The sequence below is a fragment of the Sceloporus undulatus genome, chromosome 3 (genome assembly GCF_019175285.1).
Source record: "Sceloporus undulatus isolate JIND9_A2432 ecotype Alabama chromosome 3, SceUnd_v1.1, whole genome shotgun sequence".
In the NCBI taxonomy this organism is placed as follows: domain Eukaryota; kingdom Metazoa; phylum Chordata; class Lepidosauria; order Squamata; family Phrynosomatidae; genus Sceloporus; species Sceloporus undulatus.
The window spans coordinates 216,847,965-217,114,224 of NC_056524.1; the positions used below are offsets into that span (position 1 = coordinate 216,847,965).

The following is a 266,260-nucleotide window of genomic DNA, read 5'->3' on the forward strand; positions in this document are numbered from 1 at the left end:
GATGATGATGATGATGATGATGATGATGATGATGATGATGATGATGATGATAGATTAAAAATCCTCTCCAAGATTTGTGATAAGATCATATAGGCAGCTTCTAAGGGGTGAAGACCACAGCGGGTGATACCTCAGAAGAGGGATGACCTCATTCTCCAACAGTATCATGAGGAGAATGACGCAGCAGCACTGAGAGAGCTGAGCACTTCCCCTCAGTGCTGTCACCTTGGCATGACATGCAACAGTGAGGGAGTGTGCACAACCTCCCACTGTGTGCCAGTCTACGCATGAGTAGAATGGCATGCAGCAGGGAGACTGGGCATGCTCTCTCCCTGCTGTGCTACTCTTCATTGATCACACATAATATTGTTTCAGAAACTGCCTGACTTTCATCAGTTCCCACTGGGATCTTTTAAATTATTATTTAAGAACTACAAACAAAAGCAGTTTAGCAACATTAGACTAGATAAGCATTGGGATCATTTCCTTTTATAGCTAGCATTCTTTTTTCTTGTTTGATTTGCTGTTCTAGGACAGTTGCTATGTTTCCTGGTGGCAGCCATCTCAGCTAGTTCCAAGATAACAGAAACACACTGCCACAGAGAGATAAATTTCATTTCTGGAAATACTGGTTTAATGTAAACTGACCTGGAGAGTGAGGTGGGGGAAGTCCTTATTCCCTGGGAGTTCCCTGGGAATACTTTAAAATGAAGGAATACTTCAGAATGAGGAAAATATCGATTTTTTAAAAATGGAAGTAACAGAAACAAAACTACACACTTTCTGGTTTTTCCACTTTGTCCAGATGGGCCCTATATTGGCTTCCGCTGCCAAGAAATGGTCCTCAGTTTCAATTGATCTTTTTTAGAATGATATACTTAGCTAACTTACATTAGTAATCATTGATTGCAGTTTGGGATTGTGATTCATTATATGCTTTCTTACCCTTCTCTCCCTGCTCTGGTTATTCATTTTGCCAGGTTGCAATGTACGTATTTAAAAAAAAAAACTTGCCACTTAAGCTACGTTTCTACCCACAAGATAAAAGGTATGAGGAAATTAAACAGCTCTTCTTACTGCTGTGGTTCAGCATTTTAGATCAACATTGAGTAAAATAATTTATTAACATTCCACTTAATTAATTTTAAATAAGTCAAACATTTTAGCTAACTAATATTTATTAAAGGCTTGCAACATAATTAACAGCAATAACATTTTTAAAACAAAGATGATAAAAACAAGGTCAAAAGATACTTTAAAAGAGATTAATAAAAAGAAACAATGGACGCTTTCAGTTAAAACCCATTTAAAACCCAAAGTCTCATCTAGTTAAAAATGTCTACCTGCTGAGGGGGCATCATAGCCTCCCTTCACAAAGAGTTGAAAGCCTGGGATCAAATTCTGAGCAACGTCTCTTACACAATCCCACCAAATATGTTTTCATAAATTGTAGAACCAGGAGAAGGACCTTCATATAAACATTGTAAAACCCAGGCAGGCTTAAGATGGTGAATATGAGCCTCCCAACCTCTCCTCCCCACAGGAGCCTCCCTCAAAATGCTGCATTGAAGCTGGGGATATCATGCTCAGTAGACTTGGGCCTCATTCCCACTTACAAATAAATTGGTTTGCAATCCAAATCTATTAATCGGTTCAAGAGCGGAGCATGGTTCACACTACATTTGCCCCAATCACATTTTCTTGCTCTAAAATAACCCACTTGTCATTCACATTGACAAATGAATCAATTCAAATTAAACCGTTTCCAGTGACAGTCTCTGCCGAAATAACCCACTTCTGGTTCACATTGTCTAATGAATTGGTTCAAATCGAACTGTTTCCAGTGGGATTTTTTTTAATCCTGTCCATCACAGGTGGCCTGTGGTGCAGGGCGGGAGTGAGAGAATGCCAGTTGTCTCCGGAAACTGGGTGGAGAGGCAATCCCAATTATAGGTATCTCTATCTAATTCTGAGAGACCTTTCAGGGGCATTTCTAGGGTGCAGATTGCACTGGGTGACACCTCAAAGGGGGATGTCTTCTGGTGTGTTTGTGGGGAAGGACTGCTTTCCATTGTGTACTGCTGCACCTCTCCATGTGTAGACCAGGACTGCTAGAGACTAAAGATTCTGAGAAGGACCCAGTTAACCTGCCAGGAGGCAGCAAGGAAGACAGCTGTGATAAGCCCAGCTTGCGTATGGGCTGCATATGCTCAGGCATGGAAGAATGCGGTAAAATCCATCATTGACAGTGAAATGCGTATGTATCCCATCAGGAAAAAGACTGGATAAGTCACGTGCTATAATCTCCTTTCTCTTCCATAGTGGCCCAATCTACTCCTGCAAGACCACTGGCTTGGTGGTTCCAAGCACGGGGATAACAGCATGAGCTCCAAGCACTGGGGTAACACCAACCCTATTGATGCCACTGAAACCTTCCTCTCTTCCTTCAGCTCTCTGCAATACAATCCACCCTAGTCGGAAGGATCCTGGGCCCTTTGTATCAATTTCAAGAGGCTGTCAAGGGGAACAGAAGATGGCAACATCTGTTTTTACGTGTATTTGTAGGTCTGAATCTGGTCAAAATCTCAGTGCTACTTTTTTAAAAAAATACAAACACTAACAAAACAAAGACAATTACACAACTGTGTGATGTGCCCAGCTTCAGTTTTAAACTGATCAAGAATAGAACTTACTTTTCTGAGAAGGACCATTCTGCTTCAAGGTGACACATGTAGCCTGTCCTCAGAGAGAAAGAAAATCACAAAAGGGTGAAATCTTTTCAGAAAGGCGGGGGGGGGGGGACTATGCAGTACAATACAGCCCTAATAAATGGGTTATAAACTTTAGAGACTTTAGTGTGAATTCATAAGCTGGAGGCCTGGCAGGTGGGGCAGAGATAAGGCTTAGAAAATATATCTAAATAAGGTTTTATTACTTGCAGATTATGTTATTTACACATGTACTTGCTGACATTGTCTGTGTTGGTTTGTCATCTGCTTTGAATGTAATTTTATTTTGTAATCACGGATCTGTATATCCTCCTAAAATGAATGATAGAAGGGTTAGATCAGCTGAATCACTGAGGTCTGTTGGGTATAAAACTAGAAAATGGGTTCAAAATGCTGGTCAGCCATCATAATATATTTTTCTGATTTTGAAAATGTCTTATACAATTTTTCACTAATGCAGTGAAACTAGTCATATAGAAGGAGACGCATGACAGTCTCTAGTAGATACTGCATATTAAAAATGCTAAATTATACATAGAAATAATGTTATGGTAATTCATCATTCTACTTCTAATACAATAAATGTAATTTTAAACAACAGGAAATTATTCATTTGCTTTGTATCAAAGATACTAATCTCATGTGTGTCTACTTAGAAATGAGTTTTGTGTTTGACTGCTTTCTTTCAATGTTTGCCACAGACCTCTACTGAAAATTAACAAAAATCATAGACAGGAAGATAATAAATTCAGTCCCAATCCCAGAGACTGCATACTGCTTATTTGTAACCAGCTCCTTTTAACACCTGAGGTTGCCTTTATACCAAGTGGATTGTTTCTTAGTGATATATTAATAAAGGACTGAGATGGACTGAACGGGAAATGTACAACCTTTTTGGGTAGAAGACACTGCAAGTAGTGTTTTTTTCTTTGCTGCCACTTTCTGAAGCCCACAATCAAGGAGATCAGATGAAAGAAAAAGCATATTATTACCTTTTCAGAAGACAGACTGTTGTCTTGCTTCCACCTCTCTTTCACAAAACTATCATAAATGAAAATGAGAGCTATGTGCAGGAAGCTGGCAGTGAAACCATTTGAGAATTCTCCCCTGAAAAGAAAGTCCTCTGTTCCATGCGGAAATAGCTTATGGTTATTTATTACAGGACTTTGACCCTGCTCATCAGGTGAGGTCAATTAGTGATGCTAGAGTTTGATGAGTGCCCTTGCAATGTTAAGCTCTTTGTTGCCCTTTGTTCACTAATTTCTAAAAGGTATTTGAAAAATACTCTAGGCTTGGTTCTTGGGAGGAGATGAAAAATACATGAAATATATTTGTTGCTGTTATGTGATTTCAGGTCTGCTTCAGCATTTGGCAACCTTACCATATGGTTTTCTTGGCAAGGTTGATTCAGAGATTTACCATTAGTTTCCTCTAAGGCTGAGAGTGTGATTTGCTCAAGGTAACCCAGGAGGTTTCCATAGCTGAGAGGGATTGAACCATAGTCCAAGACTGAAACCATTACACCATGCTGACTCCCTCAAAGTTATAAAAAATATAGATCGAGGTTGACTTGATGACAGTTAACAACAAAATAATTGCTTTATCCTTCTTGATACACTATTCTTTTACATGTTTTATTGTAACTTTGTGCTGTTCATTGCTAATCATTTATACTTTGTAGTTTTTGTTGCTTTATTATGTAATGCAGTCAAATAATTTTGTAAATAGGCAGACAAAATGTAACAAACAATCAAATAGATCTTCTGCACATGCTTTGTGAATGTCTCCTGCCCATTTGAAATATTTCCATTGAACCTTTCCCCAAATGTGTATCCTTGTACATACGGAATTGTGGTTCTTCCACCATCTACCCTTTCTCTTTTGTAAACCCTGGTTCATTTCTTTTTTGATCATCAAATACCACCACTAGCACCCAACTTTCACTGACTAAACAAAATAAGATTGTAAGATAAAGATCCCATTTGGAATGGAACATGAAAAGGTAAAAAAGGTCAAGACTTGCTTTGTTGTGGTGGACCATTATTATTATTATTATTATTATTATTATTATTATTAACCTTTATTTATAAAGCGCTGTAAATTTACACAGCGCTGTACATACAATCTTTTTTTTAATTATCTTTATTTGATTTCTTGTGTATATACAAAAAAAGAAAAAAGAAAAGGAAAAAAAAGAAAAAAAAGAAAAGAAACAACCATAAGTATCTTTAGATATTATTAAAGTGAAGAAACAAAGGTAATTATTCCACAGTAATAAAGTGTCTACAATATTTTCCAGCTGAGTTTAACTACAACTTTGTCCTTTTTCCTTATTTTTCCCTTATTATCAATTGGCTGTAATTGGAAGTTTGTTTGTTTTTCCCCCCTGTTCTTTCCATTTAAATTCTGTTAGTCTCCTTTGTCCTTAACACCACCTCTCTATCACTTTCCCCCATTTCTTTTCGTAATCTTGCTTTGTTTCCCCTGCAATATACATCGACATTTTATCCATCTCCTTAAATTCCAATACTTTTATTTTCCATTCTATTAGTTCTGGAGTCCTTTTTTGTTTCCAATGTCTGGCATAAACCATGCGTGCAGCCGTTATTAGATACAATATCATACTGGTTTGTGTTTTATCTAATTTTTTCTGCGGTATATTTATCATATTAAGTAAGAATATTTCTGGAGATAAAGGTATTTTTATTTCCATTATTTCTTGTATTTCTTTATGTATTTGCTTCCAAAAGTTTTTTATTTCTTCACACTGCCACCATACATGATACATTGTTCCCCACTTCTCTCTGCACTTCCAACATTGTCCGTCTATATTTTTTTTCATTTTTGCCAGTCTAGAGGGAGTCAGGTACCATCTGTATATAATTTTATAATAATTTTCTTTCAAAGTATTTCCTTTTGTAAATTTTTGAGTATTCTTCCAAGATCTTTCCCATATTCCTAAAGGAATTGTTTTCCTTATGTTTTTCATCCAGTTAACCATAGAAACCTTAATCGTTTCTTCTTCCTGATCTAATTCTAGCAACATTTTGTAGATTTTTCTAATTATACCTTTTTCCTTGCCCATTATGATTTTGTCAAATTCTGTTTTCTCCATTTCTATACCCTTCTCTTTTATATCTTTCTTTATTTCTGTTTTTAGTTGTTCATATTTTAACCAATTAAACTTTTTCCCTTCTCTTTCTAGATCTTCCTTATTTTTTATTTCTGTCTTTCCATTTATATTTACCACACAATCTTCATGTTTTATCCATTTATGATTCACGTGGTATTCTCCTTTATGAAAGGCCTCTTGTGGCGAGGACCATTTTGGGAATTTAGTATAAAGGAAATTCTTATATTTTTTCCAAATTTTAAGTATTCCCTTCCTGATACTATGTGTATTAAATCTCGCATCTTTGTGGTCATATATTAGAAAGGCGTGCCAACCTGCAGTCATACCCACTGCTTCTATTTCTAGTTGTTTCTTATTTTCTAGAAGTATCCATTCTTTGGCCCATATAAGTGCACAGGCGTCATGGTATAACTCAAGGTTAGGTAGGCCTAAACCACCTTTTTCCTTTCTACCTTGCAAAACCTTTAATTTCACTCTGGGTTTCCTTCCTCGCCATATAAACCTTGATATATCTTTATTCCATTGTGTGAAGGGATGTTTATTTTCTAAGATTGGAAGTGTTTGAAACAAGAATAACATTTTAGGTAGGACCTGCATTTGTATTGTTGCTATCCTTCCCATGAGTGAGAGGCACTTATTGGACCAGTTATCTAATTCTTCTTTTATTTTTTTCCACGTATTTTCGTAATTATTTTTATACAGTTCCTTATTATTGTTAGTTATTATTATCCCCAAGTATTTAGTTCTATCGATTAATTTAAATTCAGATTCCTTTTTTAATTTTACTAATTCTTTTAAATTTAAGTTTTTAGTTATTATTCCACTTTTACCTTTGTTTATTTTAACCCCTGCTATGTTACCAAAATTTACCAGGATATCTTCCACTCTTTTTATGCTCTTTACCGGATCATCAAGAAATATTACTACATCATCTGCGTTTGCACATAGATGATATTGAAAATTCTCTGTTTTCGGAACCTTGATCTTTTTTTCCATTTTTAACTTCTTGCAAAGTGTTTCCATTATCATGATAAATAATAATGGAGAAAGTGGACATCCCTGTCGGGTCCCTTTAGATATTATACACCTATTTGTTTTTTCTCCGTTAACTATTATTTGAGTTTCTTGATTTCTGTAAATTTTTTGTATCCCTTGTAGAATTTTCCCTTGTATTCCGCATTCTTCCATTAGTATCATTAGGAAATCCCAATTTACATTGTCGAATGCCTTTTCTAGGTCCAAGAAGAGTAAACCCAATTTTAAGTCCTTATGATTATTATAATATTCAATTATGTCCACAACCGTGCGCTGTACATACAATCTTTTTAATTGGATGGTTCCCTGCCCTCAGGCTTACAATCTAAAAAGACACGACACAAAGGGAGTGGTGCTGGGGAAGGGGCCTCTCTAGTAGGATAATATAGGAAATGATTCAATAAAACAGGCACCAAAAGAACATCAAATAGTAAGCGACAATTATGCAATGCCTGGGAAGGCTTCTCTGAACAGGATGGTCTTCAACTCCGTTTTTTATTTATTTTTTATTTTTATTTGTGTTTGCAATGTGATGGACATACATCGATGGTGCAACTGGGGAAAGGAAAAAAGGTTGCACTCTCTGGTAGCATACAGCTTATTATTGCACTGGTGGCTTTGAGAAAGGGCAAGAGAACTATGAATGTTTGAGGGCAATGCAAATAATTTTTGATAAAATGTGGTTGAATACTAATTAATATTGGGGCTTCAAATCTGAACAGATTCATTTATTAAAATATGCATTGATCAATTATTGATCAGTTGATCAACTGACTATATACTGCTATTGATTAAGCAGTTTAAAACATGGAAAATTATTTTTAATGTAAATACTTACAAATCCATGGATGCCTTCCCGGAAGAGGCATTCCTCCTTCTCTCTCACATAGGAAGGACTGCCTCTTCTGAGATATGCCTGGTGGGAATCATGCATCACCTGAAAACCAAAAAGCAGGCCCAGCATCAGCACCAGGTGTTCTTGGATGGCACTCAGGGTCCCCGGACTCTGGCAGGATCTTCTGGTGATTTCTGATCCCTGAGCCTCACAAAACACTTATTTTCCTATGCTTGCCCTCTATTTTAATTCCTCACTGTGTCCCCAACATAGCATTGCTCATTCCAACATTGCAGGAATGTAAAATGCTTACTAGATATCCTCTGGGAGCCACCCAATGGTGATTGGAGTACTACTGTCACTATCACTAAACAAATGTATCAAGGAGACCCTTGATGTAGGAAGGCCTCACCAGTGGGCATTTTCCTGAGTGACCTCTAAGCACTGATCTAGATTTCTTTTTCTTCAGAATTATTGTTCGTTTAAAAATGTGTGCAGTTTTAGCTGTTTTGTTAAAACTAATACAATTAATCAAATACTTTTTAAAATTAAGTGACAGCCCTATTTAAAATCCATTCTGAATGCCAGAGCATTCAGAGCATTTTGTACACTAAAGTTGTATTAAGTTGTATACAACAGTAGACAACTTGTATGTTGTGTGTGTGTGTGTGTGTGTTACAGTTAACTTTGTGTTTTGATTAATTCATTAATTAAAAGACCAATTTGCTTATTGAAAAATCTGTCATGGAGCAGCGAGTTGGAAAGGAGACACACTAACAAAGTTCCCCTTCGCTGCTTTCTAATATAGAGACAAGGTACAATTATTTGATATCAGGTGAAAGACAGAGCATTTATATCATCATCTGTCAATAGTGAGGAACAAATTAAGTTCGTAATGCACATGCTGAACTGTGTAATGCTGAGTGGCATTAATCCTGCTTCTCTGGAGTTTATTTGTTATGAATATACACAGACAGAAGTTCCCAGCAGCTTCTTAATTGTCTACCATCTGTGATAAAAGAGCTTAAATAGCACATGAGGCTTATGCTGTTTTCTTCTTCAAGAAAATTTACAACAGCATCGTTACTTAAATGTTACACAGGTTGAATCACACCAATCTCAACTGCAGTTCTGTATCTCAGCATTTGTACAGTCCTGTATAGAAAATCCAACACAACTAAATGCTAAGTTTACATTATGTACCTTTTGCATTCTGCAATCTCCCTTGTAATCACCTCTTTACCTAAGTAGATTTGTATTGCTAAGTCACTGAACACTATGGTTAAACTTAAAAAGCCTATGATATGGGATAAGAATAAGAGAGGGGGATACATACCAATTAAAGATCGCATATATTTCCCCAGTTTTCTTGGGCATCTTGTCGTTCAGTTATGCTGCTGTGAAAATAAAAGCACAATAGTTCTCGGATGCTACCAAGGTAGGACTTGTTACTCCGGGTGTTATGAGGTAGGTCATTCCTCCCTGCTGGGCAATCTCATTAGGACCTAAGCGACATCCATCCTTCTGTTTGGGATCCAGCCAGTAAGACATCTTAAAAGCACACACTGCATGCTATTTTGTGCCAATCCAAAACAGAGCCACAACCACAACAAACAAATCATATTCAGATGTGATTTTACATTTGTCACATTGCTCTCTAGAATAAGAAAATAACCATTATTAGAATTATTAACATAACTTCATTAAATGTACGCCACCTCATGACACATTTAAAAAATCAGAATTCTACAACCATGGTATTTGTGTACTTATATGCACAGGTATGCTCTTGATTTTGTTTTGTAAATATTTAAACTTCTTCAGCACTGTATCAGATACGGTAGAAACACAAACACAGTTATTTTAGTACATAGAATTAGTAACTTTGTTATATACTAGCTGGCACAACTAAATGCTTGCACCTCGAAGAAGGGTCAGCATCAGAGCCTTGTACCAGCCCTGCTGGCAGTGTCTGAACACATGTATGCCTGAACAGTATAGTTTTTTGTAGGTTTTTCGGGATATGAGGCCATGTTCCAGAAGAGTTTATCCCTGACATTTTGCCAGCAGTTGTGTCTGGCATCAGAGAATGCTGGCATGGAAGAGAGTGGGGTATATATACTGTTGGTTGAAGGGAAGTGATTTGTATATTAATCTGTGTATTGTTCTGTTATTGAATGGCAAGGCCTCAGGATGTCTATTTCATTAATGATCCATTGTCTGCTGGGTCTCACCTTGCCCTTGGGTGGTTTTCATTTGCATTTGCTGGGTCTTGATTTTGGTGTTTTTCAGGACTGGTAGTCAAACTTTGTTTACTTTAAGGGTATCTTCTTTTCTGTTGAAGTTGTCCAGGTGTTTATGGATTACAATGGCTTCCCTGTGCATTCTGACGTGATAGTTGTTGACATGGTACAGACTTTTAGTGTTTTCAAACAGCATTTTGTGCCCTGGATGGTTTATAACATGTTCTGCTACTGCTGATTGTTCTGGCTGACCCAGTCTGCAGTGTCTCCCGTGTTGATTAATTTTGTTTGAATATTAGTTTGTCCACAACTGTACAGTATGGTCTGACCTACCATCCCCACCATATGCATATGATTTGACTGTGCTGAGGTAGGGCATCTTAAAAGTGTATAAAAGCCAAACAATGGCGGGGTACAGACCGCCAAATAGTACGTATACAATACGTACTAGGGTTAGGAAGGGGCGGTGCTTCCGCACCCCCCTACCCTAGTACGTATTGAATACGTACAAGATGGCGGCGCCCTGTTCATACGGGCGCCGCCATCTTTACGTATCGGATGCTGAGCGTCCGTACGTGTCGCAGCCTTTATGACGTAGCGAGTGCACCCCTGGCGCCTCGCTACGTCACAAACGCGACTCAAAAAGAAGCTCCATTTTGGAACTTCTTTTTCGGTCCGCGTAGGAGCCGTGCCGTCTGAAGGCTCCGGCTCCCCCATGGACCTACCGGCGGTGGCGGCAGACCGCTGCAAAGCGGCGGTCTGTACCCCGCCACTGTGATTTAATAACAGGAGAGTCAGGGTCAGGGTGATCAGATGTCTTCCTTTTCTAGGACATGTCCTACATGCATGTCAACCTTCTGTCCTGGAAGAAATCCAAAACATTCTCCATTATGAGCATGACTAAGAAGCATGGGTTTATATTGAAATTATTGTTTTTAGCTTTTATTTTGTCATGTCCTACAATTTTCTTGAATGTCATATATTTCACGGTGCCTCATCCTTCTTTGCACTTAGGCAGTTGGTCAGGCTAAAACAGAAGCAATTTGAATTCAAACTCTCGCTTGTCTGGATAGAATACAGCCAATTTTTCTATTTACTACAATGAAGAAAAAACACCACTTTTGACTGCCATGGCTCCATCCTGCAGAATCCTAGGATTTGGAGTTTGGTGAGGCACCAGCACACATTATCAGAGGCATCTAAAGACCTTGTAAAACTACAAATCCCAATATATAAAGGGGTCTTGTAGCACCTTTCAGACTTTCTTTCTTTCAGTTAGGTCCAAAACAAATTGCAGAAATAAACCAGTTTGAGACTGCTTTAACTGCCCTGGCTCAGTACTAGAGAATTCTGGGAACTGCACTTTTGTGAGGCATCTGTCAGAGAGCTCTGGTGCCACAACAAAGTACAATTCCCAGGATTCCCTAGCACTGTGCCAGGGCAGTTAAAGCAATCTCAAACTGGATGATTCTGGCAGTCTGTTCTGGACCTCAGTCTCAAAGGTGCTACAAAATCCCTTTGCATACTGATTTTCCAAACTAACACAGCTATACCTTTTCAATTCTACAAGTCCCAGTATTCCATAGGATGGAGGTACAGCACTTAAAGAGGTGTCAAACCGTATCATTTCTGCAGTGTAGATGCACCATAACTTAAAGGGTTTTTACAGACCTGATGTGAGGAAACAGAAAAGCGTGAGGACCCTGTATGTTTTGCCCACCTAGACGAGCCCCAAGTCATTGTGAGCGCATGGTAATATGTTTTCCACCATAAATGAGTCTGGTATCCCCACCCATGGCCATAAAACCCACTGGGTGAGCTTGGGCAAGTCATACTCTCTCAGCCTCACAAAGGCAATGGAAAACCTCTTCTGAACAAATCTTGCCAAGAAAACCCCATGATAAGGCCGCCTTAGGGCCACCATAGGTCAGAAACAACTTGAAGGTACATAAGAACATCATCAAGAGGAAAGGCAAACTCTTGCTGGTCTGTTTTTCTCCAGTTTCCTTACAAGGGCAGCTCTCATCTCCCAGAAGGGGAAATAATCAGCCCAAAGTGAACTGTTGTTTGTCGCTGCTGTTGTGCGCCTTCAAGTCAATTTTGATTTATGGCAAACTTCAGGGAACATGAGGGTTTGCTTGGGAAATTTCTTCAGATGTGGCTTGCCATGGCCATCCTCTGAGGCTGAGAGAGTGTGACTTTCCCAAGTTGCCAGGTGTTGCTGTGTGCCTTCAAGTCATTTCTGACTTATGGCAACCCTAAAGCGATGTGTCACTGCCATCGTCTAAGGCTGAGAGAGTGTGGCGTGCCCAAGTTCCTAGGTGTCATGTGCCTTCATCATTTCTGATTTATGGCGACCTTATCGTGTGCTTTCCTTGGCACATTTCTTCAGAGGTTTGCCATGGCCATCCTCTGAGGCTGAGAGTGTGCGACTTGCCCAAGGTCCCAAGTATTGCTGTGTGCCTATTTATGGTGACTCTCATGAGGTTTGGGTACATTTCTCCAGAGGAAGTTTGCCATGGCCATATTCAGAGGCTGAGAGAGTGTGACTTGGGTTTCATGGCTGAGGAGGGAATTGAACCCTGCTCTCCAGAGCCCTAGCCCAACGCTTAAACCACTGCGCTACTTTTTCAAGCTGAAACTGAGTGAACCAGGTACCTACTACTATCTCCCTTTTATAGTGCCACAGCCTGTCCCGAAATGCGCATGCGCGCCCTGTTTAACTACCGTGGCAATCGCGGGGGGGAGAAAAGGGAAGAGAAAGTGGCGCATGCGCAGAAGGCGCACGCGGCTTCAGGGTGCCGCCATTTTAGGGCGGCGGAAGTCCGCCGACGCGGGGGTCGCTGGGAAGGTCATGGAGGGCGCGACTTCCGGTTTAGCTTCTGAGAGGTGATTGCCGTTCTCCCTCGCATCCTTCCAGACCCCGGTTGCCCTCCGCCTCCGCCATTCGCCCGGTGGGAGCGGGAGGCCGGGCGATGGAGACGGAGTATGACGGAGGGGAGCCCTCAGGTCAGTCGGAGGCCTGGCCCCGAGGCGGCGAGGCCAGGAGAAGGGGCCCTGCGGCGGAAGGGTGCCTCCTCAGAATCCGCAGCCCCGGCGTTGATACAGCTCCAAAGCACACTCCTATAATCCAGATTGAGACCGCTTTAACTGCCCTGGCTCAGTGCTAGGGAATCCTGGGAATTGTAGTTTATTGTGGCACCAGAGCCCTCTGACAGAGAAGGCTCAATGCCTCACAGAACTCCCTAGCATTGAGCCGGGGCAGTTAAAGCGGTCTCAAACTGGGTCATTTCTGCAGTGTGTTTTGGACCTAAGTGAAAGAAAGAAAGCCTGAAAAGTGCTACAAAACCCCTTTCTCTCTGAGATTTGTGGCAGGCACAGTTTTCCCCTTGAGGACTTGGGGTAGGCTGAGGGCGTTAAAGCACCCTTTTCACCTTCTGGTGTCCTTTTTGTTGTCCCTGCCCCATAGTTCATCCTGGCAGCAGGAACAAATAGGAACATGGGTAAGGTTGGGCTTTGGAGGGATTTGCGTTGGACTACGACTCCGGAAGAACAACGGCATACAACTGAGCACTAAAGTCAGAACCCTCCCGGCCATTGTATTCCCAGTTGCCAAGTACGGATGTCAGAGCGGGACAGTGAAGGAAGCAGACAGAAAATAAACGCATTTGAAATGTGGAGCTGGAGAAGAGCACTTAGGACCCCATGGACAGCCAAGAAGACAGACAAATGGGTTCTTGAACAGGTCGGACCAGGGCTCTCCTTGGAAGCAAAGATGATCAAGTTGAGACTGTTCTACTTTGGCCACATAATGAGAAGGCACAGATCACTAGAAGAAGCAATAATGCTCAGAAAGGTAGAGTATAGAGGAAAGAGAGGAAGACCACAAGCCAGATGGATGGACTCATTCTGGGGGGTTATGGGTAGGGGCTTGCAGGATCTGGGCAGGGCAGTGGGGGATAGGGATCCTTGGAGATGTCGCAGCCCCGGGGCTTCCATGGGTCGGAACTGACTCAAGGGCAGCTAGCAACAGCAAACAACCCTCAAGTTGACCCTGACTCATGGCGACCCTGTGGATGAGACACCCCCAAGACCCCCAGCCCTCCACTGCTCTGCTTAAGTCTTGTATATTCATACCCATTAATTGAGTCTAGCCATCTACCTGAAAGGGAGTGTCTTCCTCTCTTTTTACTTCCCTCCACCTTTCCTTACATTATTATCTTGTCTAAAGATTCATGTCTTCTCATGATATGGACACCAGCCTCAATCTAGTCATCCTGGCTCCTAGGATGTTTGTCAGGCTTAATCTGTTCAAGAACCTATTTGTTTGTCTTTTTGGCTAGCCGCCCCTCGGCCATTAAACTCCCTGGGTGATCTGGGGCAAGTCACATGCTCTCAGCCTCAGAGGATGGTCATGGCAAACCTCTGAACAAATCTTGCCAAGAAAATCCCACAATAGGTTCCCCTTAGGGTTACAAAGAAATGACTTGCAGGCACACAGCAATATAAAAAGGTTGGGTTTGGTCCTGATCGATCCATGCACCCCTATGACACTTAAGGGCCCGAACAGACAGGCCAAAAAAAAGATGCTTCAGGTCACTTTGGAGGTATGCTGTTTAAATGCTGCATGCATCCTAACTGAAAATTGGTTTCCTTGGGCAGGTACTTCGGGAAAGATTTTGTCTTGAAATCTCTTACGATTTATATCAGATTTTATTGCAATCTCTTTGAAGATGTTGCTTCTCTAATCATGCAAGTGTGAGAGCCAGAGTGTGAGAGAGGTGTAGCGGTTTGAGCACTGGACTATGACTTTGGAGAACAGGGTTCGAATTTCCTCTCAGACATGGAAACCCACTGGGTGACCTTGGTCAAGACACACACTCTCAGTCTCAGTGGATGGCAATGGCAAACCCCCTCTGAAGAAAGTTGACAAGAAAATCTGTGATAGGTTCACCTTAGGGTCATCGTAAGGCAGCAATAACTTGAAGGCACACGGCAACAACAACAACTTCCTTACTAAGAACATTATCAGCCTCCAATCTAGTGCCCTATAAATGATCTTGGACTGCATCATCCTTTAGCCACATACCAGGTTGAGTTTAATAGAAATTGTAGTCCAAGAGCATCTGGAAGACACTAATTTGAGGGAAACCGCTCTAGATTGTACAGAATGCGGTTTAGATTTTTATTACTGGTAGTTGATACTATTTATGAGTATCCTGTTTATTTGTTCTAAAAATGTATTAACCATCATGCCCACACATGTGATTCCAGGGTAGTGTACACAACATTGTGTGTGCGTGTGTAAATAATTGGGTGTATCTAATGTTAATCCTTCTTAAAGTAGACCCATAGAAATGAACAGAACTGGTCACAACTAGCTGAAATTCCTTTGATTTTGATTAATCTTCTGTAGGGAGAATTAACATTGGATTTTCCCCAGTGTAAGCACCATACATTAATAGAGACATAAAAACACTTCAATGAACGGACCCAACAAAAACCAAAACACTTTTTTTAAAAAAAGCCTCCAAATTTAAAAAGCAATAATAAAAGAGAATTTTAGGAACTTGGTATCAAAAGCACAAGGTTGATGCTAATTGCTTCTCTTCTGATGGAGTATTCCAAAGTTGGAAAGTACTTTAGAGTTTGTTTTGGATTCAGTCTTTTTTTATATAGATATTTACAAACTGGATATTTGCAAAGGAAGCTGCTACTTTTATTATAGTCCTAACAACTAAGTTTATGATGCAGATAAACAGTTTGTCACTTGGGACCCGTATTGTTTGTTGCTGACAAAAATAAAGGGATTAACTTAAACCTCCATTGATTTCAGCACAATCGAACCTAGAAATGTGAGTTTCATTGACATCATGTTTAATATTTGGTGGTACTGCCTTTTCTGTATCTGAATAGTATTTTTCAAATTCTAAAGTTAAATATCTAGGTAGAACTCTTATTTCTATTAGCATTAATAAAAACGTCTAGTAGTTTCTGGGTGCAAGAAGTTCATTTTTTAAAAAAAACATCTGTTGTAGATGACGGTGGAGCCACACCAGTACAGGATGAGCGTGATTCAGAATCAGACATGGAAGATAACGGGAACGAGCAACTCTCCGGATCAGAGAATGGAAGCATAGGACAACATTCGGAGGTAATCATGAACTTCTTGAGTTTCAAAAAAATCAAATACATAAAATTTGTCTGTGATTCTAATATTTAGGAAGTGAAGCCTTTTGTGAAGCACACAAGCCTATAAAATGGCTCTAAACACTTTATATTATTAGAAAGCAAAGACTGACCAGGGAAGAGAAATATACATAAGAAAACATCCTCATATTCTGCAAACATTCCTCAAATATATCTTGCTCTTTCTGTTTCTCAGCCAGTATCATACTACATTCCGATAACTCCTATGACCATCCATATGGTTATCTACTCACCTACTCACCTTGACAGCATCCTTCCTCCTGCCTTTGTCCCCCAACAACCGTTGTTAAAACTGAACTTGTCACTTCATTGGTTTTACATTTCTATTTCTAGTCACACATGCAGTCTGCTTTTGAAGGTCTATTTCTAGGCACTTTGCTCCATGCATCAGAAGAAGTACATTTAAGTCTATGAAAGTTTATGCTACCAAATTCTTTCTTTCTCTCATTCTCAAAAGTGCTAAAGGATCCCTTTGCATACTGATTCAGAGTGCCTATGAATCCTACTTCTATTTTGTTACTGTTTAAAATGACTACTGAATACTAACAAATGTGAGCCCTTGGACTTGGATCATCTCATAAGGATATCTTGTTGAGTTCACGAGCATTTCTCCTTAGAAAGTGTGTATAGGATTGCAATTTGAGATCCCCAGAATAGTTCAGAGGGTGACAAGTAAAGAAAATGTTAGTTATAGCTTGCATGTTGCAAGCAGATAAAGATGTTATTTACAAAACAATAAATCATTTGTTGAGTATACTGTCTGGATGCATATAATGCATTTTAGCTTCCTTTTTTTCTGGAATTATGATTAAACCAGCAGACATGAGTGTAAATCCAAAGAGATGGTTTAAGCAAATGTAATGGCTTGAGATAGCCCAGTATAATTTTGGATTATTTTTTATCTGAACATCAAACCTCCTGTATTAGTGTAGATTGCATTTGAATCCTGTTAGTATCAAAACTTGATTGCCATGCAGCATATGTACTGTTCAGGGAGTGCATGCCCAGAGCTTCCTTACAGGCCAGTAAATTAACTGGGTTAAGAGAGAGGAATAGAGAGTGCTTTACTTAGATCCTTCTAAGACGTTTGACGTCTAAAATTCAGGAAACAACAATTGCTAACTTTGAGTTAACTTTATATGGGTCTATGCTCATGAAGGGATTATAAATAAATTTGAAGAGTATTGCCTCTGCTCATGACAGTCCAAATTAACGTTCACTTTTTGAATTTAGTTCTTGATGGCAGTGGGAAAAGAATGGGTTTATACTTTTTTAAAGTGGCTTAATTTTATTTCTATTCCACTTTTCTCCAAGCACAGGATTCAACATGTATTACAATATAACTTAAATAGGATATGGTTAAATATAATGATATCAGTAATAACATACACTAAAAAAGAGATCTAACATTAATGCATTTTTTTTCTTTATTATGTTGACTGACTTGATTAAATTTGGCATAGAATACAAAAATTGTAATGTAGACACTAAGACTGTAGGTCTGTACCCAATTACCTGAAAGAATGCTCCACTAAATAGAAAAACCAATACCTGGTAGTGCTTTATGATAGTACAAACTATGTTGCAATTGCCTAGTTCTGGAGGAGAATTAAATGGTTTTTTAAAAAATATATTTATATATTAAAATATGTATGTATGGTGTATGTGTTCAAGTTGTTTCTGACTAATGGTGACCCTAAGGGTTTTCTTGGCAAAATTTGTTCAGAGGAGGTTTGCCATTGCCTTCCCCTGAGGTTGAGAGCATGTGACTTGTCCAAGCAGGTCACCCAGCAGGTTTCATAGCCAAGCTGGGACTCAAACCCTGGTCTCCAGAGCTGTAGTCCAATGCTCAAACCACTACTCCATGCTGACTTTCACCAGCAATGTATATCACCAGTGATGTATAGCTCACCCTATACCTGAAGATCTCGGGGTGGCTTTAATTTTTGTTGCTGGTTGGATAAGCTTCAGTAAAAGTAAGAGCCACAGACATAATTCCTATTCCATTTTAAACTGTTAGAGTAATAATCCACCAAAATACATTTTGATACCACTATATATCTTTTCTGAATTCCAGAATGAACTCAGTGATGGAGAAGATGATAGACAGACTAGAGGAGACCCTCTGACAGATTCTGAAAATGAAGATACTCCAAGGCAAAAACATAGTGATTCAGAAAATGAGGAGGCTCCAAATCATCATGCCAGTGATTCAGAAATTGAAGGCGTTTCTAGAGGTAAAGACAGTGACTCTGATAATGAGGATCACCCTGTTCATCGTGGTAGTGACTCTGAGAATGAGGACGCTGCAAATAATCAGGTCAGTGATTCTGAATCTGAGGCGCCTCCTAAAGTCCACGACAGTGATTCTGAAACAGAAGAACCCGAAAAGCACTTGGCTAGTGATTCTGAAAATGAGGGATCACATAAAGCTAATACAAGTGACTTAGAAAATGAGGAGCCACAGAAACATCTGGCCAGTGATTCAGAAAATGAAGAGCCTGAAAAAAATAATGATACTGACTCAGAGAATGAAATGGCTCCAAAACCTCTTGCCAGTGACTCTGAAAATGAGGAGCCAAAGCTTCAGGCCATTGACTCTGAAACAGAAGATGATCCCAAAAACAAACTGAAAACAGAATCAGATGACAGCAGTATTAAAAATAAGGAAAAAGAGGAAACACAGAATGCTGCTGAATTTTCAGATAGTGATCAACTAGGAAAAAGACTTCATGGTTCTGATAGTGAGGAAGAAGACAGTCCTAAAAAACGGAAGATAGCTGACAGCGATGAGGAAGAAGGGAAAGAGGAGGAAAAATCGACGAAGAGGAAAGCTACTGTTCTCTCTGACAGTGAGGATGATGAAAAAACATGTAAGCAAAAACTAATTTAGGACCAGTTTGCAGTGTATTATTTTATTTCCCTTGATTATTCAGTAATTGATTATTGCACATGAGCTGGTTTCATTGAAAAGGAGATTTGAAACTTTTGGCTGTGATGTTGATCTGCAATCACTCATTCGTATTGGGCAGGCATGAACATGCATGTGTAAAATGGTCTTTAGTTCTTGAATGTTGAGATAAGAAGAACTGTGGTTGAGAGACAAGTATAGTTTTGTCCTCTGGATTTTTATATTACTTGACCGGCCAGGGAATGAGAGAGGTTTTAACAAGGTTACTTTAACAATGTCAGCGACACTTTCCAGTAATTTGTTTGAGGGGCAGGATGATCTTTCTAAATATCTTTCAACCTTAAACCTTTATTTATATCCCACTTTTCTATGACAAGACAATCAAAGCGGCTTACAACACGTTAAAATCCACATTTACAAATTTGTGTCCCAAATTCCCCCCCTTAAAAAAGGATTAAACAAGTTACAATTAAAACATCTATTAAAAACACAATAAAAAATACAGCGAGGATAGAGCGGTGGGCTGATACATGATGTGAGGGGCAGTCATTCTGTGGCCGGGCACTTTTATTCAGGAAAGGCCTGCCGGAAGAGATCTGTTTTGACAGCTTTTTTAAAGCTGTCTAAGCTGGCAATTTGACGGATCTCATCCGGCAGGCCGTTCCATAGTCTGGGAGCTCTTGGAAAAGTTTGTAATAATGGGGCTGATATGGTCAAATTAAAAACACACACACATACAACTGTGTTCTCACATGTTTTTATTTATCTTGTTCCCCAAAGGGTTTATATCACTAGCTTCTGTAAGATTAGAATCTTAGCCATATAAAAAATATGGTTTTGTCAGGCTAAAAGAAAAGGATTTTGCTGCTAAAAAACCTTTTCTCTGATTTTTCTGTTGATGACCATTGCATGAGTCTGATGACCTCACATTAGCAAGTGAATCTGAAAGCAGAAACATCATATCAAAGCAAGCTCCCTGTGTTGCACATAACTCATATAACAGGTTCCCAAAGTAAAGAAGCTGTACCTCCCCTTATAACCCCTCACTTTGTTTGTTTTTTTGTACTGAAAGAAGTTTCTCTTGCTCTCTAGGTGTCATTGGAGATCATTTTGCCCTCAATATAATTTAGTCTGGCCACTTCTGGTTTTAAACTGTGTTGTTAACTACTAATGCATTGTTAACTACATTAGCCAAAGATCATCATAATGAGCTACAGAATGGTAAAAGTTTAATTATTTAGGGATTTGATTATCACCTGTCAGTCCATTTTCTCATCTCCAAGGCAATGCACAGTGGATAAAACCACTTTAAAAACATTAAATTGAAAAAATTAAAACAGTTCAGGCCTATCTTTGAAAATAACTCTAAAATTAGATAAACAGTTTAAAAAACAGCCAGATCAGAATGAATAGCCCTAATTTTAGGATCCAGAAGCCAGGCAAAATAGCACAATCTATTTCTGTCTAGCTCTTTTAAAACAATAGAACAAGGAAAATATTGTAAAAGTGTCTAAATAAATGTATTTGAATAACCACAAAGTAATATTCTAGATTTCTTGTAAAGATAGGATACAGTTTAGTTTAGAACTTCTTATAAATCACAGTTTGAAGAATTTCACCAAAATTATATTTCTGGGTCCAGTTCTAGAATTGAATCCAGGACTACTTGTTGTCTGGAAGCTCCTCCTTTCCTTTTTTATAAACTAGGATCAATAATTGGCAGGTAGCCCTGAAAATGTTCTTTTTTAAGTGGTCAGACATTCATAGGGGAGAGGGAGAATTGCAGTGCATTATAACTTATGACTTCCCTAGTGGCCTGGGCCTAATAAGTTTGATGTGTAGTCTTTATGCTGGCCATTCCATACTTTCTGTTCCATATTTTATCTGTGCATTGATACACAGAAGAAAGCAAAAGGTTGCAGGGCAGGGATGGTAATTTTCCTTGTCTTAGTGTGGTAAGGGGAAAAAGAACAGGTGGGATGCACCAAAGCAGAATGTACAGTCTTCCTTTCACATGTGCATGTGGCAAACTGAGGGTTATACCTTTAATTGCACCTTCAACTACATCTGCAAAGCTGTACATTACACCTGCAGTTTCTTGCATATGACTGCTGATGTATGACTCTAAAATAGGTTTGCTAAAATGCAAATAGATTTTCTTTTACCAAGCTCATTTGATTAAAAAGCTTTTACCTGTTTGTTATGGGCTCCTTCTCATCTCCACCTCTTGAGTAGGAGAGAGGACCCCTGACTTTTTTCAGCTGCCATCTCCCAGTAATGCACCCCATGACTCAGTGACTTAGTGGGGGTTTCTGTTCTTCTTTGTAATGTTAAGTAAATATCCCCCTGCAGCAGTTGAACACTGAATATTCCATTATTGATATTTTTATTAATTTGTTCATCTCTGTTGACAGCTGCGAAAAAAGGACGCATAATCTCAGATAGTGAAGAATCAGATAGTGATACTGCAACTGAGAAATATGAGAAGCAAAAGAAACCTGTAGCTTCGGATAGTGAAGAAGATGATGACAAGGTGGATGATGGGAAGAAGAAGGAAGAGAAAGATCTTTTTGGAAGTGATAGTGAGTCAGGAAATGAACAAGAGTAAGTGACTTTCAAGTAACAAAGGAAAGGCTTTTGGATCTGGAAGAAGCGCAGATACATGGGATATGTACATTGTTACAGGGACCAGGGCTAATCTACTGTATATACTCGACTATAAGTCGACTTAATGTATAAGTTGAGGGCAGGTTTGGGGGCCAGAACTATGGATTTTGGTATGACCCATGGATAAATCGAGAGTAAGAATTATGGTCATGTAACAAAGGATCTAAAGGATGAAGCAAAGGAAGACAATGCCAAAGAACTAACAAAATTGCAGGAGGCATAACTGTCTTCACATTGAAGGATAGATGGATGAAAGAATAAAGGGAGAGATTCCCCTCATGCGTTTCACCAGGAGATGGTTTCTGTTTTTATGAGAGTTAAAGTACATTTTTTATGAGAGAACTTACACTGACCCGTGGATAAAATTTCTAGACTTATACATGAGTATATACAGTACTACTTGGAAATTGGGTGCAGTTATTGGTCTTCTGAATTTTAACGATGTAATTCTGAACTGCATAGACAAATGTACATCTTGTCAGTAAAAGCCTGATATTGATAGGATATATACAAGGAATGAATGAGAAAAAATAAATAGAATTGGTTTTGTTTTCTTTACAGAAACCTCATAGCAGATATATTTGGAGAATCTGGAGATGAAGAGGAAGAGGAATTTACAGTAAGTATGCTGTGAATTTTACCTTTCCCATCTCCCATCACCCACCAAATTCTTATTGATGCTTCTGTGTCTCTGTCTTGTCTGGTAGTTTCTATCTGTGTCTGGACTTTTAATGTATAATGTCACAGAGGCTTTTATACAGTGTGTGTATTTAGTTATATTTTTAACTTTTATGTTTATATGTTTAAAACTTTTTTAGCTAGTTGATCTTAATTGTCTTTTAAGCTTTTATTATAAAGTTTTTAAATGGTTTTTATTTGTGAGCTGCCTTGCATCCCTTTCTGGGAGAAAGGCGAGGTAGAAATGAAATAAATAAAATAAATATTTCTCTATGTTTGTGTACGAAGGACTCTTAATATTGTAATGTTTCTGCTGGATTCAGATGCTCCACTTTTTGATCCTGTTTTGGCATACTGTGGCAAAAATCCTGTTAATGTACTATACTAGTGGTGTACATTTTCCAGAGTTGTGCAGTGGTGGTGAAAAGGAGACAGATTCTGCCAGCTCTGAGCAACCTCTTTCTCCAATACCTTACTTCCATTGTATTTGCAACTTTTTCCCTCTTGTCTCTACCACTACCTATGCTGGTTTAGTTAGCCAATGTATTACACTTTCAGGATTCCGACCAATGTAGGTAACTTCAGCAGACTTGAAAATTGGTTGCCAGGATTAAGTAATAGCATTCAACTTCAGAAAAGTTTATATAGATAGTGTCACACAGTTATATGTCTGTAAATGCACTGACTTGTATTACCTTTAACCCAAGGGGTTTAATCAGGAAGATTTAGAAGAAGAGAAAGGTGAAAGGAAAGGAGCAGCAGATGATTCGGACTCTGATGACAATATCAAAAGAGGAAAACAGTGAGTCTTTCTTGTAATCATTACAAGGAAACTTTTTTAGTTGCCTTAACATTTTACTTTATTATATTGATACTGTACTTTTTCTCTAGGAAGCCTGAGGCAGTTTACATGTTAATCTCTTTCTTGTTTCTCTCCATTCCCACTGATAAAGTTTTCTCTAATTCTCTTTCAACCATTATGCCACACTGGAAGATATTTTTGAGCAAAAGCTTCAAAACAGGGACTCCACTCCTCATTTTTATCAGGATTCTGTGCTTTAGGGCTGTATATGCAGGAACCAGAGCTGGCCAAGAGGGAGGGGTGAGGATGAGGTGGTGTAAACCTGTCCAAAACCTTAATTAGCTATATATTCTGAGTGGTCAACCAAGACCTCCTTGGAGTTGATTCCGGGGTGGACAGCATTATTGCTCCTGCTGGCTGGGGCTAATAGAAATTGTAGCCCAAGAACACCCATGAGTCCAGATGTTACATACCCCTATGTTGCACAATATAGCAGAGAATTCTGGATGTGGACCATATTATAAGAATCTTTGTCACAGGTAGCTATGCTTTTGTTTTAGGATTAACCAAACTAGTTTTTGAGTTTCAACAAATTCTTACTCAGGCTCACCAGTAAAGTTTTTAAATTAATAGTTTAATTTGTTTTAATGTTGACTTTCTGGATGTTTTGAATTGTAACTTTTTAAATGTGAGCTGGCTTGAGTCTTAGCCTTGGGGAAAATGTGGGGTATAAATAATGATGATATTGTTGATAATGATGCTAATGATAATGGTTGTTAACATAAGCAATATAATATCTGCATTTTAGTATGGACTTCATGTCAGATTTTGACATGATGTTACAACGGAAGAAGAGCATGAGTGGCAAACGTCGTCGCAACCGTGATGGTGGGACTTTCATTAGTGATGCTGATGATGTAGTCAGTGCAATGATTGTTAAGATGAATGAAGCAGCAGAGGTATGTCTCCTGCATTTAAGTCTCATGTGACTTCATGTTTGGGTGGACAGAAGGTAGAGCTGAATTATTAGCAAATCTCTTAAGTGATTTTGCTACAGATCACCAAAGTTTCCAGCTTCTTTTTACTCAACACCAGCATCAAGTGGGTTCACTTCTTGAATCAAGCTTTTGCTTTTCCATCAACTTAGAAGAAAACCAGGCATATGTTTGTGTATAAGAGAATGCAAGCTCAGTCCTGGCACCAAAATAAGTTCTTGGGTGAAGCATGTGGCATAATTCTGAGTGTTTAGAACATATATGCCGAGCTATTATTTTATGTTTTTAGGTATCTATTCAAAAACAAAGAAAATACTGCCAGATCTAGCAATCCTGAAGTCTGCCCAGTCTTTTTCTAACCTATTGAAAACAATTATGTTTTCAAGACTAGTGCTGAGTGACTAGGTTTGAATACTGTATAATTGTCTACATGTTGAAGTGTTTATCTGCAAATGAAGAGGTTCTAACCAGTTCTTTTTTACAAAACACCATAGCATTTCTTGCAAAGTTTGCTCTGTCCTACTTCTTACATTTGTTCACATTTTACAACAGGGAAACAGGTGGAATCATTGGCAGTACAGCATCTGATATTGGCATAAATCCATTGCTAGTCCCAGCTAGAGTAGACTCACTGAATCAACTTCTGAATGGTAAGTCAGTACTTACGTAAATCCCACTGATTCAATGGATCTACTCTAGTTGGTACTAACATTTGGATTTAGACTAGAATCCCCGTCCTTCAGTGCATAAATCTATTGTTTGGAAATATGCTGTTGCCATTAGGTCATGGTAGTGGTAGCAGGTGAATGTCCAAAGGATTGATGATGTGGACAAAGCAATTCAGCCTACCACATGTAAACTTAACCCTTGCCCTTCTTATCTGATATGATCTAGCAGGGGTGGGTTGACTGGTTGGGTATAGGTGATGGTAAATGCATGACTACATCATGGGGAGGTTCTTGCTGTCTTGAAAGAGAAGGCAGTAGTGCATCCTCTCCCGAAGAGGACCTCCCTGGACCCAGAGATAAACGAGGATTAAATTACTGCCCTATTGCAAATATCCCCTTTTTGAGTTAGGTGTTTGAGCATATGGTGACTTTTTGTAGGAAACAGATACTCAGCACTATTTCTCCTTGTCGTTGGAGCTGTAATGGGCTGGATGAAGCCCAATAAACAAGCTGAGACCTGATAAGATAGAGGCTCTGTGGGTTGGTGGTTCTTCGGTCTGGGAGTTGAGTAAACAACCTGTTCTGGATAGGGTTGCACTCCCCTTGAAGGAACAGGTATATAGCTTGGGAGTACTTCTCATTCCATCCCTGTCACTGGAGGCCTTAATGGACTCTGTGGCTTAGAGTGTTTGATGCTGGCATTGGCTAGTGCATCAGTTCCAGCCTTTCCTGGACAGAGATAACCTAGTGACAGTACTCTGTGCTTTGATAACCTCCTGATTAGATTAATGTGCTCTACATGTGGCCACCCTTGAAGACTCAGAAGGTGCAAACTAGTACAAAATATGGCAGCTTGATTGATGACTGGAACATCATATAGACAGTGTGTAATGCCAGTTGCAAAAGAACTGCACTGGCTGCCAATATGTATCTGATCTCAATTCTCGGTGCTTGTGATGACATTTAAAGCCTTAAACAACTTGGGACCTTGATACCTGAAGGAGCACCTCTCCCATGTGTGCCTGCCCAAAGATTAAGATCTGTTAGGGAGCCCTCTTTTGTGTCCTACCAGTGAGGTCACAATACTGTGTTGGGACATGGGACAGGGCCTTCTCAGCAGTAGCACTCCAACTGTGGAATGTTCTCCTCTGGAGGCCTGCATGGCACCACACTCTTGTCCTTTAGGCATCAAGTTAAAACTTGGCCATTTTCTAAAGCCTTTGGACTTTGCTAATTCAACCCAAGACCATTATGAATAGTTTTTAAAACTTTTTAAAAATTTAAAATCTGTTTTTAAATTCATTCTTATATAGAAGTCCTGTCAGGCTACTTTTAATAAAAAGATAATAGTGTAAACACAATGTCACACTGGTGCTGCAGTGCCAGTGTAGCACATATATAAATATAGATACCCTTCCTCCCTGCAGCCCATGATACTGTGCAGAAACAAGCTCCAGAGAGTTAAACTAGGCCTTTGGAGCGTATTTTGGGATACCTGGGGAGGGGCTACAGCAAGGAGTGCAGACTGCTCTCTTGTTTTAAAATATCTTTTAAGCCACCTTGAATCCCATAAGAGAAAAGTGGGATCTAAATGAATGAATGAATGAATGAATACATACAATTAACCAAAATGTACTGTTCTCAAGATTGACAGACAACATGCAGCCAATCTCCAAATTGGTATTTATGATCATGACAATTAGCAGAGCAAAAGACTAGTGAAATGTTACCAAAATATACGTGGTTTTTTTTTCTGGTTATTTTGCTTCAGGAGATTTATACATTGCTTCCTTGATTTTAATTACATCTTTCATTTCCGATAGGAAGACAGGCAGCTGAATACACAGAAGAAACCAGCTTTAAAAAAGTTAACTTTGCTTCCAACTGTAGTTATGCACCTTAAAAAGTAAGTGAAACTCTTCTAATATTTTTCCACAGAATATTAGACAATTGAACATTTGGGGCCTTACACTAATTACTACTTTCTGAAGTGCTGGGTGCAAGTTACTAATCAAGTCCTGTTGATGTACGCCTTTCTCTTGATTATTTTTGCTTATATGCTTAAACTGATACTAGTTTCTACTTCTGGTATTTCTAAGGTTACCACTTTAAAATTATCCTCCTCTTCCCTGGCAGATTTTTTAAAAAAAAAATCATTTCGTTTAGAATAATTTCCGCTCAAAAAAAGAAGATGACGAAGAATTTCCATTCAAATTCACTTAATCTTACCTTCAAGGTAAATTTGTAAGAGTTTCAGAAGAGCTATTTAGTTGCTGCCAGAAGCTTCTCATTTGATATTGTACTGCTTTCTCAAATTCCTGAGATTGGGAATTATGTGGCCCTCTGGATGTTGGCAGACTCTAGTTTCCACTGTTCTTCACCATTGGCTGTACTGGCTAGGGCGCTGGGTGTTGAAGGCCATTGAGGACCATCTGACTCGCACCCCAGACCAAAAAGATTTTCCTGAATTACCTGTACTTAAAATTAAAGGCCTATAAATATAGGCTGGAATGTTACCTTGTGCTTTCCTAAGTTACCTATGAATACACCCAACTTAGGCACGGTACAGACTGTCCCTTCAGGGGCGGCCTCCACCTGCTCCTTTTCTTGCCGGGTTGGGGGCTGGGCAGCCTCACCAGCAGCCCAGAGGTCCCAACCCAGCGCTTTTGGGGACCATGGAAAAGTGGCAAAATACTGCTTCTCCATGGTCCTGAAAAGGGGTGTCACTGGGGCTTCATGCCCCAGGACACCTCGACAGGCGCAGCCATGGGAAAAAGGGGCCACCCGGCCCCTTTCTTTCATGCCTTCGTTCCCGCGGCCATCTGGTTGACGCGGGAATGAAGCTTGCAGTGTCACAACCAGGAAGTGGCACTGTCATGACACCACTTTCTGTGTGTGACGTTTAGGCGCTCAGCACCAGCGCCAGCACCATGGCGGCCCCCGTGTGGATGGGAGGCTGCCATGATGCTGCCACCACTGCTACTTACTAGGGTTAGGGAGCTTGTAGAAGGTGTGCACTCCCTACCCCTAGTAGCGGTGCGAGTACACCACTTTATGGCAGTCTGTACCACGCCGTAGATGATTTATATAAGCCTATACTTGTAGGTCTTTTACTTTAGGCATGGCTATCTTAAGCTAACATTAGAATGGAAATAAGTGAGAGGTGTTTGTGGGTTACTGAACTGCTAAAAGGTATCTCTGTTGCTCTGGTTTTGATGGTGATTACTCTGAATTTCTAGGCAGGATCTGAAGGAAACTTTCATTGACAGTGGAGTGATGTCAGCTATTAAAGAGTGGCTTTCTCCACTACCAGACCGGAGCCTTCCAGCACTAAAAATTCGAGAGGAGCTTCTGAAAATTCTCCAAGAGGTTAGTCTCTTGCACCTAGCTTGTAGAGTCAGCATAGTTTATATCAGTGGTCCCTAGACTGTGCCCTTTTGGACTTCAGTTCCCAGAATCCCAGACTATTGGCCAACATGGCTGAGGTTTCTGGGAGCTGAAGTCCAAAGGGCACAGTTTGGGAACCACTGGTTTATATAGAAGGCTGGGCTTATATATGGTGAATGTCTGAGGAAGATTAAATGGTTGTGGCCATCAAAGAAAAATCTGTATATATGTCTGGATTTTTTTTCAGTTGCCTAGTGTGAGCCAGGAGACTTTAAAGCACAGTGGAATTGGGCGTGCAGTGATGTATCTCTACAAACACCCTAAGGAGTCACGACCTAATAAAGACATGGCTGGAAAACTAATTAGTAAGTAAATGTTGTAATTCACTGTAGAGCTGTGTCCCGTATCAGTTTTCTCTTTTGTTGTAAAGAGTTGCAAGAATCTGCAACATCATATTGAAATACTTCTGATTGATACAATAAGGCTTTGTTACTGTTACTGTTAGTGTATCCAGTGCTGGATTTCCACTTACAGCCAGAAGAATCAGGAGAGGACAATCTCATTCTTCTGCTGTCCCCCAGGCACCCGCAAAACCTACTTAAGAAAGCTGGGAAAATATCTGGACCTGGGGTTCAAGAGGCACCATGGGGTTCAGCGGAGATGGTATTACTTCTGCTGTGTTGGATTTAATACAACAGCTTGAGGACACTTGTACTTCCTTCGACAAGCATTTTCCTAAGCCATGCTTTCCATACCTCTGTGTAAATCCAACAGAGCTGGGCGCTGGGGAAGAGAAGCAGATACACAGTACTCTAGTGGGTTCATTCCACCAGAGCCAGATAGAATCTCAACCATAGTGTGTGTATGTATTTAGCACATTTTCAAATTTTGTTGCAGAATTCATGAGGTCTAGAGACTTGTAAAATGAAGGCTGGAATTTTTGTTTTCTCCTTGTATCAGAAAAGATAGAAGCATGGGACCCATCATGTAAATGAGCTCCTAGTAGTCTATACTAAATGCTAAGCAGTACCTGCATATACCTAAGGCTAAATACTTGTGAAGTAGTAGGTTTGTCTTGTAGCTGTATTGTGTATGTACAGTGTTGTTGGTCATACTTCATTGATTTATGTTTCACTTTTAAAAACATAGATGAGTGGTCTCGACCTATTTTTGGTCTAACGTCAAATTACAAGGGAATGACTAGAGAAGAAAGAGAACAGAGAGATCTGGAGCAGATGCCACAAAGAAGGAGGTTGAGCAGGTAGGCAACTGTGTATGGATGCAACACCTTTCACCACTAGGGCTAAAAACCAGAGCAGCTGTTTCTCTTAAAACTGGCTTCTACATGCAGGCAGCTTTAGGACTAGCAAAACTTGTGGGGTTTTTTTGTTGTTATAATGTCAAAAATTCTCCAGTCAGTATTGATAATGGTTATGCCAGCTCAGGGATTCAGCAAATTGCAACCCAGAAAAACTTTGCCAAGCTCTGGCTTGCTACCATTGACACCCTCACACCATTGATATTTGGAATCTGCACATTAGTTGGTAAAGAACTTTGATTCTGTGAGTCCTTATTTTTTCAAACTTTGCTGTCTCCCTTCTGATTTTTGTCTTTTTGTCTACATTGGCAACATCTCTAATTCTTTGGGAGTTATTCTGTTTGTCTGGTTTAATGTAGTGGATGTTACTACAATGATACTTCATTAATTTCTATTAGTTTTTAATAGTTTTATGGGAGAGAGATTACAGCACAATTGTTTTCTTATGTAATGAAAACATTTTCTTCTGTCTTTACAGTTCTGGTGGCCAAACACCCCGCAGAGACTTGGAGAAGGTGTTAACAGGAGAGGAAAAGTATGATTTTTCTCATTGCATTTTGATATCTCCTGACTCTGGTTCTGTAGTATATAGTGGAGGCAAGTTTTGAACATCCTCTGAAGATGATGCTGGCGAAGCGTCAGGAAGAAACTCTTCTAGAACATGGCCACATAGCCCGAAAAACCCACAAAAAACTATAGTTTTGAACTTTGTCCAGAAAGTGAGGGAAGGGAGGCAAAGTCTGAGGATTAATAGAGAATAACTTAGATAAAAGTGTATTAAAGATATTTTTAGAAATGGAATAATTTGAGAGAGAGAGACTTTGAAAAGTGTGATCAAACGTTTATTATTTAACATCTTTGACTTATTGTCTCAGAGCTCTTCGGCCTGGTGATCCAGGATTTTGTGCTCGTGCTAGAGTTCCCATGCCCTCCAACAAGGATTATGTGGTGAGGCCAAAGTGGAATGTGGAAATGGAATCTTCCAGGGTAAGTAATTGGGTTGGGGGCAGGGGAATGAAATACTTACTCAGCAGCACTGAACCTAAACCCTTTGAGGTTAGATGTTATGGACATTAGTTGTGTTCATTCTGTCTGCATTACCACATTGTTCCCATACAGGTATTACTTATACCTTACGATTGTTTGAACTCTGCCTACAAACAATCCAACAACTCAATCAAAATAGTTCCTTATTTCACAATCTATCAGTAGTTTATTACAGTCATAGACCAGCATAATACACCGTAGACTTTATTTCAAAACATTGTTGGGAATATTTGAGAATTATTTATTGGTAGCAGTAAAGTTTAGCAATTTTATATTTTAGCTCTGATTGTGAGTAATACTGGAATTGCTTGGATTGAGGATTCTTGTATTCCCAAAGTGGGCGGTAAGTCTTCTTAGGGGGTGGTGGAAAGATCCAGAGGGGCAGTGAAGGAGAAAGGGGGCAGCAGGGGGTGGTGAAGGAAAAGGGGGCAGCAGGGGGGCCTTCAGTCAAAGCACTGTTATGCAAGAAAAACAAGGGGAACCAGCAGCCTGCAGGACCATGGTAGGGATGCGGGCTGCACAAAACTTATTTTCAGGGTCATGTAAAACCATATCGCAACCTCACTGATCATTTAATGTGGAGTTATCTCCTGCTCTTCGCCTGCCTGTGCAAGCTCACTACCTTAGCTGCATCTTTCACTGGTGGTGGCAGTGACAGCTGGGAAACTCTTGTTAGTCTTGGGTGCAAGGCATTGCTTCTATGGCTCGGAGCAGCACCATTTTGGGACAGACTGACAGGCTGGGGCAAATGGCAGAGTATGTGGCACTGAAGGACGTGTGGCAGCAAAAAAGAGCTGTCAGATTTGGGACCCTGTTTAAGCTTTGTGAGCTTTGCTTGGATGTGGGTGGCAAGTTGGAGCTGCTCTGCTGCTCCTGTTTTCTTTCACTGGTCAGGCTGAGAGAAAAAGTAACAGAAGAAACAACGTTTGTGTATGTGTGTGGAGGTGAATGTTTGAAGCAGTGTGGGGAAGACATGTCTCTGGGGAAGGAGAGGGAGGAGTATCTGGTGTTGATTCTTGGAAATAGTCCTTTCTCTTGGAGTAGCTCCTGTAGTTAAAATCTCTCCCTTTTCTCATCTACATCAGTCTCCAGTCAAGGGCATGTTACTTCTGTAAACCTCCTACCCACAAACCAGCTGCACCCCTCACTGCCCCAAAGAAGAAAAATTGAGAGTCCTTCCTCGCAGGGAAGAAGCTTTTCCCTTTGAACCTGGTCACCCTAGCAGCAACAGTAGAGCAGCTGGCTGAGCAGTGACTCTCGCCCATGCTGATATTTGCTGGTGGGATGGCATATGCAAGAGGCTTCTCGCTAGCTGCTCAGTTGCTGCTCCCAGGATGACCAGGTGCAAAGTGATCAAGATTGGTTATTTTGAATTTACAGTAGAACAGTAGACTTAATATCATGGGGTGGGGGGTGGTAGGGTCGTTGCCCAAGATGAATGGGGACAGTAGCCAGAAAACATTTGAGGACCACTGGTCTAAAGATTATGACATCATTGGGTCTCTTTTTCTCATCCTCCTGTTTGAATTGATCACTTCGTAGTGTTAAATGTGGTGCTGTTTGTACATTTAGCATTTAAGCTCATTTTTTTTTTTGTATGTAAACCAAAGCAAAGGGAAGAAATCATCATTAAATGTGTTACAGTTTTTTGTTCTTACCAAATTTTGGTCCTTTAACTGAGATATTGTTTCCAGCTCGGGACTGTTAAGAAAGGTATTAATCGGCTGGAAAAACACAAGAGGAGGTTTGCTGAACAGAAACGACTCAGCAAAGTGCACCGAGCTGTCAAGTTCAGCATTGAAGGCAACAGGATGCCCTTATAGCCTTGTAATTCTCCTTGTCACAGGTCTGAGAGCTATCCTCAGAGGAGGTGTGAGCAGTGCATGTGCCTTAGCTGTTGCTAGTTTTGCACATTAAGACAAACTAACATGTTTTCACTATCACATAGCAAAATGTTCTCTTGGCACTGTAACCCACTGTGTCAAGAAAAATAATGCTAGTATACTACTCCTAGCTTTAGCAACTTCATGATCTACTTTGCAAAATTTGCTAAAAGAGTCTAGCCCCCTCTCTTATATTTAGAGAGTGCGCATTAAAATATTTATTCAAAATGTTTGTTTTTTAATGATGAGTTATTTTACATTGGGGAATACTAAGAATTTTAAGAACAGATCTTTGTGGTAGTGATTTGTCTCTTCAGAATTCAAGCTTCTTAAATAAGTGGCTTGCCTTATATTTTGTCTTTGAATATGATTTCTCCATAATGACAGTGTAAACTTATCTCTCCGAGCTCACGGTTGTTTTATTTTTTTAATAGTTGATAATTTGCCAAATTTTATTGTTAGGAAGCTTCTGTAAGTTAGTAAGATAGGTTGTACATTGAAGTACCCCTCACATATCCTGGATACAGCCGACCTTAGTTACCTGGCAGTCTCCCAACATGAGTCCCAACAACCTGGTTGTTTCCCAACAAAAGATTCCCTTAACATCAGGAATATGGCTGCATGAAGACTAGAATAATATTTCAAACAAAGGCAGTAAAGGAATCTGCCACTTCTGCCTTATGAGTTTGCTCAAATCCACAAACAGTTGAAAATTTCACCAAAATACCCTTCAGTCCAAAGATGTTGCTCCATTAGATGCCCATATTTGCAAAGGAGACACCTCCCCATTCCATCTTATGACATTATTTTTGTGTGGTGAATCTACTAGCTACCATAAACCTCAATATGCCTAGCTTCTTCTGCCCTTTCTCTCCTATGCACCCCCCCCCCCAAAGAAAATCACTTTTATGGACTCCTTGACCTTCTAATGCCTGTTCCCTGGAATTTGCAAAGGGGCCTTCAGTCAAATGGAGGGAATCTGAGCTATCAGCCCATTCTGTGCAAGTGGAAGTGTGTTTCACTCAGAGCCATTTTGGATTCAAGCTCCCTTCTTGCAAGCAAGGCTGGAATCACGGGCATTTATTTGAATCACCTCTAAAATGAAAACTAGATTTGGGGCAAAGCTTAATTTCTCTTCAGTTGTGCTGTTAACTAGAATAAAGTGAGTAAACAACTCTCAGGGTAACCCTATTCATGATAGATATTGTGAGGGCAAAACCCATAATCACTGTTTGCTTTTTCCTCCTTTTTAATCCACTTAGAAACAAACTTTCAAGTATAAGTGAAAGTATCAGGCAAATGGAAGAGAAGCTTTATTTCTTAGCCAAGGTCCACCAAATGAAACACCCAGAATACAGTTTCCTTTCTTTTAAATCTGGAGCGCTTTACAGGCCTAGTCTGTATAGTCTTTCTGAAATTCCTGTTTAGCTCTGTTGACAGCAGAACAACAAGAGTGATTTTCATTCAAAGCAAGCAAATGTAGATCCTCCTAGTTACAGCCCATGGAACTTTAATAAGTCTTACATATATTTCTGGGAAAGTAATATCCTGCAGAAGACCATTCAGATTATTAGTGCTGAGAGAAAAAGAGCTCATATTCAAAGCTACCTTGTATAGTTTAGATTGCAGCAAACAGTTTAATCTGAATTCATAATTGAAAATATGATTCCTATGTCACCATTTGATGCTACCCTTTCATTTGTTTCATTATTAGTAAATTCACATTTCCAGTAAGTGCTGGATTTGGTTACTGGCTTGCCTGTTTTGCCCTTTGAGTTGCAGACCAACATGGAGAATACAAGTTGCCCATCCCTACAGTACTCATGGAAATTAAACTATTATCAGCCACCTTGAGTCCTGGTTTTAGAAAAAGCCAGGGTGTAAAGTTAATAATAAAACTATTGTGTGTCTCATTGGAAGAATTCACTTTATGATTTTATTTTAATCTTACAAATGAAGTTAATTTAAACTATTATGGGCCTAAACAGAAGCTGCTAGCTTTGGATGGAAACAAAATGCCTTTCCTCGAAGTACAGTAATGATAACTACGGCGGGTTACAGACCGCCGAAAAGCGGCGGCCTGTACCCACCCCTTCCCCCGGTGTATCGGGGCCTCAGTGGCTAGAGCGGCAGCCGCTGAGGCCCCGATCCGCCGCTTTCCGGGCCGCGGGGAAGCAGCAAAAGGCCCCTTCCCTGCAGCCTGGAAAGGGGTGTCCTTGGGGCTTCAAGCCAGAATAGCATAGGCTGGGCCCATACTATCCTGTCCCATCTGTTCAGAGCCTTAGTAATTCATGTCCTCAGCTTCTAGAGATCTTCTACAATTTGTACAATGGTTGATCATCAAAGTTTAAAGATTGGTTGCATCCATAATACATTTCTGAAACTTGAACTTAAAACAGTATAGCATTTAGAAACATCTACTCTTAACTTGCTGGCTGTTCAATCAGTCTATTAATTAAATTAAATCAGCAGTTAATTAATTGCAGCGGCAGGGAGGAGGAGAAAAGGGCCGTTTGGCCCCTTTCTTCACGTTGCTGGCGCAGCCGTCTGAAAGCTGCGCCCAGCGACGCAAAGCCAAGAAGGAGCTCCGAAACGGAGCTCCTTCTTGCGCTGCGTAAAGGGCGCTCTAAGCGCCCTCGCGTGGCGCAAGGACATCACGTCCGCGCCACCTCATTTGTAACGGGCCTATATTTTAGGAGTATTCAAAATACAATATTCTGTATTCTGAAAAGAGTGGGTTCCCCCTAGATGCTGTAACAATTACTGTTGAAATCATGTGTGCATTATGTTTGCACGAGTGTATTGGACATCTGTTTGTGTACATTGCTGTGGCATGAATGACTTGGTTGTTTTGTAGCATTACTAATGTTTTGTGTTGAATACTAAGTGGAATAGAAGGACAAGTCTATAATCCTGTTAGGGGGAGAGTCTGCAAACCAGTGCAGTACCCCTCAAGCATTTCTGGTTCAAAGCAATTGGGGTAACAAGTGCTGGAGGAGTAGACCATACCAGACAAGATGAACCAGTGATAGTCTGGCATATAAAAGCATTGTAGACAGTCTCTTATCTGTTTTCTTTTTGTATAGGCTCCATTCTGCATTGAGAGTATGAGGGCTTATTAGCACACTTAAGTCTCAAGTCATGCAGTTAAACAGAGATCCTCTTTACTTATTATAGTGAGCTATGGAATTTTTGTGTTCATAGAATCATAGTTTGAAGAGACCGCAAGGGCCATCCAATCCAACCCCTGCCATGCAGGAAATCACAATCAAAGCATCCCCAACAGATGGCCATGCAGTCTCTGTTTAAAGACCTCCAAGGAAGGAGACCGAGGGAGTATGTTCCACAGTCAAAGAGCTCTTACTGTCAGGATGTTCCTTCTAATGTTGAGGTGGAATCTCTGTTCCTGAAGCTTGCATCCATTGTTTCATGTTCTAGTCTTTAGTCTGTGTTGATCTACATTTTGTGAGAGGGAAAGGATAATGAGTAACTTTTCATTACTTACCTTTATAAAATATATAATTTACAAATTGATATTGAATTGTTTGTTCCATATTATAAAAATGCCAGATTTTGTGCTGCTTCTCCATATAATTACATAATCTTCTGATAGATCTCAAATTTGTGGATATGTAAAATGCACACACATCTCAGTATTCAGTTGACAACATACTGTTGGAAATTTCCTTGGCATTATTAGCTTATTAAATGATAGCAGCCTGTAGAAGAATTTAGCTTGCATGGTTTGTCTTTATTTTTATTTTTTTAAACTGGTATTTCTACTTCTTCCTAATATTATGCTTATGGTTTCTTTCAAGTACCAGGCAAGCTCTAAGAAAGGGGTCAGCCGCCTGGACAAGCAGATGCGCAAGTTCACAGACATCAGGAAAAAAAGTAGAACATCTCATGCTGTGAAAATCAGCATAGAAGGCAATAAGATGCCATTGTGACTGTACCTAGATTCATCTTTGAACTTTCTGGATCTGCTATAAAATCTGCACCTACAGGACTCTTGCAAGATGTCTACCTTTTTAAAGAAAACTTTGGTTTTTTTAAGTGTGTCTTCAAATTGTTTCAGTTGGTTGTAATACATGTTTGACTGTGGGTTTTGAACCCTGGTACATTGTCTATTATGATTGTATTTAACCATGACCTCTTGTGTCCTTTGTACAGATGAAACCTTGTATTGCTACAGACCTCAGACATTAAAATCTCTTTCAGATGTGTATGGTGGTGTTGCACTTGGTGAAATGAATGAATTAGTAGAAGAATTAGCACATCACATTGACATATATGGCCTGTGTGTGTGCAGGGAGAGGGCCCTCTGTCTTCATAGTAGCTGACTCACTAGATTGATCCTGAGCCTTCCAATCTTTCCTTAGTGCTTTTCCCAAGAAATCAAATCCACCTAGCCTTTAGAAGTTGTGGTTGGGGGTGTTGTGTGCCTTTAAGTTGTTTCTGACTTAAGGCAACCCTATCATGGGGTTTTCCTGGTAAGATTTGTTCAGAGGGGATTTGCCATTGTCTTCCCGTAAGACTGAGAGCATGTAGGGTTGCCATAATTTCTACTATAAACCGGAACAAAATGTAGGACAAAATTTAGACCAAAATGTAGGACAATTGTAGGATAAAATTTAGCCCAAAATGTAGGACATTTAAGGTCCTCCATTTTTCTTAAATGTCCTACATTTTGGGCTAAATTTTATCCTTCGATTGTCCTATATTTTGGTCTAAATTTTGTCCTACATTTTGTCCCAGTTTATAGTAGAGAATTATAGCAACCCTAATAGCATGTGACTTGCCCAAGGCCACCTGCTGGGTTTCATGGATGAGCTGGGAATCAAACTCTCAAGTTTTAGTTCAACATTCAAACCACTTTGCTAAGTAGATAAAGGTAATGAGGGTTTAGTGAGTTTAAGCCTCAGGGGACTTGAGCGTTTAACTGTGCACTCAAGTTGAATGAATTCAGTGGAACACAGGTGTGTCTAGCACTTGCTGTTTTGTTCATGAGTTGTTTATTTGAAAGCACACTTAAGTTTATAAAAATAAAACCTTGGGATACTGGCAGGAATCCCAGGATCCTGTGAAACTATGTCTGTTCTCACCTAGAAGTGTTCTAGCCTTGAAGTAAATGGTAGCTCTCTATAATATTATAGATGTAATTTTTATATTAAGTTGTACTTAGAAAGTTATTTGTGTTATGATAAGGGAACCACAATGAGTGGTTAAGACTTTAAAAGCCTTTACTTTTTATTAAAACTAAGAACACTTGATACAAAGGTAACTATGTATGGCATCCTGCATTGCAGATATGGATTCACAACGTAGTTATGGATCCATAACTGCTCTGGATTCAAATATGCTGTGATTGTAGCACTGTTGCCATGATTGATCTTCTAATGTTTTAATTTTATAAACTTCAATTGCTTTTTAAATAGCTCTTATATTTTTATTAATGACTGTATAGTTCTTAATCTGTATTTTTAAATATGTTGTTAGTTACATTGAGTCCCATTATTGGGAGAGAAATGTGGGACATAAATGAATAAAATAATAATACTCACCAGAATCCTATATGACCATTGGGTACTATGTAGTACCATAGCAACATTGCCACATATTGAATTGTGGCATGATTCCCCCAAGACCAAGCAGTCACTGGGATCGACAAGGGTCTCCCCATCCCCTCCTATGTGATCGTTGGGAGAAGGAGAATGAACTCCTGTTGATCGCAGCAACTGCTTACCAATAAGGGGGATTTAAGGAACTGTCATGGTCCCTAAGCGGGCCCTGTAGAGAACACGAATGCATAGCAGTTGTGAATGTGTAACTAGGTTATGTATTTGCAATTGCCCAACAGCATGTCACTGACTGTAAATATTCTGCAAAACCCACCTTAAACTCAAGGGAGCTGCTCTGGGTGACAGATGTTTAGGGCAGGTGAATGGGATGCTTCAGAATGATGTGCTTGCCCCTCCCCATCCTGAAGCCACAGTATGACAAATTTAAGGTGGACTCCAGTCCTTAGGCCATTAGTAAGAAAACAGGGCAGTTCAGAAAGGCACATAACAGATTTTTCCATCTCGTTCTAAGGGAGAGGGGAGAGCAGCTCTTGAATGCAAAAGGAAATGTGAGAAGCAATAGGGAGAGAAGAACTTAGCAGATTTCCAGGACCCATCCAATTCCAGAGTGCACATTTTATTTTGTGGTGAGTGCCTGCCTTTGTAGGGTGCCAAGTAGAGGAATGTTTTATAGTGTGTTTTTAGAAAAGAAGCCCTCCACCTATAATGTTCTCTAATGACTTGTCCTGCTGAATAGATCTGGGTCTGGTGTATGGAAGCCAGTGCAAGGTTTTCATTACAGGCGGTGATGCAGTGTCTTAGCAATAAAAGAGTCCAAGAGAGTCTTGGTTCCTATGCTATCTTCATTGTGGGATATGGGTTTAATACAGTAATTAAAAGACACCGAAAATATTCCATCATATGTTCTATGCTGAAAATGGTCAAACATATTGCACACAGATGATATATAAGGAAGAAGCTGGGATTAAATTCTAGGAGCACAAAAGGGCTCATCCAGGTGTGAAGGTGTCACCTCAGGAGGTGTATGTAAGACCTGAGCTTCTGCTAAAGTGAACCCTTTACCTCAGTTCAATTCCAACATATTGGAGTTTGAATATTTGACTACAGCTAGCAATGCTGTGAGGGGTTTTTTGGGGTGTGTGTGTGTGTGTACAGGATTGGTTATAATTAAATTTCATTTTTAAGTTCAAAAACATTCCACCTAGATCTTTCGAATAGGACAAACTTGGTTTATAAGCAAGAGGAATTAAAATAATAATGAAATACCTGGAAACACTCCTCTGAGATGCAGAAGAATCAAAACAGTCTTGGCCTGATTAAGCCATAGTTGCCTTATGGCATGCCCCATATAGTGTCTTGTGCCTTAAGGCAATACTTAGAATTATAGAGCTGGAAAAGAGCACAAGGACCATCCATCCCAACTGCCTGCCATGCAGGAATACACTTCTACAGGCTTAAATTCTATTTTAGTCCTCACTCGAATAGATCCACTGAACCCATTATCTACATGTTGACTCAAACAATTGGGTCAATTCTAGTTGGGACTAACCAATAGGGTCTAGTCATTGTTTGCCAAACCATTCCCTTGTTTCCTGAGTTAAATAGAACAAACATCCAACAGACTTTGGCAAGGCTCAGCTGTTGTGCTTAGCTTATTTTCAGTTTAGAAACCTGTTTTCACAACCTTGTTACTGTCTCTGTTGCTAATACTGGTCTGGACCTAGATTTAAGTACTTGTTTATTGGCAGAAATAGACATCTCAGTCTCCTCCCTTCTTACAGCAGTGCATATAGCCCCTTAAAATGCTATGTGGAGGACTGGGAGTCTTCATGCAGATTGTAGTAGGTTGCAATGTGGTGCAAAGATCCTACCCCCAAACACATGGAAGAAGCCTTTGCCTCATTTTGAAGAAACACTCTTGCAAGAGGATTATATTCAGCAGAATACCCCCAACTCCCTATGTAGCATTTTCATGGGGCATGTAGAGGACTGCTGCAAAGAGTCCAGTGGGTGATGCCATTAAGTCTTGTAATGACATTTACTGGATAAATGTGCAGGCAGAGTTGGCATCTTGGTTTGTGGCAAGGCTTAGTACCTGCGTCCCCATCTGTCTTGTGTGTTTTCCTGTAGGTGAGTACTTGTTTGAGGTTTGGAGGCTGTCAACTGGGCTTTCCACTTCATTTCCATACACAAAGGATTTTTTAAATTCAAATTGACATTCTCACACACCTAGGCCATATATAAGTCTGTCCCTGGCTTACTACTCCACCAAATGCATCCGAGAAAGCAAGACTTAAGTCTACAAAAGCCCATGCTGCCAACTTCTTTCTTTAGTTAGTCTCAAAGGTGCTGTAAGATTTCTCTACATCCTGTTGTGTTTTTGTTATGTTTAATAGAATTTCGTTGCTAAAGAGAGGTATCACCTGCTACAATTAGCTTATCATATATACTCAACTATAAGTTGATCTCACATATAAGTCAAGGGCAGGTTTGGGGGCCAAAATTATGGATTTTGATATCACCCATGGATAAGTCGAGGGTAAAACTTTGGGGCATGTAACAAAGGATGTAAAAGATGATGCAAAGGAAAATGATGCCAAGAACTTAGAAAATTCCAGCAGACATCAACTGTTTGTTCTGATCCTAAAGGCTGCATAGACGAGAGAAGAGAGGGATCCATTCTTCTTTTTGGTGCTGCCAGGGTAGACTAAGCTTTTGCCTTTTACCTCTCTATTCAGAAAAAGGGAATGACTCCATATAAGTTAAAGTACAGTACTTACATTGACCCGTGGATAAGTCGACCCAATTTTTTGGGGTCAATTTTTTGGCTAAAATTTCTAGACTTATAGATGAGTATACACAGTAACTCTTAGTAGAAGATGTGTCACATCTGCGTGCACAAGTCCATTTCAGAGATTATCCTTTGGGCCATGGAAGCAATTTTCCATGACTGCTCCTGCTGTCTAATGAGTGCAACCAAGCATATACATATAGTTAATGAAATGTGCAAATACTATTTTTTATATACATACAAAGCAACTTTCATTTCAAGGAATTTAAAAATCCTCCAGAATCAGTTGCACTTTCAATCATTTCTTTTATCCATGAAATGTAGTTGGATACTCTGGTGTAGGCGCCATATTTCCCCACTTCAGCACAGCCTTCACCCCAGCTGACAATCCCCAGGAGATACCAAGTGTTGCGATACGCTACAGCAAAAGGGCCTCCACTGTCTCCTTCGCAAGCATCCCGGCCTTCCTCAGCATAGCCTGCGCAGAACATGTTGTCCGTAATGACCTTCTCTGTTGATTGCCTGCAAGTCTCCATGCTCACAACAGGCAACTTGACTTTCATGAGAAAGCGAGTTAACCTTCCCTTGGTGTGAGTAGCACCCCATCCACTAACCATTCCTTGACTCTGTTCTTCGATCAGCAAAGCAGCAAGATTAGGACTGGGGAGGCAGATGGGGAGTACATGCTGGCTGAAGACAACATCGCTGGTCAGGCGGATCAATGCAATGTCATTGTTGTAATTATCTGAGTCATACTGAGGATGTCTCCAGAACTGTCGCACTCGAACTTTTTGTTCATCACGTTCTCTCTGGTATTTGTCAAAGTCTCCTGGAAGGCAAATGAAAATGTGAAAGAATTTGATTCCTTTCTATAGCGAATATAAAGAGAAAGGTATTAGTCCACAAGAAAAAGAACATCCACTGTTGGGCAATGCATTTATTAAAGCCAACCACAAGTGTACAAATTTTCAAATCTTGATCAGGCTGGCAGCACAAAAATTTGAGAACAAAGGAATGGAAAGGAGTGTTTTTGGAAAATTAAGCCAGACGTGTAGCTACATGTTCTTGGTAAAAGAAACCAAAGAAGACGGATTAAGAATGTCCCCAGGCAGAAAAGGAAAGAAGTTCAGAAATCCTACTAAAACAATTAAGTTAATCTGCAATGATATTGTAAAAGTAAGGCAGTCTGTCAAAATAACACAGCTTCTGTCTGATACCCTAGAGGGTGGCCTTGGGCAAATCATACTCTCCCAGACTCAGAGGAAGGCAATGGCAAACCTCCTCTGAATCCATCTTGCCAAGAGAACTCTGTGATAGGTTTGCCTTAGGGTTGCCATAAGCTGGAAACGACTTGAAGGCACATGACACGCACACAAAATCTTTTGTTTGGTTTGTGGCTCTGTAAAACTCACCTACAGTAACATGATGTGGAGCAACAGTATCGAGGCAGTGTGCTGCAGTGAGTACCCATTGACTGCTGATTAAACTGCCCCCACAAAAACCATATCCTCTCTTATTTTGGATGAGTACCTAGAAAGAAAATGTTCAAAAATTCACTTAAAGCCAACTCACTTTACTGCAAGGGAATCAGGTAGGGAACTTAATAAGCTGTGGCAAGAAAAAAAGAAGGTCCCTATATGCAGGAATAAAGTTCTAAATAAACACACAATGATGTGGGGCAACCTGTCTCTTCATGTGTGTGATCCTTGGCCCATGGTGGCTGTACCTTTTTACAGAATGGGAATAAGGTAGTTCCAGCTCTGGCACAATGGCACTATCTTCCTAGCATAAGGTCAGTTATCCTAATAGCAGTATCCATCAGCAGCACTCCCCTTCTTTTATGGGGGTACAGCAGTGCTGTTAGCATGGAAAGTTGTGGCTTTCGTAGTCAGGTGCTGCAGTTGGCCTGTAGAAGGTTGTGGCTTTTCAAAAACAAAGTATTAGTTTGAAGCAGGAGTGGGTGACTATGGGAGAACCAGTGTCGCATGGTAGCTTTGAGTGTTGGACTATGACTGTGAAGACCAGGGTTCAATCCCTGCTGAGCCATGAAACCCACTGGGTGACCTTGGGTAAGTCACACTCTCTCAGCATCAGAGGATGGCAATGACAAACCCCCTCTGAAAAAACATGCCAAGAAAACCTTGTGATAGGTTCACCTTAGGGTCGCCGTAAATTGGAAATGACATGAAGGCACAAAACAGCAGCAAGGGAAACTATGGAAGGCTAAGGGGTATCATTAATCCTCCCCAAGGAGACCTAAGAGAGCTGAACATCTACAAAAAACATTTTGCTTCCAAATACCTGTAAACTCCCTTTAGGGGACATGCAAGCACTTTTGCTCTTGGGCAGTTTTAGGCCTAGGGGAGCCCTTTTTTGATAGCACAAAGTGAACAGAAGTTACTTCCAGTTCACTTTCTGATTACAAAAAACCCACACCTCTTCTGACCTAAATTGGCTGGGGCGGGGGGGCATGGCAAAAATGTCCCCATGTCCCCTAGAGGGCATTTTTGAGGTAAAAATATTTTTTTAATATTGTAATCCTTCCCCTTCCCCCCAGATGGCCTTGTGGGACCTTACATGGTCCAGAGACCACACATTGTCCAGCCTTGGTTTAAAACAATATAGGGGAAGCCTCAAGCTCATGGACCTGATCCTCCCCTACAGAGGCTCCATGCCCATCCCTCTACAGATAATGCCAAAGGGGAATGGCTGTTATCTCCCATCTTTAACTGTCTGTTACCTGTCCCTGCACAACTCTAACAACATGAAATGAGACAATTTTGTCAAAACAGTCAAGAAAGTTTATCTATACCTGCCAAGGGCAGTCTCCTGGGCGACAGAAAGTGCCTCCAACTACTCTGGCCCCATCCTCTGCACTAGTGAAGTTGTAGTTTAGCTGGGTTTGCAATTCTCCTTCTGTGAAGCTTCCCCACATTTCTTCCACATTTTCTTCCTCTGTCCCTCCTTCCACCATTGTCTGGTTCAAACCCACTGAGAAAGCTTGAGCTGACGTCTGATTCCAGAGGTTTTCCTCAGACACTGTTTCGTTCAGCCCAGGATTATCCCAAGTATTAGTTGTGTTCAGCTGCCTGTGTTCAACTGATTCATCCTCAAAAGAGCGTGCGGATTTTTTAACCAGTCCACAAGGAAAACGATCTTCAGGGGTAGAAATTAGACAGATCCATTCAGTGTAAGCCTGTTCAGACAACTGAAAGGAGTGGCCCTATGCTTCATGACACTTTTTTGGTGGGGAAACATGAAAAGTTAAGGTGCTAAAACAAATATGGGGGGAATGACATCTAAGCAATCTGTTTATACTTAAAAAATAAATAAATCTGTGTCACACTGCAAAATACAAACAATTAAGTATATAGGCCAGAACACACCAGGGTAGTAACAAAAGCATAACCTAGAGTTATGTATTCATGACTGTTTCTTTTCCACGATTCCTGTGTATTCCATATTTTAGGGGATATGTAGGGACCATGAAAGTTTCCCAATCCCTACTTACCAGACAACAGTCACTGTATTAAATAGGAGTCTGTTCCCCTGTTGATCAGGAAGCAGCTGACTGATACTCCTACCTTTATTCCTTGACACAAGTAATCTCTGGTGAGAGAAGGAATTATGTCAGGGGCCCTGCTTTTGCTTGTCACACCAGGGATCACTTGTGGGAAGGAGTGGGACCATCAGTCAGCTGCTTCCTGATCAACAAGAGAACAGTTCCTCCATTGACTGTTGTGGCTGTTGGCCGGTAAATGGGGATTGAGAGTGTCAGGTGAGAGATCCTAAGTAGATCCAGAATTATGATGGTTAAACCTTCATATCTGCCTTTGTGAATTTTGGCCATAGCTGGTACAGTGCAGTGAACAGACTGTTAATAGGCATGTAGGGTACCTTGTAATGTGTACATGCTTATCCCCATAGCCCACTGCCCAAGGACTGTCCACAATGCAAACAACTGTCTAAACCCACACCAGCAATCCAGTTCTGATAGTCTTCTTCTCCATCAGGCCTCTTGTAAAGTGAATAGGTCCTAATTTGCTCTTTCAAGATAAAAGAACCCTGAATTTTTTTGCATTACAACAGGGATAACTCACAATAATATATTGTTATAGAGAAAATGTATCTTTCTGCCTAACCTGAAGCTATTGTGAAGATTACAGTAGGGAAGCCTGAGTAGAGTGGCAAGTGACACTGCATCTCTGCTAATCAAAAAGGCCTGGGGCCTCAACTTGGATAGCCCTAACTCCACTATGTCACTATTGTTGTTATGAATGTTGGAAATAAGTTTCAAAGCCTCTTCAATTAGGAACTCTTTCTGGATGCCTTTGGCCAAGCTATCCTTCCTCTCCAAGTGGTAGAGCCAAATGAGATAAAGATCCTCATCTCCTTTGTAAGATGGAAAAGCACTATTCCAAAAATATGGTAGAAATTTCGTCACATTTGGTCCTGCCATATCTCTCCCAGTCTGTCTAAGCTCAGCCACCACATTCAACAAGTGTTGTTCATTACCTGATGGCATGCACCTCTTCCCATCTTCACTTAGAGTGTATCCCAATGCACAGGAGCAGATCACATGAAGCGACTGTTCAGTATCTTGACAATATTGCCAGCAGCCACCATTCTTGTACCAACAGTCAACTTTTTCTGTATTAGAAGTATACATTTTACTTGGGCTATCATTGCAATCCTTCCTCCAATACTGTTAGCTTTTTAACAGTGACTACCACTGTGACATGAGTACAAATCACAGCTCCAGACTCTGACCACTCTCCTAAATTTAACATGTTTAGCTTGTTATTATTTGTTTTAAATTTCATAATGCATCCTCTCGTTATTTTTTTAATTTCATAATTTCAAGCCTAACAAAGTCATCATCCACTGGATGGATCTAGTCCTCCAGGGCAGAAGGGCTTGGAAAAATTATTTGCTTGAACTCAAATTCTCCTAAATTCCAGCCACCGTAGACAAAAACTGTAGGATATGTTATGAGTTGTAGTAACCTTAGTGTTGGGAGGGGGAGATTGGAACTCTGGGTTGTTCTTGCCACTTTGAAAACAATTATTACCTCTCCCAGATACTTCTCCAATGCTTGATCAGTTCTCTCAGCATTGACCATATCCACTGTTTATTTGGTGGCCATGAGGCTTGCCTCCAACCACACATGTTGGCTCCTGTAGCATATAAAAATCTCTGGATTGTAACCTATTATATTTTATAATATAATACAACCTCGAATATTTTTATTTGTATAAGATATTTACCAGTCTTGCTGCACTGTACTCCTGGAACTACCTCCCCGAACATCTGTGGACTATCTCTTCTTTTGCCAGTTTGAATTAAAGACTTTCTTGTTCTCTCAAATATTTGGAACTGCATTTTAATATTGTTTTATCATTCTGTATTTGAATATATATATATATATATATATATATATATATATATATATATATATATACATACACACACACTCTGTGTGTGTGTGTGTGTGTGTGTATATATATATATATATATATGTTGTTTTTACAGTTTATATTTTAACTGCATAACTTGCTTAATTTTGTATAGTTTATATTTTATGAGTTTTAGATTCTACGCCATTGGCAAATTATATGCTGTTTTGATGTTGCCTGTAAAGGGCCATGCAAATTTGTGGTGCTATATAACAACAACAACAACAACAACAACAACAATATTGCAAGCATCTTGACTCTTTGAAATAATATTGATTATGAGTTCAAATTTTTCCTCTGCCTGGCTACTTTTGACTATTGGACAGGATCAAGATTCAAAATGACCTGAACAGACTAGAAAACTGAGCCAAAGCTAACAAAATGAAATTCAACACGGAGAAATGTAAGGTACTGCACTTAGGGCGAAAAAATGAAATGTACAGATATAGGATGGGGGACACCTGGCTGAACGAGACTACGTGTGAAAGGGATCTAGGAGTCCAAGTAGACCATAAGTTGAACATGAGTGAACAGTGCGATGAGGCAGCTAACAAGTCAATGCAATTTTAGGCTTCATCAATAGAAGTATAGTGTCTAGATCAAGAGAAGTAATAGTGCCACTCTATTCTGCTCTGGTCAGGCATCACCTAGAATATTGTGTCCAGTTCTGGGCACCACAATTCAAAAAGGACATTGAGAAACTGGAGCGTGTCCAAAGGAGGGCGATTAAAATGGTGAAGGGTCTGAAAACCATGTCCTATGAGGAACGACTTAGGGAGCTGGGGATGTTTAGCCTGGAGAAGAGAAAGTTAAGAGGTGGCATGATAGCTCTGTTTAAATGTTTGAAAGGATGTCATATTGAGGAGGGAGCAAGCTTTTTTTCTGCTGCTCCAGAGACTAGGACCCGGAACAATGGATGTAAGCTACAGCAAAAGAGATTCCACCTCAACATTAGGAGGAACTTCCTGACAGTAAGGCTGTTCGACAGTGGAACAAACTCCCTCGGAGTGTGGTGGAGTCTCCTTCTTTGGAGGTCTTTAAGCAGAGGCTGGATGGCCGTCTGTCGGGGATGCTTTGATTTAGATTTTCTGCATGGCAGGGGGTTGGACTGGATGGCCCTTGCGGTCTCTTCCAACTCTATGATTCTATGATTCGATGAACCATGATAGCAGAAGACCTGAATATTGAACAGGTTCATTAATATCAGACTCGGTTTACAGTATATCCACCACTTACCTATTTCACAATGACTCCCTCCAAACCTTGGGGGACAAGTACAGGAATAAACGTAGTATTTCACTTTGCAGACTCCGCCATTCTTACAAGTATTCTCTTTACAAGGAGTTAAATCTGTTAGAAAAGTTGGTGATAAAAATCAAGGTAATTTTTTTTTAACAGACTGCATTTATTTATAAAGTTAACCTGTGAAATTACCTGGCATTACATGGTTTGGAGTTATCCTTAATTTGATACAATGTAAACTTTACATGTTAACCTTCAAGAAAGCTCACCTGGAAGCTCTGCACTCCTCTTTCTCTCTCCTAATAAAGCTATGCCCACTTGGACCCCTTTACATACCCACTGCCATGGCACACTCCCACAGCCCCCTAAAAGAGAGATCTGCCCACTCTATGTAAATGTGTCACTCTGACTACTCACCTCCTTACCAGCTTCAGACTGTATTGATTGCACATCTATGCACTGGTCGAAAACATCTGCCATCTACTGGCAGCTTCAAACACTTGGCTCTATTACAGTTAATTAAAAGTATTGACTACATTTAAAAACATACAAACCCTAAAAACAGTATTTTATGCCAAGTCATGGTTGACCAGGTATCACAGTGTTGGGACCATGCTCTGACACACGGACACACATTTCCACACCATTTCTGTGAGTAGAATCTGGATTTTCTTCCTGACTCCTTCAGCCCTCTGTGGTACTTACAACCTACTCTGGAAAGTTTCTGTTGGTAGAAGCTGCCTAGTCCAAAGGTAGTACATTATTGGATCCTGGCCAGCAATCATTTGAGTGTTAAACAGTGTATTTCACAGCATTAAAACTTAAGATGAAATACTATACAGTATGTGAAAACAATATATTAAAATGGAAATACATACAGCAGACTAAACATCCAACATAGATTACTCTAACAAAATGTACTACTCTACTGTTAATGTAGAACAGAGTAATATATGTTTTTTCAGATTCCATTCTCAGGGATCCTGTTTTCCATTAAATTCAGTGAGATTTACCCCCATTTCAGCATGTACAAGATTATAATCCAAAACAATTTAGCAGATAAAAAGCTTGCCAGAATGTGTTTTACAAACAGTGGTGCTAATGTGAAGCCGAAGGCTTTCATGACCGGCATCCATTGTTTTTTGTGTTTTTTTCAGGCTATGTGGCCATGTTCTAGAAAAGTTTATTCCTGACGCTTTGCTCTGTGGCTGGCATCTTCAGAGAATGCTGGCATGGAAGAGAGTAGGGTCACACAGTGTGTGTGAGTGTGTGTGTGTGTGTGTGTGTGTGTGTGTGTGTATACCCCACTCTTTTCCATGCCAGCATTCTCTGAAGATGCCAGCCACAGATGCTGGTGAAACATCAGGAATAAATTTTTATAGAACATGGCCACATAGCCCAAAAAACCCACAAAAAACTATAGTGGTGCTAATCACTTGCCGTCTGGATGTTTTTGACTGCAGTGCCCAGAATCCCTGGCAACTGGCCAAACTGGCTGGCACTTCTGTGAGCCGAAATCCAAAATCACCTGGAGGACCATATTTGAGAGCCATTACTGTATATGATGACATGTCTAAAGAGAGGGGACCAAATGAAGCCTCCAAAGCCTTTGTTTCAAGCTAGGTGTCTGTTGCCCATAGTAGCAGGGGAAAGGGACAAAATACACTCCTACCTTTGTAATCAAACCAGAACTCCATCTGAAAAAAATAATTATAAAATTATTTTATTGTTCTATTGATAAACAAGACAAAAAGCACTATGTAAGAGGTAAGTTTTTCCACAGGTTTAAATTAACTTGAATTGTTCTGTGAAATGACATGTGAATTACAGTCTGATTCTAGTACACATTGGATCAGGGTCAGGTAGAACTCCACAAATTGATATCTTGCTCACCATTCCAATGCTACAAAGCTTTAACTTTCAATTTCTTTACGTAGCACATTACTCACATTTAAGGAAATGGAAAGAAAACCATAGGATAGAAAATGATTCCTATTCCTAACCTACCATCACATTCAGTGTGATATTTTATATGCTAGAAGTGGAGTACATGGGCCTCCTGAGAGGATACTGGACTGCTGCTCCCATGATCCCTTATCACTGGCTGTTCTGGCTAGTGTTGAGGGGAGCGGTAGTCCTACAACGTTTGGAGGGCTACGTATTTCCCACCCTACTATAAGAACTGTGAAAGCTGGCACAAAGTTTTATCCACTAAAGACAACAGAATAAAGCAGCAGAAAATAATGATTTCAGCTTATAGCCATTCATGCATTAGCTCAGTTTGATTTTAACATCTGTAAGGATATCTCACTGACTTTTATATGCTTAATCAAGCATTTAACTGTTACAGTAATTTTAATGAATTCATCTATTGCTGAAGTGTGACTTGGACAGTTTTACAACTTTATTATATAAATTGTCTAAGTGGGACACTGGACTATTTTGCCCTTATTTGATCTTGTAATTCACAGTATACATGGTATATTTAGATAGATAGACCCCTTGTTTTTCACTGCTGTTAGAATTAGCTTTAGATTTCCTAAAGTAAAGCTTCTCACCGTTTTTTCCTGTGATTTAAAAATCTCTTTTGCCTCCTCAAATGAACACTTTTCTTCAATGCATTCTCTTTCCAGGTCTCCTGGGCGAAACTCCTCCAAGAACTGGTTGGCACGTTTATGAATCCTCAGAAACTGTGTCGCCTCGACTTTTCTCCTAAAAACTATGAATCCACAATAAGATAACACTATTGATCCTGCTTTTTTCTCAATACTGGCTGAAAACCCCATGGTATACAATAGTATTTACTTCCAAGTCTGTACATAGGACTGTGTTGTACAACTGTTCATCTCTAGGTGGATGGAACATTAAGTAAGGTCTGTCTCCATTACACAAATTAAAGATTAGTTGCAGATACTTGACTTTAATTCCACCACGGTGCTTATCTCAGAGCAATAATTCCCTGAGTATAATTAAAACCACATTATTGATTTAGGATACAAGTTATGGAATGCTAAAATTTAAATGTTGATGGTGGTAGGTCTAAACTTTGAATATTAAACACTGCCCCATTTTTTTTTAAAGGCTGAAACCATTTTGGTTAGTCTCAACTACAGTAGAAGTATTCAATTAATTGTTGAATGGTAAGTCAATACATTGGTAAATCCCATTGATTCAATGGGTCTACTTTAGGTAGAACTAGCAACAGGACAAGGCCTGTAGCTTCATCTACATTTTGTAGATAAGATAAGAGCTGCTTACCTGATAATGAACAAGGCATATTGATGCAGAAAGAGCAGATGAATAAAAGAAGCACTGCACCTAGGGAAGCTCTAGCCATTGTACTGCCAAAAGGGACAGAATATATTACTTTGTAGAAAATAATCTACAAAGAGGGGAGAAAAAAAGAATTACTTATACTCCAAACAAGGGATATAAGAAAGAACCAGAAAAAAGACTACATATATGTATCAGGGGGCATATGTATTCCTCAGGGGGTGATGGATAGGAGAGTGAGAAAACCGCCATCGAAATAAAAGGAATTGAAAACAATGTGTTTTCACAACTGCTACTACATTTAAATGTTTTTAAAACTAAGCAACTTAAATGCGTTGGAATAATAACTCACTACTCTGCAATGACAGCAAAACCAGCATGCTAAGGTCAATAGAAGCATTATTAAAACAACCAAACTGAAACAGAGAACCATTTTTGTGCTGGACTGAAGTTAATGGGCAAAGTCAGGGCAAAGAGGAGGCTGTTCCTTTGACTAACATATTTGTACTCTGTGGAAGAAGGCACCAGTTTGGAATAGACTGTCCATTTTCTTTCCCAAAATTGCTGACAGATGCACATGCCACTGAACACCTGTACTTCCAATATTTATAGTCTAAGGGCATCCAGCAACTGAAACCTCATCACATGTAAAGCAGCATGGGAAATGAAAGGAAGAAAATGTGCAGTGAAGAGTTCAAGCATTGGTCTTATAGGGACCCCCACCCTTTAACCTAAAGGAAACAACTCGCCGTATGTTGCAAGTTCAAAATACAGTGTTCTCTTACCTGATTAGGAAGGACAAAGTGCTGTTTAGATGAGCACCAAAGGAAGCAACGGGAATTTATTTGTTGATGATTAATCTACCACAAATATTGACAAAGAAGCCTAGCTTATGGGATGCTGGGGGTGGCCAGGGGGCTGCAAGGCAGTAAATGTTCCAGCCACAGAAAAACATGTTTCATTCAAGAAATAATCACATCTTTTAATGCCTTTACTCTAATGACAGCACATTTTTTATATACCATTTATACTTTTGTGGGATAGTTTGCTGAAATGCTTGGCTTTTCTTCTCTTTGTCACCACACAGCTGTCATTCCCTGATGGCACTGGAAACTTTCACACCATGCTTTATTTGTAAAGAGAGAAAAAAATGTATTACAGAATGGGGAAAAAAGTTTTGTCCCTCACACAGCTATAGTTACTGATCTACTTTCCATATCTTCTTCCTCCTTGGTATCTGAGATGCAGGAGAGGATATATATATTTATTAATTGTTAGATATACACTCAGGTCCTTCCTACTAAGGCAGTTTAGGATTTTAAAAGTTTGTCTGTTTGTTGAATTTTATAGCACCTCTTCAGCCATGACACCCAGGTCAACTTACAAAAAAATACTAAAATAAAATATAGTTGTCCCACTGTATCCATGGATTGTTTATCCATGGATTCAATTACCCATGGCTTGAAAATATTAAATGTATATATATATAAATCCCCAAAAGTAAACCTTTATTTTGCCATTTTATATAAGACACCAATTTATTATTCCGCTGTATTTAATGAGATTTGAGCATCCACAGATTTTTGTATCCACAGGGGATCCTGGAACCAAACCCCAGTGGACACCAAGGGCCCTCTGTAAAATAAAATGCACAGCAAACAAAGTATAAAAGACAGTTCCAATATAGCATAAAAGCAAAACATAAAACCAAAGCAGGAAGGCAAATGAACAGTTTTTCTCATTCCTAAATCCATATAGTAGCAATACCTTTAGTGTCTGTCTGTGTGTGTGTGTGTGTGTGTGCCTTCAAGTCACTTGTTGATTTATGGTGACCCCAATGAATTTCGTTGGGTTTTCTAGGCAAGGAATACTCAGAGATGTTTTTGCCAATTTCTCCCCTGAAAAACTAGCCTACAGCCCTTGGCAGACTCCAATCTAAGCATGAACCAGGGTTGACCCTATTTAGCTTCCAAGATTAGTTGGGATGTGGTGTCTTCAGAGTATTTAGAATATTTGTACACTCAAATATGTACAGAAAACTCTGTTCAAATACAGGTTTCTGCGATAGTCAAAGATATTTAAACAACAACAGGGGAAAGGAGGAATTACAATCTTAGAGTTTTGTAGGCTGCATATTGTCTGGAGAGGTTCCAGGAGGATGGGTAGCAGGCTATTGAATGAGGGCAAGGGTCATAGCTATGCATGGGGTGGAAGGAGGGCAGAGACCCCAAATAAAAATTCTCAAATGATAAATTTTTTATTCCCTAATTTCTAGCTTTCCAGAGAATGAGATGTTGAACATTATTCACACCCAGAACTCTGATATTTGCTGTGCTTGCTGTTCAGTGGTCTCCAAACTGAGCTCTTTAAGGGATTTTGGATTTCAGCTCCCAGCATCCCAGACTATTGGCCAACATGGCTGAGGATTCTGGGAGCTGAAGTCCAAAATCTCTTAAAGGGGATAGTTTGGAGACCACTGCATTAGGTCATCATCAATAATAAAGGGTTCAAACATGCAGTGAAGAGCACATTCAGAAATTATATGCCAAGGACGAGGCATAAAAGACTGCAGTAACTACAGGACCACTGCAATAATTTCCCATGTAAGCAAACTCATGTTCAATATTCTGCAGCAAAGACTCCTACCATATAGGGAGTGAGAAATCCCAGAGGTGCAAGCAGGATTCAGGAAAGGAAGAGGCACAAGGGACCACATCACAAACATAGAATGGATAATAGAGCACACGAGGCAATTCCAAAAGAAAATCTGCATGTGTTTTACTGACTACAGCAAAAAGCATAGATCACAAAAAGCCATGGAATTCTGTCAAACAAATTGAACTTTCATTCCATTTGATTGTCCTGATGCATAACCTGTACACTTCTTTCTTTCTTTCTTTCTTTCTTTCTTTCTTTCTTTCTTTCTCCTTTCCTTCCTTCCTTCCTCCTCCTCCTCCTTCTTCTCCTTCCCTCCTCCCCCTCCTCCTTATTTTATTTTATTTTATTTTCCTATATCCCACCTTTCCTTCAACACAAGGACTCAAAGTGGCTAACAGCAAATTCAAAAACAATACAATTTAAAAACAGTACAACATTGAAATGTATAAATATAAAATTTAAAAAATAAACGTCAAAATAGTCATGAATTAAAATGTATCATGTTAAAAATACAAACTTTAACATTTAAAATGCACAACATTTAAATCCCAGCCCTTATCAGCTTGAAAAGTCCTGACAGCACAAGAATGTCTTTATCTGCTGCCGAAAGAATAGCAAGGATGGAGCCATCCTGGCCTCTCTAGGGAAGGACAAGAGACTGCTGTCAGAACTGAAGCAGAGAAACAGAATGGTTCCCAGTTGGCAAAGGGGCCAGGCAAGGCTGCATACTATCACCCTGTTTATTCAACCTGTATGCAGGAAATATTGTATGTAGAGCAGGTTTAGAATCAAAGACAGGAGAGGTGAAGATCAGAGGAAGGAACATTAACAACCTAAGATATGCAGACAACACAATACTACTAGCTGAAACCAACAAAGACCTGGAGTATTTACTGAAGAAGGCAAAGGAGGAAAGTGCCAAGGTAGGCTTAATGTTGAAAATTAAGAAAACAAAAATAATGACCACAGAAGATCTACAGTACAAGAATTCATCCCAGATAATGAAAAAATTGAAATACACAAAAAGTTTCCATACCTTGCATCAAATATTGACCAGAATAGAGACTGCAGTCAAGAAATTAGAAGAAGACTAAGATTGTGAAGCACTGTTATATGAGAACTGGACAGGATCCTAACATTTATTAAAGATATAATTCTGAAAACAAAAGGACAGGTTGCTCACCTGTAACTGTGTTTCTTCGAGTGGTCATCTGCGAATTCACACAAATGGGTTATTTCTGCGCATGCGCAGCAAACTCGGAAACTTCTAGAATCTCTGGGCAGAAAGTCATATAACTTTCTGCAGTCTCTTTGCAACTTTTTGGCGGTAGCCCCGCCCATCCCGTATATAAGTCCCCTGGCGGTCCGCCCTTCTTCAGTTCCGAATGAGCCGCAAACAGCGCGGCAACAAGCGTTGTCAAATGAGCAGACACTGAGGGGAAGGATGGGTGGGATTGTGTGAATTCGCAGATGACCACTCGAAGAAACACAGTTACAGGTGAGCAACCTGTCCTTCTTCTTCGTGGTCTCTGCGAATCACACAAATGGGTTCGACTAGCGAGCAATAGTCTCTGGAGGAGGGAGTGTCGATTAACATGAAAGAAATACAATAAAGTATGTAAACCAAACACCTGTGTTGTTTATTGACATACCACAGATCAATGAATGGCAGAAAGCAACACTGCCCTCCCAAATGCTGCATCCTGTCTGGCCCTGGCGTCCAGCCTATAATGTGTAATGAATGTCAATGGTTGGGACCAGACGGCAGCCTTGCACACCTCTTCGAGGGGAATTCCTGACAAAAAGGCTGCGGATGCTGCTACCGCCCTCGTTGAATGGGCTCTAACCCGACCAAGTAAGGGCTTATCAGCCAGTTCGTAGCAGAGGCGGATGGTGTTGACCACCCACTTGGAGAACCTCTGCGGTGACACCGGCAGCCCCTTCTTGGCTTCGGAGTAACATACGAATAGTCTCTCCGAACGCCTGGAACCAGCTGTCCTGTCCAAGTAAAACGCCAGTGCTCTCCTCACATCCAGAGTGTGGAGCTGACGTTCAGAGTCTGTGGTCGGATTAGGAGCCAGAGTCGGTAAAACGATGTCCTGGTTGGTGTGAAAGGCAGATACTACCTTCGGCAAGAAGGTAATGTCTGTCCGGAGGACCACTTTGTCCTTGTGAAAACGCAGAAAGGGTTGATCCATTCTAAGGGCACACAGTTCTCCAGCCCGGCGGGCTGATGTGATAGCTACCAAGAAGGCTGTCTTCCAGGTCAGGAGTCTCAAGTCCGTGGTAGCTAACGGTTCAAAGGGTTTAGAGGCTAGATAAGCCAGAACAGTGTCTAGGCTCCATTGAGGCGAAGGATCTACAACCGGGGGATGTAGATTGTTAAAACCTTTTAGGAACCTCTTTATGAGAGGGTCTTTAAACAAGGAAGGTTTGTCTTGAAAGCAGTAGTGCGATGAGATAGCAGATAGGTAGCACTTGATAGAACTCAAGGAGAGACCTGCCTCAGTTAGTGTCATAAGAAATTCCAGGACTATTGGGATGGAAACACGGGATGGTGGAACTTCTCTGGTTCGTAAGAAGGCAAGAAATCTGTCCCATTTATAGGCGTAGGACCTCTGAGTAGATGGTCTCTGGGCAGCCCTAATCACATCCTGTATACCGGATGGTAGAGATTTTAGGACTGAATCTTCCATGCCACCAATGGGAGAGACTTCATCTCGGGATGGTGGACTTGTCCGTCGTGCAGCGAAAGTAAATCGGGACGGTGCTTCAAGCGAAGATGTTCTTGGGCCCGTTGAAGCAGGGGAGCAAACCACGGCTGCCTGGGCCACCACGGGGTGATCAAGATTGCTTCCGTGGAGTCCGTCCACATTTTTGTCAGTACTCTGGTGATTAGTGGAAAGGGGGGAAACGCATAAAGGAGGCCGTTTGTCCATTGAAATTGAAAGGCATTGCCCAGGGAGTCTGCTCCCCGGACCCGTGAGCAATACTTTTCCAGCTGGGCATTGCTGGGGGAAGCGAATAGGTCCACTATAGGCGTGCCCCATCGTTGAAAGAGGCGGGAGACTACTTCTGGGTGTAGTTTCCATTCGTGACATGTTGTCTGGGACCTGCTGAGTTGATCCGCTAGGTCGTTCTCCTCTCCTGGGAGGTGGATGCACTGAAGCAGAATGTTGTGCTGTATGCACCAGTCCCAGATCCGAAGTGTGATGGCTAAGAGAGTCCTCGATCTTGTACCTCCTTGTTTGTTGAGGTAATACATGGTCGTGGTATTGTCCGTTAGGAGGAGTACCACCTTGTCGGAGAGTAAGCTCTGAAAGGCCCTGAGTGCTTTCTCTACTGCCAACATTTCCAATGCATTGATGTGGAGGTTCAACTCCGTTAATGTCCATTTGTCCTTTACAGTGAGTCCTAACGCATGGGCACCCCATCCCTGTCGGGATGCATCCGTTGTCAGAGTTATCTCTGGCGAAGGCGGAATAAATGGCATGCCTGAGCAGACGTTGTCTGGTTGGAGCCACCATCTCAGCGAAGCTTGGACCTTCCTTGGAATGGTGAGAACCTTGTCCGGATGGTCCCTCACCGGATCGAAGGTGGACAGGAACCAAGACTGTACGGGTCTGAGGCGCAGTCTTGCCCAAAGGGTAACGAAGGTTGTGGAGGCTAAGTGTCCCATCGCCACCTGTATCACACGGGCTGGTAGGTGTCTGTACCGTAGACAGGCTCGTATGGCGAATGTTAGGGCTTGGAATCTGGACTGCGGGAGGTAGGCCCTGGCTGCTTCTGAGTCCAGCAATGTGCCTATAAAATTGATTTGTCTGGACGGGGTCAATTGGGATTTTTCGAGGTTGACACGAAGTCCCAATGATGCCAGTAGGTCTTGGGCAAAGTCCATCTGGTGTTGAAGGGCCTCTCTGGATGGTGCCGTAAATAGCCAGTCGTCCAGATAGGGGAACACTACGATCCCCTGCTGACGTAGATAAGCTATGACAGGAGCCATGCACTTCGTGAAGACTCTTGGTGCTGAAGACAGGCCGAATGGAAGGACCTTGTATTGAAAGAAATCTGGTCCAACGGTGAAGGCGAGGAATCTGCGGTGGTCGCTCTGTATCGCAATGTGAAAATAGGCGTCCTTCAGGTCCAGCGTGGCGAACCAGGCATCTTTCTGCAAGAGTGGCAGGATAGAAGCAAGGGTTACCATCCTGAAGCGTCTATAAGCTATGAAGGTGTTAAGGGCGCGTAAGTCCAAAATTGGCCTAAGGCCTTCAGGTTTTTTAGGGACAATGAAGTATTTGGAAAAAAAGCAGTATCGGGCCTGGGAAGGTTGTACAGGCTCGATAGCGCCCTTGTCCAAAAGGGAGCGCACTTCGTCGAGAAGGGTGTCCGAGGGTAAGGTGGTAATGATAGCTCCGGTGGTAGGGAGCGTAGAGAACTCCAGGGTATAACCCCTTTGGACTATATTTAGGACCCAGGAGTCTGTTGAGATGGAAGCCCAGGTGTTATAAAAGGGCTGCAACCCCTCTGTGTGGGAGGTGACGAAGTGCGCTAGGGGGCTTCAGAATCTCTTTTTGCCCCTAGCATCTTTTTTCTTATAACCTGGTTGGTAACGGCTTTGAGACGGCTGGTGACGGTCTTGTTGAGAGGGAGACCTGGAGCGTCCGCCCTGGCGTGTGGAATCTTGAGGCTGGAACTGTCTCTCGGGATGGTGGAAGCGTTGTTGGCCGTGGTGGAACCAGTTCCGTTGGCCACTGTACCGTTGCTTAGCTGGCCTGGAGGATGAGGCTGACATGCCGTGTTTCTTGGCAGCTGTTTTCATTCTATAACGAAAGCTTAACTTTTCTTCTGTCTCTTTATTGAATAGGCCAGAATTATCAAATGGCATGTCCTCTATTGCCGCTTTGGCTTGGGGAGTCAAATCTGAGGAACGGAGCCAGGCATATCGGCGGAGAGCTACGGATCCAGAGAGGATCTTGGAGGAGCAATCGGTTGAGTGTCATGCTGATATTATTTGCTGTCCACCCACAGAGTGGGCCTCGTTGCGGATGGCGGACATAATCCTTTTCTTATCATCAGGAAGTTCACTGATGATAGGGTCCATTTTTTCCATAAGGAGCTGGACATATGCCCCCATGCACGCTGCGTAGTTGGCAATTTTATGTGTATCAGAGGTCCCCGGATCATCCCTAGTTGAGGAGGGATGGAAGGCCTTTTCATATAGAGACGCTTTCAACTTCTGGTCTCTATTTTTTAGGGCCTGGGCCGTCATGGCCTTACAATGCCTGCAGGCTCCTGGGATGTGGCCTTCCCCTAGGCATAGGACACATTTGTCGTGCCCATCTGACATGGGTATTTTAACCCCGCATTTAGCGCATTGTTTAAAGGAAGCCATGGCGCTGAAGCGTTACCAGTTTGGCCAGTCAAACAAGGTTGAAATCGGCGGGCAAGAAGAAGTCGAGTCCGTTCCGTAGTCAAATGTCCGTCCTAAGGCTTTAGACAAGTTGAAATCGGCAAGCAAAGAATGGTCAAGTCCGTTCCGTGGTCAAATGTCCGTAAGGCTATGGTCAGAGATTCAGAGCTGAACAACAGCAAGTTCCTCGAGCTGCTAGCGCGGTGGAATGAAGGAACTGAAGAAGGGCGGACCGCCAGGGGACTTATATACGGGATGGGCGGGGCTACCGCCAAAAAGTTGCAAAGAGACTGCAGAAAGTTACATGACTTTCTGCCCAGAGATTCTAGAAGTTTCCGAGTTTGCTGCGCATGCGCAGAAATAACCCATTTGTGTGATTCGCAGAGACCACGAAGAAGAAGTGAGGATCATGTAAGTCATCACATTCTCTATCATCATGTATGGATGAGAGAGCTGGACAATAAAGAAAGCCAACAAAATCAACTAATTTGAGATGCGGTGCTGGAGAGGAGTGCTGAGGATGCTGTGGATAGTCAAGGAGGCAAACACTTCCTGGAAGCCAGGATGACTAAACTGAGGCTGTCATACCTTGGCCATGTCATGAGAAGGTATAAATCATTAGAAAAGACAATAATGCTAGGGAAGGTAGAGGGCAGTAGAAAGAGAGATAGACCACATGCCAGATAGTTAGACTCAGACAGAGAGACCATGGGCCTGAGCCTGTAGGACATGAGCAGAGCAGTAGAGGACAGGATGTATTGGAAATGTCTCATCCATAGGGTTGCCATGAGTCGAAGTTGACTCAAGGGCAGTAACCAACCACCATTACACACTGTTCTTTCAAAAATTTCACAGTTTAAAAAAATATGTTTATCAGTTCAGTTGTAACTCAGCTTTGATAAAGTGCGGACACTGATATTCTAGTACAATTTCTTTTGGTGCTCTTGAACAGATTTTTGTCTTTCATGTCAACAAATTAAAGTGTTTTGAAAGTCTATTAGAAAACGTTAACCCCTTTGCAGGATTATTCTTTGCAATATCATTTCATCCAGTCAGATAGTACAACATAGAAACATCAAAGCACATTGTGAAAAACTGTAAGTGATGGAGCAAGTCTGAGGTCATTTTGGATTTAGAGTACCAACGAAACCAACATACATTTTAAAAAAACAAACTCAATTTTGCAGACCTGTGTAGGCTAAGGTCACAGGGATCATCTAAACAAATGATGATTTTGAATTAATTTGTATTGTCCCACATTTGTCAACAAGGGGTTTAATTTGTAAGGTGACAGTATATTGACTAAAGAAAGCAGATATACAAAGAATATAGTCTGGAAGAGAGAGCAATCCCATTTTAATACAGTTTTTACAGAGAACAGTTTAAACAGGATGAAGTCCCTGTGCAATAATTCTCTGAGCATGCACAGAGTTTGGAAAGTTACTTTTTAAAAATAATTTGTTCCCATTACATGTTTGCAAAGCAATCTGTTGCTGTTATTCATTTCAGTGTTGACAAATTCACTGTATTATTTGTTGCACCGTCTTCTAATATTTTGTGTTATTTTTTGGGAGGGAAAGAAACCTTGAGATAGGTAACAGAATAACAGAATCCTTGAAATAATCCTGTCAAAAGGACTCTAAAATGCATTTTAAAAATGTTTGAGTATAACTAGAAACCATTAAGAGATTTCATCAATAAAGTAATTTTATCATTCTCATTACATTACTTTTTGATATGTAATTTTGTTCCAGTTTTATAGGTAAACACATTGCTTACTGTTAATTACTTTCATGCACTTTTGCTTATCATAAGAAATGCTTTGGTGCATACACCAAAGTCTGTTTAATTTAAGGTAGATGGAAGCAGGTATAAGGTATTCCTTCAGTGGGTTGTAGCACCTTTGTATATAAGTTGGGGAAACTGATTAAAAAGCACAACACAGCACATGCTCATTTTTTATATTCTGTGTTTATTAGACATTCTGCATCTGTTCTGTTTATTGGTAAAATAATCCCTTATCTTCTTTTTTGTTACTTAATGTTCATTGGGAAAATGTCATGTTTTCATTTGCTGTTCTATCCAGTCAAGATATGCGCTGACCTTGGTGTAGATCCCAAAGTTATCAGGATTCCCACAGCCTTCTCCCCAGCTCACTAGTCCAATTAAGAACCAGGTATTCTTGAATTTTGTGACCATGGGCCCACCACTGTCTGCATGACAGGAATCCCGTTTATCTCCTGGTATCCCTGCACAGAACATGTTATCAGAGACAGAATTCCACATAGCATTGATACAATCATTCCGTGGTGCCACAGGGATTTTAATATACTGAAGAACAGTGGAGTAATTCTTGCTGTTGTCTGTACTCTGGCTGCCCCATCCTGTCACCACCGTTTGTGTCCCTTCTTTCATCAACTCCTGGTCTGCCAGAAGCTTGGAAGGCAGGCAAATGGGCACTATGTACTTGTTGACCATGATGGGGTGAGCTAGGTGCAACATTGCAATGTCATTGTCAGAGGTGGATTCAGAATAATTTTCATGAGGCAATTGCTTGTCAACATCCATTATTTGTTCACTTTCCTCTGTTCTCAGACGATTATATTTACCTGTGAGGACAAGAGAAAAACTGAGAAAGGGTACTGACTTCTGGTATCTAAGTCTAGCTCACATCTTTCAAAACAGTTAAGTAGAATCCTTAGGCAAAGCTTGGAAATGATTAGAAATAACAAACCAGGGAGGTTTGGAGTCCCTCAAAAAGAATGATTGCCTAAACCGAACACTCTTGTACCTCACATGGAGAGGCAGGAAATAATGTGTTGTTGTTGTTATTATTATTATTAGGCATTATAAATCCTATGATGCTATTATCCAAATATACTAAACTTCGCCCATCATGCATTTTCCTGGGGGATATGTTAGTCTATTGTCAGTGAGATCCAAAGAAAAAGATCTTACTGGTTATTTTAGAACAAAAGATAGTTCATCTTCCTTAAGCAATGAAGCTTGCTCTTCAACAGCAGCAAAATAGGCAAAACTCATAAAAGGCAAGATATCACAGTAGAAACAGCAGCATCAGTTGAAGAAACAATCCAATATAATTACGGAAACGAAAGCCCAGCTTCAAAGACATCACCAAGCCCTTCCTGAATATTGGTCTGCCTCAATAAAACCATTAGAAGAATTACTGTAGTTTCTTTTCCAACTACGGCTGCGTCCACGCTGCAGAAATAATCCAGTTTGACACCTCTTCAACTGCCATGGCTCCATCCTAGGTAATCCTGGAATTTGTAGTTTGTGGCACCAGAGCTTTATGACAGAGCAAGCAAAATGTCACACAAAACTACAATATCCAGCATTCCATGGAACCATGGTAGTCAAAGTGGTTTCAACCTGGATTATTTCTGCAGGGTGGATGTAACCTAGTAAACTGTCAAGCATACATTAAACAGTAAGTGAAGTTCTTGACATGGGCATCAAGCAGAAAGCTCAAATAACAACAACAACAAATCTTAAACTGGATGATCTGGAAAACTGCAATTTAAGGATCCATGGAATTCAGGAATCAGATTGATGGTTGGCTGACCTTATTACTGCTTTGAAAGTATTAGAATTCAACCTCAACAAGGAAAATCAGTATTATTGCAAAATTCACATGCTTTACAATGAAAGTTCTAGCAGAAGTGCTCATACTCAAATTCATTTCTTTAAAAATGGCCGTATTGCAATTTAATGACAAGAGACATTAATCACTACTTTCTGATAGAGAGTGTACTTCTAACACTTTCAACTATAGCATTAGTCCCATCAAGGCATACTTAATCAACCAGAGAGGCCAATATACGATTGGTAACCATCACAGTAGCAAAGCCCCTCTACATGTCTTCAGGATATCCAAACTGAAAATAAACGCACATTACAGGCCAAGCAATTGCCAAAGTGGCATCAGTCCGAATGTCCTAATACTGAGGTCCAGTTCAAGATGAATCTGATTGATTTTGTGTGCAAAACATGCAATAGACTGCTCACAGCAAGTCATTGACTGCTCTAGTACCCTCTCTCCAGCATCTGATTAAGATCTCACATAAAGCAGAATAACATCACTGGTCTATTCTGTGAAGACACAAGGATGGCAGTGTAGTAGGCTTTCTTCATTATCTTCCCTACCCCATATAGCTTTTCAGATGATATGTCACAATTCAGTTGTCCTGTGTTATCTTTCAAAGGCACTCTAACCACCAGCCCTCCTCTTTCATTGTATGTGTACATGCCTTCAAAGTTCATTGTGTTTCTTAGGCAAGGAATACTCAGTGGTTATTCAGACAGTGAAGATAATCCAGGTGGAATCTGGGTCCAATGCATCCAATTAAGTTTTTTTGGGGGGATGGGTCTGCCAACCCTCCCACTTAACCCAAGATAACTGATGTTGGGTTTTTCCCCCAGGTTTTTCTAAAAGATTCAGATTTTCAACTGTGTGAATAACTGATGCAAATAGACATGGGATAAATCAGGATGAAACTGCATGCCTTGAACATGCTTTGAATACATTTGCATCATTGACTCCATCTTTGAGTGCTGACACATATGAGCAACTGAACTCACAGTGATGTGCACAGATGTAGTTCCATAGTGTGAAAAACAGACCTGGAATGAGTGCTTGAGATTATTCACATTACTCACGCTAAAAACAAACAAATGTGTTTTTGCCAGTTCTTTCCTCTGAAATATAGCCTACAGTATCTGGCATTTATTGGTGGTCTTTCACCCAAGTACTAACTAGACCTTAGCTTCCCAGCTATGTCACCATCCAGCTCAGCTTTCAAGATCAGATGTGATCTGATGGCCTTTAAGTATTTAGATCATTGGCTTTAGCTCTCCATAAAAACAGGAGCTAATCTGGTTTTACCAATACATAGGTGTGATACTCTGCCACTAGGGGGGTATGGTTATGAGCACCCTGGATATTTACAAATTCTATAGATTAGCCAGGAATTTGACAGTACCATCAACAAATGAAGCAGAAAGCTTCCCAAGTGCATTTAGGAAACCATTTGGATCTATCAGGTACTATCATAATTGGTCAACCATCTCTGTAGAGGTCCACACTGACAGCCAGTCTAAAACTAACCAGATGGTGATGACAATGAAGCTTCATATGTATTTTCCACCTTCAGATCACCAACTCTATCAGAAAAGAATACCAATATAGCCATACCCTGCCACACTGGTGGGGCCAGACTCTAACTTAGTTGTCATGTGGATATGAACCACTCCTGATTGAATGGAGTAATTGAATGCCAAAACAGACATCATCTCTTAGGATGAAGGCCTGCTATATAGCAGGCTAGCCAGTATGCCAGTAGGATCCCTTCCTGATCCTGGAAGTCAAGAGTATTGACTGAGGTGTCACATATTAAGAAGCAATACAGTCATTTTGATTTTCTTACCAAATTTCAGCCTGATTCTTTGTTCATTCACCACACAATGAGCAGCAGTCAGAACCCAGGCAGGGTTGATGAGAACACCACCACACTTAAATTTGCCTGTACTGTCACTCAGCATAACCTGCAATGGAAAGGAAGAGAGGTGGAAGATTTTTTTACTTTATTTACACATTTTCACAGTGTATGTTCAGTGGTGCTCTGCTGCCATAGTCAGCATCTGAAATTGCCCCAGTTGCTATTCTATTTCAAATGACAAAGACCTTTCCTCAGAGTATATTTCTGTTCATGATACAGTACTGTATTTTTAAAGGGGAGTATTAGTAGGAGTACTCTGAGAATTATGCAGTACAGCAAAATAGGAAATTATCACACGTCATTGTGCCATCCCTGTCCTATCCTTCATGCACAATCATGGGAAGGACTTTCAGATGATGTTGTGCTTATCCGAACAGTACCTTGTCCGGAAAGCTTGAGTGACAGTGATCGCATGAAAGACTTTCATGTGACATCACACTGATCCTGTCATTGTCCCTTCATTGAAGTGGCACTGCATGGCGTTTTGTATTAACAGGAGTTCACGCTAATGAACTCCTGCTGCTTAAGTGACAGGATAATGAAAGGATCAGTGCTATGTTATGAAAGGCTTTTGTGTGATCGCTGTCATGGACGGGATAAGGACAGGGGAATGATCCAGTCCCTATCCTGTGTGTGATAATCTCCATAGTCTCCAAAGTAGGGCCGTGGGGGAAACTAAACAACAGGAGAAGTTGTGCTCTTTCTGTGCTCTGGAGGGTCTTTCTTCAGAACCTAATGTCTGCCAGAATGTTCAAGATCTCAGAGCTGAATATTTAAGGGCTCTGTTTTTATTCTTAATTCAAACAAAGTCTATTTATTTTAAAGGGAGTCTCTGTAGATGTTTGGTCAATATCACCTTTTTTTTCTTTACAGGCAACCACAGCATGCTGCTGTGTTGTGTTATGTTATGTAATAGCAAGAGTGAGGAAGCTTTCATCCTCCAAATACTGATGATCTACTGGAGTTTCCATCATATTCCCACTGGCCATATTGGCTAGAATTGAGAGGAACTGTAATTCAACAACAACTGGTGGGCCACAGGCTCCCCAGTCCCATGTTGTGATTTTGATGTTAAGTTCTAACTAAAGCCTGAAAACATAGAAATCTCTCTAGAAGTTCCACTGTATGCAAATAGTTCTGAGATGCTGCTGCAGCTGGCAGTCAGAAACATAAGTATGATGTTTCTATTATGCTTGGAGCCAATAACCATACTCAGTGATGAAGTCCCTATAGCGAAATGTCCTAGAAGAGTTCCAAAATGCAGCAAGCTGTGTCAATCTACATTAATAACTGAGAAACAAAATCTAGCAGCTTTCCTCTCTACCATCTATTTTTGTTTTTGTAGAGGAGTTTTGCCCTCCCAAGCCCAATACCCCATTATACTTCAGATTACAGTAGGAACAGCGCAATAGGAAAACCTCAACACTATTGTCAGGGAAATTGGATTTCCCTTCAGTTACTGTGGAGACTGGAATTAAACTCAGAAGGAAATTGTGTCCAGTTCTGGGCATCACAATTCAAAAAAGATGTTGAGAAACTAGAGCGTGTCCAAAGGAGGGCAACTAAAATGGTGAAGGATGTGGAAATCATGCCCTATGAGGAAAGACTCAGGAAGCTGGGGATGTTTAGCCTAGTGAAGAGAAGGTTAAGAGGTGATATGATAGCCCTGTTTAAATACTTGAAGGGATGTCATATTGAGGAGGAAGCAAGTTTGTTTTCTGCTGCTCCAGAGACTAGAACATGGAACAATGGATGCAAGCTGCAGGAAAAGAGATTCCACCTCAACATTAGGAGGAACGTTCTGACATTAAGGGCTGTTTGACGGTGGAACATACTCCTTCGGAGTGTAGTGGTGTCTCCTTCTTTGGAGATCTTTAAACAGAAGCTGGATGGCCATCTGTCGGAGATACTTTGATTGTGAGTTCCTGCATGGTGGGATTTGGACTGGATGGCCCTTGTGGTCTCTTCCAACTCTATGATTCAAGGGGAGTCCAAGAGGGGTGGCAGATCCCCTTCTTATCTAAAAAATCCTGGGGCTTTGACGTTGTGTGCTTGGCTGCACTACACTACTGACCACAAAAATACAGACTTAGTTTATCAGTGGAGATAGCTAGTATGCCCCGCAGTATGTGAAACTGAAAGTGAACTTGCCACTTTGCTGTATTTATCTGTAAGTAGGGTTGCCATAAGTCAGGACCTCCAAACCGGGACAAATGTAGGACAAATGTAGGACAATATTTTCAAATGTAGGACACGTTTTATACAAAATGGAGGACATGCGAAAAAATTGATGCTTTTAAAAAAAATGTTAATATAAATGCATGTTTCTTAGGCATGATTAAAATGGAGGACATTTTGGCATTATTCCTAGACAGATGGCAGAAATGTACTTCCCTTTCTGGCCACCCCCCCCCCTCCCACATTCCAAAACACACACGAAGCACATTTGGGCATTTGCAAACTGAGTCACACAGCTAGCTCTTTGCATGCTAATAATAATAATAATAATAATAATAATAATAATAATATTGATAATCATGGAAGGTCCCTTTGCAAACTGACTCACACAGCTAGGTCTTTGCATAATAATAACAACAACAATAATAATAGGTCCCTTTGCAAACTGACTCCAGGCCCGTAGCTAGGCCTTTAGGGGCCCTGGGGCAGAAAGTACATTTGGGGCCCCTATGTTTTTTAATGTCTCGAGTCCTACTGCGCACCGCGGGCACCATCTTGGCACACCACTGTTTACATGGGGTGTGTGTCGATGACGTGACTCGTGCGGCTCCTTTGGGGTAGGGTTGCCATAATTCTCTACCACCAAACCGGGGAAAATGTAGGGAAAATATAATTATAATTATAATTATTATCCCACCTCTCTTATGGATCAAGGCAGGTTCCATAAAATAATCCATAACAGTTACATCAAACGAAAATCATAAAATCACAATGCCCAACCCAAAATTTCTAGGACAATATGTAGACCAAAGTGTAGGTCAAATGCTGGACAAAATTTACCCAAAAAGTGGGGCATTCAATAAAAATGGAGGCCATAACCAACTAAAAGCTAAAAATATTAACATTTAAAAAAAAACATTAATATAAATCCTTATGTTATAGAGATCTTGTTGCATCTATGAGACTAAATGCATCTGAGGAAGTAGGCTTTAGGAAAGCTCATGCTGCCAACTTCTTTCTTTCAAATAATAATAAAACTGAATTCAAAGACATGGAGCTTTTGGATCACCTCTGAGGTTAAATGCATCTCAGGAAGTGCAGCAGGAGGCATTGGTGGAGGAGGCTCAGGGTGCAATCCCTTGCTTGGGCATTAAAAAACCCCACTGGGCTAGTCACACTCTCTCAGTCTTAAGGGAAGATGAAGGCAAACCCCCTCTGAAAACCTTTGAGATAGTCACACACTCTCAGCCTCAGAAGAAGACAAAGGTAAACCCTCTCTGAACAAACCTCCCAAGAAAAGCCCTTGAAGGCGCATGCACACACACACACACACACACACACTCGCACACACCCAAGCCACACTGTCTCAGCCTCAGAGGAAGGCAATGGCAAAGCTTGCCACTAAAACCACCTGATGATGAAATGACAACACAGGAGGTGCCCGACACTTGGGAAGAGCTTCCCCAGGGGTCTTGCTGGAGGGAGCCATCTTGGGGCAAAGTGGGGGGGGGAGAGAGAAGAGCAATGCCCCAACAGACAGAAGGGCTCTGGGCCTCCTCTAGCCAGGGCCGGAAGGCAGTGGCACCCACCCAAGGCAAGCCCCAGAAAGCCCTTTACTCTACAGCACACACACACACACACCCCGGGAGGAGGAGGACGAGGAAGAAGAGAAGCGGGAAAAGAAGGAGAAAGGAGGAGAAGAAGGAGCAGACCAAGAAAATCCCAGGATAGGGTTGCCTTGGTCCAAAACGACTTGAAGGCAAACAACAACAACAACAACAACAACAACGGAATGAATTGCTGGAGCTTGGCTTCAAGAGATGCCATCTCCCTCCCTCCCTGCTGCTGCATGTTTTTTATGCAACCCTACCTTTGGCTGGGGGCCCTGGGGCAGAGCTCTCTTGCCCTCCCTTAAGGGTCTGGGGAAGGGGAGGGATGCCGAACGTTTTCAGCATCCCTCAGTGTGAGTCAGTCAGGCCCTGAGGGATGCCAAAAACTTTTTCCCCTCCTCTCCCCTCCCCCACCCCTTTTGGTCCTCTCCTCCTGTTGCTGCTGCTGCCCACCGCCTCAGTCCCTGGCCAGCCCACATGGCCGCAGGAAGTAAACAGAGGCGAGAGTCCTGAAGCAGGGAAAGGACTGTTCCGCTATTGGCCAGCCTGCCAGCCAATAGGAGGAGCTCCAGCCTCCGACAGAGAGAGCCCGACAGGCAGCCAAGGCACAGTAACAAAGAGCAGCCAAGGCAAGAGCAGCCAAGGCACCGTAACAAAGCCCAGGAGCGGGGAGCGGGGAGCGGGGGGCGGGGGGGGGGAAGACCCAGGAGAAACGTCAAACCGTACCGTGACCGTGCAGAACAGTCCAAAAACGGGAAATGCACGCCCCCCACCGGGTTATGGCAAGCCTATCTGTAAGTAACAACTCTGTTTCCTGCTTAGAATATTTAAATATATGATTTAACCTTGGAAAGCCAGAAAAAGAAAGAAAAATTCTGCCAAAGCTTGGCAAAAAAGAAGCCCATTCAGTCGAAGCAACTGTAACTATGGCCTGTTACAGACAGCCAAAATAAAGCTGCTTCGAGTCACAGTGGAGGTATGGTGTTTCAATGATGCACGTGTCCTAAGAGTTCAGAAGCCACACCAAAGCCACGCTCCAGTCCTTAGGGCTGGAGCATAGCTTTGGTGCGACTTCTGGACTCTTAGGACGCATGCATCATTGAAACACCATATCTCCACTGTGACTCGAAGCAGCTTTATTTTGGCTGTCTGTAACAGGCCTATGTTTCAGCCGTGACTGAGTGTGTTGTCACTCCTTACCTGCCAGGGGCTGTCTCCTTTTCTTCCAGATTTACCTCCAATTACTTTCGCAATCTTTAACTTGGGTTCCACAACTTTTCCACAGGGGAACTCCACTGGAAGAGGAAAAAAGTCAATGAAAGCTCATTGCCAAGGACCACAGAACATGAAGAAAGAAGGATACCTCTACAGGTAAAGTATTTTACAAATTAAGCATATTAAAAAAAGCCAGCATGGTGTAGTGGTTTCAACACTGGGCTACGGCTCCACAGACCAGAGTTTGAATCCCTGGAAACCTATAGGGTGACCATGGGCAAGTCACACTCTATCGGTTCTAGAGGAAGCCAAGGACAGACCCCTTCTGAACAAATCTTGCCAAGAAAACCCCATGATAGGTCACATTAGGGTTGCTGTAAGTTGGGAATGACATGAAGGTACACAACAATTCAACCACAACCATATTATGAAACTGGGCTGTTAAACCAACAATTTGTAAGCCACTCTGAGAGCATTTCTGAAGAGTGATGTATAAATACAATCAATCAGTCAATCAATAAAAAAAAATTGGGGGGGGGGGTGTTGGGTTATGTGGCCATGTTCTAGAAGACAGAGTTTATTCCTGACGTTTCGACAGCATCTGTGGCTGGCATCTTCAGAGAATGCTTGCCTGGAAAGGAGTTGGGTATATATATATTGTGTGAACCTGGAATGGCAGGAGTGATTTGCATGTGGGTTGTTCTGTTGCTAATGGCAGGCCTCAGGGTGGGAGGGTCTGCAAAAGAGGATTAGTGTCTGCTTGATTAGTGCTCATTGTCTGCTGGGAAACCCCTGATGAATGTCATTGCCATTACCCTTCTTTCTTACCATCAGGTTCACAAGAAGTATGATTATCAGACAGTCGGTATCCTGAAGCACAGCTACAGTAACGGTACTGCTCATTGTCTCTTTGGACATCATTACAAAAATGATCACAGCCACCATTGTCCATGGAACAGTTGGTGTAAATGACCTCTGGGCAGCAAAAAAAATAGCAGGTAGAATGAAAAGAAGGAAAAAACAAAACAAAATAATCCCCTCTCTCCCTCCATTAATTACATTCAACCTCTGCTTTAAAACTGTGTAGAAAAGGAAGAATTTGAAGGCTGCATTACTCATGCCTTCAAGTCATAATGCATTAGACTTGGTATACTTGTCCACTTGTCCCTTAGGTCTGTCATAGTATACTATCAATGTTCTTCCTATAATGAACTGTTAAAAATTATATTCAGCCCTCCATATCCATGGATACTTTATCCATAGATTCAACCATTCACGGCTTGAAAATATATTTTTAAAAAACTATTAGTTCTAAAAAGCAAACCTTGATCTTGCCATTTTATATAAGGGACACTATTACTATGCCATTGTATCCATGGGGGCTCCTGGAACCAAACCCCAGCGGATACCAAGGGCCCACTTTACAACCTTCTTCATCTGATTCTTAAAAAAGAGTCCTAATCATAATCCTATTGACATGTTTACAGCAGATTTACTCCACATCCATTAAGTAAGGTGCATCTATACTGGATGCTTAATCTGGGGTTTATTATGTACCAAGCAGTATGTCCTGGACTGGCTCTGCACCAACAACAATGGCTGAATCCAGTGTGATGCTGCATTGTTGTGCACACGGATCAGTCAGGCCAACACCTCCTTGGCCCTGCTGGTCTATCCTGCTTGGTGCTGCCACTTCCTTGTGCTAAGGAGCTCCCTGAGAGAGCCTATTCGTTGAGCTATCAGTTTTGCTGAGGTCAGAACAGGGTGTGATCAATAAGAGCATGTAATCAATAAGAGCAAGGGTCAATTCACCCCCTCTTCATTGATTGCAGGGGTGGATCCTTCAGCACAATTGATGATGGACCAGGCAGGCTCTTGCATGGAGCTCCTGCTTATGAGGAAGCGGCAGTGGCAGCCTGTTTTCAGAGCCACTGCTGCTTCTTTGCAGACTGGAACTCCATGTAAAGCCTGCCTCATGTACCATCACTTCTGCTGAAGTCAGAACGGAGTATCCTGCATTCAATGAGGAGAAGGTAGAGCAAACCCTTCCTTGTTGGTTATGGATACAGGCACCTGTTTCTTTCCTCTGCAGAACTGGCAGTGCATCAGGCAGGCTTTCAAAGGTGCTTCTTCCTGTGAGGAGGTAGCTGATGCTGCTCCAAAAACAAGCCTTCCCCTTTGCTTGTGCTTCTCAATGTGGGGAAGAGGAATGGCACAGGCCTTCGACATGTGGATATAAAAAATTCCCACCCATGACACCACAATAATAGAAGAAACATTACCATTTTGGCACAGCCGCCCCTCCCAGTCTTTTTTACAAATGCAGTCATATCGGCCAATGCCGTCCCGACAGACTCCATTGAAACATGGGTTAGATTCACACATGTCTCCATCTAAAAACACAGTTGAAGGGAAACTAAGATCAAATGCCACACACACGTGTGTAAAAGAACAATTAACTACACATCCTTTATGTACTTAGCTGTTGGGATGGTTGGGGGGAGGCATTTGGGAGCAAATAAAGTTTTGTAGAAACTTTCTTTATTGCATTTCAACTCATTTATGTATGTAGGATTCCCCACAAAATTAACAAAAGCAGAAGCCCTGAAACAGAGACTTGCCTAGGACAATGAAGAAGTTTGGAATATGGTCCTACTTCAAAATGACAGGAATCATAGACACCAATGTGAACTCCCACGGAGATATGCACAGAGGAATGTACTGTTCCATGGTTACCAATGGTAATTTAACAACTAGGCATTAATTTGTGGCCAGAAAGATTTCAGGCTTATAGAATCCAATATTGTTGCTACTATGGCTTAGAAAGTGGGAGTGACAAAACTTCATCAGATTGCACACCTTCTGCCTGTGTAACATAAACTGTAGAAGGCATCTGCTATTTCCCCCTGTAAGCACAAAATAGAGAAAGGAACCATCTGTGTTGGGGACAGAGAGTCTGCAATAATAGAAGTATCTGCAATTCTCAGAAAGGCAACACACAAATTTACTTACCATAATATTTTGTCCAAAAACTTAGCTGTGGAGAAACAAAATCTAGGTTAAAATGTAAAAGAGACTCTTCCCATGATGGAAATTGACTGTATCATATCACCTTTGTGTGTAACAGGAAAAAAACATGATTTAAATTTTTATTAAAACAATTTTAAATGGTTAGGCTTATGTGGAATAATATGGCACTTCAGATAATTGAGTCTTGATATATGTAAAGCTTTACAGATTATGAACCAGTACTTTCAATTGTGCCCAAAATAGACAAGTGGGCAGTGGGTAATAAGGGCAGGTTGCATACCTGTATCTGTACTTATTCGAGCGGTCATCTGTGAATACACTCTGCTATTCTAGAATGTCCTGAATACGCCCATGTATAAGCACAGGAATACCCCAGTTGTGCAAATCACAGAAACCAAGAAGAAGAAATGTGAACTGAGGTCCAAAACACACTGCAGAAATAATCCAGTCTGAGATTGCTTTGCGTGCCCTGGCTCAATACTAGGGAAATCTGGGAACTGTAGTTTTGTGAGTCATTTAGCCTTCTCTGTCAGAGACCTCTGGTGCTACAATGAACTACAATTACCAGAATTTCCTAGTCCTGAGCCAGGGTAGTTAAAGGGGTCTCAGAATGTATTACTTCTGCAGTGTGTTTTGGACCTGAGTTACTAGCTGGATATGTGATTGCCATACAACCCTTCCACTGTGCATCATACACTGCCAACGATCAGTCAACCTTAGGGTCATTCCCAGTCAAATAAGTCACCCAAGCAACTGCCTTTGTGGTAATTTTGGAGGATTCCCAGCAGCATGTATTTCCAGATACCTTTACAAGACCACCAGATATGTTGTCACTGACATTTGATTTTGAGAGACAGGGGTAAGGTTGCCAATCCACAGCAGGATGTCCTCCCCACTTCACACCATATATATTTTCCAGTGTCTTAATGTAGGGGACGTATTGGGCCAGCCGTTGCTATCTTAATGTTTCTTTACATTCTTTATACTTTAATCTAGTGGTGAAATTTGGACCCTCATTTTCTAAGACTCCACAATAACTTACAGTTTTTTCATTACTTTCAAATATCTCACGGGCTTCCTCAAAATCACACTGTTCTTCGTAGCATTCCCGTTCCAATGAACCTGGCTTTACTTCTTCCAAGAAAGTATTGGCCCGCTTCTGGATTTTTAGCACTTGGTTTGCTTCTTGGCTGCTGTAAAAGACTTTTGGGAGTGGGAGAAAATCCAAATTGGCTATCATGGTACCACAATGCCTCCTGCAAAGACTTGTTTCAGATGGGATAGCCAATTTATTGGAGAGCCAGCATGGTGTAGTGGTTTGAGCACTGGACTGTGACTTTGGAAACCAAGGTTCAAATCCCTGCTCAGCCATGGAAACTCACTCAATGACCTGGGCAAGTCACAGAGGAAGGCAAAGATAACCCCCTCTCAGCAAATCTTGCCAAGAAAACCCCATGATAGGTTCACTGTAAGTCGGAAATGACTTGAAGGCACACATCAACAAAACAACTTACTATAACTGAAGCCAGGGGGAGGGAGGAGAACAGTTTTTAAGTAACAACAATTAAATACTTGGACTCACTAAACACTGGGATGGACAAATACCCATCTAGACTTTTTAGCCATTCATACTGTTGCTTTTTGAAATATCAACACAGTGTTGATGAAAGCAGGACCCTATCCTGCAACAGACATTATTTTGCAATGAGATATAGATATAATTGTTGTGTACCCCTCCTTTCACACCAAGGGGGTCCCACCCACACTTTGAACTCTAGTAGGTCAATGGAAACTGCTCTTGAGGATAGTTTCTGAGAATTCTATTCAATATTTATACAGAATGCCACTGACCCTGGGACTTGTGCTATTACTAGTACAGTTGGCCCTCCTTATCCACAGATTTTTTTATACATGGATTCAAGCATCCACGGATTGAAAATATTCAAAAAAAGTATACATTTCAAGTATCAAACCTTGATTTCCCCATTTTATATAAGGGACACCATTTTGCTATGCCATTTTATTTAATGGGACTTGAGCATACACGGATTTTGTTATTCATGGGGGCTCCTGGAACCAAACCCCAGCGGATAACAAGGGTCCACTGTATACCCATAAAATATACAATGACTCAAAAGATAAAGGCATATATTTGATAAAACTAATGCAGGAAAGGTATACCTGATGCTTCATGCCCATTAGACACTACGAAGGCAGCTGAAAACACCAGGAGGGAAATTAGTCTCCACATTGCACAATACGGTGCACACCTAAGGAAGTAACCACCAAATACAAACAATTTGTTTTCAATAAATCCATGTTCTTATACCTTTACTTAAAATGTTTAAAAATATTATTGTTAAGATATAATAAAACACATTCTCAGATTTGCAACAATTGCAGCTTTAGTTTTTTGTGGGTTTTTCGGGTTATGTGGCCACAAAAAACTATGGATGCCGACCATGAAAGCCTTCGACTTTAAATTGTAGCTTTCCTTGACATACAAAGTATGGTGCATATTCACATATTTATATATATTCTTACCAACACAAAATAGACATTGGAGGTCATTTCCTCCCTCCCAGTCACCCTTTTGCATCTCTTTCTGTAGTTAATTCTGTAAAGTTGTATTTGCTCCTTATAGAGCCACATTAATCCTACTTATTTTTCTCATTGCAATCTAATTGACAACTGTCACACACATTTGTGTTCTCCAAGCAAAATGGATACTAGATCATAGAAAACCCTTGTAAATGCATTGTGGATTCTCTTACCAGTCTTCGCACCAGGATCTTTCCCACTGTCTTTACTGTTTCTCTTTGTTCTTAGCTGCATTAAAACATTATTGAGAATTTTAAAATGGAGAATCAGGACTAAAACAAGAGCCTTCCAAAAGACTTACTGATTTTATCCGGTGAATCACAGTCGTCTACTGTTCCGCCATCACCCGGAGGACACTAGTTAATCCATAACCTCAAATATTTACTCAGGGAGACACACTCGGAGCCTTCCTATCAGTTAAACAAAAACTGCTTCTATAGGATTCTGCAGAGCACAGAGGAAGACTTTCCTTTCTCAACTTATTTTCTTCTTTAGCTGTCTAGACAATGACTACTTGAAATAAATTTTAGCATTCCACAAACACAGCTATGTTCAGAATCCTCAATAATTTCTTTTAAGCTCTCCTCTTTAATAGAAAACAGGATCTGATCCAGTTCATTTCCATTTTAACATTCATCAGTAGTCATTCCAAGATTTTGTTGCTTTCTGCTAATAATATGGTGTCATCTGCCTATCTTAAATTGTTGGTGTTCCTTCCCCCCGTTTTCACTGCTATATGCTCTCTTGACAAGAAATAAGCCTTAGTTTCCTCTTTGATCATATTCTTTCCTCTGGCTCCTCACCTTCACTCAGTCACCGCAACATAATTTCTCCTATTACACCTTTCTAAAAAGCTGTCCCTTTAGTAATTTTGGATGGAAACAATACAGTAGTTGTATATCCCACTTGAAGAACTCTAGACTTCCCTAGTTGCAGCTATCATTATTCTTCTCATAATTCTACCACTAAAATTATTTACATTCCTTGTCATTCATACTATGGTACACCTTCACTAGGTTCTTTCTTTTTCAGCAACAGTTACTAATTTCATACTATCACCATTTCCCATGGGCTTGTTTCACTGTTGTTTTTCAACTCTTGCTCCTTAGTTTACACCTATATGTGACCTCTTCTGCACTGCCAAGTCTTCTGCATCTTTCAAAATCTCTGGTCTTTCTCTAGTTGCCTTTTGTGGGGAAATCCTTCCTCAACTCCCCCCCCCCCCCCCCCCCCCCCACACACACCTTTCATTTAATTTTGATCTTCAATGCCTCAATTGCAACTGAAATAAAGCCTAAGCACAAGGGACTGAATTTATACATACTCAACTTACCAGTATGTCTCCCCTGCTTAGACTGTAAATACCACAAGACAGGGACTGACATTTGTATAGGCTACATTATTCTATACTGTATTATTGATAGAGTCTTACATGATTCTTTGAAAGACTGTGACCCAGGATCATAATTTGGTTTTAATCACATGATCCCTGATTGTCTCAAATGTCTCCAGGGAGGAGAAACAATCCCTGTGTCAGAAAAATATTAGTGAAGTAGTTAAGGCAGGGGTAGGCAACCTTTTTGAGCCGGGGGCCGGGTTGCTGTCCCTCAGACAACCGAGGGGCCGAAGCCAAAAAATAAATAATTAAATATATTTTTTTAAAAAAAATTAAATATATAAATAAACCAGGACAAATGTAGGACAAAATTTTCAAATGGAAGACACTTTTTTTTAAAAAAAAAAATGGAGGACACGCGAAAAAAATTGCTGATTTTAAAAAAAATGTTAATATAAATGCATGTTTCTGAGGCTTCTATAGACAATTGCCCCCCAAAGGCCCTGGCAGCAATCGGCAGCAGGACCGGGCTGGGGCCAGTCCCAAGGCTTCGCCAGGCCGCATCCAGCCCGCGGGCCACAGGTTGCCTACCCCTGAGTTAAGGGAATCAAATGGAAGCATACAAAACAAAAATATTTTCCCAAAAATATTTTCCAGGAAGTATTTCAATCCTCCCAAGACCAGTATGGAATCATAGAATTGGAAGAGACCAGTTTTTTGATGCAAGCAAGGAAATGGGAGAAAACGGGGGAGCCCAAACTGGATGGAACAACAGGCCATGAAGTCAATTTCAACTTATGATGACACTACAAATGAGAGAACTCTGAGGTCTTAGAAACTCAGGGACTTCTTTGATTGAATAAATCCACCTGCAATGTGGTCTCCCGCTTTTGCTTTGAGTTGAGCTACCCATGCTGCATCTAGGCTATGCCTAAGCAAAGATATTACATAAGAGTGGATACTGTGGACCCCATGGAAACTTCATTCCACCTAAGGGTCATAGGTAGAAGAGATGGTCATACTGTATTATGAACATGATTAGCACTTGTCAATGGCTTGGTCTCTGCAAGGTGGTGTGATAGGATGATACAATGGCCTGTGGAAGGCAGTGTCTCTCAGAAGTTGAAAAATAGGTCCTGTGACACTACTGGACACACAATGCTTCAGGAACTGACTCAATCATTCTGTCTCTCAGATTTAGTAACCCATAAAAGCAACTGGCGATGTAGCTCCTAATGACGACCTGAATAGAGCTTTGACATTAGCTCTTTCCTCATGCTTTCCTCGTCTTGAAGCCAACAGCACTCAAGATGTAAAGGATAGTAATGAGGTATATTTTATGACTCGCTGACACATAACCCATTTTTATGTATCTATTAGCCTGGGGTAGACAAAATGTGGCCCTTAGGCCAAATGCCGCCCCCAAAGCTGTTTCTGTGGGCCCCAGAGGTAAAAGTATCTCTAGTGTGTGTGAAGGGCATTCCCACCACATTTGGAACCTGCCTGGACTCCTCAAAGGTCAAAATATTTTCTTTTGCAAAAAATGTCAAATTTAATTTTTGCTTCAGAATGACCTCTAGTGACCCATGAAGCCCCCAATATATGCTCCCATTTTCACTAGAGGCAAACAATTTACAGTATTTTTTTTTATATCGCAGAAGCAGGTATGGTCTGGGTACAGCCCTCCAAGGTCTCCAGGAGGACTAATGCAACCCCCTAGTCCTTCACATTTGTCTACCCTTTATCAGACATAAGAATAGTTTCCACTATGAATTAGTGAGTAGCTCCAGTTCTGTTCCCTGTTGCTCTTTGGGAAAATACGATTCCGTTTGTGCAAGTATGGAATAGCCACACTAGAGGAAAAGCTGATTAGGAAAAGTAAAAGTAAACATGAGACTCACTGAAAAGACTAGTTGAGGAAGAACACATTTTAGTTTCCCACTAAGATTACTCATGGGCAGCATTTCATTTGTGTAGTTATCAGTCAGATGCTACTGGAAGCCAAGAGAAACCTTTCTATTGTGCTCAGCATCTAATCTCCTGGAGGGATACTGCCTTGATACAGTCATCACAACCAGTAACCACTGATAGTTCTGTTCCACTTTCTGTTGTGACTTGCCTTCATATTTTTGTTGTTTGTTTTTGTTTATGCATGTCTTGTTTTTGTCTTGTTAAGCCCCTAATACAACAAACCTTATGTACTTCTTTTTGTAACTGCAACATGCACAGGAAAATAATCCATATTAACACGTATAAACAGAGTAACAAATATGCAGACAATGATGGATTAAACAGTTATATTTTGACCCAGTATGGCTCTTCTATTCTTATCATGGCCTAATTCCATGTGTAGAATGAGGCTGGGACTGAGGCTGGAGAAGTCGTGTATCCTAATATTTCCACTGCCAATGTTTGTGTGGTGTGTTGAGGAAACAATATGATATTTGGGGAAATGAGGAATTTGGCCTAAACAGGACTAAACCTATCAAATTCATTTACGTCTTGCAAAAATATTATTTACTATGACTACTAACATATTTTTCAGCAGAGTGAGGTGGAAGTTATAGGTGTACTGCCAAAGACCTCTTTGCTTCAAGGTCAACTTCCTTGAACAATGTCTGGCATTGGTCAGTTTTGAAAAAGGGTTAAATATTACTACTTGTGGATGAATATAGCAATAGATAAATTATTTACAGGAAACCCAGAAACAAATTTTTTAATATATTTACAAGAACAATATATTTACAACAAATAGCTGCAAAATATGTACATACAAGAGGTGTTTCCATGGCAATCACGGTATAAATTAAAATAATAAATAGCATGTTCTACTCTTAAGGCACAAAACCTTCTTCCCAAGACTGTACAGGATTGAAATGCTTCCCTATGCTTTTGACAGATCACCACAATGGTTACAACACCCCTTAAGAACAGTCCGCAGTGAACAACAGACATCAAACGACTTATAAAAGGTTTTCTTCCTTTTTTTTAACATCACAAACATCTGTTAAGATACATAGTTTTGTGTAAACAGTCTTTAATTTACCACTCATACTATATTCACCATTAAATAATACTAAAAATAATTTTAAAATGATATAGGTGGTCAGAGCTTTTCAGCAGATACTGGCACCAAGTGCCTCTTTATGGTTCCTATCAGAGATGCAAATTCTAGCGGAATTTGTACTTTTCAAGTGTCCAGAGACTGAAATGGTGAACATACCCACTAGAATTAAACATTAAATAACTGACTGAAATCCTGTGTATATGTACTTGAGGGCAGACCATCCAATTGTTTGGGACTTATTTATGGCAGAAACATACATAGGATTGTACTGCTCATTCGTATATGCATCTAATAGCTGCAATGAATTAAAGATAGATATCTTGGACCCTCAAAAGCAACTTCAGGTACAAGACATACTAAACTATGGGTTACAGCCAAATAGCACCTTCTACTTGGAGGGCTTTTGTCAAGTGAAAACAGGTGAAGGAAATTTCCCTCACAGCTGCCAACATTATTTGGAGATGGGCACAGGAATCTGTTGGAAGGGGAGAAGACAGAAAAGGTCCTGGCATGTGAACAGAAATTTGCTAGCACAAAGTTGGCTGTTATCCCATGTTATTAATATACAATTCTTTCTTCTTCAAGATGGCCAAGATTGGCACTTTTCTCATAAATTCCTTTAACACTATTCAACATACCTACACTGAAATTTAACGGACCCAGTACAAAATACTAGCAGCTAATATTCCAGTGAAATGCCAAGAAAAATAGGCACAAAACATTAAAAATGACATTTCCCTCAAAATGGAATGCATCTTATTTCTAAGTCAAATTACTTATAAACAGTGTAAAATGGGTTGATGAATGTGCAGTAGAATCAACTTATGCTTTAAGTGTCTTCTTTTATAAAATTAAAATGATACCCTAAACTCAATAATCACAATGGTGAAATGTCTAGCTTGCCATGATATTTGTAACAAACATTTTTTCCTTTCTTTTTGTTGACTTTTATTTAGTGAACAAAATAAACATTTTTTTCTAATAAACAGTTCCTAGGTAGACAGCAGAGGTACATACATACACTGGAATTTCTTATAATATCTGGGAGCTCCCTATCTTTACACAGGGAAAGTGCCTTGCTTCTGGTGGTAATGAATGCATGAAGAATGGTCCTCACCAATATTTTTTGCTCCATCTTCCTCTCTAAACATGAGTGCAAATTCAAAAGTACTTGGCAGAGAAATCTTATTTCAAGGCCAAAAGAAAAGATGGCACACTTCTTCACTCTCACACCCAAAGTGTCAAGTGATTCTTACAAAACAATATACTCGGGTATGTTGTGGGTGGCATGAGTGCAAAATATATTTTTAAAAATATCCTTGAGAGAACAGTTATCAAGCAAAGCTCCTTGTAAATATTTTTTTTTATCAAAAATGATATCACCCGACTGCAGAAAAGAAAAAGCATCCTATTATGCTATGTCACAAGAATATAACAAACCTGCTCTTCTTAGGGCAAGACCAATCTGGCTCTGAAGCTAAAATTTAAAGCATTCTTGATTTCGCATGAAATTTCTAGAAACAGAAAAACAAGCACTGAAGTTCTTCCACAGTCAAATGGATAGGGGAAACTTTTGTTGCTGTTGTGTCTTTCTCTAACAAAGTGATTCATCTCCCTGAGGTGTTCACTAGGAAATGGAAGAGGCTGCTGTAAGCTTTTCACCAGTAACAAAGTGGCAGAAATCATCTTTACGTTTGTACTTGATGGTGACATACTGCAAAATGTGGCACAGATTATCATTAACATCACAGCAAATGAAAGCACTCAGTAGAGAGTTTTCTGGTGAATATCTGTGCCCCGCAATTCACATTCCTCCAAGCATGCATAAGTAGTCTATACCAGTAAGGCAAAGTATTTCTGCAACAGTAATAATGGAACAGAGCCAGAAAAATGCAGGGCTCTGGTATAACATTTCCTTTGTGGATTCTATTAAAAGGGTTGACTCTAGTTTACCATAAATAATATCATACCATCCTCTCCTGCTAAATAAGTGACAGGCAGAAACAAAACTAAATAAAAATCTGAAGTAATCAGTTACAGGAACCTCTGAAATTCTACGTTAGTAAAGGTTTGCCAGTGGTTCTCCTAAAACAGAGAAAAGAGTATGTATGTCTGACACAATGTGGTCTGGGTTTGTAAAGCGCAAAAAAGTTTGAAAAGGAAAGAAAGATCACATCCTGCCCAAAAACTATGCACAGAAGGTTCCCTTACTGTCTCCAAAAGTGTCAGAATTGTGTCACTGAAGAGCATTGTCTTAAGAAACCAACACATTTTGCTGCCTCACGTTCACTTCTAGGATTTTTCAGTATTTCTTGGCATTTGATGTTTTAAGCCAGAACAATGTGAAACCTCATTCCTTTGACATCTACAAGGAGTACATAGCAGGAATTCAAGATAATGGAATTGTTTTAGTCTAAGGGAAAAAAAACAGAATCTGCACATATATATCACTGTGAAATTTGTTTCCTTGGCTTCAGGAAAGGGCACTGATTGAAAAATAAACTTTCTAATTTTAAATAACTTGGAATTTGTAACAAAGTCTCTGTAGTAATAGTCTGATATTATATGGTTAATTTACTTCTTTTGGCTGTCCCAAGTAGTTCATTTAGAATCCCATTTTTTTTTTCCATGTCAGTAGTTAACTTTTATCACACAGGAGGAACAGAAGCGTCCACAGTTCTTAACATCTGTCGAGATCCTGAAGTCATAATGAAGGTTAGACTGTGAAGCTGTGACTAACAGTCCACAAAAAATTGTTTTCCACAGGATAGGTCTTCTAAGGCTAGGAGAAAGGTGTTTAGCATCTAGCAAGTGTGCTCAGGCCTGAGTTAAAAGTTGTTGGCAGTTGGTTAAGACAAAGTTAACACTGGCTTTGATCACAAGGTGCCAATTGATTGGATAACACTGTATCCCACATCAGAATGGTAGCACCATGAAAAACTGGATATGAGCTCATAACACCGACAGTGTTGGGCTGATCCATAGAGATAATTCTGATCAAATCTGCTGTGGGTTTGTCAGAGTGCAGGTATCAGGGGGAATGGTAAATGCAAGCTCTGAAAACAGATGTTAGGCCTCGTTGACAGGAATATTCCTGCTCAGTTCCTTGATCCCATGTAATATTCTCTTCATGTGGCCCACTTTGGTCACTCCTAGGTCCTGAAGAGGGGGGAAAAAGAAAGAAGGAAGGAGGGGCAGGCAGGGAAGAGTGAGAGAGAGAGGATCTTAGGCCATAGACACGTCAACACTAGTTAAGTAGAGAATATTAATCTGCTGAATTCCTGCAAAATTTAAACTAGAGAAAAACATATTGATAGATTCAGTATCTCAAAAAATCAAATGACAACACCAGAGCCTGACAAAGTAACAAAGCATTGTGGAATAAGCTTAAAAACCTGAAGCAGCAATAAGGTACCAATGCAAATTACAGAGAATTTTTGAGATGCAAATTCTGTTAGTAGCCAGGAAGATTTGCAAAATTAGGACAACAACTAGCACTTCAAGAACACATGCGAGAAAGTGGAAAATCATGTGTCACAAAATATATAACTTCTCCAGTTACAGATACAAATGACATAATGAATATGATGTAAAATCATCTTTCAGTCTAAAGGTTGTAACTACACATGTCTCTATCAGACAGTTCTGATTTCATATCAGAAGGGAATCAGTTTAATCTACTACAGCAGAAACAGCATCTCCCAAATGTTATAGACAGCTTAGCAGAGCATGTTTAGTTCAATCTGGTTTTGATTCCAAACATTTATACTTGCTTTTTATTTTAATCTGTAGTTGCCACTTCTTCATTACATAACAAAAAGGTTTAGCAAAGCTTGGAAGGAGACTCACTGCACACACAGTTATATAGGACATCGAGAACATGAAGCAATATTCATATAAACATGTCTGGGTCCTATTGCCCATGGGTCCTATTGCTCATGGGTTGACTTATCTCTGCCTGCAGCAAATATTAAACTGACCTAAAATTTGCACTGATGCAGACACAGGCTAGAGAGTCAGCATGGTGCAGTGATTTGATTGTCGGACTACAACACTGGAGTCCATGATTTGAATCCCACTGAGTGACCTTGGGCAAGTCACACTCTCTCAGCCTCAGAGGAAGGCAAAGGCAAACCCTCCCTAAACAAATACTGTCAAGAAAACCCCATTGCAGGTTCATCTTAGGGTTGTCATTAGTCAGAAATAACTTGAAGGCATAAACAAGACACAGCCTGGCTGCTGCTTCGTTTATTTCTTCATTTATCGGTATTATTTGAAATATGGCTTCTCATTCAACTTTATGAAAAGGATATAGACAACAAGTAACACCATTTAAATGTAAAAATCTGGAAGTCAACAGTAAATTGTGAGCCTGATCTACAACTTTAGGAGACTTTAAAAAAAATTGCTGGGAAAATATTTTCTCTGATCTAAGACTGCTAAATCACAAGTGTTAAATACTCTGTCACTCTGTCTAAAGCCACCTAGAACGGAGAGTATGCAGACCAGCTCCAAGCATAGTCAGCAGAAATGGCCATGCAAATGCAGATGGCTATTCTTGATGAGTTGCTCATGAAAATACCTTGAGGTCTCTCCGTTCGAGATGCAGGAGCTCAGAGCCCCGGACGTCATGCCGGATGAAGATATCCTTATACTCACAAAGACTGAGATGCTCAAGCCAGGCCGCAACCTCCTCCGTTCCCCAGAGGTGAACTGTCAGAGATGGAAAAGCAGGAGTGTGTTGAATACCCACAGCCCAGAGAAAAGGCAGGAAGAAAAGGGTGAGCACCACTAAACATCAACATTGCACAAAAGGAAGAAAACAGTAACAGCACCCATAGTAGAAAGAAAGAGAAACAGTTCAACAATTCTATAACAAGGGAAAAGAAAGCATGGTTACAAGGAGAGACATGGACTCAAATGGAGGCTAGATTTAGTAAAAGCTGGTCTTATCTGAAATTAAAATGATTATGCTGCAAATAACTTGCATCGGTAGATGCCACACTGTCTAAAAATAAACTATGTATTGAGAAAAAATTGTTTAAGAACAAAACAGATCAGTATGAAAAGCTCAAGAAATCCTCAAGGCAAAATGAATCTGGTCAATCAGTGGAAAACGTCATTTTTTAAAAATATGTGTTTTGGGGCTTGTTGAATTATACAAACACATGTGCTGGGACATTTATGCATGGTGAGAGAGGGACCTGAGCTAAAGCTGGTAAGAATCCTCACTTTGCCTTCTTTGTTAAACTACACAGAACTTAATGCCCAAATGAGGAGAGATCACAGTGTAAGGCAGAAATGCATTGTAGGCATGTGGAATCAACTTTATATTTCACCAGAATCCTGGCATGTACAGAGTAAAGTACCTTTGACTACATGCTCAGCTCAGAGGTTTCTCTTCAGTATCAGAATTGGAACCTGCACACAAATTTATCACTGTTTTAATCTAAACTTTTTTGTGTGCCTAATTTAGGAGGGGAAAAGGCTCGTAAACGCTTTTTTAAAAACCACAAGTTAGAAACCTATGATAATCCACTGCAAATCACCGGGAGGATTTAACCGTAGACATGGTCTATATTCTGCCCACCCCCAGGGTAAGATGCTGGGGACAGTTATAACAGAGATTCCCAGAATCCAGACTCTAGCATTTAACCTCCACTGCCACTATGACTGCATTTCTGCTGAAAGTTTTACAGACTGAGTGGTTTCTGAATGGTGATTCAGAATGTTGAATACCTAAATAGAATCACAAGTTTACTATTTAACAGAGTACTCAAGGACTTCTGGGTCCAATGGCTCTGTAAAGGCCAACCCTGAGACCAGAGACTTCATTCTGGCCATCTTGTCTTGCTATGTGGGGAACCACAAGAAAAGCTGGGTGTTTTTTTTAATCTCACCCCCACCACCATTTTTCCACTGGACTTTTTGATCATTAGTCTCAAAGTAAACATAGTTTCCTGTTTTGTTTGAGCTCAGAAACTATAATTACCAGCTTCAGAACAAGCCAGGACCTTAAGCCAGCTTCAGGAACACTTAAAAATCACAGCTTGTTCCAAATTGGCAAACAAAGATTCTAGGTTTAAAGAAAAACAGGAAACTATGGCCAATTTGAGATTTCCACATTCTGTTTTAGTGTACTGCAAAAAAAAGGTGAGAAGAGGCTACATAAATGACCAAAGTGTTTATTTATCACATGGCAGAGCCTGTGTGTTCGATTACTCCATGCCAATGACTGGGGGAAATCAAAGATCATGTACCCGTTTCACTTCCTTATATCTAGACAATGGGCAGTGTGATAAAATTCCTGTTGTACATTTCTGAATCAGTACCTATGCAACTAATGAGTATGTTGTTGGTACATGGAAAATATGTTTGTGTTTCTTTCAGAGAACAGAAATCTGGACCTAAACACACCAGCCATCCAGCCTCCTCACCAGCCTCTAAATAAGAAGGAATAAAAGAATCTTAAATCCAGGTAAGAAAGAAAAAAGTAAAAACAAATAAAAAAGGTGGTGGGGGCGAGGGAGAGTTGATATATAGCACAAAATCAGTAGAAAACCAGATGATACCACTGGCCCCACAGAACAAAGAATCTCAGTGTAAGAAAGAATATAAGCCAATAAATCAGTTAACCCACGTGGAAAGAAAGCATCCTGATACCATTTGAAATTATGATTCCAAGGGACCATTTTCAATATCATACTAACCAATACAGATTATAGTTCAGGATGCGCTAGTGATGATGCAGAATCCCCAGACAATTAGACATGAGACTTGATTAAAGCCTGGGAGTGAATCAATGAGAGAAAATCATTAATCAAATCATGGATTATTAGCAGTGGGAAATATGGAGTTCTGCAGACTTGGGCTCAACAGTCCTTTTGATTTGTAAATTTTTTATAAATCCTTAAATAGACTCCTGTGGCCTACTCTAAAATACCAGTGGATGTCAGCTGGGGATTGGTTTCAGTTTCTGCATTTCAAAATAGCCACAAAAGGCAGTGGTGCCTCCAACAGAATCCACCAATAAATTCTGCTATGGAAGAAATATTGCTACGGAAATGTAAGATACTTGTTAACATAAATGAAAGGGGCAAAGATGGGATAGAAAGAGCAAGGAATGAAGAGAAGTGTTTTTGTGTGTAGATGTGCATGTGCACATACGGATATATATATGAAAAAACACAAAGAGGAAACATAGAGATAGGTGGTACCCGGCAATCCCAAGCTGCTACGTGTCTCCTTATTCTTGTTGTTTTTATCCTTTTTAAACTTTGTGACCAGGCGAAATTTGCCACTTCGGCTACGTTTAGAATATTCCAGCATTTGGTTCTACAGAGGAAAAAATGATAGAAATAATAATATAAGTATTTCTCCACACACTTCAACCCCTATTACAATTATTTTTCATATGAAATGTTTCTGCATAAAGATTCTTGCAGAGATATGAAATATTGCCACCTCATTTATTAATTCATATTAATTCATCTGTCACCTGGACTGGTCTAGGACTCTTTGAAAAGGAAGTGTACCAAACCAAATCCCTAAATAAGCCCACTAACAATATGAGAGTCAAAGCCCCAGAAGCCCTGCCTTCTTAATCTAATTATTTTACCTCTTCATCACTGGGTTCCATGAGTTGCCAGAGCCAAGGAATATCTGCTAGCTTCCTCATATGCAAGTCCGTTTCAGTCAAGGCTGCCAGGAGTTGTTCCTTCTGTGGAGGATCCAACTGCTGCATAAGAAATTAAAACAATGAGGCATACTGAAATGCTGCAAAAGCTGAATGGAGAACTGTCTCATTCTTTTGGGATTACCTTAAAACAAATAGCAAATAAGCAGCCTTTCCAGGTTTAGACAGTTATATAGTTAATATCAATGACAAAATTCAAAGGGGCTGTCCACAAAAGTAAAAAGCTTGTACATATCTCATCTAATTAAGGTGAAATATGATCACCCAAAAGCAGCCAGTATTTCAAATCTTTAAAGAAATTACTTAAGGTAGTCGCTTGAAAACTACTTAAAATGTAAAACTAACATGCACAAAACTGTACTGCATTGCTGCCTTTATTTAACCAGCTACTTCTAAAACTGCTGCCAAATTATAAACAGATCCTGTCATTAAAAAATTGTCCCTAGGCACTGTCAGTTGTTTCCTTCCTGGATTCATTCCCTTGTCAGGGTTTGTGCTTATCTTTCAATTGTGCAGAATTCCTGGAAATATATTATAAGAACAATGTGTGATAGCTAAAGACAAACAACAGACATTCTCAATGAACAAGGCATAAAGTGGTCTTTTCTAGTACAAAGTCCCATTTTGTGACAGACAGAATGGACAACAGTAACAGGAAGGAGCAAAGAGAGAGGGCTGATAGAAAAATTAGATTTGGTTAACACACAGTAATTATGATGAACAGGCAGTAACTCAGTCGTGTGTACTAATGCACTATTAGTACAATACTGTACACTAATCGAGCAGTACAGCTTAGATGGAATATTGGCTCAGCGTCTGAACAACGTATCTCAAACTACAGTATATAAACATATTATGAGATGGTATTTGTCTACCAGCCTAAATATTTTCTCTGCTTTGATTATATTAGGCCACCTAGTAGTTAAATCAGTTTCAGTTTTTTAGTGATCCATGGACAACATGGTTTTGTTCAAAACTAGACAGTCATAACATGCTAAGCTGTCAAATGCTGTTAGCTCCTTTGGGCCTTGCTCTGGTAGAAAGGCAGGACATTAAAAAAATAATAATAATTTCTATGTGTTCACACATATGCACACACACTCCTACCAAATATCCAAGCAAACCACAGTTCCAAATCACTGCTGCTATTTCATCTGACAAAAAACTTATTATTCTAGAATATATTGGTATTTATTATTTTGCAGCTGTACCATACTAGCTGTACCATGGAAGATAAAACTATGAATATATGCATATGGTAAGAAGAGTTTACAAGTTTATAAAAATTACAGAAATACAAAATCAAAACACTAGATGATAAAAATACAAACATAAAAACAATGGCAAATTTGAGTGTCCAATCATGAAGAGGAGAACAATGTCAGTAATATGGGCATGGAGCAGAAAATAAGAGATCCATATTTGTCTGCTTTATGTGCCTTACCAGAGCCATTTTCCCAGTCAAGAGCAGTTCGGTCTCATTGTGCAGGGCTTTCACATTATTTACCATTTCTACAACAAGATTGCAATTCAGGCCCTGTGGAAAGACCATACACATAAAAAACAGAAAATGAACACTGATCTAATCCAGCAACCTGAGAAGCCAATCATTTTGGGAGAAACTAAGAAGGACAAGTTAATATAATACCTCTGTAGATTTGGATTTAGCATATACTTTGTCCATCGATTTAGAGCTGGCATTGACTGCATGAGCAAGTTCTTGTTCCAAGTCTTGGTATGACTGGGCTATTTCTCGTATGCTGTAGAAGGGGTGGAAAAACACAGTAGAAGGGAGGATAAGCCTTCTGGTTTTCATCTCATTCCAATGTCATGTTCTCCATGTGAACCCAGGAAAGGAGGAAAGTGATCTCACCTGTGAATCAAAGCTCCTGCTGCTCGACAAAAGTGATTAATATGAATGGACTCTTCTTCAGATATAATCTCTGGATGCAATGAGAAAGAAGGAGGCCTTGCTAGTTCACACTTTTGTTTATCTTCCCAAGACTTTAGTGTGTTTTCAAATGCCTGAAAAAACCAACAATGGAAAAGTATTTCATTGTCCCATGCCATTGGTGACCATTTAGAAGCAGGGCTATTCATAGCATACAGTACAAAAAGGCCTGTCACTGCTGCCAAAATCCCAGAAATGTTGATGGTGTATGAGAACCAAATGGTGAGCATGCAGAGGCTGTGGGAATTAAATGGGGAAATAAGGGGTACACTTCCAAAACACCATGCTTCCTAATGGAATTGTTGAGATTTTAGCCACGGTGGAAAAAATTACCATATATACTTGTGTGCAAGTTGAAAAATTTCTGTCAAAAAATTAACCCCAAACACCTGGGTTTATTAATGGAACAATGCAGTACCTCTGTCTCCTGCACTGTCGCTTCTGACCTTTTGTAATGCCTGCTCAAAAAAATAGCGGCAGCTCTTTTGGGGCTTCCCTACTGCAGCAGGGAAGGGAAATGGGGTGGGCTCTCTTCAGGCTCTTTCAGCACAGACTAAGCTCCCAGAGTCCAAGTTTAGTCCTTGCCAGGATAGCCTGAAATAAACAATGTACCCCACAACCCTGGGCAGCTTCTTTTGGGGATTCCCCGGGACAATGGAGAGAGCAAATGGGGTGGGTGTGTTTCTTCCAGACTATTTTGGTATGGACTGAGGAGGTCCCAGGATCCAAAAGTTTGGTCCTTACCATGAGAGCTAGAAAGGAGCAATCCCCGCCCCCCAATCCCTGGCAGTTTCTTTTGAGGCAGGTTGTTGGGCAGCAAAGAGGAGCTGGAGAAAGTTGTAAGTGAAGAAACAGTGTTGATGATAAGGAAGATTTGGGGAGTTCCTTGCCTGCCCTTGGTTGTCTGCAGCTGACCTACTTATCTTCTCAGAACAGGTGGAGAGAAGGAGGTAAAGGAGACAAACCACCCTAAATCTTCCTTGCTTCTGTTCCTGTTCCTTTGCTCACCATTTCCACTGGATGTCTTCTGCACCATGGCTGCATGAGAGGCTGGTTTCTTGTCTTTTGCCTGCCCTTTCTGGTTCCTCTCTGCCACCAGATCACCTTGTCCACAGCAGAGAGGAACCAGAGAAGGCAGGCAAAAGACAAAAAACCAACTGCGATAGAGGGATACAGAGAAGGTAACAACTGGGAAGATGCCTGGGAAGGTAGGAAGGCCAGCTGAGGATGAAAGGGAGTGAGCAGTCAGTTCTTGCATCACCAGGTAAAGTTTGCTCCATGTGGAAGCAGGGAGTGAAGAAACAATAGCTGTGAAAATAAAGATTTGGACGAGATCCTTGCCCACTCTTGATTGTCTGCAGTCCACCCACGTGTCTTCTTAAGAAAGTGGAGAGGAGGAGGACAAAAAGACAAGCTGGCTGGCTGCAGTCAACCATTGGTGAAGAATTCATCAGGGAAGAGCCTACTATTTAAAAAAAGAAGCACTAATCCCATCTGCTCTCCCTTTGGCAGGGACATAACAAAGAGCTGCCACTGCCATTTTCCTGCCCTGGCATTCAAAAAGACCAGAAGCAGCAAGAGAGAGTAGAGGGAGTTAGTTCTTCTTTTAGATTCTCCTGGGATGGACTAAACTCTTGCTTTTCAACATTCTACTCGGAGAAGGAGATGATTCCTTTTTTGATATGAGTTAATACTGTATCTTAATTTTTTTTTTAAAGGAATCGTCCCTTTTTATGAATGGAGTTCCAAAATACTTTTTTTGAATGCCTAGGCAGGAAAATGCTAGAAGTGGCAGCCAGGGGTAGCTGGCCCTGAGGTGATAATAGAGCTTTTGAGTTCCAAAGTTTTAGCCTCAACCTATCAACAAGTAATATCAAAATCCATAATTCTGGCAACCAAACCTGCCCTCAGCATATAAATAATAATAATAATAATAATAATAATAATAATAATAATGATTAGTTTTATTTATATACCGCTATTCCAAAGATCATAGCAGTGAACAGCAAGTAAGCTAATTAGCAAGTAAGCTAATTTGCCCCCAACAGTCTGGGTACTCATTTTAGCGACCTCGGAAGGATGCAAGCCTGAGTTGAGCTTGGGCCCTTTTGCTGGTCCTGAACTCGCAACCTTGTGGTTTTGAGTGAATGGCTGCAGTACAGGCATTTAACCACTGCGCCACCAGGGCTCATATGCATGAGGTCGACTTATTCACCATATACAGTAAGTATTGGAAACATCAATGTTAGCAGGACAGTGTATCAACCCACAATAGCAGGCCAATGTGGTTCACAATTTCAGGAAACTGCCCATACTTGCTTTTATGTATGTACATACACATACACATACACACACAAAATACCATGTAAGGGTTCCTCTTACCCTGTCTCTGGTTAGTGTCTGTGCCCTATTTTTATGAACAATCCAAATATATCCTGGGGGTTGGATCCAAGCTTCTCCATCAACTTGCACAGGAACTCCCTCATCTCCCAGGATTGCAATCTTCACTGTCCGACACTATGGAAATTCACATACCAAATACATTCTAAATAACAAAATATGGTATACTTTTCATATACTACCTCTGACATTTCCTTATGCTGCACTGCAACAAATGGTTTTCTCAACATATTCCCTATAGCACAAATCAGAAACGGGGCAATCATTACAAATCGAAGTATGAACCTCTATTTTCTACTCAGACCAAAGCAATATTTAGAAACTAGCAGTGATCAATACTGACTACTATTGACCAATGTCCTGAAACTTTTATCAACTGCTAACAGAAGCTATAAGCTTTATACAGTAGTCAATATCAATTCAATCATTGCAAAGAAAACTGAATCATACTTGAAATTGTCTATTGACAGTAAGCTGCCTAAGAAGGTTAAGTGAAGTACCTGGGCAATCCGGTGGTGCTGTAGGTTAATCACTCGTGAGACAGCCATTTGCATGCTGCCAAATACAGCTACTACTTCCAGAATCTTGTCATCAAAGGAAGGAGCTGTAAATGTCTAAAGAAACCAAGAACAACAACCTAATTTACTTTTGACTTTAGTTACAATGGATTCCTTTGTTTCTCAGTAATGAGACTGGATTTTCCCTCCTCGAAAAAGGTATAAACACAAATTTGGAATGAGAAACAAATGAGTTGGTTCCTGCCTACCTATGTCACCTGAGTGGCATAAGACTTTCCCTGCACAAAGGTTTTCCACTATAAATTGCATTCCCCCTGAAGGTGCATCTCCCTCTTGTATGCTCATCTACTAATTGGTATGGCAGACATTTTTCAAATCCCACCTCCCACAAAGGAAAAAGAGAAGGAAATGTAGGGTAAAAAGTAAATGTTCCAAGTATCCATTGCTTCTCTTTCCTTGTTTCAAAATCCTGGTGATCAAAGTTGCTTTGAAAAAGAGAAAAATAAACAGTTCCAGAATTATCTTACATCTAAGCACCCTTTTGGTTTCACAAAATCTACATGAATAATAAAGAAATAGACTCCAACCATCACTGTTTTATCTTCCTTAACTGGAGGACAGGATTGCAACTAATTTAGGAGTGAATCGAAGCATAGCACCATGACTCTCAAAACTTAAGCAACAAAACAAAGATCTTTACATGTACAAAATCAGGTAGGCATTGGATCAAATACTCTGCCCACTAATTTAGACAAGTATGGGTATTCTGGAGGACAGTACCTTATAAACAAAACAAATAGTTAAGGTTAACAAAACAATGAAAAGGGCAAAGGGACAACAGTTCTTTTCTCTCAGAATCTGTACAAACAGTCATAAGCGTTCACCAAGAACTTCAACTCTACCAAGGCAGCTAGTGTTTCAAAAACAAGGATTACCATACAAATAAGCAAAAGGAAGTGTCACTAGCCAAGAGGAATCAAACATGCATCAAACAGTAACTCCTGAGCATCCTGCATCTCACTTTCCAAAGTATGCACAGTATTCAAACATGTACCGTCAATGGGTATCTCTCACTCTAAAACAGGACAATTGTGTACTGATTTAACAAACTTCCCTTTCTCAGGAAGTGGTAGCAGTCTTATGCCACTCAGAGGACATAGGTAGTTAAGCACTAAGTAGATGGGAGTGTGTTGCTTCACAGCCTACAGCTATTTTAGGTACAATTTCACCACACACAAGCAATGGGAGCACAGCTACCACTGTTGGCATATACCAAACACTCCACTCTCATTAGTACTGTTGGTGAAATATAACAGATCATTCCCTAAACAACATAAAACAGGACAAAACAGCTGGAGATATAATCTAAGTGAAACTTCATACACTAGAGAGTTACCCTCTTAGGAGAATATACTACTTCCTTCAGCAACTCAAATTCCAGATGTTGAACTCAGGGAGCATGGCCAATAGAATAGAAAAGTAGGAAAGATGGAATGGAAAACAACTAGACAGCAAATTTATATCTCAAACACATCTTTCCAAAACCTAAGTAAGTTTCTGGCCATACAAACGTGTCTGCTGAAGATGCTTTCATTATTCAATACTGTATTTACTGCCTATCACTTCTCTACTGGCAATCAGAATGCCATCCATTATTAACAGAGAAACAAGAGCTATGCAGACAACATTAGCATCCTACAGTGATAACATCTACAACTGCCACTGCCCCAAAGAAAGCCATGACCAAAGTATCATGTGCAACAGTATCCAGCACAGGAAAGCAGTAATCGAGAAACGTACACACTGTTATTTTCTCTGGGAGCCAGCTTTCCTTCAACAACTCAATCTCCAAATATCAACAACAACTGAACTTAAATGCTGTTAGTTTGAAATGTCTTCTGGATGAGACACAGAATGAACACAACGTATCATAGACAAACGTCTGTTTTTTGTTCTTAAACCCATATCTAGAACAAACCAAGGTTAAGGAGAAGGGAAAAGTATCATCCTGACATTCTGTGCTTTCTAATGTGATTACTGCCCAGGGTGGTAATGAATCAAGTAGGCTCACTGATAACAGGAGGCTGAGATTATTTAATCAGCATACTAACAGGTCATGCTCCCTATTAACCTAAATATGTGGGACTTGTAGAGTGCTAAATGTGTGGGACTTGACAGCTGCAATCTATTTAATTAGTATGTCCCTTCTCCCCTCCCTCTGGCTCAACTGTCCTAACTTTGATATCTGTCACAGTCTTCGTACCCGTCATAGAAGAATATAACTCCCATCATTACCAATCAATATTAGAGTGGTAATCCAAACAAATCTAGATGGGCAATGCTGACCCACACTCATCCATATTAAGATAGTGGTGCAAAGTCCATATTCAGATAAGGATGCAAGGATGTCAAAGGCAGGGAAGATATGTCTTCTAGCAGACAGAAGGCAGGTAGTCGCTATCTGCCAGATATATCTGCCAGATGGCAATATCCCATTTTTTAATTTTGATATCCTGATTTAATTTCTATCTTAGTAATTATTCATGTACATAAAATATCTACTGCAGCAGTAGTTGCTCACTGAATTATTTTTGTTCTTAAGGCAACACTGCTGCATTAGCTAAAAAGAATTCAAGTATGGTGGGCCCTTGTTATCTGCTGGGGTATGGTTCCAGGGCCCCCATGGATACCAAAATCCATGGATGTTCAAGTTCCATTAAATACAACGGATAGTAAAATGGTGTCCCTTACATCAAATGGAAAAATCAAGATTTGCTTTTTGAAATTTATATATTTTTTGAACATTTTCAAGCTGTTGATGTTCAAATCCGTGAATAAAAAAATCTGTGGATATACAAGATTCATCACAATATTCTATATACTCATTGGGTACTTGAAGCTTGGAGCTAAAGAGCAACAGTGCTTTTAAGACTTTTTTCTTTTCTATTCTCTTTTTAGAAACTCTAAACCGCCATCTTCAACTGGCAAATTTGAGAAATACTTACATCATCTTCTTTAGTGCCTCCCCAAAAGTTGGTGCCTCCAGCATAGCTAGGGATGTTGAGAACAGCAATTCCCTGAAGACTGGGTAAAGGGATTGGACGCCCATCACACTGCAAAATATACAGATGATTTCATAATGCATAAACAATCCACATGTTCAAAAACTCATTAGGTTAGCCTCTTTTCAAAATGCAAGTGAAATGAAACAGCTGTCCAGTGTTTACTTATAGATTTTGCCATCTAACTTCACAAACTTCTTGATCATAAACATGATAGAAGAAGTACTATGTGAAAAGCTGTGCTGGGTTTTGACCAACCAGGATGGGGCATGCTGAGGACCTAGAGAGGTGTTCTTGAAGGTAAAAACAGAATGTTTTTGTTATTTGCTCTTTTTCCACATTCACGGGGCTCCTGTGCCCCTGAGTCAGCAAATGTGGAGGGACAAGTGTACTCACAATTACAGTGGAGAAGTTAGCCCCCCCCAAAAGAAACCCTGTTTTTTAAAAAACTTATTTTATATAAGGAACTTAAAACAAGAACAAAGATCCTTTTCTTAAAGAATAACAACACATATTTCAGTGTACAATAGATGGCTTTTCTCCAAGTGCAATCAGAAGAGGATTTATTTGGACAAACTATTGTAATACAGTACTTGTGCTAAGAAAATAGAAAACTTTCCTTTAAAAAGCACTGCATGAGTCTGGCCTTTTTGTGGTTTTAAAATAAGTTTCTAGTCAACTGTTAAATAACCTAAAAGTGTATCATCCTATGTATGATGGTTTGATTCCAACCACGATTCCTGGTCTGACACACCAGATCTTGATTAAAATGAAAGGTGATCCTGACATATTCCCTTTTGTATCCATGTAGGAGGGAAAACAGGGATCACTAAAGCACATGCATGTAACTAAAATGATTTAGAATTAATTTAAATGCAGTCACACTATGTTTCTCAAAAGATCTCTGTTTACAGGTATATGTCTCTCTTTTTCAATTGTGCACCACCTGTGAAATCTATGTGTATATGCTTTGAAATACGCAATTTTTAGTTTAATAAACTATAGATTATTAGATAGGAATGACTGACAGAATCACATGATCCCTCCGGTATTTCTTATTATTTGTGTCCTGATTTAATTAAACCACATTGTGATACATTTTATAGTGTATTACACCCTAAAATGGGGAACTGTGGCTTAATGTCAACTTCCAAACCCAAATCTTGAATCATAATTTGAAGTCAACTGAAGATTCTGACTAGTCAATTGACATTAAATTGCATCTGGATGTTATGACTGTGTGTGGTTTAATAAAAGAAGGCTGTGTCTCCCAAAAAACAGAGATGGATAAGTTAGAAGCATGCAATCTTATGACTTCTTTTTCAGCTAAATTCAGGATTGCACATCATGCTAACCCATAGTATAACATTATGAATGAGTTGGAAAGGTCATAAGCAAAGCAACAGGCTTACATACTTCTCTCTCCTCACTCTTTCTACTGAACATCTATTGAAATATATGGCATATTTCTTATCATTTGAAAATATAGGGGCCATGCTAGGATACATTACCTCTAGCAAAACTTTCTGTTCTAAGTTTTTGTAAGTTCTGTGTAGCAGCTCTTTTGTTCCAAGAACTCCATACCACATCATGTTTTTTGTACGACTTCTGGTAAGGAAAATTGAAAGATCAAATTATCCCATGGATCTGCAGTTGATATTATGGCATTCAGAACAATTTTTCAGGCTCAATCAGGCTATTAAAATATATCCCACAATCTCCCTGAGGCAAGAATTAATAAAGGTATTAAATTATTCGGTATGCTGGGATTTGTTCTTGGCCATGCACTAACACTTGGTTGTATCAAGATGATGACACACACGTAAGAAATGATATCTTTAGTAGAAAATAATGGCTGTTTCGTAGATTTTAAATTGTATGTGTCACAAGAAGCAACAAGTTTTTAAATGTTCTAAAACAGGAGTTTCAAATTATTAATTTACCTGCACTTTTCTGGGTGCTCATCACGCTTGTTGTTGAAGTCTAAAGAGATCTTTGCATCCAATCCAATTCCAAAATAGTTATTCATCACACATTTTTCTACATAATAATCACTGTAAAAGTATAAAAAAAACCGCACATAACATTTTGTTTTAGTGTGATAAAATATTTCAGTATCCCCTCTGCCATGCCCTTACCTGTAAATCTACCTGAAACACCTCCCTAATACATTCACTGTACATGCATGAGCTGTTATCCATGTACTAGAAATGAAGAATATCAAGAAATGGTGTAATATTATGCCTCTCTTTTATATAAAGGAAAAGACTAAGAGACAAGAATAAGGTCATAACAGAAACAAAATAAAAACAAGATAGGAAAGGAATCAATAAGAGGAGACAATAAACTAAAATAAAGTGAATGATGATAACTTATAGAACACTGAAAGAGGCACAAGACAAGACAGGCATGCTAATAGGAACTGCCATAATGTATTTGGAGAGAATGCAACTGCCCCAGCTCTATGACAATCACAGAATACCAATTTTTTAGCCATAAATCTATACCCAGGGATGGATAGATGCTGAAATTCTATTGTGATTCTTCTGATTGTTGTAGTATCACTTTGAAAGAATTATGCTCAAGGTTTGTCAAGAACAAATCCTGCCAAACTTATCTTCTATCTTTTTTTTTATCAAGTCAATCATTTAGTGGATGGTGGCAATATTGTGGATGTCATTTATCTGGATTTCAGTAACACAGTTGATAAGAACCCGATAATGTTTTGATCAGCAAACTAATTAAATGTGGAATAGATGGGTACACTGTCAGATGGATCCATAACCAGTTGGAAAACGGTGCTCAAAGATCATCATAAATGGCTGTGCTACAAAGTAGAAAGAGATTTTGAATGTAGTGCCTTTGGATTCTATCTTATCGCAATTATTCTTTAACATTTTTATCAATGACTTAAATGACAGGATGGAGAGACCCTTATCAAATATGCAGAGGACACAAACTGGGAGGTGTGGCTAACGCATTAGAAGATAGGAACATAATTCAAAAGGACATACATAAACTAGAAAAATGGGCAGAAATTTAAAAAATTTAAAAAATGAATTTCAGTAGAGACAAATGTAAAACTCTACATTTAGGCCACAAAAACAAAATGCAGAGGTACAGGATTGGTGCGCTGCAGTACTACATGTGAAAAAGACCTTGGCACTATTGTTGATCATAAACTGAACATGATCCAATAGTATGATGGTGTAGTAAAAAAAGCAAAGGCTACCTTAGCCTGCATTAATAGAAGTATAGTTTCCAAGTTGAAGGTAGTAATACTCCCACTATATTCTGCACTGTTCAATCCACACCTGGAGTACAGTGTTTAGTTCTGTGTGCCTCACTTTAAGAAGGATATATTTGTGCAGGAACAGGTTCAGACATGGGCAACAAGGATGATACGTGGTATGGAGAACAAAACATATGAGGCGAGATGAGGGAGCTGGTTATGTTCAGGTTGGTGAAGAGAAGACTGAAGGGGTGACATGATTGCACTCTTTAAATAGCTCAAGGGCTGTCACAGAGAGGGAATACCTATTCTCTGCTGCCTTAAAGTGTAGGTCCAGTTTTGAAGTTACAGGATAGTAGATTTTAACTTAATTTTAGATAGTAAGCGTAGTCTGGCAATGGAACCAATTGCCTAAAGACGTGGTGCAGTCTCCTTCTTCAAAAAGAGGCTGTACAATTACCTGTTAGGGATGGTTTAGTGGGAGATTCTGCATTGATCAGAGGGTTGGACGCAACTGCCCATCAGGCCCCTTCTAATCTCAATTGAGCAGCAACTGTCTATGGGGGGGGGAGTTGGTTTTCCCCCCTGACCTTCCTTATGCTTCAAGAGATATATTTTGCTTGCATTTAAAATGATTCTTCCATTGATTGGACAGTTACTAATGAGGAGGTCCTTTTCCTCTTTCTAATTGGGGTACTCACAGATTTTCTGGTTCAGAGTTAAATGGGTCTGCATTGATCAACAAGCGGCTGATAACAGAACCTCCAGGTAAAGAACCAGTTGGCCCAGCACGGATATCTGCAAACAGAATACATAAGGTACAGGTAATAGTACAGAGTTCATAAAGTGTGACAGGACAGAGTATATTGCCAATTGGCAAAACAGGATCTATTTTACCTCCAAAACCAATAGGATGTCACTTCTGGAGCATGAACAATGATGCTGAACAATGAGGGAGAAACAGAACTTCAGGCCTATCAAAAATTCTAGCCTTAGTATTTAAATCCTACACAGATTCAGATTCAAGCACATGCAAAGTTTTCCTATTCCTTTTGTACACAATTCTGTAAAAAAGTCATCGAATTTTTTTGTGTATTTGGGGCAACAGAACTCTCTATAATATTTAGGGCCAAAGTAGACATGATGTTAAACATCCCTTTGCGCTGAACATACATTTTAAAACAGCTCATCCTATTGTGAGAATGGATAATTACCAGGATCACAGCAGATGGGGAGGTGTGGGGAGGAATTTAATCTTTTCCCTACTACTGTAATACTAATAACTTTATTTTCTCCAAATGCAAATAACAGTTTTGAAGGAATTATTTTTGTCACTTATCATAGCATATTTCAATAACATCCTTCCCAGAGTAGAACATGTATGTTACAAGCAAATTCTCATTTAACTTTATATCCAGTTACATTAGAAAGATGGAAGATACAAGTACAAGGTTCTTCTCTTGTACTGGGACGTATTTAGTCTCCCAACTCTAACAATATCAAGGATAGGACAGCCTCAGAACTGCTTTGGAAATGTGACCAAGTACACATGGCCCAAAGAGAATATGTAAGCAGTAATTCTCTTCTGCGATTTAAAACATGTACATTATGAAATTAGGTCTCAATATTATATCAAAAAGGATATTTGATTTAAAAAGTGGTATCAAAAACTTGTTTTTTCTAATGTTTACTACACATGTATTAATATCAGGAAGACTATTTTTGACTAGAAAAAAGTTAACTAAATTGGTTTTGAACAAGAGCTGGGTTACTTAATCAATGAAACAGTTATTTAAAACTGACAAATGTAAGCAGAACCTAAAATGTCTGAGAAACCAACAGGACCAGGAATGAACTGAGTTCAGTCCAAAATGCACAGGCCCAATAAGGTGGCTTCTGGCTGCTTTGGGCCGTGGCGTTTACATGACCCTCCCCCCCGGAAAGTGGCCGGAACCTGCACCGAGGCTGTGCCAAGCCAGGAAAAGCCAGCTACAAAAGAAGCAAATTTAATCTGCTCCTGCCAGCAGCCTGTGTGGGACTGAGGCAGCAATCCGCTTTGGAAGTGGGCTGTATGGTCACCGCAGTCCAAGTATAATCGGGGCCAAAACAGCAGAGGCTGCTCCTTCTGGGCTTTCAGCTTCAGCCTTTCATTCTTGATTCTGACTCACCTAAATTCCGAGGACACTGGTTTTGTTTTATTTAATTTCCCCTAGACAACAGATGTAATGTGAACTTTTATCTGTATCTGTTTTAATATTTATAAACTGGCTTGAATCCCAGGGCTGGGAAAACAGCAGAAAGAAATAATAAAACCCAAATATACTAATATGCCTGCTACATACAGTGTGATAAATACCTGAAGTATTGTTCTATCCTTTCCCAAAGTTTACTATTCTAAAGAAGGAAACTGTGAGTGGTTATACTTTGCTTTCAGACACCTAGCTTTTATGGTTTTCCCTATTCAAGATCAATGAAGTGCTGCCTATGAATGGATTCATCTCCTATGTGGAAGGTCAGTTATTTGTATTAATTACAGAAATGATGCTATGACTCCAGCACAAGAGAATGCTATCCCTGGTTTGGTCAAGTGGAAAGAGTTGGATTGCACTCACTGGGATAGATGATCTTTGCATTTAGCATTGGTAGATTGTCCCGGTTTCCTGTCTGGGGAGGAAGAGAGGCAGAGCTTCCCACTGACAAACTTCCTTTATTTATTAATCTTTCACAAGGAGACTTGATCACTATAAAACACAATGTAAGCCACAGATATGTTACTAAAATGTAGTACGGGTCCCATTTTGTGGAGAACATACTGTGAGTTACAAATAATCCCACAACAATATTTAAATTGCTTGATCTTCATTATGGAAGACTATTTATGAGCTTCCATATTGCAGTTTTTGACTAGTGTACAGATGTCCACAATAAAGAACTAGTAGCTCAAAATGCACACGGTATTGAAATCTCTGACAAATATTTGGAAGCAGCTACTGTTCCCCTGTATCACGATTTCTTGCTGCCAGAGCAACACTCTTCCGTTTTTTTCAATAAAAAATTATCTAGGAGAGAAGGAGTATCTATCAAAAACTAAATAAAGGCTGTTGATACCCAAAACTTCAGCTCTGCAACTTTTGAAGAGTGGTTGATCTACAATTACCTATTGTTTCTGCCTTCTGTAATTAAACAGCTTTTTTTGCTCTACAGGCACATGCCCCATTGTTTCTATCGGGGATTGCCTTCTTGTAAGCTCAAGTCCACAGAAGGCAAGCCCACATAAAAGGCGGGCCAACTATATGCTGTGAAGTCGGTAGTCTAAAAACTACTTTCACCAGTTCCTGAGCCTACGGTCACAACCACAACTATAAGCTGAATTTATAGCTGAGATTATCTAATGAAGAAGCAGCACAAAAACTGTGAAAGTTCACCTATGTCAGGGGTGAGCGGACCAGGGGGTCACATTCAGGTATGTGGGACCAGTTGGGGACAGCATTTTTTTTTTAAAAAAAAGAACTTTTTTTTAGTTAAGAAATTTTCGTAACAGGAAAAAAGAACAAATCCATTAGATGAAGCAAGTAAACATAGGCAAAGGACATGAGTTGAGAAACACAGTCACATTTTTTCTGTTATGCTGATCAGAAATAAAACAAATATAAAGTTAATATCTAAATCTTATGATCAATTTCCAGTTTGCTTGATTATCAGTGGATTGAGAACTGAGATGTATGGTATCTTTCCAAAAGTCAACTTTACAACATTGAGGCTTAGGTGTGCAATGTTTTGTTAATGTAATCAATAAAGAGTTACCAGTCCTCATAAAACTTGTTATCTGTCATATGTCCATTACAGGCTTTTATATTATATGAAAGTTTTTCTAACAGCCAAGTGTCCCACCATCTTTTCCACCATTTATCAAGCTTAGGTTCTCCAGTTTTCCAAGACTGGGCTGTTTCTGATTGGGCAGCCATGAGAAAAAAAGGAGTATTTTTTTAATATTTACTGCTGTTTTTGAGGTAAATAGAGAGCAACCAAAGCACAGGACAGAAATGTATAGTTTGGGAGAGAACTGCCATCTTAAAAAAAACATTTTTTAAAAAACAACTTATTAACTTTTCAGGAAGGAGTGATAGATGTGTTTGAATTTATGTCGAAAGGGGTTGAGCAAAGAAGGGATTCAAGCAAAATGAGGTGGAACAAGGGGTGGGAGCATTTGGAGGGACTGACAAGACTGCTGCCAGGGACTGAGCAACGATGTATAGCAGAGATATTAAGCAGGAACTACTAACTATATTAGTAGTTATATATACAGTTGGTCCATGTTAGTAGTACAGTCGGCCCTCGCTTTATGCGGGGGATCTGTTCCAGACCCCCCCCCACGTAAAGCAAAAAGCGTATATGCTCAAGCCCTATTGTTACTAAGCTGAAAGCCGCCTATAATGAGCCTGCGTATGGCGCGGGCTCACTGTACATTGGTGGTTGTTGTATGCCTTCAAGAAATTTCTGAAGGTGAACCTATGATGGGGTTTTCTTGGCAAGATTTGTTCAGAGGATGCTTTGACATTGTCTTCTCCTGAGGCTGAGAGCATGTGACTTGTCCAAGGTCACCCAGTGGTTTCATGGCTGAGCTGGGGATTGAACCCTGATCTCCAGAGTCATAGTCCAAATCTTTATGCCAGCATGCAGTAAAATCCTCTATCAAAATCATTGACATACTGTGGAACCAAGCTAGTAGCTTTGGCAAACCAGATAGAATAATAGCTGCACTTTTCATGTCATATCTCAGCTTCTACAATCTACATTCTTAACGGCTCATCTGGTGGTGGAAGGAACACAACTCCCTATCTCCATGCCACAGAGATCCACACATAAGTAGGCTCTAGCAAGATAGACAACATGTCTTTAAAAGACCTAAAACATCTAGGCTCTACATGGTTTTACCTTTCCGATGGCTTCTCCCTTTTGGAAATCCATAATTGCCAGCATGTGAAGACTGTAAGGAAATTTTATTTTCGTTCCTTAGATCCTTCCCCTCTTCAGTGTTGGAGAGACCTAGGAGAAAGCTCTCCTGCTCTTGAGTTTGAGCATTCTGCTCATCTACAGCTAAACAATAAAACAGTGACAGTATGAGACTTACATCTCCACTGGGAGAAAAGGGTAACTGATGAGCAACAACACAATTACGTTTTTGTCATAAATCAAATAGTTTCCCCAGATTCTGTAAATGGAAAAACATCAACCATTGTTCACTTCACATTGTTTAAGGAAGTGACAACAAGACAAGACTGAGAACTTGCATATTTCCGCAAGTATTATGCAGTTATATGAAGAGTAAAAAGAGACTATCTGCAACCTAGGTCATGATTAAAGTGTTTAATGATCTACTTCGTTTCAATGCCCAGTGGAACTTCCGGATTGTTATAATGACAGAAGTCTAAACACTCAGTTACTACCAACCTAAAAACACTCTTTATAACATTTTTGGTGGCATGTTCATTCCTCTTGTAGTTTATGTTCACACTTGCATTCTTGTTTGAAAATAAAGTTAATGAACCTCAAAATTGTTTTAGTTACATCAGTTAATGTGAAAAAATACTACAAAAACTCTTCTCAAACTGCACTGTGTTGCTTTTGGAGGATATATTTCTCATGAGAGCTTACATTTACAAAAGGTCTTCCCTTATTTGGAAGAAATATTACCTGTAAATTGGTAACCAAAGGATACTAATAACTGGAACCAAATAATGACTACTAAATAAACAAAAGGATTTATTAAACTTCTCTGTGATAATGGAAAAAAGCATGTGAACTTGATCTCATAATAATTCAGCAAATACCTAAATTCAGATAAATCTAAAAAAGAAAGGACTATTATTTATTTGGAAATTAACCGTTAAATATTTGTAAGAGGCCAGATTCAAATGCTACACATATCCAAGAATTCTTAGAAGAACTGAAACATTCAATCTGTCCCTTCAACTATATTTCAGAATATTAGTCCCAATGGAGATACATCAACCCTCAGCATTACAGGTCATTTATATGAGCTCTAAAGATCTTTTTATTCTCCTTAAAACTGATTTTATGAAACTGCTGTATATATTATAATTTCCAGTCAGCCATTTTAGTCTGCTGCAATCAAATTTCCAAAAGGGCTGCTATTTTTGTCTGTGGCAAAGTTTTGTTCAGTAAAAGTTTTGCTTGACCTCACTGGTCTGCAATCCCACCCCAACAATATTCTCTTCATATACATGTGAAATTCTGGATAAACTTTCTAGTATTTGATAAAGTGAGTTATCAGTCACCTACAGAAGCTCACAGTACATTTTAGGGCACTATGTGGTTCTTTGTCATATATATGATGTGGTTTCAACTGTAATTAGTTATCTGATTTGATTATTTTTAGAGAACTACAAATGCTGTTTGTTTCAATATTATTGCTGTCTCTCATCAAAGTAATTTAGCTTATTTGAGATAATACAGCAGATACATCTCCACAGCCTCTATAGATCATTTTCCTTATTTTGGAAAAAATGTATAATTTATTCAGGCTATTTTAAAAATGCAACATTTCAGTCCTTTATTGTCTTCATAGTAAGGAAACACATTTCCTTCCCTTCCAGACAGAGTTTGATGTCCACTTAGGATTATCCAGATTTTACCTTTTTCTGCATGCTCTATAATTTGACGAATGGCTTTTTTTAAACTGTTGGCTCTCAACATTAATTGTTCACGTGGTCGAAATATCTGAGGACGCGTAGTGCATGAAGACCCTACAGAACGCTCACTCGAAGAATCACATGCACTGCCAGAACCATCACCGTCTTCTGTTTCTTCTGCAATGGTAGGAGGTGGATTTGGCAAAGATGATGAAGCTTGAGATTCCTCATTCAGTGTCTTCAAAAGAGAGTCCAGTTTCTCTTTCAAAACAGAGCACTAAAAGAATTAAGCACAGAGGTTGATAGTAACTTCACAACATGTATGTGCACACATGAGAGAGATTGAGATCGAGAGAGAGATCTGAATCTCTCCTTTTCTAAATACCTTTGTTGCCATGACTTCTGATTCCTCAGAACTTTCTGGCGCTCTCTCATAGGCTTTCCCTACTCGAGCCACAAAATCCTTCACAGTCTCACAGAGCACCCTAAACAAAACAAGATAAGTAAGAGTATTTTGCCTACGACTCACAATCTACCCAGATTCTGCATTTAACCTCCCTTCTCAGGTACTTACTTGGCTGAAGAGATGACCACCGAATGTTGGTCAGATGTCAAGATTTTGGATAAATGAGCAGCCACAGAGTCTTCATAGAAGAGAATCTGCTGCACCTTGTAATGTTCAGATGTACATGATTGTATTACTTTTTCTACGGTAACAGAGCCAAGGATCAACACTGATCAATATATGCTTTGTTGTTGGTTTTGCTTCCCATAAAGGTGCAGTCATGATTTCAATATATTTTGCAGTGAGCATTTGAAGCACACCATAGTGAAGTGACTTGATATTTACTGCAACAGACATCTGAAATGACCATGGTAAAGCAGATGGAGAACCCAAACCCTTCCACGTATTGTTGGAATAAAATTCCATTAATCTATCACTAGTCATTCTTTCTGGGGATGAACTCAACAACATTTGAGGGCCAAACATTCCCTACCCCAATGTAAAATGTAAGATTCATTTCTTCTCCCAAAACAAAAATATTTATCTGAGTATAGCAGCCATGTGTTTCTTTAGAGCAGTGGTGGGTGAAATGCATGCTGCGGGCCAAATGTGTCTTTGAGACCCCCAAAGGGTGGCCCCCAAAGCCTTACAGAAGCCGCCACTCAAAGCTACTAGGCTATTTTCTAAAAACGAGGCTGACTTTCAGGGTTTCTTTTTCTTTTTTCTACAAAACTACTCAAAATGTGCCCAAACTACAGTTGCTTCTTTCCTTTGACCCTAGAAAGCCCTCCAATACAAAATAATTCTTTAAAACAGTGGTCCCCAAACTGTGCCCTTTAAGAGATTTTGGACTTCAGCTCCCAGAATCCTCAACCATGTTGGCCAATAGTCTGGGATTCTGGGAGCTGAAGTCCAAAAGCCCTTAAAGGGCACAATTTGGGGACCACTGCTTTAAAATAAACCAAAATGGTATCTGGAAGTATCACCTTGGGCACAAGAAAACGTGTTGGTGCATTCCACAAGATGGACACAGAGTGGAAAAATTGTTCCCACCCCCTATATAGTTGCCCATCCCTTCTCTAGAACTCTCATTCTTCTATAGTTTAGTCCACTTATCACTAGTCCGTTTTTATTTGCTGCCATCTACCTTTTGTGATTCTGAACCCTTCCTGTCTCCTACACTTTTTAAACTCTTTACCTCAGAATCTTCAGTGAAATCTTCAGTGACTGTAGAAGCAGATGCTTGGCGAGGAAGTTTTGTTTCGTATACCATAATGCTCCACCTATGGAACAAGAGGTATCACACCATTCAATGTAAAGTACAGCTTCTAAAAAGACACTATATACAAGACTTACAAAAAAGAGATAAGACATGCTCTCAGTAGATCCTAAATGATTGCAATGAGATTCTGGAAGAAGCAGCCTTTTAATACCTCCATCTCTATATGTCATTAAAATGAAAATGGGACACAATGCTAACTGATATTTTGGTTCATGAACAAAATATTAATTGTGTATCCAGTATAAACATATATAAATATGTATTAACAGACACATCTCATTTCTACAAACTCACACCAAATAAAAACACTCTTAAATTATTGGGAAGAAAGTTGAATAATATTGTCCTCCAGCATATTTTTCTATGAATCAGAAATTCTGAATTCAATATTGCTATGACTATATGGACTACAACCCTGTTAAATAATACAGAACAAAAAGTTTTTCAGAGGTCCAAAACACACTGCAAATAATCCAGTTTGAGACCACTTTAACTGCTCTGGATCAATGCTAGGGAATGCTGGGAATTGTAGTTCTGTGATATATTTAGTGTTCTCTGTCAGAGTGTTCTGGTGCCACAATAAATTACAGTTGCCAGGATTCCCTAGCACAGAGCCAGGGCAGTCTGGAAGAGTGGGTCAATTACTCCCCGACAGATCATCAAAATTCCAGGCACCATTTTGAAAAGGACTGTGGTGAAAATGAAAGCACTGGGAGTTTGTGGGGTTTGTATGGAAATGTTTTTGGATTTTTTTTGGGGGGTGCTATCTGTATGGTTGTTCTGGTAAAAATCTTTAAAACTTCACATGATTTAAAAAAGTTAGAGTGAGACTGGGAGGGGGCTTGGGAGGGGTGCACGCAATTTGCATACTACACTTTCCCTACACTTGCAACATCACTGAAACTCCACTCTGCAGACAAGCTTTGCTACTGCACCTGTAAAACTATATACAGTGCATTATGTACTAGAAAGAATGAGAGGCAGGCATCATCCCTATAACTCAGGGCCTTCTAGGTGTATTTTACGAGGGAGAAGGAACACCTTCCTGCCTCCACAAGAACTACAGTTTAAATGAAGGGATGTTCTATTTAAGATAAGAACCTTGATACTTGAACGTGTCCTATCTCTATAATCCTGAAGGTTACGTTCTCCAGGAGGGGTCCTCCTGTTGTGTCACACCAATGAGGTTAATACAATGTATGAGGATGTTAGAGAGGGTCTTCTCATATATGGCACCCTGACTGTGGAATGCACTCCCCTTGGAAGCCTGATTAGTGCCAATGCTAACTTGATTGAGGTGACAAGTAAAAACATGGCAATTGACTAAAGCCCTTGAACCCCAATTGATTTACTCCAAAATGTTTAAGTGGTTTTAAATCTTTTAAATATCCTTAGGTTGTTTTTAACCTGTCAAGCTGTCTAGCATGTTTTCAGTTTATTTAAATTATTTGTATTGCTTGATTTTAATCTGTTTATGTTGATATTACTGACATACATAATTTAAATGATTTTATAATGTATTTTAACAGTGTTTTGTATTTTATGTGTTTTTAACTGTGTTTTGCATTTTAACATGTTGTACCCTGCCTTGAGAGGAGGCGGGAAATTTATTATTATTATTATTATTAATATTCTGTGTTTGAACACCCAAACACAGAAATATAAGGTGGGATCTAAATATTTTACCATTCATAACAAAAATAAACCTTCCCTAGAGGCTGCTTTTTTCTGAAGATGTAAGCATACCTTCAGGTTCATCATGAAATAGCACTTACCTGTCAAGCATTTTGGTACTGGCTCTTTCCAGCTTTTCCAATATCTGTGGGAGCTGGGTGTCATCATCACAAGCAGATCCCCAGCCTAGCACCCGGGCAAGGTCATTGCCTGTGCCCAGAGGCAATACTCCCAACTGGCACTATGCATAGGAAAGGGAAAATAAAAAGCAAGGAACAGTCAAAAGGAATTTCTTGTCCAAATCCACCTAGATTCCAATTTTGTCAATAAGAGAAAGTCGTAGGAAAATCAATGTAATAAAGTAACGTTAAAAGAATGAGACCCCATTCACCATGGCTTTCTGCTTTTCAAGGTAACAGTTCCCATTTCTCCTTTATTAACTGGAAATTCCACAGAGAATGCATATTCTGCATGCCCTTTTTCCCTCATCCTTATTTAAGAATTTGTTATTCTCTCAAACTTTCTCTCACACATACAATCACTTATAAGTGATAAGTGAAATACAATCCCCTCTGCATTTTGGCTCTGCTCTTGTTTTTAGTACTTTTAAAATAACTTTCAAGACGATTAAAAGTGCTTTCAAAGTATGCTAGCCTCTTGTTTGAATTACAGAGAGCCATTGCATATACGCTAGCTGTCTGGTGTTAACTACTGGTCAAAGTTCAGTTTTTTAGTGTATCACTAAGTGGCACCATTAGCATTTTGAAGAACAAATTCATTTGAAGAAAATAGCTATTTCAAGATTTACGTATAATTTATCCAAACAAACAGAAACCCAGGAATCACTGCAAGTCTGCCTGCGTGGAGATTACTCTACATTGTTTATACATACTTATTTACATAAATTTTTGCCATCTAACTACTACTCAAGAAAGAATGGTGGGAGACTTTTCTGGTAAAGTGGGAGGTTCTCTAGAGTGAACAATGATAAATGAACAGCCAGCTATATAAAATAGCACTGTTGAACTTCAATTGGTCATACACTTAAAAAGCAGCCTTAGGCAAAGCAACAAATAGAAGACTAGAAAATTCATAAACAGATCTGTATGGGAGGAAGTGCTATGGTAAACACTGTGGTTGTGAACACCCAAACACAGAATGCATTTGCATGACACCTTTATATCAGGTTCACACCACTTTGTCATGGGATGTGTAGTTTGGTAAGGTACATACACTGGGCCCTCTCCTTACGCGGGGGATCCGTTCTGGACCCCCCCCCCCACATAAGGGAAAATCCACATATGCTCGCGCCCCATAGGAAAAAATGGGGCGCGTGGACAAGGTGGTGGTGTGACATGCCCACACAGGCACACACACCATTGTTTTTATTGTCGTGCGGCTTCTGCGAAAGCAGGAAGCCGCGTATAATGAGCCTGTGTATGGTGCAGGCGCATTGTACAATTCTTGGATAGATGGATCTATGCCACTTCCCTTAACTATGGTCTGATACAGACGGGCACTTTGTGGCGTGGCGGTGACAATACTAGGGTTAGAGGACCAACCGCACGGTTCCTAACCCTAGTAGGGAGTGGCAGCTCACTAATGGCGGCATCCCATGTACACGGATGCCATTATTGTGATGTAAGCACCGCATAGCATCTGCACAGCACCGTGCATCACTTACATCGCGAGTGCGCCAGTGGCGTACTCATAACGTCACTCCGGCGCCATAAAAAGAACCCGGAAATACCGGGGTATTTTTTACTCCAGAGGGAAGCCGCGCGATTTGGTGGCTGTGGCTTCTCTCCGGAGGGAAATAGACTGCCGGCAGGCCACCCTTTTGGGGCGGTTTGTCCTGGTCCTATAATTCTTGAGGTACCATAAGGATTAAGGATTAAATCAGTTCACTTCTTTCATAGACAGACACTCACTCCCCAGGCAAACACTCAGGATAAATGACAAGTGCCAGTTCATTGTCAATGAGAAATACCAACCTGAGAAATCCAGGCTTGTCATTTAAACTTTAAGATACTTTCAGACACATATTTTTATTTTATTATTCTGAGCAAAACTATCTTTCATATGAATCTTATCTGCCTTTCATTGTTTTTTATCAATTCCATATGAAGAAAAATATGGAAATAGGAAGATACCTGTTTATGTAGACTGAGGCTGTCAATTTCAGAGAGTACCCATCCAACGCTTCCATCCCCACCACAAACCAGAATTCGGAAGGTGTCGAATTTCTGGAATAAACGTAAACTGCACAGGGGAAAAAATTACTATTAAACACACAATTAAAGCATGAAGGTTTTAAATCTATTGTTTGTTGACGATAAGCAGTGTGTTAGTGACCACTATCCTACTGCAGTCTATCACTGATTTATTATGCAGTTCTTTAGTTTGCTAAACTCCCCAAAAACCAAGTAATTAACTACACAACAAACCCAGACTTAATTATCTGGCTCACTGGGGAAAAGAAGAGCCAGCCTCCTACTGGGCCTGCAAATCATGACTTACAAAACACTTATCCATGGTACGGTTAGTTGCTTTTTCTGTAAGCAAAGATAACTATCCAGAATGGATGAGCACACTGGCTTTTCAACAACAAGCTACAATTTTCTTGAATTTTTCTGTTTATGTGATCCCTAAAAATGACCACTTTTTATGTGACAAAGCACAAAAAGTACCAATTAGCAACTGATGTCTCACAGGTCCAAAAGACACTGCAGAAATAATCCAGTTTGAGACTGCTTTAACTGCCCTGGCTCAATGATAGGGAATTCTGTGAACTGTAGTTTTGTGACACATGTTACAAACCGCCGCTTTGCGGCGGTCTCCCAGTGCTGCTGTTTGCTCCGCAAGGGAGCCGCTGCAGCCAAACCGCGCAGCTCCCTTATGGAGCAAAAAAGAAGCTCCAAAATGGAGCTTTTTCTGGCGGCGCGCTCATGATGCCGTGAGGCGCCAATGTTGCACTCACAACGTCATTAGTGCTGTGCGCTGTGCGGACACACAGCCTCCGTTATGTCAAGATGGCGGCGGCCGTGTGGAACGGGCGCCGCTGTTTGTTACAGACAGAGTCCGTAACAGGAAGAGGGGCATCTGGAAGAGATACCCCTTTTTTAAACTGGGACGTTCTGAGGATGTCCCAAGTGGCGGTTTGTAACCCGCCTATGTCTTTTCTGTTAGAGCTCTGGTGCCACAATATACAGTGCGCCCGCGTCATACGCGCATTATATGCTGCTTTCAGCGTATTCTTCTGGCGCCACTGCCATAAACTGCCACAAGCATGAGCCCCATTACTTGTAATGGGGCTCGAGCATATGCACTTTTTGTTTTATGCGGGGGGGGGGGTCTGGAACGGATCCCCACGTAAAACCAGGGTGCACTGTACTACAATTTCCAGGATTCCCTAGCACTGAGCCAGAGCAGTTAAAGCAGTATTGAACTAGATTGTTTCTGCAGTATGTTTTGGGCCGCAGGCTCAAGATTTTTGATACTGAAGCATTTTTTAAAAAGAGATGTTATCTTTCCAGACCTACGCACAACAATGTAATTTAACAAATGAACAAGAGATTTTGTGGAGCTTTCTAAGAGATGGTTGAGTATCACTGCAGCATACAAGAACAGGTACAACCAATGCATATATATGATATCACTATGTAATAGTGAAGCACTTCTTTGTTGGCAGAAGAACCAAACTTTAATTTTTAGCATTTCCAGTTATCGTAGCAGGTGATGTGAAAGATCTTCTCCTGAGTCCCTAGAAAGCACAGAGTACTGAGCTAAACTGATAAATCATCATCATCAACAGTGTCCCGCCTTTCTCCTGATAAACATTAATTGTATACTTTTTAATGTTCTGTATTCTTTTAAAGTATAAATATAATGTTTAAAAATAATTAAACAATTGATAAAGATTAAAAACATATCTCTTCCATGCCAGCATTCTCTGAAGATGCCAGCCACAGATGCTAACGAAACGTCAGTAATAAACTCTTCTAGAACATGGCCACATAGCCCAAAACAAACAAACAAACAAAAAACCTATCAAAAACGTTAGACATTAAAACACTAACATGTCTTAACCATACGCAAAATATGACAAAGTACATGGCTCCTTCTTAAATCTTACATAAGAGGTAGGCAATATGCAATTGCAATTCCCCTGCCAGTAATCTGCCCCCTGTTGTTATCAAACATTCATCTGCCATTTCTTGTTGATGTTAACTGCTGTCAGTTTCAACTTATGGCAACCCTATGAATGAGAGTCCTCCACCACTCTATCATCAACAATCCTGCTCAGGTCTTCTAGACTCTGGGCTGTGGTGTTCTTGATTGAGTCTAAACATCTGGAAGATGATCTTCCTCTTTTCCTGATGCCTTCTACGTTCTTCTCATGATATGGCTGGTGTATACCAATCTCAGTTTAGTCATCTTGGCTTTTAGATAGGGTTCGGGCTTGATTTGCTCTAGGATCCATTTATTGGTCTTTTTAGCAGTCCACAGTGACTGCAGAACACTTCACCAGCACCAAGTTTCAAGTGAGTTGATTTTCTTCTAATTAACTTTTTTCACTGTCCAGCTTTCACAAACATACAATAGAAATAGGAAATACAATGGCATGGACAATCCTAATTTTAGCATTCAATGATAACTCTTTACACTTCAGGATCTTGTCTAGTCCTTTCATACCTGCCCATCCAAGTCCTGGTCTTCTTTTGATTTCTTTACTGCAGTCTCCATTCTGATTATTGACTGTGCCAAGGTATAGACAATCTTGACCTATTTCAATGTCTTAATTAATCTGCTTTAAAGTTATGTAAATCATCTGTGGTCATTATTTTTGTTTTCTTTAATATTCAACTGTTAACCTGCCTTTGCACTTTCTTCTCTGATTTTCTTCCTCCAATTTTCACGCCTCCTTCCTCTGAGTCTAATCCTGCTTTACATATGGCATTTTCGACAAACATGTTGAACACATATAGTGATAGGATGCAGCTTTGCTTGATTCCCTTGCCAACTGGAAACCGTTCCATTTCTCTGTATTCTGTCCTAACGATAGCCTCTTGTCCTGAGTACAGGTTACATATGAGGACAATAACATTTCTTTTAAGAGTGATCCATAATTTTTCATTATCTGTCCCTAGTTACTTATTTCTCCTGAGTACTCTGAGTGTAGCATTCACTTCACTGGGGGTTCATCTTCATATCATTCACATGGAATATCTAACACAGTTCAGAGATGTATACCTTAGCTCACATATACAATCTTTGTCTGTGAATCCAGTGGACACTGGCAACACTATTACTCAGATACACTCAATAAAGTTTTTTTTTAAAAAAAGACCTCAAAAATGTGGTGATTTTGTTTGTCCACCAACAGGGGAGGAACTGGATAGTGCTAGAAAAAGAATGGATTTGTTTTTGTTTTTTTTATTTTCTGCAGGCACCATTCAGGAAAATAACATCTCTTACCCAAGGTGAGGACCACCATTCATGAGATCAAACACCTGTGCAGGATTCAGCAGCTGTTTGAACCTTCGTAGGAATTTTACACCCTGGTTGTCTCCACTTTTTGAGTTGACAAAGACCAGCAAAGGGCTTGTACATGAAGGGGGACATGTGGCTTTCCAGAAACCTAAGTGGAAAAAGCAAAAGCAGAGAATCGTTAAATTATACTGTACTACCACAGGATGGCCAATATGCTTCAGCTAATATTCAGGCAACATACTATGCTAAACACACGGTCTTTTAAATATATTATCAATATGAACTATTTATGTTAAAATATAGTTGGTTTTTTTAGATCTACAAATTCAATCATCAGTAGATTGTCACACCCCATATTATTAAATGGCCTCATATTATTAAATATTGTGGAACACACTTCCTCAGAGTGTAGTGGAGTCTCCTTCCTTGGAGGTCTTTAAACAGAGGCTGGATGGCCATCTGTTGGGGATGCTTTGATTGAGATTTCCTGCATGGCAGGGGGTTGGACTGGATGGCCCTTGCGGTCTCTTCCCACTCGATGATTCTATCACAATATTATCTAGATAACAATAAGTATAATAATTTAAATTGTATCCTTCTGGTTATCTATTTGATTTCTACAAATCTGTAGCCTAGTCTTGCTGCCTGTTTTAAAAATGATGAGGAACAAGACGAGGGAGGGAGCTGTCAAGTTCATGCCACTTGTCTTATCAAAATGGTAGTCTGCTGTGTTGTGCCTTGACTGCCAATCAAAAAGGGCAAATTGTGAAGGCAACACTCAGAAACATTGGTTGATACTTACCATCTGAATCAATGCTGTTGAGAGCTGTAGGAGGGATGACAGATACCTTGCAAAGGCCTAGAGGGCATTTGGTTGGTAACAAGTCTCTACATGAGGTATGTACCTGGAACAACAAAATTATACCATCTAAAGTTTTCTAACCTCATTTTCATTAGTACAGAATTGTTTTGCTTCCATTCAGCTATTTGAACAAATAAGAGATTTGTAAAAACCTGGAAAAAAACCTGGGAACAAACTAGGTTCACAAAATCATTTAAAGAATATATACCTTGGGGTATACTGTATGTATGGACTTAGAAACTTCAGTCTTAGAAACCTTAGGCTATTTTTACAAATTAGACTGATTTATTTAAACAAATCTTGGTTTAACTAACTATGCTTAATTAAACTGGGTATAAGTGGAGGTCTGCACACTCTCACGTTGCCCTTGCCTTGCTGACCTTGGTACTTCAGCTATGATTTACAAATTGGAATTTTGTGTTATATCTGAGATAGGAAACTGCCTTACATCCTGGATCTCCAAACTGAAACATGAAACAATGCTTTGGAACTGAAGATTAAATCAAAATTTGCTATTTCAGACATAATACAAAACTGTGTCTTACACCAATCATGAGTGGTTAGAAGGCATTTACAAATCTGGGTTTTCAATGCAGATAAAAATGGTTACATCAGTCCTGACTCTTTATGTAAGTCAACTAAAGATATACAGTAATCAGTTCACTTGTTATGAGCCTTACTAGACTGAATTATTAAATCAAGCAAGAACTGGTAAAGGATGGATTTGTTAATTGGAAACAAATACAAACATGAAGGAATAAACAAGAGTGGGTAAGGTTAAATAATGAGAGCATTACTTAAAATGATATTGATAGGAAAACAAGGGCCCAAGGTGTTTTAAAAAGATTTTGGAGATCACGATATTCTTTCCTTACATAGTCACACACAACTATAAACAAATAAAATTACACACAATTTGATTTATCTAGATATTTTGGGCTTCTCTTTTTGCTTGTTTAAATAACACTCTTCAACTACACATGTAAATTGTCACATATTTCCCACACTGTTATTGGTGGAAATATTTGTGAACGATTTCCAGGTGTAAATTTTTATAAGAAACAACAGAAAATATTTACTTTACGATTAAGAAGCTAGTAGGATAGATAATGATGATAATGTTAAAGAGGTGCCACAAACTGTTTCATATTTAATGCTGGCATTAAAAACTAAGGTAGCTAGAGCTTATTCTGCAACATTTCAAAGGTTTGAGGCAGAAGCCCTACAATCAACCTGAAGGCACTTGCTAAATCAGAAAGCTGACAGATTGTGATAAGATAAAATGTAATTCAACTAAATGTATTGGGTACAGTTATAAACACCTATTGGTGGACCTGATAAAAGACATAAATGCAAAGCCATAGTACAGATCAAACCACGTAGATACCACCAAGAGATAACTAGGACTAACAACATCCTCAGCCAAATCATCACATAATGCTGGCTAAGAAGACACATGACAATCGAGAAAGGCAAGGTCCAACTAACTGGGATTTGAAGATTGATCTGAATTATGTTTCTTTATTTTATATCCCACTTTTCTACCAAAAGGGATTCAAAGTGGCTTACAGGATAAATTTAAGCAAAGCAGTTAAAGCAGTAGTAAGTACAGAAGTTTTAAAATGTATTAAATAGTATCTTCAATTAAAATACTATTTTAAAAACATTATCATTTAAAACAATTAAAACCTAAAATATACAATATATATTAAACCAGCACAATTACGCATCACTCCACCCTGGTCAGCCAAAGCTGAATGCTTATTTAAACAAGAAGTTTGCCTGCTGGTACAAAAACAACAGAGAGGGGGCAAACTGAAATTCACTTGGTAGGGAATTCCAAAGACTAGGAGCAGCCGCCCAAAAGGCTCTATCTCATGTCCCCACCATTGAAGCCTCGGAGGGTGATGGGATGAGAGAAAGCCTGCCTCTCAAGATTGTAAGATCCTGGCAGAGTTGTATGGGGAGATATGGTCTGGACCTAAGCTGTATAGGGCTTTATAGGCAGGCAAAAACCAACACTTCGAATTGTGCCTGGAAACTGAACAGTAGACATCAAAGTGGAGCTGTTTAAGCAAGGGAGCGTTGGGCAAGCCACATGGTCTCAGCCTCAGAGAAAACAATGGCAAACCTTCTCTGAACCAATCTTGCCAAGTAAACCCCATGAGAGTTTGGCCTTAGGGTTGCCATAAGTTGAGAATGACTTGAAGGCACACAACAACATAATATACATTATAGAAAGCACATACTCAAATGTACATTCTCAAATCATCCCTTGTATAATACAAGGGAATACTATTAACCACGGTAATTTCAAAAACAAAAGTTTTAAATTCAGATGTTTTAAAGGGCATAGACCTTTTGGACAATAAAATCCTGTAAAAAGACTTGAAAAGAGAAAACAAAATCAAGAGCTTTCCTAATTTTAAAAATCCTTAGGGCTTGTGCTATTAGATCTAATTTTCTGTCTTTTAAACTGTGTGCTAAATTTTATTTTATATTACAAATAAACTGTATAATTCTTGTTATGATCTCTAATTCTTATAAATTATGTGCATATAGTTCGTAACATCTGTTCAGGAGTGATACCTGGTCTGGGGAGAGCCAAATGCCTAAGTAAATCATGGTAAATGTAGAGTTGGCAAAGTACAGAAGTACAGAGAACACATTAAGGCATCATGTGCCATACACTCTTATGTACATAATACAAAAAGATATTAATTATCTTTAACATTTGCACTTAGCAATCTGTGCTGCACCCAAAATAATTCAATACTGTACCTGACTAGGGAGCCTATTAAAAAAAAATCCAAGATAAAAGAGAACCTATATTTAAGATTAAGATTCTGCATCTGAACTGTCCAATATATAATTTACAATTGTTTTCAGATGTGACCTTTATTTTGTGGCAAAAGACCAATAAGCAAGTCATCTGGTATTCTATTTATATAATACTTTTTATTAATCCTTCTGCGGCTGAGGGAACATTAATCATTAGGTTGCCACTTAGGACACATCTTCTCACAACAGAACCAGTGAATAGCTGTGCAGATTTCACTTTTTAACACTAATCAGAGGAATGGTATTTGGTAAAAGTAGGCTAAAAGATTTCTTACTTTTCTTAAGTAGCACAGCCGAATAAACACACACACACACACACAACCATAGAACTGCTCAACTTACCATAGCTTTGCACCAGAGACAGCGCCAGTCTTGCAAGCGCAGGACACTGCCACAGGTTTTATCACACACTGTGCATTTTGCACTCACTGGTAGGTTTCCTTCAAGCCACTGGTGTGGCATAGAAATCTACAAAAAAACAAAGAAGAAGTCTCTTTTTTATAGCACTCTACCAAGAGCCATTAGCCAGGTTTTGGGTTGCAACCTCCAGTCCTAGAGGGGTTCATGCTCTCCTGAAAGGACTGTGTTCGCAGTCTGGGGGTGCTTCTTGACCCATCGCTTCAGATGAGGAATCAGGTGAATGTGATGGTCAAGAGCGCCTGTTATCAGCTTCAGCTGATATGCCAACTGTGCCCTTTTGAGGGGTGACCTCAAAACTGTAGTACATGCACTGGTAACCTCAAAACGTGATTTTTGCAACGCACTCTACATGGGGCTACCCTTGTGTCTAGACTGGAAACTCCAATTGGTACAGAATATGGCAGCCAGGTTGAAGTCACTCCACTGGCTGTCTATTAGTTTCCGGGCACAGTACAAGGTGTTGGTTATCAGCTTTAAAGCCCTACATGACTTGGGTCCAACCTATCTAAGGGATCACCTCCTTCCATATAATCCGCCCCGTATACTTGAGTCTTCTGGGAGGAATTTACTACAGCCCTTAAAGACCAGATTGACAGCGACCTCCCAGAGGACATTTTCTGCAGCCGCTCCCAACTTATGGAATGGCCTGCCAGACGAGATCCGTCAAATTACCAATCTAGAGAGCTTCAAAAAAGCTATTAAGACAGATCTTTTCTGGCAGGCCTTCCCGGAATAAAATACTCGGCCACAAAAAAGACTTCCCCATTTATCAAACTCTGCCCATGGTTATTGTTTGGATTTTAAAATGTTAGTTTTAGTTTTATACTGTTTAATCTTGTTTTAAGGGGGGTACTATGTATATATGGATATATTTTAGTCTGTTGTACGCTGCTTTGATTGCTTGACAAAAAGCGGGATAAAAATAAAAACTATTATTTTTATTAATGAGAACCGATGTTAATTAGCAAAGACATCTTGACTAATTAACATATTGCCTGTTTTATTGCTAAGATGCTACAATGCATGCCAGATGGGGAGAACTGCTGCCTCCATGTCTTACTGGTAAGCTTTCTGGAAAAATGGAATCCAGCCACTATGGAAAAAAAAGAATGCTGGACAATATATACATTTGGTTGGTACAGCAGGACTCTTGTGCTCCTAACTGGCTGGTATAGATATTTGTCTAGCATGAGTGTCATTCCCTGGGCAACTAACTTGATCCCTCCAGAAGAAGACATTATGTAGGCTGTTTTCCAATCATCTGACAACTAAACCAATTTCAGTAACAACAAGGTTTCTGTTTTTATTAGTAGGTCAACAATACAACCGAAGACTAAAATTAGGATTGTCCAAACCACTGTCCTCCCCATTACCATGTACAGATGTGAGAGTTGGACAGTGAAGAAAGCAGATAGAAAGAAAATAAGCTCATTTGAGATGTGGTGCTGGAGAAGAGTGCTGAGGTCAAAAAGGCAAACAAATAGGTCCTGAAATTTCCCTAGAAGCCAAGACGATTAGATTAGATAACCTTTTGCAGACTCAAGGCTCTGGCTTCCTTGACTGAGTCTATCCATATGAATTGCAGTCTCTTTCTTTTCCTGAAGCCTTCTACCTTACCAAGCATTACCAAACATTTAACCATTTTCTCAAATTATTTTTTCTTCCCAACTCTTTATTTCTCTTATATTTGATTTTGCAGAATTTGTGATCGGTTTCACTTTCCTCATTTTGGCATTTGGGTTTTTATACCTTTCTTCTTAATTTGTTTCAATTTCTAGTATACATTTTCTGAGCTCCTATTCAAATCTCTTCAGGACATCTGGAAGTTTTAAAACTAATATTTAAAATAACTTGCAAGCATCCTGTCAAGATTACACCCCTCTCCCCAACTCCTGGCTTCAATTACTTCTTAATTAATCCCCTAAATTTTTGGAAACTTCTCTTTTAAAATTACAATGATGGACTTTTGTGGCAACTTTCCATTAGCATACATGCCCGATTTATTGCAGTAGCATCACTTTTTCCTCAGAGATCCAATTTCAAATCTTATTAGATCCTAAATACTACAGCATAAAGCCAAAGTCACATCCTATCCTCTTCTCTCTGCTTATCTATTCTAAAGCATAATCATTTGTGTAATGGACTGGATGAGGGCAAACAAGTTGAAACTTAATCCAGACAAGAGGTGCTCCTGGTCAGTCGGAAGACAGATCAGGGAATAGGGATCCAGCCTGTGTTAGATAGGGTCACACTCCCCTTGAAGACACAGGTTTACAGTTTGGGGGGGGACTCTTGGACTCAGCGTTGAACCTGGAAACCCAGGTCTCTGCTGTGACCAGGAGTGCTCTCGCACATTTAAAACTTGTGCACCAGCTGTGCCCGTTCCTTGTGATGTCGGATCTGGCCATGGTTGTACATGGCTTGGGTACATCCCATTTGTACTACTGTAACAGACTCTATATTCTTAAGAAGAATAGCCCTCCCTCCATGGCATCTGACTCTGGAGGGAGTGAAAAGACAGGCCCAACACCATCGGGCCTATCCTTAAGAAGAATAGCCCTCCCTCTAGTCCATCTGCCTTGGTCCAGGCCTCAGAGGGAGAGAAGAATTGCTGGACCTGATCCCCTTCCCCACTACCATTCCCTTCTTCTTTTGTGTTGTGTCTTTTTAGATTGTAAGCCTGAGGGCAGGGAACCGTCTAGTTAAAAATAATAATTGGAAGCCGCTCTGATAGCCTTTAGGGCTGAAGGGCGGGGTGTAAATACAACAATCAATCAATCAATCATACATGGGGGTTGCCTTTGAAAAGTGTTCGGAAAATTCAGCTGGTTGAAAGAGCTGCTGCCAGGCTGCTAACAGGGGCAGATTACAGAGACCATACAATGTCCCTGCTGAACAGCTTCATTGGCTGCCGGTTTGTTTCCGGACACAATTCAAGGTGCTGGGTATTACCGATAAGGCCCTACATGGCTCAGATCCACACTATTTGGCAGACTGTATTTCCTTATATGAACTGGCCTGGACTCTGAGATTTTCTGGAGAGACACTTCTCTCTGTTGCAACACCATCACAAGCAAGGTTGGTGGGGACGCAAAAGAGGGCCTTTTCAGTGGCTGCCCCTAGACTCTGGAACTCCCTGCCCAGGGAGATCAGAATGGCTCCCACCTTGATGGCCTTGCGTTGTCAGGTTACGATCTACTTGTTCACATAGGCTTTTAAGGAATTGTTATAAGGACAGACTGGGATGTTGTACCATGTTAAAAAAATTGATACAGTTTATATTTTATCTTTTTAAAATGTGTTTTATTCTTTTAATAACTACCTGTTTTAATATTGTAATAATTTAATTCCTTTTTTAATGTACTTTCCCCTATGTTTTTAACTGTACTGTTTTTTAATGTTGTGAAGCCACTGAATCCCAGTTCTGGGAAAACAGCAAGATACAAATATAATAATAATAATAATAATAATAATGATGACAGCCTGAACAGAATAATTAAAATCACTATAATTAATTTTCTCCTTTACTTTTTGGTCTATTAGTACCTCCATCTCTAGATCACCCCAGACTATTGGCCACACAGTAAGCAGTATATCCACCAATATAGTATCTTATTTGGGCTTTGGGTATTTCCATCCACACTGATTTTGTGAAGCAGTTTACTCTTTTAAGGTTTTTAGTTTAATGTATTCAACATCCTATTTGAAATAAAGAGCATCGCAGATGTTTATTCTTGGAAGTCTCCAGAGAACCTTAGCAGAGCATGGATATGCAACTTGCCTTTTACATTGTTGCTAGCCTTTCTTACATAAAAAATGTTATCATACATACCCCATCTTCATCTTCAATGATATCCTTTCCAATAGAAGCTAGTGTTGTCCATTTGCAGTTATTAGTTGCCCGGACAGCACATCTCTTGTGGGCTTTAAATTTACACACTGAAAAGGGTGGAAGGAAATGAAGCTGATAATTTTCAACGTTTTTATAATGACACATTAGAAAGACATTCTTAAGCTATTGCTTATTTTAAAGAACTAGGTATTAGTAAAAACATTCTAGAATAATATAACAATATTATTATTATTATTATTACCTGCAGAAAAAGCAAAATAGATATAGAATTAGATCCAAACAAATTAACTCTGTATTCCAGTTGCCCTCATTTTGATATAACTTTCCCCAATTTATACTGTATTTGTAAACTTGCTAGTTTTGTAAACAGCCTACTTCACTTGCCAGATATTAAGGTTTGACAATGGAAAATAATGAATGGTTACCAATAAATATATTTTGGGAGTGAAAGACATTTTTACCTTCACAGGAAAGTCCATGAGATGTGACCCCAGATAATGCCTCCCGACACACATTGCAGTACGTTGGTCGAGCGTGTGAACAAGCGTACCAGTTATGCATCCCTGAGAAATGGTCCATACTGTACTGAGTTGACTGAAAATGAATTAATGACAGAAAACCTAAGATAATCTTCCTATGAGACATTAAAATAAATACAGAATGTATTTTATAAGGCACTATTTATATCTAAATGCTTTGTAGAAATACTATCCACAGAAGAAAAGAGGAACGGGAATGTCATGCTGTAGAAGAAACTCTAGGGGGAATGAACAATCAATTGAAAAGTATATCTTCAGGTGAAATGGTAAACTCAAACCTACAGAATATGAAGACAATGAATAGTTTTGTAACTATAATGTGAATTAAATACCAACCAAATATTTTTAAATAGAACATTACTGTTGAATTGTTTTCAATCTGGCCTAAATTTGGCTAACTCTACTCCTATGGTCCCTAAAATAGGGTCCCAGCGGCCGTAAGATCCAACACACTTCCCCTTCCTTTTTGGTTGCTGTGAGTGCTCTACTAGTAGCAGTTCTTCACTAACAATAAGAACAAAGGGGAGACATTCAGGATGTGTGCCAGGGGATAAATGAGAGGATTTTGATATCGCAAGAGTGAAAGCCCACCTTCCAGTCACTGCCATTGAACCTGGATGAGGAGAACACAGTTGGGTACTATTATTTTCATTTACACTGAATAAAATGTGTGAGGAAATAAAAGGAAAAACAATGCCAACAAAAAGTTGGGAGAGATAAGAAAGAAAGGGCCAACTAAGTTTAAGAAGTGGCACTTCTGTCATGAATTCTTCTATTCCTACCACAGGTCTACTCTATAAGATTTATTTATTTAGCACCCTCAAATATACATAGAGCTGTACAAAAAACAAAACAAAACAAAAAAATAAATAAAATAAAAACTAAAAGCTCTGCTAAAGGCATACCAATCAATTCAATTTAATTTAAAAAGACATATATATCATCTAATTATGTATTGCTGACTTTTAACTGTAAATTTATGTAAGGCTGTCTTGAGTGATTTTTTGTGTGTGTTTTACTTCTTCCTTTACTTTTTTGTTACTGCCCTGAGAAAAGCATATTGGTATTGTTGCTGTGTCTTCAAGTCATTTCTGACTTATGGAGACCCTAAGGTGAACATATCAGAGTGTTTTGTTGGCAGGATTTGTTCAGAGGAGGTTTGTCTTTGGCTTCCCCTGAAGCTGAGAGAATCTGACTTGCCCAAGGTCACCTAGGTGGTTACCAGAGGCTAGTAGGGATTTGAACCCTGGACTCTGGAGTTGTACTCCAACACTCAAACCACTACAGCACACCGACTCTCAGAAAAAGGGTATACATGTGTGTACAGTATTTGTATTCTGACTAATTATCTGTAATGAAATAGCTTGCTGAGACAAATGATGATAGTTTTATGCCTATACAACAATATAAAAAGTGACTTCCATAATAAAAATACTACTTCTGGAATACTAACTCCATATCCTGCTTTTATTGAACACTATTTGACCATTTGTACATTGCATTGTACTGTATTATTCATTTATAAGGAAGTGTAACTCTTGCTTTCCAGTCTTGGATGACTCTCAATGACAACATCAATGGCTTCTGTACTATAGAACAATCATTATTTAGACAGCTAATATGAATGTTTTCATGCCCACCAACCTCATAAAATATTGAATAATAACCAGAGCTTGGAAACATTAATTTTTGAACAGAACTGCCACAATTCCTTGCCAGCCTAGCCACTGATAATGCTGACTAAGGATCATGAAAGTTACAGTCCAAACAAGTAACTTTTCCAATTTTTGGTCATAACTGCTGAAACATGTACAAACACTACATAATATATATGTTGAGGGCGGCACTACGTTTTAGGATAAGGAATCAATCTATATCTATACCTATTACCTCAAAATGTTCACGATTTTGTACAGTCTTCAGTGCTGCAATCCAGTCTTCCATTTCTTTTCTGTTATCAGCACACAAGATGAGCTTCCTACATGGAGTAATAACCTGTAGGATAAGAAAATAATGTATGTATCCTTAACACTAAAGGACAGGGTTAGGAAAACTGGCCATTGCAATGATGTTGGACAACATTTCTCATCTGCCTTGGCCAGCATAGCCAATGTTTTGGGATGATGGCAGCTACAGTCCAACAATATGAAGTCGAAGGCTTTCATGGCTCTTTTTCAACTCTTTTTTAGACCCTGCCACCCTGAGGCCTGCCATTAGCAACAGAACAATACACATGCAAATCACTCCTGCCTTTCCAGGTCACATAATATATATACCCAACTCCTTTCCAGGCAAGCATTCTCTGAAGATGTCAGCCATAGATGCTGGCGAAACGTCAGAAAGAAACTCTTTTAGAACATGGCCACATAGCTCGAAAAACCCACAAAAAACCATAGATGTAACAATATCTTGGTGCTAAAGATTCCTCACCTCTATTCTAGGAAGAAAGGAAAATGACAAAGCCTGTTTGTTGTACTCGTAACATCAGCTATTCTACAAGATGCAGAGAAAGCTGCAGTAACTAACTCTGACATTAAACAATGCCATTTATGGTATTAAACAACAATTAAAAATTACAATTTTTAAGATGACATCCAGTTCTCCCAAATAAACCCTGAATTTTATCCTATTCCTATAAAAAGTTTCCCTTGCTGCATATTTTCCACATCCCTATCACCACACAACACATCCAGGTTGCCCTGTTTTAAGAAATTTATGCCCCTTTCTTTTTTTAAATAAATACATACATTTCTATTCTGTAAAGTTTTAAATTTGCTGAGGCAGTATATTCCATTGTTGAACAGTTTTTACCATCAGGAAATTCTTCTTAATGTTTAGGTGGAATCTCTTTTGTATAGTTTGAATCAATTGCTTTGTGTTCTAGTCTCTGGAGCAGCTCTTTCTTCCCTACGACAATCTTTCAAATATTTAAACATGGCTATCGTATCACCTCTTAACCTTCTCTTCCCCTGCTAAACATATCCTGCTCCCTACATCTCTCCTCATAGTGCAGGATTTCCAGACCTTTCACCATTTTGGTCATTCTCCTCTGGGCATGCTTTAGCTTGTCAACATCGTTCTTGAATTGTGGTGGCTAAAACTGGACACAGTATTCAAGGTGAGGTCTAAAATAGAGTGGCACTATTATTTCCCTTGCTCTAGATACTAAACTCCTATTGATGGAGCCTAGAATCACAGTGGCTTTTCTAGCTGCTGCATCACACTGCTGACTCCTGTTCAGCTTGTAGTCTCCCAGATCCCTTTCGCTTGCACTGGTGTCAAGCCAAGTGCCATCCATCCTGTATCTGTGCATTTCATTTTTACTACCCAAGTGTAGTACCTTACATTTCTGTCTGTAGAAATTCATTTTATTAGTTTTGGCCCAGCTTTCTAATCTGTTAAGATCATTTTGAATTCTGATCTTCTCCTCTTGGGTATTGGCTACCCTCCTAATTTGGTGTTATCTGCAAATTTCTTAAACATGCGCTCTATTTTATCATCCAAGTCACTGATAAACATGTTGACTAGCACTGGATCCAGGACAGAACCCTTGGGAACTTGCTAGTCACTTCTCTGAAGGATGCCACTGGTGAGCAATCTATGGGTTTGGTCGCTCAAGCAATTACAAATCCACATTGTCTAGCCCACATTTTACTAGTTTGTTTGCCAGGACATCATTGGGAAACTTGTCATCGAGGAACTTGTAACTTCCCTCTCAATACAGACCTCCCATGAGTCCGCTCTTTACTCTTTCAGTCTTGCTCTCCTTGCTTCCTTGCCTCCCCAATCATCCTCCCCTCGGGTCCATCCTCATCATTGCCCATTCCAGGCCATGATGATGTTTGTCAGTGGCAGTGGCATAGGGGGAGGAGGATGATCTGGGCAGCCTCCCTGCATCCCTCAACCCACAATGAGTTTTCTTGCCAGGGGAGTAGCAATGATCTGGTGGTCTTCCTGCTGGACCTCAGCCCATGACTCCAGCATAGAATCTTTCAACTTCTTTTTCTTCTGCCTCTGTAGTAGGAGCATAAACTTGGATTACAGCTATATTGATGGGTTTTCTTATTTATATTATTTGATCAGAATTTACATTATACAGTGGGCCCTTGGTATCCGCTGGGTTTGGTTCCAGAATCCCTCAGGGACAAAAAAAAAATCTATGGATGCTCAAGTCCCATTAGTGGTACCCCGGGATACGAATTGATCGCGTTACGAAATTTCCGGGATACGAAAAAGTTACATTGGAAAAAACTGTTCCGGGTTACGATATTTTTTTCGGGTTACGAATTTTTTTTCGGCGCGAAATTCAAACCGCAAAGCGCGGCTAGCGGCTTTCCAGCACTAACGGAAAACCTTTTCGGGTTGCGAAATTACTCGGGTTACGAACGGAGCGGCGGAACGAATTAATTTTGTAACCCGAGGGACTACTGTACATACAATGGCACAGTAAAATGGTGCCTTTTATATAAAACGGCAAAATCTAGGTTTGCTTACTGGAATTTATATATTTGGGGGGATATTTTCAAGCCGTGGATACTTAAATCCGTGGATAAGGAGGGCCAACTGTATCCTTTGACTGCTTTTGCTATAACTCTTCTCATTGTTAATGCCCCTTTCTTCTTAGTTTTTCATTTCCTGAGTAAAACACTGTGAATTTATCCGGCTCAAAATGTCCCATTCCTGTCCACCCCAGTCACCCCAAGTGCTTTATTATAATGTTTATACATTCCATTTCTTGTTTTATTATGTCTAGCTTCCTATGATTCATGCATTTCACATTCTATGTTTCTATGCCTTGTGCAGCTTTGAACTTGCTTTTCTGTGTACATCAACAACTGAAGGTCCTTTCAGCTTGGTTCCAGTTGCATAATTAGCCACAGCGCTACTTGTAGCTGTCCTTTGCTCTACCCCAGTAGCTTACTGACTGCCAGGTACAAGCAACCCTCTAAAATCAGGGCCTATGAAATTCATTTCTGACAACGATATCACATATGTTTTATTGATTAATACCACTACCCTCCTTTTTGGCTATCATCACAATATGACTGGCACGCTATGGGCTCTCTCCCTGACTTTGAGATATATCTTAAAGATATATCAGTCTCAACAGAAGTATTTAATAAACTAATTTCTTTCTTTCTCTTTTTGGTCACTGTCTCATAGTACTAAATGCTGCTTAGCCTGCTGCTGTGAAATTCTCATATTATAACGAACTGCTACCCACTGCTGTCTCCAAGACTTTTCCAACATTTCCCAGCTGCCTTCAAAGTGCTGAAATATGAACTGATCCATTTGGCTAAACATGCCATAATGTGTCCTTTTACTGGAGTAGATGTCACAGTGACCACAAGAGACAGAAAAACAACTAAAGGATATACTGACCGGGTTTTGGATTAGCTTGAAATACAGACACATACCAGGAGAGAGGGGGGTCTAAACAAATCTGCTAAATATAACTATCCTGATGCAGCATACTTTTAAAGCAGCCAATACAAGAGTGTGATAGAGACAGATAACTATAGCTGTTTCCTCTTTACTCACATCCTGCCTGCCTTATGTACAATTTGTTAACCTTGAATTTGCCAAGAGACTGTCAACTATTTAAAAACAATGACTTATAGGATGTCTATATTTAATACAATAAAAATCATCCTGAACATAAATCCTATTGATACTAATAGGACTTAGGAGTCTGTTGTTAGGATTAAAATCATACACTCACACAAACACAGTGTGTGTGTGTGTGTGTGTGAGAGAGAGAGAGAGAGAGAGAGAGAGACAGACAGACAGACAGACAGACAGACAGACAGACAGCGAGAATATATATAATAAAGTTATTTAATTATCAATTGAAAATCTCCTGCTGCACCATTTATTTACGGTTCAGCTTGTATAGAATCTGATGGGCTCCTCCTTCAAACCTGTCCACCAGAATGCTGAAATCTAGCTGTGCTATATATGATCCTAAAATTCAACCAACTGATAAGCTTGTCTTTGTACATTATTTGGCAACTCCCTCTGTCCCTAGCACTTCAAAACAAATGCAAACCTTCAGTACTTTCACCAATTTTGTGTGTATTCTACTGTGTCAATCTTATCTTCCTCCTTTTTAGCATTAAAATATTACACGCCTTAGTAAATGTTTATGTCCTCCCTCCCTCCCTTTTTCAGACTCCTTTTCTTTCCTTCTGTCCCGTCAGTCCATTAGGCTACTAGTTTTTCTAGAAATCTAATCAGTTCTAGAGGACTTCTGACATTAGGTCAAGGGCTGCAGGTTGCCCACATCTGATTTAGAGCTACACTAGTCCAGTTCCAGAACTGACAGCTTGAAATCTCTACAAACTTAATAGGGAAGATATGGAGGTGAGGGGTGTGAGGGAGATGGGGGCAATTAACTCATTTTGTTTCATGTAGACAGTTTCAGATACAGAGTTTGCACTGGTAATTAATGTCACTAGCCAAGAACAACAACAACAAAACAGCAGATTTTTAAAATATGGAAAAATGGGCTTCAAATGCTGCACAGCATGGCTCATACATTATCGTACAGGTAAACATATACACACATACCTTTCATGGTTATTTAAAAAACAATTCTAAAAGGTTAGGTGAAAGAGGATATTGGCTAAGATCCAGACCAGCACGAGCAGCTATTCATCCAACGAACAGGATCCTTTAAACTATCCCTTTGAGCAAGTAATGAAACAGCTCTGTAATATAACTTTTAAGGCTCCACTCTAGTGTTGGCTGCTTTAAAAGTACACTGCATTAGCATGGCTATATTTAGCAGATTTGTTTTTTTAAGTATATACTTCATAAGGGAGACTGTTAAGAGAGCCAAGAAACAGCCTCACATATAAATATATGGAGAGAGAGGGGGGGGGAGAGAGGGATTTCATAAGAGGCTTTAGGAATATTTTTTGTTAGTATCTTTGCTAATATTTATAGATCAGCTATATCTAAATATAAAGGTTATATATTCCATTTAGCTGTTTCTATCTCTATCTTTTCTGAGGCTACAGTGGGAACACTGACATGAGATGGCTTTCTCTGGAGAAAAAGCAATCTCCCAACCCGGGGTCAAATTCCTTTATCCATCTGGAGGTGCATTTCTGACAAGAAGCTTGAATTGAAAAAATCTGAAATTGGATTAATATGTGTAAAAGTGCAAGGGAAAACCTAAAGATGACAAGGTAGACCAAGGCAAGTTTGCTTCTCCAAATCTTTGAAAACCAACGGTTGATTAAGGACTCTTAAAAAGCTCTCTTTGATCAAGAGCCCTTGAAAATATGACCACTGCCAACAAAGAGAAACCAAAATCCAAGCACTACAATGTTTGACTCTGACCAAAAAGGTATTAAAATACCTTAGCTTATTTCATCAGACACTATATGTGAGCCAAAAATGTGGCAGGTATGTGAGAATCTAAAACACGCAACTTGGCAGCTGAAACATTTGAAATGAAAAAACTATATACCCAAAACACATTACTGATGCATCAGAACTATGTAACTGCTGGAATACTATAGGGCAAAACAGGCTGTCCCTTCTGAAAGCAGATTGGGGCTACATAAACTGGTCGCTGAGGCCAGTCTACCTTGAAGCTGGCTGAAAAATGAATGGCATTTTGGGCTGGCAAAAAGGTGGCTTTTTTACCTGCCACAGCTCATGGGCAGTTTAAGCCACTCTGGCAGTGTGCAGCATGTAAACGTTGCATCGCCAGACCACCCGGAAGCCGGTCCATGTCTGGGCAGCTGAATGGCTTGAAGCCGGTTTCCAGAGGGCTTGGGGGCTTGCGTCATCTGTACAGCATGCCCCCAAGCCAGGTGTAAGCCAGCTTTTTATGCCGGTCTGTTTAATCTCTATGTGACCCTCCCTCAAACACAAAGCAAAATCACTAGAACTAAAAGACCTTTTTCATTTGTAATTAGAAGTGTATGGAGCCCTGATCTAGACTCCATCTGTATGTTACTGTTGTTAACTGTTCCCAAGTCAGCCTTGACTCATGATGACCCTGTGGATGAGACATCTCTAAGACTCCCTGGCCTCCACTACTCTGCTTAGGTCCTACAGACTCATGCTCATGACCTCCCTGAGTCCAGCAATCTGGTATGCGGTCCTCCTTTCTTTCTTCCACATTCAACTTTTCCCTAGAAAAGCATGATTGCCTTTTCTAATCAGTCATACCTTCTCATTGTGTGGCCAAAGTACAACAACCTCAATTTAGTCATCTTGGCTTCTAGGGGTATTTCTGGCTTGATCTGTTCAAGAACCCATCTGTTTGTCTTTTTGGCTGTCCATGGTATCCTCAGCACTCATCTCTAGTACTACATCTCAAATGAGTTGATTTTCTTTTTATCCACTTTTTCTATCTGTATAGGGGAGGGTTAAAACTTCCTTCCTAACCAGTAAATCAAACTAATATTCCCCCATATGGGGGAGGAAAGAAAGAAAGAAAATCAACTGACACTACTAGAAGGTTTTTTTAAAATAATTCCCACCTGAAGGAGGCATACTAAAATAAACTTGCATACACCAGGCCCATGTTTGAATTGGGGCATCCCCATGCTCTCTTCCAAAAGAAAAAAACATTTTAGCTATATATTAAGCACAGCATGCCATTTAACTTTTATATACTCTCCCCTTGCTTCTCCTGCTTTTGTTTTATCACAAGATCAGAAGCACATGTTTCTCTTTTCACCTAAACATGATTTCTTGGTAGAGTTGGACCTCCGTATCTGCGGATCATCTGTTCCGGACCCACCCCTCAGATACCAAATTCCATACATGCTCAAGTCCCATTTTAGTTCATAGCACCATGGTGCATGGTGCCATTAGGAAAAACAGGAGCTTGCCGTCCGCTGATGGTTAGATCTGTGGATGGCAAGTCTGTTGATAGAGAGAGAGCAGACTGTATGTCTAAACTGATAACTTTAGTTCATTTCGTTAGGACAATCAATAATCTTAAATTATGACTTATAGAATCATAGAATCATAGAATCATAGAGTTGGAAGAGACCACTAGGGCCATCCAGTCCAACCCCCTGCCATGCAGGAAATCCAAATCAAAGCATCCCTGACAGATGACCATCCAGCCTCTGTTTAAAGACCTCCAAGGAAGGAGACTCTATCACCCTCCGAGGGAGTGCATTCCACTGTCGAACAGCCCTTACTGTCAGGAAGTTCCTCCTAATGTTGAGGTGGAATCTCTTTTCCTGTAGTTTGCATCCATTGTTCCGGGTCCTGTTCTCTGGAGCAGCAGAAAACAAGCTTGCTCCCTCCTCAATATGACATCCTTTCAAATATTTAAACAGGACTATCATATCAACTCTTAACCTTCTTTTCTCCAGGCTAAACATCCCCAGCTCCCTAAGTCGTTCCTCATAGGGCATGGTTTCCAGACCCTTCACCATTTTTGTCGCCCTCCTTTGGACACGCTCCAGTTTCTCAATGTCCTTTCTGAATTGTGGTGCCCAGAACTGGACACAATATTCTAGGTGGGGCCTGACTTGAAGTTGTTTTGATAAGAGTAATCAATGTTAAAGATAAATCTCAATTTCAACTGTACTAATACAACAACAAAATGCTCCACTGGCTTCTTGATCAGCCAAAGGTGTGAAAAATCATACAGGAGGAGGGGAAATGGATAATGTTAGCCACCGGCCTGCATTTTGGATGTGAAGATACCACATTTTAAGGGAATCCTAAAGAGAGACCCAATGCATTGGGACTTGACTATTTGAGGTTTCTACCTACAGCAAAACTAAAACATTTTTCTTTTTTTAAAAAAATGGGACTACATTTGGCATGTTTTATCAAAACAGCACCTAATTTTTTCCTAATGCAAAAACATGAGAGATTCAAAGTTCTTTGCGTAACAAGATAGGCTGTAATCTCACAAAGGATGGAGATATCTTGGATCTTAGAAGATATACCTTTTTGAGTTGCTAATAGTTTTCAAATTTTATCTCCTGGACTTTGGTATGCTTTGTTCCCAGTGCCATATGGACGAAAGGAGGAAGGACCTCTTTGCACAGATATCCCTCCACACTATTTTGACATAGAACAACGCACCAACAACACCTTGAAAAATGCAGGGCTGTGACTAACATTGTCATTAAAAAAAAAAATTCCTGTATGATTCTTAACACCTTTGCATGAAGCCACTGGAGCTCTGAAAGCTTGCATCATGTATTTTGTGCATTTTGTTTTTTCCGAATAAAGGTATCACTGCTTTGTGTATTTTGGATGTTACTGCAGGATGTTATTTTACAGGAAGAGATTTGTTCACAATTCTTGTTCAAAATCCTACTTCCAAACAAAATTGCAAATTTATGGTTAAAATGTATTTTCCTATTTTATCCTTTTAAAATGTAGAAAGGCATACCGTATATACTTGACTATAAGTCGACGGTAAGTTTTGAGGCCAAAATTATGGATTTTGATATGACCCTTGGATAAGCCAAGGGTAAAACTTAGGGGCATGTGACAAAGGATCTAAAGGATGAAGCAAGGAAAACACTGCCAAACCACTTTAAAAAACCCAGCAATCACAACAGTTTGTGTTCATCCTAAAAGGTGGATGGATGAGAGAATAGAGAGGGGTCAATGCTTCCAGGACATATTATGCTCTTGCTTTTCACCAGGGCATGGTTCCTTTTTTAAAAAGCGTTAAAGTACAGTATTTACATTGACCTGTGGATAAGTCAACTCAGGTTTTTGGGGTCAATTTTTTGACTAAAATTTCTAGACTTGTAATTCTGTTGTCATTGTTCTACCATGTAGCATTTTTACTGTCAAAATTGTATTTGCTACTTTTGGTTCTTGTAGAGAAAAACAATTTGAACCACATACTGTACTTTACAAATATAAAGTAGATTAAAGAGCTTATGGCAGGGTACAGACCGCCAGAAAGAGGCAGCTGGGAGCCACCTTTCTTTTCCACATAGCTGTGCCCCAGCAACCAAATTGCGTGGTGCAGCTACACGGAAAACAAAGGAGTGCTGAAAAGCAGCTCCTTTTAGCGCTGCTCCAAACTGCTGGCGGCGGTGTGAGCACATCGCTGCTGCGCGGGTCCATGTGGATGACGCGCAGCAGTGACGTAACAGCTGTGCATGCCGTGTATACGGCATTGCACAGCGATGACATCCTGGTGACATGCTAGGGTTGCAGGGTGTCTGGAAATGGCGCCTCGAGGCAACCCTAGCATGTCACGAGGACATGCTAAAGGGCCCGTCCGGACCGGGCCTATGTTAAACCTAGATTACAAATCAGCCATCTGATACAAAAACAGAGATCCGGTGTTAAAACTCCCAACAAGTAAAACAACTTTCCCCTTTATGAGAACCAAATCCTACTACAAACAATCTCAACCACTTCCTTGTTTCCTTAATCTTACTCACTGATAAGTAACTACATGCTAAATCCTTTTTAACTTTGTTTCCCTCTGAAATATATATATATATTTTCATTTTGCATCCTGAGGTAGATATAAAGTCATTGTAATCTGGCAGCAAATCTTCTTCCGGTATTAATTAAAATATAAAAGACCAATTTTTGGGAGATTGACAGATTAACACATAAAATAAAAATAAACAAAGAGATTTTGTAGCACTTATGAGACCAACTGAGAGAAAGATGTTGTAGCATCAACTTAGTCTACTTCCTCAGATACACAATGACATAAAGGTACAAAGAAATAAAGGTCCAATGGACCTGCCATATTGGCTGGTTTACCATTCCCAGACTGGCGCTCTCGCAGATCACCCTGCCCCATATTAGTCAATGGCAGTGCATGCACACAGCTGCACTGACATGGACATCATTGACCACTGACTAATATGACCTTGAGCTCCTATGATTTTCCCATCCACAAGGGAGCCCAGAACCAAACCCCTGCAGATGGGAAAGGCCCACTATATTTTAAAATACAGCACACCTTATATATAATGCTTGTTCTGCATTTTGTGTACTATATATAATAGCCATTTCAGAACTATCTATGGTAAATTCCTACCAAGCTTTTTCCAGTATAAAAATAATCTGTTGAAAGTAAAATTATGCAGCATACAAATGAACTACACAACTAGACTGTACTATTTTCACTGGCAGCCGTGAGACCATAAACTCTGTTTACTAAAGGCTTGCCTCTGAGTTAGGCTTTAGTACAAACAATGGGTTATTGTGCCTGTCTTGTGCAAATAATAAACCAATATTTAAAAACTTCCTAAATTTTAACAGGAATTAAGTCATAATGCACTATAACTTGGGGCCTAAACAGATGGCCCTAAAGGGGCGGCAACATGCCACCCCTTTGAGCACTGGATAGAGGCCATGGCAACCACACTCCACGGCCCTGGTTCAGTGTTTTGCCCTTATCACTAGATACAATCACACTGGAAATGGAACCTAACCATTTTGGAAGGAAGGAGCTGTATTACAGTGGACCTTGCACCATTAACTAGAGAAATTATCTTCCCTGTCAATAAAGCACTTGGTCAACCATGATTTTCTCTTAAATTGCATTATTAATATTTCAGTTCCACACACGCAAGAAAAGTCACACCAAGCATCTTAAGATTCTCTGAGCCCCAGCTCTTCTATATTGTTTCCATATGCATGTGTTTTTAAACAGAAACCATGGCCCAGTACAGACTGGCGCTCTGTGCTGGCCTGGGGCCAAAAGTAGGGTTTTGTAGCGTCCGCATGCACCCAGCCCTACAATCGGCGCATGGGTGCCATGATTGCATGAACCCATCCATATGAGGCATGCAACGATGACATCCATGTGGCACAGTGCCCAAACATCACCGTGCCACACGGATGTCATCGTTGCGCACAAGGACACCAATGACGCCCCATGCACGAACTAAAAAGAACCTGCTGGGAGCGGGTTTCTTTTATGCCTACCAGAGGCCACAGTATTTGTCTGCTGCGGCCTCCATCTGGGGGAGAATCTGTACAGCCCTTAGGTGACAAAATAAGAAAGGAAAAGAAATATTTCAAAATATCTTTCCAGTTAAAAGCAGTATGATTCACTCACTATCTCCATGTTGTTAAGTCCACTCATGATGTCCATTCAGAAGACTAAAACTGAAACAAACTCCTACCACAGGTAAAATGAGGACAACCAAGAAATAGAAATTAAGAACCACAATTAATGTTGCTAGATTTACATAACAGTAATAAGGAACAAAAGAAAATCGTGACATGCAGGGTTGACAATCAGGAAGTTACTATTAATCAATGCTAAAGCATTTAACTTAGCCACATGTTTCTCTATTAAAAAAATTAATATACTGTCTACACGCATAAATTACATGGTGCACACATTTCTGTCTTTATGAAGGCTCACACACAAACATGTGAGTTGTGGAAGTTTGTTTTGTTTTTGCCTCTGGTTCAGTATTTATAAAATGTAAAGCTTTCCAACCCCCAAATATGGGAAACCTCTAATGATAAGGGGTGTCGGCCAGCTCTATAAGGGACAAGCTTTCTCGCCCACAAAGAAGGGACATCACTTACAAGAAGGAACACCTAACAACCCTAATCACAGAATTTAAGAGGGAAAAAGGAAAATTTAAGCATTTAAAATCTGAGAAACAGCAAAAATCATAGTTATGAAACATAAAAATACAAAAAGCAGTAATCCAAACTGCAACTATGAAAATACACTAAAACAGTAAAATAAAGTTCAATTAAAAGTCCTGTTAAACTGAAAAATATTAATCTAGTGTTCAAATCACCTTTCCTCAATCTGATTTCCCCGAGATGTGTTGAACTATGATTGCCATCATAGCCAATGGCCATGCTTGGTGGCAATAATGGAAGTCACAGTTAGCAAACCTGAACAACATTGTGTTTGAAATGGGGCTTAAAAAACCCAAAGTCAGCACTGTCTGAGTCTGTTTAGTAAAAGACTTTCATTGATAAGGTGCCTTCACTGAAAATATCTTCTCTAGCTGTTACCTCAGTAATACTGTATTTAATTAAGATTCCCCACTTCTTAACATATATGATAAGAATTTGTCCTCTTCATACATTACAAGAATAGCTTCCAGATAATAAATAGTTTCATTGCATTCTCTTTCCAAAACCAGATTTCTTCCCATCTTTAAATTACTTACTGAGTAGAATAGAAATTCTTAACCCTACATCCAGTGCTGTTTGGACATGCTGTAGTAGACATGCTGCTACTTACAGGGATAAAGGACTCCACTCTGACTTCTTAGCATGTTTTGGAGGGGAGATAAAGTGGGAAACAAAAGGAAGTACTTAGAGCAGTTTTGCTCAATTCTTCTTCTAAAGAACATGGGAAAACAGCCAGAGACCTTTGAGTCTGACTGGCTCTGAAAGCAGCAGTGGCAACACTGCAGAAAATAGAAACGCATGCCCCTCCTTATTGGGAGTGGGAAGCCAATCCCACTTTGGCAAACATGCTAGCAGGGGAATGTGTGTTATTCTTTGGACTGAAATGACCGGGCTGTGAACAAGATGTATACTGAAGGACATATTATTTCTACTACTCCTATAAGAACTGAGGGTCTTCAGCTGGAAAGAGCAAGCCACAATTAGAGGCTTAATATCTGTATTAGCATGGAATAGGTTGTGTACTGTTGGAGTGGCTGGATTACTACAAAAGAACACAACTTTTCTTCTTCTGAGTATTTTTATTATCCTCTTCCCTACATGATGTGTTTTGGAAATTCTCATGTTCCTGGCATATTGCTATATTTTAGCTGGGGTTGGTCAGTTTGATGAAGAATAGAGGTGAAGAGGCAACATATGGAGAGTAGTTTGCCCTCAGATCACCTGAAAAACTGAGTGTGACACTTCATTGTATGTCTTTTGAGAATTAAAGTATCTGTGTACAGTATCTGCTACTCTAGTCTCACAAGGAACAGGTTTCTGGGCATTTTATCTTCCATCCAAAGGAGAGAAAGGATAGAACTATCCATTGCACAGACTAGTAGAACTGGCCCTATACAACTCTACGTATATAATATTATATGCCAAAACATTACCCCCTACTAGAGATAGTTTCCAACCAGTACTTTTGTGCTTGGTCCTGTTTTAAAAAGATTTTGCACCTCTTTCATTCCGTTAGTTCTCAAGCATCCTCTATGCTTAAAATTTAGATAGTCCAGATATTTTCAAGATTTATAATATAATCCGAATCTTCTTTCGTTTCTACCCAGCCTCCTAAAGTGTGTGTGTGTGCGCACATGTGTGCACACACCCACAAGTTACCTGATAGACTTATGGTGACCTGATGCCTTTTGCTCCACAAAAAGAGACAGTGCTCAGCAGAGGAGGGGTAGGGACTTTTCTCCCTGATGCTTGCCCAGGCCACCTTCCTGGGTTCCTCCCCTCTGCTGTACTCGGTGCCTCCACGTTCTTAACATGTGGTCTAAGGACCCCGCTGTGTCTATTTCTCCAGCTGATCATTCTTCCTGCCTCTTTATACGGTGGCCAGGGTGCATATGGAGCAAAAGGCAACCCCAGCTGTCCCAAGTAAAGGTGTATAGTGAGTACAGTTGGCCCTTCATATCTGTGGGAGTTCCGTTCCAGACCCCCCACTCAGATGCCAAAAACTTTGGGACTTCAAGTCACATGGGTTGTAATGGCTGCACACTATGCACCATCGCTGCATGAACACACCACCACCATTAGGGACAATGGGGCAAGGCCATCTGCAGATGCTCAAATCTGTGGATGGCAAGCCCGTGATTGGGGCGGATGGGCTGTACAATATTCAATGCAACTTAGGGTTTTAAATCCTGAGTTAGGTCTGGGGATCTATGGCAACAAAAGATATTTCAAAGGGATCCCTGTAAAAGAAAAGGTTAAGAACCTAGAAAGGTCAAGAACACAGAAAAAGGTTAAGAACATAGACATTTAGTTGTCCTTTGCTATCCACGGAGAATCAGTTCCAGACCCCTTTGTGAATAGCAAAAGACATGGGATCTTAAGTCCCATTCTTTTCAATGGACACTGGCAGCAGCTTGTTCCCGTGTGTGTGCACCCACTGAAAAAGCCAGGGCTTGCCATTTGCAGAAGCTCAAACACAGATAGCAAGCCCATGGTTGGCACGAGCATACTGTAGCTGTAAGAACCAGTGTTAACTTGTGAATTACTCACTGGTAAATACAGATGGGACTGTAATATGTCAGTGCCTAAACAACCTAAGCATTCATACACTAGCCTTTTTTCATGTTTACCATGTTTTCTCCCCTGTCAAAGTAAAGGGCCCTGGGGTTTGGTTCCAGGATCTGCTGTAGATACCAAAATTAATGGATCCTCAAGTCCCATTAAATACAATGGCATAATGTAATACTGTCCCTATATAAAATAGCAAAATTAATGTTTGCTTTTTGGAATTTATATGTTTTTGGTCTATTTTCAAGCTGTGGATGACTGAACTGTGGTTAAATAATCCGTGGATATGGAGGACCAACTGTATAGCTTAAATATCAGGTAACAAAACAAATGCTTTCTTCCAAGGAAAATGTGCCCATTTCTAGCAACCACTGAAGAATGTGTCAAACATTTTGTTTATTATATTAAAAGTATTGGGATGCTTACAAGAAGAAAGAGGGGGGAAATTAGAGCAGGTACAATTAATTCTAAAACTTCAATGTGAGAAAGAAACAATATAACCAAATGCTTTTAATTCACTCTCCTTTCTACAGACAAAGCAACTGTCTCACCCAAACATCCACTATTTTATATAATTCTCTTATACTTCTGAAACTGTACAGAAACAAATCTTTTACCTTATCCCACTTGTATATGAGAAGAACCAGATAGCCACAATGTCATGTTATGACCTCAAACTTCAAATCCCTACCCTTCATCTCTTCCTGTGCTGGAAAATATGACAACATGTCTAATTCTATCTCAGACAGCAACATTCTTTCCCATGTACTTTCAGCCCTACGAAACATTTACTTATGAAACAGTAGAAAAACGTAAAATGTGTCACTATTATTAGTTTTTACTACAAATAAAAAAGAAACAGAAAGAGCCTGACCAGCTAATTAATCTTAAAAGTTTCTGAATACCTGAACAAAAAAGAGCAGATGCAGTTTTCGGCAGCGTCTGGTACAGTATTTTTAGCCCACTCGTTTCGTCTTGCTTTAACGTTACTTCCTCGCAGTCTCTAATCCACAAGTCTGACCTAATATATACGTGGTCTGTTCTTCCGAACAAGCAAGTTACCAAAAATTTGTTTCAAATATTAATAGGATTATTTCTTCACTCAGCCAATTTCTGGGAATTCTTTGCAAGCTGATTAGCTGTCTGCTTGAGGAGGAGCAGGGACAGATTTGCTCCAACTGGCAGCAAACACAGGAGAGACAAGCACTAACTGTGAAAACATTCTGTTTTCCGTCTGCAGCAGAGTTAAGAGGCACTTCTTAACTCAAGAAAGTGTGATGCAGATTCCAGGAATCTGGAGTCCATCGCTTCAGCAACCCAGACTTCAGGTTTAGATGGTAACTCTAAGATAAGCAGCATAATTATTGACAATCTAATTGCATGCCTCTGGGATGCTAGCACCAAATTAGCCACACTGATATTCACAGCAGCACCAATACAGGAGGATCAAGCAAACAATTTTGACCACTCATTGCATTATAACTAGAGTTTTCTCTTAAATAATCTGTAATGTCAAATGTGGTATTCATACTGTAATTGTAAAAAAGGTAATTCATAAGGGAGAGTAAAAGATATTTCAGATCATTTTTGTTGTTTATTCCAAAGTAAGCGTCTAGAAATTAAACCATAAACCTTAACCATGAACAAGAATTTTGGTGCTATACCCACTTCAATGTCTATGTACAATGTCTTTGAGAACACCCATATGGTCTCTCTTTCTCTCTCCCTCTTTTCAGACAAAAAACAAACAAAAAGAAACCCCTACAACTGGCCTAATTTTTAAAAGAAAATGTGGAAGGGGGGAGGGGGGTTTGAAGCTTCAAAGGGCTTCAAGAGATGTACTTAAGGGTCTGATGAGCTGCATGTGGCCCATGGGCTGCATGTCACCAACTCTGCACTAGGATTTTGTTTCAGTAAGGAATGAGAACAGAATATGGTGTCTCAGTGGTTTAGCAGGAAAAGTGGATTTGGGGAAGCAAAAGGAAGGTGTTCAGGAAAAGCAGTTCCTGTGCAGTAAAGGAGAGAAGGTGGGATCATTTGAGGAAGCAGAATGACTAAGAATGATGCAGTTGAAAAAGGAAAGGTCATGGGCAGGATGTGAAAGCACAGATGATGAAGATTAAAGTGCAAATGATTAATGCTAGGTACTAGGAGTGGACAAGATGGCACAGCAGAGGAATTTAAGGAAGGATATCATGGAGTCAAAGCAAGAAAAGAGGTGGATTTCTCCTGAACTGTCATCCCTGCCTATATTTAGCTACCGGATATTGAGAAATATCTGTATCTCTCAGGCCCTGTCTGCACAGGCCAAATAAAGCATCCTCCCTCTCCATTCCCACTGTGAGGAGTCCGGATGATGCAAAGCCCAATCACCAGTTCTGGTGCAGACAGTCCAGACAACATCTATCCAGTTCAGCACCAAACCCAGGGTATAACCCAGTTTTTAAAAACAGATTCTTTGCTCCAGATCCCTCTGTTGCAATGTCAGGTGGGTGTTTACAACATGTCCCATTTTGCCACCTGGTGCAACTGCAGTGAGTTGCTCACTCTGATGTCAGAACAAGGTGCCCAGCCATGTGATCAATGCTGGGTGACTTGTTCTAACCTCAGAATGAATGGCACAGAAGGATGTGTATGTTAACAGCTGACCAGCATCACAATGGAGGGCCCTAGGTAATGGAAGAACATCAGGGGAGCTTTGGGGCCAGAATACTCTGGGCTGATCTCAGAATAGTCTGGCTAGTGCAGACACCAACTTAGGTTGTAGTCCAAAATATCTTGAAGGCATCAGGTTAAATTTTGGGGGAAAGGATAGAGTTTTTAAAATTAAACAAATCAGCTCACTGAATTCACAGCAATTTTAATCAATACTAATAGTGACCTACCAACAACAATATTCTTGAAATTAAATTTCAAATTAAATTCCTCCATACTAACTGCCATCCTTCGGCCTGTGAGGGAGTGAACAGGCAGGCCCAGCTCCACCAGGGCTAGCCTGAAGAAGAAGAGCCCTCCTTCCAGTCCATCTGCCTTGGTCCAGGCCTCAGAGGGAGAGAATAACCACTGAACCTCCTCCCCTTTCCCACCACCATTTCCTTCTCCTTTTGTGTCGTGTCTTTTAGATTGTAAGCCTGAGGGCAGGGAACTGTCTAATTAAAAATAATAATTGTAAGCCGCTCTGATAGCCTTTAGGGCTGAAGGGCGGGGTATAAATACCATAAATAAATAAAATAATAATAAAAAACTTCCAACATTTCAAAAACTTAACATAGTTTCTTCCAATCTCTACACTAATACAAGATCATCTATATCAAAATGTTTGTAAGATCAACCCCCACTATACAAAATATATACTACAGTATGAGTAGAAAAGATAGAGAAATGTTGGTACATCACAACAACAACATAAGTGAGACCAGACACATGTTTATGAAAGCCAATAAAAGCAGGGGGGAAAGTTTTTTAAAACGTAACTACTGTAATGTAAAATTCAATACTGAAAAATACAATGCATGTGCATATCCAAAATAAAACAATATATCAATACATTTCTCACTGTATTCTGAAATTAAAAGTAAAAAGGTAAATGTATTCCCGGTTCATAACTTCGTCAAGTTGTGTTCAGCCATAGGGGGCAGCGCTCATCTCTGTTACTAAGCCAAAGAGCCAGCGTTGTTTGAGACTATTCTGTGATCATGTGGCCAGCATGACTGCACAGAACGCTGTTTACCTTCCTACTGGAGTGGTACCTATTTATCTACTTGCAATTGCATGCTTTTGAACTGCTAGGTTGGCCTCTAAAATTAAGCACATTTTAAAAAAATCAGTATGTTTTTCAAGTATGACGATAACAGAACTGCAAAAGTGCAGAAAGCAAAATAGAATTCTCAAAGAGAAAACTATAAGTTATACAGGCCCTGTACATACCTTCTCCTCTGGTCTGGCCTGCCAACAGAAAAAGAACCCGCAAAAAGTCTTTTTTTCTTGAGCCACGGTGCTGTTGTAATGAGTGCGCCATTGGCGCACTCGTTACGTAAGTGTCGCTCGGTGCTGTGTGGACACCACGTGGCACATACGTAACAATGGCAGCGCTCATGTATATAGGGTGCTGCCATTGTTACACCCTCGTCACGTGCGAGGGTTGGGGGGCATGTGGCTGCACTGCCTCAAGTCAAACCTAGCACGTGATGAGGGCGTGCTTTCAGGCCCGTCTGTACCAGTTCATAGAAACTGAGTAAAGAACTCCAGTGATGTTGCCCATGGAAGAGTAACAAAAACAGTCCAGTCCTTTTAGTTTGCTAGACACGTTTCATAACATTCATTTGCAAAATGTTCCTTAACTGATTAAAGAAAAACTACTTCTTTATCTAAGCTAAAATTACCTCATACTTTTCACAAAAGTACTTTTTTTTGTCAAACTCTATATTCTATCCACTTTTCCTAACAACCTCACTACAAGTTAGTAATTTTTGGTCAAGTGAGAAAAGCAGGCAATAGGGAGGAGTGGGATCTTCAGAGGAAAAAAAGCAGCGGGTAGAAGCGTTCTCTTAAACTACCACTCTCTAATCCCATTTTGCACACTGGAGGTAAATGCAAATTGGGATTGCTACAGAACCAGAATACATACTTTCATTCCACACAAAGTCTGCATAAGTAAATGTTGAGAAAAATCTAAAAATACAATGGGACATAGTATGAGAGATCCTACCGTGAAGCTGTTGTTGACATTTTTAGTGCTGGATTCTGCTACACTGGCATCTGTTAGATCCACCTCATCAAAAATGATTGACTAGAAAATGAAAAATCAAAGAAAAATCAGTTACATTCATTAATTAATAACAAAAGGCGGCTGCCAAACAACATAACATGTCAAGTATTAATGTACTTCTAGGGATTTTTCCAATCCTACCTTGAATTTTTATCAAATACAGGGATTCCCTATCATACTTCACTACTGTAATGTGCTCTGGGATAAGAGAGGTGTGAAAGTTACCTTTTAAAATCAACAAGAAAGAGCAAGGTAATTTTACTGTGATAACAAGTGACAGTATATAGTTCTTTTCAGAGACTACCTTTAAATGCATTTAAAGAAACATTTGACAGGAATTTTTCAAGTATTATGACATTCTTTTATAAATCCTATGGATTTTTTTCTCTCAAAAAGCTAAGAAAAATTAATGGAATAGTAATGAACAGTACCAAAAGTAATGTGCCAAGTTAACTTTTCTCAGGATTATAATGAGTTACAGAAACAGGTTATTTAAAAATGTTTGTAATCCGTAATGGATCAAATGACTCTTGAAAAGTTACTTCCAAGCTCTTAAAGAGGGTGATATAAACTTGTAGAGCAACATCCTTGATGCCAGCTATAACTTTCCTGTTCCCATTAAGCCACTGCTTGTGCAGTAAGCTATGATGTAGCCAAACAATTCAAAGACAAGCATGCCCCACTTATCTAAGAGAATATCATTCTTCTACAGGAAATAAGCAGCCCCCAGGTAAGTACAGGGAATTCTCCAACGGTAAACAATTGTTTCACTATGTAATTTTTAAGGTGCAGGGTGATTGAATGTTAAGCCTTACCCTAGGGACTATTATAGGAAACGAATAAATAACGATTCTAAATAATCTCATCTAAACCTATCAATAACAAATTATTTCAGTTCCCCAGCCACAAAATACTGTACATTTATCCTTCCATAATCTTCCTTTGCCCTTAGGCACATGGCCTACCCTTACAGATATGCGTATAAAACTCCTAACATACCAATGAAATTTAATGTCAATTCTTATCTTGTGTTTTTAAAACATTTTCTAAAATCCTAAATTAGTGAGCACTGCAATAAACTGTGAGAATTTAGTATCCATGTTTTAAATAAATAAATTAAACATGTACTGCAAATATCATGGATAAAACCTTCTGTAGTGAAATGAGGATGAATGAGTTCTTTTATACTAAGATTTTATGAGATTACTCAGCAACACACCTTTGCAGTTTTCGCATAGTAAAGAGTTCGACCTCGCAATTTGAAGTATCGCCTCTTCCAGCGCTGGAATGAGCTGGTCTGTTTCATCAGCATGCCCTCTTTTATAATTGTCTAGAAAACAAGAAAATAAAGCCTTTATATGCAGCCCACTTGTCTGCCCTTGTCCTCTGCTCACCACAAAACAGAAGCAAAGTGTGATTGTACACTTTCAAATCTGAAAGAAATATTATTTGTTGTTTCACTGCCCTCTGGTGGAAACACCCAAAACATTTACCAAAAAAAAACCCTGAGCTGGCAATCTTATCTGTATCCAAATGCAGTAAACAATGGTCCGATGCACAGCGCATAGATTCCTTTCCTGTGTGCGGAGAAATGTTATCATGGTGTGAGAATGATACGGTTTTTCAGACTTGTTAAACTAAACTTCTCAGACATTTGATACTGACATAAAAAAAACATAAACACCTCAGAGTTTGAGGTCACAGTCTTGCCCTGTCCAATCAGGGCTCTGAACTCACTTCTTGGAATAAAGTTAGTACTGTACACACCAGGCTACCAAATGTAAAGGTATCAGGATCTGACTACCACAGGAAATGATCTGCATATTTAAGGGAGGGAAGAGGGCAGCAATAAAAAAGCAGGAATAATCTTTCAAGCCTTTATATTTGCTATTTTTTAAAAGATATTCTTGGCTCTGACTCATGGCTTTGCTGGCTGGCTGCCATTTCCCAAGACTGAAGTGCCAAGTCTGTCTCCACACAAGAGTTCTGGCATTTTTCCCCCCTTTCTTTTACTGCTCCAAAGCTAGCCACACACACCACTCATTCACATAATATGCATATCCAGGCTACAATGCTATATTTAGCCCACATTCATTTAGTTGTTCTTTAGCAGACACATTTGTTACCCCAGCTGAAGAAAGATAATAAATACCAAGTACATTAAGATGTGTCCAAAGTGGGATCTTAAAACCTAATCAAAGTCTACAAACTGCAAACAAAAGCTTCAGCATTAATTCATTACCAATGCATAGCTCCTGCCATCAGCAAGTGACATAATATGGAGTTTAAATGCTCCATTAAACACTCTCTGCTCCCAAGGAAAACAGCACTCTAGTAATTTAAGCAGTCAAGTCAAGGGACACATCACTGGGAGAAAGTACTGCAGCAAATTTCTTAGGGGCTCTTCAGACCTTTAAGGGTAGCCTGGGGACAGAGTTGGGACATCGCATCCACACAACGCATGCCCCAACTCTGTCCCTCAGGTGCGTCATGGCACTCCTCCGCTGCTGCGCTGTGGCTATCACACTCTTTCTAGGGCGCAAAAAGCAAAAGGTTGGATTGGGGCGTGGTGTGCAGTTGCCGTGGCCCTTATCCAGCTAGGAAAGGGGTGCCTTCCCTCCATTCCTTAGGGGCTATGTGTACAGCCTCACAGTTATCTTTTAGGCCAAACAGCAGTACAGTAGACCTTTGTTATACACTGGGGTTTGGTTCCAAGATCCCCCGGGGATAACAAAATCTGTGGATGCTCAAGTCCCATTAAATATAATGACATAGCAAAATGGTGTCCCTTATAAAAAAATATTTGAAATTTATACTTTTTTGGAACATTTTCAAACTGTGGATGCTTGTATCCGTGTATAAAAAATCCATGTATAAGAAGGGCTGACTGAACTTTATTAACTTTGTTGCATTGCCCTGCTAAACTAAATGTTCTCCCCAATTAAATAAATCCAAGACCGCATCCAAACTGCAGAAATAATCCAGTTTGACACCACTTTAATTGTCCTGGCTCCATGCTATCGAATTCTGAGGCCACAACAAACTCCAAATTCTCAGAATTTGATTGAATGGAACCAGGGCAGTTAAAGTGCTGTAAAACTGGATTATTTCTGCAATGCGGATGCAGCCCTAGAGTGAGGGTAACAGCCCTCTTGTGTGAAATGAAATACAACAAAAGACAGAGAAGTGTATACAACTCTGAGGTTCTTTGGTTTCATTTATATTGATTAACTCAGCAGGAATATTGACCTCCAGTGGTGTAATGTGATGTGACCTCCCTGGAGAAATGTGATGAAAAACTTGGGCCCAGCATTTATGAGTTATCTCTAAAACAAATGGGATAGTACATTTTTAATGCACTGGACAAGCTGGGCATATGCTCCAGAAAAATGTTACCTGAAAACTATCTTATTTCTAACTGTCCCCACACACCTACTTTAGCCATTTGCTGTATATCAATCCCCAGAAAGCTAAAAGACCTTGTCCAACTTTCAAATATCTCTTTTCATCACTGGCTCGAGATGATACTTGGTGCATTCAGGCAAGTGGCTACTTATAAGCATGGAATAAATTATATAAAATTAAAAGATGCCCGCTCTCCTTAACAGCTGCAGGTTTTCATATTTTCCTTTGCTCAGCTCCTGTTATCTCAGGAACCACAGCAAGAAAATGAAACATCATTAAAAAAACAAGTGTGTAATATCCTCATTGTGCATCTAAGTCAGAGTAACCTGAACTAGAAAGTGAAAACAGTGAAATGCTTCCATGATTCTTCTACTACTTTCAGTGAGATTCCCACCCCCATATTTGAAGTCAGTAATGAGCCGGGAATGGACTGGAGCCACAATGTTTTTACCACACTTTTTTTTTTGAGAAAAACAGCACAATTAGCAGAGAATACAACATTTCTAATGGATGGATATATTCATTAGATTTTTCAAAATCTTTATTTTAATAACCTTCTATTATAAAGTTTTAAAATTTAGATGAAAGCATTTGCTCTTTTTGTGGTTAACTGCTCTCAAGATGGCTTTGACTCATGGCAACCCTATGGATGAGACATCTCTAAGTCCCTATCCTCCATTGCTCTGCTTAAGTCTTGTAGATTTACGTTCATAACCTTCCCAATTGAGTCTAGCCGTCTGGTGTGTGATCTTCCTCTCTTTCTACTGCCCTCAACCTTCCCTAGCATTACTGTCTTCTCAAGTGAGCCATGCCTTCTCATGATGTGGCTCAACGACAAGAGCCTCAGTTTTGTCATTTTGGCTTCCAGGGAGATTTCTGTTTTCATTTGTCTTTCTGTCTGCCCACTGTATCCTTAGCACTCTCCTCCAGCACATCTCAAATGAGTTGATTTCTTTCTTATCCATTTTTTTCACCGTCCAGCTTTCACATCCATACATAGTGATGGAGGAGCTATGGCTTGGACAATTCTGACTTTGGTGTTCTCTTGTATGTTTTTGTTCTTTAGGATCTTTTCTGATTCTTTCATTGCTGCCCTTCCCATTCTGTGTCTTCTTCTGATTTCTTGGTTGCAGTTGCCATTCTGATCAATGTTTAATTCTAGGTATGGGAACTCTTTAACTATTTCTTTATTGTCTAAGTTGCATTTATGTATTTTCTTCCATGGTCATTATTTTTGTTGAAAATAAAAGCAGTATTTCCATTTAAAAAATCATGACTTATACAAAGTCTCTTTTTTCCACTCAGAATCTGACACTTTAGTAACCTCCATATTAGGCAATCTAACATGTTAAGCAAAGAAACTGACTAATTGCAGCCTTTCTACCTCCAATGAAAATCCCAGAGACGGAGCCAACCAAAAGGGTAACTACTTCCTCGTTCTTCTTCTCTTGCATGCGCACACACAAAGATCCTCCACTAGCTCCTTCTCCCAGTGAGTCTACACAATCCGTACCACTCACCAAACAATTTAGAAAAAGTTCTGATTAATCAAATGCAAATTTCATGTGAAAATGTTAAAAGAAAACATGGGAAGAGCTACTGTGATGACATGTAGGTGAATTAATTAAAACAACTGATGGGACAAAAGCTGGAGAAAAGAAAGCATAATTTTTATTATTTCCATTATCAAGTAGATAAATTACGTAGGTGTTTAATAAACACAATGCTAGAGCAGATATAGATATAGATATAATATTATCCTATTTCATTCCCTACACCAAAAAGGTATTGGACATAACTATCTCCCTCCCTCAAAATATCAGATAGCAAGCTTGAGAATATTTACTGATATGTTTCTGTAAATATATGTCCAAGGGAAGACATTCAATAAAATTTACAAAGATACAAGTGGGAATGAATGATTCAAGATTTGAAGAGCAATCACAGAAACAAGTATCAGTTCTTATATTGATAGCAGATCCTACATCATAGTTCATCTTCTTTTCTGGAAGCTCCTTACTTATGCATCTTGTTCAATGAAATATTTCAAGTTCAGCCAGCAGTATGTCAGTTCCAATTGACATTTAATTAATCTTTAGTTTAAGCACAAATTTGTAACTTCAATAATCTTTACCCAAATCCTGTTTTACTCTGTTTACTTATATTTTTGTGGTTTGATGCCCCACCTATTTCCTATCCATTCAAGGTGTTCATTCACATCTACAGAGCAAACTCACCTGTATAAATGATGAGCACTCGTCCATTGTTTTAAAATAATAGCCTTTCAAAGAAAGCACAACAGAAAATCTGTCATTCCTGCCCCTCCTTCTAATAAAAAAGCATTTTGCCACTTTAGACCACCTGCAGAAACTTTATAGGTAACACAATTTAAATATGGAAGGCCAGCAAAAAAACACCTTACATAGCGGTTCTGCTGCCTCTTGCACAACACTGATGCTGCCAGGAGAAAGAATAAGCCCGTAGTTTACAGCTGCCCATTTCTGCAAGAGAGCTGCTGTTCTATTTATAGGCAGACAGCTTAGTAAAGACTTTGGTGGGTTCGGGCGGAAAGGACTGGAGATAAGATCAAGATGACTTTATAGCTTTTTTTTCCAGACATGGCTGCTTTTCTTCAGCTTCATGTTTATTTCCCAGCTAGCATGTTGCTCAGTCCTGTCAACAGCAGGGAATGCCTTAAAGCAATGAGTTCCAAGGAAACGTAAAAGTTGAAAGCAACTTCTCTTCCCTTTACAACGCTTGAAAGACCGAAAAGCCTTTTAATGTGATCCACATCCAATTGATAAAGGGAATAAGCCTCTTACTCTGCCTCTTCACACTAAAATGAACAACTTTATGACAGGGACTTCTTCATTCCTGCTTCTGATTGTATGAAGCAATGAGATTTAATTATACACACACACACACACACACACACACACACATACCAGTACTGAAAATCAGTATTCCATAAAATTAAAAACAATTATCATTAAATTCATTTGAAATCCAACATTGTGGGGGTCCCAAAGGGTATTGCAATTCCTCCAAGCAGGAATAAGTGCCTGCCAAAAATGGTACAAATTGCTTTCTTTCCTCTTTCATACTGAGAGTGGCTTCTGTATACACCAGAATCCTTAGTATTCTACTCTAGTTAATAAACGATAGAGTCAATTGATAATTCTAATTTCTTGGCTTACTATTACGGATCTATGCAGTCCTGCCTAGTGCTATCATTTTCTAACAGTGCAGGAATTACTGATAAAAACATAACACTATCAAGGCAAAGGTTGGTACTAATTGCAGGAAGATTCCTCCTTCCCAACAGCCCTGTGCATGGTGTTAATGACTACATAAAACCTACCAACAATATTCCACAGTCTAGTTGATGAGATTTGTTCTTCTAGTAAAATTTATTAGGGACTGTAACATCATGCAGAGCTGTAGAAAGAGAGAGGAGATTTCTACAATTTGGTTGATACTTTGCATTCAATTTCCAATCATTACAGACTAATCTTACAAGCAACAAGACTACTTTTAACTAAGGGCTGGAGCAGATGGGCTCCATCACGAAAAAGTGGCTCCATCATGTATTATCTGAAAGTGGGTCAAAACCCTGCTGTCCACACCACCTGCACTGAAGGCGGCCTGAACAGCCATTGGCTGTCTGCACCACATGGCATCAAGCCACACCGTGCAATTTAATTTTTTTTGCCACCTGCCCATCTTCCATGTACGCCATCGAACAAACACACCACCAGCGACCTCCAATTACCTCCCTCTTCCCACCCAGATGCCATCCCCCTCAGATGATTGACCACAATGTCACATGTGCGATGCACTGCTTGTACAATGTATCAGTGCATTGGTGTGCCTAGTGGCAAAGCACCATCATCACAACCCCTTCACCCCATGCCCCCTTGTTGGTTTGTGTATGCTGCAATTATATCCACTGCATTACTGGCGATTCCATTTTTGCAGTCTGTACTAGCGCTGGGCTGTTTATATGCCAGTGTGAAGATGCACATTTTCCATCGAGTCAGAGTATTCCAGGTTCTTTGTGCTCCAGTTTTTAGCCTCGTAGCACGGCTTTGTTTTGCTTCCCAACTGCTTTCACCTTGTGCGTCATCTAAATGCCCAGCCTTCAAAGTAGCTGGGACCTGCTTTATTTTGCCCATGTTTTTCCTCTAAGTAATAATCATTCAAGAAGAGTTCATCATATTCAAATATATGTGATAGATGTGAGGCAAACCCAGATCACAAATGCATCTGCTAATAAGTGAACAGAGAGCTTGGAGCTGTGTATTCTTCTCGAAACATGAGGCACACTGGCCCAAATCACCCAGTATTACAATGCAGAAAAATCTCAATTTAAGTTGTCACATTCAAGCACAAGCATTGCAATTCTACCTCCCTAACTCTAAATCCTGTAGAAAAAAAGCTTATAGATAGCTTATAACTGATACCTATTAATTCTCAAGCTATCATCAACTAAGCTTTCAATAAACGGGAATGATTATTGCCAGGTATCACATAATCTTTAGAGGAGACTCACAGTTACAGTGACAATTTTCAGAAAGGAATTTCCAAAAGGAATTGTTAGCCTTTGTTGTTGTAAAAAATAAAAAGTCTTGTATTACCTCTTAAAGACTAACGCATTTACCATGGCAAAAGCTTTTGTGCAATAGATTCCAGTTTATCAGATGTATGAAGTGTCTCACTGTAGCTTGACTACTAAATGCAATTATGATACAATTTTTTTTGTAATGTACATATCAACAACACAATACTTTTCAGATCTTGGTCCATACTAGTATACTTCACATAAATTCTTGTTTAATTTCATTTGTTTTCCCCATTCTCTTTTTCTTATTTTATAAAACTATATAAAAGTTGTAATCAAAGATGCACACATGCTGTAACATTTAGCATTATTATGAAGAAATCTCCCATACTCATTTTGGTCTTAATAAAAATTCTCCATAGAGTTATAAAATATTCATATTCCACTTTTCCAAAATATGCAAAAGGACTAACATAAAAAGAAATATCATGAAAATACAATTCAAATACAGTTTTAAAAGGTGTAACCAATAAAGATACAACCATTAGAACAAAACTGAAACCTGCCAACTAAAGTTCACAAAATAACTAATGACCAAAGTCCTTCCTGAAAAATCCTTCACACTATGGAACATGACTGTCAAGAAAGGGGTAAAGTGGCTCTTTCTAGGCAGGAAATTGCTACATCTGTGGGGCAAACAAAGGCCTGTTACAGACAGCCAAAATAAAGCTGCTTCGAGTCACAGTGGAGGTATGGTGTTTCAATGATGCATGCGTCCTAAGAGTCCAGAAGCCACACCAAAGCCACACTCCAGTCTTTAGGACTGTATCGGGGCTTTGACACAGCTTTCGGACTCTTAGGATGCATGCATAATTTAAACAGCATACCTCCAAAGTGACCCGAAGCAGCTTTATTTTGGCCCGTCTGTATGGGGCCTAAGGGTCTATTTTAGTCAAGTTCTTTCCATAGAATTAATAAGAATTAGTAAAAAAGATTCTTAGGAAATGACTGCAATGGGCGTTTAATGGTGTGGTATTTTTTTAAAATCCTTTTTATTCGCTAAATTGTTTAAATGTTTCAAAACTAGCTTTCACATATTTGTTCTGGTTTTAATATTCTGTAAGCTGCCATTAAGTCCCAATAGTGGGAAGATGTCAGAATACAATTTAATAAAAACACAACAACAACAACAACAACCAAAAGTACTGTTTTAAAACGATTTTAATAGTTTCGGTTTGCTTTTAATTTTGTTGACAATTTAATTACATTTTAATGTTAAACTTTTTCATGTTTTAACTATATTGTTCTTATTTTAATTTATAAGCCACCCTGCATGGGGGAGGCAGAATATAAATAAAATTAATATCCATCTACTTTGGAACCTCCGTGTCTCCGTAGCCACCAACAACCATTCACTGAAGACTCCAGTGCTGATGTACCACTTGTCTTATCAACATATACCTTCCTATTTTTATTTTTAATTTAAATTTTTTGAGTACTACCCAAATCATAAGGATGGAAATCTTTACTTACTCCATTTTTGCAAGCATAAATGTTTAGGAGAGGAGGGGCTGCTTCCCTCCAAATTTGGTTATCCTTTGCAAAATACAGACTTCTCAGTTCTTTTATCCTTGCTAAATTTTTATACATGTCTCATTACTCGTCAGCTGACTTAAAACTTTATGAAGCCAAATAATAATAGAGTTATTGAATTTGACTTATAGTCTTGGAACAAATTTGTTAAAGTCTATCTAAGGACTGGAGTGTGGCTATGGTGCGGCTTCCGGACTCTAAGGATGCATGCATCATTTAAACAGCATATTTCCAAAATGACCCGAAGCAGCTTTATTTTGGCCTGTCTGTATGGGCCCATAGACTACTATAATCCAAAAACCACTTGACTGGGCTGAAACAATGAAAAAATATGGCCTCTTTTAAAGTCCAAAGCTAAGCCTGCTTACAAATGAACCTTGTTTGGGCCTGAAAAAACAAGATACAAAAATATGTTGAAGTGGGTCTGCAAAACATGATTTTTACAAGTTGCAATTTATTGTTTCATAAATACCTGAAAGATAGCAGATCCTGTTTGATCTTGGAAGCTAACCAGGATCAGCCCTGGTTAATACTTGGATGGGAGACCACCAACTAAGATGGGATGCTGTAGGCTGTATTTCTGAAGGAGGACATGGCAAAACCACCTCTGAGTATTTGTTACCTAAGAAAATCCTATGAAATTCATAGGGTCGCCATAGGCCAGGTGATTTGAAGGCACATACATATCTACACAAATCACTTATTGTCAAACTAGAGAAAGGGCAGGCTTGCTTCTAAAGCAGTGGTTCCCAACCTGTGGGTTGGGACCCCTTTGGGGGTCGAATGACCCTTTTATGGGGGTCGCCTAAGACCATTGGAAAACACCTATTTAATTAAAGTTATGAAGTAGCAACAAAAATAATTTCATGGGTTTGGGTCACCACAACATGAGAAACTGTAATAAAGGGTCGTGCCATTAGGAAGGTTGGGAACCACTGTTCTAAAGGATGCTGCACCACAGAAGTGTGGGGTAAATCTGTAAATCTGAGTGCTGATCAGATCAGGGAAGCAAACACAGACAGTTAATTGCCTCGTGGTCATCTGGAAACCAAAAACATGATGTAGGAGCGTCATTTGGTATTCTTTACTTTTATGTGCTTCTTTCTGTTCAATGAGGGTAGCATACCTGCTTCTCTTCAAGGCCAAGAGTGAATATCTCACTGCTCAGCATGAGCTCCAACCTGGATCTTCCAAGTTCCAGTCCAACCATTAATCACTGCATCATGCAATCTCCCTGGGTCCTATTATGGTACTAGTAAACATGGTCTCACACTGTGTTTAAACTCAACCATTCTTTTCATGTTCATGAATGCAGAATGTATTTGGGGAGAAGAAAAGCAACTTAAGAAATGTAGGGCAAATATGTGACTACAGAAATCCTTTCTGTAGCCCTGCCATTCACACACAGAGGCTGAAATAAAACTGCCTGAGCTACTTTAGGTCTCACATTTCTATTTTCAGCTAAGTGTCTAGTACTTTTTAGAATCTGGGTTGCTGTTGCTTCTTACCACATCCTCAAGTAAACCATGCTCTTAAAAACAGAGCAAAGTAATGAAATAAAGAGCATCTGTTTTGGGGTGATTGTCTTAAAGTAACAACTCAAAACTCCAAAAAAGGGAAAACAATAAAAAAATCAATATATTACAGGTTGCAACGCATAACTTAACATAATTAAGAGGTAATTTATTTCCTGTTACCAAAAAAATCTGCATTCATGTGTACTTATTTGTTTTTAATGCATTAGGTATTTTACAATCTTTAGCTTGCTTTTAACCTCTAAAATCATGCAAGATTTTAGATTTGAGAGCTTGACTGCTTTTTTAAAGCAGTCAAGATTACCAATGTTCTGGATCTCCTCCGGCAGGCCATTCCATATTTTGTTGATTCAGACAAAGTAGAGTCCAACCCCACTCTATCTTTCTAATCAAAGTCAAGGGTTAGTGATAGAACATGTGAATGTCAAGTAAATCTTGGCACCTCAAGCTAAATAGCATGGCTAATAAAAGTCTCTGCGCAAGATTTTAGAGAGCCAATATCAGACAGAGAATACTATACAGTACTGATCAGGGTGGACCACCTTTATATTTTTATATTATAGACAGCAATATCTTTTGCAGACCCCTTCAGGAATTCTGTGAACAAGCCAGATTTTTTTCTTCTGTTTTCTCCCTGTTATTTTGAAAACTATATTTAAATACATGTTTCTGAGGAGAGAGTCCTTCACTTTCATCAGATTCCCAAAGGGGTTCATGATTGCCATAAAGTTAAGAACTATGCTCTACTGTCCACTCAAATCCCATGTCCTTTTAAATCCCAGTTGCTATCAGCAACTGTTTCACAATTTGCTTTCTCTGACCCACACCATCTTTGCAAATTGCACTTACCATTGATTGTGAAACAATACTATGCATAGGTCAATGAGCTTCAGCAAAACCATTGCAATCTCAACAGAAGCCAAATCCAGAAGTCATTTCGGTAGATTGTGAAAGATCATGAAAGTGTCATACCAATAGATGATATGGATTTATGAAATAGTATTGCTTCTCTTTCTCCCTCTTTCTCACACACACAGATTGCAATTTTTCTTCAAAAAAGCCAATTTGTAACTTCAGTCACTGGTAAAGGCTATCATTTGGATTTCCACTAAGACAAGGCTGGACAACCTCTGGCTCTCCAAACAGAATTAAGAATAAAATTATCATCTAGTTTCACTACGTTGGGCCTATCTTAGTTTCACCTAAGTTCCACATAGATAGGCTTCCCATATCCCGCTTGGGGGCGGGACTTCCCGATTTGGGGCGGGTCCGCACGGTCCCGCCCCGGTTTGGCCCCGCCCCGGGACTCCCCCCCACCCAGCGAGCCCTGCAGGCTTGGCTGGGGCTTGGAGGACGTCTGCCTTCCAAGCCCCAGTCATGCCCTGGGGGCTCCTCCGCGATCGCGGAGTCCTCCAGGCTTGGCTGGGGCTTGGCTTCAGCGAGGCCCCATTCCCTTGCCTGGCTTCCTCCGTTGGCGACGGAGGCAGCCAGGCAAGGGAAAGAGCCTTTCCTCTTTCTCCTCCTCCTCTTCTTCTTCTTTCTCCTCCTCTTCCTCCCCTTCTTCTTCATCTTTTTCCTCCTCTTCTTCTTCCTCCTCTCCTCCTCCTCCTCCTCTTCTTCCTCCCCTTCTTCCTCTTTCTTCTTCCTCCTTTTCCTCCTCTTCATCTTCTTCCTCCTCCTCTTCTTCTCCATCTCTTCTTCTCCTCCTCCTCCTCCTCCTCCCCTTCTTCCTCTTCCTTCTTCCTCCCTTTCCTCCTCTTCTTCATCTTCTTTCTCCTCCTCTTCTTCTCCATCTCTTCTCCTCCTCTTCCTCCCCTTCTTCCTTTTCCTTCTTCCTCCTTTTCCTCCTCTTTTTCATCTTCTTTCTCCTCCTCTTCTTCTCCATCTCTTCTTCTCCTCCTCTCCTCCTCCTCTGCCTTTTCCACTCTTTCCTCCTCTTCAATGCCCAAATATGCTGTTGGGGGGGGAGGTTAGCCAGAAAGGGAAGTACATTTCTGCCATCTGTCTAGGAACAATGCCAAAATGTCCTCCATTTTGATCATGCCTAAGAAACATGCATTTATATTAACATTTTTTAAAAAATCATCAATTTTTGCACGTCCTCCATTTTAAAAAAATGTGTCCTACATTTGAAAATTTTGTCCTACTTTTGTCCTACATTTGTCCCAGTTTGGAGGTCCAGAATTATGGCAACCCTACACATAGAGGACATGGTTCCCTATCACAGGGCAATGAGAGCAAGCAATATTTATATGCTAGAAAACATCTTCTATTTATTGATAAATTGATAAATACCAAAACAGGAGTCTTTGACTACTTTTGTGAATTTGGATAATAAACAAATGTAATTGAATATTCTGACTGGACACAATTCAACCCTTATGACTGGCTTGAAATTGCAGGCTTTTTGTTATCTTGCTAATGGCAGAGGAACAAGAAAATCGCTTTCTTGAGATCTGAACACTTCCACTCTGAGAAAAAGGTAGCATAGAAATGAAATACTGTAAATCTAAACACAATGAATGAAACTAGTGTGGCTTACAGTGCAATTCTTTACTTTACTACTCAAAACTAAATGTCATAGTTCTATGAGACTTACTTGCATGTAACCATGCATCAGATTGCAACCTGAGCAGCTCAAGATTAACAGCAAGGTTGCGTCCACAATAGCATATGATAAATCACACAAAAATGTTATTAGATCATTATATTCCTGTTTTCATTTTCAGATCCAGCTATTTTTGTGCTGTTATAAACAGTAGTCCATCTTCTTAAAGTCCTTTAAGGAGAATCTTAATTTTAAATATTATTTTATTTTATTTTAAATATCATTGTTTTAAATATAATGCTTTCTGTTTGTATATTCAGTCCATTTATATTTACTTATTTCAGTACTGTACTGAACCAGCTATTTAATCAGGTTTTTGTGGGGTAGGTGGATGGGAATTAATTACTGACTTCTTTCCATTTTTCCTCTTTTCTTTCCATCACATCAAGAGTTTAAAAGCTCTAACACAGGGTACTGCCAAGTTTCAGAATGCAAATAATATTCCATAGATATATGAATGTCTTAACGTTTTTATATGATATTACAATACGGCCTTCCATATCCACAGAGGATACATTCCCATATTTATTGTTGAAATGCAAAAGCACATATAATCACTTTTTATGTTTTTATTTCTTTTGATATATTTATCTTTCTAGAATTTTTATTAACATCATTTCTTTACACCAACCACTATGTTAACACCATGGTTTGAAAAGCCAGTTAATTAATCTATGAACTGCGCTCCTCCAAGTAGGAGCAAATATGAAACATGAATATGCAAAATGAAACTTTCAAAAAACATTGGAAAGATCTCTGCTAAATCACTTATCTTCATCTTGAAATTGTAGAAAGATTCTGGTAATGTGGAAGCAACCTTCTGGATAATATAGAATACTGGCTGATGTGAGGAATCTGTTTTCACTTTCATCTAAATTTGGACAAGCTATGCCTCAACAGCATTACAGGGCTCTAAGTAAGGCATTAACCCCAGTAAACTTTAAGAAACTCGCCAAACTTCATGTATCGCTACAAAATGTACTTGCTATTTATTCATTTGTTCTTCCTTTCCAACTCTCATTAGAAAAGATGACTAACATTAGAAGCAATACAGATGTAGAAAAGTTTTAAGTAATGAAAATAGCAAGTCACAAAATAATTCAGTTGCTAATTCTGAAACACTGTGAGTTGCCTTTAGGATCTGATGCTGCTTAGCTAAAGATTTTCAACAGATTAAAGCAATGGAAGCTTAATGGCTATACACAATTTCTGTTTATAATCCTTGTACTTAAAATGTTTATATTCGCATAGAACAAGCAGAGTGTTTAGGCTTTTTACAGTCACATTGACGTAGGAAATGATGCAAAACACTGGAAATGATTAAGTGGGAATTCACACTAGAGTTCAAACCTTATTTGAACTACAACAAAATATAAAGTACTCATAAATTCTGTATCTAAAATTACTATAGTGAAAAATCTAGTGCTTGTGTATCTCTTTCTCTGTCACAGCAATGTTTAAATCTCCAAATTACATCCATGAGACTGCTGCATCCTCCTTCCTCCCTTGTAAGAGTCACTGCAAAGGTGGGACTCTGAAGTCTACTACAGCAATTATCAAGTCCACTATATCAATACTATTACGGAAGCAGACATTCAAACATCTATCCTGAAACACAATGAAGTTCAAGGACTTTCTCTACTTGGAAATTTGACAGTCGCCACCTTCCAAACACAGATAATGTTGACTTGGCTGTTTGTGTTAACAGTGATAACCAAACAATTACTGAACATTTTACAATATATGACTGTAAACCAGCACCTAAAAAGAAAACATTGCTGAGCACTAATATTACAGCTTCAGCAGTGGGCTTGACTATGCTTTAAGAATTTTTCCTCTGCCAAACTAATCAATGAACCCATACTGCTTTATGTACATTTGTTTGTTGTTCGCTGTTAACTGCCCTCGAGTCAACCCCAACTCATGGTGACCCTATCAATAAGACCCAAGCACTTCTTGGCCTCCAGGAAGAATTCTGGCTTGATCTGTTCAAGGACCACTGCATTATAGATTAAAATTGACTTTTCCATCTTAAACTGAAGCCTGTTCTCCACACTTCATTAACCAAGAAGAAGAAGAAAACTTGTCTTGCTCAGAAAAGCAATTCAGCATATCCAGGTTTCACAATCTTCTTCAAATATATATATAAACATGCCCAGAAAAGCCCTTGAAATTTAGTCTTTCTAAATTCACTAAAGATCAGAGTACACAAGACACTGTTTACTGAAACTGAATGTATATGCATTAGATTTGAAAAGCCTAACACATGGCTAATCTGGCTAATACTCCCAAGGTACACAGCAGGGACCTGAGATGCTGAGTTCACAACCTTGTAGCGTAAATGTGCTCTCTGTGTGCCAGAGGCACTTCTGATAAGATCACTTCCTTTTTTCCCCTCCTATGGTTCAGTGTTGTTAATGGTGTTGCAACATACAGAAATTTGACATTGCAGAGTTTCTTGGCAGGGAGATACAGAAGTCGGGATATTTCCAAAGCTGTATAATGTGTCATGAGAGATGTGGTGGCATAGCGGTTTGAGCACTGGACTATGATCAGGGTTCAATTCCCCGCTCAGCCATGGACACACACTGGGTTATCTTGGGCAAGTCACACACTCTCAGCCTCAGCAACCCTGTGATAGACTTGCCTTAGGGTTGCCAGAAGTCAGAAATGACTTCAAGGCTCATAACAACAACAAATAATGTGCCATTCAAAATAATCACAGAATCCCTGTCAGAATAACACCAATTTTATTTAATGTTTTAAGATGCACAACAGGATGTGAGACACTGAGTTTAAATTACTGAATACAACCTCTGTGTGTGTGTTCATTGTGAAACATTATTCTTTGTCCAATGTAATAAAAATAACAGAATGGGAGACAGCAAAAGAGGCTTGGGGATAGAGGTTAAGTCTCACAAAAACATAGAGCAACATAAGACGAGTCAAGCCCAATGGCAAGCAATCCATGACTAGCTGTGTTGCTAAGACAGAACAGTAGTCACTAATGCAAGCATGAAACACCAAGGAAAGTTCAATTCTCTTTGAGTGGTCGAGGTTCCTCTTTGCAGCAAAACTTCTCTCTGCTCAAAATCAGACAAAAGTAGCACAGGTACCAACCACTCACTCACTCATACACTAAAGTAAGCAAATGGTAACTGTGAGGAGAATAACCGCCTCTGACCTCTGGTCATGCAACTTATCTTCTTTCTTTAGGGTTGAGTGGGGACCAGGCCTAGGTCTGTGAAACAGAAGGAGTGCATAGTGTTCCTTTCCACTACACCACTCAGCCAGAAAGCAGAGATGAGCGAGACCAGTTCTTCCCATTAGGCAAATGAGACAGCCTCCCCAACAATTCCCTCTGAGGTTCATCTGGTCATTCTCATCCTTTTGGGCTGGTGTATAGACAGCAATACAATGACCCTTGTTATATGCTGGGGTTTGGTTCCAAGATTCCCTGTGGATAACAAAATCCGTGGATGCTCAAGTCCCATTAAATATAATGACATAGCAAAATGGTGTCCCTTATAAAAATGGAAAATCAAGGTTTGATATTTGAAATTTATACTTTTTTGGAACATTTTCAAACAGCGGATGCTTGAATCCATGTATACAAAAATCAGTGTATAAGAAGGGCTGACTGTATTTGCCCGATGCCGGCCTGGGTGCCTGTCTTGTATTCACTCAAAATGTCCAGCACGATTGGGTTGTGCTGGGAAAGGCCCTGAGACACAGGGCCACAGCCAACTCAGGAGGAGCAGCAAGCAAAAACAGTAAGCAAAGCAGAATTTCAATTGACACACTGCCATACAAAAAAAAGCACTGGTAACAGATACTGTCATGTCTCTTTAGTTACCATCCAACTGTCTCTTAATTTCCACCTATAAACCCAGAAGGCAAGAGAAAAGAGACAATAATTAACTTTGCGCACTTGTCTGCTTTCTATCTGGGCAGTGCAGCTGTTAAAAGTGTACTTTCTTGGTCATGTGCCAACTTCTTGACACACCACCCAGCCATCCAGCAAAACTGACTGGAAGTAAAAGAGACAATCCTTGCTGGCTTTCCTCATTGTTTAGCAGCCTTTCTGGGCAGGCAAGCCCTAGCATTAAGAGAAATGAGGTAGCTCTCTCTCCGTCAGAAGATTTGGAACATCATAAAAAGGGAGTAAACTTATAATTATTTATTTTTATTGTATTTTGAGAAGAGCTCTAGGGATTTGGTTTCATGTGCCAAAATACCTGGGTGAGCAACGAGCACAATGAAACAAGATCTAGGGTGAATTGGCACCATTTGTTGCTTCACCTGAAGTAGTAAAGTATCTAGGCCAAGCCTGGCATCTGAGTCGTCATTGTCATGCCACACACTCAGACAGCAGGTGAATGTAAGAACCAAACAGCTACCGCCTCTATTAACCTGTCCAGGTATTTGTATGTGCCCCTTTTCTGGCCAATATCATAGTTAGGACTGGGCTCAGTGTGCCATCCTAGCCATTACCCAGAACAAAAAAGCTGCAACTGCAAGAAACTGCCTCCACGAGTTTAGGTATAAGGAACAAGAGCATTTACACAGCATCGACTGCATCACCATGATCCTTAGGGAGAGTATGTATCCTTAGCACCAGGGAGTGGAGACAGCCATTTCTACTCCTCTTCCAGGGGGTCCAGGCATCTGAGAAAGCAGGCCAAGTCTTCAAAAGCTTAGGCCCAGTTTGCCTCAAAGGTGCTAGAAGATCTCTTTGCATATTCAGGGTAACCAGATGTCTTCCCTTTCTAGGATGTATCTTACATGTCATCCTTTGTCCAGGAGGAATCCCACAATCTCCTCCATTTTGATGCTGCAACATGAATTTCTATTTCTGTGAGTGTTTTTAGCTTTCGTTTGGTCCTGTCCTACCTTTTCCTTGAATCCCTTCCATTTTTGCAGTGCCTTGTCCTCCCTGGCGGCAAAGACATCTGGTCACTCTGTACATATGGATATTCCAGACTAACACCCAATGTCCCTGAATTCCACTCTGATTAGTGACCAGCCATCCTTCTTTTCCAGGACATGTCCTGCATTTCAGCTTCTTGTCCAGGAGGAATCCCACAACTTCCTCCATTCTGAACATGCCGCAAGAAGCATGACCAGGGGTCCTCCTTTCCTAGGACATGTCCTCCACTTCACCCTCCTGTCCAGGAGGAATCCCACAAGGTCCTCCATTTTGAATAGGACTTAGCAGCATGCAGTTCCATATCTACGAGTGTTTTAGCCTCTTATTTAGTCATGCCCTACTACATTTTCCCCCTGGAATGTCCTCCATTTTGCGGTGCCTGGTCCTCCTTGGCAGTGAGGACCCCCTTCTGGCCTCCCCAAAACAGGCTCCCTTCAGCCCCACAGAAACTGCCCCTGAATAACAGAGGAGGGGGTGGGGAATAGGCAGAAAAATGGGGAGGGGGTTATTATAGTACCCCAAACTGTGCCCTTTAAGAGATTCTGGACTCCATCTCCCAGAAGCCTCTGCCATGCTGGCCAACAGTCTGGGATTCTGGGAGCTGAAGTCCAAAGCCCCTGCAAGAGCGCAGTTTGGGGGCCACTGGAAGCCTATGAGGGGGGCATAGAGAGGCGAGTCCTGGGGATGCAGGCCCTGAAGAGGAGGAAAGGGCTGGGGGCAAGCCATCTCCTCCTCCTCGTCTTCCTCCCCCTCTTCTCCCGCCACCTTCATCCAAGGCCCGACCTCCGCAGCAGCCCTCACCTTCTGCCGGATCTGGCCGGAGGTGGAGACCTTGCGGATGAGCTTCTGAGGGGAACCGGGCTCTTGCTCGGGCTCGCTGTCCGAGGACTCCTCCGCAGCCGCTGTAGGGGCGACGGCGGGGGCCCCGGCCTGGGACTCACAGCAGCCCGCCGCCGCCGCCGCCGCCGCCGCCATGCTGCGCCGCCAGGAGCCGGCCGGGCAGCGCCCCCTAGAGGCCCCTCCAGCAGCAAGACGCAGTCTGAGGGGAAGCGGCGCCCTCCTGTGGGCCTGGCCTGGCTGGCTCCTCAGGCGCCCCTTGGAGGCAGCAGCCACGCGAGAAATAACCCGGGTTGGAACCACTTTAACTCGTTTCTGGCTCAAGGCTATGGAGTTCAATGACTCTCTATGGGCAAGCATTCCCCAATGATCCCCTATAGGCACATATTCCCCAATGATCCCCTATGGACAAGTATCCCCCAATGATCCCCTGTGGGCACATATTCCCCAATGATTCCCTATGGGCACGTATTCCCCAATGATCCCCTATGGACACGTATTCCCCAATGATTCCCTATGGGCACGTATTCCCCAATGATCCCCTATGGACACATATTCCCCAATGATCCCTATGGACAAGTATCCCCCAATGATTCCCTATGGGTAAGCATTCCCCAATGATCCCCTATGGACACGTATTCCCCAATGATCCCCTATGGACAAGTATTCCCCAATGATTCCCTATGGACACGTATTCCCCAATGATTCCCTATGGACAAGTATCCCCCAATGATTCCCTATGGGCAAATATTCCCCAATGATTCCCTATGGGCACGTATTCCCCAATGATCCCTATGGACAAGTATCCCCCAATGATTCCCTATGGGTAAGCATTCCCCAATGATCCCCTATGGACAAGTATCCCCCAATGATCCCTATGGACGTGCATTCCCCAATGATTCCCTATGGGCAAGTACTGCCATTTGTTTTAGTATGACCCATTTCTGCCGTGCAGATGCAGCCTCAGTTTTGCTTTCTTGTGTAGATTAAGAAGTTGCATTCACTTGTGACCCTCCTGTGTCCTTTGAGTTAATAACAGAAGTAATGTGTAGTTGTAAAAAAAAAAAGGATCCACGGAGAGACATCTCTGGTTAGTCAGAGCCCAATATATTTATCTATTTCAACATTTATCTTGCTTCTTTCTATGGTAAATCATAGGGAAACACAAAGAAGAAAAGAAAGATGCCTCAGTAGAAAGAAAAGTTCTAATGCAGCTTGTTCTCTGTTTTTAAACTTTTCTAATGTTGTTGTTGTTGTTGTGGTACCTGCTATTATTCCATTTTAGACCTGAACTACATCATTTCTGGCAGAAAGCAAAGCTAAGGCAATAGCCATCTACTATTTCACTGAATTCACGTTCTAAATAAGAGGCAATTGAGAGACTACCTTCCAACTTTACACAGACACAGTGGCATCATTATGGAGGTACAGAGGATGCAGATTGCACCGGGTGACACCCTACAGAGGGGTGTTCATCCAGTGGGGTGGTACACCCAGTGGGACTGGCCAATTGTTGGGGAAGCAAAAGAGAGTATTGTGTCCCCTTCTCACTTGCCCAGCAGCTGCAGTGGACCCCAAACAGTCCTCCAGAAGCCATAGCAATGCCCCCTCCAGTGGCAGAGGCTGCTGGAGGTGGCAGTACCTTCTGTTTGGGCTCTGATGCGGCTGCGGCCATGCCAGGTCCCAAATGGCCCTGCAGAGGCCACAGCAGTCTGGCTCCCCCTGCTGCCACCTCACACTGGCTGCCACCAACCCAAGGGATGCCACTGAATGAACAAAAACCAGGACACATAGCCAAGCACTCAAATGAAGCAGTAAAAGAAATGTAGCAGGAGAGCAACTGATACGAGTTTTGCAAGGCAATAAGAGTGTGGCCAACATGGCAACAGATCCTGAATTGTCCCAGTTTGGCAGGGGCAGTCCCAATTAATCCCCTGTCATTTCACTTAGCTGATTTTAAAATGTCTCGGCTCCTTTCTCTTCCTCCTACTGTTCTGCTTCATTGTCTGTTTACTTTGGTTGCTGCAAACAGTTCAAAATGCAAAACTGGTTTGCACCCAGTTAACTCAGTGGAGGTAGAGAAGGGGAGAGGGCAGAATCTGGACCTTCTCAGTAGGCTCAGGCAAAAGTAAACTGCTGCCGTCGCTCTTAGCTTATGTGTTCTTCCTCATTAATAACTTTTGCCACCTTGACCACACGCCAGAATTGCTTGGCCATGCATGTTCTGGTTTTCATCTGTGAAATTTTGGAGGATGTGGTTTAAAAAATGGAGCAAGAGACTGACTGATAGACCAACAACCTATTTTTGCAAATTCAGCAAAGGTGAATTCCCCATTAGGGAACATTTATAAACCGTTTCATTGGGCAAATTAGCCCTTGTAATTTAGGCATATTAACAGTAGTAGTTGTTCATATTAATACATAATACTAAACATTATGTATTAATATCAGTAGCTAAACATGAGATTAGCATTAGATAATTAAACACTGAAAAGATAGGCATCCAGTCCTTGGTGAATTGATATTGAATGTAAGGTTATCAACACTGATTTGTATTAAATAATGAGGTTATTTTCTGAAGGAGTGGACATTATTCCAAAGGTTCTGTTTAATGAATTTCAGGATAAAATACACTGTGTATCTTGTCTTATATCTCAAGCAATTCTGGATTGATGAGAAATTATTTTTTGTGAAATAAAACTAATATTAAGGGGTTTTTTAACACAACTTCTAACAGAACCATTCACAAATGGCCATGTTCACAAAGGAGCATTCCTATGGAGTCCCTGGACATATCATGAGAAGACGTAACTGAAAGGACAAAATGCAAAGACATATCATGAGAAGATGTAACTCGTTAGAAAAGACAAGAATAGAAGGCAGTAGAAAAAGAGGAAGACCACATTCCAAATGGATAGACTCAATCAAGGAAGCCATAGCCCTGGTTTTGCAAGACCTGAGCAGTCTGTTGATGACAGGGTGACTTGGAGGTCTCTCGTTCATTGGACCACCATGAGTCAAAGTCAAGTTGATGACAATTAACAACAACCACCAAATCAGCCACAGGAGAGTAATTTCCCTACCCCCTTCTCCATTCTTGGACAGTGTTCTTTTATTGTTTCCATTTGGATCAGGCATTAACACCTGCTAGTCAAACATCATATAGTGACAGTAAATAATATGCTTTCTCTCTCTTCCCCTCCAAGTCAAACAAAGCTTTTTTTTGGGGGGGGGAGGGGGGAACAGAACCCAAAATGCCTCCCCAAAATGCCTATTTCACTTTTCTTTTTCTCACACCACCAGCAAGAAGTTTTCTAGACAATTCTCCTGTTTGGTGCTGTCTAGATGTTTTGGACTTCAACTGTGATGAGCCCCAATCTCCACCATCTCTAGTCAGAAATTCTGGGAGTTATAGTTGAAAATGTCTGAAGGGAAACGTTGGGGAGGCTTGTTCTAGATTGTTGAATAGGCCCTGAAGCAACATAATTTTTTTTGTACCTCTGGCTCTTACAGGATGGCTCAGCATTAAACCCAACATTGTTGATTTGTGATACCCCATGATAGCAAGCATGTTGATCTACATTACCATTTTATTTGAATATATATATAAATTCATTGAGGAAGCAGCCAGAGAATTGTTTCTGGTACTTCCTTTTACAAATTCAGGCAAGTAGAAGGGAATTTTTAACTACACAGGAGAAATGTATGTCCTGACCCTTGACTTCACATACAGAATAATACATTTCAAAACCGTTGTTTATTTGCTAAAAATGGAATCAACAATTCTTCATAATACAGCTGGATGCTTACAATGAGCTCTAACAATTTATTAAAAATCTCAATTTATTCGGTTTCTTTATTCTAACAATAAATAAAGACAAACATTTTTAACTGGCATTTTAAAAAATCTCTTGTGGCTTAAAATACAATTACTTTATACTGTCTTTGCCATTAGATACATTTTTGTGACTTTCGCCATTCATTTGTTAATCTTTTTCCTCGTATTCGTCATTTTCCGAGACTGCTTTATTGTCCATCTCAGAGTTCTCATCTTTCAGATGCTGACGAGCAAACTCCTCAATTACCACTTCACTACAAACAGATAAAGACAACTTTTAAAATCACATGTATCTTAGTATTTCAGAGAAGTATAGAATCATAGAATTGGAAACAACCACAAGGGCCATGCGGTCCTGCCACTGAGGAACACACAATCAAAGCACTACTGACATAGAGCCATCCAGCTTCTATTTAAAAACTTCCATAGAAGGAGACTCAACAAGCTCTCCATCCTAGGAGATGACAAGATAATTTGTAAGATACTGAGGTGAGGGTTAAAGTTTTTGTTATGAGTACTGCTTCTAAATACTTGTTAAGCATATACGCTAATATGACCATTAGAAGTATGGCTTTTGAAACACTCAAGTAATTTTAATTCAGTCAAACAGATGGGAACCTTCTGGAAAATCCACTCCACAGGGTCTATCTGTTCATCACTTTGTTCTAACCCATTCTGAGAATATACAAAGATATTAGTGCCACTGGAGTCCACTACCTCCTATTCAGTCCCTAGTTGATGAATGAATTTAATTTAAAAACAGTGGGGAGAGAGGTTATGTCCCACCCTACCTTTGCACACATAGGAGAAAAAACAAACTCAGAGCTTGATATTATGTATCTATTGTATCATCTCTGGTCCTTTCTTTCTTGTCTCCATCATCATTCTTGCTACCAAGGGTAGTCTTAGTGGCACAGCAATGAAACAGAAATGTTTTTCTTGTGGGTTTTTCAGGCTATGTGGCCATGACCTAGAAGATTTTCTTCCTGATGTTTCGCCAGCATCTGTGGCTGGCATCTTCAGAGAATGCTTGCCTGGAAAAAGCCTGGGGAAATTCTCTCAAGATGCCAGCCACAGATCCTGGCGAAACATCAGGAAGAAAATCTAGATCATGGCCACATAGCCCGAAAACCCCACAAAAAACCATGGATGCCAGCCATGAAAGCCTTAGACTTCACAATGAAACAGAAATTTAACCTTCCTTCTGAAAATATTTAACATAGTTTTCAATCTTTGTCTGGAAGTTAATTTCCATATTATTGGTGAACAAAATAAGATGTGTTGTGTGTGCCTTTGCTACATCCCTATAAAATATTTTATTTCTAAGTTTCTTGGGCACACACACAAATAAGCAAATTTGTGAACGCACGGCAAGAAGGCAAAGCACTGCTTAGCTTCAACAAGATTGTTTTCATTATGTTGTAAGGAGCCTACTCTGGGAACATAAGGACAAACTAATTTAACTCCTTTTCATGATTACTCCTTTAGAATCTTGGGAAATTTGAAGCACACAGTGATTATGAGAATTGTAGGCAGGCACACACCCCAAATCTCTCTCCTGACTAAGATAACAGTAGCAATAATGTACTAATGGTCCAATCCCATTTTATATTTACCTGTAAGGCATACTAGGTTCTGTGGAGTATGCTTCTGTCTTGAGTGACTAACTTCATAGACATGCAAGCCTTATAGCCCAGTGAAAGTTCACTGATTGCAAAGTGATGGCATATTGTACCTGTGTTCAGTGACTCCAATGGGCTTGACCAAGCTTAAATCCACTTGATCAGGCTATTGGATTGTGATGTTATACATGTTGATTTAGGAATATATCTCACTGAACTCTTCACCTTTTGGATGCTTTATGAGTTAGAGGGCTCTGAACTGAATCTAACTGAGGAACCGAATCCAACTCACCACCTTCATTCTGCAGCTTAAAAAAAGATTTTTTAATGAACAAAGCTATTGTGATTTCATAAATGACCAGAGCAGAAAATAGGTAGAAAGATAATGAAACAAGTCTTACCTTTCCTTTCCTGTAATAATAGGCATATAATGAAAAGAAACAAAGAGAGAAACATTTAGCTGAATGTACTTGTGAACAGATTGTTTCGACTCTGAAGATAAGAGTGTCATCTGTGAAATAAGAAAAAGCTGGAAGTAGGTGAAGAATATTACAGTTCACCTTTTAACTGTGAGTCTGGTCACAACAAAAGCCTCTTTATTTGCTTAAGACCATCAAGACCAAGTGGGTGATGAAGTAAGAAAGTGACAATCATGGCAGTTTAAATTCTCATTTTTTAAATCAGGAGTTTGAATATAAAAGGTCAAAAGTTGATAAGATTTGGTACTTGCTGAAGTTAAGCACATTTTACCATCAAGCAACAACTCAAATAACACATGCTATGGAGACAGGGGCTGCTTTCAGCTTTCCTTTAATCTAGAAATGTGTTTGTATAAAGTGGTTAGAGGAGACGGCAGTGTGGTTTAGAGAAGTAACCGTGTCATGTTCCCTTCAAGCATTTCAGCATAAATGGAAACAGGTAACCACTTTGCTTGTTTTGTTTTGTTTTAATAAAACAGACATCTCACAAAGAGATCTTGTAGTACCTTTGAGAATAACTGAAAGAAAGAAGTTGGCAGCACGAGCTTTCATAGACTACAGTCTACTTCCTCAGATGCATTTAGCATCTTGCTGTTAACCTAACAATAGAGCTGCTTATATTTTTCTTGGGTCCTCTTCTTTGCTTTTAAAAGCAACCTAGTATCTATTATTTAACACCACCATACTAGAAAAAGAATGACCTGATCAATTTCTGCATATCATGCTTCTGGTCTGGCTACAAGAGCAGGGCAAGTAAGAAAGGTAGCACTTTATACAGACTTTATAAACTGTATAATTACATGTAGACACAATTATCACATGATCACTTAGTGAATGTACATCTGAAATTAGAAAAGTACTACTAGCTCTCCCAACAGAATAAGTATCCGAACCATTCTAAAGATACATAGCACAAGTTAAAAATATGTTAGAAGTCACACATACTAAACTGGAAGCCATGCTCTTTAATCCCAAGTACATTAAAATCACAAGTTGCTTATGAAGAAAATGCTATTTACATGTGCTCAGGGATGCTCTATACACACTGGTAGAGTCCAAGCACTGGGAAGAGAATCTGCAGTTGGGATAATAGAGTTAGGCTCAGTCCTAGTATCTGTGACATTTAGTCCCAAATCTAGATGGCTTGGAGCCAGTTGCAATAATAATAAAAAAGAGAGAATAGTGAAAAGCACTGTACATATATATAAAAGCACCTAAATATAATTTCTCAGATTTAGTGGTTAAGTAGATGCTGGTGCTAAGCCCTAGAAGGGGATATATTTTATTTTAGGTAACTAACTCAGGTATTTTTTGTAGTATTGTTCAAAAGATTTTCTATAAACATTATTAGTACAGTATTGGACAAACTCAGTAACTGTTCCTTACAAAATGTTCTGTTAACAATGTAACCTAGAGTCTTTCCTGAAACGGACAAATATTTTAAGGTCCATTGGAAAGGAAAGGGGAAGATTAATTATAGATTTTGTCACAGTATCCTAACAGATTCACAGAACTTCCAACAGTTCAGAGCTTCAGTGTGACCTGACAGTAAATAAGTGGCCCCAGATCCTCAGGCTATGCATAAAACTTGGAAGAAAGAGATAGCAATCTCTCCTTCTGACTGCCGTGAGGTGAAAGTCGTACAGGAAGCAGTGGCAGTTATGAATAAGAGGACTTTTAGCCAGAGGAGGTTAAACACATTTCAGTAGAATTTCAATTAACTTCAGATTTACAAATAATTACATAATGATTTCAAATTCTGTGCCATTCCATTTGTTGCACCAATATATAAGATCAGCAAAGACCCAAGAAAAATCTTTTTAAAACAAGACGGAACTTACTTACTATACAGTATTTCATTTATAAGTTATATAACAGATGGGAGAAATGCAGCCCAATGGCTGCATGCAGGCCACAAGGTTGTTATTGTGGCCCCAAGGGTATAACATTTATTTTGGTCTCTATGGGGTATGGAGCAAATTTGTCATATGAGGTGGGGGAGCCCGGATTGTTTTGGGTCCAGATGAGATCTTTTTTCCAACAAGAAGTGACTCAGACATTGCCTCCTAGGCCTCTCTTGGGCCTAAAATGGTTCAGCCCCCAGAAAAAAATGACTAATTGCTGTTTACTTTCTATTGCATCCCAAAATGACTTTCCCTCCAGTTTCCAACATCATATATTTCAAGTAATCTAATTAATTCCTCTTGGTTTTTACCTGTTTTAAAGGAAGAATCTTCTTCTATATTTCCACCATATTAGAAGGATATCATCATAAAGTTACAAGCATGAACAGAAAAGCGAATATAGGGTAAGTACAAAACTATACCACTGACCTGTAGGATTGACCTCTCGCTTTGGGTGCATCAGACGGAAGGGTATTTCCATACTCACCTCACTTTGGAGAGAGGCAAAAAAGAACAAAATATGTATATTTATTTATTTTAAAAGCAAAAAATCTCAAAGCAACTCAAAACAAATTCATTAAAAATAACAAAATATTTTAAAAATGCAATAAAAACACACAGTTCAGGCAGTAATTCATATTAAAATTTAATCAGACTTAAAATGAAGAAGAGTTATGAATCCATCAGTATCTGTAATTCATCTTAATTTGTCACAATCCACTATTACAAGAACTGTAATAAATTCTGCTTTTGATTAATTATTCATAGTATTTTCTATAGTAGGAATTTTGAAATGGTCATTTCCTCAGCTTTCTTGTATCCAAACCTATTCCTATGTAATATCTGCCAGTATTGTCCTAGGACTACTGCTACTACTACTGTATTACAATCCTTTTCAGATTTCCATTCAGTGCTTTATCCCATTGGAAACAAAATTTGGATCCTCCACAAAAAGACAATAAACAAAGGATGAAAGATAAAAGTCCCAGTTGGGAAGCATCCATGGAAGCAGAATCAAGACTGCATTGGGTTCTGGGAAGCATGTCATCTGCCTCATATTTTGTGAGCACATTAAAGCTTTCAGTAGTGAATGTTAAAACTTCCAGTAGTAAAGCTTTAATCAGCTTTATAGGTGTTCAACAAGGAAGATGTCTTCAATATGGGGAAAGCCATTTTATAGGTATTCAGCAAGAGGAGATCCATTTTCAGAATAGCCTGAAAACATGAAGGAGTCTTGAAGGAGAAAGGAAATTTTAAACTTTTTTTTTTTTACCTGGAAATAAAATCTCCAAGCAGGCTAGGATATAAACAAAACACAAAATCAAATCTGACAATATCCCATAGTATCTATTCCTAAGCTAGATACAGTTCAGATCATCTTCACAACAAAATGCAATTCAGATAGATGGACTGTTCATCCTTGCTGTCAAGCTCTCATACCCTATCATATGCCAACAAGTACACTACTTTGATCCTGCTTCACAAGGTTTAGTTACCTTCAAGAAAGGGTGTATGCAAACATTCAATGGCCAATTACAAGGATGTTTTAACTTACAAAATATGGAACAATTATTTAGAACTAGCTAAGCAAATTGATATTTTCAGAGAATATAAGAATGCTGTATAATCACATTTTAGTTTTTCATCTTGGGCTAACAAAACAGGACAAGACAGAACTGCCTATGTGATATGTAGAGAGAAGATAAACAAACAAGCATTGCTCTTACCCAGAGACAGTCAGCTTCACCTTTATCTTGTAAGCAACCAGGATCCCCAGAACTGTCTTATCTATCCCATCTTTAATACTGTTAGAAACAAATAAAAATGTATATGAACATGATGTACAACTTCAGTGCAAACTGACAAATAACAATGTGCAGTTTCCCACATCTTCACCAATTAACAAAGCATAATCCCATATCTGTTTTCCAGTTTATATTCTTTCACTTAGGAGAAATTCCTTCTGAAAACCCAGCAAGAAAACATGATCCTAGTGCAAGTTGAACAAAGTGTACCAGATCCTACTATATTTGCATTTTATTTCTTAACACAAGAAAAGTAAATATTAACTCCATATTCCCAATTTGGTTACGGTTACTGATGCCCTTCCCATTCGGGACTTACATGGTACTGGAAGCTAAGTTGGTATCTTCATCCTTTAGCTTCCCATCTAGTGCTATGCCCTTTTTCACTCTGTTGTTTGCCAGCAGGGGCAGAACTGTTATTGTCTTCGTCAGGATACAGTTTGGCTGTATTTTTTCCCTACAGTACATACAATAAGAGGGTAGGGACCAATATGCAATTTTAGTTCCTTGATAATGACAAATATTGGCCATCTATTTCTCTACCAATGCCAGTATGATTTTGAAGAGGGACGAGAACACTTCTGCAATGAGGTAAAGCTTTTTGAAGTACTAGTGAGTGTATATGTGTGCCTCTGGGTATGTGTCTTAAGCGAAAGACACAAACTTAATCTCAGTAAAAAACGACAACAACAAGAAACAACACAATACACAGATGCTAATTTCAACACTCTAAAGAACATGGCTAGTCCTAGAATTAGGTGGAATCAGGTGTCCATCTGAGGCAACTACTACTATGTGGCAGGGAATTGTGGCAATTTGGTTTTGTGCTACATGTCCTGTTCTGTACCAGCGTCCATACATCAAAGCAAGCCTGTTGCCTTCAGCATGGTGGAAGACACAGTTCTATAGCGGTCATCAGTGCTAAGGAAGATTAAGGTGTTATTCTGAGTGTTTCTAGAACATGAGACATCAGAAGAGGACTGTCTTATCTTGGTCTTTGTCCACTCTTGCTAATTGCCTAAACATTTAAGGGAGTAGAAATAGAAAAGGCAAGTAATAGTACAGATGAGGATAAAGCATGGCACACTCACTCTGCCTCTTCAAGTGCCACCGTCTTGGTGTAAAAATCACTGGAGTACAGTACCACATTTGCAACCTGCTCCACTAAAGAGAAAAGAAGATAGGTGACCGTCAGGTAAATATAAAACAAAACAAATTTATGGAGCAACCTTCAGCTCTCCTAACATATGGGAAAAGAATAAAGAGCATCACTGAGATCTAGGTTTTATTCTTGGCATTCTCTCAGGCAAGCAGAACAATCCTATGCAGTTGTTATTACTCATTGTGTCTGATTCTCTCTCTTCACGCCATCTGTGGCCTCATAGGTAGAATTATGGTGGCAGAATGCAAGTAGTATTTTTCTCATATCAATGGCAGTTTCTATAAATCTGAGGGTTGTTTCTTTCACACACTACACATTGGATTGTCTCAATGCATCACTGCCCATTACTGTATGCTTTAAGCTGTGCTACTTCTTTACTGCTGCCTAATAAGAAGCTTCTTATACTCTAGATTTATAGACAAAGTCAGCATCCTACCTGACACACTGATCTTCTTAACCACTTTTTCTGTATTGTTGATCACAGTCACTGTGACAGGGATTGCCTCACCATGGTAATAAACCTGCAACAATTGGACCAGTTTAAAAGAGTTTTTATATAAAGCAACTTAATTTTAATGCATTTTTGTGATCAGCCTTCCAGGAATGAGCAAAGGCAACTGTTGCAACTGCTTTCAAAGTCCTTAAATGGTAGGGAAAACAGAACAAAAATGATACATTGATGTATATTACTGTAAATATTCTCTTCTTGGAAGGTCCAAGCGAAGCAGTCTTTGTATTTGGACTAGAATAGCCCAAGAGAAACAAGGACATGTGATGTTATATCAGTAAAATCAGCTCTCTTTTGGCTCCACCTCCACTTTTGACCATAGCTGAGCTTGGAACACATTACAAACAGCAGGGCAAAAGAGGGCATTGAGGTCAAGGCCCATTGCCATGCCAGACTACAGTAAAGTCAATCATTCTTTGACCCCCACCTTCTTTGGGTCCAGACATGCCATAGTGGAAATGCCAGCTTTTCAGTGTTTAAACCACATGGAATGCCTGTCTGCTGTAACAGCAGACAAGGATCTAGCAGAGAAAGTCATGGAGTCTCCAGCAGCATGGCAGGAACAAAGGTAGAGATTCTGTACAATCCAATGAACTGTCTGCATAAGATTTGACTAACTAGACTAGTACTATTCTACAGACAGAAAAGCCAAAGCATGAAGGCCACAGTAAAGGCTGATGCTATAGAAGAGACTCTACAGCCTGAGACAGAAATTTCATTGGCTTTAATAGCCAATTGAGATCTCTTCTCATCGGGTATTTCAAGGAAGCATCACTTTTTTGAGGGCCAAGGAATCAGACAGGAGGGCTGCTATGAGGGTTCTACTAAGGGAACTTTCAGATTCTGCATTGTTTGAAATGAAAAGGAATATAAGGTGGGGTACACACCGCCCAAAAAGGGCGGTCTGCCCGTGCCGTTTTTTGCTCCACGAGGACGCCGCAGCGGACAAACCGCGTGGCTCCCTCGCAGAGCAAAAAGAACTTGCAAAAAGTGGGTTCTTTTGGCGGTGCCATGACGCCAGTGTGCCAATGGCGCACTCGCGATGTCATTATGGCGCCGCAATGTGCGGACACTAGGCGTCTGTCACGTCAAAATGGTGGCGCCCATCTGTACAGGGTGCCGCCATTTTGATGCCCTCATCACGTGCTAGGGGTGAGGCATGTATGGGTGGTGCGCCCTCAGCCAACCCCTAGCACATGACGAGGGCGCACTATAGGCCCATCTGGATCGGGCCTAAGTTATCTGTAATGTGTACATCTTGCTTCTCCTGCAAACTGGTATCCCAGGGTGAAAAGGAAAAAGGAACTTAGTGTGTGGGGTATTATGGAAACACAGTAGCCTCCAGAGAAATTTCGGTCTTTGGAGGAAAGGTCAGTGGTTTTAGAGTTGGCTTCCCTGGGGTGGGAGCACTAACCAGCCATAAACATTTGTCTCATGGTGAAGGTAAGATTTCTGACATGAGAGGACTATTTTTTCTGAAAAAAGTAGTCCTTATAAAAAGGAAGCCAATGATTTGGAGAAGGGAGTCCCATAGATATTGCTAGAATAAATAAGGATGTGAAACTGAGACTGGAGTCTTCCTCATAGGGATGTTGGAGCAGGCTTTGACTTCCTTGAAGAGATGGCATTAAGAGGTTAAGAAGAGAAGATTCCAAAATGGTCATACATCTTGACAATTAGCCAGAGGAAGAATTTGCAAGGACCCAAAAGCTCTTCAACTGAAAGAAGTACCTTGTTCTCCTTGATTCTTCTGTGTTGAGCTTCTCTGTAATTCTATATCTGTCTACTGAATGACAGAGCTAATTTAATAATAATAAAAATAAATTTTATACCGCTTTTCCAAAAGATCAGAAGAGTGTACACAAAATTTAAAACCAGTTACAAACACATCATAAAATAGATAAAACCAATAACACAATACAATATACAAATCTAAAACAATCATTCAAAAGGGTGAGCCAGGAAGTTGATGGGATCAAAGTACACTAGTTCATTTTCCAGAGGGGAAGGCTTGACAGAAGAGGAAAGTTTTTAGTCTCTTTTTTAATGTTTCTAGAGGGGTGATCAGGCGGAGTTCCTCGGGAAGACTGTTCCAGATTTTTGGGGCTGCTACTGAGAAGGCCCTCTGGGATGTAATAGTGTATTTAGATGATGGAATTTCTAGCAAGTTCTTCCCGGTTGTTCTGAGTGTGCGGGGCGGATTATATGGGGAGATGCGTTCCCTCAAGTAACTCGGGCCCAAGCCATGTAGGGCTTTATAAGTAATAACCAACACATTGTATTGTGCTCAGAAGCGAATAGGCAGCCAGTGCAGATCTATCAGAATAGGTGTTATGTGGTCAAACCTGGAAACACCAGTGACCAATCTGGCTGCCATGTTTTGTACTAACTGAAGCTTCTGGGCTTGGTACAAGGGTTGCCCCATGTAGAGCGCATTACAGAAATCTAAGCGAGAGGTTACCAGAGCCTAAGCGAGAGGTTACCAGAGCATGCACAACAGTTTCAAGGTCCCTTTGACCCAGGTAGGGCCGCAGATGGCATATCAACCGAAGTTGATAGCAAGCACCTCTGACCGTCGCATCTACTTGAGATGTCAACTGCAGAGACGAGTCCAAAAGTACTCCTAGACTGCGAACTTCGTCCTTCAGGGGAAGTGTGACCCCATTCAGGACAGGTGGATAAACTTCCTTCCCCAGACCTGGGGAACCTATCACCAGTACTTCCATTTTCTCTGGATTCAAACTGAGTTTGTTTTCCCTCATCCAGCCCATTACCGACTCCAGGCAGGCATTCAGAGGAGAGACGCCATCCTTAGTCACTGAATCAGTCGAGGGCACAGAGAAGCATATTTGGGTGTCATCAGCATACTGATAACACCACCCCGGATGATCTCTCCCAGCGGTTTCATGTAAATGTTAAACAAAGTGGGGGACAGAATATCTCCCTGAGGGACACCAGATGTGAGTTCCCTCTTAGAGGAGCAAGTGTCCCCCAACTGCACCATCTGGAATCTGCCCGAGAGGTAAGATCGAAACCACTGGAGCGCAGTGCCTCCGATGCCCAGCTCCCTCAGGCGTTCCAGAAGGATACCATGGTCAATGGTATTGAAAGCCACTGAGATGTCCAAGAGCACCAACAAGGTCACACTTCTCCTGTCGATGCCCAGACGGAGCTCATCGACTAAGGCAACCATGGCAGTCTCAACTCCGTATCCTGCTCTGAAGCCAGTTTGAAATGGGTCCAGATAATCAGTTTCATCCAAAACTGCTTTGAGTTGGAAGGCGACCGCTCTCTTGATCACCTTACCTAAAAATGGCAATAATGAGACTGGTCTGTCTCAATTTGCAAGCACTGCCGTCAAGAGACAAGCTCCATGGTTCATGATCTCTATGTAGAAAACTGCAGTCTTGGCCATCCTGCCCATCAAATGTTTGCATCCAGTAATCTCTGCTGCACTGAAGCCTGGTATGTTGGAATCAGAGACAGGGGAGCATATAGCTGTGGGACCATTCAGAACAGTAGCCCATTTGGCTCTCAACCTCACCTTTCAAATGAAAGGAAATTTTGCTTTTGCTTTTACTATTATATAGCTGTCTTCTTCTTGCCTTCTTTGGCAAACATCACAAGGGAGATGGGAAAGACAAAATGCAATGAGATTTTGGTTTTGGCTCTTTACAAACACTAAGAAGGTTACAGAACTAGGTACAGTCTGTTTGGCAGTCCCAATTCTATGGGGAAAGTGGGATATAAATAAATATATAACAACCACCACCACCTTGCAAAAGAAAAAGAGGATGTTAAAATAAAAGAGGGAAGAATGAGGAGCACGGGGAGGTTTGCAGTGGTTTGTAATCCTGGGGGAAGAATTTCTCCCAGGCAAAGCAATGAAGGAAATGTAAGAGTCAGAAGGCAGGTACTTTTAGTGATATATGTCTTTGCTTCTCTTGCATGGTGGCTAGAATGCAATCCACTCTCATGGATGTTGAATGGAGGACCTCCCCAAGAGTCTACACCCAAGTTAAAGAAGTAAAACATACTTTTATCTTGAGAAGTCAGTCCCATATGCAGCAACATCTCACCTCTTTGCTGAGGCATGCTTTCAAATGTAGAGGTCTCTTTGACAAGAAAAACTGCCAACTAGTCTCTGCATGAGGCTGGGGTCCTGCCTCTTCTGGGGCATATTGGATTTTGCGAATCATCAGACGCACTGAGTTCCTAAGAAATGGAAGAAATTTTTGCTTATGTGCTAAAGAAACTGAGCACAAGAACCTGAATCGTGAGCAGTGGCTTAAGAGACTTCTCCATGAAATGGTAACAGTTTACATAGTTTTGTGTCACCCAAACACTATTCAGATTTGCAGAAAATGCACATACAGATATAAGACAGCAAAATGAAAGATAACAAATTATTTTATCTATTTGTTTTAAAGTTATAATTTTTTCCAGCTTAAATAGGATGCTATAGAGATGGAAAAGATGCAGACAATGACATCTGTTTCTGATTCAATGCCCATCAAGGCCAATATTACCTTTTGAGAACTGTCTCTTCTGGATCTTCTGCATAGAAAGCTTTGACCTCAAAATCTACTCCACAGCACTGCAAGAAGGGAAAGATAAGAGTGAGAAGCAGATGGAACAGTAGGTTCTTGTGACTGACTGTATGAAGCATCTACAAGTAAAATAAAACAGTATTCAGGTAGTTAACCTCAGTTCCTTTTCCCTCTGAATCTATCCTGTGTTACCAACTTTCAACATATACCTCCATTTTAGAAATTCCTCCACCGTTTTTCCTACACCAGCTTCAGTTTCCCAGCTCAGTTTCAGTTTCCCAGCAACCAAGATCCATGAGAGAATTTCCTGTCATAACTTCAAGAATGAGAAAACATTTGTCTTCTGCACTGGCTAGTGGGCCCGTTCACAGTACACATTTACAGCACTATGAATCCACTAAATGCCATGGTAACATTCTATGGAATCCTGGGCAGCGTTCCCACTACGATTTAAAGCAAATTGCTGATTGGGTTATATGACCGTTGTTCCCAATGAAACCTGTTCTGATCCTACTGTGATTGGTTTCAATCGTGATGAAGTGAGGCAAACGCAAAAAAACCGCTCTTTCCTTTGGCAGTTCTTTTGAAAAGAATCAATTCCAAAGTGTGTTCAACAAGTGGGAACGATGGATCTGAATTACATCATTCTGGAGGGGAAGGGATTAATGGCAGAGGGGTGTTTACCATCCCGCCTCAGTTTTTGGTAGATCCACCATTCTCCCCCCTCCTCAGTGCTGCCTTTGTGCTTATGGTGTGACCTAAGGGTACATGTTTTTGTTTTTGTTTTTAAAAGTAAAATTGATAGAAGATTTGATTAACTGGCTTTGCAACTACCCAGGTGATCCAATGGCAGCTCATAGTGAGGCATGTAGTTGCAAAACCAATGAATCAAATCTTCTGTCAATTGTTCCCAAGCCAGGCTGCTTGGGCTTCCACTTACAGTATGTCACTGATGATGCACAGATGATTGACATGTAACTTTAAGCAGCACAAACTAGTGGGGATGACAATCATGCCAAAAAAGAAGCAATTACAAGGGGAAAAAGACAAGATCCACTTTCATAGTGGGAATGACAGACCTTTTGGAATCGATTCACCAACATGGAATGAAGGCTAATCCCAAAGCAGTTTAAAAATAAGTGGGAATGAGCCCCTGTTGTTTGTAGCTTGGTGAGGCACTAGGGCTTTCTGCCTGAAAATTCTAATTACGTCCAAACTCCAAATCTCAGGAATCTAGCTTATGTGTCTGTAGCAGTTAAAGTGGAATAACAGCACTGTAATTATGTAGTGTGAAATGGCCTGGTGTCTATACACTCTTCCTGAATGACTAGATACAGAATGACTATATCTAATAACTCTTGGATATTATTTCCTTAATAAAAACATTACATTTCATTATCTCAGTTCTCACCTTCCCGACATCACGGGGCGCTGGTTGCAAGCAGACTGAGCAAGGCAAATAGTCTGGAAACTGTTAAGATCAAGCAAAACTTAATACTGGACTTAGGTAATTCAAATAACTACAAAAAACATCAAAGGAGTTGAGTGCTTGAAAAAAGTCCTGTATAATAAATACCCCCAGCAAATGCAAAAGGATCAGCAGACAGATGAGCCTCCTTCACAATGACTGATTTCTGGAATGTTTCAGAACTTTTCCAGTTGCTTTTTTTAAAAAGTTCAGATTATTATTATTTTTTTATGTATACAGGCATTTGCTCCAGTGCAGCAGTATTAACCCCATAATGGATGCTGCATAGCTTTACTGCATCAAGAAATGAACTATTTGCTCCAGGTTTGATTGTGCGCAGGCACACGTGCAAGAAATTACTGCACTTTTATTTGCCATGGAAGTTAATCAACACTGAGTTTTGTTTTTGTTTGTTTTACTTTACTTGTTGACCTACTATGGAATGACACTTAAGCAGCTAACAGTGATAAAATAGAAAGGAAATCAATTTTTCAATTAAAAAGTAAAAACAAACAAATCAAGCTATCAGTAAAAAGAGCAATAAAAGGGCAGGGAAGGACCCAATAGTTTAAAAGCCTATCAGCAACAAACCAGCTTAAAAGTCTACGTTATCTGAATAAAAATATTTTTACTTACTAATAGAAGGACTATGAAGGGAGAACTAAATTAGTTTCTCCTGCATTTACAACAAGGATGGGAACCATACTCCCTTCCAGATGCTGCACTGTAATTTTCAGATTTCCTCACTAGTAGCTATTGAAAGTTGTAATCTTAACAACATCAGCATAATTTCCAACCCAATAAACAAACCAAGGAAGCATTTTAAAAATCCTACTTCCTATATTCTGCCACTATAAGGGAAGCAGTGCAAGGTGTTGCTACTCGAAAAATAAGAAATGCATAAGACAACTAAAGTGGAAGTTAAAATAAAAGCAAAAATACTGTACAGTGTAAGTCAAGTTTGTTTGTATCTCTACATCAAAAGTCAAGCCAAGAACAGAACTGAAAGAAGGTACAATGCAGGATACTTGCCGTTAGCACGAAGGGATATACATTCTTCCCCAGCTTATTAATAAGACATTCCTGCAAGCTGGACAGTGGCTTTTGTTTTTCTAGGGATGGGTATATCTGCACCCTAGAAACATATATGTCCTTTCGGAAAGTCAGGCCTATAATATCAATATCTTCTTGTCCGTACCGGAAAACACAAGCAAGTGTCACATAAACTAGGAAGAACACACATAGTATATTATAAATACTGTTCATAACCAACCATATAAATATATATAATCCACCCATGCAGGGGATTTGAAACTGAATGACCACTTGTAAGGGCTTTTGCTTAAGTGCAAAAGCTCTTACAAGACTTTGAAGAACTTATATTGAATTTTTTGGGGGGGGGTGTGTGTGAGAGAGCTCTCTTACCTCCAAGCAAAATTCCATTTTTATTGACGACTCATTTGGAACTTTCATAGAGGTTAAACAAGCTTGATGAAAAAAATTAGAAATAAGTATAGAAAACTATGTTTGGACTTCCATGTGGACTAAAGCTTCATTTAAATCTGTATTGTCTGTTCATTGTGAACAATGTTTAAAAACCATTCAAACATGGTATCTTACCCCTATACATTTAAGGAACGTTAATCCTAATTTGATGGGCACCTGTTGGTGAGGGTGAAGAGAGGTTGGTATATGTATATGTATTCATCTTTGATGAAAATGCCCAGATATAGTTAAAGTTTGTATTCTCTGAAAACAGTAAAATCATAAGCCAGACAATTCCTCTGTCACCAGCAATTGCTCTTTTATCTCTCTTTTTCAGTGATCACACAATGATATTATTACAGTCTTATATCTGGCAAAATTAAAAATCGTCTTGGTATGGCGAGATCTTAAAGGATTGTCATTAGATCAGTGGTGTACATGTATCTGGAATATTGCACTTATGGAAAAACAAACAGCACAAGTAAAAATTCCTTAAAAAGTAAAAATTATTAGATAATTTTTACGGTACTTAGTTTCCATATTTTGACTTTACCAACAAGAATTCTAATGTTGCTTGTCCTCTGAGGTCCCACACAAATCTGTGGGGTAGTGTACTTTCTATCCCCATATAAAAAAAGCAGGATATGTTGTGCCTTTTACCTTTGTTATGGTCAATTTTTAGAATATGACTAAATTTAAGACTTAATGTGATGTATTTTTTCTTCTTATTTAAGGATAAAATTGTATGATCTGTTTTAATAATGAATTTATTTTAAAAATAAAGCAATCCTTTTGCTGAACAGTAAAAATCTAAAGCTGTTATCATTTTATAACAAGATATTAATACTGCTTAGAAATCACACTCAGAACAGTCATTTAGCCATCTAACCTTTTTTCTCCTTGACAATATCAGGATCCACCCAAACCACACCATCTAGAAAGAGAAAACAAAAATGACCCATTTTGGAAGACTGAATTATCGAAGCACTGCAAACAACACAAAGAAAGTTGGACTCACCCACAGGTTCCACATCATCTACATGGTCAATGAAATCTCGCTTCCCTAAGTAGACAGCAACCTGTAAGGTGGAGGAAAATATGTCTGGTCAAAGCTATGATCCAGTAACCAGTAGCTGAAGCTAGCTACCACTGTAAGTGAAAACTAAATTAAAATAATGTTAAGAACTCAGTGACTTTTTGGAAGATTTTAGAAAACTGAGTTTTTCTCAGCATAGCAAACTGTACCTTTCTAAATAGTTCCTCCTACAAAATCATTAACAATACGGGAGCCCTTCCAGGCTTTTTTTGTTTTGTATCTATTTGGAAATCCTAATTCTCTTGCATTTCTGATTCTTGATAGATCAAGAAATTCATTTAGAGAGGTACAGTTTGCTTCACTTCTGGTTATGATGTATATTTTCTAAATGTTTTAGATGTTCTATATGTTTTAGCTATTTTATTGAATTAATAATAATGTATTTTATTGATTGTATTTTATATCTGTACTGTGTTAATTTGTTGATGTAATCCCGCCTCAATCTGCAGGGAGAGGCGGGAAAATACAAATTATTATTATTATTATTATTATTATTATTATTATTATTATTATTATCAAATAGTGCAAAAATGTACCGGTAGTCACTTAGGGTGACACATGTAGCCTGGTCTTCAGGGAGGTAACTAATTGGTTCCAGTCTGTATTACTTGTTGTGGTCATATACTTACTGCTTTGTCTCGAGACATTTTCTTGTAGATAACATGACTCCGAGCAGGCATCACATTCTTCACAGAAATTTCAGAAATAGATACCATCTTTGCAGTTTCAGGGAACTTCACCTCTATAGGTGTGAGACTGAAGTTTGCCTACATCAAGAAAAGCTCATTAGGCCAGCGCCAGATAGGTAAAAACAAAGTGACGATTTGAAAATACTGATATTCAAAGTCCTATAATCATGTGAGACATGTTGACCAGTAATTCATTGTCCCTCATCAAGAAAAATTACCCATTTGAAGTTTTAGTGAGACTTGACCATACCCTTCAACTGTCCCACTCTGCCATTCTGTTAATCCTCTGATGTCCCACTGTTTTCAGCTACTTTTAAAATACCCCCGTTTTACTCTCCACATCACATTTTCACTCTTTGTCCTCAGCTTACTTCAGTTGCTGCAAACCGAGTTGAAAGTGCAAAAGTAGTCTGCATTGCATTAACTCAATAGGAGGGTAAAGAGAGGAAAAGGCAGAATCTTGTCCTTCCCAGTAGGACCACGCAAAAGCAAACTGCTGCAAATCCTTGTGGCTTATCTGTTCTTCCTCATTAATCACTTTTGCTATCTTGACCACACTCTGATTCTTCTTGGCCACCTTTCATTCCGTGAAATGATGGAAGGTATGTTTGAGTAGTACCCATTAACTTTTATTTAGTCTGCTTCCAGATTCAACATTTAATTTCTCTGGCAGCAAAACTGTGTACTACTGTCTAGTGTTCAGTCAGCACTATCCATCAACAGTGCCAGCAAAAATGGTGAAAGTTATGGATATATCTTTGTCCCAGTATGGAATATTATAATGGAAGGAAGCATGCACAATTTAAGCACTGCCAAAGGTGACTCAGATTAATCTCTTTTCCTGCTTCAAAGAGAAATTGATTACCATAATTAGTACACACATATTCTGAAAACACAAATTTTTCAAAATATCCTTTAAGGGACTTATAATTCCTTGCAGGGATGCCATAGGCACCAACCCAATAAATACCTTGTGATTTTTCAGTGCCAGTATGTCTGTATAAAAAAATAAGGCCAACCCTACCATACCATGCTCTCTGGCATGACAAAGAACAATCTTTCATTGCCATTGTTAAAGTAAGATTCAACCATCAATTAAAACATCTTATGTGTTTAAAAAACAGGCGATATTATCCTTTGTCTCAGGCACCAAAAGATCTTAGACCGTCCCTGCAAATGAAGGAGGGTTGCCAGTTTGCAAGCTGTCTTGAGGAATTTCACCAGGTGTTGCTTGTCACACCACAAGGTGACTAGTCACTTCTGCTGAAATTCCTCCTTCTGCAGAACCATTAAAGGCACAGGAGCTGCTTCCAACCCACAAAAGAAGTGGTCAGGAATATGAGAGCCAGGAACTGCTGTTTTTCAACAGTCCCAAGTCTGCTGTTTCCACTATTGCTTAACAGTGAATCGCTAAATAATTATTTTCTCTTAGCGGGACACACACCTGCCCCACAGCTGTATTATCAGGCTTGCTGTACCACAGTTTTGCAGATTTTCCTTTGCAAATGTAATGTCTGGGTTAGACACTAGCTGGTGTTCACAAGAAATCAATGGTAGGGAGGAAATAAATTATCACATATTACTGAAAGGAGGTAACAGCCACAGGAAACAATGCAATGCTTTTGCTGAGTACTGGCTACATGTACATATGCTTCTTAACCATATAGTTTGGGTTTTTACACATATATACACATAAAATATAGATATGCAAATGTGGAATATGTTTATTGTGTGTCCATATGTGTGTATATAGAGGTGATCCTGATCAGTGTGTAGGTACTTTTCTTCCCACTGTGGGTGATATATGTCAAGGAGTTGTTTGCCAAGGCAGTGCTTGGATATCCTCTGGATGGCTTGCCAAATGTTACACAGAGAGGCCAGTCACATTTCAGAAATAATCTGGTGAGAAATTGGGTTATTTCTACGATGTTCAGACTGGCGCAGTTTGTGGGGGGCGGTGCAGAAAAACCCACTTAACCCACTGCATTTTACACCAGGTACCTTACCACATCTTTTTTGTGTGTGCTAGAGTGATCTGGTTATTTGGTAGTGTGAGTATGAATTGATCTGGGTTGCATGGCAGTGGTTCAGGAAATGGGGGCGGCAACATTTCCTCTCCAGTGGATGCTAATGTGAATGGCAGGTGGTTTAAATTGCCTTGGAGAGATTCGGCAATGTAAAACTGATGCCCCGTAGTGAGAACATTGTTCCGGTGTTGCATCACCTCAGAGATCTGGATCTCTTCAATACAAAAGTGTGAATGCCCCCTCAGTTTCAGAAGCATTCGTGCAGAATCAGCTTTATTGAAAACAACATGCTTAGCAACTCAGCAGAGGTCCAACAGGACTGCCACAGTTTCAAAGAAACTCAACTCTGGACACATCCAGACTGTCAGAAAAGTCCCAAATTTTGTTCCTCTTCCTTTCCAATTTTATTGGAACTGCCCGGAGCAGCTGGTATAAAGTCTCTGATCGTACTCTAATCGTAATATTTTGGGACAAACAAAATGTATGGATCTTCAAAATAAAATTGGAAAGAACAAGAACAAAACTTGGAAATGTCTGGTCTTTTTAATCAGTCTGAATGTACCACCAATTGTCCTGAGGTGAGTCTTTTCACTCCTCTTATTCCAGAGTTTGGGACAGGTTTTCTTAAAGGGGCAATAACATAACAACAGTGAATTAAAGCAATGGTTCTCAATTAACAGAAAATTAAGTCAAATTCAGCTACTTTTTCTACTCTCTCCACCTCTCCAGTCAGTGTAAGCTCCAGAGCACCAGTATCCAGCCTTTGGCTTTCTTTTAGAAGAGAGATCACTGGTGATTTATGGTGTGTTGCTATATTTGATTTATTTTCATTTATGCAACCAAGGCAGAAGCAAGCAGCACAAGCACTCCTGGCAGGGAAAAGATCAGCTATCCTGCATTAGATCCCCAGAGACAGATATCTTGTAATCTGCTCATTGCCTTCAGATCACATAATAAAAATTCTTTCTCATAAGAAATATCTATGTGGTGCTATCTTTTCCCTCCTATCAAAGATTGTCTGGCTGGGTGAATAACATGAAATATCATGCACATAAAGTTTCTTACATTTTCAATGTGTGTGTGGAGACCAGATTATCATGAAGCTGCTTTCTAAGGCACGTACTAGAACTAGATGATCCTATCTGTTCATTTTTCATCACTGCAATCACAGATAGGAAGACTCACATTTCAGTTAATTCAGACTGATTGAGCTGAACCTGCGACTGAATCCTCTTGGTTATGCTCAACTAGAGTAGACCTTTTGAATGCGTTATTGAATTGTAAATCAACATGTAAGTAAATCTCTTTAAAATGCTCTATTCTACCTGGGACTAGCAACAGGATGCAGACCCTGATTTAGCCCCATGGAAGGCAGTAGGACCAAGATCTCTGTGTTGAATATGCTACTTCTAATCATATCCCATTGATTTAGGTAATGTGTTTGGGACTCCTTCTGTTCAAGTAGTTTAGGCAATATATGTTGTCTATTGCAGAGGAAATGATGTGACACTATTCAGTCTGAATTTGACTTATGTGTCCATTTAAAATGTAAAACCCAGTGAAACAATGTTGATCAAATAATATTTCAACTAAATTTCAGTTACATACAGTTAGTAATAAAAATATTTGGTATGACTAGAAAATCAGCTCTTTTTCATAACTATGAGAACTCGGGATATTCATTTTTAAAAAGTAGTAATATGAATTGCTTATGACCACATTATACTAAGGCTGTTTAAAAATATGGAAGAACTAAAAATCCTTTTTAAATTGCTAGTGTTGTTCTCTCTCTCTCTTACAGAATATATCAATTCAAAGCATACAATAGCTACAAGTAATAGCCCTTATTCCTTATCCCAATCTGGGACATTCCAAGAATGAACAATTAGTAAATTTGTAAAACATAGTGTCAAGTTATCTCCTTCTCCCTAAGTGGAAGAAATTTTGGCACACAAGATTTTGTACAATGTAATTCTGTTTATTTATGCTAAATCAAGTTCCACTATGTGCAGCAGAGTTTGCTCCCAAATAAGTGTTATTTTAGGGCTGCAAGATCAAAGAATTTGGGATGGGGAATTTTTAAAAAGCAATTATTCATTCTTTATTAAGTATACTTGGAAATGTTGCCTCAAATGACCAAATGTACAGTAAGAATAAATACCTGACAGTGTTTCCAATGCCCCAGCAGTAGATGTGCAGAGAAAGCTCCAGGAACAGTAAAATAAAATCCAATTTAACCCAATGTAGAAGGCTGTATAACTCAGGCAAAGAATTTGCTTGGTTTTCCTTTCTGGAGAGAGAAGCAATAGGCCTTTAGAAACTGGGATGGCAATTTGTAGTGGATCTGAAAATGAGATTTTGGTACTTATAGGGTCCAAATTTCCAACAATGACCCCAGAGCCATCATATTATACCTAGATTATCGGATTGGAAACCAGTTAGATCAGCGATGTAAGGTATTATCTAAGGGACTCTGGTTCCACAATGTCAAGCTTCCCAATTTCAGAAAGCAGAGACAACATACAGAAGATTTGCCAAGGAGGTTATCAAAAGCAGCTTTATTTTAAACCGCTTTCTCTATCTCCTCCTTAGCAGGGATGAAAATCACTCCAGTCCACTAATGAGCTAAAGATAAAGCGCTGTTTGTGTGTCATGATTTTGTAATAGTTATAGCATGTTTTCTTAAAGCACTCGTTTTACAGACCGGCTCATGCATCACTGACAACAAAAAATCCTGTCCTTATAAGACTAATCTCTCAATACGTAAAATAATCATTAGCAAAATGTCCACTGTGACACAGGTATGTGTAATAACTTCAAAGCTCTGAAGGGACATCCCATAAACACTTTCCTGGAATGAGGCTACTGATAACACAAAGGTTTAGAGTTATAGTTGACATGAATAGTTAACTTATATCACATTATACTGGATTTGAGAAGCTGAAGACCAAATCATGTGCCCAGAATCAGTTTTCAAGGAATTTTTAAATAAAGGATTTACCCAACTTAAAAATAAAAATAAAATAAAAGCTATAATCCACTAGTTAGTCCCAACTAAAACAGATCCAATGAATAAGTCAACACTTACATAAATCCCATTGTTTCAGTGGGTCTATTCTAGTTTGGACTAGCACTGGATTAAGGCCAAAATAAATATATTTAAATAGAAACTTTAAGACCAAGGATAATCACAGAACCAGAAATACATAATACAGAACCATTTGCCACCAACTAAATTGTTTTTATATAAATTAGCAGCTTAATTATTTTAGTCTAACATCCCTTGCAGAAGAAATTTTAGTAATATTATCACATGATCTGGGCAGAGTGAACAGTAGTAGGTTCATTCACTTTAAAGATGCTGCCATATTAATCCATACACACTTTTTGCAAAAGTCTTTTTAAAAATTGATCCAAATGCTCATTATTATTATTATTATTAATTAATTAACCTTTATTTATAAAGCGCTGTAAGGTTACACAGCGCTGTACATACAATCTTTTTAATTAGACGGTTCCCTACCCTCAGGCTTACAATCTAAAAAGGCACGACACAAAGGGAGAAGGGAGTTGTGGTGGGGAAGGGGATCAGGTCCAGCAGTTCTTCTCTACCTCTGATGCCTGGACCAAGGGAGATGGACTGGAGGGAGGGCTTGGCTTCTTAATGGATAGTTAAAACGAGGCATCCTGGGGCAGAGAGGGGCTCACCCCTGGGAACGCTTTGCTAAACAATATAGTCTTTAACTCAATTTTAAAAATGGGTAAAGAAGTGATGAGGTGCGCATGAGTGCTGGTGGTTCAATAATATTGCTGCTTCTCAGACATTAATGATCACATCCTTTGCTTTTTCTGCATAGCTTGTTCTCTGAGGATCTCCTCCTTTTTCTCTGGTTCTTCAGCTCCATCTGCTGCCATTTACTGCTTTTTTTATAATTCTAAAGCTTCATGGTATTCATATCTTGCTTCTGGATTCACCTGCTCCATATTCTATTACTATATGGCAATTAAAGCAAATTTCTACTGTTCAGTGGCACTTATTCCCAAGTAAATCTGCATAGGACTGCAGGCCAAGTTATGGGAAAGATATCAACTGCATAAAACGTGAACCTGGCGATAGCATTTTTGCTTTTTGAAATATTTAAGAATGAAAAATATCAGGTAGAATAGGCCAGCATTTCAAAACTCTAACTTTCAAAAATTCAAGTCACTTATCAACATTATAACACAGCCATAGGGCTGAACATGCAGTCACCAAATAGCAAAGCTGTTAAAAAAAGTTAAATGGTTTTAATTTTGTAGATTAATTGTAACTCATATTTTTAACTGATGTTTTGTATTTAAAAAAAAAAAAGACCTGTTCAAGTTTTAATATTGTATAAGCTGCCTTGAGTCCCAACACTGGAAAAGGGGCCAATTATAAATGAATAAAACAATAAAATAAAAATAATAATCTTGCTTACTACCTCCTTCCGGTTTTGATGGTTTCCAAAATGAGAATCACAACTCCATAGTGAGCGGCAGTGTCTTATAGATTCTTCCACTGGACCTGTTTCATTAAAAGGACTTTTACGGTCTTGTTATAGTTCAAAGTATAATACTAATCCTGCCTCAGGTATTATGCAACACCTGTATTGTTCTAATTTGGAAACTAGATGTAATCTTCAGGTAATTCTTCATCCCTCTGATTCAGCACCAGGATCTGCCTTGGGCCTTTCTTCCATCCCTGCAGTTCAGCAATATACGGGACAGGCACTCTGTATATTTGCCAGGATATATAAACGTAAAAAACTTTTCTTTCCAGTACATCAGGTACGAAGTTGGCAAGCAAACCAATTATTTCAAAAAGATTCAGCTGAAGTTTTTTTTAAAAAGTACTGCAGGGAACCAAGTAAGTAAAAATAGGAAGCATCTCAGAGAGATACCAAATCTATAGGATTTCTGTGCAGTCTTTTAAGACATGAAAATGTTGCAGTTCTTACATGTAGGGCACAGTTGTACAACAGAATATTCATGCCATGTTACTTAGGTTCAGTGAATATGCTCTTTCCCCCTTCCACATTTAGGACTTACATTATAAATTTTCTCAGTTCTTGTAGCAATTTATTTGGGAGGCAGGGATTAACTACCAAAGTCTGAGAGGTTTCTTTTACACTAGGACAAAGACTATGGTCCAAAACACACTGCAGAAATAAGGACTGCTTTAATTGCCCTGGCTCAGTACTAGGGAAACCTGGGAGCTGTAGTTTATTGTGGCACCAGAGCGTTTTGACAGAGAAGGCTAAATGTCTCACAAAATAACATTTCCCAGAATTCCTTAGCATTGAGCCAGGACAGTTAAACCAGTCTCAAACAGGATTATTTCTGGTGTTTTTTGGACTTGTGCCTCCCGCAGACTTGCTTCTCAGTACATAACACTTTGTTTTACAAAGCTTCTGATAGTGAAGCTTCTTTTTACAAAGGCCAGTACTGCCCTCCTTTTCCTCCTTCTATGTCTAGCTAGGCATTTTTATTTATTTTTTGCAGCATTGGCAGGATGGTGGAGGGCTGGCAGGTTTGCAACTGCATGTCTATGGTTAAAAAAAATACAATAATCAAACCTTGAACTGGAAGAGCAGGAACTTACTGTCAGGGATGATGGGAGTTGTAGCTCTTCACCTCTGGCTCTAACTCACCACCTTGTTATGCAGCGGCACTGACCAGCTTTGGTCAGTGGTTTATGCTTTTCACCAAAGCAGCAGAGTTTCAGAGAATAGGCTGAAGACCCTGACAAACTCTCCAAGCCTTCTCACTCTTCTTCCTGAGATGTCTCCAAACTTCTCCAGGATCCTGCTGGCTCTTGTATCTTTACTCAAGACACCAGACAACTCAGTAGTCTTATATAAAAGATCTACTTTATTCTACTATATACAAATACTATATGCCCTCACAATCTCTACAATCTCCAGTACTCCAAAATACTCCACTCTAATCCAAACTACTCCAAAAAATACATAGGCAATCATAGCAATTATTATAGCCATTGTTAAACACCACCCACTTAGTCAGTTTCCACCCAGTGGGCGTGTACATTCATTTTGATTGGTTCACATAGTTCAACCCATACTTAAGAATTCCATCATCTCACCTTGTACACTTAATGAATCTCAGGTGTTTTCAATTGTATACTCTATAATTCTGTCCTTGGCATTCAAGCCTTCTAAATTGCATTAGCTTTTACACCTGTGTGGCTTCTTAATTGCTTTTGCTTAGTCACTGTGACTCTCACATACATGTTTTATTTCTCTACTGTATGTCCCATGTTGCATTTTCCTTAACACTTACTGTGCCATGTGTGCCTATCTACAATAAGCAGATAAAGAGCAACTGGCACCAGAATCCCATACTGAGTGTGTGTGAACAACCAGCAGAGATAAAAGGACAGAGTAAATAAATCTGCCTTGTCAGATAACCCCAGATGAGTAAAAAAAAAATCCCAAAAAGACCCCATAAATCTCTCAGGTTTGGTCACAAAAATGGAAATCATAAGAAAAGTGGAGGCTGATAAAATATATATGTATGTATGTATGTATCCCTGGATAGATTTTGAAACAAGCCTTCCAGTGACCTCTAGGACAGGGGTAGGCAACCTTTTTGAGCCGGGGGCCGGGTTGCTGTCCCTCAGACAACTGGGGGGCCAAAGCCAAAAATTAAATAATTTAATAAATAAATAAATAAATAAGCCAGGACAAATGTAGGACAAAAATTTCAAATGGAGGACACCTTTTTTTAAAAAATGGAAGATACGCTGAAAAATTTGCTGATTTTTAAAAAAAATGTTAATATAAATGCATGTTTCGGAGGCTTCTATAGACAATTGCCCCCCTTGCCCGCCACTTTCCCCCCCTTGCCCGCCTCTTGCCCCCCCTTGCCCACCTCCTCCTGATAGGCCAAAGGCCCCACGCCCTCACGCGAGAGGCCAAAGGCTCCGGCGGCAATCGGCGGCAGGACCGGGCTGGGGCCGGTCCCAAGGCCTTGCCGGGCCGCATCTGGCCCGCGGGCCGCAGGTTGCCTACCACTGCTCTAGGAGATCAAAAATGTTTGCTTACTTATGCAAAGCTGTTATGTCATATTTTTAGTTTTGAAGAAAAAATTTGCTGAATCACGTTGAACAGTTTTTCTGTTTTGTGATGCGAGCGTCTAACTCTTTTCTTTCACTGTTATGTTGCCTCTGGTATCAACTTTTTTGTTAAAGGAACAGGATGTCTATGGGAACACATCTACAGTACTTTGCTAACTGAAGTACCCTTGTAGTTGTAGGATAGTTGCCCCTTCGGATCTGTGCTCTTCATTTGTGTATCATTACACCCAATTATTAAATAGTGGTGACATGAACATGGGCATGCTGAAGTGTATGTGTTCACTTCACATGGGGCACTATTATATGTGTTCTTTCACATTTACAGGGGAAGTACAGTATCCAAAAGGACAACTGTATGGTGCATCACATAAATAGCAGAAAGGAAGAAAGTGAGGAAAACTGTCATTCTTACTTTTACTAATGATCAAGCTGCTAAAGGCCCTAATTATGCACACTGGAGAAGTACAGAGGGCATTCTATTATGGTGAACCAGAAGACAAGTCACATATAGCAGCTCACAGTGGCAACTTTCCCATCCCTTTAACGATCAATTTCAATCTGAAGAGTGCTCATACCTACCAGATTTTACTTTCGATCCCACAGTCTTGAAGCAATGAGCAGCTTCCATCTATCTAGGTTACAAATCCAGTTTCAGACCTGGGCAGTTTCAGAGGCAAACATCATTTATTCTCAATGTCACTGAGCTAACAGACCAAGAAAGACAAGAATGTGAAGATCCGGCATCTTTATAACACCTGCTGTTCTTCATATATATGTAGGAATTTTGTGCAGGCAACAAATCTTACATTTCTGTATCTATACCAAATAAGCATGGGTGGGTTGTGAAACAAAGGTTTGGGATATATGAATCAAGAAAAGGTTGCAGGCTTGCAGGATACGTGTGTCTATATGTGTAAGAGAGAGAAGCGGCAGGAAGAAATTGTCCTTTTCAGTAGCCCTGAAACTTCTGTTGCTACTTTGTTTTAATTGTCCAGTGTAAGGTAATGGAGAGTTAGAAAAAACATAAGGGGAAGAAATAGCAGAATATTTTAGCTGCACTGAGCCTATCCAAGGAAAATGTACATATGTACAATGTGTCCAGTATACACTGAAAATAACTTAAGCCTCTATAAGCTGTAACTTGTAAACCTCCCCCGTATGAGTAACTCACTTGACCTTCTGCTGTCCTCACAAGCAGATTCTCTGGTACAATGCTGAGCTAGGCTTTTATGATCAGAAGAAAAGAATCGGAAGCACTAATTCTGTTGCGTTCAAAGCCTTATGGCTCACAGAAGGAAGAGAAAGTAAGAGACAGTCACTACATCACATTCTGTTTATTTCTTTGATTTATATCCTGCCTTTGTCCCAAATGACATTCAAGCAGACTCCTACTTGCTTCTCTATTCCCCCTGCACTCCATTTGTAAGCCACAGTATACTACTTCAGTGTACTCATTCCTCTCTTTACAGTCCTCTTCCATTCTACCTGCCAACACCCAACATGAATAAAAGAAGGAAGGGAACACATTTTTTAGAAGCAGGACACAGGTTTATTTATAATCAGTGAAGTACTAGTGGGCGGATTAATACAATAAATAAGATTTGTTTCTGTGTACTTCCCATTTTCCTCAGCAGAAATTGTTAAAATGAAGAGGTTTCTTGCTAAGAACCTTAGATACAAATAATTCCTGCTTACCTCTCCCCTTCAATATAAACACTTCCCTACAAAACAAGCTTAGGAAGGAACCAAAATTAAAGTGCAAATTAAAAGGCAATTAAATGCTGGTGGCTTGTCTCACAGCTCACTAGATGTGGGGAAAAGTTTTCCGCAGAACGTTCACTGCCCAATTTTCCCCAAATCATGTTGTGCATTTAAATGCCAAGGGTCACAGACTGACAAATCTGCTCCATGGCAAAGGGAGAATGCCAACCAGGAAGAATATTGCACATTGAGTCAGAGGCAAGTGATCTGGATTTGCCAGCATGAGGACATTTACATTCAGGCCTCTGTTTTCCCCTCATTCCTCTGTGCATGAGAAGTTGCAGTACAGAAGGATGGCTGGGCAGCAGAAGAAACCAGGTATTTGGTTTTTGTGCTGAAGTCACGCTAGAGAATACATTCTTCATCACAGCAACCGACTTCTCTCTTTATCCCACAACTGAAGCCCAAAAGAAACTGGGTCAAATTAAAATACTTCCATTACCACTTTCCATCCAAATGTGGTAGAAAGTTTTTGGAGGATGCAATGTGCCTGAAAAGTTTCCCCTATTGGGAATGAACCAGATAGAAGGAGCTGTGAGTCAGTAAACACTAGTGGCTCCATCAACACAACTGCCAAATTAACCGACTTGTTTCTCACTATGTTTCATTATCCTTCAACCTCGCATCATAGCTAGCCCACAGAAGATAGCACATGCATAAAACTCAGGACATATAGGAACTTTGCTATAGCATTTAAGCTTGAAGTGTGATAGGAATAATTTTAGGACTGTTTGGCACTGCTTTCTGGTGAGGGAACTTGTCCGAACACATAGATGGCACTTGTTAAAAACAACTGGATCTCCACCATATGCAGCCAATCCTTAACAAAGTTGAATGCCAGCAATGTACTTCAAATGGGATGGGCTTCTCTTCCTTGGTCAATGTATCAGGAGTCCTTTCCTGGGGATGAGCTTAAGCACTCAGCAAAAGACCATGGCTGGAACTAGATATGGAACTTTTCTCCTGTCCAGACAAAGACTACTGCTCTCTTGTGCAGATTTTTGGCATGCCAGTTTTTGCACTTTCAAGTCAAAATTCAGACCACAGCACAGCCTTGTTTCCTTTGTCCACACTAACCACATGGGCTCCAGATGGTGACCACGCCACAGCATTGATTGAATTACTGAAAGACAGCATGAAATCAATTTATTAGATTCCAGAAATACACTAAGGCTAAGTTAAAGAAGGAAACACTATTCAGTCTCAAGTTATTTTATAAGACTGTGTCATTATTTACTTGCACCACACAAATTTACTTAAGGATGATCATGTACATTAGTAAGGACATTACACTTCACATCTACACAGTCACTGTGGGAGTCTATAAATTCCACTTACAGATTAGTTCCTTCCACTACACAAGAACACCAGCACTATTATCCCTTACCTGTGATGCTTGGACAGGACTCTTTCCACCTTTCCTGTGAGCACATTCCAAATATAGAGTGATCCTTCTGCTGAGCCAGCTACCACATAATTTCCATCAGGACTGAAAAATCACAGATTTGGTACAGGAAAACATAAAGGAAAATGCATTTTACTTTGGGAATTATTATTTTTAATAATGATGGTAAAATTTGGTACGCTGATAGCATATTCATTATGTAAAATCATTATGTCTCTCATTAGTACCCCAAAAAGTGGAGAAATAACCTAGGATTCAAAGGTAATGCTTTCTGGCTTTAAGTCATGATATTAAACACAGTAAATTAAACAGGCTTGTTTAGACAGAATCTGAAAGACTAACAGAATCAAATCCTGAATGGAAGAATAATATTTTCCAAACTACAGAACACAATAGCTGACACATGTTCAGAAGGAGATATTTTCAAGACGAGGTATTTAATAGCTGGACAACTATGTTAGAAATATTTGACAATTAATTTGTGCTATTTTGAGGGGAAAAAGCATCCTACAATATGAGGATGGTACAACAGCTGCTTGTCTGTGCAGTGGACAGAGTATACATTAAGACCACATTTAACACAAAGGATACATTCCAGGACTATCTGTGTATGATGAAAATTGTGGATCATCATGAACTCTATTTTTCTTATCTAAAATGAACAACATCTTGAGCTTCTGGAGGAAGCACAGCATAGAATTGTGTTGGAGGTCTATAAATGCTTAGAGAAGTGTTCTCTCTAGGCATTTCTAGATCCTCCAAGTCAATTCTTTGGTATGCCTAGGCCAGATGTTGACTGGGACAACATAATACACAGCAAATCAAAGAGAGACAATGCAGAAACACCAGACAGTGCGAGCGCACGAGAGCCTGCAGCTCTTTGTGGATAAGTGAAACCACAGGAAACAAATTTGCATTAAACAGGATCTTACTGTAACAAAAATATATATATAGGTTCCCTAGAATGGCAGGGACCCTTTTAGAGCAGTGCAGCATTGATGTTGAATTGCTTTCCCTCTTATCTGAAACAGTATACAAATGTGCTCCATGAAAGGCAAGCACCTTCCACCAGAATAGGCAGCCAGGGATTCTATGACTCATATTTTTTTCAGGAAAATCTAAATAAGTTCCTAATGAGACACTCCACTGGAAATTCGTTATTGCTGGTCACAGTACTAGAATCTTGTAGCTAAAGCATCATACAAGGACAGTATCCCATTATATGCCTGCATAAAACAGTACAAAACTCCACATTTCATTTTGTTCAGAAACATTTATCATTATTATATGTCAGCCTGACTACCTCTAGGCATTTGATGCCATCCATCCATTTAATAATACACTCATACAAGGAAACTCAGGCTACAACCATCATTCACAAACAAATAATATATATTATTGGACTGAAAAGTTCTGATGGAATGTGGATTACTTTTCAAGAAAGATTACTGAAGAAGGCCATGCAAGTGAATAAAGGTGGAAAGTATCACATCCCTTCTCAAATTTCCTATAGTAGTTGAACCTGTGCAGTCTCTTACCTGAATACAACTCTGGTCCAATCAGACCCACATTTAAACCCTTGGGCACTGCATGAAAGAAAAAACATAACAAAAACAAAATAGTTCAATAAATACTAGGGTAAGTTGATTTTAATTCAGGCAGTTTGAAAAATAGATTTAAATAATGATTTGAATCACTGAGAAAACCTCCGTTTAAATCAAGTTTGGAATAAAGACTTTGATTGCTAGATAAATCAACATTTGTGAACATAATGGAGATAACAAGTAATTTTACATTGTTTTTATAAGATCCAATTGTGAAATTATTTTTAAAATAATGTTGGAATTGTAATATTTTTTCATCTTAACATGTACAGGTACATCCAAAATTGATTTTCACTTTTTAATTCTTTTGTTAAAAAAATGTAATTTAATTTGTTAAAGATTATTTTTATTTTATTTTTAGAAATCACTGCACCTGCAAATCCATCAGCAGAAAAATGTCACAGCTTACATTTTATCTCCACAAATGTGAATAACCAGGAATCCTCCTTTTATCTTGGGTATATGAATATTTTACTGTTGTATTTTAACATGTGCTCTTTATTATTATACAGTATTACTTTAGATTGTACGCATCAGGCAGGTCTTTATTTTTAACTTAACTGGTTATATACAGCACTCTGTAAATTTATGGTGTTTTATAAATAAACTATAAATAAATAAATAAATCCAACTATATCCCAGACTCTGATCAATAAATATTTCTAATAGGATCAGGTATTATCTTTGACAGACATCCACAATGCAAAATCTGCAGTCTGTGACACCTACTGAACATACACAAATAGAAAATATATAATTTCACACCCCAGTTATGGAATTGTACTCACCTGAAAGTCTGTTTAACAGTATTGACCCTGAGATCAATAATCTTTAACAGATCATCTCGAGAACAGGTGAGGAGCTCTGTTCTCTCTGGGTTGAGATCTAGAGCTGTAATCCTGCCAAGCAATTCAATTTCCCGTACCACACACTCAGTTCTGAAAATAGAAAATGTGGGAATTTATGAATATTCACAGCATCACAATTTTAAAAAGTACATGTGTTCATTAGATTTCTGGTCAACTGAGACTCATAATTCATTTTCTCTCTACAGATCCCCCTATATTTTTTCAATCTTCCTTGCTTACTCCAAATTCCATAAATGCTACCTCTACAGCCTGAATAACTACCCAGTTAAATAATTATATACACCCAATTTGGGGCTTGTGTGGTGTTGTGGTTCAAATGTTTGATGAAGACTTTGGGACACCAGGGTTCAAATCCCCTCTAAGCCATGGATACCCATGGGGTGACCCTGGGCAAGTCATTCTCTCACAATCATAGAAGAAGGCAATGGCAAGCATCTTCTGAATAGGATAGAGTCACCTATAAATTGGACATGAAGGCACATAACAAAAACAATTTGTGGCAGGGAAGAACTGGGTTCAGTGTAGATTTTCTTTTAAAATATCAAGATTACTCATGGCTGCTTCTTTTCCCACACTAAACACATCTATTTCTTCTTTCTGAATGAACAAAAAATGATACTGAACAATGCAATGCACACCAGTTTTAAAAAACGACCTTACCTAATATCCCAAAACCGAATTTTCTTGTCAAAGTGTCCGCTCATAACACATTGTTCTGTGCAGACAAGATCATTACAGCTGGAGCCTGCAAACACAGTCTTTATACCTTTTTAAAATGAAGTTATTAAAGTTACTAGTAGCTCCAGTGGGTCCATATTCTCTCAACAACAACAAAAGTTAAAACACCATGGCCCAAATGCAACTTTTAGTCCTAACTAGACCAGACCCACTGTACTAAGCTGCTAAATGGTAAGCGAACCTCACTGACTTGATGGGACTACTCTGGTAGGACTAACCATTGGATTTATACCTATCAATGGAACTCTTTAACTTCACCAATTTATTTCACTGAACTGCAGTTGCACCACCCCAAATAAATTATCCACTGCATTCCTGTGTAGTTTCTAAAGTTAACTAGCTTCACAGAACTGGTGAACAGAATGGCAATGTTTGTGTCATACTGGACATTAAAGAAATACAGGAATGATTCAAAAAAACAATTTTGCAAGGTTCACAAAATTTACATTAATAGTCTACGAATATGTTAAGGAACTCTCTTGGTCAAATGCTGAATTACGGTATTCAACTGCTATTACAAGACCTTTTCAGTACAATACACATGCTAAGTCCCCTGTATGCTGCTAGGATCCTACAGCACTATAGAATAAACAGCATTGCCTGATCTAAATCATAGTAGGAAGCCACAGGGGGGATTAAACTGACTACTTGAAAAAGCAGAAGCTAATATGAAACCAGTAACATATTTTTCAGTCTTTCCTGAGGTAACATGCTGTTGATGCTGCTAAAACCACAGCCAATTAAAACTATCTGCAAGCATGTCAATTTGTGGGTCAAAGAAGCATTGTTTATGGAAAAATATATACCATATTCAGGTCAATTTTATATTAGTTATGCATCGATGTGCACCTGAACACGGGTATCTGGAAGCATAACAATTATCCAACAGTTATCACTACTGGCTAAGTGGGAACAATGCAGGTTCTTGTAATGGCCAAATTAGGAATAGATGGTAGAAGTCTATTAATGCAAATGTCACTAAGTTTATGGTAAAAGCAAACCAAACATGCTACAATGCAATTTGTTTTATGAAGGCCGATGCAAACATTTTTGTATGAATAACTTTTGAGCTTCATTCTGGTGGTGGCCTTGTGCTCAGAGACACCCCATTCTTAATTTTTGCCACCCTGACCCATTATTTCAGATATTGATCCCATGGGTGGTTCTAGTACAAAACAAGACAGATATTACAAGCACGATGTCTGCAAGCCCCTATCTTGAATCACTAAGATAACAGATAAGCAGTCAAAGCATATTTTTCGATAAAAATAATAATAATAATAATACACATTCCTCTTGGCCCTGCTATGACTTCAATGTCAAGAGGTATCAGGAAGCCAGAACTACTGTATATACCCATGTATAAGTCTAGAAATTTTAGTCAAAAAATTGATTCCAAAAACCTGAGTCAACTTATCCATGGGTCAATGTAAGTATTGCCCTGTACTTTAATTCTTATTTTAAAAAAAAAATAACCCTCCCCTTGCAAAAAGCAAGAGTTTGGAAGCACTCGCCACCCCTTTATATTTTCTCATCCATGAAGCCTTTAGTATGCTGGAATTTTGTATATTTTCTGGCACTGTTTTCCTTTGCTTCATCCTTTACATCCTTTGTTATACACCCTTAAGTTTTGCCCTCGACTTATCCATGAGTCATATCAAAATCCATAATTTTGGCCCCAAAACCTGCCCTCAACTTATACATGAGGTCGACTTATAGTCGAGTATATATGGGATTTCAGAAACTAGTTCCATAATTTTCTTTGCCATCAATTCAGGAATTCTGAAAAGTTCTGAGATGTAGTCAATCAACAGTAGTTTGGCTTTTGCCCTTTCCATACATGCAGGAGGTCAACAAAGGGAACTGTGACTGTGGAACAGCTTTCTTACAGACTTTGCTGCGCAGGTCCCACAGCTTGAGGGTTCTGTCATGACTCCCAGACACAATGCGTGCATTGTCCAATAGGAATTTCGCTGACAAGACTTTTCCACTATGCCCTGTGAGCGTGTGCTAGAAAAAAGATTGACATCATATAAGAATTACAGCTTTTGTAATAGTTGCTCTCTCTCTAGTCATGTCATTCAACAATTTGGCAGGAACAGAACTCTGAAAGTGATAACCAAACTTCAGTTCCAACTGAAACCTATAAAATATAAGTTATGCATAAGAACCAAGAATTGCTAATCCCTGAAAAAGAAGTCAAAATGCTGCAGATATTTCAACCTGCATCTCCTAGCTGTATGCAAAGAAAATTACATAGGACTGACCTATTAATTAAAAGAAAAGAAAGAATAATTAATTAATTAATTAATTTTCTTTCTTTTCTTGATCCCTGGTGTGTGTACGTGTATTGTTTCGTCAGCCTCACAGGAATAACCATTCTTGGTAAGTGTCAAACACTCATTCTCTGTGAGGTTGAAGACCCAATCCACAAAAAAATGGGATATACCCAAGCCACCAATATTAAGGAGGAACTAGTCTTCATAACCATCAATGACAGCCTGGATTACTATCTTACCAAACTCTGCCTGACCAGATCTGAATTTGTCTACATTATAGTGTCTCATGAAAGTAGATGGCTCCTTCCATCCTGCAGCCTTATACATGTCCTCTACTGAAGCCACTATTCTATAGGCTGTCATTGTTACCATATACCTAGTAGAATGTGCCCAAAGATTCTTTGGTCTAGTTGCTTTTGCCAAGTCATAGCACGGATAAATTCAGCCTTTCAACCATCTGGACAGCATTTGTTTAGAAGCTCTTTGTTCCATTGATCTCGGATTGAATTATATGAACAATGCTTCTGTTCTCCTAAACAATTTGTTCTTTTCAAATAGATTTTACTGCTTTTTTTTACACACAACAAATGCCACTTTAATTCCAGATGATGTTTTGGATTTGGACAAAATGTTAACAAATCTAACACCTGAATATTACGAGAGAGGGATTGGAAGCAACAGTAATAACAGCTTAGAATTCTGAGAATCCTGGCTGACCAGGTTGGCACAACGAACAAATCCATTTGTTGTGGACTAGATCTGCAGGCTTTTGTCTGATACAGTAAATTTGGATCAATTCATAGCAGGTCCTGTTCAAATTCACAAAATTTAGTATTTATAACTATGGGAAGTTCTAAAATAAAGAGAAAGACAATTGGATCATCTAGTCTCCTGTCAGCTTAATGGCCATAAACATAACAGATGTTCTATTCTTGAAACTTTTACACTAGTGGCAGGAATTGGAGCTGGGACTAATTGCATGTGAAGCATGTACGCAGCTACCAAGCTATAGCAGAAAGGGAGTAGATCAGAGAGAATATAAGAGATGAATATAAAAAAATGTCTTCATACACATCAAGACCAATTTCAAAAGGCAAAATAAGCAATACCTTTCTTTAACCTATCTGCAAAACCAGTATGTCTGCCTTCTCCCAAGTCAGAACTTCCCTTGAGAAATGTTTTAATGTGGAAGTTAATTTAAAAAAAAAACTTCTGCAAGTTTATAATTCCTCAGGAAGGTCCTCTAGAATCTATACCTACTGTTAAACTAATTACAAGTATTGTTGTTTACAAACAGTATATTTAACCATCCTGTATCATTGGTATTAAGTTTTGATTTTAAGATTTTGTTTATGTCTACATTATACAAAAAACAGACAAGATTTGGCAACTTAGTTTTCTAAGGTATCAAGAGCTGTGGTTAAAATCTGTTAACCTATTCTTTCAGTCTAATATGGGTTGAAATACTGCACACTTATCCAGCCCTAGTAAGATTCAGATACACAATGCCATGCTTCTGGGAAGAAAATACTCACCCGTAACCGATGATCATCTACAGTCCAGATCCTACTGGCAAAATCATTTGAAGCTGCTAATAAATAAGAACCCTGTGGGAACAAAATTGTAAAAGCCCTTTAATTGTTTTTCTCCTTCTAGGGTTTTTTTTTTTTTTAGAACTACCTACATCACCTGCATGGTCACCTACATCTAAGTAAAATTGATTTCTTAGTATTATATTCTAAAGTCTACATCTTTGCCTTTTTTTTCTAATTTTCTTGATGACAAGAAGAAGGGCAGGAGCAAGCCTCTGAACCAATTCTATACTTCTTTCAACACGAGATGTAATAGTTCTATTTCTTACATTCAAATCTTTCCATCTCAATTCTCTCTCCTCACCTAAAGTGTCTCTTTTTCTTACTGCTCTATTTTCTTCACGCTTGTTGCACTCTGTCTCCTTTTTCTGAATCCTGCAATCACACCTTCTTTTATCCTTTGTTTATAACACAACAGAGCTCTTAGAAATGGGGGGGGGGGAGGGGAGGGAGAATAAAATATGTTTTGCTCTAAAAGAGGTCTCAGTTAAAAATTTGAGATCATATACCCAGATTTGGTTCCAATACCTCAAACTCCTTTTCTGTGTTTATGTTGGATAGCAACTTCGGCCGTGTTTACCCATCACTCTAGAGTAACACAAGCTGAATATTTCACTACATATCAGCAAATGCCCTTCCAATCACAGCACTTCTAGAGCAAGATTGAAGAGAAACTGCTGGGAGTTGTGACGGTAAAGGAGGCAAAACCACTAGGCACATCAGACCTTTTACTATTCATCACTGACCTCAGCAAAACATTGTTAGCCCCAGAAAGCAAAAGAAGCTGATTTATGCCAAGTGTCTGACAGCTACTAATAATAACATTTTATGTCCTGGCTAAAACCTAATGTGCATCACTACAATACAAACGGAAGGCCTAACAGGAACTGGATTCTTCAAAACATTATACATGAAGCAGGGCTTTTACTGCAAGGGCTCATAATTCTGTACCTAGGACTGGACAAATATGTCACTTTCTCAGAATTATTTTGTCCTTCCTCTGGGGATGCTGCTATGGCAGTAGGATGGAAAAGTAGTTGCAAAAAAAGATAACACTCATACTCACAGCACTGTCGAATTCTATGCTTGTAATCCCTGCATTACTACCAGATAGGGAGCCCTTGAGTTCACAGTTGTCTGCAGTGCAAAAAGAAAAAAAAAACTATGGGAAGCAAGAAAAAGCTTGAACTTAATGACAAACCAGTAGGTAACACTGAACACTGATGATCTCAGAAAATCAGTTATTTCAATTTTCTTAATATGAAGTTGATAGATTAGCAAGACAAACCCTTTAGCACAATATGGTATATTATCAATGGCATTTTCCTGTCTTGGGCAGAAAAAGTTTTTTCCCTAGCCTCCTTGACAAAGATTCCCTTAAACTGACAATATTGCAGATTGAACCTCAATCCTTATGTGTGCCAAATATACTGTTCCAGTGGCACTAAACATAATCCCTTCTGCAGCAATAAACCATTCTGGATTTTACTATTACAGCAGAACAAGGTTTTGGTTTCTTATCTGAAACATGTTTGGCACTGCTTCACATGCTTCCTCAAAAATTCTTATTTCTAGAGTGCAACTGCAGAGGTACAAAAGTATTTTGACTGAAATCAATGGTGGAAAGCTTGCTTTGTTTGCCACAGTTTAAAGCATCCTATGGTTTTACTCCCCTTCTTTGCTTCTCTTTCAGAGGCTTACCTCCACAGACTTCCCAGAGCTTGACTCTCCGGTCTAGGCCACCTGTTGCCAATAACCTAGAACCAGGGCTGAATTGCACTGCATTCACCTCTCCATCATGAGCATCCTAGAGGGAAAGGAAAATACAAACAAACAAGGAATTCAGATCAGAAATATACTAGCAACCAGTGCAATTCCTTTAAGACTGGTGTTATATGATTTCTGTATGGTGTTTCAGTCAGCTATCTAGCAGCTGCATTTTGTGCTAGCTGCAGAGTTATCTTCAAGGGCAGCCCCATGTAGAGTTCAGTGCAGTAGTCGATCAAACAGAATCTGGCTTTGGTCTCCTGCTCAGTTTTAAGCAACCAGGTGGGATAAATGGATGATTCTGAACACTGACTGCACTCTGAAATTTTATATAATTTGAAGTGACACAAATATAAGAAGGTTTTGGAAATCAGGGTTATTTTGGGTTGGCAAAGCATTGATATCCCCCTCCCCCAGCTGTTTCTGAAGCCCTCCACTGCTCTAAGTTCCCTCAAAATCCTTCTTTCTGGCCAAAAAGTTTGTCTTCCAGTGCAGAAGCTACAATCCATCTTTTGGTGTCATTTGACACACACACACACACACACACACTCACTCACTCACTCTCCATAGGGAAACTATAAAAATCTATATACTGAAAAATGATGCAGAAAAATATGTGCACTCACAAGCAAAGAGCAAGCCACAGAGCACTGGATGTACAGTCATTCCTTCTAATTTGCGGACTTGGAGTCCGCAGTCTCACTTTTTGTGATGGCAAAGTGGGGAGGGATTAAAATGGCCCACACACCCATTATAATCAATGGGCTTTGAACATATGCAAATTTTCATTTTCACGGTGTGTGTGTGTGTGTGTTTGTCCGGAACGGATCCCCGTAAAAATGGAGGGGTGACTGTATATATAAATCAGATCCAAACTCATCTTAGTGTAGGTATGAGTCAGCATATGTGCAAAAAGTTTTGAGCAGGTAAATTGTATGAATCCTAAGTACCATAAAGGCACTAAATCTTGTCTGATATAGGAAACTAAGCAGGGTCAGTCCTAGGAAGAAACTAGCAAAACCACTGAGTATTCCTTGCCTAAGAAAACCCATGGGCTCATTATATGTTAACAGGTAACTTGAAGGCATGTGTATACACACATATACACACGTGCATGGACACATACATACAACTCTCTTTGAGATTTCATACTTGTAAACTGACTTGTTTTGTGTATAGAAGTAACTTTGTCCTTTGCTCATGCTAAAATAAAAATTAGTTGCTCTTAAAGGGTCTGCAACATTCTATTTTTTCTCCCCCCCCCGCCCCATTCATCCATTTTATGGAGACTAACATGGCCATTACTTTGAAAACTGATCCTTTGTATATTTCTGTCAAGTGAAATATGTGCTATTCAGATGTTCCATTGATTGATCTGTAATGGATACTGGACTGATGATAAATGTTTCTCTTCCAAACAGTCTATTAATTGCAAGAAGATATACCAACAGGTTTAATGGCAAATAATTTAAACATATCCCAGACCTATGTTTTCCTTTAAAATATATATTTTTATTGATACCGATCAGACTATTTAGCCACAAGTATAGACTATTTTGATAAGAAGGATTCTGCAAATAATAAAAAGCATTATGAAGCTGAACAATTAGAGTAAACAATTTAAATTAAACACTTAAGAAACAAAAAAATGGTGCCTATTGGAAAGTGGAAAAAATCTAAAGCAAATCTATCACTGAATCTATGTTATGCTCACAATACATTTATCCAGGATTCAATTTGATCACCTTGAGGTTTTTAAAGAAAGAATTTTAAATTTGAATGCTCAATAAAAGTTTAAGTAATAGAGCTTCTTCTGTCTACTAAAGATAAAGTTATATTGCAGATTCTACCCAAATTGGATTCTAACATTGAGAGCACTTTAACTGCCCTGGCTCAATATTAGGTTATTCTGAGAACTGTAATTTTGTCAGACATTTAGCCTTCTCTGTCAGAGAGCTCTGGTGCCACAATAAACTACAATTCCAAGGATTCTCTAGCACTGAGCCAGAGCAACCAAAGCAGACTACAACTGGATTATTTCTGCAGTGTGCTTTGGACCTACTTATTGCATGTTCCCTTATCCCCCATTAACAAAATCGACTCCCCTCGCTCCATCCCCACTCCATTATTAATAACATTTATTTCAGGTGATTCGTTAAAATTAATTTAGTGATTTTTGTTATTCTGAAGCGCCTGATCAATTGGTCAGGATACCAACTAGGAAGCCCCATTGCCTTCGAGGAAGAACATTATACCATGGTGAAGTTAGGGACTGCCGCCTTTTTTTGCCCCATAAGGAGGCTGTGGCCTCCAGAAGAACCAAAAAGAACCCACTTCTCGGCGGGTTCTTTTTGCATCCCTGAAGGGACGCCATTGGTACGCCACGCACCATGATGATGCCCCTTGTGTGTAGTGCCATTTGGGCACTGTGCCCGAGGGCCATCATCATGGTGCACTCCGAACTAGGGCTCAGAGCGTGTGAATGCTCAGCCCTAGATCGCCTGCAGGATGGCACAAAGTTCCAGTCTGTACAGGCTTTTAGTGTCTTATATTTGTCATAAAAAGGACTATATAGAGTTTATATTGTCTTTACATGTCAGACTGAACAAAAGAACTAAGACCAACTAATCCCCTCATCAGTCAAAGGAAGAACTGCTGTCCTATACTTGCTTTCTTCTGCCTTTCTCATTCATTTTGTACTGAGTGTTTTAGACTGTGAGCTGCTGGACAGGAATGGTCTTATCTTTCAAAATCTACCAAAAATGTAGGTACTTTATAGTGACAGCAACAACCTATTATTTTAAAAATCATAAAAGCATAATTAATGTCAACACTGATCTCGAGATAGAAAGCACCCCATCATTTACAGGAATATATTTAGGAGGTCTCAGCTTGAAAACTAAAGATCATGCACATTAAAAGACACATCCCAGAACCAATAGCTCCTTAACTAGCTTTATTGGATAGCAGTCAGTGCCAAGAACCTCACACTGCAGGTAACAAGCACCAACTTTATCCGCATAATGTCAGCAGACTCAAAATACATCACAGCATTACTGGAGCATGGATGTAGAAAAGACGTGAAAAAACTGCTGGGAGCTCAGGAAGTAATGGGTGTGTAGTTCACCAGTGCAATCAGTCTTTTCTCTTGTCATCACTGACCTCAACAAGACTTCTACTGACTAGTGAGGTACTGTAAATCTGTAAATAGAATTACACAATCTGGGGTTAGTCATGTTAGGCCAGCAACAATTTTTGTAGCCAAAAAAGACACTGCTCTCCCCTTGAAATGGTCCTTGCAAGGTGCTTCTGTGAAAGGTCAGGGACAACTGCCTACTCTTCTGCAAGTAAAAATCAGAATGGGGCTTGATGTGCTTCTCAGGGGGTAGAAGCACACTCATAATTCCAAACAAAAATGTGGATGCCTAAATGTGAAGGAAACCTTGCATTAACTCAAATGGTTACTTAGTTACATTAAAATACAAGAAAAATATAAGTAAAGTGAGAGCAGGTTTACTTTTAAATGATATTGTCTGCCAAATATACTTACAAAGACACACACCGCAGTGTTCGGGACTCGCACCTCTTTGCCTACACCTTGATGTACATCCACAGTATCTTGAGGGGCAGGACATGATGTCAAAGAGCGCCTCCTAATAAAGGGCAGATCCAATACATAATTAAGAACAAATGGGAATCAATAGTGTCTCCACATTTTAGACAAGGGGATAATCCCAGCTAGACAACAGGGTAAGAATGGGAGGGTTGAGGCAAAGAGACTTAAACCCCACTGAAATATTACAGAAGCAGAGTGTATATATCCAAACAGATGATTCTGTTAGCCAGGACTCCACTAGCTGTCATAATCTTTGCAACTGTCTTCTCATATGGACCTCATGGAAGGCATGGCAACTTCCTAGAACAATGCTAGCACAGAAGTGTGCTTACTCACATTACAGAAGCTCTGTGGAGTCCTGAATTAAAACTAGTTGATTCAAAGACTACTGTTTTGACAAGGCTCTGCAGCTATCTTTAACAGTTTACTTTTCCTTGTGTTCAAAAAGTAGATATCCACTGCATTACACAAGTACATATTATGAATTGCACCTAGCCAAAAGCTTACATTGCATTATACTACTTAAATATGGATCTTTTCCTTAATGTAGGAAGAAACTACAACGATCGGCCACAGTACAGTCATGAAGACTACACCGACTTCTGCAATTCCACTTGCTATAAGCTAGCCCTCTTCTAAGTGGTCCCAGGCATCATTTGAAAAGAAAGTCTTTTCACCACTAAAGATAGAATATTAAACAAATCAGTTACTTTAGCATCCCTTACTCACACACTGGATTAAATGTGAATAATTTTAAGTGAATTTTCACCTTGCAGTATCAGAAGAGTGATGTCCCAAAAGGGGAGACTCAGACAGACTAGAGGGAAAGATCAGAGGTCAGCACACAGCAGATTTAAGGAACAGGAAGTTGAAAATAAAATAAAAGGAGAGACAGAAGCTAGAAGAAAAGGCTGACATAAGGACAACTGTTTGCATTCCTTGCATCACTGAAATGATGGTGTATATTGAATTGATATATCACAAAAGAGGCAAAGGTATTCTAACCTACCCAAAGATATTAGTGATAGAGTCCAGAAGGCCTCCAGCTGGCTGGGATAGTCGCTTACTAAAGAGGATGGGAGGACAGGTTTAAACCTTATTGTTCAAGCAAAGATCAAAACAACATAGCCCACAACATGCAACAAGGAGGATATTTCTCTTTTCAAGACCCACGAGTCACTAGAGAAAGTTAACCCACAACAGGACAGTACCAAACGTCACCATGTTGGAACTGAAGAAATAAAAATGCTTGCATATCTAATTATAAACTGAATATTATTAATACTCAACTCATGAGAGCAAAGAAAGAGGCTCCTTAACAGATTTAAATCAGTTGAGAATAAAATTAAGAACCAGGCAAAACGTGGGAAATGATTTTCTTCACAAGGAGGATAGCCATATACTGATACTTGTGCCCTACAGTCCAATATGAAAGACAGTAAATTCTTAACAACATTTATCAAGAAAAGTAGTTGATTTGTCTTTTAAACAAATGTAAAGGGGAAGGGCCACAGCTCAGTAGTAGAAAACATTCTTTATGCAGAAGGTTACATGTTAAAATCCTAGCATCTTTCAGTAGAACTGAGAATTATATCCGCTCAAGTCTCGGGAGAGTCACTGCAAATCAAAGCAGTACCAAACTAGATGAGCTTAACATCTGACCAAATACAGGGCAATTTGACTCAGAAGTTTCATTTCTCATTACAACAGTATCTACACATTTCCAGTCCTCTATTACTGCATTTTGCAAACACTTAAACCAATCCTGCTTCACTCCTTTCATATCCCTTAGCTGCTGCCACCATAATCTTAGCTCTCTGAAATAGTAAGGGAAAAACCAGGACAACTGTGCAGTTGAGTTATCATACAACAAAAAAACTATATGCAGGAGCTGTGTATCATACCTAAAGAATTGACAGCACTGCAACTTTAGGCTGTACAGGCTAAGTCTCCTTTATCGAAAATGCTTGGGATCAAAAGTGTTTTGGAGTTTGGGTTTTGGAATACTGTATATACTTAATGAAATATCTTGGATATGGGGCCCAAGTCTAAACATGGAATTCATTTATGTTTCATATACACCTTACACACATAGCCTTACAGTAATTTTATACACAATATTTTTAGTAATTTTGCACATGAAACAAAGTTTGTGTACACTGAACCATCAAAAAGCAAAAGTGTCACTATCTCAGCCACCCATGTGGATGATTTTGGAATATTTCCGATATCAGGATTACAGACAAGGGAGACTTGACTTGTACTGTATAACTCTTTCCAATTCCCAAGAGTCAATGTAGTAAGAAACTGTGGAGAAACTGCATTTATTGCTCCCTCTTTGCTTACTTTGATAAAATACAAGTGAACTACAAGGTGAGCCAGAAGTTATAATTCTCACGTATTTTTTATTATTACTGGACCTTCAACCTGCTTAACTTCAACTGAATTGAATAGAGGTAGAATCATAGAATCATAGGTATGCAACAGTCATCAACTCCCATTTAATTTTAATAGGCCCGCATAGGAGAAGCCACTGGTAACCATTTCCACAGATGCATCTGTTATCAGCAAAGTCATTCTCAAACCACCATGCTATTAAAGATAACTATGAATATCTTTCCTGTCTGTTCTTTAAAATCTTTCATAAACTTGTTTGGAATATATTCCCATTTATCTTTCCCTGGAGCTTCTTACCTGGATGTCCGTGTAACAGCACGCACTGGAGAGGTCTCCTCAGCTGGATCAGAGGTTTCATCTGCAAGCACTTCAATATCATCATCCCTTGAAAAGGAAAAAATCAAACATTTGGGAGCTGCAAGAAGTTCAGGCATTTTGTCTTAGCATTTCACATCTTCAAAGCATTCATAAATTTGATTTTCTATAGAGTCACAGGGAAAGACATTCTGAATGCTTTCAGCAAAAGAATGTTACCACTTTCCTTTTGACCACAGCACCAAGGAATGCTAGGAACGTTAATTTAACAAGCTATATCACTTACTGGTTTTAGAGCATTTTTTGTGTGAAATATTAGTTGGATTGTCTCAGCGTAAGCAGCCTTGAGATAAATATTCTGAAGAAATTGGTTGTTTTTTTAAAAAAGTCCATTTTCACTCTTTGAATGCAGCTGAGTCTTCTGGCAAAAATTTGAATTTGTATTTTACTATATGTGATTTCTGTATACTCCAAGAACAAGTAGTGGGAGAAAGCAAACTTGGCTTCTGTTAAGGTAACCTCAAGAATATCCTGGTGTAAGAACCAAAAAGCTACACACTCACAACACTGATCTGTCCAGACATTATAGTAACAGTATTTTGAATCCTAATTTTTAAAAATCAGCTATTATTTTTGAAAAAAAGTGCAATACGTATAGCCACAACCAAGAGCAGCTTTTAACTTCCAGAGAAAATAGAACTGGTCAGTTCCGCATGAACGTGTGGAAAGGCCAAAGTGCCTGCCCTAGCAGATGCACAGCACTCAAATTTGTCAGGTTCCCAAAACTATCTTGTACGAATAGCCTAGGGAGGCATCTGAGGAACAAGAATGCCTGAAGGAAGCATATATTGCCAGGACAAAGGTCCTGCCCCACGCTTGGAGATGCAAGAATCATTTGCCCAAAATTCCGATAAATTGGGTAGAATATGCAGCGGATACACTAAAACCTTTCCTTTCCCTTCTCAAGAGTGGCTTCCTAAGAAGTAAACCAGCTACATGGACATTAACAATTTAGTAGCTACTCTTTTTCCAAATCCTATCCAATGTTCATTTGTCAGTGATACCACTTTTTTACCCTCATGGTTCAACATTTCTTTTTCAAGTCTACTTCATAACTTCATTTCCATGATGGCATAATGCAGCAGTGGCAATACTACAGCTGGAGAGGAGAAGATAACCCACAGTGGTGCTAGTGCTACTGGACAAAGATAAAATAGGAGAGAAGAGGTTGGCTGGGGTTGTCCTCTAAGTGAACTTTTTGTTTGTCCATTTCCCTGCCGTTAACACCAACAGAAGTTAGATTAAGGGTGCCAGAGCAAGCATAGTTCTTAGATCAGATGTGTGTGTCAGGAAAGGAGGTGCTCCGAGATCCAATCACCCAACCTTTTGCAGAACTTCACTGATGATATATCTATACAAGCAGACATTTCTGCAGACAATCTGGGCCTGCACAGGTTTAATCTGGTGGCGTAGCAGTACTTATGCACATTCTAAAGGCCCCTCAATTGACTATAGGAGTGAACCCTTAAATTATGAATTTAAATTATTTTTCTCTGTTTTGTTACTGGTAAAAATTAAAAAGCTTTTCTCTGCTTGACTGAGTATTTCAAGTGCAAAATGCCAGAGTAAACAATTAAAGAAGGGCATATACTATTCAAACAAACAAGTACAGTTTATTGGAAGTTAACATTTTCTAGCTATAAATGGAACATGTGGCCTTTAAGAAAGAATTAGCTGCTGTTGAATACTCACTGTTCAACTGGTAGTGGCTCTTTTGCAGCTTCTGCCAGCTCTTTCTGAAGCCTGGCTTGCCGTCTTCTACAAGAGGAAAAAAAAAAACATTCTAGGAGATCACGTGTCAATTCTGTCAGTACTTGTGGACATTCTTTTCAGCAAGTAAATCAATTGTTTAAAAGGGTTAAAATCTAACAGTCAGAGACAAGAGCCCCAAAGGTCTTAATGACTTGAGCATATTTATTTACACGTATGAGCTGGCACACTTGTTTCAATAAATGCCTTTGTCTCTCTGGACTAGCATATCTCATCTCTGAAATACTTTTCCAAGAGATGTTCACCTAGAGCTGCATATTTTGGAGGAGGGGCGATCGAAGATATTTTTATTTGCCTATGTATTTAGCTGTTGTTTTAGGTAGGAGTTTTACAATCTTGAGGCAATGAGCAGGTTCCATCTATCTAGGTTATAAGCCCAGCTTCAGACCTGTTTTCAGGCAAATACTCATCACTATGAGGACAAGAATGTGAAGATTCTTTTACACCTGTCCAATATCATTGTTCTCCAAGTATACACAGGAATTCTGTGTGGGCAACTGATGTTGGAGACCTGGGTGTTTATCAGACGAGCTCTTAAAGAGGTACTATTCCAGTGTGACTCCTCTAGCTGCCTCCTGTTGCATGCTGGGATTGGCAGTTTTAAGGAGGGGTATTTAGAATTCTCAGGCAGAGAAGTTCAGCTCCTTAAAACTGCCAATCCCAGCATGCAACAGGAGGCTGCTAGAGGAGTCACACTGGAATAGTAGCTCTTTAAGAGCATAGTGTGATAAACATCCTGGTGGCACAGTGGTTAAATGCCTGTACTGCAGCCACTCACTCACAAATCATAAGATTGTGTGTTCAATGCCAGCCTGGCATCCTTCCGTAGGTCAATAAAATGAGTATCCAGCTTCTTGGGAACAACTAGCTTACACTTTGTAAACCAGACCTTAACTGCCCTGGCTCAGTGAAAGGGGATCCTGGGAATTGTAGTCCAGGGAACAAAAGTTTGAAGAAGATCACAAGTACAATAAAATATACAGTGTTTATGGGGAGAGAAACTGATGAGTTGTGAATTCACTCAGCGGCTATTTGCATGATCATAACATTGCTTTTATCAAAGGAATTGCAGCTACCTATCTCCTCTGTCCACCAGTTTGCTCATGTTCTTTCTGAATGTGCATGTTGTAAGAGAAAACTGGGATCACTTGAATGGATACAAACTGTATTATATGATTGATCCAGAGTTAAACAGCAATGCTCTCAGATAAAAAAAAATTAAAAAGCCCTTTCCTCCACTATGTCATTAAGCAGCCAAATTACTGGAAAAGATATTGAAATCATCACACAGGGGCATAAGGCTTTAAATTTTAGTCAAATAAATGCGTTTATGCAGAGGAAAGAGAAAAGGGGAAAATAGAGAAGAAGCATCTATCACACATCCATACTCAAATGGATTATTAGGAACAAGTTATCATACCTTGAATCTTTCTCATTTTCTGCATTGAGCCGATTAGCTTCCTGAGCCTTCTCTGCCATCCATCGGGTTACCAGCTCTTGGTTATCTTCAGTAGTTTTTCTTAGCTTTTCCTCAAGAGCAGTAAAGGTAATCTGGAGAGCATCATATTCATCCTTAAGAGTCTGATTGGCTCGCTCAAGATCTTGTAGCTTGTTACGCAGATCTTGGCATTCTGTCTCCAATTCAGCTATCTTTTGCAAATATTCTGCAATCCTTCAAGAAACGTGTTCAACAAGAGCACAGTCAGAAACAACAGCCTGACATCTATCACCAAATTCAGATTGTGAGGGGAGGGGAATCTACTCACTTTGCATTGTTTATTTGCATCTCTTTGTCCTTCTGTTGTATTTGGTTGTTCAAGTCAATAACAGACTGGGCAAGCTATGAAGAGAAAAATAATAATGTTAGCGAAGAAAAAATCCCCATATTCACAGCCTGTAGTTTTGCATTTCATTACACCCTGAGTTAACTGTTTACTTTTTCTTATGGGATGTGGGCGTATATGTACAATTATAGATACATAGATATTAAAAGCTGCTCTATTACTTTATCTTTAAGGAAAAGCTTGATAATATAATTCACTGTCACATTATCAGTAAAATACCAAGGATTAAAAAAAATTACACATCTTATCTAAAATGAAGGACACGACTTAGAAACACAGAGACCAGCAATGACAATGTAGTGTTATCCAAAAGCCTCCCTTATTTATGTCTGGTAATTAAATGCATTCCAACTTCTGAACCAATTGGAACAGAAACAAATATCAATACTTAAATTATTCTTGTATCACTGCAGGGAAAAAAGGCCTTTAGAAAAGGTATTTCTAACCTCGCCACGTTTCTTGTGCAGCTCTGTCAGCTCTTCTTGATGTTTAATTCTTAGCTGGGCTATTTCTTGCAAATGAACATCATTCCTTGCCCCATCATGTCCTGGACTAGAATTTTCCAAAGATAAGAAGAGAAAATGTTGAGTTATCTCTTCAGTTCATACAGCATTCCAAAAATACTCCTCAAGAACTAATACAATCTCCACACGTCTAGTTTCCACTGAAATTTAAATTTAGACATTAATATGGAATTATTCTCCCTATTTGAGAGATATTCCATATCTCTCTGTTTAAAATAGTTAGGCAACTAGGTTCCTCCAGATGGTTTGGGGGCATATCAGCTTTAATACACTTAATACACTTCGAGGCAGTGTATTCCACTGTCAAACAGCTCTTACTGTCAGGAAGTTCTTCCTAATACAGTAATTAAGTGGAATCTCGTTTTCTGTAGTTCGAATCTATTAGTCTGGGTCCTTGCCTCTGGAGTAGCAGAAAACAAGCTTGTCCCATATTCAATATGACACCCCTTCAAACATTTACAGTAAACATGACCGTCATTTCACCACATAACCTTCTCTTCCCCAGGCTAAACATACCCAGCTCCCTAAGCCGCTCCTCACAGGGCATGGTTTCCAGACCTTTCACCATTTTGGTCGCCCTCCTCTGGACATGTTCCAACTTGTCAATTTCCCTCTTGAATTGTGGTGCCCAGAGCTGTACACAGGTGACGTCTGGCCAAAGCAGAATAGAGTGGTACTATTACTTCCCTCAATCTAAACACTACACTCCTATTGACTCAGCCTAGGATCATGTTGGCTTTTTTAGCTGCTGCATCACACCATTGATTCATGTTCAGCTTGTAGTCCACTAATGCTGATAATACAGTACTTACTACCAGTAAATTTACACAGGAGAGCCAAAAGATTACAAGCTAAATGGAAAAGAATTATCAACATAGCGACCAACAGTAGTGTTGACTCAGCAAGTACCTGATCTCATGCCGACCTGGCAAATCATACTTTTCCACTTGCAGCTTGTCAGCCAACACTGTATGGAAATCTGACTTCTCTAAAAGCTTGTTATCTGGTAATATAAGTTGTTTATTGATAAAATAAATAAAAATAAATTAGTATACATATCATTACCCAATAATAAGATTACTATATTTTAATTACTATAGCATTTGTATTATTAAATAACTGTATAACAAAAAGAATACACAATAATACTCTTCAAATATGCTCCTGTACTATCTAAACTACTTCAAGACTGACTGTGAAAACATTAGGTAAGCCAGACGACAAGCTTTGTTTGTTGAATTAATAATATTCTCTTTAATACATCATGATAACACCTTATATTATGAGTTAACTATGAGTTCGTTTCCTAAGAAACATGTCCTCCTGACCTTCAGATTCTTATAAACCTTTTTTCTGGGGCCAAAGTACTTTTTTTTGAGGTATAAGAAACCAAATTTTGGGTCATTAAACAACAAGTACAAAAGAAAGTAGTTGTGAGCTCACAGAACACAAGAGTGCAAGAGGAACTAGCTCACTGACAGAAAATACTTAGCATCTAAGCCTTTTAAGAACCAGTCTATTATATGGACACACAAATATGGATCAAGCTAGAATCCCCCTGAAAGTTCAGCTCACCCCAGCTATGCACAGCTACATAGTAAACATACATCCGAGGAAGTAGGCCAAGCCTATGAATGTTCATGCTACAACTTCTTTTGCACAGTTATTCTCAAAGGTGCCACAAAATGGGTATTCCAGACTAACATGGCTATGTTTCTGAATTCTACACAGATGAAGAGACCAGGGACACAGCTGTAGAATATACACTGCCTAGACTGGAGCATCGCAACTGTTATGTCCAAATCTATCTGCTACACATCCTATATAGCAGTGGTTCCCAAACTTTGGTCCTCCAGATGTTCTGGACTTCAGCTTCCTGAAGTAATGTTATTCAAGCTGATTGGGGCTTCTGGGAGTTAGAGGCCACCTGGGGAGGCAAAAGTTTGGGAATCTCTGCTATACAGCGTCACAGACACTAGCCTACTAGTTGACCTCAGACCCTCTCCAAAGTAATGCTTACACTGTAATATGATTTCTTCAAAAGCCTGTCTCTGCAGCCGGTCCCGTCGCCTCAGTTCATCCAGGATGTGCCGCTTCCAGGCGGGGAAGCTCGCTGCCCGGAGTCCAGAAGACATCGTACCAAGGATGGGCCCAACGATGCCTCAGCCTGGCCTAAAAATCAGTCCACGAGGAGGGCTTTCCTTAGAGAAGGAGGAGGATGAGGAGCAGCAGCTGCGGGAGAGGAAGGAGAAGAGAAAGTCAGGGGGGGCCTTGCAAGGGAGGACAGGGAAGGAGGAAGAGCAATGAAAGGGCAGGCAAGAGGCTCCCAAATTGCCTCTGCGCTGCAGAAATAATCCAGTTTGACACCACTTTAACTGCCATGGCTGAAGGGTATGAGAATGTGGGATTTGGAGTTGGTTGTGGCACCAGAGAGAAGCCCTCAGCCTCAGGGAAAGGCAACGTAGGCAAAGCTCTACTGAACAAATACTGCCAAAAACCAAGGGGGTGGGGAACCCCTGATATGTCCCCTGGGTGGCCTTGGGCAAGTCACACTCTCTCAGCCTCAGAGAGGACGGCCAGGGCAAACCCCCTCTGAACCAACCTTGCCAGGAAATCCCCATGATAGGGTTGCTTTAGGGTCGCCATAAGGCAGAAACGACTTGAAGGCACACAACACACAGACACACACCCTTCCTTTCCCTTCCCAAAAGGGCGGCTTGGCAAGCACTGTTCCCCAGCATCCCCTCCCAAATCGAAGGCATTTCGGTGCCACAACCATCTCCAAACCCCAGAATCCCACAACCATGGAGCCATGGCAGTCAAAGCGGATTGTTCCCGCAGCGCGGAGGCAGCCCTAGGGAACCCAAGGGGAGAGAGGAGCCTGAGAGGACCGACTCTGTGGATGGTCCAGCAGAAGAGGAAAGGCAGGAAGGAGGCTCCCTTTACCTCAGCGGTTCCCAAAACGTGGCCCCCTTTAAGATCATTTTGGACTTCAGCTCCCAGAAGCCTCAGCCTTGTTGGCCAATAACCGGGGATTCTGGGAGCTGAAGTCCAAAATCCCTTAAAGAGCACAGTTTGGGGACCACTGCTTTACCTGAAGGAGCCCTTCGTCGTCCGGGCCGCAGCCCCCATCCACTTCCCTGGGCACAAGGGCCGTCGCGGTCCTATGGCGTCACTAGCGGGCTTGCCACCATGAGTCTCAGTTTGATGACGTCACGAGGCTGCCATCTAAGTTGCCGTTACCTCGTCCGTAGACTTAATCCCGTCTGTCATTATTTTTAACCGTCGCGGCTCCAAGATAGGGGATTCTGGCGACGGTCGTTTGTGGTGGCACCCAGCCGTCGCCGCGGCTGCTTCTTCCCTCTTAGCGCCGCCTTTCCTGCTTTATCGACCGCAAACTGGCAAACGCCTTGGACTACTCGATCCAAAATGGCGGCGGGTCCTTCGCGTATCATCTCCGTCGGTTTCGAAAGGGATTCTGGGAACGTCGGCCGTCAAGCCGCCATTTTAGGAAGGGAGTGGTGGCACCAAAAACCAAATAAACCTTTTCTGTTTTGTTTTTGAGGTTCCCTTCAGCTTTAGGGAGAGTCTGACTCCGCCATGGATGTAAAACAAGGCTTCTTTAAAAAATAAAGGAGACTTTGGTTCCTATTTAGCTGTGGTTCACCAAACACACTGCAGAAACAACCCAGTTTAAGACCGCTTTAACCGCCCTGGCTCAATGCTAGGGAATTCTGGGAAGTGTAGTTTTGTGAGGCATTGAGCCTTCTCTGTCAGAAAGAGCTCGGGTGACACAATAAACTACAATTCCCAGGATCCCCTTTCACTGAGCCAGGGCAGTTAAGGTCCGGGAACACCTTTGAATTTGGGCACTCACTCAGTCTCAGTCTAAAAGGTTCGCCATCACTGTCCTTGCATGTCTCCTTGGGCTTCTTGGAGGGCATAACATGTTTCCCTCCTCATGTGTTGACTCAACACATTTCTCAGAGAAGTGAATAGGGCTCTGGAGTTTGCTGGAATGGAACTGGCGGCAAGTCAGTGCAATACAATGGAGCACAAGGGTGTACAAATTTGCTCCCATGTCTCCAGCCTGACAGCAACTGAAGAAGGGAAAGCATGAACACTCCTCTCAGTATACTTATTATTTCCAAGGCTGCATTAACTTACTGGTGAAAGTCAACCTAAAGCTATGTATATATCAATCACTGTACTTCTGATTCACTTAAGAATAAGGTAGATACATCACCATACAGGTTTGTTGTCTACTATCCAGCACTTGCAGTAATCACAGAATTTCTTGGGCTGAGATTTCCAGTAATAGAAATAAATAAAACAAAAGAAAGAAAGAAAGGAGAAAGAGTCCAATAAAGGCATCACTGTTCTGTGGAATTTGGAATATTTTACTATAATAATAACAATAATTAGTAGTAGTCGTGGAGAAGCAGTGTGGTGCAGTGGTTTGAATGTTGGACTGGACTCTTTTGGTCTCTGACAGGTTTGATTCCCGCCTCAGCCATGGAACCCACTCTCATGGAAAGAATGTCACTGTGCAAGTCACGCTCTCTCAGCCTCAGAGGAAGGCAATGGCAAACCTCCTCTGAGTAACATGTGCAGGAGTTGTTCTGCATCATTTGGGATGATATTATACTATTATTAATAATCATTAACAATAATCATTATTAACAATAATTTTTAGTACTAGTGGTTTCATTATTAGTAGTAATAGTACTGGCATTATTATTACTGGTAGTACTGATGGTATTATTATTGTTAATATTATTATTATTGCTATTAAATAACACGTGCAGGAGAATTTGGGATGATATTGTACTGTTATATAGTCACTATTTCATGCTATATAACATTAATATAATATTATATTACTATATAATATAAACATAAATATATAATATAATATTTTATAAATAATATTTATATAATATAATGTGATATATATTATTTATATTATATGTTATATATTATATAAAATTTTATATGATAACATTAAATAATATATATAATGTTATTTAGTATGTTCATATCTTAATGTTAATATTATTAATTAATATTAATGTTAATATTATTAATTAATATTAATAATATTAATATTATTACATAATATATATATATATATATATATATATATATATATATATATATATATTACTATTAGTACTAGTGGTATCATTATCATTATGAAGTAACAAGAGCAGGAGGGAAAGAAGAGCAGGGTGCCTCCAAATTCCCCAGTACGTCTGGTCAGGGACGGGACTTGTGGGTCAGGAGGATCCCAAAGCATTATGGGAAGGCAAAAGGGGCCAGGGACTTCTGGGTTGGGAACATCAGCCATTTTGGTTTTGCCCTGAAGGCATTTTTTCGGACATTTTCTTTTAGGCCTGAAGGGATTTTCGGACATTTTCTTTTGGGCCTGAACTTGATATTCGGACATTTTGTTTTGCCCTGAAGGCATTTTTATCTAATTTCTTTTAGGCTTGAAGGCATTTTCTGATATTTCAGATGTTATCTTTAATGTATCTTCCTGGCAAAAAACCTCTTTGGTCAGGACCTATCTATCCATAAGGATAACACTTTTTTTAGTCTATTGGCTAAGATAGCTGCCTGTAATTTGTAATCATTATTAAGAAGCGAAATGGGGCGAAGATTAGATAGATCAGTTGAGTCTTTCCCTTCTTTTGGTATAATTTTTGCTTCGAGCCAAGAATTTGGTATTTTGCCTATGAGGATATTATTCATAGTGACACAAAGTGGAACAGAGAGTTGTTTTTCAAATGCTTTGTAATATGAATTAAGAAGCCAAGCCCTTTCTCCAGTCCATCTGCCTTGGTCCAGGCCTCAGAAGTGGAGAAGATCTGGACCTGATCCTATTCCCCCCCACCACTCCTTTCTCCTTTTGTGTCGTGTCTTCTTAGATTGTAAGCCTGAGGGCAGGGAACCATCCGACTAAAAGATTGTATGTACAGCGCTGTGTAAATTTACAGCGCTTTATAAATAAAGGTTAATAATAATAATAATAATAATAATAATAATAATAATAATGAACTAGGAAAGCCATCCATACCTGGCATTTTCTCAGATTTAGCAGAATTTATGACATCTTTAACCTCTTGAGATTGGCTTATTTAACATTTCCTTTTGGTCTTCAGATATGGGTATTAGTTCTATATCTTCCAGGTATTTTTTAATCAAATCTTTGTCAAACAAATTCTTCTTAAAAAGATTTCCAAAAAAATTGAGTGTTAAGGGTTTAATATCTTCCTGTTTAGTATATAGTAGGTTTTGCATTGGATTTTAGTGATTTGTCTGGATTCTTTCCTATTTTTCAATAAATGAGCTAATACTTTACCTGATTTCTTATTCCAGTGCCATGTTGCCTTTAAACACAAGTTGCACTTAGCTTTAATGAGGAATAGCCACTGTTAGATGGCTTTGAATTCATGGGAAATGGATCTGAGGCAGAGGGCTTGGCCACAGCATGGGGCAGCCCATTCCTCAAGAGCTGTGGTTTGCCAGGAGTGTTACTTCATGTTTTTAATTTGTGTTTAATTAAACTGATGATTGATTCACCTGTTAACATCAGGTCTAGCATTAGGGAAAGAAAAAGTAAACCTCATTTTCAGAGCATTTGGATGCAGTTTCAAAAGAACCACTTAGCACTAGTATTAATCATTCATGTCTAGCAGGCCTTCCTACTTCTTTCATGCCCTGCTAGTCTCTTCTGAAGCCAGTGAAGATGTGATGCCAGTTTCTGGGGAATTCCCTGGAAACTGGGGGATTTAATTAATTTCTTTCCAGGGATTTTAACTGAATATTCAGAGAATTCAAGGGCACCAGCATCCTTATTCCTAAATTGTAATGGGAAGTTGGGGGTGTGGTGGCTTAGTGGTTAAGATGCCAATTCTGACGATCAGAAGATCAGAAGGCGAGACCTGAGTGCTGCAGCTCCTGTCACTAGTCGTAGCTTCTGCCAACTTAGGAACTTCAAAATCATGCTAATGCAAATAGATAGATAGCTAGGTACTAGATAGATAGATAGCTAGATAGTGATGTTTTGGAATATTTTCAAACCATGGCTGTTTGAATCCATGGATATCTACTCTTTCATTTTTACAGACTGAAAAATAAACAAATCTAGAAGATAAAATTGATCATATGGATAAAAAATGGTTTAAAAAGGGACACCATGTTGGAAGACCTCTATGGTAAATAATACCAAGGTGGAATAGTTCAGTGAATTCATGCTGCCTACACGACCACAGGAGTCATCTTTGGATAACACTTGCTTTAGCTTAGTAATGGAGATGAGCACTGCTCCTTACAGTCAGTTACAACACTAGATGTTCCTGTCAAGGGACTACCTTTACCATTAATGGGAAGTTATATGATCAAGCCAGGGACTATTTCCCTCATTTTCCCTCATTTTACATAAAAGTGCACACATGCATAGTGTGTGTGTGTGTGTGTATATATATATATACACACACACACAATAACTCGCATACACATATATACACACTATGCATGTGTGCACTTTTATGTGTATATATATATATATACTGTATATATTTACTCAAACACACACACACACACATATAAGCATATTATGTGTACATTATATATTTACATAGATATACATATATATACTATGCATGTGTGCACTTTTATGTATATATATATACATATATATTTAGTACACATATATATTCATAAAAGTGCATATATATACATATGAACAGATTCATATACAGTATACAGTACATGTATATGTTTCCATATATGTATGATCATGGCTCGCCCAGTTGGTGGGGGGGCATATGTGTGCTTTTATATGTATGTGTGCACATAAATGTGTGTGTGTGTGCTTCCATTGCCCGTACATATATGTATAGACATATGTGTGAGTTCATGTGTGTGTTTGTGTGTATGTACGTATGTATTTTAGGATGTTTTACATATGTATGCACTCATATAAGCTTTTATAGCTATGCACAAATATATTCATTGGTATATGTGTTCATGTGTGCATGTGCCTATATATACACACACATTGGCCACGGTATTGGAAAATTGGAAATTGCCAAGAATGGTGTTTTTATGTGCGTATGGACATGGGCACCTTATACATGCACTTAAATATGGTTTTGGGGTACGTGCCTCCATCCACATGTTCCGCATCCTGCACGACAAAGTTAATATGTATATGCTGTCATGTGATCTCATCTAGGTACATCTATAGGGCTATGTGTCTTGTTGAGGTTGTCTTCTTCCACCCATGTTCTCTTTCTCATTCATGCAGAACATTTCACTACAGCACGCTACCCAGGAGCATCGTGTACTGCCCTTCACTGACAATGCTTACAGTGGGACTTGTGGAACGGGCTATATGCGGCGGTGAAAAGAGCGAATCCAGTTCTGCCTACATTCACGCCTTCCCTTCATGGTTCCTGAACTAGATGTACCATGCGGTCCTCCGCCCACATGCCTGCACCAGTTCTCTCCTCCTCCCACCACCACAAGCACAACACTCAAAAAGACGCGGTAGGCGTTAGGGAAAATAATTCTTTATTTATATATAAAAAAAGGGATTTTGGTTTTTAAAACAATTATTGTATTTAAAATAAAACAACAGGGATGACCTGGTTATGGGATGCAAGTGTGGGATCCTTAGGTGGAAGTGACCGTGTTCTGGAGTTTATTATGCAGTGGAAAGGAGAAGCCAGGCATAGTCAGACACGCATTCTAGACTTTAGGAAAACTGGCTTTAGTAACTTAGGCCTGTTACAGACAGGCCAAAATAAAGCTGCTCGAGTCACTTTGGAGTATGGTATTTCAATGAGCATGCGTCCAAGATCCAAAAGCCACACAAAGGCACATCCAGTTCTAAGGACTGGAGTGCACTTTGGTGCGTCTTTTGGACCTTAGAGAAATACTGAGGGTGATCCCATGGTCAGGAATACTAAAAGAGAAGGGAGTTCAAGTCGGATGACTTTCTCAAAAGGGAGATACTGAAGGCACAATTTCAAACATTCATGAAGAAGAAAAATGGGAGGTGTCTCAAGAACCAGGATGGATGACTAAGGAACTTACTGAGCTAAGTTTTAAATGGATCCAATCAGATCCTTGCAGTTACACAATAAAGTGACATTGTCCCAGGGCCCTTTCACACCAAGTAATAGGACATGATGCCATTTTAACTGTCATGGCAACTTCCATGGAAACCTAGGATTCGCACTTAAGGAAACCAAAGAGCTCCAGTGCGCACCCAAACTGCAAATCCCAGGATTGCATAGGCTGAATGCATGATATGTTAAATAAGAATGATAGTGTTATAATTGTCTAAAGGATGCTAAAATGGACAGAATTGACCACAAAGTGCACAATCAGCAAGACTTTACATGCTTTCACACATTCTTCTCAGGGCTTTATCACATGGGGTTTTTTTGCAGCTCTGACCAGCGTGACGGCAGGTCCAGTGATGCGAATTCACATGATAATGTGATGTATTAGGTGATTGCTTTCTATGGGGGGTTGTTCCATGCCGTTTCCCACATGAATCCAAAATAACTCCTTATTTTGGTGAATTCGGTAACAAGTGAATTCATAGAGTTGCTTCCAAGTTTCTGTTTGATTTCACTCTGAATTGGTCTGGTGTGGAATGTAACTTTGCTTCCAGCCTGGTACACCCCCCCCCAAACCTCCAAGGTCCCACATTTCCCATGATGCTGACGCTGCAATTTGCTCCATTTGCTCCGGTGTTCGGAAGAGTACATATAGAGGTAGATGACAGGATGAAGGAAGAACAGGAGGCTAGAGGGAGAGATGGGAGCAAAGGAGGGGGCCACCGGAGGCTGGGGCGGAGGCTCCAACTCCCAGAATCCATTGCCTTGAGCCAAGGACCCACAACAAACTCCAACTCCAATAATAATAATAATAATAATAATTTAATAATAATAATAAGTTATAGTTTGCTGAGGCACCAGAGCTTCTGACAGAGAAGGCTTTGATTCTCACGACAATACAGTTCCCAGAATTCCAAGCAGTGAGCCAGGACAGTTAAACTGGAGTCAAACTGGATTATTTCCCAGTGCGATGCAACCTCCTTCAGATCCAAAAGATTTACTTCCAAGTAGACCTGCCAGCTTCTACACTGATTATTTGCAGTGAAAGATTATATTATTATTATAGTAAATATAATAATAATATTAATTATTAATAAATTTTCATGCGAAAAAACAACCACAACAACAACAATAATTTTGCGGTGAAATTCAGATGAAGCAGAGGGCATTTAGGGATAGGTCATCCCTTTACAGTATTCACATGAGGCTAGCATTCACATGAAACTGGAAAGGGATGCAGGAAATGAAACGGAGGGTAGATTTAGATCTGGATGACAGGTGTGAAGGGAATGAAACAGGAGGCTGGAGGGAGAGATGGGAGCCAAAGGAGGGGGCACTGAAGGCTGGGGGGGAGGAGATGACAGGACAATTCACGTGAATCTAGCATTCATGTGAAAGTGGAACTAGGAAGTGGCCCCCTTCTTCATCCCGGAAAACGTAAAAGGTCTCGATGCGTTCAGACCCCCACTGAGCATGCGCAAGGGTGCCATTTCGAATTGTTGTGACTCCGCATGGTATGTCGGGCGGGTAATTCAAAGTGCTCTCACTCCGCTTGACTCAGATCACCACAATTAAGTTCTTCACGTGTAATAGTTCATCACGTGAATGCCTGGTTCGAACTGACCCTGCTTCACCCTCGGTACGGAGTGTCCTCAAATTGGGGCTCCTGTTCATGTGGGCGAAGGCTGACTGTCTGGAAACTGAGGCTGGTCTTATAGGCTTTCCACCCTTCTTCCACTCAGGTCTATAGCAAATGATATTGACCAGTCAGATTGTATTATACACACTCAAGAATGCTTAAAAGGTTTTTAAAGCCTTGTGAAACATATTAGGATGCTGGTTCATCTCAAAAATTCCTATCAGTGATGTGCAGTACTATCTTAACATGTCCAAGTAGACCACAAGTTGAACATGAGTTCAACTATGTGACATGGCAGCTAAAAAGGCCAATGCAATTTTAGGCTGCATCAATAAGAGTATAGTGTCTAGATCAAGAGAAGTAATAGTGCCACTGTATTCTACTCTGGTCAGGCCTCACCTGGAATACTGTGTCCAGTTCTGGGCACCACAATTCAAAAAGGACACTGGAAACGAGCGTGTCCAAAGGAGGGCGATTAAATTGTGAAGGGTCTGGAACCCGTCCTATGAGGAATGACTTAGGGAGCTAGGATATTTAGCCTGGAGGTAAGAGGTATATGATAGCCCTGTTTAAATATCTGAAGGGATGCCATATTGAGGAAGGAGCAAGCTTGTTTTCTCTGCTCCAGAGAACAGGACCCAGAACAATGGATGCAAGCTGCAGGAAAGAGATTCCACCTAAACAGTAGGAGGAACGTCTTGACAGTAAGGGCGTTTCGACAGTGGAGTCTCCCCCTTGGATGTCTTTAAGCAGAGCGGATGGCCATCGTCGGGGATGCCTTGATTGAGAATCCTGCATGGCAAATGGGGTTGGACTGGATGGCCCTGTGGTCTCTTTACAATTCTACAATTCTATGATTCTGTGTCCCTGCTGAATTTTATGGGCCTTTCCCAGGTAAAATAAGTATGGGGCTCACACACAAATAATTTCTTGGTACTGGAATATTTGGAATTTGACTAGAACACGCAGATTTGTAAGTGAAATGATGTATATACATTTCCTTCTCAAAAAAGACAACAGTGAGTGCATGCAGTGGCTTTAGTAGGAATTAATGATGTTCTAATTTTTAATATGGTGAAAGAACACCATTTCAAGAAGCATGACTCAGAGTGTATAAATAGCTCCTCCGAGGGCACACAAAAGCTTTGTCACAGTCTTGCACAGGCAGAGCTGGAGTACTGACAATTAATGGAGTTTAGTGCAGTAAAATAGCTGTGAATGTCTACCATAAAAAGGTGTGACTTTGCAGGAGTTTCAGCCAATTGATGTGTTGGCTACTACCTTCATTTTAAAAGGAGAGGAGTTGTTGAGGAGGGATTGTGTTGTTGCCTTCCTGATGTTATTGGGACCAACTCCATCGCATTGGGCTAACATGCCATGGAGATGGACATTGGGAGTTGCAGTCCAAGAACACCAGGAAGGCCACATATGCTCAGCCTTGACTATGGGCCCGGAGGTGGGGGACAAATACAGTAGGAGCCAGTGTTAACGTTTGCACACCGTAATGTACCAACACATGGCTGCTTTAGGTTTAAATTTTGAACTAGATGTCACTTCTAATTCCAATACTAGGTTTTAGGAAGGGTTGTGTGTGTATGTGTCTTCAAGTCGTTCTGACTTATAGTGACCTTAAGGTAGGGTTGCCATAACTGTCTACTTCCAAACCGGACAATGGGGAAAAGTAGGACAAATTTAGGACAAATATTGGCCCCCCAAATGTAGGACATATTTTGTAAATGGAGGACACAAACAGCTAAAAACCAAAAATTAATAAATCAAAAAGCATTAATATAAACGTAGGAAACTTCTTGGAGGCGGAGGACGCCTCTGCTCTGGGAAGGTTTCCCCAGCCTGGGCTAGGCTCCGAGAAGAGAGTCCGCTGTCGCTGTCCTCCGCCTTGAGAAGGCTTCCGCGCGAGCTGGGCTGTCGGCGGCTCTCTTCTTGGAGCCCAGATCGGCGGGAAGCCTTCTCAGAGGCGGAGGACACTCTCCGCCTGGGAAGGTTCCACCAGCCTCTCTTCTCAGAGCCCAGCTTGGCGGGAAGCCTTTCTGAGGCGGAGCTGCACAGGGCCAGCAGTGGGCCAGAGGAGGAAGCTGCATGCTGTGGCCTCCTCCTCGGAGCCCAGCCCACTGGCTAGGTCCGTGATGGCGAACCCATGGCACGCGTGGCCACAGGTGGCACGCGGCGCCATTTCGCCAGGCACGGGTGAGGGAGAAGGCGGAACGGGCACGTGCCGTTTCTGCCTCCTCCCTGCCATTTCCGGGCCTCCTGCTGCCTCCTCAAGAGCGGGAAGCCAGAAAATGGTTGCCTGGGAGGAGGAGAAAGAGGGGCGCGCGCGTCTGTCTCCTCCACCCAGCCGTCTTCCATTCCCTCCACGCGAAAGGGCTCCATGGAGCCCTTTCGCATGGAGGAAAGGGAAGACGAGGAGGAGGAGGCGGGGACATGCCTGCCTCCCCTCTTGCTTCTCTCCTTCCCCCGTTCGCCCTCCCAGGCCAAGGCAGCGCTGCTCGTTTGGAGGGGAAGGAAGGAGAAATGGCCCGTTCCCGCTTCTCCTTCCTGCTCCCTTCCGGCCCAAGGCAGCGCTGCCTCGGTTTGGGAAAGGGAGGAAGGAAGGAGAAACGGCCCGTGCCCGCTTCTCCTTCCTGCGCCCTTCCCAGGCCCAAGGCAGCGCTGCCATGGGACTTGGGGAGGCGAGGAGGGCAGGAGGAGGGGCCCCATGCCGGTTCTCCTTCCCCACTCGCCCTCCCAGACCCACAGCTGCGCTGCGTGGGTTTTTGGGGAGGCGAGGAGGGCAGGAGAAGGGGCCCCAGCTGGGAGGCCAGGGAAAGGGTGGGGGGTAGGTTTCCATAAGGCAGGACCCCGAACTGGGACAAATGTAGGACAATGTAGGGCAACATTTCAAATGTAGGACACGTTTTATAAAAAATGGAGGACACATGAAAAAATTGATGATTTTTTAAAAATGTTAATCTAATGCATGTTTCTTAGGCATGCTCAAAATGGAGGACATTTTGGCATTATTCCTAGACAGAAGGCTGAAATGTACTTCTCTTTCTGGCCAAATCCCCCCCCCCATTCTACAAGAACATTTCCCACTTCCAAGCAGGCATAGCATTTGCAAACCACAGGCAGTCCCTGTGCCATTGCAAACTACATTTCCCACTACAGCAGCCACATAGCATTTGCAAGATCACAGGCAAACCCTTGTGCCACTGCAAACTACATTCCCACTTCCAAGCAGGCATAGCATTTGCATATCACAGGGCAGTCCTTTGTGCCTTTGAAAACTACATTTCCCACTTCCAAGCCTTCTTAGGAATTCCCCCCTTCCACCTTTTCCTTGCCCCCTCCAACCCCCCCAAACCCCTCATCCCCTCCTTTTCCCAGTATGTCTCAACTAGGAGGGATTTATGGGACAGATCCAAAGCCTTTTTTCTACTCTAATGGGGGCAAGCCTGAGAAGCCCTGGACCCCTGAGAAGAAGAGAGGGGGCTTAGAGAGAGGAAGAAAGAGAAAAAGAAGATGAGGAGGGGGAAGAAAGGAAGAAAAAAGGAGAGGAGGAAGAGGAGGGGAAGAGGAGGAGAAGAAAAAAACCGGAATAACAAGAAGAAGAGAAGGAGGGGAAAGAGAAAGAGAAAGAGGGGAAGAACAAAAAGCAACTTGCCTGCAAAGCCCTCTCCACTTGGAAATTTGGAGCATGCCCAAATAAGGAAGCAGAGGGCTGGCCAATACAGGCAGGGCAGTGCAGCAGACCCTGCCCCTGCTTTGTTCAGTCCTGCTGCTGCTGCTCTAGGCATGTTTCACAGGCAGCACTCTATAGAAGGCAGGCAGCAGCCCTGGGAGCTCAGAGTTGGGCAGCCCCGCGGGGGCGGGGGTGGGACGGGACCGGGCATGCCCCCCCAGGGGGCAGGAAAGTCCCGCCCACCACTGTGAAATGGCAAGCCTAGTGGAGGGAGAAGCCCTGCCCCTGGAGACCAAAAAGCCCCGCCCCCTGACACACTGCCTCCGCCCCAGGGTGTAAGCCCCGCCCCCAGCACATGGTCCCTGCCCCAGAGGAAGAAGCCCCACCCTGGCACGCGAACCAAGAAAGGTTAGCCATCACTGGGCTAGGCCCTGTGTGGCTCCTTCCTGAGCCCTCCTTCCCAGCAAGGCCTAGCATGGCAGCTAGGCCTTGCATTACTAAGAGGGAGGAGGTGACCGGGAGTTCCGGGACAGCTGCTATCCCCAGGACGGGACGTTCCAGATGGTTGAAAAACCATGAATGTCTTGCCTGGAACCGGGATATGGCAAGCCTACCTTAAGGTGAACCTATCATGAGGTTTCTTGGCAAGATTTGTTCAGATGAGGCTTGCCATTGCCTTCCCTGAGGCTGAGAGTGTGTGACTTGCCCAAGGGTTTTTGTTTTAGTTTTAAAACATGGGGAGGCATGGGAGTGCAAAAATAATTTGGGTCATATATAGTCATATATGTTGCAGTTTTTCCACTCTTGGCCTGAGGTTTAACTGGGAACAAATGCTTCTGCCCCCATCAGCAATTCCATTAGCTGGCAAAGCAGAGAAGCCACTCAAAGGGGAGAAAATAAACAGTTGGAAAGCAAGTTGCATCCACACATATGCTTGCAGATCCTATTGCACCTGTATTTTCCCATACTGGGCTGTAAATGTACCTGTAGCTGGTTGCAGTACAGGTTAACACAACATTATTATTTTTACAAAAATTGTGAACTAGGAAATTATAGACTTGCCAGTTACCCTTCAGCTCTTAATTCTCAGGAATATTGTTGAGAGGGGAAAGCTAAATAATGAATAATATCCCAAATTTGCAAGATGCAAGTGCAGTAACCGTAATACTTTTTACCAGAGCACCTATAAACTGAAATTAATTTGTTAGACTTGGGAAGTCTTGTGGTAGGAATATAACCATCACTGTTTACTCTAAAATGACTGTGTTTTTAAAATCATGTTTGATTGAAATTCATGACTAGCTCAAATATTTTAAGTCCCGGTAGAGCACTCCATATGGTTGCTTGCATACAGCCTAATTCTGTCAAAAATATGTTTTTCCCCAAAAACAAATAGCCTTGAATTATGTCTTTCTGTTAATTACAGAGCTTGAAAAAGTTAAGTTTTGGGACTACAACTGGCTATGCTAGAGGGGGATACTGGGAATTGTAGTTTCCAAACTCTGCTTTATTGCCGTGAAGCTCTGGAGTGCGCCAATTTTTAACTGTGTTACTTGGGGCAAAATTGCTTCTGCTTGCTGTTAGTAGCTGGAAAAAAAATTAGTAAAAATAATTTGAAAACCCATTGTATTGAAGAACAAATTCATGTCTATTTAACATAAGCCAGCACAAAAAACATCTACCCAGATGAGTGCTTGTATTATCGGTCTCTGAGTTCTTCTGCTGCCCATTAAATCTTTCATAGACATTAATTATAAATAAAAATGTGCAAGAAACAAGCATAGCAAAGTACAACTTTTCTTAGCAATTTCAGAGTATGGCTTCATCTGGTGCACTGTTCCATATTGTAATATGCTGCTTATATACATTTATGTTGCATGGAACAATGCTGGACTATATGGCATGACAGTATGTGCCTTTCAGTTGCCTATTAAGCTTATTATTATTATTATTATTATTATTATTATTATTATTATATCCCACTCTTTTCGCAAAACTGGGAGGCTTACAATATTAAAAATAATACAATTAAAAGCATACGAAAAGGTACATTAAAATAGAATTAAATTATTACAGTATTAAAACAAATCACATGTTAAAAGAATAAAATACGGTACAGTTAAAAAGGTTAAAATATTGTAATCACTTTTAAAAAATGTAACATTCTGGATCATTCTTTAAAAGCTTTCTTTTTATTGCAATCCCATAAATGGCATTCCCATAAATCTCGTAAATTTTTTAAGGCAAGGAATACTCAGAGCCTTGTCGTGTTAAAACAAACCTGGCAGGCAAATGGAAAAGCGTGTTTATCTTTCTGTCTCTGCATGATGTTAATGTTTTCTTCCAGTCATAAAAGTGTGGGAGAGTGTCGTAAAAGTGTCCCTTTTGCCAAGCTGGAAAAATCCGTTTCACAAAAAGTTTTTTTTTTACCACCCCTGCCATGGTTTTACAACTGGAAGAGAATGAAAGTGCTTCAACATTATGCAGAGACAGAAAGGTAAATGCGCTTCTCTCCATTTGCCTGCTGAGTTTGTTTTATGTGATAAGGCTCTCAGAGGTAGTTTGCCATTGCCTTCTCTGAAATTAGCTCAAAGCACCTGTTATTCTGTGGAGGTCTCCTTTCCAAGTTCTAATCATGTCTGACCCTATTTAGCTTCTGAAATCATATGGACCTGGTGCTTTTGGGGCATTTAGGCAGATACACCATATACTATAACAATAAAATAATGCTATTATACCTGTTTTTGCCTAGCAGCTTTATCAAATGAGACTTCTTTTCGAGTTGTTTCTAAAAACACTATTTGATTGCTATGCTCTCTTTTCTTACACATTTTAGGGAACCTTCCCAAGACTGAAACCTTAGTTCACACTAAAAACTTATCACACGTAGTATTTGGGTCTGCCTACCCATTACCACCAACAAGAAATTATCCCTGCCCCTTTTCCTAGTTTGGCACATGTGCACACACACACACACACACCATTCATAGGTGCTCTCCTGAAATATAGATGAAAACCGTCTTTTTAAAACATCTTTTCCCCCTTTGTTTGGGAGCAGCTTCCTGATGAAGAGAGGTCAGACTTAGCGTCACACTTAACTGATTGCTGGCAGATGACTAGTCTGATGTATCCCAATTCTGTCTTTCATCTGCCAGCAATTAATTCAGTTTGATGCTAGAAGAAAACAGCAAGAAAGGGGCAGAGGGTTGATGAAATAAATGCTTTTTAAACCATATGACTCTTTTCCACTTATATTTCCAGGTGTGTGTGTGAGAGGGGGGGGGAGAGGGAGATGGAGAGAGAGGGAGAGACAGACTCCGGAACACTGTTATGAGGCTAGATAGAGAAGGCAATGAGCAAAGCTTTCCTTTATAAACTTCTCTGACAAGCTCTAGTTGGGGAGGGCATCATTTACCAATGACTATGGTGCTGCTTTAGTGCCAATTTTGCGTGGTCAGAGTTGGTCAGTGGGCATGCTTTTGGAGTGCTTTGGTTGTAGCTTAGGTGCCTTTTGCCTACCAGTGATAAAAAGAAAAAGGGTGGAAATTCCAATTTGATTTCCATTCAGTTGGCAAAGTAACAGAAAATTTTAATTTTCCCCCCTCTGTAGCCTTCCATAATCCACGGCTAGGTTTCTATATAGAGATATCTCTGTTAAACAATATGATACAATATGAATATTAACTACATAAGAAAACAACTTCCACCTTGATTTAAACCTTTTCCATTGACAACCCACCCGCATGCTCTACTAGTGCTGTCAAAGCTGAGATCTGACTCAGGGGAGTACTAGCATGCAACGACTCTAAAAAGCTGAGTGGGAGAGGATATCTCTTTGGAACGCAAGTTGTGGTGAGGTAGAAAATGTGGACTTCTCTTGAGTGGGCAGGGCAGCAAGGAGTTTCCACAACTTCTGAACCTGCACAACACAATTCGCCCACTGTGGCATCTGTTATCCTAGAAAAGGTGTTAGGAGTGCTATTTCTACACTTTTGATCCCTGTAGTCCTGCTAGGCACAACGTTTCCGTCTGCTAATTCTTGCCTTACAGTGATGACAGCAGACTTTTCAGTCCATGTAACAGGATGTCTAGAATTGGTATACTCTCATACTAGGATGAAACTACCTGATTTGTCCCAGGATTCTGCCTGTATTCCTAGCTTGCATCACACACACACACACACACACATACACAGCATTAAGTCAGGTATCTGGGTAGCAGTGCTTTTGGTGAGATTTTTGTTACAACAGGAATGTTCAGTTCTATAGATTGGAAACATTACTTTTTGGGGAGAATATAACTCCCAGATTCCCCCCCCCCAGACAATATAGCTTGTGACTATGCCTGCTGGGAGATTCTGGGAATTGTATTCCAAAAAAGTAACTTTTCCAAGCTCTGTTCTGCAATCTGTTCTTGAGCTTTCCACAGATCACCAAGCAAGTAAGCATGGCTATTATATCATATGGAACGGAGGAAGCTGATGATGCTGGTCTTACATGGCAGGAACCATTTTGGTAAAACTGAACAGATCTCTGGTGTGTGTGCACACATGGGTGCACACATGGCTGCATGCATGTCTCTCTGTGAGCAACCATGCCTTTAAAACGCCACTGCATTTTGTGTGTTACAAACTGGAGCCAAAAACCAGCAAGCATTCCTGACAGCTGAGTCTCCATGGAAATTTAGCACACTAAAAGAACACAGCTATTTTAAGAACTGAACTAAAGTTGGGAAACGTATCTGTGGGAAACAAGCTGCTTTTCAGCATTCACAGTAATTTAAGAGGGAAGTGGCTGGAAGAAATGGACTGTGTGGCAAAAACAGCATACATCTCCCTTGGAAGGGAATTTGATCTCATTTGGAGGAGACCATTATGGGGAACGGGGGAAGAACAGCCCTTATGTGCTCTAAATTAGGATTCAGTTTCTCAGCTGAGGGAAAGACATTGTTATTTATTTTAGACAGAATAACAGCTCTTTGAAAGATTTCAGCCAATCAGTTGGCTTTAGCCTTTTTCAGCCAATAATTTCTTAGAAGATCTTCCAATTCTGGATATTATTTTGCTGGTACTAAGCCAAGAGACTTGTTAGATTAGACCATAAACCCACCTAGTTCAGAATTCTGTTCCCACAATGGCCAACCAGATGCCCATGAGAAGCCCATAAGAAGGACATGAGTATATTAGTGCTTTCTTGCTCATGTACCCCAGCAACTGCTATTCAATGGCATACCACTGCTGATACTGGAGATAACATAAAGCCATCCTGACTAGAAATGATTGATTGCCTTATCCTCCACCAGTTTTCTAATCCGCTTTAAAAACTGTTCAGATTGACAGCCATCACTATATCTTCTGGTAATGAATTTCATTACCACCACTGTGTGTGGTAGATAATCTTTTTGTCTGCCAACTGAATCTCCTGGTAATTGATTTAATTAAAAGGTGCAAATACTTTTACATTTCACAACATTCATACCCAAGCAATTCCGCCCCTTCCACTCTCTTTTCTTCTTTGCATGTATACTTTTAAAATCCAAATTATTTCTTTTTTTCCAAAAAGTTAGACAACTTACAAAATTGGGGATACTAAATGCAAGATGTTTTCAAGGTCAGCAAAGCATCATGACCAGGCATGGAAATTGTTATATTTCATCATGCTATTTTGAGCAACAGAATCACCAGGAATAAGAGTGACAAAGGGTGACACTTGTATAAAGTCTGCATGAACTAGGAACTCAAAGCAGACAATTTATTATAATTAGTTTTATATTATTTAAAAGGAACTAATGCTTTTAAAATTGTAACAAAATGGAAAAGCAGCAAAGATGATGTTATAAATGGCACAACTCTATGGCAAAACTGATGATAAAAGTCACAAAGTGACATAGAATAAAACAAATATTATAGTTGATATGTAAAATGAAGCCACATGAATTGATTTATGAGTGTTACTAAAACAACCTCTAAGGCAGGAGGGGGCAAATTGCAGCTGTCCAGATGTTGCTGGACTGTAACTCTCATCAGCCTTAACCAGCATAGCCAGTAGGTATACTGAGAGTTGCAGTCTGATAACATTTGGAAAAATGGCCTTTGCCTACCTCTGCTGTAAGACATTTTGCTTTAGAGGCAAAATGTGGGTTTTGTAGAGGCTGGACTGAATTGGAGCCTTATCAAATAAGAAAACAAAGTAGAAACAAAGAGAGTAGTGGCTTTCTCCATACCTAACCACATGATGCTGTAGCACACCAGGTCTCTTCCTGTGAGAGATGGTTATATAAAATTTGTATTTTGTTGAATAGAATTTTCCAAATAGAAAAAGGACAATATCACACGACTGAAATTGGAAGTATAATCCAGTGTCATCCTGAACAGAATAATGCATATTGACGTTATTGCGTGGAAGGTTACCACACGTGATCACTGGCAGTTCAAACACACTCCAAACCCAGTCATGCATCAATCCACAGTTAAGTAAATTCTGTGAACTAGCGAAGTCACAAACCCTATTCCTAGGTAACTTTGCACTCAGTGTGCTGTTGTTTGGTGTGATGTCCTTTGGTCCTGGTTTCCTCCCCCCTCCCAATCTGGAAGGGGGGGGGTCCCATGAAGCCACGCTGCAATTCCGCTTCAATTTTGCTTCTGCTTGTCCTTCAGCATTGCTGAGGGGGGGCTGCTGCCTGCTAATTAATAGGCATGGACCCAGAGCTATTGGATAACCATTATATTCATGTTTTAACGTGACAAGAGTGAATATATGCTCATTTTAATGTGAATAGAGCATGTTCTTTCAACCATCCTTCTCGACCCCCCCAACCTCTTTTGTAAATTGTGGGGTTCCTTGGTTCCTCTCTCTCACTCGCCTAAATATGCTATGCACCAGTCATCTGGAGTCTCACTGAGCATGAGCAAGGGAGCCAATTCGCAATTAAGAACCCACCGATGTGATGGCTTACTTTGCACAGAATCTGGGTCACGTTCAGGGGGGCATTACAGTGAATTTAAGGTGTGATAAGTAATCACATAATTGCGTGAATTTTCGAATTGATCTCGCTATCTTCTCTTTTGAAATTGAGAGCCTCCCGTCCCATTTGATAAACTCCAAAAACACAATTGTAAAAGCTCCAGCAGGAAGAGAACCAAAGAGCTACGATGTCATGAAGTAAGGCATGGAGAAAGCCACTTCTTTCCAGCTCTGTTTCCTTATTGTTTCCTCATGCAATAAGGCTCTTCTAGTGCGCATATTAATTTACTTTACATTTGTACCTGAAGATGATTTAAAAAAAAGTCCTCCACACAGACGTTCATATTGGATAATCAACACCATTCAGTCCTTGGAAGTACATAAGACTAAAACTAAATCATTCCACTTCATGTTATCAATCTGAGATTTACAGATGATGATAGTTATAACCAACAGATCTATGTTGCCAAAGAGCACTCATTTATAACTGTAGAAAATCCATAGTTCTCCAATCTTGTTCTTGTTTAATGACAGAAGGTGCATCTACACTGTAGAAATAATGCAGTTGTTTGACACCGCTTTAAGTGCTGTAGTTCCAGCCTATGGAATATTGGAATTTGTAGTTTTACAAGGTCTTTAGTCTCCTCTTCTAAAATGTCTCACAAAGCTAAAAATCCCAGGATTCTGTAGGATGGAGCTACAGTGTTTAAAGTGGTGTCAAACTGCATTTTCTACAATGTAGATGCACCCAAAGTTACAAAATGCAGTTCAAAAATTAAACTTTTTTTTGCTTTTCCCTTCTTACTTCACTGCTCAGCAAAGGAATACCATGAAGCTGAAAACAAGTCTAGATGGTTCCTGCTGAGCAAGAACCAGCCTCATTCAGGTCTGTAATGTAGTAGCCTATAATTTCTGTACAAAATGCTCTTTGGATGTACTTCACTTGTGATATTTCCCATTTCCATCATTTGTACCTTTTGTAACACAAATGTTTTCAATTTTCTTTTTCTTAAAGAAAAAACTGCTAAAGTTGCAATATAAGAATCTATTTTAACGTTGTATAGCTTTTGTTGGTTTCTGATGTTTAGTTGAGTTTTTGTTAATATTAGTCCTGCAACAGATTTCATGAAATATATGTTGATAAACATAAAAACATCCATGATTTTGTGAACAATATCAGATGATATTAACATGAACCCTGGGAAAAATGTCCATGCTGATTGCCTTCAGGACTCTTCCTGTGATCTCATCATCTGTGATGTTCACTGTAAAGACAAAAAGAACACAGACACTCCAGCTTATTTACACACTAACTGGCACAGTAGTGTATTTCCTAAACCTGGCCTCAAGCAATATAAAGTAATCTTGCAAACACTAGGAAAATTTGGCCTAGGATCAAGAAATGACGCAGGAGAGTGACTGATTGAATTTTGTGAAGCCAACAGTTTGTTCATCACAAACATTCTTCAAGCAAAGAGGCAACTGTAAACATGGATTCTTTCTGCAAAAAACAGACTATGGCACAAATCATGAAAATTTAGAGTAAGAATAAAGAAGAATGTTAAATCAATCATTGTGCCAAAATACATCTGGAAGAACTTGCCTGTAGAATTTAAAGATAGTGTAAAAAAATAGATTTGCACTGTTTAGCCTATTAGACTGGGAGCCACAAGAACTCTGGACTGGAGCAGGGACCTTGTGAGTGACCAATGCAAAAAGACAGTATCTGCAGCTAAAAAAGAAAGAAAAGTCCTGCTGGATGACAGATGAAATGGTTCAAGCAGTTAAGGATAGGTGAGAAGCAAAAAGGGACATAAATAGAGTCAGAACCCTGAACACAACTGTTCAACAACTTTTACGCAGAGACAAAGAAAACTACTATAACAACCAATGCAGCAAAGTAGAAGATGATGATGATGATGATGATAAAAAAGGTAGAACGAGAGACCTCTTCCACAAGTTCCAAGAAATAAAAGGGAAATTTAAACCAAAAGTGGGGTACTCTATTACCGGCAGGGGAACACACTGCATGATCAAGAAGAAATAAAAAGACAATGGAAACAATACAACCTAGAACTAGTTAAAAGAGATGAAACGATGAGCGATTCATTCAAGGAAGAACCATTTGAAGATGAACTTGGTTTTAGAAAGTGAAATAGAAGCTGCACTCAAAGCACTTGGGAGGAATAAATCACTCATAACAAATGGTATATGAATAGAGCTGTTTCAAGCTACAGAGACAGAATCTACTTTAGTTCTTATTAAATCTATCAACAAATATGGAAAACAAAAGTGTCCACAGACTGGAATCACTTGATATACATTCCAAGAAAGGGGGTACAAGGGATTCCAATAACCATAGGTCCATAGGGCGAGATCATCGGGAGACATGGGGCGGGGTGTTATCAGTATGCTGATAACACCTAAATATATTTCTCTATGTCTCAGACTGATGCAGTGACTAAGGAAGGCATCTCTCCTCTGAGTGCCTGTCTTGAATTGGTAATGGACTGGATGAGGGAAAACAAACTCAAGTTGAATCCAGGTAAGACGGAGGTACTAGTAATAGGGACTCCCAATCCAGGAATGGAGTTATGTCAGCAAGTTCTGGATGGGGTCACACTTCCCCTGAAGGACTCTGTCCGCAGTTTGGGGGTGCTCCTAGACTCATCTCTCCATCTGACGGCTCAGGTGGATGTAACAGTCAGGAGCACTTGCTTTCAGCTTTGGCTGATATGCCAACTGTGTCCCTTCCTGTAGCAGGAAGACCTTGAAACAGTAGTACATGTGCTGGTAACCTCTCGGCTCGACTTTTGTAATGCGCTCTACATGGGGCTACCTCTGTGACAAGTTCGGAAACTTCAACTGGTACAGAATATGACAGCCAGGCTGGTTACTGGCACATCTAGATTTGCCCACATTACACCAGTTTTAAAATTCCTTCACTGACTGCCTGTTAGTTTCCGGGCAAGATACAAAGTGTTGGTTTTAACCTTTAAAGCCCTACATGGATTGGGTCCTGACTTCTTGTGGGAACGCCTTCTCCCATATCATCCTCCCTGCACTCTTCATTCTGCTGGGAAGATTCTGCTTCAACCAAAGAGGACTAGTCTTTTGGCAGTGACCCAGCGTTTCTTTTCAGCAGTTTCCTAGATTCTGGAATGACCTGCCAGACGAGATCTGTCAGATTAGCACCTTGGAAGCCTTTAAGAATGCTATTAAGACGGATCTCTTCCGGCAGGCCTTTCCAGACTAGGTCCACCTCTATATTCCAGTCTCCCCCCCACTTCCCTCCCCTTTTCTCCATCCCTTTTCCCATCCTATCTGGTCCCCTCTATACATTTCTTTTTTCAAATCTTCCACTGATTTTAACTGTGATTTTATACTATTGTTTTAATATCTGTCTGGTTTAATCTCTTTTTAGTATTACTATGTTTTTATACTGGGGGGGAGAATAGGAGTTTTTAGAATTTTAACTGTATCTTGTTTTATTGTTGTAATCCGCTTGGATTCCAAGTGATTAAGCGGAATATTAATAATAATAATAATAATAATAATTGCATTAATCTACACAAGCAAAGCGATGCTAAAAATGGTACAACAAAGACTTTTACCATATGTCTTTTTTTTTATCCAGGACGTAAACCAAATTTGATTGTCCGTTTTTCTTGCCTTCCTTTTTCAAGAAGGAAAAACAGGAAGAATAAAGGAAGAAAGAGAGAAAAATGTTTCTGAACTAAAAGGAACAAGACAGATTCTTATGTTTCTATCATAAACCCACCGGCACAGTTGTCCTGCTGACACTCCCATCTTCACTTTGGTGTTTTCTGTGGTGGTGGTGGGGAAGTTCTGAACTTTCTCGATAATCACGCCCCTTGGTGTTTTGCATGTCAAGTACTACCTGGCTTTTTGATGGAAGAGGAGGCTTGCTTTGCCCTACTTCAGACCTTGAGAATTTGACAGGTTTCTTGAATGTTGGCTGTCCAGGGTCTAAGTTGGCACAGAACCTCTGCCTGTTCTGAGTCTTTTCAATCACTGCAGTCTTTTCCTCAGAATGGCTGGAACAGGTATATGAGCGAACTCTGGGTGTGGAGGTGAGGAAAGGTGGAGAAGATTGTTGTTTGACAGAAGGCTTGCTGGCCTCACTCTCCTGTAACTTGGTGAAAGGAAAGCTCTGATCAGGAAGAGTTGGGAGTTCTTTTCGTGCCACCTTGAAAAAATCCTGATCCTTTTTAGACTGCAGCTTGTCCTTGGATTTTGTGAAGTCATATAATGGGTTGTCAATCATTTCTGGTTTTGAGTATGCTGCTTCAGGTAGCAAGGGTTCCGTCATGCTTTTCCTCACCTCAGCATATCTGGAGTGGGTTGGGAGACAACAGCCAAAGGGGAACTGAGTTAAATGTAAACCATTAGGTAAAGTGAATTGGTTGCCTCAGCCAATTGGCTTCACCTAACAATAATTAAAATATACTAAATTGGTAGGTAATCTATTTTATTGCTGTGGAAAGGGAGAGGTAAATTGGATTTTTTCCTCAGGTACCAAAATCACTTGCTTGATCATAGGTACTATGCATCATGACTGGGAAGGGAAGCTGTTCAGGAAACGAAATGTCTTGGGCTTGCCAAGGAGAAATGTTAAACAGAAAAGAAAAATGTGTTGTCTGAAGAAGGGGGAAATGGAGATACTGAATTTCACACGATAGTGATGATGTTTACATTGACTCCCCACCATTATAATTGTAGAAATAAATGGAATGTTATCATCTGGTTTGGGGATAATTTGTTAAACGTCAGTATAGTGTCTGTATACTGTACTTAAGAGTGACATAAATATTGTATTGTACTGCAGTCCTAAGAGAGCTAGTGGTGTAGGGGTTGAGTACTGAAGTTGAATCCCTGCTCAGCCATGGAAACCCACTGGGTGACGATGGGCAAGTTGTACTCTGGGACTGTACCCATGGGCCAAAAGGCCTGTGTTCCCCTTGGCCTAGTGTCCCTGTTTGGACAATATGGGCCAACAGTCCCGAACTGGGATCTGGCAGACCAGATGCTAATCCAGTGGTTCCAGACCAACCCCAGCCCAAAGTGTCATTACCTCTGTCTTTATTAACCATCTGTTTGCAGTGGAATTTCTTAGAAAATTTGCTGTGACAGCAGAGAGACCACATGGCAGCACACCCCCTTACTTACCAATGTGTCGTGTTCCCTGGGCCACGTGGGTGAAGCCAGATGCCCTGTTTCTGCCCTTATGGGCCATGGTGGAAACCACTGAACACAATGGTGGCAGCTCCATGGTGCAGCAGTAGGCATCCATGCAAACACCTGCCTGTTGCTGCACTGACCCAGATGGGTCCTGGGGGTGGGAATGGGCTAGAACCATGGGTGGGATACCATGGGGTTGACCCATGGTATCCTGCCCATGCCTCTCAGCCTCAGAAGAAGGCAAGAACAAACTCCCCTCAAAACAAATCTTGTCAAGAAAACCTATGATGGGGTCACCTTACAGTCACCAGAAGATGAAAACGACTTGAAGGTGCACACAACAACAACAGCAGTCCTATATACTGGAATAGGAATTAGGTGGACTTTCTGTTGGGCTGCAAATCACAGTTCTCCAGTACTGACTATGCAGGCTAAAGCTGAATAACATCCGGAGGCCTGTACAGTTCCCATTTCAGCTATATATACTTCAGTGAAACTTACTTTTCAGTAGCAACATGTAGGATTGTTCTATATAGCACTCCAGAAAGCTACCCTGCATCCCAGCCATGGGAGAAAGGAATGGTACAGACAATAGAATCATAGAGGCTGGTCCTCTCCCTGTTGGCCTTTTTATTTCATAGAATCATAGAGTTGGAAGGGACCACAGGGGCCATCCAGTCCAATCCCCTGCCATGCAGGAACACAATCAAAGCACCCCTGAAAAATGACCTCCAAAGAAGGAGACTCTACCACACTCCAGGCAGCGTCATCCACTGTCAAACAGCTCTTATTGGCAAGAAGTTCTTCCTAATGTTGAGGTGGAATCTCTTTTCCTGTAGTTTGCACTCATTGCTCTGGGTCCTAATCTCTGGAGCAGAAGAAAAGAAGCTTGCCCCATCCTCAATATGACACCCTTTCTAATAATTATACAGGGCTATCATATCCCTTCTTAACCGTCTCTTCTCCAGGCTAAACATACCCAGATGCCTAACTCACTTCTTATAGGGCATGGATTTCCAGACCCTTCACCATTTTGGTTGCCCTCCTCTGGACACACTTCAGATTCCAGGGATTTCTAGAACCATCAAGCTGGCTATAGACCACACTGTAAACACCAACAGCACCAGAAAGGAGCTTCTGTCACTCTCACTTCTAATGTAGGGGTAGGCCATAGCAGAAGAGCCATAGCAGCTCATCTCATTCCACAGCATATAAAATCTGCATTGCTTAGGTGAGGAAGAATTGTATCTCCATGCCATAGATTTCAGTGCTGATGGCACCTCATTTCAAATTTTAACTTCAGTTGTTTAGAATTGAGAACCAGTGTGGCATAGTGGTTTAAGCATTGGACGATGACTCTGGAGATCAGGGTTTGATTCCTTGCTTGGCCCTGAAACCCACTGAGTGACCTTAGGCAAGTCAAATGTCCTCAGCTTCAGGGGAAGGCCGTTTGTTCAAGATTCGAACAACTCTTGCCAAGAAAACTCTGTGACGGGTTAGCCTTAGGGTTGCCATAAGTCAGAAATGACTTAAAGGCACACAACAACAACAACAGGTTCAGAATTTGGCAGCTTGTGTTCCTCCAAATATTGTTGGACTGCAACACCCATCATCCCTCACCACTGGCTCTGCTCGATAGGGCTGATGGGAGATGCAGTCAACATTTAAAGGGGGACAAATTGTCATTTTGGCTGTAATTTAAAGGTGCCTGCATTAGTTTCTACCCAGCACTTACTAATCATTCAAAACACTGGAGAATTATTCTACTAAATAGCAAAGAAAATGTGATGAAATCATAGCATCTGTAACCAGAAAACTCACAGCTGATCCTTTCGGTTGCTTGTAGGCTGAGTGGATGTTTTTTGAAAGCCTGGTGACAGATTGGAAGGTGTGGTGGGAGACTCTAGGCCCATCAGAGAGGGGCTGTCTTTGGATTGTGGATCATAACTCCAGAAGGCAGGCACTTGGTCTGGTGAAGGGATCTGTTTAAGCTGACCTGTTGCAGAGAATGACTGAGAGGCAGTGGCAGTCCATAAATAGTTGGTATTATTGGTATCTGTGACTGCTGTACAGCTGAAAAAGGTGATGGAAGAAAAACATAAATAATGTTCACAGAAGATGCAGTTACAATAGTGATGCACCTGTCCTATTTGTTAGCTACTTATTTGGGCACAAGGGATCATTATCCTTTCATGTGGGTTGTGTTGATTAGGCATCAGTTGGGGTCTTATTGTATTAGGATCCATGAGGAACATTTTTTAAAAAGGGAGAAGAGAAGAAGAAAGTTACAAAATATGAGTTAGTTACAGAAAAGAGCTGATCTAGGATGTATGCGCACTGTAGAAATAAAGCAGTTTGACACCACTTTAGTTGCCATGATTCTGTTTTACAGAATCCTGGGATTTGTAGTTTGAAGAGGCACCAGAGCCCTCTGACAGACTAGTCTGAATACCTCACCAAACTTCAAATCCCAGGATTCCACAGGGTGGAACAATGACAGTTAAAATAGTATCAAACTGCTCTATTTCTGCAATGTTGAAGACCAGATTCTAGATTCTAGATGATCTCCCTGGTTTAAGGCAGTGGGACTATTTCTGATGCTATGGAAATAAGTACCTTTTTAGACTGCCAATTCCAGGCTATGCAGCAAAAATATAATTAATATACAAAAGGAAACATTCCTTACAACTACAATGCTTCAATAAACAAGCTTGTTAACATTTTTTATATTAGAACACATTTCTTGTGCAAAAGGGGGGTGGGGGTGGTGGTGCATGATGGTATTTTCCAAGATGGTAGATAAGTTTAAGGATTGCATGTAGAACCCAAACTCATGGGAAGTGCTGGACATGAGCCTTTGGCACCCAACCTGAGCTCCACAGCTTCCCAAGCCAGTACAAACTAACTGCCACTTGATTGCTACTAGAGATCAACACCAATTGACCACCATTTCAGACAAAGACTTTGCAGAGTCCCCCTAAAAATCCTCCTCATTCACCACTGGGAATGATGTATATGTGTGTGTATGTCCCTGATGTGACAGCAAGACATACAATCAATGCAATGTGTGGACTACAATTTCCCTAATGTGAGGCTATGGGGTTACCGCAAGAGATCTTCTTTGCATGGCTCATCTAGAGACACTGTTGGAGTTCCTCGAAAGCGAGCCATGGCTGCTGCTTCTTTGGCCATCAAGTGAGTAGATCTTCTGTTGGATGAAGTACCCCTTTAAGGAAAAGGCAGGTTAGTGAGTGACAAAATCTGTGCCCACTTTTTTTCAAACATACTAGCAACATGGTGCTTTTTTCTCTCCAAGCAGATATTACTGTACTTTCCATTACCTTACTCAGAGAAAGTTCTTAACATGTTTGGATTATTTTTCTTTAGTTTGTCAGGAAGGGCTGTATGTAAGCAATGCTCCCAGATCAACTTGTTTGTTTTGCGTTACCCTTAGGGTCGCCAGAAGCCAAAAATGACTTGGAGGCACACAACAACAACAAGCACACTACTGTTTGCAAATCCAGATCTGCCTGAGGGCACGTTCAGCCATCACGTCAATCACTTTTGCACACAAGCAATTAGCTGCCTCCTGAAACCTACCTATTTGTCTGCTCCCACTCTCTGCAATAGTCTACACAGCTCTTTGCTGTTTTTTGTCCAGCAGTCTCATCCCGTTCAATCTTTACAAAATCTGAAGAAAACAGATACAAAAGAATTAAGAGTGTGTAAGGTTATGGGTTTATAATTTTCAGGTTATAAATCTCTTAAAAGCTAATGTCTGTTCTCAGCATCAAAGCTATTGATTTTGGTTGTCTTCGGACTTTATCATATGGGCAAAAAAGACAGGAGCCTAACTAGATGCTCCTGTCAATATCACACAATAACGTGAAGATTATCACACAATATTGTGCGATTTTGCAATTATCCTGCAATTGTCATGTGAGTAAAGAGGAATTCTAGCACCACTTTTTATTCACAGGACTTTCCTTTTCCTATTTTACTTTTTTTTACAGATCTGACTGTTAGGGTGTGGGAGACTTTCTTTCCCAGAGTGACCAGATACCCTCCCTTTCCAGGATATGCCCTACATTTCAGCCTTCTGTGCAGGAGGAATTCCAAAATGTCCTCCATTTTGAGCATGACTATGAAACATGAATTTACATTTATATTAGTGGTTTTTTAGCTTTTATTTGATCATGTCCTCCTACATTTTAAGGTACCTTGTCCTTCTTTGTGGTTAGGACATCTGGTCACCCTGTTCTTCCCAGTTTTAAAACTGAAATAGAAAAGTAAAATAAAAAACTCTGAAGTCTATATTACTGACAACCAGGCAGAGGGCCCCCTTTCTCTGTTCATGTTTTAGAAGCAGGAAAAGGAAATGGAAACCTATCACTGGATGTTTTTGTGCCTCTCTCCTATGAGGGGGAGGATGATCTTTCTGACTTTAGAAGCCATATACTCTTATACACTCTGTTACCAGGATTTTTCTTTAGGATTTCACAGTGACTCAGGCTCCTACCTACATAAATTACATTTTCCTTGCAGGAGATTATCTGAAAACACTTCCACTCCACCCTTTCTGTGGGCCTGTGTGGACAGATTTCCCCTGCCTTTTTTTTTGTGTGTGTGTGTAACCAAATACAGCGAAATTCATGGCATTTGTAATTCATTATCATCACTGTCATTGGCCTTTGTCTTGATGAATTTAAGCTTCTCCAACTATTTCAGTAGAGTCAGTGCCTTACCATATAGTTTTTCTCTCTGTTTCCCTTGGGATGTTTGTAGTTTAAATTCCCCGTAGAAGACACCCGTATTTTCCCCATGGTGTGTGAGTACAGTTTGGATGGGCACTTGGGATTCAGTGGCTCCACTCTGAAGGGCAATGCAGCCTTCACCTAGAAAAGGAGAAAGGATCTGATTTTGACAAAATGGAAATAACCATGTTGAGTCCCATTTTGGGAAAAAGGTGGAATAGAAAGCAAACGAATGAATAAAGTAGCAACTCAGACTAAACAAGGAGGGGTCTTCATTTCTATGTGGGCTTAAAGGGCAGTAAGCTGAATATACAATGGCTTTTGTCCAATAAACAGGCATAAGGACTTCATGGTAAGGCTGTATACCTTGGTGGGAATTGTGTCAGTCACCAGAAAATGCTGGACAGCAACTCAGAATAGTAGCTATGGCAGGTTCTTGCTCCTGCTGCTTCCCCAGCAGTAAATTTCACTCAATGAAATAAAACTTACTTTTTCAGTAGCCATGTACTAGATCAGGGGTAGGCAACCTTTTTGAGCCGGGGGCTGGGTTGCTGTCCCTCAGACAACTGGGGGGCCGAAGCGGAGGGTGGAGCTTCCACCCTCTGGGGGTGGAGCCTCATGCCAGGGGTGGAGATTCCACCCTCCAGGGGCAGAGCCACACACCAGGGGCAGAGCTTCCACTGAAGCTGCAGAGGAGGAGGAGGGGTGTGCTGACTGATATCATCATCATCATCACCACTATCATTGTTAAAGCAGACCTTTCAGCAATAAATGCACCGAAAATACACAGAAATGCACTTTGAAAAGTCACACTGTCTTGCCTTCAGAAATAATAAAAATATTGAAATAAAATAAAAAAATAATGAAAATAATGAAATAAAAAAACAAAAATAAGTATTGTATAATTTTAAAAAATTAATTTTAAAAAAATTTAAAAAAAAAAGGCAGACCTGAAATGACTCACCTTTCCAATTCCTCCTCCTCTGCTTTCTCATCCTCCTCCTCCTCCACTTTCTCTTCCTCCTCCTCCTCCTCCTCCTCTTTCTCATCCTCTTCCTCGCGCTCCTTCCCAGCCTGAGCGGAGCCCGGGCCCCAGACAGGCCGAGGGGTAAGCCAGCGACCGTGGGGAGGCGGGGAAGGTAGCGGGGCGCGCGCAGGAGGCGCCGCCTCCACCTTCGCCTCCTCCGCCCCAGACATCGCTGCCTTCCTCTTCCTCCGCCTCCTCTGCATGGCCATGCGCAGTGGAGGAGGAGGATGGCAGCAAGGCACCCGTGGGCGCCCAGAGCGGCGCCCAAGCTGTGGTGGGGCGGCAATCGGTGGCAGCAATCAGCGTCAGGACTGGGCTGGGGCCGGTCCCGCTGCCTCGGCGGGCTGGATGCGGCCCGCGAGCCATAGGTTGCCAATGCCTGTACTAGATTGTGCTCTACAGAATTCCAAAAAAGTTAAGTGGAATCATTACTCCCAATGTCAGCTTAATGCTGAGATCTGATTTAAATATGTTAGAAGCTACCCTGAATCCCAGCCATGAGAGAGTGGAATGATATATAAACCACACACTGAACACAAAGAACACAGAGATTATTTTTACTGTCACGGCAGGAGAAACAGCATATTCTAGTGCAGGGGTGGGAAAGTGTACCCTACCAGACATTTTTGTGCTGCACCCCCCACAATCTCTCATCATTTGCTATGCTGACTGAGGCTGGTGGGAGGTGTAAGCCAAAAACATCTGAAGGACCACAGCAGCCCACATCCTTTTATGCCTATCAAATGTGTTGTATCTGGTGAGAAAGCATTTACATGGGGGGGAGGGGCGAGGAATATCTGGTCTTCCAGATGTTGCTGGACTACAACTCCCATCAGCCTTAGCCATTATAGCCAATGGCATGGGATTGTGGAAGTGCAATAACATCTGAAGGACCAAATATTGCCTATTAATTGCAATAATTAAATATTCACTTAGGTTTAGGGCTGTCAGGTAAAATACAGAATAGGGCTCCTGTACCTTTAATGGTTGTATAGAATATGGAATTTCAGCAGGGGTTACAGGTCACATCAGCAATGCCTGCTGAAATTCCCTCTTTAACACAATTATTAAAGACAAAAGAGCCCTGATCTGTATATCACCTGGCAGATCCAATGAGGTGCCACCAACACTGTGGTCTTGCTTTCATTATAGGGCATGCAGATAACAGTATTATGTTATCTAACTATGCATAGTGCAATTTACCTTATCCAGTCATGATTTAGAAGCCTGAGTAATATTGTTACTACCAAGAAACACTAATTTCTGTACCACATAGTTCTATTAAGCATTGGTCTTTGGGGAGAATGTGGGATGGATAAACTGATGGGGAAGATGCTTCTTCGTCTAAGAATCATAGCCTCAGGAATATGCAAAGGTATGATTTATTTACATATGCTTTTATTTACATATACTAATAGGGCAAAAACCACTGCAGCGTCCAGGAATCTGTACTTTTCTGCTGTCATTCTCCCACACACTCTAAACAATATGAAAAAAAAATGTAGAGCATGAGACATGTATAAGCTTCAGGGTAAAGACTTACCATAAGATTCATCACTATCAGATGACTTGATGCTGATCAGAATGTGTTGGTCTAGTAAGTACTCTGGATCTGAAATAATGGGTGTAAGCTGCAAGAAAAAGCTTAAAGAGCTTAGTAAAACTAGTGATAGAAATGTATGAATAAAATCTATCCCAATTAAAACTAATTTTTCTTTTTCAATTGTGTAATAAATTTGCTGTTCCGCATGCACTTACAGGAGTGAGTTTCACTACATTTAATAGATTTACTTCCAAAAAATTGCGTCCAGGATATTAGTCTAAGGGCTGTTTTTCCCCCCTACAGCTGTTTGTGAGTTCAAATGTTACAATGTATTGCTCACTGAATTACAGTGACTACAACTCTAGAAGTTCCTGACATAAATCTAAATCTTACTTTTGCCATGGTGGAGTCACTAGATCCATGGCAAAGATAAAGTGGTCTTAGGCAAGTCCCTCTTTCTCTTGGCCTTAGTCCATTATCTACAAGAAGCAGATACTGCTGTCTTACAACGTTGTGGTAAAATACAAAATAGTGTATGTGAAATGTGAAAAGGGTGCTTGGAGCCTCTGCCTGAGGAGATGGCAGAGGAGAGCTATTTCCATCTAAAATATTAAAATATGAATATACAGTACATGAATGTGTGAAAGAAAATACACTAAACAAAATATTTTTTGTTCATCTCATCAGGGATGACATTCAGATGTTGATGTAAAGGAGTCACAAGGATAAATAAAGAGGTGCCTGAACTGGCTGGTGGCTGGCACAGTTTGCAGGCTTTCCAGGGTTTTTTGTGGGTTTTTCGGGCTATGTGGCCATGTTCTAGAAGAGTTTCTTCCTGACGTTTCGCCAGCATCTGTGGCTGGCATCTTCAGAGAATGCTTGCCTGGAAGAAAATCTTCTAGAACATGGCCACATAGCCCGAAAAACCCACAAAAAACTATGGATGCCGGCCATGAAAGCCTTCGACTTCACTTTCCAGGGTTGTGCAGAGTGCCTGTACTCTGGGTGCCTTATTGACATCACAAGCTCTAAAACACATCTCTCTGCTGAAACATGTACCCTGCTCAGTTTTTGAGTTGCTAGTCAATGCAGGACAATAATAGTATAGTAGTACATGACCTGTTTAGTACAGATGCTCTAGAAATATGACCTGCTCATTAGTGACACAGTACCTATGTAGAGATAGGATGCTTTGTGGTTATTTTATTGAAAATTATATATGCATGAATGCTTGTTTCTTTTCTTTGTGTCAGTCTTTGTGTCCCAAGACTGCTGACACCTATTTAAAGTAGTAATAAAAATAATGAAATAAAAAACAAAAATAAGTATTGTATATTTTAAAAAATTAATTTAAAAAAAACCAAGGCAGACCTGAAATGACTCACCTTCCCAATTCCTCCTCCTCTGCTTTCTCATCCTCCTCCTCCTCCTCTTTCTCTTCCTCTTCCTCGTGCTCCTTCCCAGCCTGAGCGGAGCCCGGGCCCCAGGCAGGCCGAGGGGTAAGCTAGCGGCCGTGGGGAGGCGGGGAAGGTGGCGCAGCTGCGTGCAGGAGGCGCCGCCTCCACCTTCGCCTCCTCCGCCCCAGACCTCGCTGCCTTCCTCTTCCTCTGCCTCCTCTGCATGGCCATGCGCAGTGGAGGAGGAGGATGGCAGCAAGGCACCCGCGGGCACCCAGAGCGGCGCCCAAGCTGCGGCAGGGTAGCAATCGGTGGCAGCAATCAGCGTCAGGACCGGGCTGGGGCCGGTCCTGCTGCCTCGGCGGGCCGGATGCGGCCCGCAGGCCGTAGGTTGCCGACGCCTGCTCTAGAGTCTCACCAGAGAGAGAAGGTGCTCAACAGGCACTGGTTAGATCTTGCCCACATCCATCTGACCATCTGACCTGATTCCCTATCATCAGTCTTACACTGGCAACATCTTCTCTTTCAAATCCTAACCATTGGCCTGCCTGGATGATGCCTTCTGATAAGAATCTACTGGATGCTCCCTCCCATTAACAGCAAACTTCTAGCTTACAGACCATGCTCTTAGCTAGAAGTAGGCACTATCCTAATCCTCAGGTGGTCTTCTAAGCGAGAGCTTTCTAAACGTAAATGTCTTGTAATAGGAACATCTGACTGTAGTAGGGTCTTGTAATAGGCACAACTGACTGATTAATTGATTAAAATCCAGATGACTCATCAACAAGAATAACTGTGATTGATAGAAAGACAGCTTTCTCCATTTCCCCCCTCCTCTTCCTCTTTAACAGCTTTATCATACATTCCATCCCACATGCAGATATTTGCAGTGATAAACATCCATAACAGCTACATGGATTAGAAGTCTGCAGCTAAAGTGGTGGCATGGCATTTTAAAGTCAAGATGCAATTGTTATCTTTCCTCACCTCTGCAGCTCCTGTCCATGTATCATTCCTTCCCCTTCCTTTTCCAGCATTGCCCTCAGAATCACCTTCCCTTCAACTCATTCATCTGGCCTACTCTCTTTTCCATTCTTCCTTTCTGAGCTCCTGCTTCTACTACTCCCACTTTCTTAGTACCATTTGCTTGTTCTGTCCCCCCCCCCCCCCAATACTATAGTAAGAGAGCACTGGAAATCAATGCCACCCAGAAACTTTGAAGTTCAAAACAACTCAGGCACTGGCTATTAGCGATCCATAGGACTTTATCACACAAATCTAGAAATGCAGAATTTTAACAGGATAAAAGCATCTTTGGCTGGTACTTATCATATAAATGCCGCGTCTGTCCTGTTGCTGCCTTGTATTCCATTCAGAAGGGAGCCCTGATGACACGCTAGTTAACTGCCTGTACGGCAGCCACAAGGTTGCGAGTTCAATCACAGGGGCTTCAAGGTCCACTCAGCCTTGCATCCTTCCATAGGTTGCTAAAATGAGTACCCAGCTTGTTGGGGACATTTAGTTTACACATTGTAGACCACTTAGGGAGTGTTAGTTCACTGATATGCAGAATAGAAATGTACTTGCTATTGCTATTACTGCAGTACACCTTTTCAAAACCTGTCAAAAGGCTCTCAGTCTCACTGCTATTCCATTACTGCCTTCATGCAATAGGTCTCTTCCGCTCCATTTCCACTTCTCAGGCAATCACGTGATGTGAATGAATGTGATTCTGCTACTCCCTCCCTTCTTCTACTTCTCGCAGTGATCACACTAGTTAACACCTTCCCAAAGCTGACTTCTGTGTGCACATTCACACAGCAGCTGGTTTCAGAAGGTGGCTGGCAACCATGATCACACAGGGTTCCTTTGTAGATATACACACCGCAGCATCAAACTTGCGGAGGGTGGGGGAGAGCAGTGATCTATTTTCCACAGGTGTCTTCCTGAATCCTGTGCAATCCACACAGCAACTGGCTTCAGGAGGCAGCTGACAGCCATGATTGCTCATTCCCACTCTTCCTCCCAAAATGTGGTATTTGGCAGTGTGGAGAACAGGTCATGTGAACATGGATCACCAAAGTGCTATTGTGGGGGAAAGTGTGATAAGAAATAAGGCCAGACTGTTATCAAAGTAGCATGACCATGGCTGGATAATAGGCTGGCATGATAAAACCCTTAGGCTCATATTCCACAAGCCAACAACAGTCAAAGAACTTTCAAATTACCCAGATATCTGTCTTGGGAGTCCCTCACTAGATGCCAACATAACAGCTTGTTAAGTAGAGGCAAGACAATAATTAATTCTTGTCCTTTGTCATATTATTAAGTAGGAGCCTGGAATGTCACATACTATGTACAACTAATTGGGATTACTACATTCCTTTTGGCAGCACTTGGTTGGAAACCCTTTTAAGGACACCAGCTGGAATTGAATATCAACATGTTCTTCCATCTCTGCTATTTAACCACCCATAAGTTAATTTAATGCTAGGATTTGGAGCAGGGCCCCGACAAAGCTTTCTATGACCTACCTAGAATTAAAAACATATTCCAACTAGGTCATTTGAGGGCAAAACAAAAACAGACAAGATTATTACAAAGTATTAATTGTGTGATTGGCTTCTGAAAGTAAACTGCAAGTGGGGAAGGTCTGATCTAAAGCATCAGCCAGCTTTGAATTCTTTGCAGCCCACTTCTGGACTTCATCCATGCTTGTCACTTGCATTGGGGAGAAAATACATTTTCCCCATTGGGAAATTTCAAGCATAGAGAAACTAGTCTGGATTTCACTGAGGAAGGGAGGACCAAATTACACACCAGGGCACCAAGTGAGCCACTTATGCCTCAAAATTACTTCAGAAAACCTTTCACACATTTCTGAGTAGTGTAAGGTGTCTCATCTAGCCTGATCTTAAGTTTCTGATTATCTGTAATCTTACACCATTAGTGAAGCTGAATTCCTTTACTGCAGATCATCTAGGTGTTTTCTTTCTCAGCAGCAGTCCTGCCGTGGGAATCTCTGTTTTTTGAAGCAGTTAGATTACAATTTTTACAAGCATTTACAATATGCAGCTAGATCCATCCCTACACCACCATCTCAGCCTTTGAACTGAGAAATGATCACACCAGTGACACCAAGAATGACTAGTGATGACCAGTGATGTCTTTCCAGTGTTTCTGCCCCAGATCCAATTTTCTTTAAGAAATTGTGTTGAGGTAATCCTTGATATACCTTTTAAAACATTTCTATCACTGTGAAGTCAAAGGCTTTCATGGCTGGCATCCATAGTTTTTGTGGGTTTTCCGGGCTATATGGCCATGTTCTAGAAGAGTTTTTTCCTGACGTTTTGCCAGCATCTGTGGCTGGCATCTTCAGAGAATTTCAATGGCCTTACTGCTTCAGATACACATGCATGAATATTTTAAAGATGTCAGCTTCAATAAAATCTATTTTTAGAAACATAGTCATCTTATATTAATATAGATGCCTACCCAATATTCATATCCTATGTATTTCCCCTTCCTTTCCCTTCTATAATACTTTCCCTTCTTTTTTCTCTCCCCATTTTTTTTATTTTCTCATCATCATCATCATCATCATCATCATCATCATCATCATCATCCCCTCCTGGATGCAGAGGGGCAATGGTGTGTGTGCCATGTCTCACCCCAAAAAATTCTTTATAGACCAGTCACTACAACCTCCTCAACTCCTAAAAATTGCCCACTTCCGCTGTGACCAGCCTCATCAGAATGTAAAAGAGGAGTTTTGCCAAGTTCACTTCCTTCTTGAACATCAAGGAAGTGAAACTAACAGTGGCAAAGATGTGCTGCAAGATAATTTTCTTGTCTGTAATCTGTCCCTTGGGGACTGGTTACAGCATTTATTAGAGAGTTGGGGAAAGACTGTACAAGCAACAATTATGATTCAGTATGCATTTTATGTGATCTTTCAGATATACCCTAAATCAGCTTTTGAATAAACCAGTATATGTTTCCTGTACTGTAAATTGACAGATGTAACAACCTTGTTAAAATAAATAGAAAAAAAATGTTTGGTTACCTTAGGAAGGGCTTCAACAAACTTTACCACTAATTCTCCCTCATTTCCTTCCTCATTTTCTCCCTCCTTGCTCTTTACAAAGCCTGCAAAAGTGTTAGAAGAGAAAGTAGTTTACCAGCTGAGAAATGTACAACAAGCACCCACATTTGCAAAAATAAAAACCTGCCAACGAAGGGAAACTGTTCATTATTCCTCTTTCTAGACAATAGAATGGAAAACACCTGCAGGTATCTGGATCTCTCTAAAATAATATACATAGTATATACATAGTATATTTACAAATGACCTTATTCTATTGTCTTTTTTATTACTTCATTCCTGTTAAGAAAGACATAAGGAGGCTCAGTGCATGTGTGGACAAGAGGATAAAGAGAACATGACAGCTCTTCCTACGCTACTCAAGATAGCAGTATTTTAAAATTCTAATTTAAGCTTCCTAACACATGGTTACCATAGAAATGTATGCAAATCTCTGTGCAGCCAAAATATTTCCTTTTCATGTGTGTGTGCAGAGCTGGGTTAATAGAGCTCAATGACATGTGAATAACAGGAAGAGTAAAGTACAGGTATGCTATTTCCTTTTCAAGTCTGACCCCCAAGAGGGCACAACATAATCAACGCACTTTGGGCATGAACTTGTTCAGTACACAGCCACCACAGATGCTGGAATTCATAAATAGCATTTTAAGTAATGTACAGTTCTCTTTACAGAATCATCACTGTGCAGTTGTTTGAGCTCTCTCACAAACATTGATTTTTGATCTTCCCTGAATTGCTTTTACTGGGTGCAATTCACAGTGCAGCCAAGCTGCAAAGTTCAAATTTAAGTTCCAGTTAAATGAAAGGGCATTTTGTATAATACAGGGACAGTCTGTTTCTATGACTCTTTTTGCATTGTTTTGTCTGAATGGCACTATGACCAGGGTGAATAAAGTACAGCCTGTGGACTCTATGTGACCTTCCCAAGGCTGTTTTGTCAGGTCCCAAAGGACCCCTCAATGATTTTTGTAATTTTGGAGGTTTGAAGTTGTGGAGGTTCTTTTTAACTCAGAATCTTGAGATCAGTAGATTGTGTATGTGTGTCTCTCTCTGTGTGTCTTTCATCCTGGTCTGGATTGAGGTTTTTTTGGAGGGGGCTATTTTTAAAAGCAGAAGTGCCTTTTGGCTTACTGACTGATTTTTAAAAGGCTGCTCTTGGACTTAAAAACTCCCAGACCCCCCCAAAATGGCATTCCCTATAACTGCCCCAGTTTGTCAGAGATAAACCCTGTTAATCACATTAGTTGAGTTCAAAGTGTAAAACTAGTTTAAACTCAATTAACTCAACAGGAGAATGCAGAGAGGAGAGGCAGGGAATCTTTCCCTTCTCAGCAGGTTTAGGCAAAAGCAAAGTTCTGCAGTCTCTCCTAGCTTGTGTGTTCTTCTTCATTAATAACGTATGCCATCTTGGCCACATTCTGATGCTGCATGGCCACATATGTCCTGGTTTACATCTGTGAAATGCTGGAGGGTATGAAGTGATGAAGTTGTCCACACCCATCACCAAAAGGCTTAAGGGGCATTTTGAATTTTGACATATATTAAAAGTTAAGGATGAATCCAAACTGATAAAAATTATGAGAAAGGTCTAGATTTTGTTTCTGTTCTTTCTGATTTTAGTTTGGAGAGATCCATACACATTTTGTGTCAGCTCCTGGTATGATCAGATAATCTTTATACCAGCTCTCCAGGTCATTTTTTATTTATTTATTTATTTGCCAGTGCAAAAACCAGACTTCTGCAATTAGGAGACAAGAAACCAAACCAAACCAAAATAAGTAAAGGACTTGTCCACATGAAGAGAGAGAGAGAGAGAGAGAGAGAGAGAGAGAGAGAGAGAGACTCAGTCTTCCAAATAAATGAAGAATTATGATAAACTTCTTTATCATCAAAAAGACAGGAGAAACTGTACTTTCTAAGCAGCTGGAGTGGAACTCAATGTAGAATTTTGTCTGTGATTTTGTCTTGAGAGTAGCACTGCAGTGTAGGAATTCAATCTGTCCTGAAGAGTCTGTGTATTTATCATCTGAAGAAAAAGACAACACCTGTGCAGGTTAAAAGTCAGTACTTTTCAGAAGACTCTTAAAAGAAAGGCTACATTCTGATACAGCACATTTTTCTTTATAAAGAACAAAGAAAAAAACTTTGCTTTACATTTACTCACCATTCTTTGAAACAAACTGTGAGGTAACAGCAACTTCAAATGTGGCAAAGACAGGACTGTGGTCGCTTGTCATGATATCAGTGGTGCATCCTAAGAAGAAAGGCAAGTCCTAAAGACCTTTGTTCTTGACCTCCCAAAGGAAGGCAGAATACTATCATTGTCTGGACTTTGCTCAATGATCCATATTTTTTAAAAAGACTTAGCATTAAGAAGAATTGTATACTAGATGGACTTAATAACCCATATGACCATTACACAAGCCATGCAGCATAGCCTGAAACAGCTTGCGGTCGGTTGGCTTGAAGGACAAATTGTTGTCACATGAACCTGCCAAGGTATACAAATAGTTCTGGGGGTCCTAGACTGTTTCACTTCCTGACATAGGGGAGATGAGGCCACCCTTATTGTGGAACTCCACAACTGGAATTCACTCCTTAAAGATTTTTGCTTTTTATCTTCATTTCAGCAACTGGCAATAATCCAGATCTTTTAAGTGTATACTGAAATTGTAGCTTCATAGCATTATATAGTTCTGTAATGTTATTATTGTTGTAACTTTTAGGATTTACTAACTGTGATTTTACTTTTGTTGTTGTTGTTCTGAGAGTTCTTGTTGAAAGATGCCTATAAGCATCCTAACTATCTAGCTAATGAGGCACTTCCCAAGAGACTTTGGCTGGGATCCACTTCCCTAACTAGTCACTGAGAATTTTGGAATTGTTTATTATAGAACATCAGCAGGCTCATGTTGCAGTTATTTTTTGACAGAGAGTAGTCTACCGCACAGGTACTGGCCTTGATAGACTAGCTCTTCTTGCTTAGTAATAGGGCTGAAGAAGGCATTCTTACACTGACAAAGTGCATTGTCCTCATAGCTAATCTTGGCCTATCCTTCCTCTCCATTTTCCACTATATATTGTAGTTTAGGGAACACACATTCCAAGCCAGAAAGGATAGGATGTATCTGTCGTCAAGAACTTGGCAGTGAAAGGCAATTCCACAGATTCTGCTCTGATTCATTTCCTTTTAAACCAGCTTTGCTGCTATTTTCAATCTGTTATCTACCCACCATAAGACTGACACACAACATGCACCAGGGGATATGATTTCCAGAGCACTCGATCACACCAGGATGGCAAGTTGTATTTCAACTGCAAACAAAAGAAGAATCAATATCAAGGACACATCACTCTGTCAGAAGAAAACCTCTTTTGCCAAAACAACCATGAGCTTGCTGCTCTCGGTTATCTTTCCTTCACTCTACTGTCTCTAAAAAGAGAAACAGTTTTGACATCAGATACCACCTGAAACATTACAATATGCTAGAATATATGGCGTACCCCTGTTGCTTTCTGCTTAGTGTAGACGTAGTTCTCCCGGGTGTTCCTTTCAAAACGATAGGTTGGGGCAAATGTTATTTCTTCCTCCTCTAAAATAGATTAAAGGGCTGATTAGTGCATACATCGTAATAGGGCTGGGAAACCATTGGCGTTGGAATCAAATTAGGCCCTCTAAAATTCCTAGTCAAGTCCCCTGAGGTTCCTTAGGCGTTCCTACTCCTCTCCTCATGATATCATTTGGCAGTTCCCCTTTTGGGTCATTCTAAAAGGCTGAACTGCCTCTCTTAGAACTTAATTATTAGAGGTTTTTACTGCTGGCATGTTTGATCCTCCCCTTTGCTTTTGGCCCTGGCCAATTCTGGAAGACCCCTACCAAGAAAATGTATTTAAAATTAAATTCAACCCTCAGGTTCAAATTAGTTTTACAGTTTGTATTACATCCATTTTATGTAACCCAATGAAAATTATCCTGTGCCAGTGTGACATAGTGGTTTGAATGTTGGACTATTACTCTGCAGACCAGGGTTCAATTTCCACTTGGCTATGACCTTGGGCAAGTCACACTTTCTCAGCCTCAGGGGAGGGCAATTGCAAACCTCCTCTGAAGAAATCGTGCCAATAAAACCCCATGATAGGTTCTCCATAAGTCGGAAATGGCTTGAAGATACACAACACAACACAGCAACTATGTATTTATGGCACTAATGGCTGCTACTACTGCGTGATATCTTTCCAAACTGATTGGGTCATTTTCTTTACGGATTATATTGCAGTGTGTGTACATGTATTAATACACATGTGGATATATATGAGGAACTGCCAAAGATACACCAGCTCATTGACAGTTTCTGAAACAAGAACAACAATGAAATTTTTGTCTCTCATTGACTAACTCTTTATAAGAGTTTTTTTTCCCAATGGTCAGAGAAAAGAAGAGCCAAGGAAAAGCAGTGTCTATTTGTAGGCTTAGCAGCAGCCTGTATAATCTTACCAAACTGCAGAAACACCTTTTGATCTTTCTTTTCCATGAGGAGTTGGTCAGAATTCAGCAGTTCTGTGTACTGTTGCTGTTTGATTTTCTGGATGATGTTCTCTGCTTCCTGATAAGAGAGAAAATATCGTTATGGTAGATGTACCCCTTCTTGTCTTATTTTCTTTAATAAATTGCTAGTAGACAGCAGTATGACATCTGAGGCCACAAAATCCATTATAGAGTCCAGCATCAACTGATATGTCATTGCATATTTTGACACTTTCTCCCTTGGCTTGAGCTGCAGTGCTGATTTGGCACAATACCTTTCTCTGTCAATGTTTTCTGATTTAGATTATACAGACTTTCAAATGCTGCTGGGTTTTGTTGCTGGGTGGAGGTTTTTTTCTCTTTTTTTAGGGAGGGTTATTTCCCCCTGTATTTTTTATTTTGTGGGCACTCATAGCAACATGGGACATGCTGCTTTAGATTAAGGAAGTGGCACATAGGAAAAGGGTTTTGAAAACTCTGTCCCACCAGAGAAGAAGTGCTCTGATCCAATGTGAAGCCTACTGCTGCATAATTAAAGCAAAATATTTTCCAACGCTTTTGCAGTTTTAGTTTAATATTGTTTTAATACTGTTTTATCATCTTGTATATTTGGATTATATGTATTTTTCAGTTTGTTTATTTTATACTGTATTTTTTTGTATTCTATCTGGACCATTTGTTTTACAGTTGTATTGTATAGTTTTATATTTACATTATTCTTTCCTTCCTCTGTGTTTGTGTGTGTGTAAGGCTTTTGGCAAGGCATATTTTGTTGTTGTTTAATTTATGAAGCCCCTTGTACACTGGTGGTGCTACCTAAATTGATGATGATGATGATGATGATGATGATGATGATGATGAAAGATTCTGAATAACATAGTTTCCACCTTTAGTTGCAAAGAGACTTCTAGCTATTTAGAATGACAGGTTATGTTATCGTGTGTGTCCCTCTCTGTGTGTATTCACTTCTGTCAAGTCAACTTCAACTCATGACAGTCCTATGAATGAGAGACTTCCAAGTCCCCCATCATCAATAGCTCTTGCTCAGGTCTTGTGGACTGTTTCCTTGAGTGAGTCTATCCATCTGTAATGTGATATTGTACTCATCTTTTCCTGCTGCTTTCTGTCTTGCCAAGCATTATTGTCTTTTCTAGTGAGTTATGTCTTCTTATGCTATGTCCAAAACATAACAGTCTTAGTTTAGTCCTCTTGGCTTCTAGGACAAAATACTTTCCCTTGACATATCTTGTATTATTTAATACTTTTCCATTTTACATTATTTAAAAAAAATTATAACAGGAGAACATCCCAGTGCTACCGAAAACACATTTAAGAAAACACACACACACACACACGTGGCAGAATGCAAAGGTTACCCTGAATTCATCAGCTATTATCTGATCTTGGAAGCTAAGAAGAATCAGGCAAGGTTAGTACTTGAAAGGAAGATATCTCAGAAGAAGGCAATGACAAAACACCTCTGAGCATTTCTTGCCTAAGAAAACTCTATGGAATTCATGATGTGGCCAGAAATCAAATGCAACTTGCTTGTTATATTGAACATATGCTGAACACCTGTTTGATAGGTCACTGGCTGCCATATCGAAACAACACCTCTCTTTTGAAAAGAATGGAAAGGTAGTCAAAAGGACATCTATACCTGTAGAGATTGTGCTACATTTTTGTCCTCAATAAAGAGTTAGGTGGTGAGGGAGGGTGTGTGTGAATGAAAGCAGTACTTGGAAAACACATATTACCATAGGATGCAAACATCATGTGGACCCCCTGTAAAACATGAGTGAATGAGCCACTATGATATCACAATAACTACATTGTCTGTAAGCAGTCCTGGTGTGCAATAATACAAAGGTACCATAGAGAGATATTTGGAGACAGGAGTAAGGATGGACTCTTATATTATAGAAAGTGCCTCTTCTTGGTAATCTGTTCACCATACTTGAAGGATATGTTTGAATTTTCAATCATGCTTGCTTAAAATTAGGAAAGTTACTTGTTTGGACTATGTCTCTCAAAATCTCCCAAACAAGACCACTGCTTTGGGATTTTAGGAAATGTATCCCAGTTAAGTAACTTCCCCAACATATAGTTCAGAGCTTTACTTTTTAAGGCTTTTGTTGTTGTTGTGTTTACTTTTTTCTTAACAACCTACTCTGAAAAGGGGAAGAAGTGACTTTGTGATTGACATATGAGCCAGCCAATTGGTGATGTATAGGTTATGCTTCAGCTAAAAAATAAAATACCTAGGTTTGTTGGGAGTTGAATCCAAAAAACGTTATGCATGGATGCAAATGAGGTGAAAGTGCTTCAGCAGTGAGTTCACCACTGAAATTATGTATGCCTATATAAATGAAGAGGTTGACAGGTCCTAGTTCAAGTTTCTTTTCATCTATCAATTTCATAGATGCCAGGCATCCTCTCTGCTTCAACTCTTCATTTTTCATTGGTGGAAATAATAATACAGGCCTAACTTACAGAAGTATTTGTAAAAACTATGTGTGCAAAGTATTCTAAACACATCAAATGCTAAGTACTATAGTTTCATAGAGAAGAAAAGGGGGTTTCTACCGTTGGGGGTAACTCTAAGCGGTAATTCAGGTCTCCTAGCCAGAAGAGATGAGTAAAGCGGTGAGTGATGTTAAATGGATTCAACTTCTTGTCGCCGAGTGACAGAAAACGCAGAATACTTGTATAATTCTGGTTTCGCCTAATAAACAAAAAAGAGAAATATGCTTAATAGACTGTTTTATTGCATACTGAAGGGGAAGACCAGAGGCTGATGTTAAGACTAAAGGATAGCAGAGTTATGCTAAAAGAAAAGGATTCTGAATCAATGAAATGTTTAGATGGTGCAATTATTTAAGCGCATAGGAATCTAAAGGAGAAGCAGATAAAGCAGAGTATTTTGACCCTATCATCAACCAACTGTCTAATTATTACAATAACAACCTGAAAGGAATGAAAAAGTTTTAACATGAATAGTTTTAACATGGTGCTTGCTTTGTAATTTTCCATTATAGCTAAATGACTGCTGTTTCATGATTGGCTAATGTATATTTCCAAAACTCTTGTATGATTTTTGTATGTGGTTTATGCTGCTGCTAGGTAGATGTTCCAAATACTGTATGTATAAAGTTTGCTACAGTGTCAAGTTGCTCACATTTAGTGCTGACATCTGGATTGCCACTGTGTCAGTAAATAAAGTGTTGTACTCAATTCATGATGCTTCCATTCTTGAACCTCAATTGAAGTTTCCCCTTCAATACTTAATTTTATTATATTGTTCCCATGCTTTTATTTATTATTCTCAGCAAAACACTAACAGAAAACCAGAGCAACAGAAATTCCAAACAGATAGTTAAAAAGTGTTAAGAGGACAGTAAATAATACGGTGAGAAACACAAGGGATAGATAACAACAGAAGCCTATAAACAATACAACTTACAAGTGTATATTGTTGATATGGTTTGTATACAGCCTTATGCATTATGATCTTAACGCATAAGGCTATATACAAACCATATCAACAATATACTCTTGTAAGAATATATAGAGCTTGATAATAATAATAAAATAATCAGTCTCAATGCTGATACATAGTCCTGCTGTCACATATGGAATTCCACAAACAATGCCATGATAAAATCATTTGGTCTCCTTCCATTAACTGTGTTTGACACATTATTGTCAAACATTGGTCTATGATTCAAAACTTCCTTCATTGTGATATACACACACACACACACACACACACACCATTATTAGCCTATGAAAGACTTTGAATTTACAGGATATATTGTTACATGGAAAAGAAGACATGCAGCTTTCCTTTATAGAGCTTACTTACATTAACTTACCTTAGTACTGTATTTGAGTAATTGGATTTAAAGAGAAAGCCAAAGACTGAAAAGTTAAAAGGTGTTATTACAATAACAGGGATAGAAAAGAAGATTGTGCTACTTTTACAATATTTTAAAAAAGATACCTCTAATCCAGGGATAGCCTTACAGAGGTTGCTGTACTAGAACTCTCATCATCCACTATCATGGCTGTGCTAATGGAAACTGTATACCAATAACACTTGGAGGACCATACATTCCTCACTGCCCCTAAAAGTGGATATTCACACTTTTCATTTTTTTAATACTCAAAACTGCTCCAAGCACAGATGTGTACTTGCATATGATATCTGATATCATTATTACAACAAAACAGCAATGTATTGCAACACTACTCTTTTCTTTTGTTTCCTTCAGGTTTACCTTGACATAAAAGGTGCTATATAATTTTGACCAAACACTATAGTAGAACAAATGAAGATATATGTTCCCTTGCGAGATGACAGTTCTATAATACGGCTTTCAAACCACTGAAAAATTATCATTTCTGCCCAGTCAAACACTGGGAACAGAAAGCCTGATTCTGGATTTTTCTTTGAGTGAATGCATTGTATGACAATAAGTGTATCAGTCTCTTAGTGTCCATCACTGTGTATTAATTACGCTTGTCAGATCTCAAGGCATGACCCTGAGTCTTAGGGTCTAAACCATCTTCTTTGGTTCTCAGGGCGAGGGGGAGGAAACTCAAGGTGAGAGTGTTCACTTGAAAAGTATGTGAATATTTATATGGTCCTTATTTGTTAGACTCCACGCAGCTGCATCTGACACTTAACTGTATCTGCTTACTGACATCACCAGGGGCTGCCCCTCTTAAAATCACTCTTGTAACATCACAAGGGTCAGTCTCCTGTGACATTACAAAGGGCCATCATCACTAGGTCTCAAATTTTGGCCCTGAATTCTCAGGACCTGGAACAGTCCTGACCTGGAAAACCTAGAACTATGTACTAAGAAATACACTCATTCATTCATTTGAATTGAAATTTATTTGGGCTATATTTTGTTGTTGTTAACTGCCCTTGAGTCGACCTTGACTCATGGCGACTCTCTGGATGAGACATCTCCAAGACCCCTATCCTCCACTGCTCTGCTTAGGTTCTGCAGATTCAGGCCCGTGATCTCCTTTATTGAGTCCAGCCATCTGGCACACAGTCTTTCTTTCTGCTGCATTCTACCTTTCTCAACACTATTGTTTTCCTTAATGGGTCATGCCTTCTTATGATGTCCAAAGTATGACAGTCTCAGTTTCATCACCTTGGCTTCCAGGGAGAGTTCAAGCTTGATTTCTTCTAGGAGCTATTTGTTTGTCTTTTTGGCCATCCATGGTATCCTCAACACTCTTCTCCAGCACAACATCTCAAATGAGTTTCTTTCTCTCTGCTTTCTTCATTGTCTAGCTCTCATTTCTATATATGGTGATAGGTAGGGTTGCCATATCCTGCCTGGGGGTGGGACTTTCCCGGTTTGGGGCGGGTCCACACGGTCCTGCCCTGGTTTGCCCCGCCCCTGGGATTTCTCCCACTTCCCCGGCGACGGACGCCAGGCAGGGCCAAAGGGCTTCGTCTCAGCGAGGCCCCTTTCCCCTGCCTTGCCGCCTCCTCTGCCGTTGAGGGAGGCGGCCTGACAGGGCCAAAGGGCCTCGCCTCAGCGAGGCCCCTTTCCCCTGCCTTGCTGCCTCCTCCGCCAGCGACGGAGGCGCCCAGGCAGAGGAAAGAGCCTTTCCTCTTCTTTCTCCTCCTCCTCTTCTTCTGCCTCCTCCTCTTCTTCCTCTTCTTCCTCTTCTTCTTCTTCTTCTTCCTCCTCCTCTTCTTCTTCCTCCTCTCCTCCCCTTCTTTTTCATCTTCTTCCTCCTCCTCTTCTTCCTCCCCTTCTTCCTCTTCTTCCTCCTCTTCTTCTTCTTCCTCCTCTCCTCCTCCTCCTCCTCTTCTTCTTCCCCTTCTTCTTCATCTTCTTCCTCTTCCTCTTCTTCTCCACCTCTTCTTCTCCACCTCATCCTTCCCTTCTTCCTCTTCTTCCTCCTCCTCCTTTTCCCCTCTTCCTCCTCTTCTTCTTCTTCCTCCTTTTCTTCTTCCACTCTTCCTCCTCTTCTGGTTTTTGGCCAGAAAGGGAAGCACATTTCTCTCATCTGTCTAGGAATAATGCCAAATGTCCTCCATTTTGATCATGCCTAAGAAACATGCATTTATATGATTTTTTTAAAAAAAGCATCAATTTTTTGTGTGTCCTCCATTTTAAAAAAATGTGCCCTACATTTGAAAATTTTGTCCTACATTTGTCCTACATTTGTCCCAGTTAGGAGGTCTTGACTTATGGCAACCCTAGTGATAGGGAATACAGTGGCTTGGATGAATCTAACTTTAGTGCTCAGTTGTTTAATGCTCATGATTCTAACGTTAATGCTTTATCCTTTAGGATCTTGTCTACTTCTCTGATTTCTTGACTGCAGTCTCCTGTAGTGTTACCATGTGACTACATGCCTCCAAATCACCTGGCTACTTATGGCTACTCCATGAATGTCATAGGATTTTCTTAGGTATGGAAGGGCCTGAACAGATGGGCAAAAATATTTATTTATTTATTTTATTTAGGTATTTATATCCCGCCCTTCAGCCCTAATGGCTCTCAGGGCGGCTTACATTTATTATTATTTTTTAACCAGACAGTTCCCTGCCCGCAGGCTTACAATCTAAAAGACACGATACAAAAGGAGAAGGGAATGGTGAGGGGGGAGAAGATCAGGTCCAGCATTCTTCTCTCCCTCTGAGGCCTGGACCAAGGCAGATGGACTGGAGGGAGGGCTCTGCTTCTTTCAGGCAAGGCAGTTGGAGCTCGCCTGCCCTTCTCTCTCCCTTCAAGATGGTGGCTGAAGGGATTGCTCTGGTTCTTCCAGGCAAGGCAGTTGGAGCTCACCTGCTCCTCTCTCTCCCTTTAAGAGGGTGGCTGAAGGGAGAGCTCTGGTTCTTCCAGGCAAGGCAAAAATAAAGCTGCTTTGGGTCTCTTTGGAGGTATGCTGTTTAAATGACACATCCATCTTAAGATGCCAGAAGCTGCACCAAAGCTGCGTTCCAGTCCTTAGGATTAGAGCATGTCTTTGGCGCGGCTTCCAGCTCCTTAGGATGCATGCATCATTTAAACAGCACACTTCCAAAGTGACCCAAAGCAGCTTTATTTTGGCCTGTCTGTTCAGGCCCGAA

At 40.0% G+C, this 266,260-nt stretch overlaps 7 protein-coding genes, 3 long non-coding RNA genes and 2 other non-coding genes across 28 annotated transcripts in view; 4 read left to right on the plus strand and 8 right to left on the minus strand.

Moving 5' to 3' along the window:
* The first annotated feature begins 12,733 nt into the window (after window positions 1-12,733).
* On the plus strand, window positions 12,734-36,767 carry IWS1 (interacts with SUPT6H, CTD assembly factor 1). 4 transcript variants are annotated; one of them, XM_042459141.1, is made up of 15 exons: window positions 12,809-12,984; window positions 16,014-16,129; window positions 18,263-19,058; window positions 21,511-21,700; window positions 22,325-22,382; window positions 23,149-23,243; window positions 24,052-24,202; window positions 26,730-26,812; window positions 28,146-28,275; window positions 28,541-28,658; window positions 29,443-29,554; window positions 30,090-30,146; window positions 30,487-30,598; window positions 32,353-32,528; window positions 36,360-36,492. In XM_042459141.1, exons 1-14 carry the CDS (start codon window positions 12,951-12,953, stop codon window positions 32,479-32,481), a joined length of 2,181 nt encoding a protein of 726 aa, XP_042315075.1. In that variant the 5' UTR covers window positions 12,809-12,950; the 3' UTR covers window positions 32,482-32,528; window positions 36,360-36,492. The 4 variants fall into 4 exon arrangements, with proteins under 4 accessions (XP_042315076.1, XP_042315075.1, XP_042315074.1 ...); XM_042459140.1 differs by having other exon boundaries at window positions 32,353-32,504; window positions 36,360-36,490; XM_042459142.1 differs by lacking the exon at window positions 32,353-32,528 and having other exon boundaries at window positions 12,734-12,864; window positions 36,360-36,767.
* A 4,345-nt stretch (window positions 36,768-41,112) lies between these two features.
* LOC121925703 (coagulation factor X-like) lies at window positions 41,113-51,727 on the minus strand. Its single transcript, XM_042458177.1, has 9 exons — window positions 51,671-51,727; window positions 50,871-50,994; window positions 50,171-50,331; window positions 49,285-49,309; window positions 47,607-47,720; window positions 45,430-45,564; window positions 43,727-44,070; window positions 42,327-42,444; window positions 41,113-41,743 (listed from the first exon to the last, which is right to left on the minus strand). Exons 2-9 carry the CDS (start codon window positions 50,947-50,949, stop codon window positions 41,166-41,168), a joined length of 1,554 nt encoding a protein of 517 aa, XP_042314111.1. The 5' UTR covers window positions 50,950-50,994; window positions 51,671-51,727; the 3' UTR covers window positions 41,113-41,165.
* Window positions 51,728-60,905: 9,178 nt separating this feature from the next.
* On the minus strand, window positions 60,906-75,544 carry LOC121925704 (vitamin K-dependent protein C-like). Of its 5 annotated transcripts, XM_042458179.1 has the most exons (10): window positions 75,408-75,486; window positions 75,280-75,334; window positions 74,687-74,775; window positions 73,548-73,708; window positions 72,488-72,512; window positions 71,758-71,868; window positions 70,304-70,450; window positions 69,461-69,555; window positions 64,401-64,518; window positions 60,906-61,562 (listed from the first exon to the last, which is right to left on the minus strand). In XM_042458179.1, the coding sequence occupies exons 3-10, from the start codon at window positions 74,754-74,756 to the stop codon at window positions 61,012-61,014; spliced, it is 1,278 nt and encodes a 425-aa protein (XP_042314113.1). In that variant the 5' UTR covers window positions 74,757-74,775; window positions 75,280-75,334; window positions 75,408-75,486; the 3' UTR covers window positions 60,906-61,011. The 5 variants fall into 5 exon arrangements, with proteins under 5 accessions (XP_042314113.1, XP_042314112.1, XP_042314114.1 ...); XM_042458178.1 differs by lacking the exon at window positions 75,280-75,334 and having other exon boundaries at window positions 75,408-75,542; XM_042458180.1 differs by having other exon boundaries at window positions 75,280-75,416.
* On the plus strand, window positions 69,546-96,882 carry LOC121925706. Of its 2 annotated transcripts, none has more exons than XR_006102935.1 (3): window positions 69,546-69,631; window positions 85,900-85,987; window positions 95,033-96,882. It is a non-coding gene; the product is annotated as an uncharacterized LOC121925706 (long non-coding RNA). The 2 variants fall into 2 exon arrangements; XR_006102934.1 differs by lacking the exon at window positions 69,546-69,631 and adding an exon at window positions 84,158-84,290.
* Window positions 79,143-163,030, minus strand: DGKD (diacylglycerol kinase delta). 3 transcript variants are annotated; one of them, XM_042458174.1, is made up of 30 exons: window positions 162,850-163,030; window positions 144,636-144,746; window positions 143,357-143,437; window positions 124,381-124,485; window positions 122,413-122,545; window positions 121,931-122,037; window positions 118,021-118,146; window positions 114,778-114,880; window positions 113,961-114,123; window positions 110,636-110,744; window positions 108,584-108,723; window positions 106,725-106,809; window positions 105,596-105,690; window positions 105,407-105,506; window positions 105,025-105,298; window positions 103,304-103,465; window positions 100,981-101,109; window positions 99,070-99,166; window positions 97,080-97,190; window positions 96,648-96,744; window positions 95,080-95,187; window positions 92,057-92,170; window positions 91,539-91,673; window positions 89,079-89,230; window positions 88,854-88,965; window positions 88,650-88,742; window positions 87,128-87,247; window positions 86,727-86,844; window positions 84,092-84,222; window positions 79,143-82,668 (listed from the first exon to the last, which is right to left on the minus strand). In XM_042458174.1, exons 1-30 carry the CDS (start codon window positions 163,021-163,023, stop codon window positions 82,579-82,581), a joined length of 3,675 nt encoding a protein of 1,224 aa, XP_042314108.1. In that variant the 5' UTR covers window positions 163,024-163,030; the 3' UTR covers window positions 79,143-82,578. The 3 variants fall into 3 exon arrangements, with proteins under 3 accessions (XP_042314108.1, XP_042314109.1, XP_042314110.1); XM_042458175.1 differs by lacking the exons at window positions 143,357-143,437; window positions 144,636-144,746; window positions 162,850-163,030 and adding an exon at window positions 139,554-139,648; XM_042458176.1 differs by lacking the exons at window positions 143,357-143,437; window positions 144,636-144,746; window positions 162,850-163,030 and adding an exon at window positions 136,691-136,788.
* Window positions 100,801-102,003, plus strand: LOC121925707. Its single transcript, XR_006102936.1, has 2 exons — window positions 100,801-100,880; window positions 101,573-102,003. It is a non-coding gene; the product is annotated as an uncharacterized LOC121925707 (long non-coding RNA).
* A 3,328-nt stretch (window positions 163,031-166,358) lies between the features above and the next one.
* On the minus strand, window positions 166,359-179,035 carry SAG (S-antigen visual arrestin). 3 transcript variants are annotated; one of them, XM_042457686.1, is made up of 11 exons: window positions 178,963-179,035; window positions 178,733-178,800; window positions 178,283-178,418; window positions 174,132-174,216; window positions 173,625-173,697; window positions 172,853-172,990; window positions 172,456-172,533; window positions 172,002-172,025; window positions 171,158-171,219; window positions 168,747-168,756; window positions 166,359-166,977 (listed from the first exon to the last, which is right to left on the minus strand). In XM_042457686.1, the coding sequence occupies exons 1-11, from the start codon at window positions 178,966-178,968 to the stop codon at window positions 166,872-166,874; spliced, it is 786 nt and encodes a 261-aa protein (XP_042313620.1). In that variant the 5' UTR covers window positions 178,969-179,035; the 3' UTR covers window positions 166,359-166,871. The 3 variants fall into 3 exon arrangements, with proteins under 3 accessions (XP_042313620.1, XP_042313618.1, XP_042313619.1); XM_042457684.1 differs by lacking the exon at window positions 178,963-179,035 and having other exon boundaries at window positions 178,733-178,879; XM_042457685.1 differs by lacking the exons at window positions 172,002-172,025; window positions 178,963-179,035 and having other exon boundaries at window positions 178,733-178,879.
* A 15,126-nt stretch (window positions 179,036-194,161) lies between these two features.
* Window positions 194,162-218,373, minus strand: ATG16L1 (autophagy related 16 like 1). 5 transcript variants are annotated; one of them, XM_042457679.1, is made up of 20 exons: window positions 218,271-218,373; window positions 217,197-217,408; window positions 216,086-216,179; window positions 215,099-215,204; window positions 214,575-214,648; window positions 214,229-214,480; window positions 212,731-212,796; window positions 210,961-211,047; window positions 209,276-209,332; window positions 209,036-209,083; window positions 208,201-208,303; window positions 204,585-204,690; window positions 203,950-204,020; window positions 202,827-202,898; window positions 200,902-201,022; window positions 198,935-199,040; window positions 198,194-198,343; window positions 197,340-197,387; window positions 195,784-195,885; window positions 194,162-195,519 (listed from the first exon to the last, which is right to left on the minus strand). In XM_042457679.1, exons 2-20 carry the CDS (start codon window positions 217,309-217,311, stop codon window positions 195,426-195,428), a joined length of 1,872 nt encoding a protein of 623 aa, XP_042313613.1. In that variant the 5' UTR covers window positions 217,312-217,408; window positions 218,271-218,373; the 3' UTR covers window positions 194,162-195,425. The 5 variants fall into 5 exon arrangements, with proteins under 5 accessions (XP_042313613.1, XP_042313614.1, XP_042313616.1 ...); XM_042457680.1 differs by having other exon boundaries at window positions 217,197-217,412; window positions 218,272-218,346; XM_042457682.1 differs by lacking the exon at window positions 209,276-209,332.
* Window positions 203,363-203,630, minus strand: LOC121927468. Its single transcript, XR_006103233.1, has one exon.
* Window positions 207,534-207,813, minus strand: LOC121927469. The gene has a single exon (XR_006103234.1).
* An 11,642-nt stretch (window positions 218,374-230,015) lies between the features above and the next one.
* LOC121927087 lies at window positions 230,016-241,359 on the plus strand. The gene is made up of 3 exons (XR_006103135.1): window positions 230,016-230,254; window positions 237,414-237,482; window positions 240,234-241,359. It is a non-coding gene; the product is annotated as an uncharacterized LOC121927087 (long non-coding RNA).
* Window positions 240,366-266,260, minus strand: part of INPP5D (inositol polyphosphate-5-phosphatase D) — a 99,623-nt gene continuing 73,728 nt past the window's right edge. The window contains 13 exon segments of the mRNA XM_042460630.1: window positions 240,366-240,951; window positions 243,620-243,871; window positions 244,905-245,024; window positions 245,399-245,489; window positions 246,544-246,693; window positions 249,123-249,210; window positions 254,586-254,668; window positions 256,537-256,650; window positions 256,789-256,878; window positions 257,858-257,939; window positions 258,129-258,217; window positions 259,120-259,228; window positions 261,736-261,874. Of these exon segments, the coding sequence (XP_042316564.1) occupies window positions 240,366-240,951; window positions 243,620-243,871; window positions 244,905-245,024; window positions 245,399-245,489; window positions 246,544-246,693; window positions 249,123-249,210; window positions 254,586-254,668; window positions 256,537-256,650; window positions 256,789-256,878; window positions 257,858-257,939; window positions 258,129-258,217; window positions 259,120-259,228; window positions 261,736-261,874 (1,993 nt within the window).

Excerpts from the sequence above, each read along its gene's own strand:
- LOC121925704 (XM_042458178.1), bottom strand. The coding sequence starts at position 74,756 with ATGTGGAGACTAATTTCCCTCCTGGTGTTTTCAGCTGCCTTCGTAGTG. Across the intron at positions 70,451-71,757 it reads GGGGCGGCTGTGCCAAAATG|AGGTCATTTACACCAACTGT; the intron begins GTAATGTTTCTT and ends TTTGCTGCCCAG. Across the intron at positions 69,556-70,303 it reads TACTTCTTGTGAACCTGATG|TGGAGTTCCCCTGTGGAAAA; the intron begins GTAAGAAAGAAG and ends TTCCTCTTCCAG.
- DGKD (XM_042458174.1), bottom strand. The coding sequence starts at position 163,023 with ATGGCGGCGGCGGCGGCGGCGGCGGCGGGCTGCTGTGAGTCCCAGGCC. Across the intron at positions 118,147-121,930 it reads TCATTGAAGATGAAGATGGG|ATTTCTATGCCACACCAGTG; the intron begins GTATGTATGATA and ends GTTTTTTTGTAG. Across the intron at positions 105,507-105,595 it reads GTGGTCATCTCTTCAGCCAA|GGTGCTCTGTGAGACTGTGA; the intron begins GTAAGTACCTGA and ends TGTTTTGTTTAG.
- LOC121925703 (XM_042458177.1), bottom strand. The coding sequence starts at position 50,949 with ATGGCTAGAGCTTCCCTAGGTGCAGTGCTTCTTTTATTCATCTGCTCT. Across the intron at positions 47,721-49,284 it reads GTTCTGGTTTGATTACAAAG|ATTTAACTCCTTGTAAAGAG; the intron begins GTAGGAGTGTAT and ends CTTTTCTAACAG. Across the intron at positions 42,445-43,726 it reads CAGGAGACTGCCCTTGGCAG|GTACTCATCCAAAATAAGAG; the intron begins GTATAGATAAAC and ends TTTTCTTTCTAG.
- IWS1 (XM_042459139.1), top strand. The coding sequence starts at position 12,951 with ATGGAGACGGAGTATGACGGAGGGGAGCCCTCAG. Across the intron at positions 16,130-18,262 it reads GCATAGGACAACATTCGGAG|AATGAACTCAGTGATGGAGA; the intron begins GTAATCATGAAC and ends TCTGAATTCCAG. Across the intron at positions 28,659-29,442 it reads CATGGCTGGAAAACTAATTA|ATGAGTGGTCTCGACCTATT; the intron begins GTAAGTAAATGT and ends TTAAAAACATAG.
- SAG (XM_042457684.1), bottom strand. The coding sequence starts at position 178,872 with ATGCTTCATACAGTCAGTCACAAGAACCTACTGTTCCATCTGCTTCTC. Across the intron at positions 178,419-178,732 it reads GAAGAGACAGTTCTCAAAAG|GAACTCAGTGCGTCTGATGA; the intron begins GTAATATTGGCC and ends TCCATTTCTTAG. Across the intron at positions 171,220-172,001 it reads CTTGGAGATTTTATTTCCAG|TGAGGTGAGTATGGAAATAC; the intron begins GTAAAAAAAAAA and ends CTCTCTCCAAAG.
- ATG16L1 (XM_042457679.1), bottom strand. The coding sequence starts at position 217,311 with ATGTCTTCTGGACTCCGGGCAGCGAGCTTCCCCGCCTGGAAGCGGCAC. Across the intron at positions 214,649-215,098 it reads TGCACAAGAAACGTGGCGAG|CTTGCCCAGTCTGTTATTGA; the intron begins GTTAGAAATACC and ends TTCTCTTCATAG. Across the intron at positions 201,023-202,826 it reads TAGATGATCATCGGTTACGG|CACACGCTCACAGGGCATAG; the intron begins GTGAGTATTTTC and ends TCTTTTTTCTAG.